The sequence below is a fragment of the Drosophila bipectinata genome, chromosome XR, assembly GCF_030179905.1.
Source record: "Drosophila bipectinata strain 14024-0381.07 chromosome XR, DbipHiC1v2, whole genome shotgun sequence".
NCBI lineage: Eukaryota > Metazoa > Arthropoda > Insecta > Diptera > Drosophilidae > Drosophila > Drosophila bipectinata.
The window spans coordinates 17,497,151-17,738,163 of NC_091735.1; the positions used below are offsets into that span (position 1 = coordinate 17,497,151).

Below are 241,013 nucleotides of genomic sequence, written 5' to 3' on the forward strand. Positions count from 1 at the left end.
ATTTTGCCAAAAACTGTGCGAAAAAAATTAAGGGGGGTGTGAGTATAAAAAAAATCCAAAAAAAAAAATGGAAGATTTAAAGGAGACAGCTAAAGGGTTAACAACAACAACAACATGCAACAAAACGAAAACAAAATCGCAGCAATTCAATTAAAATCGCTGACACAGAGTCAGAGTGATGGCTAAGAGTGAAAAGCAGTACAGAGGAAAAGCAGAGGAAAAGCAAGGGAAAAGCAGGGGAAAAGCAAGAGAAAATCAGAGGAAAAACAGGGGAAAATGCGGGCTAGCCATTGGAGTGGAACCAACGGAGATTGAGGCAAATGAAAATAGACGCTAAAAGGATGAAATGGAAATGCAGTTTCTCGCACAACATAAATACAATTTTTTGGAAAGGACTTTAAAAAAAACCATAAAAAAACGATAAAAAAAGGAAAGCCAGGAAAACCAAATAAAGTCAAATGGAGCTTGCTTACTAATCAAGTTAGCACCGAAAGGTGAAATTTCAGCCAACTGACTAAGCAAAGTTTTCATTGCCATTTTCCTATCTCTCTCTTGTTAGTTGGAATGTCTATATCGTTGAGATAAGCATGGGATTACAACGATAAGGATTACGATTACCGATTATTGATTAAAAATAGTTATAGCATTATATAATAGTTATACTGGTTATACTCACATTTAACGAAGGTCCTGCGAAATCGCAGAAAACAGGATCGCGAACGTGAGAGCTGGGCCAGATCCTCGGGATGGGAACCGTTCGGCAGGCAGATGATTGGGGCCAGGGGGGCTATCAGGCAGCGACTGTGACTGCGACTGCGAGTCCGGCTGCGACGTCGACGCTCCAACAGCGGTATTGCCACAAAATTGGAGGCAGGTTGCAAGTGCAGTTGCGACAAGGGCTGCTGTTGTTGTTGCAACTGAGCCACTTGCTCTTGCACCTCTGAAGCTATTATTTCCGTTTCCGTTTCCGGTTCCGCAACAACAACACTATGAGTGTGATTATTATTGTTGTTGTTGTTGTTGTTGGTATTACTATTATTGTTGTTGTTGTTAGTCTCAGTATTGATAATAGTTATGACGTTGACAGTCAGCTCCCCCGATGGTGCTGCGAAAAGGAATTCATTGAGAAGATCAGTAGTACAGTGGGGTATCATATTAAAGGACAATTGTAGGAGGTCCTTGGTCCTTAAGACAGAAGAAAATTGCTTAAGATAGTAAGGTATTATAGAGTTATAGGTCAACAATATCCTTTCGCAGATCTTTTCAAAATAAGTACAAAAGTCCTTGGTCCTTAGACCAGTTTCCTTAAAAAATATATATGTTGTGCCTTTGTGGGTGTGTGGGTGTGTGGATAGATGGATGTATGTTTTTTTGACAAATCTGTGATTTGCTATTTCTATTTCTTTCTTTTTTTTTCTTTCATACATCATCTCGTAAATCATTTTGATGTTCTGGTTTCTGGTTTTGTTCGGATTGCAAGTTGAAATATCCAGGGCAATGTGCCAAACCAACCAAACCCCCCACTGGGGCTGCAATACCCAACCCACCCACCACCTCCAAGACGGGCTGTCATGTAACTGTCAATGAAATTGAATTTCCATCTTCCACCAAACCAGCATATAGTAGTTCTGTGCAATGGGAGAGTGATGCAAAATGCTAAACATAATGCAATTTTCACAGCTTGTTTGAGCACACTGCCAGTGTTGGGAGAGATTGGTGGGGAATTCTCATAAATGAGTGAATTACATGGTGGGATATAGGATTTTCTTAAAGTAGAGGTACTAATAGATCATATTGATGGAAAAACCTAACGAAAAATCGTTCAAATTCTTCCTAAAACATTAAAAATCACTTTTTAGCTCATTAAGTGTTGGAAAATACAACAAAAAAACATTATAACCTGAAACTAAAAATAAAAACTGACTGAAAACATGGTGGCGAGTTGGAATTTCTAAATTTAAAGGCACTAACAGATCATATTGATAGAAAAAGCAAATAATTATTTAAAACTAACCTTAAAATTAAAGAAAAAACATATTATGTGTTGAAAAACACACAAAAGAAGGGCTTTGAGTTACATGATGTGGTATAGGATTTCCTAAAAGTTGGAACACAATAGATCACATTGATGATCTAAAAGCAAAAAAACATCCTTAAAATTCTTCCTAAAACACTTAGAAGCATTTTCTAGCTTATTAAGTGTTTGAAAATAAACAAAATATACGCTAAATTGGGAATATTATCTAAAAAAAATTGATAAAAATGGATGAAAACATGGTGGCGAGCTGGGTTTTTTATTTTTTAAGACCCTAACACAACATTTTGATACAAAAGCTTAGATACTTAGATACCACGGGCCTCAAATATTGTCCCTAAAACACTAAAAATCGTATTCCAAAAAACTTAGTACTAATATCAGAAACAGAAAAGACTAGAAGCCAAAACTTTAAACCCTGAAATTCTTATAAATGAGTCAAAACCTTGTGTGGAATATGGTTTTATTAATGTAGAGGCTTTAACAGATCACATTTATAAGAAAAAGTCGAAAATATACCCTAAGGCACTTAAAGAATCATTTAACAGTGTTGACAAACGCACAGAAGAAAAGCTAGAACTAACAGAAGGACTTAATGAATAAAAACCCTTATAAAAAATTACTTTTCCCAAACGTAGAGCCACTCAAGACTTGAGTTCTTGAGACAAAAACCATGCCACAAGAATGTCTTTCAACTAAAAACCAGCATTTGCAGCTAATCAAGTGTTGCAAATCACACAAAAGAAACAAAACTAGAAACAAGAATGAACAAGAACAAATCTGAATGGTTGTAGCTATCATTGGAAGCAACTTTCCAAATGAAATGCAATTCATTTAATTTATTGCCATTGCCAGCTGCTTAGCAAGTTTTCAGATGCAAGTTGCAAGTTTTATGTTGCGGAAGTGATCAGGAATGCCTGGGGGAGGCAATAAAAGCAGAAATTCTGCAAGGATAAGAAAGGATAACAAAGCTAGGACCTATTTAAAAGCTTTCCTTAAATGAGAAATTATTGAAAACCCCTTTAAATCTCAAACGGCCTAAGCCCCTACGACCCCCACAGATGCCCCTCGACATTGCTGGCTAATTTCTGGCTTCCGGCCAAATGCATCTTCGTGTCTGGATGTGGTTTCCCACCCCATCCCATCCCATCCCATCCCATCCCTCCCATCCGGATGTCTGTTGTCGGCTGGTGTTTATTTGTTGCATATTTTGTATTATGCCCCCGAAAGTGCCAACAAATGTCGCACACGACACTGCCCATGCAACAGGCTGGGCGTGAATGGTCTTGTTCCAGCCATCCAGTGATTCATCCATTTTATTTACAAATTCTAGCCAAGAGTATAATAGAATTGGTTTATTTAGATGGCATTTAACATTCAATTAATTGCATTTTTTTTTTGTGGCATTTTTAATGGACTAGTTTAAGAGTCGTTAATTGTTCTGCTAAATCTTACATGTGATTCTGAGGCAATTAGAATAATTATTATTATTATGATTATGGCTAGAAGGCGGCTTGTAAATTCTCGCCCCATTAAAATATCGGGCAGAAAACTATAAACGAATTATTGTCAATACTATTAAAAATCTTTAACTAAACAGTCCATACACTAGGTTATTAATTATACTATTATTACGTAAACCGAGAAAAAAAAAATACTCTCTCTCTCTATATAACATTTTCCAGATATCTTCGAAAGGTGGTCTGGTTATAATTTTTAGTGGCAATTATTTTTGAAAAACAAGTCATTTAATATGAAAAACATGGGCAATCTTTACAGCAAACTCATAAAATCGCATACGAGAATCCAGAGCCAAAATATTTATATTAATGATATGCATACCCCCATACCCTCGATACCCATACCCCCCCTTTCCCAAAAACACTGACCCACTGCCATGTAAACTGTATTGTTCACAGAATGAATATATATATATGTTTATGACGAGCCACAATCTAAACAAAATCGAAATCGGCCAGTGTATGCAATAGAAACATGTTCCAGACATTGTTTAGACCTTTCTGGCTTTCGGGTCTTTCAAGTTTTTCAGTTTCTTCAGACTGGGTCTCTGGCAATTGCAGTTTGATGGCCCACCAGATCGAAGGTCGTATATAAATTCTGGTAACGATTTATGCACTTGTGGGATTATCAATCTCCAGATAATTACATCGAAAAGTAGCGTGGGTGGACTTTCAAAGATTACTCCAAAATATTTAGATTCCAAATCGATCAGCCGAAGGTCTGACAGCCGACAGTTAAATGAACAAAAAATTTCATCCAAGAATCATCAGACAATAAACAATAATAAACACACGATGTGTGAATTGCTTTTCCAGAAACGAAAAAATTCACCTTCTTTTTTTTTAATATATATTTTTTTATATTTTCCTGATTTCCGTTTTTGAAAGCGAATCTTGTTCCGAAACCTTTTCCTTTGAACTCCCAAATAATGGCCATTTTCTAGGTCATCCTATAGATGCCTATTCCCGGTTATTTCCGGTTTCCAGTTGGTAGAAGATTCTGCCAAAAAAAACACACATGTTTCTTATATGCCAATTAATGGGCGGAAAAGTTCCTCCAGAGGTGATATAAAAAAAAAACTGAAACTGAAAATTATATTTATTTTTTCAGTTATGATAATCGCACTATTTAGCTGCGATTATATTTAGTATAGGGGGGCCATGTGATTTTCCATCGAAAACCATTTCCCAAATGGGTTGAGCCATGGGTGGTCTGAGGATGGAACTTCTGGGATGGAAGAACTCTTTCGCTTTGATGTCGGCAGGTGGCAATGGGAAAATCAACAAAATATCTAAAGAATAAATTGTAAGTGGGAGTGGTTGGCTTGGGAAATAGCTCCTTCCTATGTATGTAGAATAGAATAAACAGTAAAAGTCTTGGCATATCCATCTATGATCGGAAAACCATGAATGAACTCCCATGAAGAAAATGGAAACATTAAAAAATAAATAAAATTGAATTTATGGACTTACACATGTCGACAACCTCCGAAGGCGCCTCCATTTCCACGGCATTCACTACCTCCGGCATCTCTGAGGGATTTTCAATTATTTACGATATATACGATATATATAGTCTCTTGTTAATATAGTACTTGTAATGTTTTTAGAGTACTCCCTAAAACTATTCACATTGCAGGGCTTCTTCTTTTAGCTTTTTGGCCAGTGGACTGCATTGAAAAATGGCTAAAATTAGTTTGGCCCAAAAAAAAAAAACCAAAACAAAATCCAAAAAGGCCAACAATCAAAAATAATTGAAAAAAAAATTCAAGAAAATATTACACTTGAAGTACAAGCCAAAATAGCAGTTCAAATATTCAAAAAAAAAATGTAACTGCACTTTGTCTTTCTTTTGGAAAGTATTTCACTTTTTTCACTAATTTTTGTAGAATTATGGAAGAATCAGAAGATTTGCTCCTTGGCGGGTTTTCCCGGATAACTGAGAGACTCGATCACGTCCGATTCCGATGACGGCTGTCCGGTTAATGTATTCTTTTACTTTCCATTTCGTGCTTTGGCATTTTCTTTCAGTTCCTCCCAAACTGCGCACTCGCCTTTTGGAATTTTCGGCGTGGGGGCCAGGCCGCTGAGAGAGCGGAGCGGATCAGCTGAGCAAGTTCGGGGATCGGTCGTTTCCAATCGTTTTGGCGCTCGGCTGGTGCTTTAAATTGGAAAATGAGAGTGGGGATCTCTCTCCCGCTCTCTTTATCTAACTCCTGGAATAACTAAAAGTTTGAAGTTTCAGGAAATTGAAGAGAAACTGAAGAGAGTTTGGATAAATCGGAAAAGCTTTTGTAGCTAGATACTTTAAAAAGTATCTTTTTTTTGAAAACAAGTAACCAACAAGTACCGGGTATCATAACTACCCATATATTCAAGTTACTAAAATCAAAATATTTTCCATCTTTTATTCATAAACCCCTCACACCTGCCCCCTACCTGCCATTTCTCGTTCCACAAAATTCAATTTTTCAAAAATGACTTTCAATTCACATTTGCAGTTGACAATTCAGTGACAACGTCAGCGCTAAATGGGAAAACTGCAAACTATGAAATGCACAGATACTATAGCTATGCACACAGTTCTGTATCTGACAGATACCGATAGTGAGAGTGAGAGCGAAAGTGTTGCATTCCATGAGTTACGATTCCCACCATCGCTCAGGTGTTTGGGTTTTTGGAAGGTAAATTGCCCAGCCCTGAGTACTCCCTCCCCTCCTGCCACTGCCACTTGCTTCGGGATTCATAACATAAATATGGTTTTGTCTGATTCCCCATTTACATGGCCACATACATACATACATATAATAGCCGCATTAATTATTATGATTGCCAATTAAGTTTAACGCCAGTGGGCGTGTCGAATGCCGCCCACCATTACCTCTGGGCAGCGCAATTGGAGTCGGGCAGAGCATTCAATAATTTCCTTAAATACATTAGTGGCTTTTGATATTTAAAAATGGCACTACGAGGCCAGGCCAGAACAAGAAAGCAAAGCTAACTTCGGGCGGAGCCGAAGTTGATATACCCTTGCAGCTAAAACCGAATATATAGCGCAAACATCGGATATAGTTGGCCGATCCTTATGATTACATCATAATAAAACCAATTAATTACAATAAAAAATCTAAAAAAAAGTCCCAAGCTTCTATCTTCAAAAATACGAAATTTAATATTTCTACCAAATACCATTTCCGATCGTTCAGTTATATGTCAGCTATAAGATATAGTCAACCGATCCTAATGAAACTTTGTAGGTCGGATTAACTGACCAAAAATAGAATGTGTACCAAGTGCCAGCTTTCTATCATCAAAAACACGAAAGTTGGGTCATTTCCGATCGTTCAGTTATATGGCAGCTATAGGATATAGTCGGCCGATCCTTATGAAATTTGGCATGTCATATTATTTTGCCAAAAATAGCTCTCATATCAAATTTGAACTCTCTAACTCTAAAAACACAAAAGTTATACCATTTCCGATCAATCAGTTATATGGCAGCTATAGGATATAGTCGGCCGATCCGGGCCGTTCCGACTTATATACTGCGTGCAAAGGAAAGAAGGGTGTGTGCAAAGTTTCAAGTCGATAGCTTTAAAACTGAGAGACTAGTTCGCGTAGAAACAGACAGACAGACAGACGGACAGACGGACAGACGGACATACTCATATCAACTCAGGAGGTGATCCTGATCAAGAATATATATACTTTATAGGGTCGGAGATGTCTCCTTCACTGCGTTGCACACTTTTGGACAAAATTATAATACCCTCTGCAAGGGTATAAAAATCAGGGCATCCACATCCACATCCAAATCGAAATCGAAAAAAAAAATATCAAATAAACAAGGCGGATGAATTTTTGAATCGAAAACTTTTGCGGCTTGTCTTTGACGCCACAAAAACAATAACAAAAAATACAAATAAAAACAATCCTGCAAAAACATGTTCAAGTCGATATAAACTAATTGAAAAAATTTGTTTCTTTTGGCGGCGTCACTGTTATGAATGTTACCCTGTACATAACAGATGGGTATTTTAGTTTTTTAAAAAATTAATTTTTATAAATAATTAAATAATAAATATAAAACAATAATTAACAATTTAAGCTGTCTATATATTTAAGCAGAAAAGCTGTCTATAAATACGCCCAACAACTTTCGTTACTCATTCTACACATCCTTCTCATCCTTCCAAGGTGAGAGGAAATATCACTTATCACGGTGCAAAGTCAACCGTAAGAGAGAGCAACTCTTAAGGGAGCCCAACTCCAATCTAAGCAAACAAACCCACCCCAAAGAGACAAAAGGATGGAGCAAAAAGTACAGTTCGCACAACAACAAACAAGTGCATTGAGAGCAGCTAAGGATGCTGTGATCCTTGTTGTTGTTGTTACTCCCGAAGCATAAGAAGGAGGAGGAGAGCAAAAACAGTAGTAGAATTAGTAGTAGAAAACAGTAGAGTAATTATTATTGCCTTTAAAGGAGAGCCTATGGGAGCCTCTGGAAAAATTGACAAAAAAAAAAAACTAATAATATGTCAAATTCCAGCATATTTCATAGTCGCTACCATCCGATGTAGGGCCACAAAATGCAGGCGAAATAAATTACCATAATTTCTCACTATCAGGCGTAATAAAAATTTTCGTTTTGTATAAAAACACACAAACAAACACACAAATTGAACTGGAAAATAGACAAAAAGCAAACGAATGGCAGCAGGGAGAGCCACCCATGTTTTTTTTTTGTTAGTCTTCTTCTTCTACTACTCACCATAAACAACAAAAAAAACCATACAGGGTTAAATTATTATACACGGATGGAATTTATTATTTTAACGAAACGAACGAAAAAAAGTTTTGTATTTTAAAAAAGTAATATTTTAAATTAAAAAAAAAAATCACAAACACAGGAAAAAAACACAGCACTCATTCTATTTTATGGCCACTTTCTTAAATTGTGGTACTTTCACTTTTCTTTTCGCGTTCCTTTCTAGCCACTGATCGCCGGAGAACTGAGCGAAACGCTCTTAATCATATTCCCGTTTGGGGCCTCTCAAGGTTTATTGAAAAACACTTAGCCGGCGCAAGTGCAGCAGCAACAACAACAACAACAATAGAACAATGAAAAAGAAAAACACTGATTTATTTCACTTTCTATTACATTTACAGTTTTCACTTTTTTCTTTTCTTGTTTTTTTTTTTTTAGAACCGCACGCGTCCGCGGATAAAAACAAAATGCAGGGCAGAGCGAGATGCTCCGCAAGAAGCGCAAGAACAAGCAGCATCCAGGCTGGAAAAAAAAAGAGCAAGAAGCAGACGATGATGGCGTAGAAGATGGCGACGATGGGGTGTGTAGCGGCGGGGGTAGTGGGGGTAGGATCCAAATAGGATCCAAAAAAAACAGCCAAAGATAAACAAAAGTTATGAGTTGGAAATAAACCAAAAATTTTGATGTTTCTCCAAAAGTGCGCGTGCCTGGTTTTTCTAGATTTTCGTTATTCATTACGTTTCCTTATGGTGCTGGTACTCTTTTTTTTTTTTTAAATCTTCCAGTTTATTTTTAGCTGGAATGTGAAGCTCAAGAGAACAAAATATTTGCAAAAAAAAGAGAGTTTATTAAATTAAATAAACATGAAGAGAGAGTTTCAGGGAACTTAAAGTTTCAAGCAAGGCTTTTGATATTTTCTAATAAATTATAGCCTCCTCTTAAATAATTAAATTCATCTTAAATCTTAAGCAAAATTAAGGATCAATATTTCATCTCTTAGTGGCCTCCACATTTCAGCAAAATCTCTCAGTTTGCAATAATCTTAAGTTTTTTTATTTTCGGTCATAAATATGGTTATTTTCTGTTGAAAAACATTTATGGAAATACATAAAACATCTGGACAGAAACCCAAAAAACCAATCCGAGCCATTAATTAACTATAAATGAACCACTAAGCGAAACTACATAGCTGGACGGGACGGGACGGGCTACGGAAAGTACGTGCCTTTCAATATCCCATTAACGAGATCATCAAATTCGATTATTTTCGACTTTTTTTCCCGTCATCGGAGGAGGGTGTGGGGGTGAAGGGGAGGTAACATCTGGTCTGATATTTAAATCAGAGAATCAGCAGCAGCAGCAGTTCCGTTTGTGCTTCATTAGCATGCCTGGCACGTGTCCTGGAAATGTCCTTTTGTGTCTCTATTGTTTTGGCTTCATCAGTTGCCAAAAATCCTAGTTACTTTATAGATTTTGTTTTTATTTTTTTTTTATTTATTTAATTATGTATGTTCTTGATTTCCTCAAAAAATATGCAAAATACACAAGCTTAGCTCTTTCATAGATGTGTGTCTCCCTTAAGGGTTAGGAATGCTGTAACGGTACTGACGGCAGCGCCATTTTGTCAAAATCCTCCAAAAGTTGCCATTTCCCGCAGCCATTTTGTAAGTGTTGCTGTTTCTGTCACGATAAGATGACTTGAGCTGCGCATATTTCATGTGTCCTCCTGGATCACCCACATCCTGTCGGTACCTCCTCCTGCCTCCTCCTTTCGGATTTGAATATTTAAATAAACTGTTTCACGAAATCCTGAATCCTGTTACTCCCCTGATGTTGTATTCTCACATATTTTGTTGTTGTTGTTGTTGTTGTTGTTGTTGTCACTCGCATTGCGGCTGTTTAATTGTCATTTCGTGTGCAGAAACCCAAAATGCCAAATAAACGCAAATTTCCAGCCAACCGATTGACGAGCGAGAGTGTTTGTGTAACCGAGATGGCCACAGTGGGGATTAACTAAAATAGATTTTAGTTATAATATAGTATAATACTATACTATACTATAATAAAGTATAGTATATTTTTATAAAAAATAATCAAAAAAGGAATAAGTTTTGTTAGAAAAAAGGTATAGACTTTATAGAAAAAATACACTGCGTATAAGTAATTTTAGATTCTGGTATATAATTATTCATTCGTATATTAGACCTTTTTCTATTTTATAAATTTATTCCTACCCTTCTGTTCTACCCACTTGTCGCCCCATAATAGCCCCATACAATATCCCCTCAAACCTAATCCCCCAAAAAACCCTTTTGTGAATAAAAATGTCTTTCAAAATTTCTTTCATGCCATAATCCATATACATATATTTCCGGAACATAAATGTTACATCAATTTCCTAACTGATTGCCCTAATTGACTGCATACCCTGCACTTTTTGGGAAAAATCATAGTGTAAGTCAAAGGGTTGACTGTCGAGTACTTCTAGCCTCTTGGTAGTATCTGCGGCCTCAGATACTATTGTGTGAATAAAACAGAAACAGAAACAGAAATCATTTTTTTGTTGGATGTGCGCATCGTCTCCAGGCAGCTCGTTCCCACAGGCTAGTCTAGTCCCATCATGGATCTCATTCGTGGCTTCATTCGTTGATGACCCATCCCCAGTTGAGTCACACGCCGCTCCATGGATAAGCCGGGACATCAAAAGCCTCGTAGTAGCCAGGGTTCGATGGGCATCCTCTTATAATCCTCTATATACGATTACGTTAATTCGATAACTTAGAAAATAAACGAAGTGTTCTGTTCAACAGTCGAACAACGAATGAGCTAGAGAGCTCCAAATGCCAGGCACATGAAACCCAAGGGCTACTGTGTTTGAAAAAATTCAAAAGCCATACCACAGAGCTCTTGGATTAGAAAAAATAAGTAAAGTCTCGAAGCAAAGGTTTTTAATCGCAGAAAGGTCAAAACGGTCCAATAAATATATATATTTTTCCTGAAAATGGTGTTTTCCTCTATAGGGCCCACTGCGATGTCTATATCTTCCCCAATTCTTATCCGATTCTTATGCGGAGTACCTTAAACGATTTCTGATTCGATTGATAAAAGATCTGTGAAACCACACTACGTATGAGCCATTTCTTATTTTAAAATTTAAATTTTTGTAAGAAGTCCTTTGAAACCACTCTTTTAGCCAAATCCCTTATAGCCAACCTCCACTGTCTCGTCACTCTGCATATGTAATGACAACCTTGAACCGCCAACTGAATTTTGGAGGCTGCCAATTCGATTTGGCCAGTGACTGGTGTTCTCTCGGCCACAATTGCAATCGCCGCTGGAGCGTATCATTGTTAACTTGGCCAAATTATATTGGCCCGTCTATGCGTGCGTGTGTGGCAATGTGTGTGGCAGTGTGTGTTTAAATTGCTGCCTCAATTTCACCGCCGGCCTCTGGAAAATGAAATTTGCAAACGGTGCAAACGAAAATGAAATGAAAATGTTCGCTGAAATTCACTCGACTATGCTCCACTGACTGGATCGACAGGACATCCTCCAATTCGGGCCAAACTAGGCATGCTTAGTCTGCCTTTAGGCGCTTTTTTAATTGAATATTTGGCCAGAAAATAAATGCGTTAAAACAATCAAATATTCTCGGTTAGTATCTCTGTTTTATTTCATCAAAAAACCCTTACTGGACAGTATCCCCTTGTTCAATAATCTCTGCCAAAAGTGTTCCATAAAAAATCCCAAAAAGGCCAACAAATTCCCGCCAATCACCACATAGAAGGCCAACTGCAGGTCTCCGATAGTAAGGACTCTTAGGAGGTCCGAGTCAGAGTCCCCTCCCATGAAGGACAAGCCCATCTTGATGTCCACCCTGGCCTTGGCGTCATGTATCCACTTTACAATTAGTCCCGAACTAAGGAGCCTCAAGAGAAGAGCATTTACGGCATCCTCCCAAGGGGAGTCCCGCGGCATTACGTAGGATATGGTGTAGTATTTGGGGCACTCTGGAACGACCCAGATTTTGCGGAGTAGCATAAAGTGCGAGGACTCCAGGGTGAGGGAGGTGTACCGGGATACACCCGCCTTGCCACCATTCCGGGCCACATCGTCGATCACATCCGCGTAGAGGTTCCGATTCCAGGAGAGCTTCTTGTTCAGGCTCGCGAAGAGCGGGGATGTTTCGCTGAAGAACAAGTCATCCGCCATGGAGGTGTACTTGTAGACGACCTTCAGGCCGCTGTCGTCCAGCTCCTGCATGGTGTTGATGTCCTTGTAGTACAGGGGATGGATATAGACAGTGGCCAGACTGGACTCGAAAATGGCCCCGAAGATGACGCTCACCAGGCACAACGACCCGATGAACATCCTTTCAGCATAGCTGGCCGGCAAGTGGGACAGGTTAACCCTCACCCACACCACCCACGTATCGACTACGATTCCCAGGGCCTGGCTTAGCAGGTGCTGGTCGCTTCTGTCCCTGATCCTGAGCTTCAGGTTGATGATCCGCAGGATCAACCAAATCAAAGCACACACAAAGGCGCTCAGGATAAACCCCAGCCAGATGTCGTAGCCCACGGCGAAGATGGGCAGGATGGATTGGGGAATACGACTGGCTTTCGGGACATAGATGCACAACTCATCGTCGTAGACGGCCACCGTGAAGTCCATGTACTGCTGCACCAGGTAGTCCTTGACGAAGAATCCCGTCAGGCAGATGTCCAGGCCATCGTTTACGATAGATCCTATGGCGCCATTATAACTCCCATTGGCGCTGCGTTCCCTGGAAAATAGATAGTGTTTTGTAGTAATAGATGTCCTGGAACAAGGACCAGAACCAACCCAAAATAATTCTTATCCGGCTGCTGGAGTAACATCGTAAAGTTGAGACGTTCCTGGAGCGTTTGGGCCACCAGGAAGTCCACGCCCGTCACCCTCTCCAAGAGACCCGTTTCCGGATCCATTTCCGGCCTGGTATAAACGGATCTGAACATCTGGATGCGCAGAGGATATCCCTGCATGTCGTGAAAGAGCAGCCTATTCAAAGGCTCCTCTCCATGGTACCGAATCAATTGGCCAAAGGACGAGCCACGATGCTGGAATGGATCGTATATCCAAATGGAGTCCCTGGCCAAGATGAAGCGATTGTAGATCTTGTGCAGCATCCACAGTTTGCGGCAACTGTCCTCCAGCATGTCCAGTTCGTTGAGGGTCAAGTCCTGGCTTTGGTCCTCCAGGATGTAGAAGAACATGGGGGCCTTTTCGATGGGAGCTGCAGCTCCCTGATTGCTCAGGATCAGGTCCAAGCTCACGACTAGAGCAACGTTATCCCTTCCAAAGGGATCCTCCACCCATTCCTGATTCTCCTCGTAGCTCTGGATTTCCAGTGACATATTGGAGCGATGCAGGAACCACTGTACATAAGGATTAGCCTCGTCCTGGTGCTGCCTGCTGCCGCGAAGCCAGAGACTCAATCGCGGCAAGTCTCTCGTGGGCGCCGCCAGGACCTCATCCATTTGGGTCGAGTTCAGTTGGCCCAGGGAGTCCTTCAGACGGCACAGGACCACGAAACAGAGTATCGGCCAGTAACCAGACACTGCCATTCGACTGGATATTGTAAACACAAATGACTCCCAAAGTGGCCGAAGAAGTCGAATCTCAGGCACTCCCCCATCCAAGGTCCGAAATCGGGAATTCTGACACCTGCAATTTGTTTGTTTGTTCGCCGGCAATTATAGACTCGTTATGTCAGCTGTTGGGGGTCCTGCAGCTCCCAAGTAAACATCATTATAGTGTCCTGGTGTCAAGGGGCTCTAATACCTTCTTAAAGACTTTCCAAATCATTGTCCTTAATCTTAATGCTTTAAGTATTGGATATTTTAGAGTTCTAGTTAATATGGAGATTTTATCAGGATTTCCTTAAAGTTTTTTGAAATCCTTTCTTTAAGAAGTCCTTAGCCAAAAGTCAAACCTTAACCTTAAAAGCTTAATATTAAAAGATTCCTAGTACCAGGTTTCTATAGTCTTCCCTAACACCCCTCTTAAAATCTTTAGTATTTTTTATAAACTAAACCAAACCCACACCACTGTTGAAAAGATTTCCACTTTTTCCGCCAACTTTCACTGCCAAGAGTCCTTTGGAAAGCCATCAATAAACTCTCGTCCTGTGCGTGTGTGTTTGTAGTTTTCAAAATGAAAAATAAATTAGAAAATTGAAAAAGCAATTCATGGCAATGGCAACGTGTAGTGAATAGTAGAAGGACAATGTTCCTTTTTTTCTATCCATTTCGTTCTTATGCCAGGTGCTTCTCGCAGATAAAAAGCTTTTCATTCAGGACTCGATTTCATGTTGAGTCCTGTGGGGTCTGTGCTTTTTTTTGGTTCAGAGGGCGGCCAATATTAGTTCCTAATTTCCTGTCAAATGTGCCGATTCATGGGCTAGACCTGGCTCCCTTTAATCCCATATATATATATATTATATATTAGCTATGGAAAATAGCTATTGTCCTTATGCTTTATTCGAGGACCTCATTTTCTATTATTTTACGGGAAACTTCTGCAAAAACTGCATTCGTCAGAAACACGAGACGAGGCTGGACTTTTATGGTCCGGCGATAAAATCAAATTGAACTTCTTTGCCGGCACTTTTCACAAGGATAAAAACAGGATCAAGTAAGGACGAGAAGAGGAAAGTTGGATGCAGCGTTTCACTCATTTATTATTATGACGAGGCCGTTGTGTGCACTTGAATGAGGCTGGTTAGCTGGGCGAGGAGCGAGGACCGAGGTGATGTGCGTGTGCAAGCCAGGTGGAAAATGCGGAAAAATCAAGGGAGGGGCCAGCGGGAAAACTACAGCTACTACAGCGAAAAGGCGATGGAATCATTTGTAACCCGGCACGTGGAAATGAAATTTTTGAGCGAACATCAGCTTGAAATTCGATTGGCCATTCTGGTGAAATGCATTTTATACTTTCCGCTTTACATTCCTTTTATTCCCGACCATTTTTCCTAAATGCATTGCTTCTTAAATAAATCGTGACGATAGTAGCGACTTTATGATACCTGTATTCTTACGAATCATTTAAGATATTCCGCAAAAGAATTGGATAGGAATTGGTAAAGATATACCCATCGGAAGGTGCCATATACATAGGTGGTTTGCTCTCTTCCGAATTTTTTAAGGGGTCCCATAGGAAAAAATTAAAAAAAAATAATATTAAAAAAATTTCTAGGGATAATCTTCGATGCAGGTTGGAATCTTAAGAATCGGATAGAAACTGCCAAAGATATAGACATCGTAAAGGGCCATATGTGTACCTACTCTATACCAATCCCAGAATTTCAAAGGGTCTCTTGGAAAAAATTTAAGAAAATTTTTAAAAATGTAGATTTATATTTTTTAATGCAGATTCGTGGAGATTTGATTCTGGAATCGATTAAGGTATTCCTAGTTGGGATTGGACCGGAACTGGCAAAGATATAGACATCGTAAGGGGTCACACACCGCATTCCCCACCATTCCTATAATTTTAAAGAAGTCCCATGGGAAAAATTAAAAAAGAAATCTAAAAAAATTTTCAAGGCCTAGATTTTAATTTTTATAATAAGGGAATTATTCCACAAAACTTTGAAAGTATTCCACTTAAGGATCAATGAAATATTGCCAAAGATATAGACTTCCCAGTTAAGACAATGTAAGAGTATTATTTCAGGAAGTACTTTCTCTTTTAAAAAAGAGAATCCAGCTTTTTCTTTCAGATTTTAAAGCAGATTTAAATGAATAAAATATTATGGTGTCCTGCACGAATCCCCCCTATCGTACCCTCTGCCAAATTTAGCCACAATCTTACCCCTCTTAAGGCTATTATTTCCGTTGCATTTGCTGCGTTTGGCAACGAAATTCTTGGCCAGAAAGGGGGAGGTCCAAAAAAATAAAAAAAAATGCAGGGAAAAGTGCTACGGAATCGAGGGAAACAAAGTGCAATCATGTTGGATCAAATGAACTGAACTTAACCAAGTCGAAATGGATTCTCCCCTCTCGTCGCAGAGCCAGTGGCCCAATTTCCAAGGGATTACCTTCAACGGGTCACGAAGGATATATTACTTGCCCTGAAAAGTAGGCAACAGAACAGGGCATGCGGAATAAGAACTCTGGCGTTTTTTGTAGGCTTAACATGGTTTATTTCAAATAATACAGTTAATAATACATTAAATATAGTCAACAAGAAAAAAAAAAGGTCACTTAGGGCTAAGTAGGTCCAAGGACCTTTGAGGTCCTGCTGCATCCTGCTCGTCGTCACTGCTGCATGGCCGCGTCCAGGCCGTGGGTCCGGCGCATCTGCTCCAGCACGGAACGTGGCAGTCCTCGCTCCACCAACTGCCGTTCCGCCTGGGCGATCACACTTCGCATCGTGTCCAGCATCTCGGCGCTCTTCTGGAGCTGTCCGCTCACAAACTTGTGCCGGAATCGGAGCCGGGCCTTCTTGATCTTGTTGTTGTAGCGGGATTTGCGGCAGGACTCGGCCCTCTGGCGCTGGGCATCCTTGCTGTCGGAGGCGGAGGAGCGGGCCACGCCACCTCGATGGCCGCTGGAAGTAGTGGCCACTTGGCCGGCGGAGGAGTGAGCCGGTGGCGGAGGAGCTCTTCGTTCCACGACGATAGGATTCTCAAGAATCATTTGGTCCACATAGCGCTGCTCCTCGTCGGCGTAGTGCATCTTCAGGTGGTGCAGTTGCTGGGCCACCATCTCCTCGATCTGCTCCGGCTTGGAGTTTCCTGTCGCCGGATGCTCGGTATACGGGGCGTACACGTGTCCCATCGGGGCGTAGCTCAGTTTCGGCAAATACAAGTGATGGCTGCGTTCCATATTTGCTGATTTTGTGTTAACGTTGATCTGCTCTCGTCGAAATCTCAAGGCGTAATGATGTCTCTACCCCGAGAATCGCCCATTTTTATACCCATTTTCCAGGTCCCCTGCCCAGGTATCATTGGTCATGAATGATCGGATCTTGGGCCAGCCCCTTTTGGGTTTTATGATCTTGTTTGTGTCGAAACTGAGGTTCAGGACGACTACCTGGCTACCTGTTGGCCGGGTCTATTGGTCAGCCAATCCCAGAGATGTAAACAAAGGGATTAGGGAATTCTCCTCCTACCTGGGCTGCCCAAAGGGGAAGTAACAGGATAGACTACCTAAAACCAATGATTAGGGATTTACTTTTCAGCTTTTGGGTTCTGTTTTGAATTTAAGTGAAGAGTTCCGCGAGTACCAGGTATCATACCTCTATCATAACAGAGGTCACGTTCTCACTTTCCTTATCTCACTAGCCTGCCATATCGCCCCTAAGAGATAACCCCTCGATTATCGGCTGGCAGGTTACTACCTGATATTATATCTGGTATCTGTGTGCTCGGAAACTCCCCACCAATAGGTAATAAGGGTTTCATTATGGAATCGGGGTAAACAAGTTACCGCTTGTTGTGGCCTCTGGGATTAACCCACAAATCCCGCGAAGCTAGTGGAATCATTAATTTAACAGCCACTAGGCCCCTAATCCCTAAGCCCCAGAGAAAAACATTCGATATACTTTCCTAAACTTTTATTTTTATGAAATATAATAATTCCCTTCTTTTTTTAAAAGGATGTGGGAGTCCTTCAAAGAATGTGTCATTTTCCATTTCATTTAAGTCTAGAATTTGTTGAAACGTAATTTTGAATAGTCTTGACTTTTTTTTGATGTGATTATAGTCCGGTAACTTGTCTTCCTGGGAAGCGAGAAATAAAAAGGATCATAACCGAACTTTAAGAAACAAACCCAAGGACTCACCGTGCTATTGAATGATCTTGTCCAGGAACTTGAAGCACTGGTCGAAGTACCCCTCCGGCAGCAACTCCTGCGATCTCTGTTCAAACCCCCGCTGATCCAAGGCTGTCATGGACATGGAAATGTTCCGGGTGGGGCACTGTACGTACTGCCGGTGCTTCAGAAAGGCATGGGTCCTACGATTGGCCCATCTCGAAGTGGCATTGTATCCGGCACAGATGGAGCAGGACAGCTTCTCTTCGGTCTCTCGCAGCGTCTTTGGGTCCAAGTGCAAGGTCACCCTCTTGCCGTAGTCGACGCGTCGTTGGTGCTGAACTCTCCGCATCTGGCGGAGTCGGTGGCGACTCTCGAAGTGGCGCAGCTCGTCGATACGGCGGCGACACAAATCTGGCGAGACAACGGTCATGTTGTGCCTCTCCAGCTCGCAGGACACCTCGCTCCAGGCCTGGGTCTTGGCGGCGCAATCCAAGAACTGGCTGTGATTGACATTCCACAGACACTCGTGGCTGGCATACAGCTCAAGGAGCAGGATATTGAACCTTTGGCTCAGAGTGGGGGTCGGCTCATGAAGGCTATGATACGAGGACGAGGCACTGACATCCAAGTGCTGGTCCGGGGAGAACTTAAAGTAAGAATCATCCAAGTGCCGGTCCGGGGAGCACCTAAAGGAACATTCATCCGAGGACGGGATGCTGTAAAGCGACGAGCACAGGGAGGGCGATACGGATCCCCCAAAGTTCGGTAGAACGGGTGAGCACTTTCCACTCAAGACCAGTGGCGGCACAGAGTACACACTGTACTCGTCGTGCGTCGCTGAGGACGAGTCACTGCTCCTGGCCGTCGATATCGGACTCAAGTCCTTGCATTCACTGCCCGACGAATCACTGGACGAATCCGAGGAGGACTCCAGTGGTTCTTGTGCTGCAAGTGGAGACAAGTTGGTGGTCATTTTGATATTTTTTTGGTTGGATGATACTTCTGTTTGAAAAATATATACATAGCTCGTATATCACAGATGTGAAGAATGATCATTTTTTTTTTTTTTGAATTCGAAACTCTTTTCATTGCCTCAATTGTTACAAAAAATTATAAAAAATAGTGATTGGGTTTTTCAAATAAAATAGTTAGTTCTACGTACGATCGAAATCCTTGTAACGATACTCCACATATTGAAAAAAATCAACAAAGACATCGAAACTATCAGAATCACCCGAATCACCGAAATCTTTAAACACTTTGCAACCATTTGAATATCCAGTATCTTTACAATCAGCTTTTGACCTCCATGCTCCCATTTGCTTATAAACTAAGAGGAGTGGATATTGAATGAGATGAGATTGTGGTATAAGCTCCTGGATTCTATAAGGATATGATGGGAGTAGGAGTTATCCAACTGATATCCACATTCGCTTCTGGTTAGGGTAGTGTAGGTAGGGTTCCGAAAAAAAAAACTTTTACTACAGAAATTTTACGTATTTTACTTTGATGTTTCAGAAAGTATATGTTTTGTGAGACTGAGTCAAGCCTAGAAATAAATTTAACTGGCTCCTGAAATCTTAAAAAACCTAAAAAAAAAACTAGAAACTATAATATTAATTAAGTCTGCCATATGTCGGACATAATTTCGCGCTGAAAAAAACATAAATCCTGGAAATAACTTTTCGCAATAATTGACAACACAATTGAGTAGTTTTAGTGGCCGAAAGCAGTTTTAATTCCAAATATCTCATTTAGCCAAATGAGGGTAGAAGCTGTCAGCGCCAGATGGACAATAATTTTCCATTTTTCCGCTTTTTCCCCATTTTTCATTACGTATTTTCCATGTGAACACAATAAAATCGACGACTCTGCGTTGCGTTTGATTCTATTTCGGAGGGGGGGAGGGGAAAAATGAGAAAATATTCAGACAAATATAATTAAAAAACCATTTATAATCATTTTCACCCAAATCCCAGTTGACCTCCTATCCCCATAAGCGTCCTGAACGCCCAGGAGCACTTGAAGTCTGACATTGACACTGGGAGAAACGTTGGCACGTCAGGGGTCCTTGTTTCAAGGGCTTTTTCTATTTTCATGCAAAGGACCCTATTTAAAATTTAATAGAATTTAAATAAATCTTTTCAACTATCCAATTTTAAACAATAGCATACGTTTTTTTTCAGTGACGTTCGAAATAAATTAAATTGAGAAGCGGGTGGCCATAAATACGGACATGGAGGAGAAGCCGCCGCATCCACATCTCCAGCGACATTGAGTTTGAATTATGTCAGCGCAGCAATAAATTCTCCAAGGCATTAAATTAAAATCTATGTATAGTAGATATCGGCTAAGGGACCAAGAAGCGAAAATAGCAAAGCCATTAGCAGGACATTTACACTGCCATTTCAAGGACACTTTATCTAATACCCGATATACATGAACAAAATACAATAAAATCTATATTACTTGCTTAATAAACTGAAAAAAAAAACAATCATCCTTCGGCAATACTCACTGTAGATATAGTTTGCGTGGGCGGCCCATTAGATGACCCCCCACTGCCAATTCAGGATTTGCATTGAGTAATTTACAGCATCGACAATGGAAATCGCAATGGCATTTCGCTTTCCACTTTGTCACTTACAGAATCGTTTATTTCAGCGGCTTGTTTTGTATAAAATGTATTTACAAACTAGGGCGAAACCTGTCTGGCGAAACAAAAAAAAATTGGCTTCTACAATGGAAACTATGGTGCTACATGTTTTGTGGTATTTCCTAAATGCTACGAATTCTCTCGATTGGGGTTAACATGATCTGGATGATTTAGCACTTAGCCGGAACATCCACGGCAGCCGCAATGGACACACTCGACAATGCGGCCTTCTTCTAACTTGGATTTGGGAACTCGGCAGATGCAGTTGGTTCCGAAGTTGGTGTCCCTGGTTTGGATGCAGCGCAGACAGCACAGATTCTCATAGCCCGATTTCTTCCACTTGGCAATCAAATTTCCATCAGCTATTTTCTCTTTCAGGCAGTAGTCGTACAGTTCCCGGCTAATGGCCTTTCGCCGGTAGAACAGATCGTATATGTAGCGAGTCTTCTGGTGGTGTATCTTGAATATGGGCCAGAGAGATTCTGTAATTCGTTTTCCCTCATGCGGTTCGGTTTCAGCTAAAAAAATTTGTAAATTGTTAGCATTTTCTTCCACGCCTGGCACGCTTTTCCTACCTTCGCGCATTTTTTGCTCCAGCTCCTCTAGAGTGGGTTCTATGAGTTCCCACCCATCTGGCGGTGGCTTGCGACTACGGCGTACTTTGGGCATTTTGTTTATGCAGTAACTGTGGCGTCAAAAGAAGTATATTTGACAAAAATACGTTTTAAATGGTTGTTTGTCAGAAAAAAACAACAGCTGACGCTAAAATTCAGTTGGTGGCGGACCTTAATCGATATGTCGATAGGTCCATCACTAACGCGACCTGTGACTTGGAGACGAAGCAACGTTTTCGTTTTGGTATATTTAGAGAAAATACCGACTATCGAACTATCGATAGCTAATTAGCGCTGAAACGCTGATTGTACCAAAGTTGGCAGCACTGATTGTTTTTGTTGTTTTCCTTTGCCCACAGACGCGTTTTATTGTTGCTCGAGCCCGTGATAATTTTTTATTTTCCTTCGTTTGTTTACGCACTCTTTTTTAAGTTAATTTTTAAGTAAAATCGGAGAGTAAGTAGGCGATCGTCAATCGTATGAAAATCGCAAAAGACAACAACGATTAAAGGGTGCCATTGATTGTGTGAATTTTCGGTGCTTGCGTTTGTCTGCAAAAGTTGCAAAGATGCCTTTAAATGCGAGACTTTCATTCATAAGACATTCAAGAGGAGGAAATAAGTGATCTGGAGGAGGGTGATGGGTGGACAACAACAACAAAAAGCTGCTCCAATGGCCTTCGCCTACTCACACAACAACCACACTGAACACACACACATACATACATATGTATGTAGTACATACATACATATACCCACATAACGGACCTACGCTTTGGTTTTACTTTTCATTTTGTTGTTGTTGTTGTTTTTGTTGCATTCATTCATTGGTATTATTTTCAGTGCTTGGTACACCAAATAACTTAAACTATTAACGCGCACACACATACTGGGAGCGAATTAGTGCAAGCGGGATGGGGATAATGTCCACCCCCCATTAAAGCTAAACCCACCCACCGCCCACCGTTCCCCTGGTGTTCGTTTTCTGTGTGTGAAATGAGCGCAACAAATCAGTTTTGTTTTGTTTTTCTTTTATTTTTTTTTTCAGTTCAGTTCAGTTTTATTTTGCACATTCCACAGTTTTGTGTTATTGCCATTGTTCCCCCGCTTTTGTTGTACATTATGTATAAACGTATTTACATACATATACATACATATGTAGAACAGAACACCAGTCACCCACCCAACCATCTACCATATTAATAATCCCACGTATGAGCCATTGTTTATCTGAAAACGCCTCCTAAGACTTTCACACACTTATCGATAAGATAAAATAGAAAATACAATTGCTCATATTGGGTTCCCAAAGCCTTTTCGCTTCAGCTCCAATTTCTACAGCAAAGGTTAAATATTTAATGTCCTAAATTTGTCCAAGAAATCCAATCAGATTCCTTCTTATTCGATTAACAATTTATTTCTTATATAATTTTCAAGAAATAAGATTAACTATTATCTTATCAATAATCTAATCCAAAAACTCCACTCGCCTATAAATTTCCATATTTATCTTCCAAGTTTTGAAAGAAAACCACACTTATTAGGTTGACCCCCATTGTACATGCATCACAAACACCCGTTAATTGAAGCGCAAATATTTGTCGCTGTCTCTTTGCAAGACGTTAGTTTTGAGGGGGCCTGAGTGGGATGGACGGATGGACGGACGTCCTAGCAGCACCCCACCTCTCTCTGTCGCTCTCACCTGTAAGAGTGAGTGAGTGGGGGGGAAGCTTCCAACTCGAACAAGTGTATGTGAGGGACAGACAGTGTGTGTGTGCCAGGGCATTGGCTTTCGTAATTGATGTCTGCCCTTGACGAAGGCCTAAAGAAGCAACAACAACAACAAGAACATGAAACAAAAGCCGAGATTACAAGCACGATATTGTTCGTGCAAGTGCGAGTATCTAATAAGGAAGACTGGCTGTCTGAGAATTGCGATTTTTCTGCCTGCCGTGCTCTTCGTTGGATGCTGCCTCCTATTCTCCTCCCTTTTCCCCCCCAAAAAGGCTCATCCACTTACAGTACTCATTAGCTGGGAGAGAGTATTATTAGAGTTGGGCGCGTGATTACGATTTCCCCCTAGGACGTGACTGACGTCACAATTGTAAACAAATCGGAATAAGGTCGCCTATAGCGATTTCAATGTAAATAGAACACAAACAAAAAATGTGCTAAACTAAACCATAAACAATCCACCATCCATATTGGGTATACTTCCCATAGTGCTTCCTCCTCCATAGGGGCAGCTCCTACTGTCTAGCCCCCCAATCGTTTAAATATTAATACTCATTAATTAATTGGCGCCCACCTTTCACATACGGCCAGTTGACAGCTTGGGCGGTATCCGTTTAAGAGCCGAAACCCAAACAAACTGATATAAAGTGTCGCACTCGCCCGTCCGTCCAGTCGCGGGTCCCATCAATAATGCAAAGCCATTTAAAGCAGGCGGCATTGCGCAGTTTTTGAAAATGTCGTGGGAAATGGGAAAACTGCTGCGAATCCGGAGACAGATTGCAATTGGATGAATACTTGATGCGGAAATAGCAAATACAGAAGATAATTTCGAATTCCGAATCAATGGCACATTCTATATAATTTCCTCAAACTTTTAATAGAACTTCTACCCCGTTTCTAGCCAGCAGCGGCTGCACCATGGAGCCTCCAGCTGCTGGAAATCTGCTGGAGATCATGGACCTGGCCCGCACCCTGCGCCAGGAGCAGCTCTTCATCCAGCAGGAGCAGGCTGCCTTCGTCCAGCTTAACGGAGCCCTGGAAACGAATGCTGGGACCATCACCAAGGTGAGTTCGAAATTCATTAAATCCCATTGGTTTAATTCTGATTCCTTCTTGTTTTGTAGTTGTCCTTTGTGTGTGCCCAGCAGAGGCAGATCTTGAACGAGCTGCTCCTCTCCCGGACGGACCATGATCCCCTGCATTCGTGCAGGCGAGCAAGTGCCTACGACAGTGCCCAGTTTATGGACGCCAAGCAGGTGTTGCCTTATGAGGTGAGTGCGGACGGGATGCCTAATCCTGGGATGCATTAAGCAAATCTACCCTGTTTCCAGCATGCCTTGGCCTACGAGGATCTGTTCAACTACCTGTACAATACGCCGTATTTGCTGGCCCTGTCCCTGGCCACCGCGGATCGGTTGTCGCTGCTCTCGGCCAGCCAGCTGAATCAGATCATAAACACGATAGCCACGGGGCTGTACGGCAATGCCATCAACACCAAGGATGTGGAGCTGCTGCTCAAGCTGCTCCGTGAACTGATAGAGATCCAGCTGCTGGCCAGCGACCAGCCCAGGAGGCTGATAAGGACGAACAGCAGCTCCTTCGCCCGCCTGTACCAGCGGCTGGTGGAGAGCATCTTCTCGGCGAGGATCTTCCTGACGGCAGCTCTGCACGCGCCCCTCATGAGTGTCCTGAGTGAGCACGAGATCTGGCTGGATCTGGATCCGCACAAACTGATGCAGACCTTCACGGTGCGGGAACGGGAGAAGCGTTTCGGCCAGGAGGGCGATGAGGAGTATCAACGGAATGTGGCTAGGTTTCATGCTGAGACTCTGGGAAAACTCCATTCCCACGTCCAGGAGTTCGTCAAGAGCCTGCAACAGAGCTGGGTCCTGTTTCCCAGCTCCCTGCGATGGCTGTTGCAGACCCTGAGCCAGCAGCTGCGGCAGAGTTTGCGCTACGAGGAACAGGAGATACGGCAGCTGCTCACGGATCTGGTCTTCACCCACTTCATATCCCCGGCGATAGCCAGCGCCGATCTCCTGGGCATTATCGATGTGAATGTGAGCGAAAGGATGCGTCACAATCTGAACCAGATAGTGCGGCTGCTGCAGAGGCTGGCCCTGAACGACGAGGACAGCGAGCTGGTGCAGCTGATGGAGCTGCTGATGCTGGGACAGACTGGCGAGGATGTGGTGGCCATTCTCCCCCAGCAATCGGACTTTGAACGCTCCCAGCTGGCCATCAATCAACGCGAACTGTCGCAACTGGTCGAGTTCTTTCGGCTACTGACCGCCCGGGAGGAGTTCGATGTGTCTGCGGAGGAGAGGCAAAGGCTCCAGAGGATTCTGGGCCGTATACCGAAGCAACAGCAGCCGCTAACTACGCCGGCTCAGGATGCGAACGAGTCCCGCGAGAGTCCCGAGAAGGGAAAGAAGAGCAACAAGAGTCTGATGCGGCTGGGCAAAGCCACCAAGAAGAAGCTGGTCAAGGGCATGAGCTTCACCAGCGGCAGCAATCATCATCCGGTCCAGCCGGCTCAGCCCGTCCCCCCGGAAGCCACCAATGGAAATGGCATTAACGGCGGGGCTGCCGACCTGGAGCAGAGCTCTTCGCACAGCGGCAGCAACACCAGCCTGAGTTCCTGCGGCGCCACCGTTCCACCAGCCACCGATCCCTTGGACATATCCTCTTCTTCCCTGTCCTCCACCGACCCGGTTTTAGTCTTTAGTCTTTACAGTGCGGGAGCGAAGAGCAAACTGAAGCCTCTGACGGAGGAGGAGGTGCTCAAGATGAACTGCATCGGCCAGGACGGCAGCAATCTACTCCCAGCCGTGGTCACCACGGCTCCCCTGGCTCCCTCTTCCAACAACGATGACGTGAGCAGCTTGGAGGCGATGCGGAGGCCGCAGGACGATGCCTCGATCGGCAACTCGGACAACCTGGAGGCGATTAGCGAGGCGGCCCACTCGGTGGCCAGCTCGCTGGACCTGGAGGAGCAGCAGGAGCGCGATGTGCACGAAAACGAGGACAATCTGTCGGACATGGTTTCAGCCAACGTCTCCGGACGAGGCACTCCGAACATCAGCGGCCGGGACACCCCCTCGTCGCAAGTAACCGATGGGGACGGGGCTGGCGGGGATCTGGCCCATCACCACGGTGTCCATGCACGGGCCGCCGCCAATCCGCAAATGCAGAAGATGCTGCTCTCCAAGGCCAGGTCGGACATCGAGGACAAGTTCTGCAAGTTCGAGTTGAAAAAGTTCGAAGGAGACGAGAACGTGAGCATCATATCGGACACCTGGTCGACGGATGTCCTGGCCTCGGACTCGGAGAACACGCTGGACGCCACCGGCAGTGAACGTGGCGACCGGGATCGGAACTTTTCCACTCCGCTGATACCATCCGCTGTGGTCCTGCCCGGCGACAATAACTTTGTGGTGGAAGCCTTGGCCCGGGCCGGAGGAGTGGCCGTCCCCCAGCTGGATGCCTCGGACCAGAGGTCGGAGAGCAACTGGAGCACGGATGTTTTGGCCAGCGACTCGGAGAAACTGGCCGAAATCGATACGGACGACAATGTCTCCATAACAGCGACGGCGCCTCTGGCTGTAGTTTTGGACGACGATGATGAGGACGAGCAGACGCCCGGGAGCAGTGGCGACAACGATCCCGACCCGGATCCGGATCGTGGCAATGTCAGCGAGCGCAGCCAGGAGGATTCGGCCTTCTTCGATGCGGTGAACTCGTACGATGATGCCCATCTGTATCAGGGAGCTTCCTCGCTGGCCAGGAGCTCGGTGCGGACCAGCTACCATGTCCTGGGAGGCGAAAGCAACTTCCAGCAGCAGTACAAGTGCAGTGGAGCGGACTCCAGTGGCCGGAAGACCACTCCCCTGATGGGAACCTCCTGCATGCGTCGGCAGACCTCCGCGGAGAGCAGCATCAGCAACCAAAGCCTCAACCTGGAGGAGCCACCGCCGCCGCTGGGCAAGCACCACCATCATCACCATCACCGGGAGCACCGGGATCATCATCGGGAGCATCACCACCACAGGGACAGGGAGAGGGAGAGGGAGCGCGAGCGATCGGCTTTAAAGAAAAAGAAGCACCAGCAGCAGGAGCAGAGGGATCTGATCGACTTTAGTGACTGCAGCGAGGACAAGGAGGAGCTGGAACGGAACCGAGAGGCAGACCAGCCTCCAGGGTTGGTGCAGCAGCTCCTGGACATGTTCAACCAGGACGAGCAGGCAGCTGGAGGAGCTGGCAGCGCCTCGCCAAACGTGGAGCATCGGCGCATTTCCATGGAGCAGCGATCCGCCATCGTGGATGGTCGGAGGAATGGCATCCTGGCCGGGAGCATGCGCCGCCACCAGAGCCTCAACTACGAAAACCACGAGATCATGCTGAGGTGCATGCTGCCCAAAACGGACGACGACAAGCAGGAGATGCTGCTCTGCGCCCAAACGCGGCAACTCCAGCTGGAGGAGAGCTCCAGATCGTCCGGCTTGGGCCTGGAAGCGGAAGACTCCGCCGGACCTTGTGGCTCGAATGGAGTGATCGGAAATGGAGCTACTGCATCGGGCCTGAAACCTCCCACGAAAGCCACCGGAGCCATACCAAAGAGCATTAGCTTCGACGCCAGCGCGGACAAGGAGAAGCAGCCGTATCACCAGGATCGAGAGCGAGAGAGGGAACGCGACAGAGAGCGGGACAGGATGAGGGATCGGGAAAGGGACAGAGACAGGGACAGGGATCGCGACCGAGATCACCATAGCGCTGGAATTTTCAACAAACTGAAACAGGGGATCTTTAAGAATCGTCGCGGCACCAGCACGAAGGGCCATTCAAGCTCGAACTCCTCCAACTCCCAGCCAAATCCTCCTGGAGGTCCAGCCTCCACTTCCCAAACCTCCGATAATCGCAGCGTCAGCTTCGATCCCAGCGCCGGATGTGTCAACATCGGCCCCCATTACTGTGATAGCAGCGAGGACATCCTGGCCAAGTACCGTCGCAAGGTGAGCAGCTCCAGCGAGGCCACCAACTCTGATTCCACGGGCAACGGCCATGGCCTAGGTGTAGTGCCAGCTTCGGCAGCTGGAGCTGGCGGGGGCGCTGCCCACCTCCACAAGCACATGAACGGCGGGTAAGTGGGATGGGGACTTCTTCCTCATGAGTGAGTGCAATACCACTGAGATTTTATCCTTTCAGGCAACTTCCTGGCGTGGCTTTCGGCTGCGTAAAGCAGAAACTCCGGACCGTGCTCTCCAGGACGGACCTGCATAGCGGGGACTTCCGTCAGACGACGAGCACCACCTCTACGATGGCCACACCGCTGCAGATCTACCTTCAGATCCAGCTGGCGCAGTGCATCAGCCTGCAACGCCTGCCCCAGATCTCCCACGTGGCGGAGGCGTTGCGGTGTCTGGCCCAGCTGGAGAGGCCGCAGCACGGGCAATTGTTGGCCGAACTGCAGCTGGATCTGGAGCGCCGGCAGAGCTATCTGCAGTACCTGATGCGCCACCGGCAGCAGCTACTCCTCCGATCGGAGCAACTGGAGCAGCTGGAGGCACGTCTGCGTGTGGAGGCGCGCAGCTGCCAGCGGTGCCTGCTCCAGGCTCTGGTCAATATGTATCTGGGATGGCCGGCGCAGGAGGAGAAACTGGAGCAGTTCCAGACAGAGTTCGCCCAGCTGAGAGCCAGCGACGAAAGGGTGGAACTTACCGAGGAATTTGTGGAGAATCTGCTCCAGGAGCTGCGCTCCAGTGCCGATCTGCAGGACGAGTGGCAGCTCGACTCCGCCAGGGTGGCCATCGAGAGGATGCTTCTCGAGCAGATGTACGAGCAGGTGATGTTCCCCAACGAAGATGCTGATGTGTCGCGGGATGAAGTCCTCTCCGCGCACATCGGCAAGCTGCAGCGGTTCGTGCATCCGGCACACCCTGCCCTGCGCATCGCCCAGGAGTACTTGGGCGAGGCGCCCTGGACCTTTGCCCAACAGCAGCTCTGCCACATGGCGGCCTACAAGACGCCGCGCGAGAAGCTTCAGTGCATCATCAAGTGAGTGTGGAGCCAAAGCTTCTATTCCCATGGTTTGAAAACATTCCCTTCTCCCTCAGCTGCATCTCTAGCATTATGAGTCTGCTGCGAATGTCCAGTAATCGGGTCCCTTCCGCGGATGATCTCCTGCCAGTGCTCATCTATGTTGTAATAATGGTGAGCATTGCCATCAGCCTGGCACTTTTTTTTGTAACAAAGTATAACCCGTGAGTCGTTTCAGGCCAATCCTCCGTACCTGCTGTCCACCGTGGAGTACATCAGCTGCTTCCTCGGCAAGAAGCTCGAGGGCGAGGACGAGTTCTACTGGACGCTCTTCGGGTCTGTGGTGAAGTTCATCAAGACCATGGACTATCTGGACTAGCCGCCGGGATATTTGTTTAGGCTTTAGGTGGATGTATTTGTAGAATTGTTTCCCCCCCTATTTGATATTTTCTATATATATATATATATATATATTTATATATGTAACGTGTGTCTGATTGATATTTATGTATGTATAAATTTGTTAAATCCTAATCTAAGTTCAACTGCGGCAGATGGTACATGATCCAATCCAAGAAATCGAATGGAAATGCCGATCAAGTGAGATATTCTAATGAGGATGTGAACCCAGAACACAGAGATCTAGTTTTAGAGGAACATATATAGTATGCTAGAAGGCCTCGCCTTGCTACCTTGATAAATATAGTGAACGTAATTGTATATTCTTATGTATACCAATACAATAACTAGAGAGCCTATTCTTCTACTTATATATTATATACATACATATTTGCATGTTTATCGGTCTAGCCTCTTGAATAAGTATGTTTCGGATACGAACTGCAACTTAATATTCCTTATTGTGTAACACAAAATAAAAACAAAAATTATACAAAAATCAATACATCTGAATCTATATATTCTTTATGAATTAATATCTGATGACTAAAGCTGAGTTATCTTCAGTGATTAAAATCTAGAACTATATCTTGGACTTGTACTGGGAGAAGGAATATATATATTCTAAATAGAAATCAGAATCTTTGATCTGCCTGTCTAAAAAGTACCGAGTATCAGTTACTTATCGCTCCTAAGTATTTAAAAAAAAAAGTAAAGGGCTTAGAACTAAATCCTGGGGAGAAGGGATATATATTCTAAATATAAATCAGAATTTTTGATATGCCTGTCTAAAAAGTACCGGCTATCAGTTACTAACCGCTCCTAAGTATTTTTTAAAACAAAGTAAAGGGCTTAGAATTAAATCCTGGGGAGAAGGAATATATATTCTAAATAGAAACCAGAATCTTTGATCTGCCTGTATGAACAGTACCGGGTATCAGTTACCGCTCTCCGAATTTTTTGAAACAAAGTAAAGGCTTAGAATTAAATCCTGGGAGAAGGAATATATATTTTGAATAGAAATCAGAACCTTTGATCTGCCGGTCTAAAAAGTACCGGGTATCAGTAACTTACCACTCCTAAGTATTTTTAAAAAAAAAAGTAAAGGGCTTGGAATTAAATCCTGGGGAGAAGGAATATATACTCTGAATATAAATCAAAATCTTTGCTCTGACTGTCTAAAAAGTACCGGGTATCAGTTACCGCTCTGGGGGAGAAGGAATCTATATTCTGAATTTCTAAAAAGTACCAGGTATCAGTTACTTACCGCTCCAAAATCTCCTGTACTGGGAGAAGAAATATATACATATATTCTGGATCAAAATCAATAGTCTAGTCTGTCTAGTCCTTTTCTTTTCACTCCTTCCTCTTCGAAAAGTACCGGCTATTATACAGTCTATCTTTTTCAGATCATACTCACCTTTGGGAAATATCCATCGAAAGGAAACACCATCTTTTAAACATTTACATTAGCTTTGTATATATTTTTCGGGGTTTTTTTGTCTTCAGTTTCTTTTCGCCCGTCGTTTAATCTTACAATTTGACTTTCGTTCATAGTATAATATTCAAATAAAAAACAACCAATAATAATAAAAAAAGGAGTAAGTGTATAAACTAAATGTATAAACTAAAAACATTCGACTTAATACTTTCGAGTGAGATTATTGCACAATTATTGCATATGCCGGATAACTAACTGAGGGAAAGCCAAGCGACACAAGATAATAATAATACAAGGTTTCAATAAATTAAGGACTATCAGTATCAGGATAATAAAACAAAATTAAGGTCTGAAGCGTATTCGAACTAAAATTAAATCTCGTAACTGTGCGTCGGTTTTTTGAATGTCTTTAGTACAAAGTTGCCGCCTCACTAAAATGCTTTGAACGTCTTTGACTAACAAGCGTGAAAAGTATCGCATATATATATATAATATATCTTATATATAAATCGCATATATAATAAGCAGCGGTTACCCCGGAGACATCGTAAAGCTCACATTTTGCTTTTAAAAACTGGGACTATAGTTTCTCCATTTGGATTTTGGATTTTTTTTAAAGGTAATGACTAAACATGTACATTAGAGGGGGGAGTGGAGGCATCAGCAGAAGCGACTTAATTGAAGTTTGTTCGGTTCGGTTACGGGTTCGAGGACTCCTCCCGTTTCTAGGCCATCAGTAGTTCTTCGTGGAGGCCGTCGGTGTCCAGGGATTTGTTGGACTTGAACATGAAGTTATTGTCACTGGAGCCCTGGGACTTGGAGCTGGTTGTCATGGTATACAGATCGTCTAGATCCTGACTGCGGCGATAGCTGCAAATAAAGGTTACATTGTATTATTATTTTTTTAAACAAGATTATTTATCAAAAATCCAAACATCAAAAATTCTTTCTACAGGAGTTTATATATTTTGATAGTTAAAGTTTTGACAAAACTACAGACTTGAATTAAAACCAATATTTTGAAAAACACTCTTTTTAAAAGCATCAACTGGAGTTCGAAACCTAACTGGATATGCCTCAGCTCTATGTAATTCTAGGTAATGGAAGACTTTCGATTGATATACATTTCATACCGATCGGAGTGCTTTAGCAGATTATTAATTAATCGTCTATATATAGAAGTTGCCTTGCGCACTTTCGGCCGTGCGTGCTGTCGTCACCTATTTGGAAAATAAAAATCAAAGTCAAATTTTCCTCTCGAATTTTCCCATACCTAGTATATGATGTAATTTGAAATAAAAAATTTTTAACGAGGTTAACATTCAAGTTGATGGCTGGGAGATGCGCTTCTTGAATGACGATTAATATATACACCTAAAACATCAGAGTCTTATATTTAGAGTGCCAATATATATATTATATTCATGACGAAATCTGACGGCATATTTGGGGACGAAAGCGAATTGCATTTGTGAGTGGCAGTACAAAAAATCAAACATCTTGCTTAAAACTTGACTTTCAAAAACGGTGTGGGAAAGGATACAATATATTTTACAGAAAGGATATCGAAAAGGATAATCCTCAAAGACAGTCCGAAACTTACGTGCTTAGTGGCCTGCTGTAGGTGGACATGGCCGGACTGGCCGGATTGTTGTTGCTATTGTTGCTGTTGCTGTTGCTGTCATTGTCGGCGTTGTCGTTGTTGTAGAGATCAACGTTGTCCAGATACTCGGATCGCAGATACGTATCCAGGTCATTGTCGCACTCGTCCTCCTGGTCGGCGTAGTCCTGCTCATTGTCCTGATCCTGTTGCGACTCGACCATGCAAAGCCACTGGGAGTTGTGGTTCCGGAATTTCTCCAGCTGGAAAAGAAAAGGATTATGTTATGATTGGAACTCCCAAGATGGAGAGCTAGAGTCAGACCTTGATCCGCTTGGCCCACTCGGTGTCGCTGATCGCTATAATGTCCAGACAGTAGTCGCACACCTTGCGGATCTCCTCGTTCTTGTCGTGCATGAGATCGATCAGGTAGGCGGGCGACTCCGTCTCCTTGATCATGTACTCCCTGGTGCTTTCGTGGCGCAGGATCTGCTGGAACACGAATATGATCTGCAGGACGATCTCGTCGTCCTCCTGCTTGGCCTTCAGCAGCTCGATCAGCGATATAACCACCTTGGCCCGGCAGAACAGCAGGGCGCACAGTTCGTCGCAGGCACAGGTCCCCAGATAGACGATCGTGTCCAGCACAAGGTCGTCCAGTCGGGAACAGGGCACGAGAAGCTGCCGGATCCAGGGTATCAGCTGGAAGTTCTGCAGGATCTGCGAGTAGTCCAGATCGGTGAGGGCGAGGTTGCCCAGGATGCCCAGACACTCCACCACAAAGGCCTCATCGTCGCAGATGGTGAGGATGCGAGCCAGGTCGCCGACATAGTCGATGAACTGCAGCTGGAGGGACTCGTGCTGCGAGAGATTCCGCAGCAACTTCATCAGCAGCGCGTCCTGGTACTTGAAGGCGCGATCCATGAGGCTGTGCAGGCGCTGGCCCTCCACCATGATCTGGGCGTTGCGGCGATTCAGTGAGAGATTGATGCACAAGGCGATGAGATCCAAGTCGACCTTGACATTCAGGTTGAGTATTATGGCGTCCGTGGCCATTTGGACGCATTCCGTTTGCGTGAACATCGCCTTAACCTTGTCGTCCAGGCTCATGTGGTAGAGGATCTTGACGGCAATCCCGTGGTGCTTTTCATCGTTGATGAACATCACCAACATGGGTAGATAGCCGGCGCCGATCATCTTGCGACGCAGTCCGCCGTCAAAGGAAAGATTGAAGACCAGCTTCAGGGTGACCTGCACCAGATCCGTGTGGGTGCTCTGGAACAATCGCGGCAGCTTGGCCACAATATTCAGGGAGCCCATCTCATCCTTGTTGTCGCCCACAATCGATAGCTTCTTCAAGAAGGTGCTGACTAGCATCAATAGGTCGATGTTCTGGCGATCCAGGGCCTTGACTAGCATCTTGACTATGTGCTTGCGGCGCATCTTCTCCTCCAGCTTCACATTCTCGGCCATGTTCAGCAGCAGGTAGAAGGCAACGCGCAGCAGTTGCTCCTGTTTCTTGGCGAAGATCTTCAGCTGCTTGTTCAGCCGATCGATCTCCTCCTTCTTCACTTTTGGATCGTTCCTGTCCAGCGATTCGTTGCTCTGTGCCTTGAATTCGGAGGACACGGCGGGCGAATCACCAGCAGGAGATCCACCTGCGCACAGCGCCTCGTGGTAGCTGCTGTTCAGGATCTGGCTCTTGATTAACGATGACGACATCGAGCCATGGAAGCTGCTCCAGTTCCCGGATTTGGGTCGTTGCTTTAGCTCCGGAATGCGACGACGCGGAGGTTCCATCTAAATGAGTTAGTTTTAAATTATAGTTTCCCAAATAATTTAGTTTTTATTTCTAAAAGAAAGTACCTCTTTGGGTTTCTCCTCGTTCATGATGTCCAGAAAGTCATCCGTGCTGCGGTTGAGTTTCTCCTTGCTGGCCTTGGCCGAATGCGGTGTGGAGGAGCCATTCGGTTGCTTACGCACATCCAGCTCGTTCCTCATCGTTTCGTAGCGACGCAGCTCGTAGTCGATCACATCCATGCAGAGAGATCCGATCTTTAAAAATGAATTACAATTAGTATTCTCAACAACTTGTAGATTAGTTTCCTTACCTTATATTGCACTATAAGTGGATGGAACTTGGTGTAGGTGGAGAAGCAGAAAAAGATGTAGATGATGTTGGTGGACAGGTCCAAGGATTTGCGCCAATCCTCGCGAAGAACACGCGACAAAGCGCTGAGGCAGGCTTCTGCAAAACCAAAGAAAAAAACATTAACAACCTTATAGATTAGGAAATTATATAAACCAACCATTCTTTTCCAGCTCCTCGAGGTTGTCTGGATTCCGTGCCATCTGCAGGATCATGGCTGAGCCGCGAATCCGTTCTCCCAGCTCCTCATATAAAAGCTCCACGTACTCATCGATATTATTGATGGAAACATCTGCCGTAGGAGTGGCAGCGTTTGAGGCATTCGTTCCGCCATTGGTCACAGTAGAGCCACCACCTCCTCCACCGCCTATTCCGCTGCTGCCAGTGCTGCTCGACATGGCGGCCACGCTGCTGTGCGATCTGGCCGAGGATCGAGTGTGGGAATTGTGCAGAGCCGCCGATCTCCGACTGTGTGTGTTGTTATCTGGAATATCTATAATTGATAAATTATCAAGCTTTTATTTATTTATTTATTTGAGAGGAAGACCTACCATTGCTAGCATTATCCTTGCGGTTCTTCAAGTAGAATATAATCTGTTCAACGTCGTTCAGTTGGGATTTGTGTATGAGATCACATTTTTCCACCACTTCGCGGGCCAAGGCCGCCGGATCTGTTTTGGCGTTGAGAGACCGAAGTCGGATGATTTTCTGACAATGCTTTATAATGAAAATAAATACATATATATGAGTTTAAGTAACTAATATTTGTTATTATTATTCCAACCAATTCTCTTAAATAAAAGTAGGTGAATAGTTCTCATATCGAATATAACAACAAACAATCTTCCACAAACTGAAACTAAACTCTTATTTATTTACAGCCAGTTACACTTGATAATAAAAAAAATAAAAAAAAATAAAACTCCAGCTCCATATAAGTGGAATAAAACGTGAATCGAGGGCAAAGACCCGCCAGCCTTTTTTTGGATATTTTTTGCTACTCGCATTTTTCTGTTTGAATCCACTATTCGATACTCGAGCATGACCCGCCATCGACCCCGTTTGCTATCGATTACCCCGTTCAATGTCATCCGAGATCTCAACCCTGCACCCCCCTTACAAAGATTAACCCTTATGTGGTGAGGCGTCTGGGGCATACCTTCTTCTCCTCAATCATGGGATTGTTGGGCTCCCCAAAGACTGTGGCCTCCAGTTGGTAGTTGACAATCAGCGCCTTGTCCGTGGGATGCGGTTCGATGGAGCCGCCTTTCCACCTCCTTCGGTTTCGTGGTTGGGCGTTTAACATATTTTGTTTGATTAAAAGAGTAAATATTGTTGGATCAATCATAAATTATGCGGGTCAATGCGTAATGAGGTAATAATGTTCTTTTTTTTTTGTATCATGTCTGCCTCTTTTGGGGCTTGTGGGGGGGCTTAATCGATAAATGCTATTATTTTTGTATGAAAGCAATATTTTATTAATGGAGTTTTAAGGGGGGATACAATTAAAGATGTGTGATATGATAAGGGTTAATAACTTAAGAGGGTTAATAACTTAGTGTAAGATATGAGAATTAATTAAATAAACATTATTTTTGTTAGTAGTTTCTGTCAGTGTAACCCTAAAAGTGTGCTATATATTTATATAAACTAAAAATATAATGTTTTTACATTTAATAAGCATTAATTAATGTTAGTGACAACATAATTTTAAAGCTTATAGACTTGACTTAGTATATATATTATTTTAATCTTACAGAACTCTGACTAATGTGTAGGCTTATATTATACAAGTGCAGAACCATTTGCTAGACCAAGTAATTTGTTTCTGTGTGACTAATGTTCGTTGCAAGTTGTTGTTCTTGTTTTGTTGTTATTTTTTTTTTGTTTTTTTTTTTGGCTCACACACACACAGACAGGCGCGGACGCACACGCATGGTAACAAAAGGTTGCGGCAAGTGGAAAATCAATAAAGAGCACAAGCAATAACAACAACAACACCTGCGGCCAGAGAGCAAAGGCAAGGTGAGTGGGTTTAGCTCTCTGACGTACTTATGATGTTTTTTGTTGTTTCGTTTTGTCGTTTTTTTTTTTTTTTGGATCTTTTTAAGCTATTTCTTTTGTTCTGTCACTTGCACACCCACACGACAGCATACTATACATACGCACTTTTTAATAAACTTGGCGTCATCGTTTGTTTGCATGATGTTTGCCGAAGAACAGGAAGAATTTGCCAAATTGTTTATGAAAAGTCCAAGCTCCGATGTTGTTGTAGCTGCTACTCCAGGTGGTGGCGGAAAACGGGGGCCGTTGAGCGTTGGGGGGTGAATAACGGTGGCCGCAGAGTTGCGATTATTTTGCTGCTGCTGCTGCTGCTGCTTCTTAAGCTGGTTTTGTTCGATTTTCTCGGTCTGAAGATCACCGGCAATCGCATTTATTATGTAATAGATATAATGTATCACAATCAGAAGCAGCACAAAGCCCGAGAATATTTGGAAAATTAATAACAAAACAAATTGCATGCGACTCCCTCCGATTGGCCCTGTGGTGTTAGTGTTGTCGGTCGCTCCAATCGATATATGACAGTGTGGCCAGTTCTGTCGTTACCAGCTCGGCCATTATTGGGAAATCCCACTAAATTCTACCTCTGGTCACCCATCTGGATATCGATTGTTAAACTTTAGGCCGTTATTTTATTATTACTTATTTATTTATTATATTAAGATTTTTTTTTATTATCAATAAAACCATAAAAACTTTACATACCTTCACAGGCAATTTCTGTCAAGCATTCTTTAGAGGGAAAAAATGGAAAACCAGGTCACACTAAATTTTCAAAAATAAGCTTTGAGTATTCTTAATATCGGACAGTTTCTATTAATATTAAAGAATGTTTAATAAAAGAATTATATTTTATTTAGTACTAGAAACCTATAAATTTTGTATATATACTTTTACGTTTAAATATAAAAATCGAAAAGAATTATGTCATTTATCGGCTTTGAAATTTGGTGTTCCAAAAAAGACAACATAGTAGGCCTTGATTTTTCAACCTCAAATTGAAAACTAAAAAAATTTTCATTCGACGGAGAACCTTTGAATGACTAGTGCAAAAAAAAAAAACCGGAAAACCACAAAAAATCTAAAATATAACACAAAATATTAACATAAATAGGTAGGCCTTGATTTTTGAATCTCAAATTGAAAACTAATAAATTTTCATTCGACGGAAACCCTTTGAATGACTAGTGCAAAAAAAAAAAACCGGAAAACCACAAAAAACTAAAATATAACACAAAATATTAACATAAATAAGGAAAAGAAAACGATATTAAAATGGCTGACAAACACCGCCGAGTTCGCGAAGATTCTGGTGACGAGGAAAATATGGAGATCCATCCGTCTAAAAAGCGTCGCCTGCAGCCCTCCAGGATCAAGATGTTGCCCAACGAGACTTACGTGGACACATTTGGGCGTCTGATGAACGCCCTGAGCATCCAGAATGGCTGCTCAATAGAACTGAAGCTGGAGGATTTGTCGTATTTCTTCAACGAAAAACTACAGGGCAATAAGCCGGCTGTCCTGCGCACTCTGGCCTCCTGTGTGATCGAACATCCGGCCCATTCCAGTGCCTATGCCACCTTTGTGGGTCTCTTGAACATTGAAAACTACGAGTTTGGTGGCGATTGCGTCCACTTTATTATGAAGAAGCTGCGCACCTCCATGGAGCAAAACCACTGGAAGAATTGCTACGGAATAATGGCCTTTATAGTGGACCTCTTCAATTGCAATGTGGTTACATGCAATTCGCTCATGAGTCTGCTCACTTGCTTCCTGAGCGAGTGCGTCGAGGTGGAGGAGGGCGACGATGTGTCGGACATAACCCCTCAGGCTCGCCGGGATTGGCTGGCCTTTTGCGTGCTGTCCACCCTTCCGTCTGTCGGGAACGAGCTCCAGCAGAAGGCGGCCAACTTCCAGAGTCTACTGCTTACGCTGCAGATCTATGTGAAGAAGCGCATTCCGTTGCATGCCGCAATGCTGGGAATCTGGAGCGGGGGCAGCGGTTGCGCCCAAATGGACTACCTTCACCTGCTCTGGGAACAGGTGAGGCAGCTGCAGATTCAGGAGTGGGAGGAGCCGGAGCATCACCTCCTTCTGCGCCCTTACTTGGCCTTCGACGACACTCTGAGTGCCGCCTTGCAGCATACCCTGCCCCCCCTGAAGATGCCAAAGCATACCCTGAAATCAGAGTATCCTTCTGCACGGGTGGTGTTCCGTATCTTCGATTTCTCGACATGCCCGGATGGCCTGCAAATGCCCCCCATCCTGAGCGTTGAACGGCATCTACTGGAGGTGCAAATCCTGGAGATTCTCAAGGTTCATCACTTGGAGCGTAAGATCTGCGCCGATCATCTTTGGAACTATGCCAAGTCGAAGCCCCAGATTCCGGTCCACTTCTGTATTGTGGAGGTTATCTTTGGCGAGATGCTACAGCTACCCACTTCGCAGTGGACCACCCTTGTATATGGCTCTATTCTGGTGGAGCTGAGCAAGATGCAGCCGGACAAGATCCCTATGGCGGTGATGCAGGGGGCGGACACCATCTTCGCCCAGCTGGAGTGCATGAGTGTGGCCTGCTTCGACCGGCTGGTGAACTTCTTCTCCCACTACCTGAACAACTTTTCCTTCAACTGGCACTGGAGCCAGTGGGCGAAGGACTGCAAAGGCGCCTCCGACCCCACCAGCAGTCAAAGCTTTATTAGCGGCAACTTCCATTTCCAAGCGGTTTTTCTACGGGAGCTCATCAAGAAGTGCCGCCGTTTATCCTACCACGAGAACATGCTCCAAGTGCTACCTGAGAATGCGCTCCACTTTCTGCCACCTCCTCCTCTTTCCCACTTCAGGTATATCGATGATCACGTGCCGGGAGCGAAGCTCTCCCAACACCTCCTTGAGGCGATGAGAGGCCGCAAAGCTGAGCCCGCGGAGGTGAGCAGCATCTTGGGCCATACTAGCATTCTGCATCTTCTCAAGATTAATGTGCTGACCCAGACGTGCCTTCACATCGGCTCCAAGTCTTTCACGCACACCTTTGCCACCCTCGCCCGATACAAGCCGGTGTTTAAGGTTACATTTTGACTCTCCAAGCTAACACAGTAACTAAACCATTTATCCTTACAGCTCCTAGTCAAAAGCGAGTCGGAGCAGCATGCCATTCTAAAGGGTGTCTTCGAGGTGTGGGTCAGAAATGAGCATTTCAAGTACGTGGTGGTGGAGAAGTTGATCCGGATGAAGATCGTGGAGCCCAAATACATAGTGTCCTTTATCTTTTTGCCCGTGCTTCGCGGGGAACTCACCAAGATGTACATGTGGGAGATTTTGCATGCCACGATCCATATCGTGAAGAATCCCGTCCGTCTCTTCCCAAAGAACCGCAGTGCCGAGGAGGAAAAGGAATTGGATAAAATGACCGGAGATACGGAGATCGCTGTCAAGGGTATCCTGCTTTATGTACTCCAGCGATTTGTTAAGGTCCTGGAGAGTTCGATTCCAGGAGCCGAGGGTACCAACACCCGTCACTGGTTCCAGTGGGTCCAGGGCCGGATGCAGGAGTTTCTCTTCATTTACTCCGATGACTATAAAAAGATGGCCACCAAGTTGGTGAAGATCTGCGAGGAGTCCGAGCTGCCCAAGTGCTCTATTAAGGTTATTCAGGCTTATCTCGCCTATACCATGTAGATTTTCTATCTTTCTACCAGCTACAGAGTTTTAAAATATGTATTATGTTTAATTATATATCTATTATATACTAACATAAATTGTAACATATAATATACTCTTGATCTATAAATTATAGACTTCAAATGGAGGCTCTTTACTAATCTTAATTTTATGTCCCATAGTTAAGATTTATTATAAACTTTCCCTAAAAGATTCCAAGGTTCTTAACCCCCCCATAACCTAGTCATTATAATTATGATAACCCTTACGGAACACCTGTGATTATCTTGGAAAGTCGCGCGATTTTCAAGACATAGCTTTATGACCAAAAAAGACTATCACCCTGCCATAAAAATAAAAACAACAAACGCCAAAAATAATATTTGAAAATTACTAGAGATATGGTTTTATTGAGTGCCCTCCAATATAGTGGCGTCACCCAGACCGGCCACCCACTCACAGATCCGCTTGAAGAACTCGGCGTCCACCTGTTCGATAATGCGAACGTTTTCCGGATACTTTTCCCGCTCCCGGAGATGATCGAGTACCATTTGGCCGCGAGTGTGAGTGCCTCGGAGATCGACGTCTGCGTGCCAGGTGCTGTGCTTCCGGACGATCCGCTCCTCGAAGAGCCAGACAGCCACCACGATGGAGTCGCACGGATTCCACGTATTGATGCCGTACAGCTCGATCATGGGCAGCCATTGGGCGGCCTCCACCTGGTTGAGCATTGTGATGGCAGGATGATTGGCCTCCTTGGCTTTTTCGGCGAATTCCTTGAGGCGCCACTCCTGCAGAGGATTAGCATAAGGAACTGTTCTTTTCTTAAAGAAATGTACTTACTATGGGAATGTTGAATCTGTCCGGGAGACAGGGCTCCCAGGGCAGAATGGTGATCGGACAGCGACTCTTAAGGAGCACCGTGTGTGCCGCCTCCGGATCGGAGTGGAAGTTGAACTCGGCGGCTCGGGAGGAGTTGCCCACGCCCTGATAGTTGCCGCCCATGATGAAGATATCTCGAAAGTTGTTCCCGAACTGTTCTCCGTACATCGTATAGCCCAAGGCTAGATTCGTCAATGGGCCCACGGCAAAAATGGTAATCTGTTTGGGTCTCGCCTGGCACAGGGCATGGATGGCGGGCACCGCATGCTCGGGCTGCACGAAGCACTCCACTGGCTCACAGTCGTCGGGGAGGCAATCGCCGAAACCGTCGCGTCCATGAAAGTACTTCTTTTCGTCATCGCGGGATGGAATAAGAGGATCCACGGCTCCCAAATAAATAGGGATCTGAAGTTTTGGATATTTTTAGTAATATTTCCAAACTAATGATTATATTTTTTAATGGATGGTATGATTCATAAACTAAGAAAATCATTAGTAATTAGTAATGATTAAATAACTATATTTCTCACTGGAATTCACATATTTTTCAACTCTCATTGACGCGAAAAATCACTTTCTTTTCGAAGAGAATGCACGTAATAATCACTTTAAAAAATAATAAACAAAAAATATTGACCTAGAGCTAAAAAAACCTTTATAAAAAATGTGTCACATCATGAAACGCTTCTCAGCTGTTTACACAAAGGTTGAAATCGGAAGAAATCGGCGAACATGAATCCGTGAGATACTTCTCGTACTCTTGTTTGTATTTATTAAATACATATACTCGAATTGTTTACCTCTGTGCGATTGGTGGCGATGAGAATGCGCCTCATATTGCGGGCGGCATTCTCCCGGTTGGTGTTTCCACATCCCAGTGTTGTGACCGCCAGTAGCTGGATGTTGTGCGTCTTCTGGGCATGGAGCAGAAGGAGCAGAGCCCAGGCATCGTCACTTCCGCCGTCGCAGTCGAGGATGGCGTATCGGGGTGATGATGAACCATCCTCTCCTGCGATTTTTGTGTTTGTTGATTCACTCGATGCGATTGTCCGTCGTCCGTCTGCCATCGCCGGCGATTGCTGAATGACTACGGCGGACTACCACCTCATACCTCATACCATACGTACTCATCTACCTCGGAGTCTATCGTAGCGCCATATCTTGATACGGGGCTGCACTAAACCGACCTCCCTCCCTTCCGCTGCCTGCTCCTCGGATGACCGTCGCCGCAAACATGTGGGATACTTGGTGGCAACATGTGTGCCGTATTTCATGTTAAATGAAATCAGCTGCGACCGCGAGAGTGGGACAATCGGATATTCCAAGTCCGGAAGAATTTACGAGACGGGTCGACCCATAGATACCCTTCATGTCGTCGGTATCTTCATTTAAATTAATATTTTACAGATTATTCTTGACCCAAAAATATAAAAGCTTACTGGCACACACTCTCATAAGCTAATCAAGCCAGTTGCGGCAGGTCGTTCTGATAATAACGTCTATGTATGTACAATAATGAAAGTCGTTGTCCATAGACTATATCGCCCACTTGCGACAGCGACATGAAGTAATCTAGATTGTACCGTCTATGCTGGTATATATAGTATATAATTATATAGTTAAACGCATTACGGAGGGTTGATGAAGGAAAACAAGTGCCAGTTGGGCAACTTTCGCGCCCAGAGAGGCCTAAAACAAATTTAAATCATTTTCAACACAGATTAATGATGGATAGATGCATTATAATATATTTCTATATCTTTTCTATAGGTTTCTACATTTGTATCTATCTTTAAATAACACACGAAAGGAATTCTTTGTGAAGCTCTTCAAGTCTTTTTAAGTCATCTAGTTTCTTGGAGAAGATCCTTGCTCTTTCTTCGACACAAAAGGAATCCTTTGTGGAGCTCTTCAAGGCTTTTTTAAAATTCAGTTATTTCTTTAATCGTCTAGTTTCTTAGAAAAGATTCTTGCTCTTTCTTCGACACAAAAGGAATTCTTTCTGGAGCTCTTCAAGTCTTTTTTGCTCTTCAAGTCTTATTTCTTCAGTCATTTAGTTTCTTAGCAACGATCCCTACTCTTTCTTGAACACAAAAGGAATTCTTCGTGAAGCTCTTCAAGTCTTTTAGTTATTAGTTATTATTTTAGCCATCAAGTTTCTTAGAAAAGATCCCTGCTCTTTCTTCAACTGGGCTCCAGACTGGGCTTCGTTTTCTTTAGTTTCTTGCGAAGCTTCACAAGTCATTAAACGCATTCGTCTATAATTCTTCAGTATCTCTTCGCCCTCATGTTTGTATCCAGGCCACTTGCTTGGTGCTCCATAATCCTTGGCGATTAGGTATGACTTGTACACGAAAGTGGGCATCATTTTGGAGGTATTCTTTATTGGACTAGGACCAAAATCATTTAACGAAAATTCGTTTTAAAGTACAAAATAAATTTAGTTGTTTGCTGTTTCTTATGTGGATGTGAATCTATTAATGTCTAAAAGTAAAGTGAACTAAACGTAGTACAGTCTACAGGATATACATTTCCCAGCCTGCTGATTTGAATAGAATTTGAATTTCAAAATGAAACGTTTAAATATTTGCCGCCAAGTACAAAGTGCCACCGCTAGCACCGATAGGCAATAGTGCCACCACTCTTATCGCTTTCGTTGATTGTTGTTTAGCCAGATTATCATCCACATGGAAGATTATGTTAATTATTTTATCAAACTTCGCCTGAGTTGACTCTAGTTCTTATTTCTCGACATGGCGGACAGTGGAAAATGTGATGCTACCTCAAACCAAAATAACCGTTTGGTTATATTCGACTGCGATATTGGCACGGACGATGCCTGGGCCCTGGCTATGATGCTCCGGGCGGAGGATCTGTTGCTGCCTGACGGAAGACGCATTAAAGTGGTGGCCATTACCTGCGTCCAGGGCAACACGGATGTCCACAATGGAACACTAAATGCCTTGAGAATCGCTACAACGCTGAACAGAAGAGATGTAAGTATAAAATAAAATAATCATCATTTTTTCATATTTTGATTTTTAATTAAAAACCAGAACTACATAGAACAAGATTTTTGAATAAATTAGTATAATACCCAATTCTTCATTTGCAATCCCACAGGTACCAATTTACAAAGGCTGCGCTAATCCCATAGTGCCTCGGACTTGGAACTACACTTATCGCTTTCATGGCATGGACGGTCTGAACGACATCGGTGACTATCCAAACATAGACGGATACACAGAGAAGCCAGAACACGCCGTGAATGCCATGTACCGCTTGGTCTGTGAATTTCCCGGTCGTGTCGATTTCCTTCTGCTGGGACCCTTGACAAACTTTGCCAATTGCATTAACCTTTATGGAGACGATTTTCTGGACAAAATTGGCGATGTTTTCATAATGGGTGGTAATTACCAAGGCAAAGGGAATGTGTCCAAGAGCGGAGAGTTTAATTTCATGATGGATCCAGAGGCGGCGCACATTACCGTGGAAAATTTGAAAAAGCCTGCACTTATCCTACCCTGGGAGCCCTGCGTCGATGGCGAGTTCGGAGTGAGTCTCGACTGGCGGCTAAATGTCCTTGGAGCTGTTGATCATCCATTCGTGGAGCTTCTGACCAAAGTGGAGAGATCCATGCTGGTTCCCCGAGGCTTTGAGAAGTGGATTAGCTGCGATTCCCTCCTTGCGGCCGCATATCTATTTCCGGAGGCGATGATTGCCGATCAGAAAGAGTTCTATGCCACTGTGGAACTTTCCGGAATCCACACCAGAGGTCAGATGGTGCTCGATCACCTGCGTGGCCGCAAAGTGGACTCCATCCATGGCAAGAAATTCAACTTGAGGATCATAAGACGACTTCATTCGGAACCCTTCCGCACAATTATCAGCTGGGCAGGATATCTGCCCCAAGCAGACATCGCGAAACTGTGTCAGCCCAAAGCATAAACTACCTCGACAACTTAAAGCTGTTTATAATTCTTAAGCCTACCTTGACGCTATAAAGGTTTAAAATTCTTATCGTGTGATCTGTCGTGTGTCGACTAATATCAATAAGGACTATCGATGATGAACCTCCTGTCTTTTCGAATTATATGTGGGAGCGGGAAAAATATGTATGTGTTGCATAATTGCAAAGACTTACATCGATAACCATTCCATATTGTGTGTTGTAAGGTCAAAGGTGAAGAAAAAATATAGACCAGAAGAGGACCGAAGAGGTACGCGGGGCGCGCGATCGGTTCGTATTTGGATCAACAGGCGCCGGGGGAAATCTTTTTTTTTTCATTTGAATTTAACGGTTTAGGGCCCACTCACGATACACACAAGGTCCACAAAGGTTCCACATGCCACCTAAGACACATACCCAGCCAAGACACCACCCAGTGGATCCGTGACGTCACTGATTTTACTGGCTGAAATTTTGTCAAATTTTGTCTCAAATTATCGAAATTTTTCCAATATTTTTGAGTTTTCCGGAATTTTCCTGAATTTTATCCGAACGTTCTTGAGTTTTCCGGAATTTTTCTTATTTTTTCCCGATTTTCTAACGATTTTTAAACTTTTTCGGGTTTTCCGAAATTTTCCCAAACTTTCTTCAGTTTTCCAGCATTTTCCAGAATTTTTCAACAGAATCCACCTACTATGCGTTTCTGTTCGCCTGGTACTCCGAGCCTGGTACCGCGCCGAAATCCACTTTTTCGAAGCCGCAAAAAAAATTGCAAGTCATTCTGAAATATAAAAAAATTGAGAAAAATTCTTGAACATGCTGAAAAACTCAAGAAAATTTTGGAAAATTGGAAAACCGTGAAAAAAAATCGGAAGAAGTATAAAAATACGGAAAAACTCAAGAAAATTCGGAAAAAATAGGGGAAAGAGCCCGAGATTTTAGAGGCAATATCTAGATGCCGTTTGTGGTTCGATCTGGCAACCATGTACATTTTCGGAATCAGCGCTCGAATGTCCATCGAACTGCATACCACGATTTTCGATATCGAACAACTCTTTTTCGACCGATTTTTCGCTATACATACGATATTTTTCGATTTTCTCCGAAAAATTTGTTGTCCGTGTTCGACAAAATTGGTATGCAATTCGATTGACTTTGGGACGCTGATTTCGAAAATGTCAAGCGTTGCCAGATTGGACTGCAAACGGCCGATATATGGGCTCTAGAATCTCTATTTCTGGCCCGATCTGGCAGCCCTGCACATTTTCGGAATCAGCGTATCAATGTTAGTCGAACTGACAAAATACCAATTTTGTCGAAATCGAACAAAACATTTTTCAGCAAAAATCTAATAAAAAAATTATGTAAGCCTTACGGCGTTGCCAGATCGGACCACCGATTTTTTCGATTTTCGCCGAAAAATTTTTTTATAGCTCGATAGATTTTGGGGCGCTGTCGTATAGATATTTATCGATAGCTATATTTCAACACACCCCCACAGCGCTTTGCAACACCAAAACTAGGCGCCAAGTTCGAATTTCTTTCGCAGTCTTTCCAGACACAGGAACATTTATTGAAACTACAAAAAATTCGGATGTATATATTTTTTCAGGACTACAGTGGTGTACAATCAGTGTTTCAATAAATCGATGCAATGCCAAGTGATAAAATTCACAGAGTGCTTTAGTCTACTTCAATCTTATAGAAAAAAAATAGAGGTAGCTTTGGTAAAAGCCAAAGCAATAACTTTTATATAATTTTTATGTTAAATAGTAGTAGCTATATGAAAGAATCGACTGATCTTAGTTTTTAAGTTCAAAACTAACTAAACTTATGCCAACTTTGGTAGTTACGATACATGACAGCTAGATACTATATCTTGGTATAGGATATTACAATTTGTATAATTTTTGTTTAATTTTTAGTAGAAAATATATTATTAAAAATTTTATCTTCCAATGCTAATTGACATGCATCCTGAATGTGAAAATACTACATAGCATATATATATGTTTCTGATAAAAAAAATGGTGTTTCTGAGTTTAAGTTTTTTTTAAAACATACTATTTAGATAGTTGCTGATAGTTTAAATTAAACATCTAGATAGTTTACAAAAAACGATTGCATTACAAAAATAAGACCTAAAATATAATGTTTGTTAAGAATTAGAAAACAAATTTCAATAGGATAACAATTTTTTGTAGTTTTTCATAGATTTGACAACTCACTGTACACAACCAGCAAAATTAAATATTTACAACCAACAATCGTATGTTTTTTAAAGGAAAATATTGGCCAAATCAAGCCTTAAAAGGTGTGCGACTTATTTTACTAAAATTACGGAAAGAATTTTGTGTTTTTTTTTAAGATAAGGCCGAATGGAAAAAGACTGTAACTGCATATTAAATGGATCTAGAATCTAGATTTAGAGAAGGAGCTACATCTAGGCCTACACTTCCTTTTCATTTGAATATATATGTACAGGATAATGCCTTTTGCTGATGTGCCCGATTATTTAAAGCTACATATTAGTGATTGGCATAGGCTAACATTAAAAGAGTACATTTTAAAAAAATGTTCAAGTCAAAGTTAATTATCAATTCCGTTTAGGTTTCATAAAGTTGTAGAGTGAGGAACAAATACGAATACTAGGACTATAAACTAAGCAGTTTCTTTGGATTTGACATATTTTAAAATGGCCACAAAACATTCAAAATTAATTTAAGTTACGAGCAATAGAAGGCACATAGTAGATAACAGTGGATAGAAGAATTTATACATTAAGATATATATATCCTAAAAGCTACAATAATTTGTTTGTGCTATCATTGCAGCAAAAGGCATTGAACTGCAGATCTAAAAAAAAAAATTAATTATGATATATGTGTCTTGTATAATTCCAACAGTGCGTTTTTGTATAAACTTTTGCGAGTATATATTGTTCCTAGACGGGAATTCCCGTGCGATCCTTGATCTTTCCGAGGACATTCACATGAACTTTCGAGTAGCCACTTGGTTTCTTGGACAATCCTCCGGGAGCAGCAGCACCAGGCAGCGGAACCGCTGCCGTTGAAATGCCTACGTCTATCGAGGCCGATGCCGAGGCCGAGGACAGTGGCGATGAGTGCTTGGAGTCGTCCAGGTGGGAGGATCTTTGGGTGGAGATGAGGAGATCCTCGCTGCTGGGCCGCATCTGCGCCGAGGAAGGTGTGTAGATCGGTTGCAGTTTGTCCACCTCGTCGTCGATAGCCTTGAACTGCCAGCTCCAGTTGGGTCTGTAGAGGAAGGGCCGGTGATCGAACCGATTGTCGTCCGGACTGTATCCCTCGGCGTGCACCGACGGCGTCAGCACGGTCATCTTGTGCCTATTGATGGCGTAGCACCTAAAGAAGTGCTTCACCTTATCGGCCACCTCCTTGGGACTAAGGTCGCCCTTCCAGGTGGCCACCAGCCGGCAGAACATACTATACGGCCCGCAGAAGGATTGTTTCCTCAATCTTCCGTACTCCGATAGCTCCGCATACGTCATTCCCATGTCCTGCTCATCCGTCTGCTGGAGTTCTCCGTTCTCCTGGAGCGGTTCCAGCTCCGCGGTGGGCGGGGCCTCGATGATCTGTTCCAGAACGGGTAGATTGAACCTACATAAAAAGATTAAAATGGTAAGAGGCTGGAATATGTGTGGATATGACCCTCTCACTCACTTTTCTTTGGCGTAGGCCAGAAATCTTCGCAGGTCCGTCTTGGAGATGCCGCCAATAGGATTAATGTCCGCCGAGGAGCAGTCGTACTTGGTGAGGTATCCCCGCAGGGACTCGTCCACGTTAGCAGAGCCTAGGACGAGAAGTCCACCCGGTCGATTTCTGACCCACAACATCAGCTGGGCGAAGATGTAGGCCAGGACCATGCGGATGCGGGATTGGATGTTCTGGAGAGCCAGATTCTGGCGGGCACAGCCACCCTGGGTGCGGAAACGTGGTGTCAGGCCAGTGACGGCATTAAAGATGCCCAGCAAGGCATTGACGGCGAGGTCGATGCTGATCTCGATGTGGTAGCTGCCCAGTTGGTTGGCCAGTTGGGCGGCTCGTCGGCGAGTCTCCTTGCTACTGTTGACGCTGCCCATGAAGCAGGTGACGAGCAATCGGTTGCACAGCCCGGCAGCGTTGTCCGGCGTGTAGTCCGTGTCGGCCAGGATCTTGCGGATGTCGTGCAGCACCTGAGCGTCGCCCAGCTGAACAGCCTGGACGATCAGCCGGCACATGGAGTGAACTATGGTGGCGGAGCTGCTGGAGTCCACACCGCCACTCAAAGGCAAGAAGAAGCCACCTTGTCCCGAACGCCGAAGGTAATCCCACAGCCAGCAGGCGGGGCCCAAGGCTATCTCCTCCTCCGGCGTGTGGTTGGGCCAGTTGAGGGGCGGAGTCGAGGTCTTGAATATATCACTGTGGGTTGACATCTCGAAGTCGCAATGAATCCTGGGATAATTTGCTGCCCCGGCGGCGGCCGAGCATCTCGATCGCAGGCTAACCCTATAGGCTCTGATCTCCTCCAGATCAATTGTGGCCAGGGTGACCTCCACATCCTGCAGCGCGAACTGCTGGCCCCTTGCCAGGAGCTCTCCGTTGAGGGCGATGGCCGAACAGCCGTTAAAGTAGACCCGCTGGCCGTCGCATCCGCGCAGATTGCTGAAGAGGTAGGCTCCTCCCGCCTTGAAGCTGGCGTTTCGGATGAGATCGGTGGTGATGTGGGCCTTCCTCAGCTCCATATAACTACCCGAGCTGTTCACTATCAGCTCCACTCCTGCCAGCGACATCTCGATGTGCTTGCTTCGCACATTCCACAGCTCCTCGCAGATCTCGTAGCCCAGGCATGTGTCCCTGGTGGCGATCACCGCATCCCCGAACGGCACCGTCTGCTGCCCTGTGTGCTGGGCAATCATTCGCGGCAAGACAAACTCCTCCGTTTGCAATGCCTTTGTCCAGGCGGTGAACCAGCGTGACTCCCGATAATTGCCATCATCGCACATGGCCATCTTGGGCCGGATGAGGAGCAGCTGGCGATTAAAGAACGCCACCCGACAGTTGTAGGCCACATTGCGATGCATCACCGGCATTCCCACGTCCACCAGCATGTTCTCACTAGCGATATGGAGGATATATAATAGAATTTTATATAATTGCAGAGAAAACTCACCAAATGGGCGACATCATGACCTCCAGGAGCACTTCCCAGGAGTGCAGGAATGTGTCCGGCTCTCGGAAATGATCCTCGCAGCTATAGCCACTGTGGAAGAAAGATATAATTAATTAAATATTATGATATTTATTATTATATACTCTTCTCAACTCACCAAACCTCCAACTCGGGTCCTGTCCTATAGCTGGCCCCCATATCCTTGGCCTCCAGTATGGACTGCAGTATCCTGGCCATGTTGCCCTCAAAATCCAGGGCCCATTGATTCAATGTGGACACAGCCACCGTAACTTTGCGTCCCATATCGAGTTTTTTTTTATTGTTTTTTTTACAAATAATTTAATTAAATTTCACTGTTTTTTTTTTTTTAGTTGGTTCCTTGGTTTTATTTGTTATCCTTGTTGTTGCGTTTCTTTTATTTTTTTGTTTTTATTGTCAGTTCAAAAATCGGCAGTTATCAACTGAAATAAATGAGAAAGAGTAGCCACAAATTAATTAATTACACAATGCAGTGGCAATTAGTTAGTGATTATGATTATTGCAGCAGAAACGAACTTTTCTGCTTCTCGGGGACTTTTGGTCTGGCTTTTCGATGATTGTTGATTGTTGTAGTTGCCACCAGATGTTGCTAGTCGCCAGTTGCTATTGTTATTATGGTTATTGTTGCTATTGCCACTTGCCACTTGCCGCTGCTGCGGCCATATATCTGGGTTATTGATCAAACATCTGCCAAGTCGCCGGTGGCAGCGGTTCTCAAAAAAAAAAAATATTGCCCCGCTGACGTAGCCGGCATCTAAAATTAGAACTCCATAAATTCATAGGGCGGGGGGAGGGGGCAAGGGGCAAGGTATAATGTGCCACCACAAAATCATGGCTCAGTTAACCCTCGAACTTTGACCAAAAAATAAATATGCATCAAAAAAGCTAAAAAGTTTGCAGGAAAATAATTGTAGGAAAACATGTAACTGATACAAGGATATTTTTTAAAAGAAATGGTTTTAGTTTTTAAATAAATTATTTTTAACTTTAACAAGGATTTAAAAAAATCTCTATAAGTATACTATATTTTATAAAAATCTATTATAAACCTATTATCTATTCTACATACCTATTATCTATCTATTAACCTCTAACCTATTATCTGTAATATAGTATCTACCTTTAATTAACCCCTTGATAACCCTTACCATTCATGGGTTAAGTCGAGGCTTAATTAATATTTACTCAAAAGAGGAGTGCGTTGCACTTCGGAAATTCCCCATCAAGTTGAGGAATTTCCGTTGCCTTGGCCACATCCTTTTTGCCACCAGCCCTCCCTCACTGCTTTTACTTGCCAGAGGCAGTAGCCACAACTCCCCCCCTCCCCCCTCCAACCTGCCACATTTTTCACCTGCCCTGCCACCAAAACTTCACTCCACTCCACTCCATATATCATTCATTTATCGTGACGCACTTTTGGCATTTTGAGCTGAAAAATTGAAAGCCAAAATGAATAAGAGCTACACTGAGAAAAACTTGTGATATTTTACAAAATTTTATTACAAATTAAGTGAAAAAAAAAATAATTAAAATTTGATTTTTTTTATATTTAAAATTTTATTTAAAAAAAAACTTGAAAAAATAACATATTTTTTTGAGTGTTTTTTTGGTTTAAAAAATTTAAAAATTGTATGCAAATTTTCTTTGCAAAGCTAAAAGTTTAAACACGCAACCCACGCATACACACACACACCACAAACACACACGCACACACTAATGCAATCCTTAAGGTGAAATTTTCTCATAAAGTTCAGAGTTCATTTAGTTTTCCACATAGAAAGTCGCGCATATTAAATTTTCTGGCGCTTGATGGCAACCTGACAGCAACACATTCGCCCCCAACCTTTGACCCCAAAGGCCCTCTGCTACCACCAACCACCCCCCGCCTGGATAAAGTTTTGATAAAGTTGCGTTTAGGATTTTTCGACGCCTCTGCCATATGTGTGTGGGAATTTTAGTGAGACGGACTGTCAGTTGCATTCTTGTCAGTTTTCCTTCTTTATAGGACAAGTTTTTTGGGAAAAAAATATGCAAAAAGGATAGAGAAGGAGACGAAAGGATATGGAAAAATATGGAATTTATATTTGGGTTATAAATAAAATTTAATTTAATTTAATTTTTAGACTCAAAAGATAAGAGAAATGAATTAATTTTAAGAAGTCCAGAGCCCAGAAGATTATATTAATGATACCCCATACTTTTCTTTTATTTCTATTTCTAAACCTTAAACTACCTTTAAAAAAAAACTATAAAATATAAACTTTTATTTTATAACTTAATTAATAAACTAAACTTTATTAAAATAATTCCAATCCCCAAAAAAAAAGTCAAAAATCCCTTCCAACTGAAAAAAATTTGAAAGAAAAACACTGAAACCCAAGTCAGGTGTTTAATGGCATTGGGCGTAAGGGGGCGTGACGAATTGGCATGTTTATGTGTATGTGTGAGTGTGTGTGTGTGAGGCGGTATGCGTGCCGCAAGGGAAATGCATTGAACTTTGAACCGCGCCAAAGGGCAAAGCTTCGTTCAGTGCAAAATGCAGAGAAAAAGCTGGAATGCAGAATGCAGAAAAAAAAACTTTTGCCAATTGGCAGCCAATTTTAATGGCAGCAGGCGGTGTCGAGGGGGGGGGAGGTGTATATCTGATAAATATGCTAGTACATACGATTATCTGTAATAAAGGGTGTTGTTGGTTACTATCTCTCCAAAAAGGGTTAACCCAAAAAGACAAGGGGGTTATATGATACCCGGTACTTGGACTTTTTTAGGAGAGCTTTTGTAGCTTTTCTTTTGAGAGTCTCCTTTGGGAGATGATAGTTATTATACCCGATACTTATAGCATCCTTTGATATGACTAAGATAAAGATTCTTTTAAGAAAACTGAAATGAATGATACCCGATACTTTCTCTTAAATGCCAATTTTGAAATAATTTTAATTAAATTATATAGAAAGGATCAGAACTGATGAAACTCTAGAGAAGATCACCCTGTATCCTCCTAATGGACTCGCATGTGCATTATAGCATTATGGCAGTAGGTGCTGGCACGCCAGCCGGCCCGCTTTTCCAACTTCGGCTTGGGCTTGGGCTTGGCAGCGGTTCTGGGTTCTGGGAAAGCGGGAAAAATGCCCAAGGAAATGGGAACGGACCGTGGTCGGGGTGTCGGGAAATGGTAGATGGTAGCTTGGGTGTTGAGGCATGAGGAAAACCCATTGGCACAGAGGTGCCGCATCCTGGAGCTTTTGCTGTTGCTGCTGAATTTCCTTTGCTGATAGCTGCCACTAATGCAACTAATTCGCTTTGATTTGTTTGCCAGTCCGCGTCGCATTGTCACGAATTGTGTTCGGCGGAGGCTCTGTTTCCGTTTTTTTTTTTTTTGGGCAATTTTAGTGAAACGGAACTCCTTACCGTTTCCGTTTCCGGATAGAATCCGGTGGCCAGTAGCAGGCAGTCGCCAGTCGCCAGCCACCAGTCATCCGGTATCCGGCGTCGGACGCCGTTCATTACTCCAGAAACTCAACCTAACCGGGCTGATAAAAAATACTATTATTTTTTTTCAAGTGCTGATTAAAGAAAAGTAAGCCGGATAGAGAGATGATTATAGAAATCGAGACAATCGCAGTGTGCTGTTTGATTTGCCATTTCAAAATAGCCGTCGGTGGGAAAGTAGGCCCAGAGACTTCAGTTCGATTCGGCCCAACAACACACCACACACGACACACTCGGCACACCCACAAAATACTCCAATCTGACCCCCAAACACACACTTTCGAATCCTTTAGCAAATACTCCACAATACACACATGAACACACAAAAAGCTAAAATCCTTATCCAAGTTGGACACAAATTCAGTTCCAAGCTCGTCCACACGTAGTTCCCAAAAAACATCATTTTTCGGAATCGCTCAGAAAATTGCATATCGCATTCCATCGGTCGCCTCGCCCAAAAAAAAAAGCATTTCCTTAAAAAATTGAGAAATAAATTGGACATCAAGATCACGGATTAGACAGACAAGCTCCAGATTAAGGCTAAGATGCAGAAGGGAGTCAAGGATAAGGAGAACCGGGCAACCAGTACAGGTCCGGAGATCTATGAGTTCAATCAACAGCAGCAGCAGCAGCAACCCAATCCCGGAAAGGCCAATGAAGGTGAGTCCATGGGGGTTTCTTTCTAAGGTTGGGCTTATAATTTTATACAATTCTTAAGTCCAGAATTAAGCCTACTTTAAGGGTATAAGGATGTGCGTTATGAAAATGAATATCAATCGGTTCTGGTATCTTTTTAGAATAGTCTAATTCTCATACCCTATAGTACATATTATAGCATAGTATAGTAGTGCCCTCTTTGTATTGTACAGTATAGTATAGTATAGGCTTTGGGTACTATATATACATATATATACATATATATACATTTAATATACATATAAATTTTCATATCCTTATATTTTTAATATCCGTGAATTTTTCAATAGGGACTCATGAATTGAATCATGCGCGTCACTAATAAGATGACGAGGCATTTAGCTACCTATGCGAAAGTAATTCAACTCCCGCCGTCTTAAGGTTTAAGACTTATAACAATACATGTTTAATATTTTTAATATCCATATATTTATAATATTCATAATATCCATATATAGGCTATAGTACCCAAATCCTTTTTCTCATTTCTCACTATAATTCTCAAGTTTTTTAAGCAGTGCAATAGAAAACATCATAAAATAGTTCCCAATTATAAACTATTTTTTGTTTTTGGTTAAAAATTACTTTATATATAAGAAGTATATTTAAAATTAATTCCAACTAGGCGATTTTAGTGACGAAATTTCCGACTGAAAAGGTTCAAATCATTGTAATTCCCAACTAGTATAGGAAATATGCGTTTTTTACTTCTTAAAATTCTTAAAATAGGTCATTAATCATTCAATTTTACTTGATTTTTAGTCGCGGATAAATTTAATGAAAAGAATTCTAAGAAAACCTTATAAACTAAGTCATAAGTTATTATTTTTGATGGTTTTTGCCTATAATTCTCAACTGGTTATGGTAGAGAATCTCTTTCAAGCTCTTCCAGTCTTCCAAGCCGCTTTAAAAAGCTTTCTTCTCCTGCCCTTGTTTTCAAACTCTATTTAAACAAGAGTCGGCTTATAAATCTGTTTCTAAAAGTCTCTAAAAATATTCTCCATCAAATTCCTAGTTTAAAAAAAATATATATATAAAAATAAAGTTCCTCCCACCCACACCTGCCCACCAATTACCACGAAAGCCTTTTTATAAATAAAACGCTCCCGAAATATGGCTGGTATTTCTTGAGTTCCTTGTAGGCGGCTGGCGTTTTAGTTTTTTTTTGGCTTTTAGTTGGCATTTGACGTACCTGACGCCTGACGTCCACCGTAAATAGTTGAAAAATTGTTTCTTTTTTTGGGTGGCCCGCCGTTCTATTTTCGGCCCAGCTCTAAATGCATATCAATAAACGGCGAAAAACAAAGCACTTTGCCGCTCCTGTCACTGTCTTGACTTGCCCCAAGCCCCACCGAGGGGGGGGGGGGGAGCACCCATCGGATAGGCTTCACTGTACTGCGGGCGGCCGCAGTCGAGCAAAAAAAAAAACACATTCTACACGAAACCATTGAGCAAACACAACAAGAAACAAAATAACAAAATGAAGAATAAAATATTAAAGACGAATTGTAGCATACTCTTCGGTAGGGATTTCAGAACCTAGACCTTAAGAAAAAGCTAAGATAAGGGCCATTAACCCATAGGTATTCTGTCATGATGTCCTTTTTTGAAAACAGGTCCAAATACCCCCTCAGTTAGGGCATCAAAAACAAAGGAGACGCAACCAATTGGTGAAACAAAATGACAACACCGCGACATGCAAGGCAAGGTTTTCCATGGGGTTAAGGATCGGGGATCGGAGGTGACGGTGGTGGTGGTGGTGGCACGGGGTCACGGGTGGTGCGGTGTTGCAGCAAAGTGTTCGACCCGGCCTAATGACGCATTGCAGACAAAAAAGCGATATGACACACCGCATGGCGGTTGCTCCTCTGGGTGCGGGGATATTGCGATTATTAATCAATATTCCGGTAATCTGTATTCCGGGGATTTATATTTACGACTTGCGATTATTAATCAACATAATTTATTTATAGTCCTTATAGTTCAATATTATTAGATTTATGTGCCGAAAGGGCAACACAAAATCTTAATTAAAATTACTTGGATAGACTCTTGCGTGGCACCACCACCACCACCAGTCAAGTCATTGAGATTGAGTCGGCTTTAAGGACCTCTTCTCTAAGGACGTCCCGCCGCTGCCAGGGCGCTGTCAAATGTCAATAAGCCGACATCGTCTCCATCTCCGGCAAAAACAACTAAACCCATAGAGCCATATAGTTGAAAAATTGGTGCCAAGCGGCCCACACAAGAATCGAGGGCCAAAAACAAAGAAAAAAAAAATAGAAAATATTATATGAGAGTCGGAGCTGGGTAGCTCACGATTGCCAAATCAGCCATTTTCTGGCTATTAGGTTGGCCAACAAAAATTCACATAAATGCGGAATATTTCTGACAGTGATTTATGAATATGGAACAAGATGTGTCGCTTGAAATCTTGTCAGAAAAGTCATTAAGTAATTAGGGAAAATATATGAAAATATAGGTAAAATATAGAGGAGTTTATTGAGAATTTTTTAATAATTATCTCTTCTACTAGATTTTTCTTATCTTTTAAATTTTGTTTATTTTTCCAACCGCCATTTTCAAAACTGGCGCCCAACACTGTTGAAAATCGTTCACGCGCCCGAAAAGTAGGCAACAAAAAAATGAGAAATGTGAAATTGAGGTGGAGAGGGGGCGGGAGAGGCTTAAAAAAGAAAGGACCCGCTTGTCCTGGCTCAAGCGGGATTTAGCTAGCATATTTTTATACCCATATATGTTTATATATACATATATATATATATATTTATATTTATTTTAAAATTGCAAAACAAATGCTTTGGGATTGGGATTGGTTGTGGATGGTTGGGTTGGAAGGGACTTGGGGGGGAAGGACGTTGCTGCGCTGTTTATAGCCCATGTCGTGCGCAATTTATGTTAATCACAACGGAGTTGCAAAGGGGTAACAGTATAGGGGGCACTATACTTCTCCTCCTCCTCCTCCTCCTACTCTTACTTCTATCCGACCGAGCCCCTATGCCGCCCCTTTCACCTAACCACGCCCCCATTTTGCCGTGAGTATAGTAGGCCTACAACAATATAAAAAAAAAATATGTTGTTGTTTTTCTGTGTATTCTTTTAATACACTTTCCAAAGGGATATTAGAGATACTATACTAGATACTATATACTATATAGAACTACAGTGGCGAGCAAAATTGAGTGCATGTTCACGACTCAGACTTTCGTCACCCATAAAATCATAATAACACAACAAAATCCAAAAATTTTTTTTGTTTTCTATTAATTATTTAATTCTTAATTAATTCTAAACAAAAACAATGATAATATACATGAATTCGAGGAGACATAAATTAAAAACGAAAAAAACCCACATAAACTCAATTTTGCACGTGGCACTTTTTCACCTATTTTCCTTTCTTACTTCTCTTATTAGCACAAATCGGCAAGATTTACCGTTATTTTTGATTTTGTTTTATTTCTGATGTTCGTAGCAAAGATTAAAACGTGCTTCAGACTAAGAAAAGTGTTATTGAATTAGCTTTTAATTATAAATTATTTGTGGTAAATTTGCCAGCGAAATAATGCGAAAATTATCTGAAGATATTGAAAATAATGTAGTATGCCTGACCGAGAATGGTTCTACATCACGTGCAATTTCTAAGAGGCTTGGTATAAGCCAATCGGCGGTAATCGCAGTTCAGAAGAGACGGAATGTGACTCCCAAACCGCAAGTTGCAGGTCGCAAGAAATTATTGAAGGAGTCAGATGCTCGACTAATGATGTCTGAAATGAGAAGGAACAAGCTTCTAACACCAAAAGGTGCTTCTTTAGCTATTAACAAGAATGTTAGCGAATGGACAGCTAGAAGAGCGCTGCGAGACATCGGCTATATTGCAAGTGTGAAAAAAAACAAACCTGCATTATCCGATAAAAATGTTAAAGCGAGATTAAAATTTGCAAGGGACCACAAAAATTGGAGTGTTGAAGATTGGAAACGTGTTGTATGGTCTGACGAATCCAAATTTAACCGCTTTCAGTCTGATGGAAAGCAATATTGCTGGCGTAGACCCGGAGATCGAATCCAAAGACACCATGTAAAAGAAACTGTAAAACATGGTGGTGGTGGTATTATGGTTTGGGGATGCTTCACATGGTGGCATGTTGGCCCTCTACAATTAATAGAAGGTATTATGCGAAAAGAGGACTACCTTCATATCTTGCAGACCAATCTTCCCAATTTTATTGAAAAATGTGCTTATCCCGATAAAGAAATTGTTTTTCAACAAGATGGGGATCCAAAGCACACTGCGAAAATTGTGAAAGAATGGATTGGAAAGCAACCTTTTCATTTAATGGAATGGCCAGCACAAAGTCCCGACCTCAATCCGATTGAAAATCTTTGGTCAATCGTGAAAAGACGGCTCGGGCAGTACGAAGCAGCTCCATCAAACATGGGCAACCTTTGGGAGCGTGTTGAAGCTGAATGGAGACGTATTCCCAAAGAAATAATAGAAAATTTGGTAGAGAGCATGCCTAATCGCGTCCAGGAAGTTATCTTAAATAAGGGTCTTTGGACAAAATATTAATATTATTTTAATAATTAAAACTTTTTGAAACGTGCAAAATTGAGTTTATGCGGGTTTTTTTCGTTTTTACTTTAAGTCTCCTCGAATTCATGTATATTATCATTGTTTTTGTTTAGAATTAATTAAGAATTAAATAATTAATAGAAAACAAAAAAAATTTTTGGATTTTGTTGTGTTATTATGATTTTATGGGTGACGAAAGTCTGAGTCGTAAACATGCACTCAATTTTGCTCGCCACTGTATATAATATATAAATAATAATAATAATGGTAGGTATAATAGAATATAAACAAATATGTAAAGCCAATATCTTTAAGATCCTTTCTCCAAAAGAAAGTCATAGCCCCCCTTAAGGGTATTTCAAAGTCCATGGTTCGAGCCGTGTCCCTCATGAATCTATTTTTTTTTTTTTTTTTGTTGCTTTTTGGTCGGTGCCTTGCACAAAGGCAACGCCGTGGCAGCAACAATTTTAATGCCGTGGTTTGCTGTGATTCGCAATTTCGCCAAAGGCAGTAGCTGTGGCAGTGGCAGTGGCAGCGGCAGAGACGGAGGCCGTCGCCGCCGCCGCCGCCATTGTCGTCCGGATTGGTTTCGTAGCTTCAGTCAGCAGTTGCGCTAGCAGCTGAGTTGAGCCAGAAGCCCAAACCGCCTGAGCCTGAGCCAGAGCCTTAGCAGGAGAAGAAACCATAAACCGTTAGGATAGCTGGACAGGACACAACGCGCGCGCGTCTCTGTCCACTCGCTACTTATCTTATCATAAATACGCTGTTTTTTTTCGAGTGTGTGTGCGTGCGCTGAGTCAGCAACTTTGCACTTGTGATGGCGCTGACAGCGACAGCGGCAGAGGAGCAAGTAGAGAGGGAGAAGCCCAAGGAGGCAAGTGTGAGAGAAGTCACAGCTTCCTTCAGCTGTCTGCTACGAAACTTGAGCTCAGCTTCGATGAGTCGACGCCGCTGCCCGCTCGCTCTCCTCAAGCCACTGCCCCTTCGGTCAGGGCGGGGCGGGGGAGGAACCGAAGATAACACGTCCAGCGAGAGATGCTACAGCAGCTGCAGCGACAGAGACAGCAACAACAATAGAAACACTCAAGATGACGAGGACGATGATGATGATGATGATGATGATGCTGAGGACGAGGATGATGAGGAAGATGATGTCGATGAAGAGCGAGAGGGTGAGCGGGAGCGGGAGGAAGGAGAAGCGGCTGAAGAAGCTGAGCTGGAAACACAAGTGGAAACGGAGGTGAAGAGAGAGGAAACCGTTAGCGTCAATGTGGTGAGAGCCAACTTCAAATGCAATGACATGGAATGCTCCCTCGTCCTCGGCGACTACGTGAATGGTGAGTGCCGTTACCGTTAGTTCGCCCCACTTTCTCTAGTTTTTTTTGTGTTTTGTTTTTGTGGCACAACCACCATCATCGCGCGCGCCACTCAAGAAGTTTATTCAAACGTCGATGTCAGGATAATGAAGATTCAATTTTATGTGACGGCAGAGATAAAGTGAAATGGAAAGGAAACATGAAAGGCAAAGGGGGAAGAAAGCCTGCAAAGAAACCACGTTTTGAGGGTTGTAGAAAGTCTAGAACTTACAGCAGAGCCACAAAATGTGGCGTTTTATATTTATATCTTCTCTATAAAGCTGATCTGAAGGGTTAAAGTTTGAAAAAAGGCGCTGTCTTAAAGAGAAATCTAAAGAAAAACAAAAATTACGTATACGCAGTGTTGGTAGAGGGGTTTAAAAATACCTCAAATTGTTATCAGGCTTTACTAAGATTCTCTATTCGTAATTTGTGATTAGAAATTTATACTTAGGAACACATACATTAGCTATTATCACTAGGAGTTATAATATTACGTATACGCATAGTGTACAGGTGGAAATTCTATTGAGGAGATATGTGTTTCTAAAAATTAAGCCGTAATTGTCTTTAATTTAATCACAACAATTTCTTAGAAAGATTATACAAATAATATTGGAATTTTTGTTATTTATTTAAATGTAGACAGGTCGTATACGTGATTTTTTTTCTTAGAAATATTTTAAACATAAACATCAAAGGCTAAAGACTAAATCTTATGGTCCAAAATAAAGAAAATTAAAGGCCAGAATCCTCTTTATCTCCCTTAGGATAACACCCCCTATTCAATTCAACATTGATTAAAATCATTTCAGCATATGGGAATACATGGCGTATACTTGATTTTTCGAAAAAACCATAACATGTTCGATAGAAACAACCTTTCTTTTTGGATGAAACACACTCATCGAATGTATAAATACACTTCACTTAATTTCCAAAACATCAAACTCAATCTCAAGAGCTTTGGACATCAAAAGAGACTATGAATATCGGAGGATATATCCATCGGGAATATTATTCAGCAAGTTCATAATTCGCTTTTCACTTCTAATTCATGTACATCGTTTATCTCTGTCACAATTATTAGACTGTTTCAAAATGCGGATTTGGATTCGGGTGATTTTATATTTTGTGTGAACAGAATCACCGTACACATGTCGGTCGGTGGCTGCCAAAATATGGCAAAACGAAAACTTTTAATTGCAATTTGTTAATTTGCCCAAAGCAGCCAGCAAACGTATAGAGGAGGTACAGTGGAGCATGCTTATGAGGGAGGAGTAATAATAATTTTAATGAAATTATAAATTATCAATAGTAGGGGCCTGTATCTTAGAATCTTGTAAGATCCTTCTTTTAATATCTAATATTCCTTATAGCCAGTGTCTACTGTTTAAAGCCAAGGCGAGATTTTGAAGGGGGCTGAAAGCTAATCGCTGGCACAATTCGATGATTGACGAGGGCCGAGCACTGCTGCAAATGTGGCGAAAGGAGGCGGGGGAGGGGTGTCGGGGCATGAGGAATATCATGCGTTTACGGTTCGGTGAGAGAGAGTCTCTTCTTCGTTGTTTCAGTTTTCGGTTTTCGCCTTGGCAGTCACGGCAGTCTTGCCAAAATAGAAAACACATAAATTGCACGATCAAGATCATTGCTGTAGCAGCTCCTCCTTCTCCTCCGTTTCCTCCTCTTTCTTCTTCTTCCTTTTCTTTTGCATCCACTTCGATGACATAATCCCTATAGGCACGACAAAAAAAAAAACAAAATGGTGGTCTAGCGGGCGGCGAAGATGAGAGACTGCGACTGATTAAAACTTTTCACAGCCATCTTCCCGCTCTTCCACGCTCTCTCTTTCTCTTCCTCTTTGACACCTGTTCGTTTTGTGTCCGCGTAGGCAGCTGACAGCAGCTGCTGCTTCATCCACTCTCCTCCCTTCCTCTCTCTTGCCTTTTCACAGTCGCAGCTGCTTTAGCTGTTGCTGCTACCTATGCTGCTGCTGCTGCCGCTGCTTCTCCTCTGCCAACTGTGGGAGCGACTTTGACAAATTTGTTTGGCGTTGAGGCTTTTCTTTGCCTTTTCCTGGCACCTTTTACCGTATTTTTTAGTCTGGCTGACCATCAAAATCAGCTGTTTCAACAGTTTGGACTTATTTGATTGATCAGCTGGATTTAGAGACAGGAAAAAGCTCTAGATATAGCGGTTTTTTCTTAAAATTCGAAGACTCCTTTTAACTTCTTTTGTCGGTAATGACTTCTTAAATCATTTAAGCTTAAAATGAATATTTTTTTAGAATAATAGCGCTTTCAAAAAATATTTCAGCTTGAAATTAAGCCAATATTTTGTAGGCCATATTTAACAAACCCAGCTTACAAAAAAAGTTGCCTACTTATTGGGGCGCTTGCAGAGCTTAAGCTTCGAGATCGATCTTTACTAAGATTTTTTCTTTTTAAATTTTATATTCCATTAAAAAAAATACTACAAAAATTTATAATATTTAAAAATCAAAGTTTTAAAAACAAGAAACCTAAAGAAAAAGATTTCTTAAAAATCCAAACTAACCAAAGTGGTAGTGAGTGCTACTACCTGACAGGTGAACTGCTCCCACCTTCGGGCCGAGCAAACATTTGTTGCTCGTTAGAAATATTATGCGGAGATTTGTTGTGACAATGTATGTGTGTGTGTGTGTCTGAACTTATTTTATTTTAATTTTTTTTTCACCTTTGGCGTATCCAAGGCTGGTTGCCTTTGGCTTTGTTTGAGCCATCGAATCGAATTCATGTTCACGGCATGCCACGAACCGATGGAAGGGGTTCTGAGGATGGCTTTTAGTTGGAATACACATACATATATATAGGAGAGTAGGAACATAGGGACAGGACAGGGTGCATGGTCATAGGCATGTGGAGGACGACTACCTACCTTGCACTTCCTTCGGAGCAGCACCACTAGAGCAGCGGCATTAGAGACAACAAATCGCAGAGAGAAAGAGAGGAGCTTTGTTTATTTGTTTATAACAGTCGCAGTTGGAAATTCGAGTTGGCTCACAACGGCTCGAATTATATCGGTTGCCTGCCTGCCTGCCTGCCTGCCTGCCGGATGGCTGAGGAATTTGGTAAATCAGTAGTTATCATTTCTTAACGCGGCACAATGCCAGACGGGCCGAGCCGCAACCGCTTCGAACCAAAAGGCCATTGAAAATTACGAAGGATTTCCTCCAAAAACCAAAAAAAAAAACAAAGACAAAAGGAGATATAAGGAGGGGAAATGCCGCGGTTTGTTTGTCGATTGATTGCATAAGGACGTGCAGGACTATTTGCATTTTTTCATGTGTGCCAAAACGCCAATCGAGTGAGTGACGAGAGTGAAATCAATCAACAATCTCTGTGCAAGTATTGCATCAACAACAGCAACAGGATATAATGTCGTAAGGATATACAGCCGTAAGGATATCATGGACTTTGGCGGCGGTCGTGTGCAGTTCCTGCAGGCCCAGCTGTTTCCTGTTTGTACCCTAACCACATCCAGTGGAGGTAATATTCATAGACTATCCCTAAGTTTAGTAGCTATTACTTACTTTCGTTTAATTAGTTTGTAGAATCCTGTGGTAGATATACAGATTGTCTAAGGGCACCTCGGTGTTGTTGTTGTTGTTCGTTGATGATAGATAAATAGGGTTCCACTGTACTACATAGTATCAGTATCAGTATCAGGAATCGTTGTGAATTCGAATCGTTGCCAAAGAGTATCCTTGCTCCTTCCTCAGCTCACCTCCTGTTTGGATGGATAAAGTGCGGATTAGAATGGGAATTAGAATTAGCTGCAAAAACGATTTATTGAGATTGATTTTACGAGAAGTAGTTGCCACTTATGGCTGTCATGACAACCAGAGTAGCGCCACCCAACACACAAAATCATTAACACAGAAAATCGAGAATAGCAATTCGGAAATCGGTAATATCCTGTTGACAACGGGCTCCTTAAGACACACCACACCACCACCACCTCTGGAAAGTGCTATTTGAACCCAATCGAGTTCACTGAATTGCGATTAACGTCATTCCACCTGCATAAATCACAGACAGTCGGCCACAAACCCCACCGAGGCCGAGGCAGTAAACTCATTATTGTTCATTCACTCCCAGATATAGGGGTCTCTGATGACAGGGAATAGAATTAAATGAATATTATACAGATGGGGGGAGGGAATTATTATTTGAAGGGGCTATCTGGGATATATATGCATCTGGGTTAATGCAAATTATAATTAAAGACAATTAATTAAAGACGAAAACAAGGTCTTATAGTCTCGAGAAATGCCTGGAGAAATGGCAAACAAAGAAGAAATGCTATTCATAACAACGAATATTTATTAAATTTTTATTCATTTTCATGAAAATGGAAATGGAAAATGAAAAGTGCAACAATAACAAGTAAACAAAGAAACATGAAGAACAAATAACGTCAAAAAAAAAAATGCGGAATTGTGAAATATACTGCGCCTTCAATAGATCTGAAGATCAGAAATTCCCGAGTAAGTCCCGAGAGTCTGAGGTCCTCCTCAGAAGGCCTGTGCCTGTGCCTGTGCCTGTGATGAGGCATTGGCCGAATGCCTGCGATTGGGATAAACAAAATGCCATAAATATTACGAATAATAATACAATTTAAGTAAATAATATGCAAAGATTGCAATTAAAAACGTATCGGCCTACAGCAGATACCCATAGATCTCTGGCTCTCGATCGCCGTTTGCATTTGAGCATAAAAATTTAATTAATGCTAAATTCCTGCTGTCGATGTTGCGGTCTCTGTCGACTTTGGCGTCAGCGTCGGCGTCGACACCTGCGTTGGCGCAACAATTGAAAACAGAGAGAAAGCTTTCACTTTGTGGCATTTGTTATGAATGAAAGCGCATTTTGTTTGCCCTCCGCGGGGTTTGATGGCCAAATTGCACCAATGGGCCATAATTTTAAGAAATTTTTATTCAAAAAAACTATAATGGGATTCATAAATTTTTATATTTTTATACTTGAAACCTAAAAAAACATTCCTAGAAATGTTTTGAAATTTTGACACATCTAGAAATGTGTCATTAGAAAGCTTTACACCAATCCAAAAGCAAACAGAGCACGTCTAAAATCAACAACAACTAATATGCACTTATGCAGGGCCATGGTGGCAGGGGGGTGAGTGGCGGAGGGACTTCTGCGTTGGGTGGTGGTGCAAGGTTGAGGTCAAGGTCGCCGCTTTAGCTTTGTCATTCCACTTGAACTGCAATGGCAAGTGTTAGGGCATTTAAAACAAAACAAAAAACAACTCACATAGGTTTTTAAACTATCAGGACAACGTGGCGTATGCGTAATATTTTATCTGAGACTAAAAATAATGAAAAGTGTTTGCAATGCAGGTAACACTACGTATGAGTGATATTCAAGGTAATGCAAAATTTTATAGCATACTTTTTTGTAAGCCGTAGGATTCTTGGCTTTAATTTCAGGACCACTTTGCTTATACTTGATATTTTTTATAAAATAAAACAATTACAAGCTTAAGATCGCTAAATCGCCAAAACAGCTGTTTATTTTTCAAAGCTCAGAGCAAGAGCTTTGTAAGACAACCATAAATGGCCAGCATTTGGCAGGATAACTGTTTCGGTTTTGCCTAAAACAGCTGAGCGCCAAGCTTGCGTCGGTAGGCGAAAGTGCAAAAGCTCGCTCATTCCCATTCCCTACTCTCTCTCCCACTCTCTCTCGCTCTGGGTTCCTTGCTCTTTCCCCATTAAATAATATTCGCAGCCGCAGCGCAGTCGCCGCTGTCAGCGCTGAGGTGCACACGCATCGGAAACGATAGCAGCGGCGACGCAGGCACCGACTGTAGCAGCAGCAGCAGTGGCTGCGGCAGAGACACAGCCATTATTGAGAATTTCGCATTCGCTGGCGTTTTCTGATTTAGTCAACAACAAAACGCGCAACGGCAAACGACGACAGATATTCCCGAAAAACCAAAAAAACCGAAATACCAAAAATTCCCAATTAGCCAGAATTTAAAATTTACAAAAATACGAAAATTAAGATTAAGAAAGCTATTAAGTTAGCAAAGTAAGCGCGCGCTAAATTCGAAAAAGAAAACAAAATTTGCCAAATTCATTTATTTTTTTTGCTTTAATTTTTTTTTTAGTTTTGGTTTATTCGAGTGCCACAAATTCTGAAAATCATTTGCCAAAAAAATCAACAAAACAAAAAATCTAAATAAAATCCAACAACAAAAATCAACAAAATAAAAAAAAAATTCACCCAAAAACGAACAGCTGTGCGTGTGCCGCTCGCCCCCTTGCTGTGCCCCTTGTGCTTGCCTCCCCTGCCCAGCCACCCACTCGAATCTAGCGTCTTTTTTTTGTTTTCTTCGAATTTTTTTTGAGATCACTTTTCTTCGAGCTACAAATTCTGTAAAATCTGTGCCGGTAAGTCAACAACAACAACAACAACAAAAGTCATATGAATTCATTATAATTAAACAACAACACAAAAAATAAGCACTTATCTGTGAAATATCCACAAAGTCTATATGGAAACATGTGTGTATATACAATGTTTGGCCAAAACAAATAATATTTCTCATTTCAATATGTTTATTGTTTATATATGAGGAGAATATGAGAAGAATTGGGCCATAAATTAGCCAATTTTTGAATGCAAATTGGGGTGTTTTTTTTTTTTGTTAATCAAATAAGTAAAAGTGCCAATAGTCAAAATTTTGGCATACTTAAGGGAAAGTTTTTCTTTTATTTTTCTCATCGAAGACGAAGCATCAGAAGCTGAGTAATCCTCGTGACAGGTTCCCAGAATAATTGGCAACAGAATCTCCCAAAGAAGAAATCTGGGATAAGGTGGGAGACAAACACCTCTTAGTCAGTATTATATATAAGGCTATATATATATATTAGATATATATTATTTCCTTTTTATGACTTTATAAACAAGTTATTAAATTCCCAAGCCCTATCACCTGTCATAGTTAAATCATTTAGCCATTATCCGATAAATTTTGGCCATAAACATGGTTACTTTGTACAAGTTTTTATGGACAGATTCAAATTTGGCAGCTTTGGTCATAATTCCCAGCCAAATTCATTCAAAAAAAATCCCACAAAAAGTAGCTACAAACTATAAGCTATATTTTAATCGCCTTGACAGGATTCCAGGCAAGAAACTTTTTCGGCTGGAATATAAACCGAAAAAGATTTACAGAATCTAAACACGAAGACTACCATCCTCACCCCCCCTATTTTTCCTCCTTTGAAAAATTGCAAACAAAAACTGAAGGAAAAAAAAGGAGGAAAATCTGCTTTTATGAGCTCATAAAAACGGACTTTTCAGCAGAGAGAGATGAGCGAATAAAAGAAAAAAAAAATGACCAAAAATTAATTAACAAAATATGTTGCAGTGGCAACAAAAGAAAAGATAGAACATCTTTTTGCACCAAAAAACACAAAACAAGAACTCGACTCCAAAAGAAAAACCACCCGCCACGAATATAAAACCCCACACACATGGCAATTAATTGCTGTTGACGTTTTCTTGAGGCTAGAAGCCAAAAAAAAAAACGCGGCACAGATTCCCCGCTCATTTAGGCCAAATTAATGGCGATTTTTCGGGCCTACCCCCCACTCTGCCCCCTAAGAAACTTTGCGTGGCTCTGGAGACAGAGACACAAACTTATAGGTTTATATAATCAAAGGAGGCCTTGACTTTAGTATTATTTTCTATATTTTCCAATATAGTTCACATTTTAGTGCTGAAAACAATCAAGTTCGAAGAGTCTGTGGAATTAATATACATTTTATTTTATTTTGGCTATTTTTCGGTTCGGTTTTAGCTTCGCGGTCCAAAGTCTCCAAACCATAAATCACAAAAATAGTCCCTAAGGATATTAAGGTTAAGAGAAAGATTAAGGCAATAAAGTAACCAAAGACTACAATCTTATCCTCTTGTTTTTGCAGGCTTCCTTGGCAGTTTCCTATCAAAGGGTCTGAAAACCAACCAGCTGGTGGTGAACACGGATGAGAAGACCCTGCGACCCGTTGCCCGTTTAAAGGAGCCGCGCGATCTCTTCGCCCTGCCGAAGGACAAGGACAATGACTGCTCACAGCAGGCCCCCAGATGGCCGGTCGAATGCCAGGTGAGTGTAAATGACAGGATCGATTCCTTTGACTATCGAACTTCGAGAAGGGGGAAGGACGAGGTTAAGAAGGTTTCCTCAAGGTGTCCTAGATTTCTGTGCAAACAGGAAAATAGGCCTAGGCTTAGGCTTAGTTGGGGTTTCAATGCCTTTGACACGCACACCTTGTCTGTCAGGATGTCCCAGGACATGCGTGCCGCGTCTCATAAATATTAATGCACATAAAATCATGGGCGGGGACACAGCGCAGATTACGAAGGGGGAGGAGGGGTGCAGGAGGATACAGGCAAGCTTCCTTTTTAAAGCTCAGCGCAATGTAATCCTTACAAGTCCCTGGTTATCCAGTACTCACTGTACCTTTTTTACAGTAAATTTCCTCTATCTTGGTAGCTTATGTAGGTCAAATTGCAATAAAAGGTGCACACACACACACACACTATGCCACGCCTACCGGCTCACCGCCCACCGCCCTCGAGCTTAACCCATGGCATGCGGTAAACGCTCGCCAAGTGCAATGAAAATCCTTTCGTTTCCGCTTTCCGCCTGTCTGACTTTTCCGCTGCCGTTCTAGTTGGTTATTTATTTATTTATTTTTATTTTTATTTTTATTTTTTTTTTGTGTTGGCCTTTACCTTTTCGCCTAATTGTTGGCCAAGTCGTTAGCATGGTTAACAATCGATTTTATTTATTTTGTATTCGATTCGCATTCGATTTCCCTGCCAAATTGTGTTTTGGGCAAATATTACACATTACCCATACGCCCCGTTGGCTGAATGGGTCTGAATGGGAGAGAGAGTAGTGGATAGAAGAATGGGATGGGAAGGGAAGGGGGGCGGCAGAGAGGGGGCAAAGGTCAACAACAAAGTGGCCAACTGATTGATTAAACAAGGGGGCCGGCAGGTCTGGGGTGGCCTGAAATGAATCAATTGGAGGTCAATTGTTGAGCAATTGAGCAGCTTGTTGTGGCGCAATTCGAATAAATCGAAAAACAAAAGGAAGCCCACATCCCATTTCCTTGTCAATTAACACACACATACAGAGTCCTTCAAGGGGCAACAGCAGAAGGATTTTTTGTGGCGAGTAGCAAAAAAAAAAACCCACATTTCAAAGTCAATTTACATTATTGATTTGCACACGAGAGCAGCGCCACAAATTGCATATTTAATTCATTCGAAAGTAATTAATTAAAAGTATTTAAGTGCTTTTCAAAATGGATTAAAACAAATGCGATTTAAATAAAAAAAAAGTAAAGGGAAATGGTGGTTCAGTTATATTATAGCTATAGTATATAGTCAGCCGATCCTTGCCATTTATTTTTAAAAAACTAAAAACCATTAAAAGAAGTATAAATGCCAAATCTGAACTAGATGGTTTTAAAATTGAGAGAGTTATACAGCTTGGAAACATTTTTGCGGACAGACGGACACGCGGACATGTCATTAAAAATATCTAAAAATATATATATATTCCAAAAACATAAATTAAAATGTAAATTTCAAGAAAACAAAAGTTTAAAGCTCTTATAGTACTTACATTGCTTTTAGTATTTAAATCCCGTTTTGGATTTTTCACCTTCAACTTTTTGTTGATTTTCTTGTATTTTTTGTTGATTTTTGTTGTAAGGCTCCGGGCAATCCTTGCTCACATATACATACACCCTCACACACATACATACACACCCTCTTGAAAAGTTCTGCGAACTGTAAATGCAATTAAAACAAAAAAAAAAAAGAAGAAACAATAAGTCAGGAAAGTTTTTTTTGCCGAAAACGTCTTTGGTTCGCTTTTTTTTGTTGGCTCCCCTCCCCCTCCTTTTGGGGCTGACCATGACGTTCAGAATGCAAACACAAATAAAAAGTGAAATTTCAAAAACGCCTTCAGTGTTTTTCGTTTTTTTTTTCTGCCACACAGAAGTCTGTAACAATGACACTGGCATTGGCAATGGCCATAAATAAAGAAAAAAGTTTTTCATTTGCAAAAGGTAGCAGAGAGAGTTCCTTAGTTTCTTAGTGGGGGTAAAATAAACAAGCTAATTAGTTAGTTTTTGGGTAACACAAACACCTATACATACACAAAAAAAAAAAATAATAAAATAAAAGTGAAAATAAAATGATTACAACTGCCACACAGATCCAACTGGTCATGAGGCATGAGGCAGGTTGGAAGGGGAAAGGATTGTTTCTGACACTGATATGTTTCAATTAAGCCAACAGACAACAGACAGACTCCCATATACATGCAAATCCCTGTACGTGAGCCTCAGATTTGCATGTTTCCTGAAGTCCTGCGGAAACAATCGAAACAAATGGCTAAAATGTGAATAAATTTGAACAGCTGCAGTTTAGGTTTTAAAAAAAAGAGAATTCGAACTATGTATATGGATTTTAAATAACGAAAGAGCCTCTATTCAAGAGGCTTTTAAAGGGTTTATTATATGAAATATCACTCATACGCAGTGTAGGTTAAAAGAATTTTTTTTTTTTTAATTACACATACGCCTTGTAAGACAATCTTACATAGAGTTTCCATGAAGAACATTAAGTATACGCCTAAATATTTTATGAAATATCACTCATACGCAGTGTATGTTAATAGATTTCATTTGAAAAATTACTCATACGCCTTGTAAGACAATCTTACATAGAGTTTCCATCAAGAAAAATACGCAGTATTTTTCATACGCAGTGTAGTTTCATCATACACCATGTAAGCCATACCCAAGAGAGACCCAAGCTTTTGGGTCTTGATTTTCCATTAAGATCATTAAGTATAAGCCTTTTAAAGGCTTTATTCTAAGAAATATCACTCATACGCAGTGTAGGTTAATAACTTTAATTTTAAAAATTACTCATACGCCTTGTAAGCCATACAGAGAACCAAAAAAAAGCCCATCTTACATAGAATTTCCATCAAGAACATTAAGTATATGCCATGTACACCAACTAACCTCCCAGTTAACCCATTTTGAAGCACTTTTCCCAGCTTACACTCCCACTGTGCCTTGTGACTTACATATGTAAGCACATCAGCGACTAAGCAAATAAGCTGCTAAAGCTTTGTGGGCAAAATTACAACACAACGAGACAAAAAACAGCAACAAACGACAACCAAGCCTTAACAGGAAAATCCTTAACACAAAAGAAATCACTGGGAAATATGAGAAGACCAGAAGAGACTGACGAGAAAAGACCATTCGATTTTCCTTCCCCTTATCCCTCCCGAGAGTCAAACAATGAATGTAGACATAACCGTAACCGTAACTCTGACTGACATTCGCAAATTTTCCTGTCAAGGACACGAAACACAAACGATGAGAATTTCCCTGACGGGAAACATATGTGCCTGTGTCGTAGAATTGTAATAATTGGGGAGTCCTTAGAGGACTAACAGGTGTGCCAACAATTACGAGGGTAGTTGGCCTCTTAAATCGACAAAATATATTTAATTGTTTCTAATTCCAATAATTCTTGCTGCTGCCAGGTCATCGAGGAGCGAATCACACACATTCCGTACGTGCCCCCAACACCGGAGCCCCTCAACGCTCCCACGGGAAACGAACTGAAGCCGCGACCCGTCGGCGAGGAGAACGGCATCGTCGTCTTCAGCTATAGTCCGATCAGTGCCGTAAATTACGTGAGTAACCTTCAGAATATTACTAATACATATTACAACTAATATACTTAACATAAGAACTCTATCGATTTCGATTTGCATTTTAGAAAATTAAAAAATATATATATTATTGAAATATAATATTGAAATATAAATAGTTTAATGCTTTGTTTTTAAGTAACGGATAAATATTGCCAAAGATATAGCCCAAAAACATAGAGAAATATTAAACAATTCAATTAAGATACTGCCTTTCAAAATTGAATAAAAATAGACAAAGATATAACCAGCACCGCGGATCATACACGCATTTTAAGGGTTTTTGAGGGGAACACCCTAGAAATTTTGACAAAAAATCAAAAAATTATTTTACTCCCAGATTTTGATTCAAAATGATAGGAAATTGATATAGAAATCGTTTCAGGTATTCCGCTTGAGAATCGAATCAGAATTGGGGAAGATAAAGACATCGCAGTGGGCCCTATAAGAGAAAACCCAACTTTTTAGGGATCCCATCTGGAAAAATAGAGGAAAAAACCTTTAAAAAAATATTTTTACCCCTGATTTTGATGTAGAATGATGGGAAATCGATCTCTGCACAGGTCAAGGTATTCCTTTTGAAGATCAGGATAATATTCCCAAAGATATAGCCTTTGTTGTTAGATATAGCCTCTAAAAACATAATCTATTGCAAATCGAAATCGATATAGTTGCCTAACCCATACTGACCCTTCGCACTTTGCACTTGCACCTTAGCCAGTGACATGGGCGGGTGTATAGGAGGGGGTGAGACCAGCTACTAACAAAATAAGAGCATTGGGAGAATTTTTGAATAAAAACCTCAACCTCACACAACGCACAGGCCAAGCCCAAGGTGAAGAAGGAAGAGGATGAATCGAGCGACGAGTCGGACTACTCCTCGGACTCCCGCTTGGACTCCACGCCCCCCAGCCGGGCCACGCCCATGCGATTGGCGGGGGGAGGGGGCTGTGCCCGCGGCAAGATCAACAGCGTGTCCAAGATGATCCACAATGTCGATAATCGATCCACCAGCGCCTCCTTGGACGACAATGATGACTACGACGATGACTACGAGGAGTACGAAACCAGTGGCGATGGAGGAGAGGGTGAGGCCAGGGAAAAGGCCATGATCAAGGATCTTATCGAGGCGAAGAAGAAGCGCTACCAGGAAGAGTCAGCAGTGACGGCCAGGAACTCGCGGGCCGGCAGCCACTCGGAGGCCAGCAAGGATCCCAGCGACATCGACAACATCTGGAAGAACAACACCAGCGAGTACAAGCCCGCCTCGCCGCGCTACATCCTCAGCCAGTTTGGCAAGAACGTGGTCATCGACCAGATTCTGGATCCCGACGATCCCACGCAGACGAACGCCGGCGGCGGAGGCGGATCCGGATCCCAAAAGGTATCAAGCCAATACGCGGTTACACCCATCAAGTTGCCCAAAACGAACATAGCCCGCTTGGAGGTGGCCTTTGAGCGGAGCACCCGCGATACAGTCTCCCCCTCGTCGTCCTCGGGCGGCCAGACCCAGTCCCGGAAACGTAAGCGCGGGGGTGCCATAAAGATGGGCAATGAAAACGATGGTCCCGGTGACAGCAGCACCGAGGAGACCAGCAGCTCCAGTCTCGGGGAGGACGAGGAGGACGACGACGACGAAGACGATGACGACGACGACGACGTGGAGTTGGGCGAGACCGACACGGAGGATTCCGGTAGCGGTGAGACGGTCTGCCAGGCCGAGCCCATTACCGATTCCAGCCAGTCCGTCGGCGGAGTAGTCTTCTCGCCCAGGCTGGCGGGCGGGGCCGAGAAACGCACCTGTTCCGGTTCGGTGTCGGATACCGAGACTCTGGTGGGGGACGAGACCAGGAGCAGGCTACCACGTAAGCGAAAGGGGTTTTGGAGTAGGGAGTAGTAGTAGTAGAAAGAGTGAAAGCTTTCTTGGGAGGATTAGTAGCTCTCCAAGAAAGTTTTCCAAATAACCTGAGACCTTATCTGATATATGAAACCACCTGCCCACAGCCGGGAGTCACCACCATGCCGGAATGACGGCGGTAGCGACTCAGTCCAAGATGCGCCAGCCGCAGGGACGCCCTCCCAACCGGGCAGTACCCTACACGCATGCGGCCACAGTGGCAGCAGCGGCGGCTTCGGCGGCGGCCAGAAATCGGCAACGCGGCGTAGAAAGCTTCCAGGGTTCGCTGATTCAAGACCAAGATTCAAGAGTAGCAGGCGGCGGCGGCGGGGGCCTGGGGGGTGCCGCTAGCTATAATTCAAGCACTGGCACCGCCACCACCACCAGCACCATTGGCACCTCCACATCGGGTGGGGGCAGCAGTTACATGGGGAGCAGCGTTTTCCGGCTGAGCAAGGAGCAGCAGCAGTTGTTGCCGCCAGGACTGAATCCGATAGCCAGCCAGGAAACGACTGGAACGACAACCACGACCAGTACTAACCAGGAGACGATCACCTCGTCGCAATCTTTTCTCTCCTCTGACTTTCCCCAAGCACAGTTCAGCCGATCGGCGGTGGGCGGAGCCCGGTTCGTCACCAACTGCCATCCGATGAATCCCGAGGAGTACGACGGCCTGGAGTTCGAGTCGCGCTTCGAGAGCGGCAACCTGGCCAAGGCGGTGCAGATCACGCCCACCTACTACGAGCTCTACCTGCGCCCCGATCTCTACACCAGCCGCTCGAAACAGTGGTTCTACTTCCGTGTCCGGCGCACCCGCCGCAAGATGCTCTACCGCTTCTCCATCGTGAACCTGGTCAAGTCCGATAGCCTCTACAATGACGGCATGCAGCCGGTGATGTACTCCACGTTGGGAGCCAAAGAGAAGAGCGAAGGCTGGCGGCGATGCGGCGACAACATCTGCTACTATCGCAACGACGACGAGTAAGTACTGACCATCCGTTCATCCTTAAACCTTGACACATGCCCTCTCCTCTCCATGCGAACAGGAGTGCCGGGAATAGCGCCAACGAGGAGGAGGAGGACAACTCGACCTACACGCTAACCTTCACCATCGAGTTCGAGCACGACGACGACACGGTATTCTTCGCGCACAGCTACCCGTACACCTACAGCGACCTGCAGGACTACCTCATGGAGATCCAACGTCATCCGGTCAAGTCCAAGTTCTGCAAGCTGCGCCTCCTCTGCCGCACTCTGGCGGGGAACAATGTGTACTATCTGACGGTGACAGCGCCCTCTAGCAACGAAGAGAACATGCGGGTATTATCCTTAAGCGTTATCCTTCTGGAAAGGCTTCTCAAATAGCTATCCACATTTCTAGCGAAAAAAATCGATTGTGGTGTCGGCGAGAGTCCATCCCAGCGAGACGCCAGCGTCGTGGATGATGAAGGGTCTCATGGACTTCATCACCGGCGATACAACGGTGGCCAAGCGACTGCGTCACAAGTTCATATTCAAGCTGGTGCCGATGCTGAATCCCGACGGCGTCATCGTGGGCAACACCCGCAACTCGCTGACCGGCAAGGACCTCAACCGACAGTACCGGACGGTCATCCGCGAGACATATCCATCCATTTGGTATACCAAAGCCATGATTAGAAGGTAAGGATGGTAGCTAGTTGGTCCTTAGTTAGTAATCCCTGTTGTCTAGACTGATTGAGGAATGCGGCGTGGCCATGTACTGTGATATGCACGCACACTCACGCAAGCACAACATATTCATATATGGGTGTGAGAACAAGCGCAACCCAGAGAAGAAGCTCACCGAGCAGGTCTTTCCCCTGATGTTGCACAAGAACAGCGCGGATCGGGTGAGTATCCAAGCCAACCAAGTCACTGGCTATCTTCTAATCTTGTATGTCCCCCCATTGAAGTTCTCCTTTGAGAGCTGCAAGTTCAAGATCCAGCGCAGCAAGGAGGGCACCGGCCGCATTGTTGTCTGGATGCTGGGCATCACCAATAGCTATACGATCGAGGCCTCCTTTGGTGGCTCCTCCCTGGGATCGCGTAAGGGGACACACTTTAATACGCAGGTGAATCCAATCTCCAATCTCCAAATCTCCAATCTCCTCCAACTGCCAATCTCTTTTGCAGGATTATGAGCATATGGGACGAGCATTTTGTGAGACACTCTTGGACTACTGCGATGAGAATCCGAACAAAGTAAAGCGGCACGCAAAGTTGTTTAGACAAATCAAAAAGATAAGAAAACGCGAGAAACGCGAACAGAAAGCATTAAAATTACAGAAAATGGCCGATCAGGGATGTATAATGAACGACAAACTGAAAGTGAAACGTTCTGTGGAGAAGAGTGTCTCCTAGGAAGGTTCCACCGCCATACTCTACACCTCTACAACTCTACACAACACCAAAGAACACACACACACACACACCCTGCCTCTCGACCCGACCCCCTGTATCTCGTTATTATCGTTATGTTAATCGTTAATCGTAATAATCGTTATTTGTAATCGAAACGTAAATGTAATCGCCGTTGCCTGATGATCTTGAACCAAAATGGCGCTGCTGTGCTCGTTCCAAAATCCCCCGAAACCAATAGGACACTATGTATTATTAACCAAAAAAACACGATACACTTGACACGAAAAATCCCAAGGCCAGAGCCACAGATCTATATGACGGAGATACGGGGCTATAGCCACGAATATCTGGACATGTTGCGAATGAAATTTGAATGCTGTCTATTTGCGCGTATCGCAGTTTTTCTAATGTTTTTGTTAGAACCCGATTGCGTGGATAGAGTCTCGATAGATCCGGACAATACCATCCACGCAACGGGTCCTTTTACCTTATGTATACCTCTTATATACCTATACCTACTCTATATACACTACACTCTGAGAAACGCACCCAAGTATCTAGAGATATTGAGACACAGCCGCAGCACAGCATCGCCGGGCACCCGATCGCTATATATATTATATATTTAGTTACTCTTATTTTAGTTACTCTAACTATAATTTTTGTAAGCGCGTTTCTCAAGCGCAACTATTATTATTATTATTATTATTATAACCGAAGAATATTATTTGTTTTTAAATAAATTCTATATCTATTGATTTTGGAGAAGTAATTCTTGGAGAATATATTCTTTAAAATAATGCCCTGCTTATCACAATCGCCTGCTTGTTAAATTCTGCTTTTTATCTACAAACCTCTACACTTTTTACTTTTAATATTTTTATATTTAATTAATTTTTTTGCCAGTGTATGATTTTTCACTAATCCAAATGCATTAACATTTACAATAGATTTTAAATTTACTCAAACAACAGGACCGACTACGATCCAAAATCATCGAAAGACTGATGCGAGAAGGCTCTAGTGCCGACGAGCCATTAAATATACCTTTGTCTGATTACTCAAGGTGGGTTTATCCTTAACAGATTCTTGGTTAGATCAAGGTCCTTCATATATAGAAGCCCATCTCCTTTAACCCCTACTAACTTTTACTAACCCCCCACCCTCTCTTCCATTAGCGACGAGGGCAATTGCAGCTCGAGTTCTGATAACGAGGGCAAGCACTCGATAACCGCCTCCGATTTGGAGGGTCCTTGTTGTGCCCCCACCCGAGCACCGCCCAGTTCGCCAGAGGTCATCCACGAGATACGCAAGGTGAGGTCCTTTATATACTATTATAATAACCCATTCTATGGGGCTAGATATCCGATATCCTGCCACATAAAATGAGTTCCCCAAAAGCACTCTCTCTGCACCGCACTTGCACCCATCTTGAATCCCTTTCGTCGATCCTCCAGTTCCGCATGCGACGCATGCGCAAAGTGATGCACGAGCTGGACAGGATCTACTTCACACCCCTGTTCCAACGCAAGTTCAAAACGCTGACGTCACTGAAACGTAGGCGCCACAAGCTGGGCTGCAAGACGGCAGTGCCGCCCAAGCGCCTCAAAGCTGGAGCCACTGCGGGAGCGGGAGATGCCGCGTCAGTTGGACCAGCCACTTCCGGGAGTGACCCGGGGGCGGCATCCCAGCAACAACAGCTGCCACCGCCACAGCAATCCCAACTGCAACAGCGAAAGCAGCTGGGCGTGAGACCACTGCCGGCGAAGAGAACCCAACAAATGGTGGCCATGGCCAGTTCAGAGAGTTCCGACAGCGGGGACTCGGACTCGGAGTCGCAGCGGGATCAGGACTCCAGTGCCAGCACCAATGTCAGTGGCATCAGTAGCGGGGTGGAGGTGAAGCGAAAGCTCAAGTCCGCCGTGGCAAAGAAGTCGGCCAAGAAGAAGAAGTTCATGCCCATCGAGAAGAAGAAGGTGGTGATCAACCAGAAGCTCCATGTGGACCGTAACTTCCGACTGTGGCTGGCCAATCGTAGAATCTACATCTATCGCCGTAAAAAGGTGGCAAGTATCAGGGGGGGGAATCTCATAGAGTACTCGACGGGATCTATTTTTTGAATAGACAGACTTGGAATCCAAGTTTTAGGGCAATCCTCTCTAGAAATATTCAGAAAATAGATTAGAAAACTCACTACTACCATTCACTGCCAGTGCACTAATAAATCACACCACCCTCCTCGAATCTTCCCTTCCCCACCACTAATCGTGTAGACTCTGCAGACGCGCCGCACCCGGGTGAGGAACAAGCCGCCGAAGAAACGCGGCGAAGTGGTCCGCACCACCCTGGACTTGCCCACCACGGATCCGGGCTCGGATCTGCACTTCTCCACCGACGACGAGGAGCACTCGCCGGCATCCGGACACAATGGCTACGGAGCCGTGGCTCCCCTCCGGCACACCCTGCTGCAGAGTGATCTCCAGCGACGCTACATCGAGGAGATTGGCGACACGGTCGTCCAGAAGCCGAAGCCGGCGAACATGCCGCCAGAGCTGATAGTGACCACGCCCTCGAAGAGCGGCACGCCGGGCGGTGGAAAGAAACTGGATGTCTACAAGCTGACGCCGCGCACGGCCCCCGAACTGGAGATGGGCGGAGGGGGCGGTGGCCACCACATGTCCACCATTTTGCATCGACAAGGCGGTGGCGTCGTAGCAGGCGGCACTTCGGCCCGACGCACCTATTCCTGGCACAACCTCGACCAGCAGGATATACCCAGTGGCAGTGGAGGTCAGAACAAGGCCAACTTCTACATGGGCGGCGACGCCAAGCCCACCATGAAGGCGATGCCCAAGCCGCCGCCCAGAAGGTGAGTAAAGGAAAACCTAATCCTAATGTAATCCTAACCCTGTCACTTTCAGGAGCGTTCCGAGCAACTTTATCCCCCAGCGACATGGCGCCAACGGGCCCACTGCCGATGACCTGCAGCTGAAGCTGTCGCTCAAGAAGAAGGTCTGGACAGGAGCACACGGTGAGCCGGACGGTCGTCCGCTTGCCTGGTACAAGGGACACTCGATACCCGGACCTCAGATGACAGCTGCCAACGCAGCTGCGGCCGGAATTCGGAGTGCCGGAGGCGGAGGAAACGTGGGCAGTGGCCATGGCAGGAGCATGTACACCGCCAGTGGCCGGGAGGCGGCAGCAGTGGCAGCTGCCTCCGGAGGAATGGCCATGGGCGTGCCGCCCGCATTTATGGGAGCGCCACGCAAGCCCCGGAAACTGGAGCAAGTGGATCTGTTCAAGTAAACCCAATACTTTAGCCTTTTTAGTCCAAAATATTCACGAAATCCTTCCCGCAGTGCCTGTTCCCAGAAGCTGCTTCTGTGGCAACAGCAAGAGGAGACGAAGCGCAGCCACCCGCATCCCCCCCAGCGTCTGATGAAAGTGGAGGATCAGCAGCAACACCACCAGCACCACCAGCGGGAACGGGAACGAGAACGCGAGCAGCACCAGCGAGACATGATGCGTGCCTTCAAGCCGATGCAGCTGTCCAAGAAATCACTGGCCCAGGGCCATGCCAAGGGCCTGCAACAGGGCATGGTGGGCGAGTCGGGCGGCAAGGTGAAGCGCAAGTCCAGCAGCCTGATGAAGATAGCAGAGACTACGCAGCTGGTCACGCGGTTCGCCCGAAATCGCAGCAGCGCTGGTGGGTCCGCCGTCCAGCAGCAACAACAGCAAGGGCAGCAGTCCCAAGTCCAAATGCACCAGCAGAGGATCATGTTCAAGGGCGGCGCCGGCGGCCCCATGAGCGGACGAATGCATTCCGCCGGAGTGCTGGGCGGAGGCGGTGGTGGAGTACGGGCTCCGAATAAATTCAAAACAGGTGGCCTGGTAATCACGGCTGTCCAACAGCCGTCCAATGTACCCGGCGGCAGTTCCCGACGTATGCGGAATGCTGCCGGCTTGCATGCCAAGAGCAGTACAGGGATCGTGGGACCCGGTTCCGGGTCCGGAGCAATGCATTTCCAAACAACGCGAGGTGGCGGCACCATGGTTCAGGCCACCAAATCCTCCACTGGCATCACCCTGGACACCGTCAACCTCGTCCGCAAGGTGAAGACCAAACTGAAGAAGCGCAAATCCCGGACCCTCTCCACCGGACCCCCCAAGTAAACCATGTCCAGATCCCGTCCAGATGAGTGCTGCTTAATATTCGAATTGTTTCCGGTCCAGTTTTGAGTTTCAAAATTATGTAGCCATCGAAGGAGTTTTACCGCTAGATCCTTTGGTCTGATCCGATATCTTAACCCAAGTAACAAGTAACAAATCCCCTCGCCCTCACACGTTTTGGTTGCGATTTTAAACCGAAAACGAAAAACGAGTCCAAATTTTAGTCCAATTTTCTAGGCATGGCAAAAAAGGAATAGCAAAATTATCTAAATAATTCATATAAATATGTGGATATATATATGTATAATCTGTAGCAGTACGCATATCGTACGTAATCGTGTTTCCTGTAATCCCTCAATCTCTGTACCTATACAGTTAATCCCTAAAATAATGTTTAAAGTCCAAACGAGAGTGCGGTGTATTTTTTTTTTTTTTGTCGGCGGTCGGCGGTTGGCCCCGCAGGATGAACTTTTTCTATTGAGATTTGCAATAAAAAAAAAAATGATGATTAATAAATGAGTGTGTGATGTACAGAAAGGAGGAGGCAAATCAAATTCCAATGGGGTGATTTGTAAATAAATAATGCTGACCACTGACCGAAAAATCAATTACGCACATGTCCGGCAATTGTTGCGACGGCAATGCGTTGGGTGTTTCGGTGATACATACCTATCCAGTTCCAATATCCTTTCCCGATCCTTGCACAAGTCACGCCGCAGCTGAACATTCACTTCACCGCTCAGAAATCACCGAAAAGTTTAAACTTTGGCGAAAGTAAACAAAAAGTGTTGCCCAATTGTGACCTCTAGTGATGGCAACGCGCCAAGCGCTTAGCTTTCGATAAACGGTACATTCTACTATCGATAGTGCGATCGATAAGTCGATATTTGAAACCCAAATTTAAATTTCGTTATAAAATAATTTATGAGTTCTATTATAATCTTATGGAAGATTTTAATTAATTTAAAGATCCCCTTCAATTGAATTTCTTTGAAAGTATTAGCCATTTTATTTTTGGGTTATATTTATTTTGGAATGCTACGCCATAAGCGCAATTGTTTAATTGATTTATTTTATTCGTTATATACCCAAGCCATTATGCTATATTAAACTACGTACACATGCATGCGAGACGTGTGTGTGTCTGTATCTGTGTCTGGATCTGTTTCAGTGTGTGTATATATACTGGTTAAGTGTTATGTCCTGTTATGTCGCCTACTCCTCCTCCTGATCCGGATCCTAATCCTTATAACGTCTTAAACGAACATGTATTTGTTCCTGCGGGCGGGGAAGCAGCATTGATTTAACTAAAGCTACGAAAACTACGAATAAATAGAGTACACGCAAGGCTAAAACGATAAAACGATAGAAAAAAAAATACCGACGACGAACGAAACGAAATTCAATGCAGACCGAGACGGCTACCGTCTGGATTTACACGTTGACGGCGTTCTGGAGTGCCGTCTTGTCGTCCACGATAATGTTGGCCGCCGTGGTGGTCGGATTGGAGCTGAGCAGCTGCTTGGTGGAGGAGCTGGAGGAGTAGCTGTCGCTTGAGCTGCGGGTGGAGGCCGAGTTTCCACTTATCGGGCTGTCCAACATATCTGAAAAGCGCCAGGAAAAGGTCACAAAATCTATAGATAACTTTTAGGAATCAAAGCTCACCTGGTAAAGAGCTAACATTGTTGGATTTAAGATCCACAACGGTGGCTACAGAACCGGATCCGGAGCCCAACATGTTGCCCACAGAGGTGGACTTCTTGTGCAGGTTCTTCTTCATGGCGCTGCTGAAGCCCACAACGACTCCGGTGCCACCTGTACCGGAGGATCCACCCACCACTGCGGCGCTCCTGCCTGAGCCCAGTCCGCCGCTGGTAGTTAGTCCGGCACCCAGCGGATCGCCACTCTTGGCCCGCTCTGCGGGGCACAGTGGACTGAGTATGGAGTTCTGAGTGTCCTCGGGCGTATAATAATCTGAATCTTCTGCGGTCGGTTCGTTGGACGAAGCTCCACCGCCTCCGCCACTCAGTTCCGGCCTGGGTTTGTTGCGCTTAAGCGAGGAGCCTTTCTTGGAAGTGGTTTCCTCCACCAGGCCATCGCCGGCTCCACATTTTTCGCCATCATCTGCATCCAGGCAGGCGACCACTTGCTTCAAGGACTTGCTGGACATGTTCTTGCTCTTGCTTCCTGGCGAAAGCAGCGGCGACAACTTCTCGTTCTCGCTGTCCACATCGTCGTCGGTGCCGGCGGATCCATCGCCTCCGGATCCGGCCTGAGACCTGGAATACTTTCGCTCGTTGACAATCTGCAGCTTATCCTGTTTGGATTCCGGCGATGTGGGTGCTCCCAAAGTGGGCGACGTGCACGTTCCGGCCGTGGACTTTTTGGGATCGCTCTCGATCTCCACGACGGAGAGAGCCGAGCATCCATTGCCGGCTCCTCCGCCAGACTGAGTGGTAATGGTGCCCACCTCACTAGTCGAGGTGCAGGTGGAGGCGTTCTTCTTGATTTTGGGCCTTCGCTGGCTGCTGGATTTGATGGGCGAGGTCGCCTTGATGTCGTTGCTGGTCATCGTGGAGGCGGCCACCGTTGCCGAGTCAACAGTGTCTAGCTCACTGGCCCTAAAAATAATTGAATCATTAGTAACCCGCTGAATCACTTCTTTGGCTAATCTTACCTGGCTCTGGCCACATATTGTGGCGGTCCATTCAAGGCCTCGATGAGCGACACGGGAACATAGCCAGGAGGCACATCCACCGGAGCTGGTTCCCCGCCTGTCGAAGTGGGTGTGTTCTGGTGCAACACGTGCGTACTAATGCCCTTCTGCACCGCACGGATCTGAAGGAGAGCCCGGAACGGAGCCCGGCAGATGGGACAGTTGTTGGCCTGATAGCGGAGGGAATCCGCACAGGAATTGCACAGACAGAGATGCCGACAGGGCAGTATCAGGGTGTCTCGGGTCTCGCTCATGCAGATGACGCACTCGCTGCCGTGGTCGTCAATCTCCTCGTCCATCGAGTTCTTGTTCACGGCCTTGTTCTCGATGCCGTAGATTTCCTGCAGCAGGTAGCACAAGCCATCCACGAAGATCTTCTGCTTGAGGGCACGCAGCGAATAGCTGCCGCTCTCCGGATGATGGTCAATCACACAGATGGTGGTGTGCGACTGCCTGCACTCGTCGCTGCCCTCCTCGACGACGCAATGGATGGCCACCGGATATTGTTCCCTTCCGGGGCTATAGCCGAGCTCATCCTCCGGCATCTGCTGCGGATTAAAGATGTGGCCCGGCTGTGAGAAGCACTGGTTTATCCCCTTCTCGTAGTGATACGTCTCCGAGGTGAGACCCTCGCGGGGCACAAGGGTGACACCACTTGGACTGACATCCTCGGAGCAGAAATAGTAAATGGTGATGGCGCACTTGGCGTCCGAATCAAAGGTGAATTCAATATTGTAGGTGCTGGGTGGCGGTGGTGCTGCCGAATCGCTGTCACTACTTAGGTTCATGGAGCACAGAACATTTCCGTCCACATCCTCGATGGTTACATTCGTCTTGTCCTTATCCTTCTCCTTCTCCTTTTCCTTCTCCTTCTCTTTCTCCTTCTCCTTCTCCTTTTCTTTCTCCTTCTCCTTCTCTACATCCTTCCTCCTGGGCTTCTCCTGGAGATTGATCTTCTTGTCGTTGGGAATGCGCACGAAACGTACGGATTCCTTGCGTATGTTCACCAGGCTCTTCAAGGTCTTCGTTGGTTCGTTGGCCTGGGGCGGGGGGTAGGGGAAGGCAGTGGGTCGGTTCCCAAGGAAATTCAGATCCGCATTCTCCCCAAACAGATACGACTCCGGTTGGGGCGTGTCAAATCTCTCACCGCCCATGATAAAGTGACTCCCAAAGAAGTTACCCATCCGAGGTGGATATTTGTAGGCATGGTTAGCACTCGGATCCGCCTCCTCCACTGCCGCGTTCTGCCTGCTCACAAAGTTTCCCATTCCGGGCAACGGATTACGGTTCACTGAGAGCTCCCCTTTTTTGTTTTCCAAACTATTTTCCCTTCTTTCCTACTTGGTTTTCTTTTCTTTATTCTCTTTTGCTTTCCTTTTGCGATAACGAGTGATGGGTCAGCTGCGATAACACTTTTTCTCAATTCTTGTTGACAACTATCGATAGCACTGATTCTTAAAGACGATACACTGAAATAAAAACTTACTAACACAAGTTTGCGATGCGCGGATATATAAAAATGATAAAAATTTAACTTTTTTAGAATTTAATTATTCGATTCAATTTAGTTAGATCGTTGTTGTTCCTTTGTCACATTTAAACTAACGAAAGTGGCAACTCGATAAAAAAATCGGTTTAGTGGCAACTCGTTACCTATCGTCTTCGGGCACCCTGTACTCTAAGCAACAAACGGCCGCGCCAAAACTTCTAGTGTCGATGAAACCTTGCAAATATTGCCAAAAAACAGAAACATTTGCGAACGAACTGCTTAAATAAACAGCGCAAGGATGAGCATGAGCTTGGACGAGTCCATCTGCGCGTATTTCGTGAAGAATTCGAAGCCGGGCGATGGTAGCAGCTTGGACGCGGAAATTCTGGAGCAGTTTGAGGCGTCGAAGGAATTACTAGGCCAGCAACTGGCAGAGACCCAAATCCGACAGATCAAACCCAGCGAGGGCTATCCCCTGATAGCGGTCGGGAACCTCACCAAGAAGGATGTGTTTATCCTGGCCCATTTCGAGGGCGACTTCTTCGAGCAGCTGAAGAAAACAAAAGCTCTGATTCTGGGGCCACCGTGTCTGCTGGCATGTCTCCGGCAAGAGCAGCCCATTCCCCTGGGCAGCAGTGCCATCTACACCACGGCCATGCGCGATCTCCAGATATCCGCCACTGGAATAACTCCCGACAAGAAGGAGGAGCTCAGCAATCTGATCCAGTGGATGGGCGGAGTTTATTTCCAGACCTTTGGCCACCGTACCACCCATCTCATATCCAACACCATCAAGTCGTACAAGTACGAGCAGGCCACACTAAACGGGGTGCCCGTGATGCACGTGGATTGGGTGCAGTATGTCTGGGATCTGAGTCGCCGGCAGCAGCGCGAAGGAATCCGTGCCACAGATCCGGAGTTCGACAAGTACCGACTGCCCGTATTCTTTGGGGTTAACATCACATGCAGCGGCCTGGACGTGGCACGCAAGGATCAGGTCATGAAGCTGGTCCAGGAGAACGGAGGCATCTACCATCGCGCCTTTCGCTCCCAAGTGGTGGACATCGTCATAACCGAACAGTCTAAAACCGACACCGAGAAGTACAAAGCAGCCATACGCTACAAGAAGGATGTGCTGCTTCCGGAATGGATCTTCGAAAGCAGCAAGCGCGGCTACGCCTTACCCACCAAGGAGTACGAGGTTCGTCCCGGCAAGAAGTCCTCCACGCCCACAAAATCAAACAGATCTCTGGCTCGCGGTGCCGACAGCACGCAGCTCTCGGATCTCTCTAGGATTAGCTTCGTTTCGGGATCCCGTCGCATGGGCAGCGATCTTACCACAGTCAATGAGTCCCTGAGCAGCCTGGGCAGCAGCTCCCCAGCCAAGGAACTGTTGAAGCAGGCCACATCCCAGGCCAGAAACTACCAGCAAGTGCTGGCGGAGATCGATCCCAGGCAGGCGAAGAAATCGGGGTCCTTCCTGGACGGCTGCTGTGTCTACCTCAGTGGCTTTCGCACCGAGGAGCGCGAGAAGCTCAATCGTGTTCTGAATACTGGCGGAGCCACACGCTACGATGAAGCCAACGAGGGAGTATCCCACATCATAGTCGGCCAGTTGGATGACGCAGAGTACAGGCAGTGGCAGCGCGACGGCCTAATGGGTTCGGTGCACGTGGTGCGCCTGGACTGGCTGCTGGAGAGCATCCGCAACGGCAAGGTAGTGAATGAGCTCACCTATCGCGTCTCCCTACCGGTCAGTGGAGAGCCCGACGTGGCGTCGCCGGCCAGCAAGCGCACGCTCCGTTCCATGAACCACAGCTTCAAGCAGCCGCAGCTGCCCATCAAGAAGAAGCTGTTCGAGCAGGAGCAACAGCAGCAGGAGGACCAGGAGCAGGATAATCAGCTGCTGGGCCAGTACTCGCAGGACCAGGGTGCAGTAGCTCAACTACCGCCTGTGGACATAAGCGTTCTCCATCCGGCCGCCAGCTCCACACAGATGGAAATCAATCCGAGGACTTCCCTGGCTCCCAATCCAAGCATAACATCGGTTGCCCCGGTTGCCATTCCGGATCTGAGCGCCAGCGCCATGTCGATCGATTACGAGAAGCTGGACTACTTCTCCGGCCTGACCGTCTACGTGCACAAGGAGTGCTTCAACTCGGAGTTCTACAACCAGTTGCTGGTCGAGGTGGAGGCCGCCCAGGGCATCCTGGTGCCGCCCAGCTACGTCGACCAGGTGGACTTTGCCATCGTGAGCTTCGAGGTGCCTTTCGACGTAAAGGAACTGCCCGTAAAGTCCAACTTTGTGGCCACCGAGCTGTTCCTGGAGAGCTGTATGAAGCTAAACAAGCTTCTGCCCCTGGACTACTACCACAAGCCGGTGCCCGCCGCCGCCCTGAAGCAGCCACTGGAGGGCATGACGATTGTGGTGTCCATTTATGCGGGACTGGAGAGGGACTTCATCAACTCGGTGTCGGAGCTGTTGGGCGCCTCCGTCAACAAGACCTTCATCAAGAAAGAGAAGCCCTTGCTGATCTGCCCGAGTGCCGAGGGCTCCAAGTACGAGGGCGCCATCAAGTGGAACTATCCGGTGGTCACCTCCGAGTGGCTGGTGCAGTGCGCCCGCACCGGCCAGAAGCTGCCCTATGTAGGTCACCTGGTGGGCAAGAGTCCCGAGGATTTCCCGGTCTCGCCCAAACTCCGGGAGAGCAACACTCGCACACCGAGGCGTCCAGAGGCGACTCCTCCGCTGCCGCCGCCGCCAGTGCCCATGGAGGAGGAGGAGAACCAGCCGGAAATGGAAGCGCCGCCTATGTCAGCGGCCAATCCTTCAGCTCCAGCTCCAGAACTGACTCCTCTGCGGAACCGACGAGTCTCCGAACTGGCCGGCATTCCCGGCGGCAGTGCCCGTCGCCGCAGCAGCAGCTCCACATCCTCACCAGACTCGCCGTGCACGCCCCTCAGCCAGGTGGGTGCCCAGAACTACAACTTCGACTTCCTCGAGCAATTCGTCCAGCGGTTGGACAACGACGAGGGGAAGGACTGCGTCCGCCAGATCATCCGCGAAATGCGAGAGAACCAAACCCCCGAACTGGAGCGCATCCGGAGACAGGCCTGTACTCCGGTCAGTCGACGACATTCGCGACCCGCTTCCGGGATACCCGACTTCTGCCTGACGCCGGAGTTCCAGCAACGGATGGCGGACGACTTTGAGCGACGATGGCGTCTGCCCACCCAGAAGATCAAGCCGGACACACCGCTGGCGGTGATCAGGCAGCGGGTGATGCGCATAACCTGCGAGACCCTGGGCATAGAATACGATGAGGGATCGGACACGGTGGAGGAAGAGCATCAGGCGCAGAAGGCACAGCGACAGCAGGAGGAGGGACTGGGCACTGCCAAGAAGAAGCCTCCGCCGAGGACTCAAGCCACAAAGCTAGTTTTCGAAAGGTCACCGCCGACTCCCAAGCAACCAGTGGCCGGCGGAAGCTCCGCCACACCCAAGCTATCATTGGCCAGCAGCAGCTCCACCACACCCAAGCTATCAGTGGCCAGCAGCAGCTCAGCCACACCCAAGCTATCAGTGGCCGGCGGAAGCGCCATCACATCCAGGCTATCACTCAGGCCATCCCTCGACAACAGATCCCCCCGAACGTCTGTGGACGCCAATCCAAGGCGTTCGTCGTTCATACCGCCCACCCAGGAGAGTCCAGGACTGGCCCGGAAACCGGAGGAGCCATCGAAACCACCCAGAAGATCGGATCTAGCACCGAGTGAGGAGGCTGCCAGTCAGAGCACCATCAACTTTGACAAAATAAGCTTCGAGGAGACTGCTCCGGCTATGAACACGGATCTGAAGCAGATCACGGACTATCTGAAGAACTGCGAGAGCCGGAGGAACAGCCTGAAGCGCAGCCACGACAGCGACATGGAGGGCCCCGAGAGCGAGGTCCAGTACGTGCAGCCATTTGAGTCCGAGGGCTTTGCCATGGGCACCGAGGACATGGTGAGTTGGCGGGATCCCGTCGAGTTTAATGCCGCCAAGAGGCGATCCTCCGGCGGCTCGCCCAGGATGCAACACCGGGGCACACCCTGCTTCAGCATCTCGTGCGGCGATGACGGTGAGAAGCGAGCGGAACTGATAGCGAGAATCGAGCAGCTGGGCGGGAAGATGTGCGAGAATCTGGTCAACTACGACGACGCGTGCACCCACCTGCTCTGCGAGCGTCCCAACCGGGGCGAGAAGATGCTCGGCTGCATGGCCGCCGGCAAGTGGATCCTCAGCATCCAGTACGTCGAACAGAGCCACGCCCGTGGCCACTTCCTGGACGAGGCCATGTTCGAGTGGGGCAACCCGAAGGCCCTGAATCTACCGGTGCTGCCGCCGGAGGAGCAGCCCATCGCGGCTGCAGTGCATCGCTGGCGCTCGGAGCTGGGCATCCGCGGCGGAGGAGCCTTTACCGGCCACCGGGCCATCCTAAGTATGCAGCGCAGCGGGGCGGCCATCCGCAATGTCCTGGTCGCCGGCGGAGCCGTCATCTTGGAGCCCAAGACACCCTTCGCCTCGGACCCCATGGCCGCCACAGCTACCCATTGCTTCGTGGACGTGAAGAAGGCTCCGCTCTCCCCCCAGGACCTGGCCTATCTGCTGAAGAAGGGAGTGCGTGTCCTCAGTCAGATCGCCATCAACAGTTATCTGATGAAGGGACGGGATGCCGATCTGGGAGCATACGAGCTCAGTTAAGGAGTCTGCTCCCCTACACTGGAAACTAATATTAGTTTGTTCTATTTTTTTTTTCTTGTTGCTTAAGACTGTCAGAAGACTTGTCGGAATTTCTTAGAATCAGTTTTTCATTTCTTTAAGTTATCTTGTTATCTTTTTTCCAAAAATTCTCAAAATAAATATTATCGATAGAGTGTAAAAGGTTCTTTACGAGGTTTTCTTTCTGTGCACTTGTCACGGTCGCCATAAATATAAATGACTTGGCTTAGGAGCTGTGAAGTGAATTATCGTTCTTTTGAAGCAAAATATGAACCCTTCTATTGGAAATTCAGGGCATGTTTTAGGCTTATAAGGATCATATCTTTTGTTTCATTATTTAAGGTATAAGGATCTGAAACTCATAAATAATAAGTGTCACGGTCGCCATAAACATAAATGTATGACGATTTCTGGATCAATTCTCCACCAATCTTTATCAAAATCATGAGACGAAATATTTTTCACATTTTTTGTCCATTTTTCTGGAAATGGACCCCTTGAAAATGGGGTTTTACCCTATAGGGTCCACTGCGATGTCTATATCTTCCTCAATTCTTATCCGATTCTCAAGCGAAGTGCCTTGTTTTAGGCTTACGAAGATCATATCTTTTGTTTAAAAAAGATTTAAGGATTAATTTAAGATTTAAGGATCTTAAGTCGACGACAAATAATAAATGTCACGGTCGCCATAAACATAAACGTATGACTTTACTTAGAAGCTTTTAACTGAATTCTCGTTCTTTTAAAGCAAAACATGAACCCTTGTATCCAAATTCCGATATGGTTTTAGCCTTTAAAGGATCTTATCTTTTTTCAAAAATATTTATGGATCTTAAAGATATTAATTCGACAATAAATAATAAATGAAGAAAACGTAAATAAGGAACGTGACACCTTATATTGTACTTTCCATTTATTTAACGTTTATATATCTTGATGTGTGGGGTTTTTGAATGGATGTGGGTGTGATTGTGGACTCTTGTACATAATATATAGTATGTATGAATATAATTTCACGTTAGCTTCTCTTCCGTTGCTCTCTCCCCCCCATTTCTCAGTAGCAGTACTTAAAGTTTGATTCGTAGGTTTACATGTTTTTACACTCCATGCCGGATTCTTTAAAAAATTTCTATATATAATATATATATATATATTTATATATCTATAGTTATAGTTATATAGTTGTGTGTTGGTGTGTGTGTGTGTGTGTGTTGTTCTGTTGTGAAATCGCATGCTTTCTAGGCTACAAATTCATCAAAAATAGATAGTACACGAATGCATATAATTGATCCATCCGATCCATCGGTTCTACTTCTGTTTTAAGCCGCGACTGGCAGACTGGCGGCATTTTCTATATATATATATTTATAGCAATATATATATACAATTTAATATTGGTTTAGTTTTTATTTTTTGTTATCAGCATATCAATTTTGTTCAATGTTTTTTATATCGCAGCGATAATTTGTTTAGTTTTTTTTGTTTCTTTAGGAGGCATTTTTCATTTTTTTTGAACTTAATGATGAGAATGGAAAGGATAATGATAGTACTAGATGATACTTCTTCTTCATCTTCTGGTTACAATGAATCGAAAATAAAAAAAAAAAAGAAGTGTATAATTAGTAATAATAGTTGTGGAACTTGGAGCATACTTAGAAATTAAAAAATCTCTTTGCTGGGCGTTGAGATGCCCAGTGGCTGTTCGTATTCAGATACGGATGCGGATGCGGATGCGGAAGCCTTCTTCTCCTTGCGCTGCGACTTGTCCTTTTTATGCTTCTTCTTGTGCGACTTGGACGCCGACGGTTCACCCGCCTGTTCCTCATCGGCGGCCACATCGATAATCGCTTCCCGCGACTTCTCCTTGTTCTTCTTCTTCTTGTGATGCTTGCCGGCATCTGGAAGGACATTCGCCGTATTGTTGTTCTCGTTGCTGGGGGCTTGGCTGGCATTATGGCTGGGGCTTGGTGTGGGCGTGTCGGCGTCAATGAGATCGATCACCGGCTGGGAGGCAGCAGCAGCAGCAGCAGCAGCGGCAGTCGTCTTACGTTCCCGCTTGTGCTCTCGCTTCCCCTCCCGGTCCTTGTCCTTTTTGCGGTCCTTCTTGGAGGTGCTACTGCTGCCGGCAGAGTCCGCTGGCACCTTGAGATTCTCTTTCCCGGAGGATGACTTCTTGTACGTGGATTTTGAAGCTTGTGGCTCAAAGTCCGTTCTGTAAAAGGGGTTTGGATGGAAAATGGCTCTATAATTCTGTTGATTCCCTCCACTTACATGTCCAGTTCAATGTCCAGGGCACGATGGGGATCATTGGGATCGTATTTGCCGTCTTTGTCCTCGCTGTCCGAGAGGGAAACGCCTTCGGGCATGTCCAATGTGGTGTTAACAATGTGCAAGGGTTTCGGCTCTGGAATTTGAAAAATTTTTTTATAATTCTTGCAAGTTGGAGGAAATTCTGGCTGGGATTCACCTCCTTCGGACTCGGAACTGCTGTTGTAGGCCACTTTGTTCTTCGCCTTTTTGCTCTTTTTGCCCTTTTTGTGTTTCTTCTTGCCGTCCTTGCCACTCGAAGCGGCCTGCTGCTCCTGTAGGTATTTATCCGAACGTTTGGTGACTAAAAAAAAAAGGAATAGGTCGTTATGGACACCCTTTTTTAAGGAAATATTGAGAAACTTACTGCCCACTCTTAAGGCGGCCACACCCTCCATGTCCAGCGGCAGTTCCGTGATCGGTATATCATCGATATTGTCGTACTGGTCGGCATTCGCGGACGCACTGCTCGCCGAGGGCGTGGACTTGAGGTAGTGGGGATTGTTTGACTGCTCCATGAGGCGGGCAGTTCGCTGCCGTTCCAGTTGCTCGGGCGTGAGTTCCAGGCTTTGGCGACGCTTTGCCCCGCTCCCGCCGCCGCCACCGCCATCACCCAGACCGGATCCACCCTGGGAGGAGCTGACGAAGAGCTCGTCTTTGTCATGGTCCGAGGACGAACTGCTGGCCGCATCCTCTGGTGGCGGAGCATTGATCCACTCGTCCAAATCGAGGCCATCGGGCAGAGGCACCTTCCGTTGCGCCTTGGGCGCCACCGGAATCAGTTCGCCCGCAAACAGGAGCGTCATCTCCTGGACGATCTCGATCGCCAAGGGAGGAATGCCACTCTCCGCCGTGCTCGTCGTATCCATGGCATCCTCCGACGTCGCCAGTTGGTTGCGCAGCATTTCGATCAACATGCAGGCGGAGTTGGCTCGCTCCTGGACCTCGATATCGCTGGAGCCGTTAAAGTGCTGCAGCTTCTCCAGGACATGGTCGCAAAGCTGGAAAGTGAGGAAAGTATGTAAGGTTTCTTCAGAAAACTCAAATAATTATCCATTTACTCTTATTAATCCTGCCAGATCCTGCAGCTCTAGACACGTGGTGGCCAGGCGGGCGAATAGCTTGATCACGTTCTGCACGTAAACGCCCTGGATGTGGCCGGGAAGTTGTCGCGGTCGCAGCAGGATATTCAACGTCTTCTCGGCGTCCTCCAGCTCGCCGGAGAACTCGCCGACAATCCAGGCGGCGGCGTAGAGCACCTCGTACATGGAGTTGCTTTGCGCCGAGACGGTGAACGTGTCCAGCAGGTTGGTCATCTCATTAACGGCGAACTGCCGCACCACCGGCACCCGAATGGCCACGTCCAGCAGCTGCTCGGCGATGAGCCGGCCATGCCGCGAGCCAGCTTCCAGCTGGATCAGCTCCACCAGCACCGTCAGATACCACTCAAAGTTGGTCACATACAGGTAGGAGCTCTGGGCGCAGATTTCGATCACCTTATAGAGCAGCTCGTCCCGGTAAGCGGAGCCCTCGGCTCGCTCCATGTGACCCAGCAGTCGCTTCACGATCTCCATTAGGTTCTTCTTCGAGACCATGCCATAGAGCAGATCCAAAGCCCGCAGCCTGATGGACTCATCCTTGTCGTCCAGGCAGGCCAGAATCAAATCCTTGTGCGCCTGCACGCTCTTTGGGTGCGTCTTGAGGATCTTGGACATGGCCAGTAGTCCAAGGTATTTAACTGCAAAGGGACGATGGGGTTTAGACGCTGCCGATGCTGGACTGGAGGCTGGATACTCACGATTTTGGTCCGAATCCTCGATGAGGATGCGCAGCTTCTGGACGCAGAGCTGGATGGAGGCACTGTGGTTCGGCATGCCGCTGCTGATGCTGATGAGGACCGCGATCACCGTGTTGATGCACTCGTACAGGAGACTCATCGCCGAGGTGCTGTTGGTGAGTTTGGTTTTCGATTTTGGTTTTGGTTTTTGGTTCGTTTTTTTTTTCATTTTTTTATTTTTAGTAGGTGTGTTTGGTTTTAATTTTAATATTTTTTTGTTGGTTGGTATTAGTATATAAAAAAAAAAAAACATATAGAGGATTTTGTATTAAAATTAAGCAGCGATTAAGCAGCAAACATTGCACTACAACAACAATATAAATAGCAACATTCAACAGCAATATATATATAGAGCATTGGTGGTGGCCGATTAAAGCGATAACAGCGATTAAAGCGATCAACAGCGATAACTGCGATTAAAGCGATCAACAGCGATAACAGCGATTAAAGCTATATAAACCGCTATGCAAATTATAGTTTAAGCAATATTTAAAAATAAACAACTGCAACACTTTATCATTTTTGGTTTCTGATATCAGATTTAATTCATGTATATATTCTCTCAATGAATGTGCTCGGGCTAAGCAACTGAAGGCAAATAATAAGAAAACGAGCGAGACGAATGGAAAACAAACCCAAATCGGAGCAGGACGGCGATAGTTAATATTTACAATAAACTTGAAACGATAGTTAACGGATCCATTAATCGATAAAACTAAAATTTCTGATTGGATTTTTGGTGCATTGGAAAGACAGAGAGATGATTAGGCAAAAGATTTGTACAATTAATTCTTATGAGGGGGGGAGGAAACTAAAACAAAACAAGAGTTTAATTTTTTTTATACATTCATCGAGCAATCGATCGATATTTATCGATCCTATTATCGGCCTTATTTCTCGCCTTTCTGCTTGTTGCAATCGCTTTCCACACACACTTTTTTGGGAATCTGTTTTTTTTTGTTTTAATTATTTTTGCAATGATTTAAGACTTGCCTATGAATTAGATTTGTGAGTGGTTCTATTAATTTCTTTCCTAGCCGGGGTTCTAAGGGAGTTAAAGCGCCAAACTGCAAATGCAAAGAGAAAAAGAAACAAGCAACAAATTATAATTGACATACAATCGAAATTGAAATCTTTTTTTTTTATCAACAACTAAAACTAAAAACTAAAAATAAATTAATTTTTATTAAATATCGCTAATGGAGTTTCCTCTCTGTTATTGTCTTAAACTGGTTCTGGTTTTCCTGGCAAGTTTCTCTCCGGTATTTCCAACTCATGACGGTGAAGTCTGTGTGTGTTTTTTTTTTTGGTTTTCAGCGAAATGATATAAAATCTGTGGTGTTTTGTTAAATATTTTCCATTAAATCAAGCGAAAAAAAGACACAATTTAGCCAAAAAGGATGAGGTGGAGGTGGTGAAGGATTGTGGCTGTGAGGTGACTTTCGTTTTTGGGTTTCAAGTGAAGACTTTTTCACTTGGGAGTGGGAACATCATGTGCTTTATCAAATTGCAATTACAATGTCGATTTTGGGTTTATAATAATAATAATAATAATAATAATAAATTACGACGCTCATGTGTGTTCTTGGGTAAATGGATCATGAACCTCTGATATTTATGGTAAATAAATACAACATAAAAGTCACTAATGATTACAGTGTGTATGGCTTCCATTTAAACAATTAGGAGATCAAGTTTAAGTACAGAAACTAAATAAAAACTAAATTATTAAATAGTAAAATGCTTTAGAGTAAATCAAAGCGCGTGCTGGTTTTTTTTTTTTTTTTGATCAAGTTTCTTTGTATTTTTTTCGTTGGGTCTGATTAAAGAAAAGCACGCCGATAAAAACCTGGAAATAATTTCAATTAGGGGCTGAGTCAATTTTCGTCCCAGCGCCGGCTCAATAGTCGTGAGGCTCGCGAACTAAAATTCATTGGATTTGGTATTTTAATACGGTTATTAGTATTTTGTCATATTTTCGAGTGATTTGTTTTCACATTTTTTTTTTTTATTTATTTGGAGCGGGAGCAGAGGGAGGAGAGGGGGAAGGAGTAGTTGTAGTGTTAATTAACTTTTAGTTAGACTTCATTGTCATTTAAAAAAAAAAACGTATACTTATACGAATATACAGCAAAATTAAAGTTCAGCTTGTCTCTCGACAAACTTATAAAATAATAAAATTAATAACTAAAATAAAAGTTAAAAAATAAATTTCAATCTGGGTGGAAATTGTGGGAGGGGAAGAACTCACCAGCTTGATAATCTTGATCAGCATCCAGTTGTTGGTCGATGTGGTCATCAGTTTGAAGAAGATCGGCGCCAGGGGCAGGTAGTTTTTTGGATTCTTACGTGCTAATTCACAAATAACATTCACGGCAGCTGATTGGACACCTAAAAAATATATCAAATTTACTATCTAAAGCTATATTGTGTGTAATTATTGTTTAACCTGGATCTGGATCTTCCAGTTTCTCTTTGAGTTTAGGAAATGCAGGTCTCAATGCCTCGGGATAGCGTAAAAATACTTTATACATCATAAGGACGGCTTTCATGCGCAGATACGGTTTCGTTGAGCTCATCTATAGATGATTATTATAATAGATTATTATAGACTGATCAAGTATTTCCTATTCCCTACCAAGGTCATAATATCGTTGGCCAAATCGCGGGATAGGTCGGGTGAAATAAAGCAGCTTAGCCCACTGAGCGCCACTCCAGCATCGTACTGATTCTGCGAATTGAGATCCTTGCGTATCATGTTTGTGGTAAGCATAAGAAGCTATAATGTAAAATATTTGAATATTAATAAATGATTATATAGACTCTATGATATAGACATACCTCGCTGTCTGGATGAAAGCATTGGCTGGCCGCCAGATAGCCGATTCGTTTGCAGGTGAAACGGGAAGAGCTCATCACCTCGATGATGTTGAATCCCGCCCAGGAAATGTCATAGCCCAGCATTTGTATCTGTTTGGAGAGAGGGAGGGAATCAATAAATATTTGAATTTCTGCTGATTGTGTGCAAACTAAGTGCTATCAAGTGGGTGGCTGGGCAGGAATAGGCTCAAGGACTCGTTAGCATCGAAATCTGTTAAGCTGCATCTGTGTTCTTTGAGCTCACACTAGCGGGTATAACAATAGAAGCAGTATATTAAAGCCCCAAGCTCTCAAAAAAGGGTAAAAAATTAAATGTATTTCTTTTAGAAAGAAAAACAATCTTGCTGTTGGCCATCCATGGCAGTTGCCATGCCTTTCAGTTCCGTGGTTATTGTTAGTCCTGGTGCTTTCGGTCTGTTTTTGTCGTTATTGTCACACTTGCACACAAGGACCTCATACCCCAGGCAATTTGCGTCAAGTGCAGAAAGGCACTTCCCCGGCTTTCAATGGAGAATGGCTGAAACAAGATGCCAAGGCACGCATCCCATAATCCACAGCTAAGCCTCCTTCGTGGCAATTTCAATCCTCTTCAGGTATACAGCCCCGTCCTGGGAGGTGGCAATGAGCTTAGTTTTTAGCTTTTTTTTAGCTTACATATTTAATGAAGGCTTATAAGCTGGCTTAGGGACTTTGGGGGGGGGCACTACTTACATAGGTGAGCTTGGCCACCGCATTGCACTTGACACTGATATTGTCCTGTCGCAGCTCCTGTTTGATTTCCTCGATGCACGTCGATATGTATTTGGCCTGCGGGTAGCATGGAAATGAAAAGTATAAGATAATCAATCTTTGTGTAATCATATGTATGTATATAGGACTGTATATACAAGAGATATGTGCAATGGCAGCAAAAACATAAAACAACAAATCTGAGGCTATCAGTTTTTTTTAACACCCCAATACACAGACAGAGTCGAACGAAAAGCCAATAAACACAAATACCACAACATACAGTCATAATCATATAATAATATTTATTAAATTAATTAATTATTTTTTACTAAGGATTACTAGGGATTTGAGACTTTAAGAATATATATATTTATTATTATATTATTATTTATTATATATTTGTTGGTTCCTAGTTTCTTGACTGGGTTTGTATGTAGCGAAATTAATAGAAGGCCAGGGAGGTCAGTCCGCAGCCTCTCCTCCACCCACTGAAGTACCGTTACTTGATCCATTCCCTTTCCCCACTTTATCAACCAATTGATGGAGTGAGCAGAGCCTCATTTATAACAAAATATATTAAAACCATTGACTAACTTAAGTCGAACTTAAGATGCTCTTAAATAGGATTAGTTGTTATCCTTACTCCCTTAATAAAAGTACTTCCAGGAAGAGTAGACAGAGAGTCCCATACCCAACTGTAAGTCAAACATCTGGGCGCGGAGCACAGCTGATAAGGACCAAACGCAATCACCGAGGGAATTTACATGGGTAAATATTTGATAAAACGTGCTCCGGCCTCTTCTAACCGGCAGAACTGAATTTTGGGCCAAAAATTGACATAAAAGCATTAGGGGCCGCTAATTGAGTGAGCGAGAAGGTGGTGGCTCAAGCGCTGGAGGTGGAAGTAACTCCCCTTCTCTTGTTTTCTTCCTTTCTCCCTACGCTGTTCGTGCTCCCCATTCTTCTTCCTTTTGCATTGTTGGCAGATGCCAACGCACACAACCACCCACATAGCCACACACACACACGAGCTTTCACACACACACACACACACACATGGCACTTGCAAACTCTAACAAAATTCCCTTAATGCAAACGAAATTTGTCAGCCAATTAGCGAGTTCTAATTGGACTCACGGCTGGACGTGGGGGCGTGGCAATGGGCGTTGGAAAGAAGGAGATGCGATTGAGCCACCGTGGGGGGACAAAATTCGGCACACGCTTACCTCATTATCCTTGTTGTTCCTGATGCCGCGCACCAAATCTGTTAGGTTTTTATCAAACATACGCTCGAAAAAGTTGCCCTTCACTTTCTTCAGTGCCATGTTGATGTTTTCGTTTCGCTTCGGTCGGCTTGACAATGGGGCTGTGATTTTCCAAGCAGCAGCGGGCGATATTAGTTCGATTTCAACACCTCAGCACCGGCGGCAGCAGCTAACTTCCTCTTTTTCTTTTTGTTTTCTTTTTTCTGGACTTGCAAAAGTTGCAAAAAGAAACATCTAATCAGTGTGGCCAGGCTGCGGGGGTGGCCAAACACCTGCCATACATCGATAACTCTCCACCTCTAAAAGCTATCGATAGTTTTGGGGGAATTTGGGGCAACCAACCAGAATTTAAATTCAAAAAACCGCCGAATAATAAAAACAGTTTTTAGGTTTTTTAAGACAAAAAAAATCTTATAGAGCAATTTAGCGTTTATTTGAAGCTCGCAACACGACTGGCCTAAAACATTGTTTAAAACATTAACATTTTAAAACATCCTTAAACATCTGGGCATTTATAATTAACATTTTCTTATCTCCAGCTTGTAAATTGACAGACGCACTTAAGGAAACGTTTTGTAACATTTGGCTAATTAGGCTTTGTGCTTTCTTATTAGTTTTAGTGTCTTTTTTAACTGCTTAACTACAGTAATCGATGTAGCAAATCAGTGGATTACAAAAAACGATGTGCGCCAAACATATTCCATTTAAAACTAATCAATGGTAAAAAAAAAAAAGTTTCAGATATATATTTGAGATATATTCGTTCGAAGGCTTTTGCAGAAATGCTTGAGATATTTGTGCAGATTCATTTGGATTACGATTGAGTTGCAATGATTGCTTGTTCGTTTCGCTTTATGACTAAAATATTATAATATGGCGCAGCAAGTGGACTGGATCGCTATATTGGCACAGGGGTGTGGTGGTAAGGTCCAGGACCTCAATCTCGACCTTGACCTCGACCTCGATCTTGGCAAATGCTATTCCTTGGTGGTCTGGGGATGGATCACATACCGACTGCTCTGACTCGCCTTGGACGCGGAGAAGACGCTGCTCATCCGCATGTGCTCGAAGGTGAGGGGCTTGCTTAGGTTGGTGTCGCGCTTCTTGTAGTACTCGTTAAAATCCAACCGGGTGCCGAACAGCTGCAGGTTGGGATCCACATTGGAGTTGAGGGCCAGCAGAAAGCCACTGACGGCCTTCTCGTAGGCAATGGCAATGTCTTCCAGTCCCCGACACGAGATGGCAATTCGCTCTAAGAATTTCTTGCGATCGTTATCCCGCTCGAACATCTCATCAACGGTCACACCAAACTTTCCAGCCGCTTCCGACTCCATCACCTTCTTGTGCAGGGCTTTCCGCGCATCAAGCTCCTTAAAGCACTCCTTATAGAACGACGATTGCCAGTTCTCCAGGCCGATGATGTTTTCGTACACCGTCTCCAGATGCCGCTCCATATCAGTTAACGTGTTGACAAAGCAGCCCACAGTAATCGTCTTAAGGAACTTTTGGTGAGCCTCCAGGATTTCGTCCAGAGCGGTGGCCCGCTGCATTTTCTTTTGAAGCTCCACCCAGTTGCACTCGATGACCTCAAAGAGTACGTAATACTGCATCTGGTGGATGAAGTGCATGATCTCTGAGGTAAACAGATGTAAGCGGTAGGAAGCCGGTCCAATCTCGGCGTTCAATGGGCGCAGAATCTGAAATAGAGTGAAAAATTTTTAAAATCAAATATTCTAGAATTCAAAAAGATCCTATCGAAGTGGCAACTCTGTTGCAACGGCTATGCCGATAGTCGATATCCGATAGAACTGCCTATCGAGGAGGCCATTGTTTACATTCGTGACTTTTGTGGCTTTGCTTGTCTTTATCTCCCTTATCAGTGCTGGATTGCGGATTACAAAGCTAAAGTCACGCTTTTCCAACCACGATGTCGCTCTCCACCATTTTTAAAGATCTACCCGAGGAGCACCCTCGCCACCTGATTCCCTCACTCTGCCGGCAGTTCTACCACCTAGGATGGGTTACCGGCACTGGCGGTGGGATGAGCATCAAGCACAAGTGAGTATTCTCCTAGTTACCATAAACAAGAACTTCATTTATGATCCCCTTTCAGTGACGAGATCTACATAGCACCGTCGGGTGTCCAAAAGGAGCGCATGCAGCCGGAGGATCTGTTTGTACAGGACATAACCGGCAAGGATCTGCAGCTTCCGCCAGAGATCAAGGGTCTAAAAAAGAGCCAGTGCACCCCGCTCTTCATGCTGGCCTACCAGCACCGCGGCGCCGGAGCCGTGATCCATACACATTCCCAGCACGCAGTGATGGCCACGCTGCTCTGGCCCGGCAAGACTTTCAAGTGCACCCACCTGGAGATGATCAAGGGAGTCTACGACGAGGCTGACAAGCGGTACCTGCGCTACGACGAGGAGCTGGTGGTGCCCATTATCGAGAACACGCCATTCGAACGTGATCTGGCGGACAGCATGTATGCGGCTATGATGGAGTATCCAGGTTGTAGTGCCATCCTGGTACGCAGGCATGGCGTCTACGTTTGGGGACAGACTTGGGAGAAGGCCAAAACAATGTGAGGAATCCGAAATACTATTTTAAAAACCTCCATTGAATCAATATCTCTATTCTTTCTAGGTCCGAGTGCTATGACTATCTGTTCTCCATCGCTGTGGAAATGAAGAAAGCCGGAATCGATCCCGAAAAATTCGAGAGCACTTAGAAACGTGCCTGTTATTGTAATTGATACAACTACAAATCATCTAAACTGTTGGCTAACCCCGCTATAAGGAAATATTTTTATAATGATAAGAAATATCTGAAGAAACTTTTGAAAAGCTTTTATAATTTAATCTAAATATACAGAAGGTTAAAAATTTACTTTTTGAATGAACTCGTGAGGTGGCACATATTGTTGCCAAAATAATCTGGGGATACTTGAAGCGTTATCGCCTTGTTTTATGGGTCTTTGAAACTCGGAGCGCACTTTGCACTAAAACTTTGAGCATTACCGTGGTAACAGACCATGGCCAAGAGCTGATAACAGCTGTTACGAGTTCATGTTAACGAGACCATGTTACCATATTTATGTAAAGTCTAAACTTCATAGCAGTGGTCAAAAAACATTAAAAAAATACAATTTTAAACTAAAAAATTAATTATAAATTTGTTTAAAATTAATATTAATTGATTGTTTAACAATTCTTTATTGTTTATAACTAAATTTATTTACTCAATCTAATTTTTTTTTTATTTGCAGAGATCTTTTTGATTTTTTAGTTTTATGAAAAAAAAAATATATATATATTTTTGTTAATAATACTATATTTTATTAATTTGTGGCCCCACTGTGCCTGGGAGAGTTGCGCGCGAGAGAGAGAGAAGAGTAGAAAAAGCACTGTTTACGTAAAATCCATAGGTGCGAAAGAGAGCAACAGAGTGAACCGGCACTTAACTGTATAGCTATCTCGCGAGAATAAAATCGGCGACTGCACGCCGTTTTCCCAATACTTCGCATTCCCCGCTCCAAGCGTAAGCATATTTATTTTCCGCGGCGCATAACTCCGCAACACCCATCGATTTTCCCTAATTTTTTTTACTATAATAATCCAGCCCCCCCCGGAACACAACACACACACAAAAAAAAAAACACCATGTCGCTGCAGTCGGACGCCGTTTTCCAGAAAATCATCGATGGACTGAAGGATAACGAGGCCAAGGCCAAGTCGGTCAACGGAGTGTTCCTCTACAAAATCACCAAGGACGGCAAGGTGGCCAAGGAGTGGAGTAAGTTCAAGTTCCAAGTCCCCAGGAACACCCAAAAAATAGGGGCACTACCCAAAATAGCCCACACCCCCCAAACCTACACCCCAGTGGTTTCCATGTAACCATACGTGTTCTTTAATTTTTTATTTTGATTTCCTGGCTTTTTTTTTCTTTTCTTTTTTGTTTTCATTATTTTGTAATGGTACGGAGTTCAAAGTGCAGATGATTTTTTTTTCTATTCACCGTTTTGTACTTCGGAACCAGCTGTTCGATTAACATTAAGGCAGTATTACACGGAATTTTAAGGCATTTAAAAAAGAATTTAAAAAAAGTGCCTAATTAATTTCTACTTCAAAAGGAGAGTTAAAAAAAGAAGTGAAAAATTTATATTATATTATATTTTTTTTAATTTTATTTTTTCTTAATAACTAATATTTATTGCAGTGTATTGAGTGCATGAGTTGCAAAAGTATTTTTAAAATAAAACCTTTTAAACTTAAGGAATTAATTCCCGAGGTTTGATATTTTTTTAAATTAAAAAATGAACTTTAAACCATGATTATTTTTTATAAATGTATTGGATTATCTTTAAAACAAAGACTAGCATAAGTAGCAGCTAATAATTATCAAGTTTCTTTAAAAAAAAATATATATATATATAAAACAAAACACCTGTTGAGGTTTGCTAGAACCAGAGTTCTTCCAAAAAAAAAATATGTTCTTTAAAAAACTTCTTAACAAAAAAAAAACAAGATAAGATTAGTTGGAAATTTTATTACAAAATTATGCACCGAAAAAACCCCATTTAACCCCATGGTTACTATTACTATTTCAGCTCTGGACTGCAAGAGCGCCAAGGCTTACGAGGGACCCGCCCAGGGCGTCAAGGTCGACACCACCCTGACCGTCGCCGATGAGGATATGGTGGACATTGCTTTGGGCAAGCTGAACCCCCAGGCTGCCTTCATGAAGGGCAAGCTGAAGATTGCCGGCAACATCATGCTCACCCAGAAGCTGGCCCCCCTCCTCAAGACCGACGCCAAGTTGTAAGAAGGCTCAGCAGACACCACCAACCACAACAATAACAACCGACAGAGGGATCAAAATTAGGAGCAGGAGCAGGATCATCATCCAGCAGCAGCACATTCCTCACCAAAAAGTGTGTGTGTGTTTTTTTTTTTATATCGTATTGTGTGTATTGTAATCTTAAATATGTATTTTTTTGTTTCACTTCATATATAAATTAATATATATGTTATTTTTGTACGGGAATTCATCCACAAAAAATAATACATAAGGAGAAATCGAAATCGAAATCGAAATCGAAATAGTTTTCAGTGCCCTTTGATACTATGGAATGGGGTTTATCGGTAAGTGGGTAATCACGTAGGATTAGATTAAAATGCCCCTAGTGATAATCTTATCAAGGCATTGGCTCTACACCTTCCCGACATCGACTTCGACTTCCTCCCTTTTGAAAAATATTGAAATTCCAGACTCACCTTTGAGTTGGCCATCTGCTCGTTCCAGATCTTCATGGAGAGCAGGAACTCCATGTGCTTCATCCGCCAGAGGGGCTTGAACAGAGCCTTGTAGGTGGGCATTGTCGGCTCCAGCATGGTGGCCAGTGGTCCCTGGACGATATACTGCAGCGAGATGATGTCCCAGCCACGGTCGCCGGGGAAGGGCGACTGCACCACCACATCCAAGTGGTTCAGGATCTCCGGATCATCGTATTGGGCATTTGTGCAGCGCAGCGCTGCATCCAGCATGGCGGAGAGATCATGGGCATATATATCAGTGCCCATGCGCTCTAGTTCGTCCCTGGGGATTCAAATAGGTTGTTAGCTACTCGATCGAAAGGTATAATCCTGGGGGAAACCTACTTCATATTCTCAATGAGAATGCCAACAAAGTCGCCCTGGCCGAGCAGCAAGTAGCGTCGCATTCCGTGCAGATGATCCAGTAGCTTGTGGGGACCCACCATGATGTCCAGGACATGTTTGGAGGTCTGCTGGTAGCATGTCTCCACCGCTGCATGCCAATTGGTGTCCTGCACATACGAAAAGATTTGCGAAGCTGAAAGGGAAAGGATTAAGGCCATGAATGAGAAGGTGTATGACTTTCAGGCACTCACCGTTGGTGTTCATGATCGACTTGAGCTCCTCCCGACCCTTCACCAGCTCCGTCATCTCGCATATCTCCCGCAAGAAGTTAATACTTTTGCCCGTTTTGAGGATCTTGTCGGCCAGCTCCATGGTTATGAATTTGGGCATCATTGCGACCCGCAGTCGGAATTTATCATGCCAGAGTCGATCCGCACCGACATCGTTCAGCGACTCGACAAAGAACTCGCTGTAGGTGTCGCTAATGCCGCCATCCAGCATCCAATTGGAGATCATTCGCACAAGGGGACCACATATGGCAGTCAGAAGCGATCTGACCAGTTCATTGACCATCGAGTTGCCATGGTCCAGGTAATTGTAGACAGTAGAGGCCAGTTCCCCGCCCTTGCGCAGCTGGCAGGAGTCCGCGATCTTTGCGAGCCACTGCATCCGGTGCAACGGTGTTATGTACCATGCCAGCAGCTTAAACAGCGTCACCTCACCCATCGACCCCGGCTCGGACTTCTCCTTCTGGCTATCCCGAAAGTTGGCCACTTCGTCGTGGAGTATCGCCACCTGGCCGTGGAACTCCACCAGCTCCTCCCTGAGCTTGGATATAAAAGCCTGGCCCATACTGCCCATGGCATTAAATCCGGTGGTCAAATCCGCGTACTTGGCCACCCGATCGTGGTAGTAGCCCAGCTCGGATAGCCGCAATAGCATGCCGGCCTGAACGGGTGACAGGGCCTTGGCGTTCATAGGGTCCAGCTTGAAGCAACCCGAGATTACATCCTTTTTCAAATACTTTCCCTGGACGCCGGTGAACGAGTAGATGGCGTTCATCACAAGGTCCTGCATCTCCTCCAGATTCGTCTGGACCTTTAAGTTCGTCATGTATTCGGGCAGTGACTGTTGTCCCAATCCCGTACTGGACTGCGAGGAATCGTAGCTGAATTTTGTCACGATTCCATTTAGATGGGAAGATCGGTTCGATGACGAACCATTAGTGCTGCTCGTTGCCGTTTCGGTGCTCCGGCTTCTCAGGGTAAGCTTCAGTGTGTCTCCTCCGTCCTCAGCAGTTCCGTTTACAGTTTTCACCTCCTTGGGTTTGTCCGCCATGCTGAGCAGGAAGCACATCAACGAGTGTCTCGAATTGGTGTCTATGTTCAGTGCCAGCAGCTTGTTGTAGACTTTCAGAAAGAGATCACCGGTGCCGACGGGTTCGTCGGGATGCGACCCGGCGTTCAGTTTGTTTACGATCCTCTGGACGCACTCTTCTTCACAAATTGGAAATGTCTGACACGAGCTTATATAGTCAGTGGCACGTACCAGCGTGTTTTCTATAAAGGATATAGTGTGTGTGAAATAATTTCAATATTTTGAAGTAAGATTTCAAATTGTGGAAAAGTCATGGCTATCTAGGATAAGCCAGTAGTATGGCCTCACCATGTTCTTCGGGCGTACGCTTTCCTTGAATGACGATGCACAAATCGGACAGGATATTGGCCAGAGCACCGTTTTGTAGTCCCAGCTGATCCTGGGCGTCCAATTGATTCGCTTCCGACATCTAACGAGTCCCCAAACATCCGCCAAGGATGGTAATTTGTGTAAATTTCTCAAATTTCAGGGACGCGCGCGCAAATCAAAGCCACAAACAAAATTAAAAGTCAAACGCCGATATGGGGAATGGCGTCAAAATGCTGCGAATGCCACAACTGTTGGCCAAATATTCGTTTAAACTCGTTCTTGAGACAATTTCCCGGGTAATTGCATCGCCAGTGGATTCTTATGATTTAAATCTTAGCTTAAATAGGCCATTTGGCGTTTAGATGGCGCGTATTTTGTGCAAAATTTAATAAATTATCAAAATAGCAACAACAAAAACAGAAGAAGAATGCAGTGTTACCGTATTGGGCGTAACTTCAAAATAGCCAAAACGGTATTTTTATGTTTATACCAAAAATATACCAAAATCAGTGTTGAGAAATCAGTGTTGCCGGTTTTTCTACATTTTCCATCACTATTGTTATTAAACTGCAAATAAACAAACAAATTTTGGCCACTTACTAACCGAAATATTGTCTAGAAACGTACATTTACGAATGGGTGTGACTGTCTTGCAACCGTACCCGCTGCCGGAGGGTAAATCCGGGGCACACATGATCGACCAGCTGGGAAAAAGGCTGCTGTCGTTGGGAGCCACCCATGCCGGTCAGTTTCTGGTGGACTGTGAGACCTTCATATCCACGCCACAGCCCCACAATGGAGCACCGGGACGGGCGGTGCACGTCCTGCACAATTCCGAGTATCCAGCTTCGGCGTTTTCCATTATCGACAACGGAACCGGGAAACAAGTCGCCCTGGTTGCGGACAACATATTCGATCTTCTGATGCTCAAGATGACCAACACCTTCACATCCAAGAAGCAGACAAAGATCGAGTCTCGCGGCGCTCGTTTCGAGTACGGTGATTTTGTGATCAAGCTTGGCTCCGTCAACATGATGGAACACTTTAAGGTACAAATCCCAATCCTTTGAAGCTGTTTCTCCATCTGTAATCTCTTTCCAATCCCCAGGGAATTCTCGTAGAGATTGAATACAAATCCTGTGTAATTCTTGCCTACTGCTGGGAGATGATTCGCGAAGTGCTGCAGGGCTTCCTGGGCATTTCAGTCTCCAAAGACTTTCCGTCATACTTTGCCCCGCAGACCATTATGACGCCAATGGGCCAGCAGCAGATTCACACTAAGCACAACGACATTTACGAGCCCATGGATACGGTGAAACAGTACCTGGAAACATTCACGAACTATAGGAAACAGGTGCACAGCGGCATGTCTGGGAATACGCCCATGCATATGTCACCCTCGATGGCTGGCTTGAGTCGATCCTGATCCGCCGAAGTGAAGCTGGAGCCACCAGATGGGCCGCCGGTGGGGGAGTGATCAGTAAACATTATAAATATACTTATTGCAAATAATTTAAGAGAAAACTATAAGATTTAAATAAAATAATTACTAAAATAAATTCCACAGCCCCCACAAAACTATAAACCCATCAAAATCTTTATGACCCACACAGTTGGCTGCCAAAAATGCATTCAAACCGCAGCAGACTTACATTTTTTTTTTCATTTTATTTTTATGTATATTTTTCTGCTTTAACACAATAGTTTATATATATATTTAATATATAGATGTGTGTGTGAATGTGTCGCATATTTTCAAATAAAAATACGCTGGATGATGTGCGAAAAAAAAAAACAAAAAAAAAATGTATTTCATAGGACGGGAAGAGGGGGGGTAAGTAGATAAAGGGGGGGAAATCAAAGTGCAAAAGTCATGTGTTCTTATCTTATAAAATGCAATGTTTATTTAATCAAAAAAATAAAGAGTAAGCGAGAAAATATGAATTGTAGTAGATATATGGTATATATGTATGTGGTAATATGCAAATATTAAACATATTCATGTTTCTTCTTCTTAATCACACACACTCTTAAATGTAAAAATGTAGTTTGTTTTTGTTTTTTTTTGTTATACGCATATTAAGGAAGTAAGTATTACAGGTAAATTAATGGTGAAATGGCGAAAAATCAAAAAACAAAAGATATTTCAGCGATACAATGTGTTTGTGGTGTTTTTTCAACGATTGTTCTTTAAAATTACTGCTGGTATTACAATAGATTTCAAAAGTTTACATGATTTTTTTTGTTTGTTTTTTAAACGATTCAAGTTCATGCATGTCGTGTCCCTCTGTATGTGTGTGTGTGTTTGTGTGTGTATAACAGTTTCCACAGCATTCTCTAAGTACGCTGCTTTTTCGATCCAATTCGATCCATTGCGATTCGATTCGATTCGATCCTCAGCCCCATAGAACCCACAACAAATGCATTATCGTTGTTCCTTGGTTACCATCCATCCTCCTCATATCCGGTTTCCAGATTCGTTCATTCGGATCCATATATGTATCTTATCATGGCTGGATTGGATTTTGTTTGGATTGTTCTCAAAATATGATTGATTTCGTCGTTTTTTTTTTTACAGATACATATTTAAAATATACTTTTTTTTTCTTCCACTTTTCGCTTATGGGTTGGTTAGATTAAATGTTTAATGATTTTCTTTCCTTTTTTTTCTTTAATGTTTTTTTAAATTTTAATAATAATGGATATAGTTTAAACGGAGATCAGATTCCGATTAATTGTTTGTTTGTGTGTGTGGTGTGGTGTGGTGTATGTGTGTGTGTGTGACCGTCTTCTCATGAACAGGTCCTTTCTATTATCCTTAGCTTTGCGACAGACAATTCTCTGCTTTCTCTTTCACTTTTCTTGATATTTTTTTGGGGGGAGGGAGGGTGGTTTTTAATTGGTTTTGGTGTTTTTTTTTTGTTGCTTTTGGGTGTCCTTTTGAGGTGGATGTCCAGTTGGCACATCCGACCTTGATTGGTTTTTTTTTTTTTTAGTCGCGCATTGGCAGAGTGGCCGGCTTCACGTGTCCTCCATCACCCTCCGAGACGAAACGCTTGCGCCCGCTGGAAGAATAAACAAAAAAAACATATAAATAAATTACAAAATTGTTTTTTAAAAATAAAAAATTAATTGTTTTTTTTTTTTTAAAGAGAGCTTTTAGTTTCCTCCTCGTCATACGCACTTAGCAATTATATAATTATGCAATAACACGCGACTGAGGCACAAAACAAAGAAAATACAAAAAATGTTGCAAAATACTTGGCGCAAATTCGGCAACAACAACAACAACAACAAAAGCAACAAAATTTGCACAAAAGTTCATTCAACCGTTGACCCTTTTTTTTTCTCTCAGCTCTCTCTCTCTCTTGCTCTCCCGCTCTCTTGCAGCTCACTGCAACTGCAAACAGCTGTGCGAATAGCGGGTGTTTGGGGAGGGGAGGAGGCCTGGGAAAAACAGGAGGGTGGGGGGGGAGTTGTTGGAGCATTAAAACTAGTTTTTCGCAACAAGCTGCTGCTGCTGCGCCTGATGCTGGCCAATCAAAAAAATCCAAACTTGTACAAAAATAAAAAAAAACAACAGACACACAGCTGGGCCTTAATTATTGCTTCTAAAAATATAAATATGTGACCAAGTGGGGGACTAAACTCACATAAAAACACAACAAATACATAAATCTATATAAAATAACAACAAAAAAAAAAAAAAAGAGTCCAATAAACTTGCGGCACGATAAGTGTGCAGCCGCAAATACAAATAAATAAAAAATAAAAATAAAAAACAAACTGAAAAGCATAAACAACGCCAACAAGCAGAATACCAGAGCTGTCGGTTTGGATTTTATAATTTTTAGCTTAATTTTAATTAAAATGTGTGTCTCTTATGCTTTTAAAAAAGCCATAAAAAGGTGTCCCAAAATTCACCCTTCGAAGCCCACTACTTTCTCAGTTGGAATCAGGTTTATAAAGGATATATATTAAAATAATTCTGGACGAATATCCTCATTTTTCAAAAGCTTCAAATCTGAGAATCTTAAGAATTCAAGTTTTTTTTAGGAAGAGGGGGTGTCTCAGTCTCAATATACCCTCTTTCGAATCCCATCACATTCTTAGTTTTTATTCGATTTTAAAAAGATATGTTTTTAAGAATTTAAGGGAAAGAATTCTAGATAGTTTTTTATAAGAGACTCAACTTCGAAAATTTTTTACGTTTTCTTTCAAAATTTGATGATTGTACCCCTTAGAAATGGGAGGTGGTTCCAAATAATCCCCCTTTGAATTGTATAGTTTCTTAGTTTTCATTCGATTTTGAAAAGGAATGTCTTAAAATAACTGTGAAGTAATTCTAGGTAATTCTGCATTACAATCTTAGTTTTCAAAATTTTGCAGATATTTTTCAAAATTTGTTGAATAAAATGGTCCCTGTAGGATACCTTACGAAACCCATAACATTTCAAGTTTTCGTCCAATTTCCATAAATAAATAATCAGGAAGGAATTCTTGGTTTTTCTGCATTAAAATCTGGCTTTCCATTAAAATCTAATGTTACTTATTTTTGAGATTTTTTTTTCAAAATTTTTTGAAGAAACATGGGCTTTTTTAGAAAGATTTTTTTGAAGTATAGGGTACCTTCCAAACCCCAGAACCCCATAAGAGTTGTCTTAAAATATTACTAAATACATACATAGTCTCTTTAACTAAATTTAAATCCCATATTTAAAATTTACAAAAAAAAAATCCTAGATTTTCTAAAAAAAAAAACCTACAGCCTGAAAAGACCAAGTTGGCATCACTGCCCCCCATCAACCGTTATGTGCGAGTGAAGTCTTTTGGCATTGAGTTCAGCTTTTTTTTTTTTTTTTTTGCTTTTTTTTTGTGCCTTGGCTCTTTGCAAGCTCTTCGCTCCGAAGCGCGAATGCAGTTGCGTTGGCGTTGACTTCAGCGTCGGCGTCGGCGTTTAGTATAGTTATACTAGTGCTAGTGTTGGTTGCAAAGTGAATGGTGTTGCTGTTGTTGCTTTTCTAGTTGTTCTTGTTTTTGTTTCAGAGCTAAAGTGGCAAAGAGCAATAGCCGCAGCCAAGGCGAATGCAAATGCAGTTATAGCAGCGGCAGCAGCAGCAACAGCAACTACTAAAGTGGGAGTGGCAGGCAGGCAGGTCGATAACAGCGGCTTGGCGGCCATGTTTACCTTCGCACAGGCACAGGCAACCCAAACACACCAAAGCGATCTTGAGCCAAATGCAGGTTGTTGCACTTATCGATATATCGATAAATTATCTAAACAAAAAATTAACCTCGAAACGAAGGGGGTCGACGAACATGTCTGGACTTGAATATTCAACGAAAAATGCATAGCATACTTATTAGAACAAGTCTGGACTTGTACGAAAGGGTATAACAACAAAGAAACAGAAAGTGTGACAGTATAGAGAGGAGGGAGAGTGGAGACGGGGAGGGGGAGAGCACTCCAAGAACACTCGGTATAAATATAACTAGCCGGCACCTGATAAACCGGCACAACAAAACCAATAAGCATAAAGCAAGAAATGGCAAATGGGGGGGAACAAAAAAAAAAAAACAAAAAGAAAAAGAAGAAGAAGAAGAAAAAAAACAAGCAGCGACTGCCCCAACGGATGACGCGTCGTACGTCAAGTTAATTCCAAAGCAAAACTAAACTGCGCAATAGAAATTTCATAAACAAACAGACAAACAGGCAGGCGGCTGGCAGGCAAGCACAAACACGACGACAGCCACATAGCCAGAGCCAGCCCCCCCCCATAGCCCCCCAACACCCCATATCCTATACCGCCTATTATTACGTGTATATATAAGAAACTGAGCCAAAAGCGCAAAACAAGAAAAAAACAACCGCAAAAAATGAAAGAATAATAAACATTTCAAAGCCGGCAAAAACCAAAAAAAAAAATCAAAGACAGTGGTGGCCGAAAAATGAGGCCTATCTTTAAAACAGAAGAACTGATAACTAATACAATGTATGGATTACAATAACAACTATCTTTACTTTCTATACTCTCTCTCCCCAATTCACCTACATATATTTTCTACTCCACTTTTCTTATCAAAGAAACGGAATTCTTATCACATGAGATCGATAGGCCCTCGATTTGTATAGCAGGGTATACGATTGTATAAACAACATTGTTGTGGGCGCTGTACTGCAGTTTGGGGGCGTGTCGTCTTTACGGCCTCTAAGATTACGTAAACACGACGACCGGCACCCGGCTTTCGCAAACAAGAGATAGAGAGAGAGAGAGCAAGTGAGATACTATGGTTTTATCAATAAATAAACCCAACATGGAGTGTTCCAATCATAGCATAAGATATATAGATATAGATATTATTGTATCTTTAAACACTCACCGCGATGGCATATTGTTGATGATCTTGTCAGTAAGGAATCCAGCGCGATTGCAACGCTCCACGAAACGGTCAAGTATGATATACGCCAGTGGTACATCCAAGACAATATCAGCCATGTCATCAAAGACGCGCATGAAGCCCTAGAGGAGGTGAAGTTATAAGTTTTTATATCCATCAGTGGATGCCAATCACTTACCTGCTCCATGCCGGCGGGCAGCACCAGGCAGGTGAGATCCAGCTGCTTGAGCAGCTCACACATGGCCTCCTCGGTGGTCTGGCTAAGGGACTCCAGTGTCATGACAATGGCCTCGTAGACGAGCTCGTGATGGTAGTGGGGCACCTCGAGGGCGCGGAGGCAACGCTGCGCCTCGGCCACATCACGGGACGATTGGTACTCCTTCAGCAGCAGCTCCATCTGCTTGGTAATGGTCTTGACGGGACGCAACGGTCCGCCCATGCCCCAAACGTTGTCGAGGTGGGCCCAGCCCTGCTTGTGGAGCAGCGAATCGGCGCGACGGAGCGCCTGCTCGGCATGCTCACCGAGCTCCAATAGCTCCAGATCAGCCGTCGACTTGGCCACAAACTTCGGGGGAATGCAATCGTCGGCCACGGCGCGGGCCATAAAGTTGCCCAGAATGATGGGCGCCTCTGGGGTGTCCAGGATGAGATCCGGTAAATTTGATAGTAGAATATTAAAGCCCTTCTCGATGTCCTTGCCGGTGATGACGCGTCCATACAGATCCGAGATCAGAACGGAGGTCATCTCGCGCTGCGAGTCCTTGTGATCCATGGAAATCTCGACCAGGATGCTGGTGATGTGCTCGCGCAACGGTCCCTGCAATATCTCATCGAAACTAACGGCCACCTCGTGTGTGTCCCCGTGCTCAAAGTACTCCAGAACGATCGGTTCCGCCAGCTTGAAGAACTCCGCGGGAGTTATCTCTGTGATCACTTCGCGCAACTCCACATTCCGATCGTTGCACTCGCTGTCATAGTTGGGATCGTTCTCGTCCTCGTAGACCTCGGCCAGAACCTCGGAACCGGGCAATCCCCAAACGCCTTTGCCGCCGGCGCCGCCCTTCTTGGGTAGACCGCGTCCACGGTTCAGGTTTCTCGAACGGCGGCTGTTCTTCCAGCGGCGATGGGGCACCACATAGCCCCCAGGAGTGGCCAGTATGCCATTACCGACCAGAGTGGAACTGGCAGCGGCCCCGTTCCCATTGGTCTGGCTGGGAGATCCACCTAGATAAAGAAAAGAGAAAGATATGCCCACCATATGGAATCACTGAACCAAAACACTGGATATAAGGATGTTCTTAAAATAGCAACGGAATTTCTACGGAAAGTGCCATTTGTGGAATATATCGTATTTATAGCCTCTACATACCTCCACCACTGCCGCTGTTCTGTCTTTGGATGAGCCGCTTGGCCTTGCGCTTGATCCTGCCATCCTCGACTGGCAGCGGCTTTTTGATGTGCCCGTTGGCGTGACTTCCACTTCCGTTTAGCTCCACCGCCTGGATCTCGCCGTTGAGCTCGCGTTCCACGGAACTCTCCTTGGAATCGGATCCCTCCGGCGAGGCAGAGTGCCGCCCGTTGGTGGCGCGTTTGTTATTCGATTCTACTTCCATAGTTGCTGACTGTGCGATTTTAAATATCTCTCGTCTCTGGTTCCTTCCGTCAGAAATGCACAGCAAGGGATTTTTGTTGATGGGGTCTGTGTTAGTTTCGGGATTTGTACTGGTGCTACCAGGTGCGTCTTCGTGTAAAGTGTGTTCTATAAATAGAATGGAAGTGGGAAAAGATACTTTACTTAGAGAGCCTCTACTTCTCTTGGAGAAATCTACTTAAGATCTATCGAATTTCTATCGATTCTTTCGATAAATCTAATGTGTATGTTAAATATTTATAACGAGATCAGTTCCAAAGTTTTCGGCTGAAGATGGCATGTATTAGCGTCTTCTATCGATACTATCGTCTAATCCCTTATTCTACATGCCTGACCTAGAGCCGGCACTTTTAAGCATAAGATTTTAAGATCGATATTTATTTGAAATCTCTATCGATACTATCGTCTAATCCCTTGTTCTACATTAGAGGTCTGCATGAATAGCTAAAAAACGACATTCAAATGCACAACGTTGAAAATGAATTGAGTGAGATAGAATGCTGAGACGAAAATTAATGAATGAGTGAGTGCGACTGTGTAGGTCTCACTCGCACAACATTTGGGGGATGAAAACCGAATTGAATGAGTTAGAGTTACAGTTCGCATTCGAATTGTTTCGAATGCATTCTAGAATGTACGATACAACTATGCATATTTGCCTGTTTTTTTAGACGCTGATAATAAAATAATTCAAAAGTGGAAGTAAGTCATTGTTTTGTTTTCAAAAATATTCATTATTAAGCTGTATATTTTATGTTACATATTTTACTTATATAAATGTAAAAATATTTTCAATATTTGTTAATAAATAACTTTCCAGCACAATTTTTCCGTTAAAAAAATGTTGTAAAATAATTTAATTTGGAAAAACTTAAGAAAACTAAACAAAAAACACTAAGAAAATAATAATAACAGTTATAACCATAAGTAAAAAACACTTTCATCATAATTCACCTTTCGGTCATTATTAAAGAAGTATTAAAGAAGCGTTTTGCGCAACAGAAGAAAATAAATGAATGCATAGAGTGTGTTAAAAACCATTCGAGACATTCGGCTGCATTCCTCATTCCAAAAGCACTCTTTTTACTACCCACCCCAACTCACTCTGTTTCAAAGCTAAAGAATGCCCATGAGTTACAATGCTCTCTCACTCTCTCACTCCCTCTCACTCAATTCGTTGTGTCTCTTGCACTCATTCATTCTATTCCATTCGAATGTATTCTATGGCTGAGGCAATAAGAATGTATTCTTGCAGACCTCTATTCTACATGCCTGACCTAGAGCCGGCACTTTTAAGCTTAAGATATTAAGATCGATATTTATTTGAAATCTCTATCGATACTACCGATTAATCCCATATCCTACATGCCTGACCTATATCTAGAGCAGGTACTTTTAAGCATAAGATATTAAGATCGATATTTATTTGAAATCTCTATCGATACTACCGATTAATCCCATATTCTACATGCCTGACCTATATCTAGAGCAGGTACTTTTAAGCTCTTACGCCTTAACCCCCCACCCCTCCCTCATAATTCCTTCCATTCAGATTCTTCTGTCAGACATAGTGGGCTGTAATTTGCATACCAAGTCAAACAACTTAATAATAAATTGAAATTACTTGGCTTTTACGGTTTGAAACTTAAAGCCCGACCCATTGCACATAACGGTATTGCGTCTTGCCAAAATGCCAGTCAATGGCGAGTGAGACAGAGACTGAGACAGCAACAGCGACAAATGTCCAAAACTCCCCTTGTCAAATTGAAGGTCACACAACAACAATAACAATAATAACAACAAGAGTGTTAGAGCAGAGAGCCCGACATAATTTGTGTTACCGTTAGAGCATAGCATTTACAACCCCCACAAAGAATTCGCTGCATCTCTGTCACTCCAACTTTGAGCATACATATATGTATCGTACATATGTGTTAGTGAGTTTAGCATATACTTACAGTTATGTATTAGCCAGCTGCTTTTTGTTGTTGTTTTGTCTTTGTTATGATTTTTGCTTCAGGAAGCTTCAGGATCAGTATATGCACTGTAAAATCCCTATAATTTGTTGTTTTTCATTTTTTTTTGGGAAATCTTTCCTTCTAACAGTAATTCTTGATAGAAACTTTAATAAAATTTTAATGAAAAAACTAAAGTCAAAAATCTCGCTTATAAAATACACAATATTGGGAGTTTTGGGATCCTTGGTAGTCAGGACGACTTGACAAAACTATGTCCTACTTTGTACATATATCTATTGGCTTACTTGATCTTGATCTGAAAAAGGGTATTTGAACTTTGGCATTTAAAGGAGTTGGCTTTCCTCTCGTTCTGTGTTTGTTGGCTATATTGCGTCGCTGTTGCTTTCGCTGTCTTTCGTGTTCTTATGTATTTACCTCCTGCTTTGTACATATGTATGCTGTAACCGGTTTTATGTTTGTTTTGCCCGGGTTAACCTTGAAAATTTAGTGCGCCTTACGAATTTCTATGTTTTTATTGCCGTCTCCTTCCTTTCTCTTCTTCGGCGTCTCTTGCTTTCGCACTTGTTGTGCCCCTTTTTTTTTTTTTTTTTTTATGTGTGATGATAATAACAAGAAAAACAAAACAAATATTTTGGGCAGCTCCCCCTGCTCTCTTTTGGGGCTCTCTCTCTCTCTCTCTGTGTGTCTGAAATTACTTCACCCTGGAAATTAAAAAACAAGGAGAGAGAGAGAGAGGCGAAAAGGAGAAGATAAAAGGGGGGAAAAGCATAAAAGTGACGCTGCCGAAATTGCGTCGCAAAATTTCGCCAAAAGGCCAATAAGAAAAAAAAACAAACCGAATCAGTCGCAACATAGTATATGATTTTTGGGACAGTCGCAGACGCAATATTAGTCACGTATCAAGAAAAGATATTTTGTTGACAATTTCCACAGTTCCAGCAACTATTGCATTCCAGCCGATCGGCCGAGTTATTGGCCCTAGATTCTGGTAAACAAGTAAAGTAATACCCGAGGAATGCCAATAGGAAACTCTAACTCGACGAGGTTGTCATTAAACTGTTGATTTAATGTTTAATTTCGTAGGAAAGTATCTTAGCTTCCAAGAGAAAAACACTTCTGTTTGAAAGAAAAACAAGATCAAATGCCGACGAGGGCTCAGCAATATGCAAATAAACACGAGGCGACCGAAAGACAAGACTAAGAAAAAAAAACATACGAGTTGCGCGCATGTTTGTGCAGGCTGCGAAATCCCCCCCAAGCGACAGGCCCTCCGCTTTCCCCCTTTGCGCCCACTGACGACTATGCAGCTGTTTTTCGGCTACTATTTCGGTGTTTTTGGGTGCGTGCGTGCGTGCCGGTAGCATTTATCACGTACACCAAACAAATCTGTCGGATGGAAAAATGGAAATTTCTCGAAGTTTTTCCAATTAGACACCGAATCCGATCATGTTTTTCCAAACAGAAAGCATCGAAGAGAACCCTAAATAAAGAGTAGTGCATTCTTTTTCGACCTCGACTGTATCTATGTTTTGTGTTTTTTTTGGCCCCCCTTTTAGATTCGCATTCGCCGGCAGTATTTTGTATTTACTTTTGATAGCCCCTTCGTCGACTATGGTTGTTATTCCTTTTCACTTACCTCAGTGTTTTTGTTGTTTGTGCTATTTGCTGCTGCTGCTGCTGCTGCTCTGTCTCTCTATCCTTTTCGCTCCTCCGAATGCTGCTGCAACAATAACAACAACGTTGGCCCACTGCAGCCGACGTCGACGCTAGCTGCGCTGCCTTAATTCTTTGGAGCCCTGTTTTTTTTTTTTTTTGTACTTGTTGGGGTTTCTTCTCGTCTTTCAGAGTTGAGAGTGTGCAGTGTGCGAAAAATGCACTAAATCTTGGCTCACAGAAAAAAATTTGTTACTAGATTGCGCCTTTGCCGTTTCCTTCTTTCCTTTTTTTTGGCGTCTCTCCTTTTTCACACACACACCCACAACTTGAGAGTGGTGTCTTATTTGCCTTATTCGACTGTTCAACTTGTTAATTTATTTAAATTTATTTACTGATTGAGGACTTTCTTCCTTGCAACTTTTTTTTTGTTTGAATTATGTAGTGTTCCGAACCGCTAAACTTAACGCCACCTGAGTTCCGTTTAGTTTGAATGTAATACGTGCCCAAAATAGATGAAGTTATCGCAACCTTCTTTCCGCAAAAGTATCGCTTATCGATTGCATTTGGAAACATTTTTTGGTATTTTCTGCCTGGTCACACTTTTCAACACTTGAGCTTATTGTAAATATCGATATATTCAAATATGTTTATATATATTTTCTGTTATTATCTTGAAATGTATTATATTTACTATATTTTAGGATAAATTATTTCATTATTAATTTCAAATAGACAGACGTACCTGATTAATATTGCCTAAAGGAGTTGCGTCGAAGCTTTTAAGGGAAATCATGATCCCGCCATTAAGACGATGGTACAAAATTACGTTTTCAATTTTATATTGAAGTCAAATGAGCTTATTTCTAAACTAAATATAATAAGTTTGTGTTTCTTAACGAGTATATAAGTTGTATGTACTAGTTTGTGTGCAATGATTAAACAAAAAGATTAGTTTCTAGGTCATTATGTATTTAGGAATAAATGACAAAATTCAAAGAAATGTGGCGCCTCTTGGACTTCATGTTTTGCAGCATGGCAACTAGCAAACGTTGGCTTTTTTCTATACCTAGAGAAATAAACGGTAAATAGTGGTATCTGAAGAACCAGCGAAGAACAGAAAGAGATACCCTTTTCGCATATCTTACTTTTAAAATTTGGAGTGCTCCTGAAAGCGACGGCGTTCACGTTCGCGAAACTCACGACGAGCTGATGGCGGAGCTCCTTGCGGATTCCGAATCACAAAGTTGGACTCGCAATAAGCCTGCGGATTATAGGACTCCACCGGCGGCTCGGCATCCCAATCCTCAGTAGACTCGATATTGAATTCCATGGCTCGAGGCTCCGCTGGCGGTAATTTATCCGGATGTATATACCGCTCCAGATGAGCTCGATTGGGGCATACACCGATATGAGTCTGAAATTTAATAAAAAAAAAAAAACAAAAAAAAAAAGTTGCATTTTACCAGGAAAATACCAGGTATTCTTGGAAAATGAGGGGCGCCGAATTTCGCGACAATATTTACATACCTGGATATCTGTAACGGAATAAATATGGGTATTATTAAAGGGACAATGCACCATTTTGGAGCCCGGATGATTGCGGGCACATCGGGTTAAATGCCAAGCCAGGCGTGTTGGTAGCAAGCGATGGGCGCTATCGTACGGACAAGCTATGTATGTTTCGGTACTCGGTGGAGCAACTTTAAGCTTATTTTTGGACATCATATTTGGAAATACTTATTTTCTTTTCAGTTCACTTTCAACAAAAAAAAAACAATACTATTCAAAGCGGTCCGTATCTGTCCCAGTTATTGCATTGAGTGGAAAGTCAACGATTGAGCGGCTTATGTTGAAATGAAGGAAGGGTTGCCAGATCGCGAAACTAAAGTTTGAGAACCGCTAAGTACAATGGGTGTCAAGCCAATAGTTTTAATCAATAATAATAATAATAATAATAATATAATAATAATTTAATAATCTTTATTGAAATAAAGTATACCTTTAACCTAAAGAGTAAGAAAAGTTTAAACATATATTTTAAACTTGTAATGATATTTGAAAGTCTGGCAGCACTACCCTATCGATAGTACACCGATAACTTTCTGTTTACATCTTTAAAAAAAACGCACGTGCACTTTAAATTGTATAGGATTTAGCTAAATTTTTGGACTTTTTGAAGCATATACTAAGCTGACAATGCCGCCCGTTGCCCAGGAGGGCAATTGCCTGATTTACCGCGGCAGCAACTTCCTGAAACAACGCCTGATACTCTCCTGCCTGTCCGGGAAACCCGTGAAGATTACCCAAATACGCTCCGAGGATGAATCCGCGCCCGGGTTAAGGGAATATGAAATCAGCTTGATCAGGCTACTGGACAAGATCACCAACGGCACAAAAATCGAGCTTAATCCGGCGGGCACCAGTGTCATGTTTTCACCGGGACTGCTCCACGGCGGACCCATTCATCACGATTGCTGCGTGCAGCGCGGCATCGGTTACTACTTGGATGCACTGATAGCATTGGGCCCGTTCTGCAAGAATCCACTTCACTGCAACCTTCGCGGAGTGACCAACAGCAAGGACTCGCCCTCGGTGGACCACATCAAAGGTGCTGCCTTGACGCTGCTCAAAAGGTTTCTACTGGTGGACGAGGGCCTGGAACTGAAAGTCATCCGCAGGGGCGTCGCTCCCCTTGGTGGCGGTGAGATTGTGTTCCGGTGTCCAGTCCGGAAGAGCCTTCGGGCCATCCAGTTCCAATCCCAGGGCATGGTGAAGCGTATTCGTGGTACTGTTTACGCCTGCAAGGTTTCCCCGGCAATGGCCAATCGCACTGTGGAAGCCGCCAAGGGCTGCATGCTCAAGTTCCTGCCTGATGTCTACATTTATACCGATCAAAACAAAGGCAAGATGTCGGGAAACTCACCTGGCTTCGGTATCTGTTTGATTGCCGAGACAACAGACGGTGTGTGCTTCGCCGCCGATTGTAGTTCCAATACTAGAGAGGAATCGGTAAGGAATTTTGGAAATATCTATTTCCGGTTCACTATATCTGTATTTGGTTTTTAAAGGACACTCCGTCCATACCCGAGGACCTGGGCCAGGAGGTGGCCATGCGATTGCTGGACGAAATTTATCGCGGCGGCTGTGTGGACTCTAGCTATCAATGGCTGGCAGCTCTCTATATGGCTCTAGGACAGAAACATGTCTCGAAATTTCTAACAGGTATATCTGATGGTATAGCATTGATGGAATGATCTATATACATTATAATTCTCTACGACAGGTGCTTTGTCTACATACACTGTTCACTTTCTGCAACACCTGCGCGATTTCTTCTCCATTACATTCAAGCTGGAGAATCCCGATGCGGAGGACGACGACGACGAGGGAGAGGATGTTCGCGGTGCCCAAAAAGTTCTGATGGCATGTGTGGGGATCGGATATACGAACATCAACAAGCGTGTTAATTAAATAGCTCTTTAGGTATAAAGTTTTATTAATAAATATATTTTTTTTTGGAGAGTGCGAAGTTTTTATTCAATATTTAAATAAGTATGTCAGTCGAGAATATATATACATATAGCCAATATTTATTATGATTTTTTTATGTAATAATTTTTGCAATTTCCGTAATACGTGTATTTCTGCTGATAAATGCAAAAGAAGCTTCTAGTTTATCCAACTTGATGATGAATGGTTTCAATACCTTAGATAGTTTCTATATTTTATTATAATCGGTAGAGATTAACCTTAGGATCTGCAAGTTTGTTGAAAAATCAGATTGGAAACTAATCTTAATATATATTGAACCCAAAACTATATATAATATTTTGTGGCTGTAAACGTGTTAAAGGTTCAGACACCTTTTCTTTGATAAGAAATCGCATTTCCATTGGGTTTGCAGTTTTTCGAGAGAGATCAGCAGAAAATGTAAAGCTAGACGGGAACGATGACGGCGACTTCCTGCGGTCAGCGGAAAATAATTCGCACCATTTAACCAGACATGTGTAGGTTATAGGTATATGTAGATCCGGAGGTATATAAGCCACCAGTTGGACCGGGAGAAGGTATCAAACGTCGTTCAACGTTTGGCCTGATCGATCCAAGTCCGAATTCGATTCCCGCAATGAGCCTGCGTCTGTGCCTTTTGGCCTGCCTCCTGGTGGCGGCGGCCCAAGCCTCCAAGGATTCCTCCTCTACCCAGCTGAAGCCCACCAAGTGGCTGTCCGCCTCCGACCTGGAAAATGTGCCGTCCCTTAACGACATCACCTGGGAGTATCTGGAGAACGAGCCCCTCGAGAAGGGTGCCAAGCTGATTGAGAAAATCTGTAAGTCTTCCCATTCTTCTAAATGAATCTATTGATTATACCAAGTACTATTCGTTATTCATCAGACCATGTTGGCCAAATCAAGCACGATCTGACCCCCAGCTTTGTGCCCAGCCCCAGCAACGTGCCCGTCTGGATCATCAAGTCCAACGGTGACCGTGTGGAGGCTAAGCTGAACAACTATGTGGAGGTTGCCAAGGGCCAGAACGGATTCGCCGAGGATGAGGTGACCATTGTCGTTACCGGTCTGCCCCAGAACAGCCCTGCCGCCAAGAAGGCCATGCGCAAGCTTGTCCAGGCTTACGTCCAGCGTTACAACCTCCAGCAGCAGCAGAAGTACGCCCAGGAGCAGCAGCAGCAGCTCAAGAGCAAGGACTACGACTACACCAGCAGCGAGGAGCAGGCTGACCAGTGGAAATCGGCCAAGACCGCCAGCGGCGATTTGATCGTGAGTATCTAGATTCTTTGATACTTTCTCCAGTCATCTTCAAGGATTATCATATTCTCCTTTCTAGATCATTGACCTCGGCTCGACCCTGACTAACTTCAAGCGCTACGCGATGCTGGATGTGACCAACACCGGTGCCATGATTGCCCAGACTCTGATCGAACTGACCAACAAGGGAGTGCCCCAGGAGATCATCCATGTGATCGGACAGGGTATCGCCGCCCATGTGGCCGGAGCTGCCGGTAACGAGTTCACTGCCCAAACCGGACACAAGCTGCGCCGCATCACCGGCCTGGACCCCGCCAAGCTGCTCGCCAAGCGCCCCCAGACTCTGGTCGGACTCTCTCGCGGCGATGCCGACTTCGTTGATGTCATCCACACCTCGGCCTTCGCCATGGGCACTCCCATCCGTTGCGGCGATGTTGACTTCTATCCCAATGGACCCTCTGTGGCTGTTCCCGGCTCTGAGAACGTGATCGAGGCTGTTGCCCGTGCCACCCGCTACTTCGCCGAGTCTGTCCGTCCCGGCAGCGAGCGCAACTTCCCCGCCGTCCCCGCCAACTCTCTGCAGCAGTACAAGCAGCAGGACGGTTTCGGTAAGCGCGCCTTCATGGGTCTCCAGACCGATTTCGATCTCCGCGGCGACTACATCCTGGAGGTCAACGCCAAGAGCCCCTTCGGCCAGCGTACCCCCGCCCAGAAGCAGTCCACCTACCACGGTGTCCACCGCAACCAGAACTAGGATGCGTAAGTCCTTACCATCACCGTAGCCGCCACACAAGGATAACCCGGTAATATGTAGAATCTAGTGAGAAGTTCCATTGAACATCAACAAACCAACACCACAACAAACAAAAAAAAAAAACTTAAAAAAATCACAAAAATAAAACATGCAAATTTTCTTAAAAATATAAATATCTTCAAGTCTTTTATTCAGAACACAAAGGTCTTCCAAATAATAAAAGTATCTGAAAAATACATTTATTTTTTTTGGTATAAGATGTTTTCCAGATGCCCCCAAAGAACTCTTCTTTCCAAACAAACAAATAAATTGGAATAATACCGTTAAAACAGCTCATAAAACAGGTCATAATGTGGGAGGAGTTTAAAAATAAAACCAAAATATAGGCCATGTAGGCCAAAAAAAGAGAATCAGCGAAAAATATTCATTTAATTTCTTAAATAAGCGCAAATATAGCGTTTTTCTATGTGTTTTGAATACATTACTCATACGACCCGTATTCCAAAATGCATAGAATCCTCTCTAAAATCCTCTTGTTCCGCCATTTTGAAAATGGTCGAAAGCCTAGCATATGGTCCTTAAATGTCATCCACTTAGGACCAGTTCTGAAAGCATATTGAATCAATAAATGTAGAAGAAAAAAATGCAATTTCCTAAATGCATTTAGATAGCATGCTCGAGCATGCCGAGCGGAGAGAGTGGGAGCGACCGGGATGGATGGATGATGACAGGAAGGCAACTAGTGTCACATGCAGGCACCGTTACTCGAGGCATGTACAATGTATTTGCACTCAATTAATGAGCGCATCGTTCAAAAATTACATTTCATTTACCGCAAGCGCTTACGCTTCAAACATTTTTGCTCGCAAACTCAATTGTTCTATTTGGTGCACATGCGCCCTTGTAAATGTCAAAGTTGAACTTTATCACATGCATAGCATAGGACGGAGAATAGAAAAGGGAAACCGTAACAAAAGCGACAACAGTTGGGCGAACAAGCTGGAGAAGGAGGAGTAGGAAGACGGACAATAACAACAGTTGGCGCCTTTGTTTGTTTATTGTTGTTGTTGTTGTTTTTTTTTATCGTTCGTCTTCAGTTTGCTGATGGCAGAGAGCCATGCATGTCATGACATGTTTGCCTTCATTCCGACGGCGGACGGGCAAAGAACGCCGTTCTAGCCAGAGCTTATCGCCGCACACCTCCGATGCCCTTTACGTCAGTGCAGCTGCTACCGTTACTCTGTGGGCCAGCTCTCCATTTCACTCACTCGGCCCCAAAACTGCTATGTGGCTCTTTCGCTCTGAAGCGTCCGGACAAGGACGCCGGGACGTTGGCATTTTGTGGGGCCCACCGAGTTTCTTGCAGGAATTACAGTTATATTATTCATTGGCCGATATGCATAAATCCAATTTACAAAGCCCCAACGGCAAGTGCGACACCACAAAAGAGTGACAGAGAGAGAGAGAGAGAGTGGGGAGCGAGCGAGCGGAAGAGAACTTTCTCTTGGCGCCTTCTCGCGCGCTTTTGTTGCGCACAACCACTAACCATACAGCATATAGACAACCCATTTCATACAACGAAAATGGACGCGAAAATTTCTTGCGACAGGCCCCAGCAGGCCCCAGAGCGGATTTCTTACGCTCTCTTACGCTCATCGTTCGTTCATCTTACGCTCATTCTCTCATTAAATTTTTTCTGTTTCTCAGTCTCTAAACGGAGCGCGATGAAGAAGGTTGGCCTGCGCTTCGATCAACCGAATGTATGTATGCGTGTCACACATTCACTTACATGGGTGTATGTGTGCGTGCGATTTCGTTTCGAAGCCAGCGCACAAAATTTTGATTTTTCTTACTTTTCAGGCTTGCTACCCTAACCAAATTCGGGTATTCGTTATTTGATGAAATGACGAAAGAAATTATATTATTTTTTATATTATATTTTTTATTATTTCAGCATACATTTTTAATTTATTTAGGAATAAGATTAAGTGTTAGTAGTAAAATGTTTTCTGTATATATATTTTTACGAATCATTAAAAATCAATATACTGAGAAAGTGTCAGAGTATATTTCAGTCGGAGTCACTTAAAACGCCGATTGCTTTTAAGTTTTTGTTGTTCTGCAAGAGGCTTGTGCATGCCTACTCTAACGATGGAATGATTTTTAGGGGAGGGTGAAGACACGAAAACAGCTGATGGACTTGTTTACCTTTTTTGTTTACAATTTTTCAGGCACTTGTTATTATTTTGGGTTATTGTGAGATTTTATTAAATTATTGTCGTTAATTTAATAATTTCCCTATATATTTTGGAACTTTAAAAAGTCGCCGCTCGAATTTATAAATATTATAAATATATATATATATTTACATTGGTTTTATGCTTATGGATTCTTATATGGTTTTATGATCTATAGTGCATATCTTATTGTATGATCTGCTGTGTAATTTAAAATATATACATGAATATAAAAATGTCACTACCGTATTTACACACCGTCATTTCCCTGTGGCATGCCTTTGGAGTTCTTGGCAATGAAAGTGTTAACTTGCGCGCCAAAACTATTTTTTTTCTGGTTTGTTTTGATTCTTGTAATTTTTGGTTGCCACTTGGCTTACCCACCAACCTAATTTACCCGCCTAAAATATTGCCATTTGATGAAAAAGAGGAAAATGGTTTAATCGGCATTCTATTTTTGTTCTGTGAGGAGCGTTTTTCGTGAGGACCAAATTAAGTGCTGATTTTTGTGAACAAAGTGATTAGTATCGGTGTGTTAACGTATTTTTCGGAAATATTTTTACTAAACGTAAACTTTCCGAGCGTCCGTGGCTACATCATCATCAATTGCAAGTATAAATCTAGTTATTTAAACCTTAAATAATTTATTTAAATATTCGGTTTAAATATTTTTGAAATGAATCGGCCTAATGTTAGGAAAAATGGACGCAAGTGCATTATTGCATCCTGCCAGGGGAGTTACAGGGATTCATCACACTCCATTCCAATTAGATTGTTTTCTTTTCCATCGGATGATAGGAATCTTAAGAAATGGGTTGAATTGTGCCAATTGGATGACACTTTTAACAGACGAACTGCGCGAATTTGTAACAGACATTTTGAAAGTAAATATATTGGGAAAAGTAGGCTTAGAAGCAATGCCGTACCCACTTTAAATTTATGTGACAATTCACTATTGCGTCCGAACAGTACTGTTCCATGTGAACAATTTGAATTTTGTGATGATGGGGCGGAAGAACCAATTGGCACTTATATTAACCCAATAGGAAGAAAAGAGTTTTTGAATAGGGTAGGTAGCCCTTCCAATTTAGAAACTCCCAATTTAGAAAGTTCACCTCAGTTAGAAGATTTTTGTTCAAATTGCCAGAAGAGGGAAGAAAATGAGAGATTTTACAGAAAAAAGAATTATGAGATGTCTCTTGAACTAAAAAAATACAAAGAAAAAATGCAAAAAATGAGAAAAATTCTAGTAGACGCAAGGGTATGAGAAATAGTAGAAAAAGCACCCTAAATTTATTTAATATTATAAATAAATTACCTCATGTTTCTGATGAGGCCAAAACATTATGCAAAATGCTGCTAAAAAAATCGAACTCATATAACAGCGCAGAAAAAGTGAAAGCCCAGAATATAAATTTTTATTCTTCGCGAACGTATGAGTACATGAGGGATGTTTTAAAGTTAAAACTTCCTGCCAAAAGTACGTTGTGTCGATGGGCTCTTTTTAAAAATATGACGCCAGGATTTCAACCTGATTTTCTAGAAAACCTCCAGAAAATTGTTGGTGAAATGAGCGAGAAAGGTAAAGAAGCAGTGATCCTTTGTGATGAAATAAAAATCAAAAAAGGACTGCAATATAATACCGCTCTCGATGAAATTCAGGGATTTGAAAATGATGGTGAAAAAAGAACTCGATTTTTAGGGCAGCAAGTATGCGTCTTCATGGCTAGAGGCTTATTTGAAAATTGGAAGTACGTTTTAAGCTATACTGTTTCGGCTAACGGTATTAAGCATGATTGCCTCATGAAAAAAGTTGAAGCGAACATAGAAGTTTCGCAAACGTTGGGGTTAAACGTACATACGTGCCATAATATGCGATCAAGGCTCAAATAATAGAGCTGCATTTAAGAAATGGGGCGTTAGCATAAACAAGCCGAGTTTCAATGTTAACGGTAAAGAAATATTTACAATATTCGATGCCCCACATCTTATAAAATCATTGAGAAACCTTTTAATAAAAAATAATTTAAACACGCCGGATGGAGATGTATCTTGGGATATAATAAGGAAGTTATACCAAATTGAGTCTAGAAACTCAACGAGGCTTTGTCCCAAAGTAACGGCGAAGCATATAAATCCAAACTCATTTGAAAAAATGAAAGTTAAATATGCAACACAAATATTTAGCCACACTGTTTCGGCCGCAATCCGAACAGTGATTGATTCTGGCGGATTTGTGGAATGCCGAAATAGCGCAGAAGCTACGGCAAATTTTATTGAAAAGGTTAATAAGCTCTTTGATTGCCTCAATAGCCATGTTTTGTATGAAAAAAATCCGTACAGGTGTGCACTGCAAAATAATAATAACGTTCACAATTACCTCTTAGAAATGAGGAATTATTTTGCAGAATTTAAATATCCACAAGTAGTACACTGCATTGACGGCATGATGTTAACAATTTCATCAGTACTTGCACTATCTGAAAGTGTGTGGAGCTCCGAAATCTTTTATTTATCAACCGCGAAATTGAATCAAGACCCCTTAGAAAACTTGTTTTATTTAATAAGGGCTCGCGGAGTAACAAATAACAATCCATCGATGTCAGAATTTAATACAATAATGTCAAAAATGCTATCAATGAAAATATTAACTTCGAAATCATTATCTGGTAATTGCGGCCCAGATGAAGATACAATGTTAATTAACGTTATCCAGGACTGCAGCTTGAATAAAACTTGCAAAGAGTTAAAAACCGGCGAAGACAATACCGATTTCGAGATGTTCTCAGATGACGAGACGGAAATTGAGCAAGTTTTGGATATTGCAACTGGTGACGAGTTTGATAGCAATGCCTTGCGATATTTTGCAGGCTATATATTGTTTAAAATTCTGGAAAAAAAAGATTGCGGAGTGTGTGCTGATCTATTAAAGAAAAAAATAGAAGCACAAACCTGTACGGAAAATTTTATACTGAATAAAAATTATGACTGCGCTGATAAAACTTTAAAACTTAAAGCTCCTTCTGACTACTATTTTTCTTTGATTGAAATACATTATTCTGTTTTTAAGAAAATATTTGAAAAAAAGCCACAGATGAACAGAATAAAGAAAACAATTATTCAATCTTGCATATCCTCCACTGAAAAATCCAGCATATATTCTAATTGGTTTTCGGTTAGCCATCCCTGTTATGAACACAGGATGAAAATGCTGGACGGATTTGTTTTAATATTATTGAGGAAAAACAGCAAATGGCTAACAGAAAAAATGTATTTCAAAGGAAAAGCTGCATCAGCAGCAGGTTCAAAGAAACTAAAAATACTCAAAGAATAATTTTTGGTTTTGTATATGTCTCATTTTATTATTAGTTTAGGAGTAGGTTATGTTAGGTGGGGAACAAGGAGATAGCCAATTAGTTTTGGTATCTAAAGTCGACTCGAAAGTCTTCATTGAAGACTCCATCGCAATCGCAATGGCCTCCTCGTGGTGTTCCCTGGATACCGACATAAATACATATATATATATATATACATATATAAGTACGTATATATATATATATGTATATATATCTGTAACAAATTCGAGCGGCGACTTTTTAAAGTTCCAAAATATATAGGGAAATTATTAAATTAACGACAATAATTTAATAAAATCTCACAATAACCCAAAATAATAACAAGTGCCTGAAAAATTGTAAACAAAAAAGGTAAACAAGTCCATCAGCTGTTTTCGTGTCTTCACCCTCCCCTAAAAATCATTCCATCGTTAGAGTAGGCATGCACAAGCCTCTTGCAGAACAACAAAAACTTAAAAGCAATCGGCGTTTTAAGTGACTCCGACTGAAATATACTCTGACACTTTCTCAGTATATTGATTTTTAATGATTCGTAAAAATATATATACAGAAAACATTTTACTACTAACACTTAATCTTATTCCTAAATAAATTAAAAATGTATGCTGAAATAATAAAAAATATAATATAAAAAATAATATAATTTCTTTCGTCATTTCATCAAATAACGAATACCCGAATTTGGTTAGGGTAGCAAGCCTGAAAAGTAAGAAAAATCAAAATTTTGTGCGCTGGCTTCGAAACGAAATCGCACGCACACATACACCCATGTAAGTGAATGTGTGACACGCATACATACATTCGGTTGATCGAAGCGCAGGCCAACCTTCTTCATCGCGCTCCGTTTAGAGACTGAGAAACAGAAAAAATTTAATGAGAGAATGAGCGTAAGATGAACGAACGATGAGCGTAAGAGAGCGTAAGAAATCCGCTCTGGGGCCTGCTGGGGCCTGTCGGAAGAAATTTTCGCGTCCATTTTCGTTGTATGAAATGGGTTGTCTATATGCTGTATGGTTAGTGGCACAACTTAATAAATGGGGTGTTCTCAGAAGCAATTTATTATCGAAATCTCATTGGGGTTTGGTCTTTTTCAAAGAATTGTTTTAAAATATTTTAATACACATACACATATGTATATTATATAATATATATACAAAACCCAGATAAGTATACTATAGTTTATATGATGTCCTATGTGGCGTATAATTAATATTAAATACCCAGAAAGATTGCGCTTTTGAGAATGCCCCCATCGTGTAACGCTCTTGCGCTTTTTTCTCGCTCACAGGCAAAGCTCATACTCACGGTTGGGGTCTTCGGCAAGCATCGTATAGCTTCGGGTGGTGCGAAAACCCGCGCGGGCCAAGGCTGGGCACCGCTGCTCTGGCTGGTCTGGTGTTTCCATTTCAGAGTGTCGCAACGTCCAGTCGCAACGTCGCCGCGGCGCGCGTGTCTTTTTTTTCCAGTGTGTACGTTTTGATTGCAAAAAGAAGAGGCAAGCATAGGCACAAGCTCTGCTAAAATCAGAAAAACATTTTTCATCTGTGGCCAGTGGAAAAGTGCCTCAAGAAAATGAATATAGATAAATTGTGTTAATCGCCCCATCTCGAGCCAGCAAATATTTACTGTATATTCCATTGTATATTTGTTGTTGCTGTTGCTTTCTTCCGTTGAAATATTCATTTTGTTTTCATTTATTTTGTTTTTTTTTTTTTTTAATTGTGCAGCTGCCCGCCTGTAAATGATAAAAAATGTGAGTTCCTCTAGTATGTAAATTGTTTGTTTTTCAGGTGAAAACTGTGAAAATATTCTGAAATTTGTTAAGGATAACAGAGACAGAGTGCGAGAGAATGTTTGTGTCTGCAAGTGCACACGTATGTGTGGGTGTAGTAGCAGCTCTCTGTGTGTGGCTGTGTTAGTGTACGATGGCAGTGCGTAAATGCGTAAGCTGGACGCAAAAATATATGCTTTTTTTATTTTTATTAAAAAAAATATAAAATAATTAATAAATATTTTAAATTATTAATTAAAAAGGGGAGTAATTGAAAAAAATATATGTATACAAATTTCAATATATTTTTGTGTCCTGATTTCATGTTAGAACGTGTTCTCCCCTTTTTTTCTTGTGGTGTAGTGTCTGTGGCCCAGGTCCCAAGGTTTTTGCTCTTCTCCATCCGCTCTTCCGCCTCTTTGTGGAGCTCTCTCTCCCAAAACAACAACAACAACAAGTCTGCAACTCTGATAAGAATTTTCCATGCGTATTTTTCACGTAAAGCTTTGTTTTGTTTGGTTTTTCCATTTTTCCCATATTTTGTTGTTGTTTTTTTCTTCTCGCTTTGTGATTTAATTTCGGTTCTTCAGTGCGGTGTCTCAGGTGCAACATTGAACAGATTTCATTTTTGAGGGGGGGGCTTAGTATACTTTTCTTTTGGACCTCCTTTATTGTTGTTGTTGTGGTTGTGCCTTGGTTAACCCTTAGCGTGTCCTTGGTGGTAAATCAGCATTTTTGGCTATTTATAGAGTTTATAAATGGTTTTTACCAATTTTTTGGAGTTAATTGATTGATTGACAAAAAAAGGTTAACCATTAACGGTAATTATTGGTATTATTTTGGTTGCCATCTTTCTTGTTTACATTTGAGGACTCAGACTCTGGCCCTTGGGGATGTTTGTTGTGTTTTGCTTTCCTCGGCTATCTTTGGAGGTTTATAAATTATTAATAAACATAAAGCGTGCCACAGGTGTGCACCCAGAGAGGAGCAACCGAATGGGCGGGGAGGGGGGGATGGCGAGAGTCAGCGACGAGAGCGCGACCTTTGTGTCCGAGTTTTCGTTTATGTGTACTTGTACATTGGACTTGTTTGTACATGCCTAAGTATATGGAGATATGTACTTAAGTTCATATGTACATACATTTCTAGCTGTGTTTGCTCTTTTTTTTGTCTAATTTGTGGCTCGCCAGACCTGAGTCTCGGATTAAATAGGCTCACATTTTTGCTGTCCAACCTTTGCTCTCTTTGGCATCATCTGTGTGTTTGCACCTGCCTTCGCTATTCGCTTCCCATTCCCCATTCCCTATCCCCACTGCTTTATGGCCCCACCATCGCTTTCAATTATTTCCGCTTGAATGCGTTGACGTCGCCGCCGACGCCGACAGCGTTCCGCTTTTTTTTTTTCGTTTCGTTTCTTTATTAATGGTTTTGCGCTTTTACACGCAAAAAAAAAAAATTTTAATATAAAAAACTATAGCTTTAGCTTTGTAAAATTTAGTATCAGATGAAGTATAGTTTTTTTTTTTTAAATTAGTAAATGTTATTTTTCATTTAAATTTATCACCTTTATTTTTCTCTCAGTGTAGCCTTGTCTTATAACTTTATTTTACCGTATTGTATGTCTTGGTCAATTACCATGGCAATTTATTTATCAGCTTGTTTGCCGCCCAGCTGTCCTCTCAATTGTGCAAATTGATAACGGTATTGCGCCGCCATTGCGATTGCATTCATGGCAGCGTCCTATCGTCCAATCGTTCATCTTTGCCTCCTCCGCCATTCGCCTCCTTCTCACACCCTCTTTCTACCCCTTTGGTCACATCATAAACTGTAAAATGACAAAATACATCAAAAGCACTTACATGCATACATGCATGCATGCTCTTGTGTCTGGAATCCAGACTCTGGATGTGTGTGTGTGTAATGGATGCACAGTGGAATGGAGTGGGGGGAAATGCGCGTAATCCGCTTAACGATTCGCGGTAGCAATGAAAAAGCCCCCATAACTGTCAAAAGCACGAAATGCATAAATTTCAAAACCGACCGACGATGACTTAATATTGTTTTACTTTTAACTCAAGGATTGCACAAGAAATTTTAATATTTTTTGGCTTTCAAATGTATGAATTTTTCAAATAATATTAGTCTTAGTCTTAGTTTTAAGCTTTATCATAAGATGAATATTATTTCGAGAAGAAAGTTCTCCTAGTTGGTAACTCTTAAGTTGTATAATCAGAGTAGCGGTAAAAGTAAAATCACTCAAGGAACGAGAAGGACGAGGAAGGACATGATACGATTTTAATTGCTGGAAGGGCTTGTCGTATTTAATCCACCACTTTATGGGGGTAGGCCTATTTTTATAATTTAACTAATAGGTGGATAGGGTTTCCAGGTATTTGGGTTTATTTGGGGGATGGTGTTGGCGAAAGGCCAATATTTTTGTAGGGGGGGGCTGTGTGTTATTGATTGACTTGTGGGGGGCCTTCCCCATTTGGAACCCCAAATAGATACACTTTAAGAAATTTCCATTAAAAACTACAATCTCCTTATGATTAATGACTGGAATCTGTTTAATATCCTACTCTTAGCGTGTCGGGAAAAATGTCATTCCCATTAATTTTAAAATTCTACCGTTAGTCACCTTTTACCCTGTGACCTTTCCACCCCCCACCACCCCCTACTAAGCTCCAATTAAAACGAGAACAAAAGCTCTTTGGGGATCCATAAATTCTGGCTGGGGATAAAATTCCTGTAATTAGTTGCTCAACAAAGTTATGATCGCCATAAATACAAGATAAGTTCCCAGCAGATTAGGAATCAAATGAAGGTCGTTTAGAGGCGGTGGAATAACTCTATTTAAATCATATATTTTATCTAGATAAGATTATGGCCCTTAATATATGAATAAATAAGTAGCACTTGTAAAGTAATACAGATAATTAGTGTTTGGGCTCATTATCACTTATTAGATAATAAGCCCCATCGCTATTGGAAATTAACACATGTCGGTGGTGAGCTCCCAAATCACCCAACCACCCACACTCTCCCCCACCCCCACGTTGGCCCACTTCGATAGGTCAAAATGCGATGCAAATGCGTCAGACTGCCCGAGGCCCGATGCCGGGGGTCGTAAAGCATTCACATAACAAATGGAAATGGAAATGAAAATGGAAATGGAACTATCGCTGTTGTCAGCAGTCAACAATAAATCCAATTAGCAGAAAGTATACCTCCATATGTGGGCCGTATAATAAGAAAGTAAGACTAGTCAGTGGTGGATAGGTAGTATACCTTGTAAGTTGCTTTATAAGCTTTAATTTCTTTATAAAGAGATAGGTCTTTATTGGAAGACTTCTTTAATACTACTATGTATTATAAGATAATAGTATAGCAGATATAGATATAATAGTAGATAATAGTAAGATAATCTAATAGTATTATAAGATCTGATCTATTATAATCTGTTCTAATTAAGACTATTCACTAGTAGATATATAGATATAGATATTCCCCAAGGTAGTCTGAAGGTAATATGCTTCATAAGCTTTATTTGCATTATAAAGAAATGGGTCTTCAGACCTAGACCTAGTTCAAAGACCTAGTTCAGACCTAGTTGGAACTAGTTCTTATAATAGGAACCGCTCTATTATAAGATCTGTATAATATATATTATCTATTATCTGTATAAGATCTAAGTAAGACTAGTCACTAGTAGATAGATATTCCCCAAGGTAGTCTGAAGGTTATATACTATAAATGGGTTTTTATTGGAAGATAAAGTTCGAAAGTTATATAGAGATCCAGTTCAATAGTACCTTATTATAAGATCTGTTCTATTATAATAAGAAAGTAAGAAGAGTCAGATAGTATCGAGGTAATATGCCTTATAAGATTCAAGAGATGGATCTTTATTAGAAGACAGATAGTACTATATTATATCTGTTCTAATAAAATAAAAAAAGTAAAAACTAGTATTTATTAGATTTCCAATCCATAACAGCCTAAAACCATAGAATTACAAGACTATAAGGCCTTCGAGAGGAAAAATAATGCTGAACTGGCAACTTTTCCTGTTTTTTTTTTGTGAAATTTGAGAACCTGCTTGACCTTATCGGACTTTCTAGTTCTTTTCTTTGGTTGCTTTTGTTGTTGTTGTTGTTGCTATTTAATTGACACAGCCCAGCCCCCTTTTTCTGGTTAGGGCCTTGTTGAAACCCCCCCTCGTCAAAGACGATTATCTGTAGTGCCTGTCAGAAGACTTTGAATGTGCCCCATACTGCCTGCCACTCCTCTAATTTGACTGTGACTTGAAATCGATAATGGTATGACCCCCTTTATACCCTCGATACTAGCTAGTCGACGATTGAATGCTCTTACTTTCAAGGGGGAGACTTTCAAGACTTCATGGAGATACTTTATTAGGGTATAAGTTGGGTATAAAGGGTATAAAACTTACAATACCCATCAGGGACAGCCGGAACATCCGGAACATTTGGAACATCCTGGACATCCAGGTTTCAGCTGTCAGTCAGTCGGTCAGTTGGTCAGTTTGTGGCATCATCGAGTTTCTCATTTAGTTAAATGTCAATAGGGGGGCATAAGGGAGAAGCCATAGCAACCAGCCAGCCAGCCAGTCAGCCAGCCAGCCAGCCAGCTAGTCACCTAGTCACCTATCCTAGCCACCGGACTAAAAATCATCCGACTAACCACCTCTCTTTTTTTTTTTGTATTCCGTTATTTTATTGCTTTTTATTTACCGTTGGCTGTTTGCTGTGTTTGCTTTTGTACCGTGTCCAGGTCATAGATAAGAAGAAGAACAACAACAGACGTGTGCTCCTCCCCTGAACAGCGCCGGACGCCAGAGTCGCCTCCACACCACATCATCCACAGCCATGACCGGCGTCGGTAATCGATGATTCCCATTGCCATTGAAAGACATAGCGTGGGAGACAGAGACAGCGTTAAAGATAAAGTGAGAGAAGGATAGAGATTGATTGGGAAGACAAATACCGTTAGCTGGAGGAGACATTTCTGAAACACTGAAAGAAAATAAGAACTCAAAATGCTGATCAAGGAGTACCGCATACCACTGCCCCTCACCGTGGAGGAGTATCGCATCGCTCAGCTCTATATGATAGCGGTAAGTAGGGGGGAAGAAGGGTTTTCCCCCCAGAGGGTATAGATGTAATAATCCCCGAATACTCTCATTTCAGAAAAAAAGTCGAGAGGAGAGTCATGGCGAGGGCAGTGGCGTCGAAATTATCATCAATGAGCCGTACAAGGATGGACCTGGAGGCAACGGGCAGTACACCAAGAAGATATACCATGTCGGCAATCATCTACCCGGCTGGATCAAGAGTAGGTCTTAATAGCATCCTGAGATCCTTTCCTAATCCCTACTCCGCCTCAGGTCTTCTGCCCAAGAGCGCTCTTACCGTGGAGGAGGAGGCATGGAATGCCTATCCCTATACCAGGACACGCTACACTTGCCCCTTTGTGGAGAAGTTCTCGCTGGACATTGAGACGTACTATTATCCGGACAATGGCTATCAGGAGAATGTCTTCCAGTTATCCGGCAGCGATCTACGGAATCGTATCGTGGGTTCGTATAACTTCGAAGGATTCTGTTGTTTTGGCTTGTAATCTATAGAATTCCCTTCCAGATGTCATTGATATCGTCAAGGATCAGCTATGGGGTGGCGATTATGTCAAGGAGGAGGATCCCAAACATTTCGTTTCGGACAAGACGGGGCGGGGACCCCTTGGCGAGGACTGGCTGGAGGAGTATTGGCGGGAGGTGAAGGGCAAGAAACAGCCGACTCCCCGCAACATGTCCCTGATGACCGCCTACAAGATCTGCCGGGTGGAGTTCCGCTACTGGGGCATGCAGACCAAGCTGGAGAAGTTCATCCATGATGTGGCGTTGCGCAAAATGATGCTACGGGCCCATCGTCAGGCCTGGGCCTGGCAGGACGAATGGCACGGCCTCACCATCGAGGACATTCGGGAGCTGGAGCGTCAGACCCAGCTGGCACTGGCCAAGAAGATGGGCGGTGGCGAGGAGTGCAGCGACGGTCAGTCCGCGGTTATGTCCTCCACCTCTCCGCGAACCCTTGCAAAATTGTAAACATGTGGATAACCCATAGAGTCCATCGGACAAAATGCCCATTAATTATAGATTTTTGTTTTTTGGTTCTGGGTTGGACTCCTGGGTGGGTGCTTCGTTTGCAAGAGTTCTCCTGGAGAATCCCTGGTTTCTGTTAGTTTCCCTCTAAAGCTGTTTTCCTTCTGAACTCCCCGTACAGATAGCGTTTCGGAGCCGTATGTTAGCACGGCCACCTCCGCCGTGGCCACCTCGTCCGGCCCTGCAGGAAGCGAGCGAAAGAAGTCCGCTCCGGCCATACCGCCGATTGTCACCCAACAGCCGCCCAGCGCCGAGGCCAGCTCGGACGAGGAGGAGGGCGAGGAGGAGGACGAAGACGAGGACGAGAACGATGCCATTGGCACTGGTGTGGATCTATCCGCCGCCCAGAGCAGCTCCTCCGCCCAGCGATCTCGCTCCCAGAGCATCCAAATGGCCAACAAGGCCAAGTTTGGGTCAAAGGGTGCCCTCCACTCTCCAGTGGGTTCGGCCCATAGCTTTGATCTTCAGGTGAGGTGTTCTAGAATCTTGAAGTACTTTCTTGGGGTTTTTATAATATAGGATATTGTGTTAAGATAACCTAAAATTTAAGAATCCTAATCCTTCATTCTAACCCTACTTTCTGGTCCCGGGTTCGACTTCTCCCAAAGAGTCCTCCGTGTTTTTTTGTCTCTTTGTTGTGTTGTGTGTGTGTGTCGCCTTGTCCTCTTGGATTAATCTTTAATTTACCTTCACAACCACACCTGAAACACCTGAAACTGAAACACCTTTACCTTTTTTTTTTTTTAAAAAAAAATCCAATCCACAAAAAAACAGTCCAAAAAGCCGCATGCCAAGACAGTGCCACGCAGACATGTAAGTTCCTAGTTCCCCCTCTCTCTGTCTAATTTGTTCTGCCGTCTCTCTCTGCCATAATTTGCTTAGACTACTCTTAGTAACTCCTGCTTAAAAGCCATAAGAATCCCCAGTTAGCTTTGTGACTAAAATATTAGTTAAAGACTATCATTTAGTAGATTGATTAAATTTTAATAATCATACTAGGTGGCTAACTGGCGCATGGAGCGTTTGGAAGTGGACTCCAAGTCCAACTCTGAGGAGGAATTCTTCGATTGTTTGGGTAAGCATAGACCTTAGACCATCCAAGAAATCCTGACAATTCTGACACCTAATCCTCTCTAGACACCAACGAGACCAACTCCCTGGCCAAGTGGAGCTCTCTGGAGCTGTTGGGCGAGGGCGATGATAGTCCGCCGCCCCATGGAGGTCCTTCCAGTGCCGGATCTGGGGAGGGACGTGGAAACTCACGGCAGGAGGACAGCATTTTCAACCAGGACTTCCTGATGCGAGTAGCCTCGGAGCGGGGCAACAAACGCCAGTTGCGCTCCTCGGCCAGTGTGGATCGCAGTCATGATTCATCGCCGCCCGGCTCTCCCAGCACACCGTCGTGTCCCACTACTATTCTGATCCTGGTGGTCCATGCCGGATCCGTGCTGGACGCGGCCAGCGAGCTGACGGCCAAGAAATCGGACGTTACCACCTTCCGCGGCAGCTTTGAGGCGGTGATGCGGCAGCACTACCCCAGCCTGCTCACCCATGTGACCATTAAGATGGTGCCATGCCCCTCGATCTGCACCGACGCCCTCGGCATCCTCTCCAGCCTCAGTCCGTACTCCTTTGACGCTTCGCCCTCGGCGGCGGATATACCGAATATAGCCGATGTGCCGATCGGAGCGATACCCCTGCTGTCGGTGGCCTCGCCGGAATTCCACGAGACGGTCAACAAGACGGTGGCAGCGGCTAACATAGTCTACCACGAATTCCTCAAGTCGGAGGAGGGCCACGGATTCTCCGGCCAGATCGTGATGCTGGGCGATTCCATGGGCTCTTTGTTGGCCTACGAGGCTCTGTGCCGGTCCAACGGCAGCCAGCCGGGCACGGCATCTAACTCTGGCGGCGATGCCTCCAGTTCCACCAACATAAATCCCCACAATCCCCTCTCCGCTCGCCACTCCCGATTGGATGACGAGGAGCGCTTCATAGAGGCCGACCTGGATGCGAAGCGATTGCTGGTGGCCCCATCGCCTCGCCGGCGTCGTTCCAGCTCCTCCAGCGACTCCAGAGCCACCAAGCTGGACTTTGATGTGTGCGACTTCTTTATGTTCGGCTCCCCGCTGTCCGTCGTCCTCGCGGCCCGGAAGCTGCACGACTCCAAGGCCGCCCTGTCGCGTCCCAACTGCCACCAGGTCTACAATCTCTTCCATCCAACCGATCCGATAGCCTCACGCCTGGAGCCGCTCCTCAGCGCCAGGTTCTCTATCCTGGCGCCGGTGAATGTGCCACGCTACGCCAAGTATCCTTTGGGCAATGGCCAGCCACTGCATTTATGTGAGTACCAAGTAGGATGTGGAGTACCAAGTCTAATCTCTTACTAATCTCTAATCTTGTCCTTCCAGTGGAGGTGATTCAGTCGCATCCGCAGCACTTCAACGATGGCAACAACCTCCTGGCTGGAAGGCGACTATCCGATGCCTCCATGCAGAGCACGATATCGGGTCTGATTGAGAATGTCTCCCTAAGCACTATCCACTCCCGTAAGAAGCTAGAATCTCATTAGATTCCAGATCATTCATTTTAGATCATCAAAGTAATAGCACTAATGGTCTTATAGAGAAGTCTCGTCCTAGTCTAGAAGACTAGTCTTATAGAGAAGATAGAGAAGAGCCTTCTCCTCCTCCCATTTCTCATTGGAGCCTTGGATATGGTCACACTGACAGTATCCCTAGTCTGAGTTTAAACTTAAGTTTAGAATTAATATCCCTATCCCTATGATAAGGTCCCCATGATCATATATCCCCTCAAGAAAAGCTTATAAGTTGGCCAATGTACATTCTTCCGATTCTTCACCAGAGTTCCTTAAAAGATTCGTGGATCGATTCTCCATTAATCTGCATTTCAATCTAGATTTCATGATTTTGGGTCCTTTTTTTGTGAATTCTTCTGGAGATAGTCTTGGAAAATAAATGGAAAATCATGGGGAACCTCATATGGCTTATAGTAAAGTCTATATTTCTGCCAATATTCATCCGATTCTTGAGCGAAATACCTTAAAAAGATTCGTAGATCTTGGAATTCTTCAAAATTCTGCATCAGAACCTAGCTTCGAGTTTTTGGATACATTTTTTGGTATTTTTTTTGAAAATTATGGAAAAATATGAAAAAAAAGAATGGAAGTGAAATAATGGCTTAAAGCGGAGGCCATATCTTGGCCAATATTCATCCGATTCTTGAGCGGAATATCTTAATAGATTCGTAGATTAATTCTTCACTGAATTCTGCAAGTCTGCATTATAACCTGGAATTTTTTCTTGGGGAAATCCTTGGAAAATATGTGGATAACCATGGGCAGCCTAGTATAGCCCATAGCCAAGTCTATGTCTCCTCAAATATTCATCCGATTCTTAAGAGGAATACCTTAAAAGATTCCTACATCAATTCTCCACCAATTCTGCATCAACAATTAGAACCAAAGCCCTGGATTCTATTTTTTTGAGAATTTTTCAGTAAAGACACCCCTTATATGGCTCCAATGAAGACCACATCTTCGTCGATATAGATATATATATATACATCCATAGAACTATAGAACTATTAGTGCCATTAGTTTGAAGACAATCATAGATTATGTATATCTTTAATTAATTCTAAAAATTTTGGATTGCAGTTCAAAACAAGTGGTGGGGCACCAAGCGTTTGGATTATGCCCTTTACTGCCCCGAGGGACTGAGCAACTTCCCGGCCCACGCCTTGCCGCATCTCTTCCACGCCAGCTACTGGGAGAGCCCGGACGTGATCGCCTTCATACTGCGCCAGATTGGCAAATTCGAGGGCATACCGTTTGTGGGCTCCAACGATGACAAGGACAACGCCGCCTTCCATCCGGGCCAGCCGCGCGAGAAGTGGATCAAGAAGCGAACCTCCGTGAAGCTGAAAAATGTGGCCGCCAATCATCGGGCCAACGATGTGATCGTCCAGGAGGGCAGAGAGCAACGGCTGAATGCCAGGTTCATGTATGGGCCGCTGGACATGATCACCCTCCATGGGGAGAAGGTGGACGTGCACATCATGAAGGATCCGCCGGCAGGCGAATGGACTTTCCTCAGCACCGAGGTGACCGACAAGAACGGTCGCATATCCTATTCCATTCCGGATCAGGTCTCCCTCGGCTATGGCATCTATCCGGTTAAGATGGTGGTCCGTGGCGACCATACCTCGGTGGACTGCTACATGGCGGTGGTGCCGCCATTAACCGAATGTGTGGTCTTCAGCATCGATGGGTCCTTCACCGCGTCCATGTCGGTGACGGGCCGGGATCCCAAGGTGCGGGCCGGTGCCGTGGACGTCTGCCGGCACTGGCAGGAGCTGGGCTACCTGCTCATCTACATCACCGGACGGCCGGACATGCAGCAGCAGCGTGTCGTCTCCTGGCTGAGCCAGCACAACTTCCCCCACGGCCTGATCTCGTTTGCCGACGGCCTGTCCACCGATCCGCTGGGCCACAAGACGGCCTATCTCAACAATCTGGTCCAGAACCATGGAATCTCAATCACAGCCGCCTACGGCAGCAGCAAGGATATTAGTGTCTATACGAATGTTGGCATGCGACCGGATCAGATATTTATTGTGGGCAAGGTGGGTCTACTATTAAGGAAGAAGTCTTAACCTAGCTAATGTCCATTCTCTCCCTATATAGGTAAGCAAGAAGCTCCAGTCCAATGCCACTGTGCTCAGTGACGGCTATGCCGCCCACCTGGCCGGTTTGCAGGCCGTGGGCGGTTCCCGTCCGGCCAAGGGCAATGCCCGGATGGTGATACCACGAGGCTGCTTCAATCTTCCCGGCCAGACGGCCAATCCGCGACGCCGAAGGTAAGACGATCCGAAACAATGGACCACACTGCTTGTTAATCCCGGCCCGATCCGTGCCCGATCTGTGTATATATATGTATATTTGTACATGTCTGTGTTTGTGTTTAGTGTAAATAGGCAAAGATATATACTCTGTTATGTTATATGTTGTTCCAAAAAGTTGAATGCCTTCAGCTTTTAAATACTAAGTTCTAAATACTAAACTAATTAGTCCAACTAATAGCTTTAAATCTCAAGGAAGAAGAGCTGAGGGCATTCTACTAAGTTCATACTAAGTTTAGAGTTCGAAACTGCTTGTTTGGTTGGTGTTTTTTGTGTAAAATAATTTATGTAATTTTGTTTTCGTTGTGTGGCTTTATGTTTATGGTTTATGGTCGCATGGCCGTTACTTTAAAACCAGCATTTTTATTCATTTCTTCAATTAAATCTGGAGGACAAGAAGAAACCATTCCATTCCCACATCCCGTCAACTAAACGTTGTGTGCGCTGTTTTCCTGGTGGCCATCCTGGCCAACCAATCGATGTCCTAAACTCTCTCTCTCAATGCAATTGTAGTTCCATCCAAGCTAATCTCTGTGCACTCTTCCACCCCCCCTTGCCAAAAATATATATATCCAAAAAAATATATATATATATAGCAATGCTTTCGAGTTGCAATTGGCCAACATCAGTCCCGGCAGCAACAGCAACATCAACAGTCCCTGCAGCAGCAACAGCATCTTACTGGCCCAGTTAATAGAGGAGGCCGTGGCCAAGGATACGCCGGTTGTCTAGACCTCAGAATACAAAAAAATATATACTATAAGCTATATATATCTCATCCATCCTCTCAAAAAAACTAGTCCGCCACAGAGATCATAATTGTATTTTTAATTTAAAGTCTATTTTCAAGTTTTTAAGTTTCGTCCTAGAACAAATGCCGTATTATGTATGCTATAAGTTATTACAATTATGATTATTACTGTATTACCATATATTGTTATATATTTGTATTATCTTTATTTGTAAATGATATTATTTTCGTTGCGAACAAAAAAAGCAAATTAGGAACAAAACTAAACACAATTTATAAATAAATAAATGCAGTACAGCTTAAATAGCTCAAAATATACATATATGTATATGTGAATAGTGATCTATCTATATATATATATATATAATTTATAATGTTTCGATTACGATTTGTATCTTTTTCTTGGTTTGATCTTTAATTTATGGATAATCGATAAAAAAAAATAATCGAAAAAAAATGCTTAAAAAACGCTTTACCACGCCGACCACTCTTGCCTCCCACGTACACACCACAATCTCACCTCTCAAAACCCACCACGCCGACGATTACACTTGCACACTGAAAAAAAAAAAATACCCATCAGGCTGCATGAACAAGCAACGAATGAAAATTGAACAAAAAATCACAGAAGAGTTGAGAACAAATATTAATATAAATCAAAATTAATCCAGAAACTAGTTAGTTACTAGTTATTAGATTCTAGTATTTTAGAATATTCATATACCCAAAATATTTTCTGTTGTTTTTTCATATACATATGATTTTTTGAAGCATTACTAGATGAGCATTTTATTGATTGATTGATTGATTGATTGGTGTTGTGCAAAACAAACTTGTTGAAACTTGAAATACACTGAAAAAGAAAAACAAAAAGAATATACCCACGCACGTAGATTCAAAATTTGATCTCTATCTGAACTTTAACTCTGTCTCTCTTTTTCCAAAAAAAAAAAAAAAAACAAACAAATACTCAAAATTTGCTTGCAAAAAAACCAAACTCAAAACAACAAAAAACACACAATTCCCCCCAAACCCCCATACACTTCCCCCAAAATGTATCACACCCACTCTCAAACATCGACATTGTTATCGATAACTAGCAACGAGACGGGACTGTCATCGCCGATAAGGAGTGGTTATCTAAAGCGCAAGACCTACCTGAGCCATCACTAGAGCGGATAACTAGATAAACTAGATCGATTCATCCCGAAATACAGCCCTGAAAAATAGTCAAATATCGCTGCATTCCCTACAATCTAGAAAACAGAATATTAACAAAAAAAAAATGAGTAAACAGTTACCCCAAAAAAAAAAAGGACAACAGCATCGATGTCTCCATACGCCACATCTGTATATATATTACACATATATATATATTTATATACTATGCCCGATATATTGACAATTCAATGGTGTAATATAAAATGATCAAAACTTAAAATTGAAAAGAGAATAAAATACAATTGTACAACATTTAACCAAAAGTCAAATGTGTCACGCGGTGAGTATAATACCAACTATCGTAAAACCATACCAACTATCGATATAATTAGTTATAGAATAGAGAGTGGGGAATAAACTCGAATAGGGTTAGAAAAAATTAAGGGATATATTATCAGCATCTTAGCAGCTTTAGTTTTGAAAGAAAGCATATCATATCTATAATATATAGATCCAACTAATATACTATTCTTTTTATTTCCTAGGTACCTGGAAAGAAAGACTGTTTCCTCCTGTTGTTTGATGGTTTTCCAAACCACTTAAAGCATAAACCAAAAACTAAAGAACAAACGCCGATCTTAAAGCTATATACTAAATACAATTAAACAAAAAAAAATTAAGAAAAGATATATATACAAGATGATATATTAAAAATATAGGACCGTTTTACATATGCAAGCGAACAAAGTTCAACAAACCAAGCAAAACAATTGAAGGACAACCAACATACGAAGAAAATCGAACCGATGATCTCAACAGGATTCTAAACTGATCAAAATCTCGATATATATCGAGTGGAGTTATCGATCAAAAATCGGCGAAGGAGTATAGGAGGAGCGTTGCAAAATCAAATGGCAAAATCCAATGCATTTCTTGACATAAACGTAGAAAAAGAACAAAAAGGTTAAAAATTATTGGCTTCCGATAGTAAACTATGGGGGTTTTTCTATATTCGTGAAGCAGATTAGTTGAAAAAAAAAAATAAATAATGAAAATGTCATGAAATGAATGTGAAAACAATCTGAAAACCTGGCCCCAGAAACTTTGAAATCTCCATAATTGTGATAGTTTTTCGTTACCAAAAATAAAAAAACAAAGTAAATAAATAAATCTAAAAAAAAAATGTAAGGAACACAGGCAGAAATACTAAACCTCTATATATGTCTACTAAAAAAAAAATTGTTATTCGGAAATGAAAGTAAATTCGAGAAAATTGCTTATTTTGCGCTGTTACGAGTATGATATAGATGATATTGATATTGTGTTAACATAAAACCCGATTTTGTGATACCAAAGACATAATGAAACCAAAAACCGAATACCAAAACGAGATCAAGCATTCACTTCCGAGAATTAAAAAACAAAAAAAAAACAAACTCGAACGACTTAAGGCTACCTGATGTAACGGGCATTGAATATACTATATATGAACCCGATATAGAACTATATATACACCACACTATGTACGCATAACCCAGTTATGTGCTGTCCACATAAGTTAACTTACAAAGCTCCCATTCTAAAAATTCTAAACGAAATTGAAATTCTAAAAAAAAAAATGGGAGCCCTGCGGGTAAAAAAAAATAATAACAGAGAAAGTACATTATATATTGAGTCATAGATAAGCCCAAAAGTTGATTCTACTCTCTAGTAGTTGAGTTGAGAGGTTAGCATACTTCCTAAAAATCGAAACAGTTTGATTGTATATTGTATATAAGGATAAATATCCATACTATATACCATTTAGTGTATGTTTATATGGCGCAACTATACGTTATCTTGAACGAGTTCCTCTACTTTCTGCTTGGGTTTTATCCTCTGTTTGTATGTCATAGATGTCGATGGATCTCTAGAGAGTTTATCCTATATAGTTAATAGGCAAAAAGATGGTTATAGGCAAAAGGTAATTCCTAATAAGTATACACCAGATGATACTCATAGAGTCGAGGATTTAATATCTGTGTATTAAGACGATTAACGATTCAAGTTTCCTCTCTGATCTTATGAAGTCTGAACTTTTGTTCTTTGAAATTGCCAATTCCTGTAGACGAGTTTCATACAATCCTGCAAATCTTTGATCGAAATTCTATACTTCTATATATCCCTCCACTGTCTCTGTCTCCCCTTCCCCACCAGATGATCTAAAAATCGAAAATAAAAACCAACTCCCTCAGCCAATAAGAAATGCGAAATTAAATAGATATTTTGTGAAAACCCACCATTTAGAAATTAAGCCGAAAAACCCCTGGCCCATATTAACGAAGAATCGGGCCTACACCCTGATGTGTATATATATATACATATATATATAGAGAAGGAAACAAATAACGGTTTAACATACTAAAAGCAATTGTTACGCACTTGTGCGTATACTTACTTTTAAGAGCAACACAGTCCAGGATAACAAACTCGAATTCATAATATTAAACAGATTATATAGAATGGAATGCTATATATAAAGAAAATTATTTATTGACAAACAAATTCTACAAGCAGTAAAAAAAATATTTAAAAAAAAAAGAAATAAGAACGCGGAGCAAGCCAAATGCAATCTATTTACAAAATAAATTAAATTAAAAATAAAGTAAAAAAAAAAAACAGGAATACCAACCGAAAATTAAAAATGTGGGACAGACAAATATATATATATATATATGAATGTATGTATGTGTGAAGAAAAAGACATGGTTTAGGCCAATCTTTTGGGTATTTTGGCATCAAAATATGGCCAAAAGCCACAAAACAGTAAAAATATTTTTCGATGTAAGCTGTTTGTTAGAAAAGGATCGACTATGGGCGAACAAAAGAGATGGCTATACCAAAGTTAATCATTTCAATAAAAAAAAATCGAAACAAAGTGGTTCAAGAAAAAATTAAAAAATACGAAAAAAAAAAAAAAATAAAATAAAAATGTTCTATTTGATGTTGCAAATGAGAAAAAAAAATCAATAAAACATGCTATGTAAACAAATGATTGTTTTCTCTGGGGAGGGGGAGGGGGAGTGGGAGGGGGAAGTCCTTTTAACTGGGCCCTAACGAGTGGCTAACTGAATCCATCGGCCAGGTTTCCTAGAAAATTAAATTTCATTGTTCATCGGAATCGGTTATCTGGAAGGACACCACACCATACCACACAGGACCTCCCCTTGCAGGACCCCCAGCGAACGCACATGCGTCCGATTTAATCCAAATTCAATTCACTTTCGGCCAGGTTCTTATCACAACACGCCTCCTGCCACAGGCCTTCCGGATGGCTTTGTCCTGGATCCCAAATCCCGGCTGGCCTTGGCAAACCTGAAATTACATTCATCGTCCTGGCATCTTTGTTGCAAGGACCGAATCGGACCGGACCGTCTAATTGAATAAGATGGAAAAGCTCTAATTATTCAATAGAACAATGGCAAAGGATGTATTGGCAGGACTCTAGCATCAGGGCGAATACGTTGCGTTTCATTGTGAAAATATTAGGCCGGCAGGCTTATACCTTATACCATAGTCATGAACCGCACTGTTTCGTCCTGGCCAAGGCCATCTGTTATTGCATCTTTTCGAGCGACTGAACAAATCGAAAGCTGGCCGACAAAACAAAAGAGCCAGGACCCTCTCTCCGCCCCTTCATTTTGGCCAAAAACTAATTGTAAAGTCAAACAGAAACTGTTAACCAAATGGCCGCTTATCGGGTTCTCGGAAAAAGGACCCTCAGGGGATGTGGGATGCCCTAGCCGCCATCTTTTAATTCTAATTCGAATCCTGACACATTTGCGCCGTCAATTCCTTGCGCCAGGACTCTCCAGGCCACCAGGACCTTGGCCAGGCCACGGGTATTAAAAAAGTTTTCAATTCTCGCAGTCGACCTTGAGAGTTTTTCGGTTGAGCCGCCGTTGACGTGGCAGACGATGTAAATATATTTTTTGAATGACTGATTAGGTTTCTGATATCCTGTAAAGGATATAATGAATAAATAAACTAAAGAAATTTATATATCAATTAATTATCATAAAATAGGGTTAATAATTTCTTATTTTATCTTGTTAGTATTATTTTAATGGGCATTATGGAGGTCTTATAGAGTTGTAACTACATATTCATTTCTTTATTTGTCTCTTTTGTCCCACTGGCGGCGGCCACTCTATGGCGGGGACCACATAATTTTAACTTTTGTAGGCCAACATAAATACTTGATTAAGTAAATCCACATTTGTAGACAAACTTGAGACGACGAGTGGTCCTGGGCGGCCTTTATACCCTTTTTAAGGAGTACTTTGCTTTGGCTAAGGACTCGAAAATTATTAAATGCTAACTAAAATACTGTTTCTATTAGATTCTACAAGTAAAAGATACTTTTGGTTCTAGTATTAGCTAAGGCCTTCTTTTTCATCTGCTCTCTTTCACTCTCGGTATCTGAAAGATGCTAGCATTCTAGCAAAACACCTGTTCTCTTTCGCACTTTCTCTCTCGACCTTCTACCACCCTACTCTCTCTCCAGCTCCACTGATCCTTCGCTCTCTGGGACAAGTACCGTGAGTTTTACGCTCCCTTTTCGGGCTTCTCCAACATCTCCATTCTCCTTCTACCACCCTACTCTCTCCCAGCTTACTCTTACTCTCTGGGGCAAGTAGAGCTAATTTTACGCTCCCGTTTCTTCCTTTTTCTCCATTCTCCATCCTTTCAACTTAGGGATCCTCCGCTCTCTCAGACAAGTACCGTTATTTTCACGCTCCTCTTTCTTCTTTTCTTTCGCTTTTCCATCATTTATTTGAAATCAGTAGTTGGCGTCCTGGCTAGAGTGATTTTTGTTGATGGATTATCCTTGTAATTATCCTTGTAATTATCCTAGTAATTGTGTATAATTTTTAAGTTTAAGTTTGCGGTTTTGGTAATCGGGCGTGTGTTTCGTTAAGTTTAATATAGTGTCGTATCGGTTTATCGCTTTTTCGTCGTAAAATATAATTTAAAACTTGGAATTAATATATTACTTGGATGATTGGTGGAATATTAATAAAAGATATAAATTTATTAAAAAGTTTACAAAAGTTTTTGAATTTTATGATAATTTTATGATGAAGTTTTGTTTTTTTGGGGAATATTTTTTAATTGGGGATCATTTATGATACTTGTTTTTATTTATTTTTAAAAAACATTTTTAATAATTCAACAAAATTAGATAAAAGTGCATATAAAATTCGATATATATAATCTAATCATCTTTATAATCTTTATATAATAAAGAATATAATCTTTATTTAATTGGGGATTTATTTATAATTCTATTTACGTATTTTTAAGAAACATTTTTAATAATTCAAAGTAACAATTAAATTAATTAAAGTGCATATAAACTTCGACTCTATGCCTAGGCTAGCCATCCCTTCTGCCAGAGTCCTTTGACCTGCAGATCTTAGTACTACTACTATATGTATGCTGGGCGACTCCTTGGTCTGCGCTTTTATGTTTCTCGATTTGCATAATTTACAGAATAGAATGGAAAAAAATTGGCATACGGAGGCTGGTGGTGGTGCTGCTGCTGCTGCTGCGCGTGGCAGGGAAATTATACTCAATTTGGGGCTCGTTCCTCGGTCCTGGAATAATCAGGTTAACCAGAGCCAGGACTAAAAGGTTGACCTGTCAATGGCAATGGCAATGGCAATTCTATGCGGAACGACTTCACTCACAAATCTTTAACAAATCCACTTGGATACAAAAACGTAAAAATAATAATAATAATAGGAGGAGAAGAAAAATAAAACCATACATAAATACCAAAAGTGGCTGTATCTGAGTATCTGGAAGATACTCGCAGAAAAACAAACAATCAAGCTGAGTATCTGTGCGAATCGCCCGGCAAATAATGAAGCAATGAAATGGCCAATTTAAATCAATGCGCCTCAGACGCAAAAAAACCAACAAAAAAAAACCAAAAAAAAGCTGGCCAAATTGCCTTTTTGGCCAAGTTCTGGACGCTTTTTATTGTTTTTGATGGTCATCGTCTCTAAATGCCATTAAATGTTGATCCAAGCCCGGAGTCGGAGTCCTTTTTCAGCCAAAAATCAATCCGATGAAATCACTATTTTTGATGGCCAAACATTTAATAGTGGCGGCATTTTTACATTTTTTTTGCATTCTATTTTATTTATCTAGATTTTCCCTATCTACCGATTTTATTTAAAATTACTTTTAAATCAATTACCAAATACTTTGATCTGTCGGCTGAAAAATGAAAGCGTCTGAAGTCTGGCTGATAATTTGCACAATTTTTTAAACTGGATGGGAATATTATGGATGGAAAAATACCTAAATGATGCCATTTAAATTGAAGTTTATTTTGTTGGTGATTTAATTTTAATTCCTTTTCGAAGACTAAAGCATGAGAATGAAGCCAGGATATTTATTGAAATTTATTTTAAAGATTCATGCATATTTTGTTGAAAAATGAGAGATATTGATTTTGTAGCGACATCGGCCTAAGAGCCATTACAGCAAAAACAAGAAAAGAAAGCTTACTTTGGGCGGAGCCGAAGTGGATATACCCTTGCTGTTAAGATTGGATATTTATATATATATATATATCGCATATAGTAGGTCGATCCTTATTCGAATTTTATAATAAAACCCATTAATTAGCAAACAATTTGTCCATTTTCGTGATGGGATGGGGTTTTCCCCTATAGGGCCCAGAGTGATGGCTAAATCTGGCTATATCCCAATTCTCATCCGATTCTCAAGCGGAGTACCTTAAACGATTTCTAGATCGATTTACTATCATTCTGCATCAAAATCCTGAGACAAAATATTTTTTAGATTTTTTGTCCATTTTTCTTGATGGGATCCCTTAATAATGGGGTTTTCCCCTATTGGGCCTAGAGTGATGGCCATATCTTCCCCACTTCTCATCCGATTCTCAAGCGGAGTACCTTGAACGATTTCTAGATTATTCTATCTTAAAATTATAATACCCTCTTTGAGGGTATAACAATATTGGCAGGCGCTTTTCTTTTCTGACATATGGCTCCTCTTTCGCGATTCTATTTTTTGTATTTTTGTATTTTTTTTATTTTTTACTACCGTTTTTTAGCATTTCTCCCACTCGTTGTCGCCCCCTGGCATCCATCTCTATCCATCCATCCATCAGCTGGGCTCGCTGCCGTCTAGACGTTGGCACATAAAAGCCTTCGAGTCCTTCGTCCTGGGTTCTTTTTCCCACTTTCTCACGCTTCTGCCGCCGTGTCTGACACATTTTTTTGTAATTATGCGACAGATTCGTTTTTCAGTATGTTTTCTGATGCCTCTTCTCTTGTCGTTGTTGTTGGTGTTGGTGTTGTTCATCGCCTCCTCCACTCCTGGCATCATGGCATCCTGGCATCCTTCGGAAAAAAAGCAGTATCCTTTGTGCCGCGTTTTTAATGGCAACGCTTTGCGTGCCTAATTTGAAGCACACACGGCGCACATTAATGAGTGGAATTCAAGTAAAGGGTGAGGGGGGGACTGGTGAGGTATTGCAGGGGAGAAAGGTATGCGGGGGGATTATTAAAAGTTAAAAAAGGATATTTTTAAGAGGATTTATAAAGGAAATAAATATTTATGAAAAAATAATTATTTAATTATACCAAGTCCTTATAACCCAAATCCCAAATATTAAAAAAATTTATTTTTTAAGGGGGGACTTGGCCCCTTTAAAACTTTAAGGCCCACTGTGCACCAATACAGTGGGTGTGAAGAAGCGACATGCAAACATCTTGTGTGTCGGTATTATATGGCGACCCGTATGCGAGGCATGATTAAACAAGATTGAATCAAGCCAAGCGATGGGCGTGGCAGAGAGAGAGAGAGAGAGAGTGGTAGGGGGATCGAGGGAAATGCAATTTCAACGCTTCCATTTAACTGTAAAATTAATGATGATAAAGTACGGCTCCGGTCAGGACAAGAGGTGCGAAAATTTTTAAGTGAGAAGAAGATGATATCGTCCTGTCCTCCCCCCATGTCCATTGCCTGGCATATTCCTGGGCACACACGCATGAAATTAATTACGAAATGTGTGTGGGTGATGTGCGAAAACATTTAAAGCAATTTAATTCCAAAAAAAAAACACAAAAAAGCAAGCAAATAAAACAAATTGCAAAGCAAATTTACAAATAAAATAAAATAAAACCAACTGCCGGGTCACAATCTGAATTCAAATTAGAAATATAAGCCGGAGATTTCAAACAAACCGAATATATAGATGCTCTATATATGTTAATAAATTATTCAGAAAGGACTAACACACAAAATGATACATTTTTCGGCAATATACAGTAGCCTTCGTCACCTAACTGGAATTTTTAACTGAGTTTTTCATATTTTAAAGTAAATCCTAAGAGATTTCAAGAAAAAGAATATGTGGATACTCTTTATTTGTTAATTAATTATTTAGGAAGGACTAACACAGAAAATGATACATTTTTCGGCAATATAAAGTAGCTTTCGTCACCTAACTGTACTATTTCACTTATTTTTTCTTAATTTTTTAGGGCTAATCTTAAGAGATTTAAAGAAAAAGAATATTTAGATATTTAATGTCTTAGAAAGGACTAACAAAAAAGTATTAATTTTTGCAATATAGGTACATATGTGCAAATATAGTACCAGTTTTCGTCACCTACCTGGAATATTTAACTAATTCTTTCATATTTTAAAGTAAATCCTAAGAGATATCAACAATACAAATATTTAGATCTCATTTATGTTTTAATTAATTCCATAGAAAGGACTAATAAAAACAATTATTAATTTTTCCGATATATACATAAAGTACCAGTTTTCGTCACCTACCACCTGGACTATTGAAGTTATTTTTACAGTTATTCCTTAGTTTAGGTAATATATTATTATTTACAGTAACTAAGTTTGAATAAATATCCTAACAAAATTTAGTTAGGGTATCGAAAAGGGGAGTGGCATCTGCCTTCAACACAATTTGCAGACAAATAAATGGAAGACATAAGCGGAAGGGAGACGGGGCTATACGCTATAGGATAAGTGGGAGTGAGAGGCGTTAAAATAAAATGAAATTTGACACTTTGTTTCATATGCCTTCGTTCGTTTCTTTTGCGTTTTTGCTTCTGTTTTTCCTTTTTTCCTTTTATTTTGTTTGTTTTGTGGGTTTTGCGGGTGTCTCTATATATTTAATTGTATTTGTCTATATGTGTGTTATGACCCCCCCAGGACCACTCAGCCCTGAAACACGCATGAATCACCGGTGAGACCCAGTGATAAGCCCAGGAATCAGGACTGAATCAGCCCTGAAAAAGGCTTCAGAGCATATAGAACAATCTTGAATCTTTGGTTCAAATTTGAGAGAGAAACTAATGGAAATCTAATGAAACTAATGAAGTTAAAATAATGAAATCTTTTAAATTAATTTTCTCACTAAATAGTGTTCTAATTACCGCTTGAAATTAATTAAAATTTTTATAAAAAATAGGGCATTAATTAAATAGAAAATTTTTTGTTTACTGTTTATGGGGGCTTTCTGTAGAGCTCATCGATAAGGTTTAATGGAACTATATAGATAGTGTTTAATAGAAAAGAGGTTCCTAGAGCATTTCTCCCACTGGCTTGATGATCAGTTCATGGATCTGGACATTCGGCGGGGTCTGAATGCAATAGGTGACCGCATCCGCCACATCCTCTGAGCGCAGCATGGGCATAACCTCGGGTAACTGAGCGGCAATGGTCTTGTCGAAAATTTCCGTGTCCACGCCCCCGGGACTAATGCTCTGAAGGATTGAGAGGACTAGTTAGTAGCTACCCCTGATCAGAAAAAAAAGTTCACTTACCGTGATCTTGGTCTTGGTCTTTTTGTTGAGAAACTCCTGTCGCAGGATCTCCGTGAGAGCCGTCACAGCGTGTTTCGATGGGGGATACATACCCAGACTGAAGAACGGCGATACAGGAATCTTGTGCCCAGCCACACTGTTTATGATCAAGATGTGTCCGTCGTCCACTTTGCGCTCCTGGAGCGAACGGAAGGCCTCCCGGGTGCACCACGACACGCCCAGGACATTGGTGTTCAGGATATCGCGCAGATCCTTAGAGTTACCCTCGTTTGTAACGCCCACATTGAGGCGCACGATGCCGGCATTGTTCACCAGGACATCCGCTCCGCCCAGGTTGGTGTCGATCCACTTGAAGGCATCGATCACATCCTGCTCCTCGCCGACGTCACACTTTCGGAAATGAAAGCGCTTGGCTTGATCCGCCGGCAGGGATTCCTTCAGCTCCTGGAGGCGATTCTCGCGACGGGCCAGACCCACCACTACCATGCCCTTGGAGACCAGATCCTTGCAGCAGGCGGCTCCTATTCCGGAGCTGGCACCCGTGACAACAGCAACGCGATTCGTCCAGCGATCCATGTTTGGGCTTTGGTTGTCGTTCGGACGATATCTGGTTAGGAACTATGCCGTTAGACCACCCACCCCACTGTCTTTTATAGAACCGCTCAAAACCTAGAACTCTCCGGCTTTTGAGTTTCCGTGTAAGAGTAACCGTGACTGGCAGTATTCTTCCAAATCATATGGTTCTACCGCTCTCTCTGTGGCATTATTTTGAGTGTAATCTATGACTGATTAGAAACTGGGCCTCCAACGTATTGCCTTTTAAGAGAATTTATTTCTCTTTAGCTTTAGCTGTTTTTTTTTTAATGGCTTTTGAAATAGTTGAGTTCTATGATGACAGAACTTCGTTAGGTTTTTGTTTAGTTTTACCTTTAAATAATTATTTAGGGTTTTTGTTTTTTTTTTTACAACAGAACTCTGATGTCATGAGTACTTCATTTGTGTTTAAAATATTTTATTTAATTTTAAAATAGAGAATTGGGTAAAATTTTACTCATAGAGATAGTTTTAAAGTATAAAGTACCCTATAGGTACCCTTCGATCCAAAAAAGTATATATATTCTTTTTCAAGATCACCTCCTGAGTTGATATATTATTTTACCATGGTTTTATAATAAAGTTCCCATAATGTTTCAGGAAACTATATATAGTTTCCGATCTTAACTGTTATAATCCATAAAGATTCTTAGAGAAATACATACTTAAATCCATAGAGTTACTTAGATTGAATATATAGTCTCCAGTCTCTAGTCCACTACTTAGATCCAAGTAGGGTTTTAAAGAATTTCCCAACAAATTAATTGCCTAGATATTAGAAATGGAAATTCTATATAGATTTATGTACAAAAAAACCAAAAAGAATTTTATTGTATTTATTATGACATACCATGAATGCATAGCAGTGGTCGGCACTCAACACATTGCTATAATTTCAATACACGCATATTTAAGCACTAACACACAAACACACACACACACACACACACCAATTGAGTGAGTGTTTGTTGTTGGCAGTAGATTTTCTGATCATTTTACGCGTATTTTACTCCGAATGGCAAAACAAGCGTGAAGCGACACGGACGACCTTCAAAGAGAGGGGGAGTAACACCCACCCACGCAGTCAGCCACCCACTCGGCAAATCGACAGCGACATTTACAGGACCCCCATGTGGCCTTTAGGATTTCCTTTTTTGCCGCAAAAATCCAAGAGAATACGAGGAATCCCTAATACCCTGAAATGTAGGCAACGCTTTTTTGATTATTAATAAAAAGAAAATAAATGTTATGGAATATTCTTGGGAATTCATTACTTCAAAGAGATTAGGGAAAATAATTTAAATACATTTCGTTTTTTAAATGTAATAAGATTTAAAAAAAAAAACACAAACTTCTCAGGCATTTGAGGTAAAAGGTAGTGTAGAAAAGCAAGCAACAAGCTGGATGACAAATGGAGTATTTATAGCATCCATTTTGGCACTCCTTTTTTGTCGGTTGGTATTGGAAATTCAACAGAATGAACTATCGAATGCCCTGCAATTGGAGAACCAGAGGAATGAACTATCAAATACCCTGGAAATTTACCAGAATGAACTATCGTAGAGTCTTTAAGAGAAAATCAAACAGTAACTAACTAAAAACTAACACAATGAACTATCAAACAGTAAGTAAAAACTAACACAATGAACTATCAAATACCCTGCTAAATGAACTATCAAATACCCTGTAGAATGAACTATCGAATACCCTGCATTTAAGAATGCAACAGAATGAACTAAAGAATGTCATGAATATCTATCCAAATGAGCTATTGAATCCTCAGTAATTGAAAGCCATGAACTATCGAATACCCTTCAAAATGAACTATCGAATACCCTTCAAAATGAACTATCGATTACCCTGCAACTGTAAATTCAAAAAAATGAACATTACTCATAGCCAGCAATTGCATCACTCATACGCCCCATGGGTTCTACGACAAATCAAATTTATTCTTTACAACTTTTGAAGAAAACCGGCTAACAAAAACAAAAAAAAAAACTAAATGAATACGTATGACTATAAATAGTCATACTAAATAAAGTGATCCAACTGGGAAAAATGGAAAAGAAAACAAAAGAAAGCAAAAGAAAGCGACGACGAGGCAAAAGTTGAGAAAATTGTATTGAAACAAATTTGAAGATTAAATTACAGCCATTTACCTCGGCAAATATTTGCCAAAGCACCGGATGAAGATGCCCCAAAAGGGCCAGGGCCAGGGCCAGGGACAGGGATAGGGACAGGGCCAGGGATATGGCGCTGGCTCCCTCTTGCCACCAAATACCGATGATGATGACGATAATGATGACATTGATGGGATAACCGACATCGGACGTGGGTTAGTGGGTATTCAAAATCACAGATACGATTCGATTCCATTCGATTCGACACGTGGGGGTAACTTTTGGGTAAATAAATCAAATTTTATTGTTGAAAGAGGTCAGGTTTTTTTTTTTGTTTTAAATGCAAGACTATATACCGTATATATAATATCGACTCTCAACGTTCTAGTGCACTGTCTTGCCTCTTTGTCAGTCACTTTCCAATTCCTAATTAATTGCCGATCATTATCGTTTAATGTTATTGGTCTGACTATATCCGCCGGACACTATATACATTGTAGATTCTACATACCGACTCCCCGTTGAATTTTTTTTATGATTATTATCATTTTGTGTTTTTGTGAAGTTCAAGTGCCAATGTGCTGTCAAAAAAGTTGTTAGTTGTTGCTTATGGGCCTGGCCTGGCCTGGCCTGTCCTTTTATTTTTTGAGACTTGTCTGAACTGGCTTAAGTACAAATTGAGTTTCACTGTCCTTGATGTCCTTGTTGTTATTGCTGGTAGCTTCCCTTATAAACATTTAAGGTTGTAATTTTTGTTGTGCTGGCTTTTTAATGGCTTTGTTTGCCTTGAAAGCCCTGTCCTTGTCTCGGTTGCGTCCTTTTTCCCTTTCGATTTTTGGGGAATTGTTGTGAGACAAAAGCGCAGTGCACATAAATTCATCATAAACGTCGGTAATATTAGCTAAATTGACATATGGCCAAGACACAGACAGACAATGGCAGGGGGGCGGTAGGCGGTAGACAGGAGGTTCTGTACAACTTTTCCGAAGCCTTAATAAACTGAACAAAAATATTTAGAGGTTCTGGAAGCTAATAAGACTTGATTAATATACATTTTTAGCTTAAGTGCTGACAAAATATTATAGCTTAAAGTTATCTTATTACAATTTTTGTATAGATCTTTATTATTTTCTTGGGCTATTTTTTGAGTGCTTTTGAAAGTTAGAACTGCAGACTTCTCTCTGGAGAAAATATGATGACAGTCAGTGGGATTTTGACTTCTCGAAAGACCATAAAAAAGTGCAAATGCATTCTGGGCGACGACTTTACTGGCACTTTCTTTCTGCTTCCAACATTTCGCCGAGTAATGAAATCAAATCGAAATTGTAGCAAAGTGGCAAAAAGCGGCCGCCATGAAAGGAATTTAGCAGCAAATTAACTAAAAAACCATAAAGCGTAAATCGCATTAATTTGGCCAGCCCAGCAATAAAGGTTAATCATTCATTCGCGGGCCATCTCCTGGAAGGAGGAGCATGTCCTGAAGTTGACGATGACGTAGCTGTTATATGGACATTTTGGACGTTGTTAACCCATTCTAGCACAATAATTGGGTATTGATAGATTTTATTTAAAATATTACTCATACGCCTGGAGGTTAGACGATTTCCGATTTTGAACTGATTTTCAATTAAAAATTATATTCAAAACAAAGAAAAGCTCACCTTTGCAATTAAGTGGCTGTTTATATTATAAAATAATATCGTATAGCTATCGGAGATTCATTGTCAAAACAATACCTTATGGTACAAATTTAGAAAAAGAGTCCTTAGCTTTTATTTACAAAAAAAAACACAAGAGTTATGGGATTTATGAAAAATATTACATATTTGAAGGCTTAAAGACAAAATTTGGATTTAATTGAATAAATGAAAAATTACACCAAAAAGATTACAACAAACATATTACAACAACATAAAAATTACAACAAAAAAATTTAAACAAAAATGTACAACAATTACAACAGCAAAGAAATTACAACAACAAAAGCATTACAACAAGAAACATTTACAACAATCAGACAGTTACAATAAATTACAACAGCAAACAAATTACAACAACCAACAAAATACAACAATAGAAATTACAACAAAAACAATAAACTACAACAACAAATATTAACTACAACAAAAACAACAATTAACTAAAACTAAAACAATTACCTACAACAAAAACAATAATTAACTACAACAACAACAATAAACTACAACAACAACAATTAACTACAACAACAAAAATTAGCTACAACAACAACAATAAACTACAACAACAATAAAATATAACAACAGCAAATAACTACAACACCAACAATTAACTACAACAAACACCATAAACTACAACAGGATACAACAATAAAAATGTACTACAACAAGAACCACAAACTAAAACAACAACAATAAATTATAATAACAAAAATGAATCACAACAACAATAAATAACAACAACCACATAAAAATGACAATTACAACAACAATAGTAATCCTGAAATATAAAAAAAACGAAAAACGAAAAATTCACAGAAATAAATAATTATTCAACCGATTTTTGGGGCCTACTTAAGTGCAACCTATGAGAATCGAGTAGGAGGGCGCTTTTTTATTAAATAATTATTTTTAAATATTTTATTGAATAATTACCAAATTAAAGCATCTTCGTAAAGGTTATCGTATGCGTAAAAAAACCGATCAATTGTAGTTTTCAAAACCATTAGACCTCTAAGACCCTTAAAAGTAGGCAATAAAAATATAAGTTTTTACGATTTAAGATTTCTAATTAATTAATATGTTTAATTATTAAAGAGGTTTTCCTTGAGAAGAATTTTAGAATCCTTAGAAATATATGTTTTACAAGATTCGTAGGCTTATATGCCTTAGAAACTATACATATGTAGATATGTACATACATATATACTTGATAGGATTGAAGACGGTGCTGCACACTTTTGACTTAAATGGTTTTAAATATATTTACAAGTATTTATATATAAGATTATGTCTTTAAAAATAAGAATAATTTTTTCTCTAAAAAGTCCTTTACCCAAAAAAAAAAACAAAAATGGGTTAATTCGGCTTCGGCTTAGATGAGATCCTTGGGCTTTTGTCTATGTAAATTAGATGGCGCCCCGAAGGCGCTCAAACTAAAGAAAGTCTATATGAAAATGAGGGGGGAGTCACACCCTAAGAGGGGGGGAGGTAGGACTAAAAAACACAGCAACGGCTAAAGTAATCTAAAAGTTCTGTTTCATTTATTGACAATTTGTTTCAAAATAATTGCCAATGGCGGCGATGGCGAGCATGTAGAGGAGCCTCACGGCCACGCCCCCGCTTTGGTGTCGCCTCTGTTGGTTTTTACCAGCCGGACCAGTTAACTGTTAACAGTTAGCAGCTGAAGGACCTTCGCTCATTTGGTTTATGCGCCGCAGGACATGAGCACGTCCAGCGATTACACGGGTTGAACGAACTAAATGCCATGGGCCTGGACATCCATACATACATAACTATGGCCAGTGCTATTGCCCAGTTATGGGCGGGTGTTTATTTTCCAGGAAGGGGGTGTGGTCGAACAGGTCCTTTGTAAAATTCATGCTATATTGATTGCCAACTATGCAAATATTGTTCCAACAAGGCGCTCAAAGGAAGGCCAGGTAACGGCAATAAAAAGTGTATATTTATAAATATACGTACTTGTAGTTTAATGTTGGCAGTTTAAAGAATTCTACTGTATCCTGGACTTATCTAAGTACCATCTTGACCCTTGTCCGCTTTGGAGAAGTCCTGTCATAGTTCGACATTCCCAGCATATCCTTTGAATCACATCTACTTATCTGCTCACTAAGCTTTCAATGAAAGAGATGGGCTAGGAAGTGAGAAAAGGAAACCACACAAGAGTTCGTCCTTTAAAAGCTAAAAAGTGATAGGACATGACCAATGATAGGGAGTAGGAGACAGGTGAGGGGCTAAGCCATACCTTGTGCCACAGATTGTAGAATTGCACTGACAGGTGTACTTGGGATTTTCAATTTTTTTTTTTAAAGATTTGTCACATTTATGAAGGGATTATAGAGCACATATTGACATTTGGCCAAAAGCATTTAGCTCCAAGAAGGACTTAGAGAGCTTTAAAGGATTTAAGAACTATAATTTTCCAAGAATTTTCTAAAATATCTCAAAAAACTCTGTAAAGTTCAAAAATATTAAAGTCATTACTATTAGTACCTTAGATTGCAAGACCAAGTCAAGACCATGTCCTCTTAAGGATAAACCCTACTAGCCAAAACCCTTCCCAGTTTAAATTTAAGAGAGTTAGTGCTCTCTCTTAAATACCAGTTCAAGTTCCCCTTCAAAACCATTATTTGACTCCACCGTATAGTGTTCCCATTGTGGCCCCACTGAGTACAGTGAACACTGCGCCGACGCGGATAAGTTTCCCCTTCGCGAACAAGGACTCGTGCCTCAAGGGGCATCCTCGATTTATGAATGAAATCAAAATTACTACGCCACTGGGAACAGTTTCTCCTTCATTTTTGCCTGTTTTTTTTTTCTCTGTTTTTCACAAGGATTTGTGGGTGGTGGGGTGGTACTTTAAAGGTTGAATGACATGGTGTTGCAACAAGAAAGAGAGTAATAATAAAATAATAATAATAGCAGGGGGAAAATAAACAAAATGAAGAAAGGCAAACACGCTACAAGGTAAACTTAATTAAATTGGCTGCCACGAAATATGCAAAAATCTGAAATAATGACCGAAGCTGAAAGGTAATTTAGACAGGACACGGAGGACTCCTCTTGTTACCATCCCATTCCACATCCTCGACAAGGACTTTAAATGTCAGAAAGTTAGCCAAGAAATCAATCCATTCTTTTGCAATTTCGAATCCTTTAAAGATTATTCTTTTTTCAAAAGATTTAAAAGATTTTTTTAAAGGTTATTCCAAGTTCCAATTCTTCTGAGAAACATCAGATCCTTAAGAGGAGAACCATTCTTTCATTAAGATTCATTCTAATTTCAGAATAGACCACTTTTGAAATTCAGAAGACGGGTATATGGTACTTTTCCACGAAAGGTCACACTAAAATATATTTTTGGGATTTCATAAATTTAACCAATTAGCCTTGGAATTTTTCCATGACCCTAAAATTTGAGGGCCTCGATTTCAGGCTGAAATTATTCATTCGGGCTCGAGACCCCAGCCAATACGGGTCTCCTGAAAAAATAATAATAAGTTGAATAGTTTTAAATCAATTTTAATAAAAATGGTAAAATAAATAAAATTGTGAAAAAATAATAATAATTAAAAACTTTGAAAAAATAATAATAGCAAAAAATAAAAATTGCGACAAAATAATAATAATAAATAAAAATTTTGAAAAAATAATAATAATAGTAAAAAATAAAAAATTGTGAAAAAATAAAAAACTGTGAAAAAATGTTAATAAATAATAAACTTAAATTATAAAACAAACAAAAAATAATATTAAGTGAAGTAGTGATAGAAAGTGCCTGCGATGAAATTCTTGAAATGGTAAGAACATACATATATACATATATGATAGTATTATATGATATCATTATAATACATAAATGGTATGAATGGTAGTTTTATTAAAAAAGTATTTGTTTTAAATAGATTTTATATTATTTTTATATATATTTATATTATTTTTTACATTTTAATCGAAGTCAAATAATTATTTTCATTTCACATAAATATAAACTTTATTTAAAAATAATTTAAATATTTTTGCATAAATATTTTTACATACAGCTTATTGTTTTAATCTCTTCTGGTGGAAACTAGAAGACTGGCTGGCTCCTTTTCATGGCTCTCAATTCCAGACTGATTTGTCCACAAGACCCATCCTTAAACTTCCTGAATCTTTCTCAAAAGTACTGGATCAGAAAAAGCTAACAATTGGATTGATTGCTGATTTATTTCTTTTTGGTAAATACTCAGTCCTTCCGGTAGTTTGATGTAGATCCTAACCCAATCCTTTCTTCCAACAGATATTATCTCCAACTCGAGCTGGGTTGTTATTTGGCCAACGACATGTTTCCAGTGGCTGGGTCTCCTTTATGTTTTTTTGATGCTCTAATTGTGGCCGACGTGCAGTGGGTCTTAGGTTATGTTAGATCTACTACCGGAGGATCTCTGATTTCCTGATTTTATTCAAGCTTTTCATTTAATTTGAGCCTCCTTGGGACCTACTGGGTAAAGTTTCAAGTCTTTAAGATCTTTTAAAGTTTTAAGATCTTAACCCAAGTCTATTCTTCCGACAGATGAGGTCAATGGGGCTATCTTTATTTTTGTTTCCTGTTCCAATTATGGCGACGTGCAGTGGGTCCTAGGTCTTAGCTCCACCAGCCCCCTGTGGATCTGATTTCCTGATTTTATTCAAGCTTTTCATTTAATTTGTGGCTTCCTGACACGCTGGGTAAAGTTTAAAGTCTTTAAGATTTTTAAAGTTTTAAGATCTTAACCCAAGTCTATTCTTCCTGCAGAAGATAGGCTAGATGTATCTTTGTTTCCTGTTCCAATTATGGCGACGTGCAGTGGGTCTTAGGTCTTAGCTCCACCAGCCCCCTGTCGATGTCTGATTTCCTGATTTTATTCAAGATTTCCATTTCATTTTAAGCTGGTAAATATTCTTACTCGTAGACCTTGCTTGGCTTCTTTCAAATATACCGACTCGCAGTTGCTATATAACCCTTTCTTTCTCTAGATTTTACATTTAACCTCCTCATTATCTCCCCTCCTGATGCGGGTCTGATTTGGCATTTGATTTGAATTTATTTATTTTTGGTAAATACTCAGTCCTTCCGGTAGTTCGATGTAGAACCAATAGATGTATGTAGATCCTAACCCAATCCTTTCTTCCAACAGATGTTATCTCCTACTTGATCTCCTATCTCCTGTAGAAGTCCTGCTGGCATCCAATATCCTTTTATCATTGGTAACCATTCCTTGCTCTTTTAATCCTTGAGTTTCTCAATATATTCAATATCATCCTTTTTAGATCATGATTTGTATTCCGACTCAAGTTCTTCATAAAGAAAACATCTTTGTTGGTCCCTGATTTGCTTTTTTTTTTGTAACCTTTTCTTCAACCTTGGAGAACATCCTTGATTCGGGTCTCCTTTATGTTTGTTTCCTGTTCCAATTATGGCGGACGTGCAGTGGGTCTTAGATAATGTTAGATCTACCACCGGATGATCTCTGATTTCCTGATTTTATTGAAGCTTTTCATTTAATTTGAGCCTCCTTGGGACCTACTGGGTAAAGTTTCAAGTCTTTAAGAACTTTTAAAGTTTTAAGATCTTAACCCAAGTCTATTCTTCCTGCAGATGAGGTCAATGGGGCTATCTTTATTTTTGTTTCCTGTTCCAATTATGGCGACGTGCAGTGGGTCCTAGGTCTTAGCTCCACCAGCCCCCTGTGGATCTGATTTCCTGATTTTATTCAAGCTTTTCATTTAATTTGTGGCTTCCTGACACGCTGGGTAAAGTTTAAAGTCTTTAAGATTTTTAAAGTTTTAAGATCTTAACCCAAGTCTATTCTTCCTGCAGAAGATAGGCTAGATGTATCTTTGTTTCCTGTTCCAATTATGGCGACGTGCAGTGGGTCTTAGGTCTTAGCTCCACCAGCCCCCTGTCGATGTCTGATTTCCTGATTTTATTCAAGATTTCCATTTCATTTTAAGCTGGTAAATATTCTTACTCGTAGACCTTGCTTGGCTTCTTTCAAATATACCGACTCGCAGTTGCTATATAACCCTTTCTTTCTCTAGATTTTACATTTAACCTCCTCATTATCTCCCCTCCTGATGCGGGTCTGATTTGGCATTTGATTTGAATTTATTTATTTTTGGTAAATACTCAGTCCTTCCGGTAGTTCGATGTAGAACCAATAGATGTATGTAGATCCTAACCCAATCCTTTCTTCCAACAGATGTTATCTCCTACTTGATCTCCTATCTCCTGTAGAAGTCCTGCTGGCATCCAATATCCTTTTATCATTGGTAACCATTCCTTGCTCTTTTAATCCTTGAGGTTCTCAATATATTCAATATCTTCCTTTTCAGATCATGATTTGTATTCCGACTCAAGTTCTTCATAAAGAAAACATCTTTGTTGGTCCCTGATTTGCTTTTTTTTTGTAACCTTTTCTTCAACCTTGGAGAACATCCTTGATTCGGGTCTCCTTTATCTTTGTTTCCGGTTCCAATTATGGCGACGTGCAATGGGTCCTAGGTCTTAGCTCCACCAGCCCCCTGTGGATCTGATTTCCTGATTTTATTCAAGCTTTTCATTTAATCTGCCTCCATGGTAGCTTCTGGTAAAGTTTTAAGTCTTCGCCTCTTCTTTTCAGAATAACTATCCATTTCTCTTTCAGGTTTTCTCTGATGATGGCTCGCTGCGGTTCTGATTCTATTCTTTTTTTTTTTTTGGTAAATATTCAATAGTGTTTTAATATTAATAAATTAATATCTCAATATCTTTCAGACCTACCATGGCCTCTTGTAAGCTTCGATACAAAATGGAAATACAAATGTCTGATTTAATTTTTTTTATTGCCTGCAGATGAAACTACTTATGTATTTATGTAAAATTTTTACTCCAAATTAAGTTATGTTTTTAATTAAAAAAAAATCACCAAAGTTAAATCTGAATCTATTTCTTGGTGGGCCAAATCACAGGACTAGCATCATGGCATCTTAAATTTCAGCTTAAATTCCATTCATTCAGGAAGCTCCAATTGGAAACGATGCAGGAGGTGTGACAGGACACTGAAAATAGCCACTTGACCGCAGAGAATTTTTGATAAAGCTTGCAGCACCCATGTCCTTCCATCTTCACGGAGGGCGTGCTCTGGCTCTGGCCAGGAGTGAAGGTGGGCGTGGTCTGGCCAGGAGTGAAGGTGGGCGGCGTAGTCATTGCGGAATTCGACTGAAGTGCGCATATTAAATTCCACTTTGGCGGCCAGATGATGGATATCGGAAAGGAAGAACTGCTTCGACGGGAAGTTGGTTGGGAAACCTCATCTGTTTGCCTCATCGACGGGCAAAAGAGGACGAAAAATGCAGAGCAGAGTCAGAGTCAGAATCAGAATCAGAGTCGGGGTCCGTAAAATGCAACCAAAGTTGGGTTGTCCTTCTGCTTCGGCCACTGTTGTCACTTAATTTCCAGCGACAATAAACCCAACAATGGGGGCAATAAAGAGCCAAAAGGCAAACCGCACAAAGGACTCGTTGCCTGACCGCGAACTGGATGGCGGGCGGGGCAGGACCTGCCGGACCTGCAGGGACTGTATGAAATATGGCAGCTGCATGGTTTCCATGTGTAAATGTAATTTTTTCGTTTTTTTTTTTTTCAAAAATAAGGCAAAAGGATATGGGGAAAAGGGCAAATAAACGGTATGTTTGTTGTTTCTGACGGGAGGGGGATGGAGATTACTGATCCAATCAGGAGAGTCCAACAGAAAGGATAACAGCCAAGGATTTGTAATTAAGCTACCAAAATTAATACAAATAAGTTGCCCTGTCTATATCCTTGTAACTAAAGCCTATCAGGACATCTCCGCCAGGAACCAGAAAAAGCGGCTAAGTTGGAATAAAGGATATCTCGTATGTATAATTAATATTTTTCCACCGCCATTCGAATGCCAGTTTCCAATTGGATTTTAAACAAAAGTACGTGCTTGCGGCCTGGGGTTCATACTCCGTAAATATTCGAGTGAAAATAATTGCAATCCTTGGCCCCTGAGGGAGGGGAGGTGGGGATGGTGAAAAGTTTTTCCTGCAAAAGTTTCAATGGCCGTGTAATTGCAGCTCCAGAGTAGCACAAGGGTTAAGAGAGGTTCCATACCCTATCAGTGCTGCCAACTTTTCCTGACCAAGCCTGCTACAAACGGCTAGATCGAATTTAAAGAAAACCAGAAAAAAAAACATTTTAGTTTTGATGTAGTTTTAATGAATATTTTTTAATATATTGTTACCTCCTGAATCCACACGTTTAAGGGGTTCTGGTGCTGGCTAGTTTTTAAATTTAAGGGGTTATATACAGTTGTACCGCGCAAGAAATGTAATTTTATCAATTTTTTTTTGACACCATAGAAAATATTTATGAAAAATGTTTAACCGACGTTGTTTAGTACATGTTTCTGGGTACTTAATTAAATTTTTCCATAAAAAAATATTACATAATAAAAATGTTATAGCCGAATTCCCGGATCGTCTTTTTTCGATGGTGTCTTGCGGTGGACATGATATCCCGAAAACGGTTCATGTGAGATCCAAAATTCAAAAAAATGTAGTTAGTATATTGTATTGTCTAGTCCGTAAACGAGGGATTTTTAAAAATTTCGATTAAAAAAAAAATGGCGACGGTTTTAACAAAAAATGTACTTTTTCATGGTATAAGATTTTCGATTTTTATGCTCTAAAAAAGGAGTTTTCAAAAAAATTGAAAATCCCTCGTTCACGGACTAGGTAATATCATAATTAATAAGTGGTCAAAATTTGGTGTTGGTCGGATTAGTAGTTTTTTAGTAATCGTGTCCACCGTAAAGGTGATTTCGAAAAATCAAGATTCTGAGATAATCGCGTTTAAAGTTTCAAGTTTGTTCAAGTTTTATATGCAGATAGTGCGCTATAAATAGCTACAGCTTCGGTTCTAATGCTCCGATCGATATGAATTTTTGTGAGAGTATTCTCAACAGTATATACTTAAAGAATATGTAATAAAAAAAATCGATTTTTTCATCTATCACAACTGTATATAACCCCTTAAAAATAATGCCAAATTTTTTGCCAGCAGCTAGCTCCAAATTTTTCCTGCATCTGGCCGGTAAAAGGCTAAGTTGGCAGCACTGTACCCTATCACCAATTCTAAGATTTACTAAAATAAACAATTTTAGTTTTTGTGTATAAATGTAATTTATTATTTTGTTTTTTCTTTTTTTGTATTTTATTTCCGCATTTCATTTGCATTTTGTTGGGTTTTCAGTTTAAATCTTTGTTTTTAATTGGGTCAAGTGTTAAGTATTAATAAATAAATTGCATTAGTATACGATTAGTGGTTTTGTTGTTCTTGGGTTTTTTTTTAGAAATTTTAGTTACGAGGCGCAGTAGCAGAGAGGTTCGAACTGCAAGTTCAAAGGTCGTATCGTCGTGTCCTTGCAAGTGTGTCCTTTCGTCAAGTTGTGGATTTTTTTTTAATTTTTAGCAAAAATATTGCGCCTGTTTTCCTTTATATACTATATGTATTGTATTTCATATAAATATTATTAACTTTCAATTTTTTTGTTTAAATTACCTGCACTTGAAATATTTAAAATACTTTTTAGTTTAATAACATATATGATTTCAATTATTTGCTCTTTGCTAGCTTTTTATATTTTATTTCTTATTTATTTTTTTTTTTAATATATTTCAATTAAATGTTTTTGCAAAAATAAGCTCTCTCTCTCTCTCTCTATGTGTCGCTCTGTCACCTTCACTGTCGTCGCACCGGCTGTCTCTTTCTTAAACATGATTATACATGATCGCTTAACAGAAACTAAGAAATTATTGTTCTTCGTATTACTTGTTGCTGTTATGCTTATTGTTTCCGCTTTGTTTTACATATAAATATATATTATATATTATATATATATATATATGTAGGTATATATGGCAATAATCGATCGATAAGTGTGCAGACATATACAATTAGAATTAATTTTCGCTTTTAAATGCATTTTTTATTTTGTTTGTTTGTTTGTTGTTGCAGGCATGGCTTCGTTCACTAAGGCTATATAATAGATATTATATATATATGATTTTTTGTATATAAATATCGGTATTGCAATCAATATACATTAAAAAAAAAAAACATTCAACGAAATCTCAACGCAACTAATCGCATCGCTTAAAAGTTAATTCTTTTTTTTTGGCATAAGGTCGTTTCTTTTTTCATTTTTGAAAATTATAAATGTAGTTAATAAACTAAATTACAATTAATTTACATAAATATTATATTTGCTTGCAATTTAAATTCAATTGAATCCTTAAGCTATTGTCTTGATTTGGTAAGGGCGTGTGTTTGGGGGGGGGGGGGATACGTATCCTTTTTACAATCCTTGCTCTGCAGCACACCGACTCTCTCTCTCTCTCTCTCCTGCCCACTTGCTTCGAAATTCAGTCTTTTTCAGTCATTTACAGAAAAAAATAAAATTAAAAAACAACCAAGCAACCAAAGAATTAAAAAATATTTTAAAAAAACCAAACATGAATGAGTAATTCGCTGGCAGTTTTGATTAAAAACTGAGTTCAGAGTTCAGAGTTCAGGGTTCAGGAGGTGCAGCAGTGCCGTCGTGTGTGTGTCTGAGCATTAAGTATTATTATTTAGTTTTTTTTTTTTTTAATTTTAAATGTAAATAGGCGTCTCCTGGCCGGTGAGCAAACGGAACATGGACGTGGGCATGGTCTTCATTAGGATCTAAAAAAGGATAAAAAGGGTTAACCTTCGAAAGGAGGGTCGAGATCTGGAGAACTCACCTCCCCCACTGAGGATGACAAGAGCTTCACAATGGTGTCATGTGGAACAGCCACCACGCTCTGGTTATTAATCTCAATGATGCGATGTCCAACGCGTACTCCTCCCCTCTCGGCGATTCCGCCACGCAACAGACTGCAGATCTGTAAGAGAAACGGCTTAAGAATCCTCCATGTTCTCCTCCTCCTCCAGGATAACTACTTACCACTCCATTTTGGACACTGAATCCCAACTGAAATAGGGCCTTGGGACGCAGGATTTTCACCTCGACAACGGGCGGACAGGGCACAACGGTGAACTTGACGGCAGTTTGGTTCTTGGCATTCCGTATATAGCTCTGGCACGTGGACAGCGGCAGTCCCACCAGGCTCATGCCATTGATGGCGATCAGCTGGTCGCCGATATTCAGTTGCCCGCACCGGGCAGCCGCTCCGCTGGACATCAAATTGGCAATGACCACCGTGGGCAGCATTGAGCCCCATCCGGACTCCACAATGACGACGCCCAGGATTTCGCCCTTGGCCTTGGGCACGACCACCTCCTTTTGGAGCTCCTTCTTGGCGAAGATCTCCAGCTCGTCGCCAAAGATCTCCTGGCTGTTGAGCACCTCTTGGTAGTCCATCTCCTTGGCCAGGCTCTCGTTCTCGATGCCATTGGCCTTGAGGAACTCCATGTAGGCCACCTGGAAGGCCTGGCCGATCGACTGGGCTATGAACTGGGCCTCGTCGCTCTCGAACACGTGGCAGATCATCTTGGGTGTTCGATTGTGCTTGCTGTTGCTGGACGGTGGCTCCTTGGGCGGCGATGACGACGACTCGCCGTCCGGTTCTCCGCCCGGACTGCCCTGGACGTCCGGCTGGACGACGGCCGGTATGATCTGGGCCGGATCCGTTACGCTATTGGGCACGAAACGTCGTCGGGCCATCAGCACGACCAGATCCCCGATATCGGCTATGTAGGATATGGTGCGCAGAGCGTGGTCCATCATGATCTCCTTGAGATCGGTATTGAGCACCATTATCTTCTCGGTTGATATGAACAGGTCTACCTCGGTGCTCGGCTGGCTCTCGCCTTCGGGTGCCTGCGTGGAACAAATAAGAAGCATTAGAAACACCTGGTTGGAAGCACTGAGTCCTTCTATTGTCGTCCGCCTCCAGTTGTCGCCACAGATCATTCTCTCTGAATCTGTGCCGACAAGCCGAGAGGACAACCAAGAACTCGGTTCATCCCAAGACTATATACATATTGTTTATGTAATCTCGAGTGGGCCAAACTTCTTACCAAAGCCTATCGAGAGGAATGCGCAGCAGGGAACGAAAAAAGCGAACAAGAAATATTCTTTTTTTAGACAAACACATAGAGCATAGCCTACCGGGGATTAGGGTACCGGGATATGAATGGATAGATAGAGTGGGGGATAGTGGGGGATCCATGACATGGATCCTGGTAATTACCTTTATGCGGGAAACGGCCTCCTCGGCCTGCATCATTCGCGTGGACTTGGTCGGTTGGCCTTCGCAGACCAGCTGAGTGGAACCGAGATATCTGGCCCGAAACAACACGCCCTCGATCAGGACTTTGGGTTCCCAAAGTCGACCTATGGATTGAATATTAAAAACAATCAGTCACCCTTTTTCAAGGACCTTCAACGTCATCCTTTCAGAACTTACGTTGATCATCACATCATATCATTGAAAAAAATTCAAAGAAATGCAGCATGAAATTTTTTTAAAATTTTTTGAAATTTTTTTTTAAAGTTTTCCCTTGATTTTGAAACTCACCCTCCTTGTTTCTGGACTTGGCCTTCTTGTCCGAGTTGGCCGAATCCTTGAGGGACTTAATGGATCCCGTGGGACTCTTGGTGTACTGCAGCTTCTCCGGGGAGCCGAGCAAAATGTCCGCCGTGCCCACAATCTGGCAAATATCGGGCGAGTTGGGAGTCAAGGAGGTCCCGATGCCCTGTCGAATGGTGGAGGTGGAGTAGGCCGGCGGCTTGCTGTGTAGATGTGCCAGCGGGTTGGGGTTGTTGTTGTCCGCCGAGCCGTTCAAGTGGCCAGTGCCGGCCAGTTCAGATCCCTCGTTCGCATTGCTATCAGCCAGGGGCTGTGGGGTTTTTCGAAATTCATTAATTACATAATTCATAGCATTCGCAAATGGTTTTTATTTAAAAAAAAAAAAGAGGCTGACAAACATGATGATGGTTTAATACAAAAATAGGCACAAGTCTGCCACAGTTTTTGAAATAAAGTCCTGATGCAACCATGCTGTCCAGTTTCAGGATATAAGGAGCCCAGTTTCTTGAAATGAAAATAAAAGGGAATTATTCTTGAATCAGGACCACTTATGTCTGAGCATGGTAAAATAAGACACCTAAAAAGATAGAAAGGTATATAGATTATAGCAGGAATAGAGTCGAATAATATTTTAAAATATTTACCAAAGAAAATCAGGAAATCAGAGATCCCCGTAGGGCAGATGAAGCTAAGCCCTTAAGGGCCATCGGATTTGGGCCATAAAAGTATCAAATAATAATAAGAAAATCAGATGTCGACCTCCATTGACCTCCAGTGCTGGTATCAACTGATCCAGTCTAAGCACCAATCAGATCCCATCTTCTTGAAATAATAATAAAAGGAAATTCTTCTTGAATCAGGTTCATCATCCGCGAAAATCTGAAAGAGAAATGGATGGTTATTCTAAAAAGAAGAGGCGAAGATTTAAAACTTTACCAGAAGCTACCATGGAGGCAGAAATTAAATGAAAAGCTTGAATAAAATCAGGAAATCAGATCCAGAGGGGGCTGGTGGAGCTAAGACCTAGGACCCATTGCACATCGCCATAATTGGAACAGGAAACAAAAATAAAGATAGCTCCATTGACCTCATCTGCCGGATGAATAGACTTGGGTTAGGATCTTAAAACTTTAAAAGATCTTAAAGACTTGAAACTTTACCCAGTAGGTCCCAAGGAGGCTCAAATTAAATGAAAAGTTTGAATAAAATCAGGAAATCAGAGATCCTCCGGTGGTAGATCTAACATTATCTAAGACCCACTGCACGTCGGCCATAATTGGAACAGGAAACAAACATAAAGGAGACCCGAATCAATGATGTTCTCCAAGGTTGAAGAAAAGGTTACAAAAAAAAAGCAAATCAGGGACCAACAAAGATGTTTTCTTTATGAAGAACTTGAGTCGGAATACAAATCATGATCTGAAAAGGAAGATATTGAATATATTGAGAACCTCAAGGATTAAAAGAGCAAGGAATGGTTACCAATGATAAAAGGATATTGGATGCCAGCAGGACTTCTACAGGAGATAGGAGATCAAGTAGGAGATAACATCTGTTGGAAGAAAGGACTGGGTTAGGATCTACATCTATTGGTTCTACATCGAACTACCGGAAGGACTGAGTATTTACCAAAAATAAATAAGTTCAAATCAAATGCCAAATCAGACCCGCATCAGGAGGGGAGATAATGAAGAGGTTAAATGTTAAATCTAGAGAAAGAAAGGGTTATATAGCAACTGCGAGTCGGTATATTTGAAAGAAGCCAAGCAAGGTCTACGAGTAAGAATATTTACCAGCTTAAAATGAAATGGAAATCTTGAGTAAAATCAGGAAATCAGACATCGACAGGGGGCTGGTGGAGCTAAGACCTAGGACCCACTGCACCTCGGCCATAATTGGAACAGGAAACAAAGATACATCTAGCCGATCTTCTGCAGGAAGAATAGACTTGGGTTAAGATCTTAAAACATTAAAAAATCTTAAAGACTTTAAACTTTACCCAGCGTGTCAGGAAGCCACAAATTAAATGAAAAGCTTGAGTAAAATCAGGAAATCAGACATCGACAGGGGGCTGGTGGAGCTAAGACCTAGGACCCACTGCACGTCGCCATAATTGGAACAGGAAACAAAGATACATCTAGCCTATCTTCTGCAGGAAGAATAGACTTGGGTTAAGATCTTAAAACTTTAAAAAATCTTAAAGACTTTAAACTTTACCCAGTAGGTCCCAAGGAGGCTCAAATTAAATGAAAAGCTTGAATAAAATCAGGAAATCAGACATCGATAGGGGGCTGGTGGAGCTAAGACCTAGGACCCATTGCACGTCGCCATAATTGGAACAGGAAAAAAAAAATAAAGGAGAACTGCATCCTCTGAACTGAGGGATGAGAGCATAAAATACTAGGATGCGGAGGGGGTTAGTTTCAGACCAAGATTGTGTGGAGAGTATAAATATTTACCAAGGATATATCATGAAGCCAACTGCAAGTACTAGAAGAAAATAAGAGCCCATGGGCCCAATAGCTGGTAACCTCCAAAGTGGGCCACCCAATCCCAAGGACGGTCACAAAGGAGATATCCATCGGAGTCTTGATTGAAGAAGGAAAATGAGCAAATCAACGAGCTCAACGAGCTATTGTGGTCCAGATCCAGTCCAGACCTTCTCGGTTGAGCAGGACGAGAAAATAAGCAAATAAGACCCGGAAGGACCTCACAAGGCTGCAATGCGATTGATGATTGAAATATGATTGATGAATATTAACCAGAAAATGAATGTCTATTTACCATTTTAAGAAAATATTAATTAATTAATAAGATTTGATAGAAATTATATACTTTCTTGTTCCGATCCATTACTGCTCTGGATAAGGCTTGCTCTAGGATAGGAAGTTCCTGGAAGGATAAGATCTATGTAGCTTGAAATAAATGTTGAAATAATGGAAGGAAATCAGGATCGAGGGAATCTGAAAATAGGAACTCTTCTGCGATGAAGCTTGATCCTTGTTGGAGCTTCCTGAAACATCTGCAAGAGAATAAATATACCTGCAGAGTTCTTGAAGCCTACAATCATGTTTGTCACTCTTTGAATCCTTAAAGTAGTCCTTAACCTAGCTTACCCGATCGCCGAAGAAGTCCTGGTCATCGTGTCGCTGCTGGCCCAGCAACCGATCCGTCTCCAGATCAGTGTCCAGCTCCTCCTCCGTGGAGGCTGCCACCGGCACAGCGGCCCCCTTGCGCGGCACCCAAACAGGAGAATCCGGATCTGTGGGTATGATTTCGTCACAGAATTTTTGCTTCTCCGGTTGGGTTTTTGCCCGCTGCAGGGCGGATCGGATCTCCTTCATGGCCTCTTGGATTTCAGCGGCTGCCTGATGCGTTTTGGTGCCAGTCGAGAGCCCTGCTGGCCTTCCACCACCACCCACTACTGCACTGGATTTGTCGTCTGCTACCGCCGCTGCAGCCGCATAAACAGCACCGTAGTGACTGTCGACATCTGGTGCTCCGTTCGAGCCATCGCCCATATCAGCCACCTCGATGTGAGGCGGCGGCGGCGATGGGGACGGCTGTAGCAGGGGTGGCGGCACCGGCATCGGCAATGTGGCAAAGTCACATATCAGCGCCGACTGGGTGGCATCTGTCGCCGCGACTGTCACCATACTGGCACTGTTATACTCGTTCTCCAGATGCTCCGATACACCAGTGGCGTTATCGTTTCCATTGTGCTCGTGGACGGACTGGGACTGGGATTGGGATTGGCAAACGGCATTCGAGGCAGACACATTGTTTTCCGTATCAGAGGCGTGACCACTGCTCAGGCCATCCTCCAGCACCGGCATGCTCGTGTACAGCTTCCCATAGTCCGTCGGACAGTTAATGTCATTCGACAAGCTATCCAAATCGCCGCAATTGGAATCATAGTCCGTAGTCTCCGGGGACAATGTGAAATTACGAGAATGCCGACGCATATTGGCTTCCAGTTCGGTGTCGGCCAGATCACCACTGCTCCGGCTATTGGAGTCTATATAGAGCTCTATATCGTTGTGTTCCTGATAGGCTGGTGGTGCCGATTGATGAACATTGTTCTGTTCATTGGTCACCTGCTTCCTGGTTGGAGATCTGTGCACCATATAGAGCTCATCCTTGGGTATTCTGGCCAGCCGCTGGCCAATGTAGGCTTGTTCCATTGGTGTGACTGGGTATTCTTGTTGCTGCAAAGAAGGAAAGTTTTAAAAATTAATTTTCAGTGTTTTTAAATTATTTTTTTTTATTAAATTATTATTTTGTTATATTATAATTTTTTTTTTTTAATTTTAGAATTTTTTAAAATCGTACTTTATTTTTCATAAGAGTATCTTTATTTTTAATATATATATTATATATTTATTATATATATTTATATATATATATTCCTAAAATTGTTTCATTTCTTACCCAAAATGTTTTAAAATATTTAAATTATTTTTATTTATTATTTTTTTCACATTATTATTATTTCTTCAATTTTTATTATTTTTTTTACATTTTTATTCATATTTATATTATTTGAGACCCAGACCCGTACTGTTCGAGACCCGAGGCTGGACTGAATATATTTTGGCCTGCCGCTGGGCTTTATAAACCTTTTGTAAGAACCAAATCCTTTCAAGGCCTACTTACTCGAATCGAAACTTTAATTTTCAAGTTGAAAAATCCCAAATTGAAAAGAGCAGGGTCACACTAAACATACTTTAAGGACCTAAACTATCCTCTCTACTCACCGAACTGGCCACATCGTCGCCGCTCTCTGTGGTGTAGTCGGTGAACCGCTTCTCGTCCTCCGGATTGGCCTTGAAGAACTCCTCCAGGACCTTACGCGTCTCAGAGAACTCGTACAGGTAGTCGAATGTGGGCGCCTTCTCACGCATCGTCGTCGCCGTCGTGGATGAGCGCTCCTCCTCGTGATCTATCAGATCGATAAGGTTGCCCATTGAGGCCTTCGCCGTGGCGGCCGAAGCTGTTGCCGCAGCAGGGGTGGACGCACCGCCACCGGAACTGGTTGTGGGCGAGACTCTCTGGGGGAAACCGGGCGGACGTTTGCGCTGTCCTGCCGATGGCTGGCTGCCGAAACGACGCGGGGATCCCTCGTACTCGGCTATCGGCAGCTGGCCAATCATTTTGGTCACCTTGAGGACGTCCTCGTTGCTGCCAGGATGCTGGCCGCTCGCCGCCTTGTTGTTCATCCAGTTGGTGTCGATATCGTCGAAGACTACGATCTCGCCATCGCGCAGACACTGGCCGTCGGCCTTGCCCACGTCCGTGGGTGAGCCGGGACTGGCTCGGTCCTGGGCCTCGAACTGGCCGCTGCCGGGACTGCGTCCCACCCGGATCTGGTGGAGATGAGGTCGCTGGTAGTAGTAGCTATTAGAGGAGTCCTGGCTGGACTCCAGCCTGCCCATGCCCATGCCCCCGCCGTTCGGCGACTGACGGCCCTGCAACGGAGCGTACGGCAAATCGGCATTCAGATCCGGTGAGTTCAGCACCGTGCTGGCGGGCGTAACGTTCGGACTATGGGTTCTCATCTCCCACACATATCGCTCCTGAGGCTGCTGCTGCTGTTGCTGCTGCTGCTGCTGCAGAATGTGAAGAGGATTGGCCATGGAGTCGTTGCTGCTGCCACTGCCGGACTTGGAGTTCATGGCTGCTCCTTGGAGTATTTGGAGTAACTGGATACACGGATGGCTGCTAGTGCTGCTCTAAAGGTGATGCTGCTACTGCTGCTGCGTCCGCTGCTGCTGCTTTCGCTGCTGCTCCGGCTGCTGCTGACATGCCTGGAAGGGTTGTTGGAAAGAAAAAAAAATTTCTGTGATTATTCGATTCCGATGATCTAACAGTGGCATGAATCACTGCCACTGACAGTACAACATCTACTGCTGCTGTTGCTGCTGCTGTCACTGCACTAGGTCACTAGGAGGTGGTTGTTACACGGCAAGAAAATGTGTGGATATTGCTTGGAGATGCCCTGACCAAGCCTCGATATTCACACCCGGCACTCATTCCCTTGCTTTGATGATGAACTCTTACCCCCCCTCCCTATATGGAAGAAGAAACCCCACTCCAAGGTCGTCTGCTAAAGCTCCTATATCCCATATCCCGTTGGGAGACTTTAAAGTCCTTGTGACCTCAGTTGTTGTTGTTATTCTCCTTCTGCGTCGTGGGACTTTAGGTGGCAGGTTGCAGGTTAGCAGCCAAATCAATGCTGGGGCAATTAACCCACTCTCGCCGGTGGGGTGGGCGGAGCCCGGGGGCACCTCACACGTGTGAGTATGTGTGTGTGTGTTGCACGGTTACGGGTCTACATGTCCGTGTATGAGCTGCGCACGTAAACTTGGCCTCCAAAAAAAAAAAAAAAAAACACACACACACACTGCCTTTGGCTCCGCGCAGGCAAAACAAATCCTCGAGGCTGGCAGGACGAGAAAGGAAGCTGCAGCCTCAGCCCAGACACAAAAACAACAACAAAAAGGAGGTGGGGCTGGGTGGGGGGTTTGTCAGGAATGCACTGTAAACTCCTCCCACCCCCCTTGCAGACACTTGTATATATATATATATATATCTATATCTATTCTGCAGCTGTATGGGTATTGTTAAAAATCAATAGATTTGCCGAGTTTTTTTTGTTTCTTTTTCAGCTCCTTGTTCCTTTTTTTTCATGTTTTTTGGGCGGTTTGGGGGCAAACAACAACAAAAACACGCGAGGACTCCCCAATGTCTCGGGTCAGTCCTTGGAATATATCACTCCGATCTTCATCTATAATTTCAGTATTTTAAGAACTCGAAATAAGGTTTAAAAACAACACCTGTCGCCCGTTTTTGCAAATATTCTATGCGATTTACCATTTAATTCATATTGCACCGATTTAGCGAATTTCACTCTCTTCTTCTTACTTCTTCTGTACTGTGCCCATCACTAGCGCGATATCATGACGGTACTATCGGGCCTATCGATACATGGTTAGGGAAGAGAGTCTCCAGATGTTAGTAACACTATCGATAGGTGCTTTCCGATAAATCGAAAGATGGCGCCAGTTTTTAAAGCTTTAGCTTAATAATGAAAACAATTAAAACAGTGTTTTTTTTTATTTTAGCATTCAATGATTAATTTCTTCTTGCTTCGTTTTATTTATTATTTTGGTTTCTTTGTGTAGATCTTTGCAACATTCGAACTGGAAATACAGGATACAAGAGTGGTGTATAAAAGTTCGATGAGCAAAATTGACAAGGATTGTGTGGCAGTAAACAGTTTTCTTCTTGCTCTCGATCAACATTTAATTTACTCTCGAGGAGAATATATATATATATATATATATATATATATATATTTGTTTAGACTATATATTGAAACAATTGAGTGAGTGGTGTTTTTCTTTCGTTTGTTTTTTAATTGTGATGTTCGCTCTTTGCTTTTTAATACAATAGTTTTACATTGTAAAGTTGCTCTACTGGCTAAACTGGAAGGAATGATTGCATTTAATTATTTTTGGACACAAAGTGTTTGATAAACTTAATAAATTAGGGAATAAGGGTAAGGTAGTGTGTCAACAATATAAATAAGATCATCATAATTAACTAACAGATACGAGGGATAAGGTATGTTTTGGGTTTCGGGGTAGAGAGATGTCCTTGTTTTTTTGTTATTTTTGTTAATTAACAGCCAAGAACAACAAATGAAAACATTACACACTTAGGATCCTAAGGACATACATATGTACATATGTATAGTTCACTAAACATAATTTTGGTAGTTACATCTCCATTTTTGGGCTTAAACTAGTTGCTCGTTTGGTTTGCCTAACATTAGTAAATACACAATACGTACACTTAAGGCTAAACTACTTAATGATTATGATGTGTGGATTACAATTGGGGATTAGGGATCAAAATCAGAATCATAAACATAAAAAGAAATCAAATAGAAATAGATAATAGATAATAGATTCTACGGAAATGGATTATGTATCGATTAATTTAATAGCTGGGAGGCCGGAAATTAAAGCTTTGTATGTTTGACAGTGTCCGTCCAGTAGTTCTGTATTGTCATCGCCTCCAGGGAGTTGAGGAACGAATCGTTGTCCAGGCTATACATCTCATCCGAGTTGTCCTGCGGAATAGATACATTTCATTATTAAAACGTTCAAAAGGCCATATATGTATACTATAAACTTTGGTCACGAATCCTTACACTCACCCGCATGGTGCTGTCATCGATGTAGACACTGGAGTCCGGTTCGCTGAGGGCCTGCGGCTTGTTCAGATACCGCCTTCGGTACAGGACGATGCCAATGGTGCCCACTGTACAGCAGATTCCGAATACAGTGAAGCAGATCGCTGAAATGGCACCAGCGTCCAGGAAGTAGGTTCTCTACGGGGATTACAAAACAGCAATCTTTAAATACAGTACGAGGACTACGAGGAAGTCCAACCCACCTGAATGGCCAGTGCCTCGGAGGAGATGTTGCTCTCCTGATCGCCTTCTGGTCCGTCGTAGAAGCCACTGCCTGATATGCTGGGCGCCGCGGAGGCGGATCTCGTCAGGAGACTCTTGGTGTCGCTGGAGAAGTTGATGTAGCGATTGATGTGCTTGTACTCCGCCGACAGGACCTTCGACTTCCGCGACCGGTGCTCCGTCTCCGCCCGCCTCAGCTCATCCTCCTTGTTGGCGTTCTCGAGGGTGAACGGCGCCTTCTCACCCTCCGGGGACACGCCCACTCCCGCCAGCAGCTCATCTGACAGCCATTCGGTGTGGATTTTTGGCGTTGAGGGCGTGGCCGGAGCCGAAGGCGTCGTGGCTGTGGAGGGTGTTCCCCCAGATACTTCGGTTTGTTTCGCGGTCGCCAAAGTGGAAGCAGTTGTGGGTGTAGTTGTTGATCCTTCACCAGATCCTGATGAAGCTACTCCCGTGCCTGATCCTGATGCTCCTTGCCCAGATCCTGATCCCGATCCTGTTGCTTTAGCTTCTGTGGTCGTTCCACTGATTGGAATGGGTTTTGTGGTGGTACTGCTACTACTGCCATTTGTACTGCAAATTAAAGGATGTGTATTCTAGTCAAGGACATAATCCTGTAAGGACCTACCTAGTACTACTGCTAAAATTCGTAAAATTGTTTAGCTGGTCGGCGGTAAAGTCCGCCGAGCGTTTAAACTCGAACTGAGCCAGTTCCTCGGCGGCTTCGGCCTCGGCATCTGGTTCCTCCTCATCCTGGCCAGTCTCCACCTGCTCCTGCTTCTGCACTTGATCCTCCTGTTGCGGCTGCTCCTGCTCCTGCTCCTGCTCCTCCTCCACCTCCTCCTGAAGCTCTTCCAGCTCCTGTCGAGCCACCTGAGGCCGGTGGGTCAGGTCCATAATGTTGCTCTGGGTGGCGGTGGACCAGGTCTGACTCACAGTCGTCTGGTAGAGCTTTGTGGTACGAACCGACTGCGTGACGGCCGTCTCTTGGCTGGGATATGTATGGACATGGCTGGCAAGGAAGTGGGCTGTAATAGAGAACCCAAAACTATAAGTGGGCACTTGGAAGGTCTTTGGGAAGCAGGGATACCCACCGCTTAGGATGAGAGTTATCCAGAACCAGTGTGACCACCAGTAGAAAGTCATGATGCGCTCCGTGCTGTGATCTTGTCGAGACTGCCGCCGATTCTGTTGCCAGGAAACGAAACAAAAACAACAAATTAAACACCTTGGTGGATGAGTCATCGATATATTGCTAAATATTTTGCGTTTTACATTCTGAGAAATTGAGGAACTGGTTTTCATGAAGCCTTTTTGGGGCATTACTTCATGGCATCCATCTCCTTATCCCCCCGAAGGTCGACGACTGGTAAGTATGTATTTCTCCAGGGCCCAGCCTGCAGCCCAGCTCATCCACACCCACGACATTAATAAATAAAAGATGTAACTTGTCTCGGAAAGGCTTTTTTTGTTGGCCTGGCCCTCTTGAGCTTGGTCTTTCTTAATTGTTATTTTAGTTTATATACAAGTAGTCGACTTGAAGATACTCTCTAAAAAGATTTAAACGGTCTTAACTTTAAGAAATAATAAATTTCACATTTTTTAAGTCTTGTTTATACATATAGTCTTAAATATACATACATATAATGATTTTTTATCTAATAATTTTAAAGAACTTTGTTAAAGTTTATTCTTTGTTGTAGATTCGGAAGTCTCCAAGTACCGGGTATGATTTCTTAAAACTAGTATTTTTTGAAGACAAGTACCGGGTATGATTTCTTAAGCCTAGTATTTTTTACATCTATTCTATTACAGATCCTCTTACGTAAATCTCTTCCATCTTATAGACCCCTATCTTTGTTACAAACCATTCCACAACTACATCATTCCTCTTATACTCTCCAAGTACCGGGTATAATTAGCATACCAATTTTGGGCGTCTGTGAAAATAAATATTTGGTGGTGGCTGCCTTTGTTCTTTTTGCTTATTTCTTTTTTTTTTTTCGTGGAAACCACAAATTTTTAAAGCCCGGCCTAATTCGTACAAGTATCTTTCTATCTCTATCTCGTGTATCTAAGTATCTGTGTGTGGCACGCACATTAGCTTGTGCCAAAAAAAAAAAAAAGAGCAGAGAATCTGCTGTTAAACGTATTTTTCCCATTTATTTGGGTTAATGTCTCCGAACGAACAGTTGAGTGAAATGTCTTGTTTGAGCTGTGTTCTCTAACTGATAAGATAAAGTCTAGCGAGTACATATATACCATTAGTTTATATATTAGTATCTGACATATATATGACATTACGCATACGCCACTTTGTACACAAAAGCGGCGTGTTGACATGACGGCACCAGGCATCAGGCGTTAAAGGTCACAAAAACAATTTGCTTACTTGCTTTAAGCTTTTTTATACTTTTTCATACTTTTGATGCTTTAATGCTGTATGCTTTATGGTAATTCGAGTGGCCATAAAGCCAAAACAGCAATTGTTTAAGGCCCTGTCGGCGATTCGATGTAAAAAAAAAAAACAGAAGCCCAACAAACAGAGAAGTTCTACGAACCATAACGAATGACATCCATACCAGATTTCGGATGCTAGATTTAGATTTAGACTCTGAATCGGAATCAGATTTTAGATTCAAAAACTACTAAAACTTAGCATAATGCACCTGCTTGTTTTTTTGAACAGTGCTTTTAATCTACGATCTCTGAGCCGCATTTGAAATTGGACTCAAGGCCTAGGGGTTTTGGGCCCTTCAGGCCCTCTACTTGGCCGACCATTTCATAATAGCACCACAAAAAAGCACGGGGATTGAAAAGCAAGGCAGGGAAAAAGCAAAAATGCACTTTCAGATGCCCACAAAACTGGAGCAAGTGCCGTCGACACATTGCAATTAAGTCTGAAAGACACACACACAGTCGGGGCCCAGTCAGAGGAAAATAAATATTTGCTTCAATCAAGCGTTGGAATACCCTTCCTATGAAAGTGTCATAATAATGTTTGTTTGGATGTTTGCACTGTCATATAGTTTATTTTTTAAGAGAGAAGCTGTCTTGATTGTCACATAAGTCTAAAAATGAACCGGATTCTGGACGTTTTTATGGCTCACGGTTTTGGTTATTGTATGGGAACTGGTAATAAAAAATGTATATTTAAAGATGTTTATAAAAAAAAACGGTTAATTCTGAATGATATTTTTGTTTCAACAATATGCCAAAGTTAAGCCAGAGAATATGAAATAAAAAAGCTCCAGAACAAGGCAGAAAACCACTTCTTTGTATGGAAACTGGTACTAAGACTATATAGAGTTATATGTGGAGTATATTTATAATAAAGAGTTTAACTTTTATTTGAAGAATATAACAAAGTTAAGCCACACAATAAGCTTGAGAACAAAGCAGTAAACCTGTGACGAAGGCACTCTTTCATCCAAAAACTTATTTCTATTTATGACCCAACTACTTTTGACAAATATCGCAACAAAGTGCTAATACCTTCTGAAAACAGGGAACTAACTTAAGAGAACAAATAAAATTAAAACCCGCGGGGGAAAAAAAAATCCAAAAGAAAATACTGGCAACCTTCAAGAGCAACAAAAAAACGAAAAAAATAAAAAAAGAAAAAATTGAAAAAGGCGTCGCGCAAAGTGCAATAATTATATGCAAAGGGGGAGGGGCGGAGATCAAAAGACGGGGGAGCTCTGGGGTGGGACTGGAAAAGTGGGTGGGAAAGTTCACGCTCACTTTCTATTCAAGGCACGCGATTTTTGTGCACCGAAAGAAAAATACCAAGAAGGAATTTATATTTAAGCATTTGGTCACACTTTAAATTTTTATAAAGGATGGTTATTGGTTATCGATAAAAGCGATAGCGATAAATTGCTTATTATTTTACAAGAAATTGTTTAGATCTTAAGAATAGTTAGTTATAGAGGTTTATATAGATGTTTTCAATTGGAGTTTTCGATATAATATCTGTCTTAAAATAAATTATTGTATATAAGTGTTAGGTTATCGCACTATTTATCGATTTAAGCTAAAAAATTAAAAAAATGCCGATCTAGTTCTACAATTGCTATGAGATCCCCTTTAATGTCCAAAGTAACCTTTGGAACATCGTTCCCTTTTGATATCACAGCGATTCCAAATTTCGATTTAGACCCAACTAGTACACTGAACTCCCCAAATTGAAAAGGAACTCCCTTTTTTTTGTTACCAACTTTTGGTTCTTTTTTATACAATCATATCTAGATTACAAGCCAGCCTCCAAAGCAGCCAAAGGAGTAGCCATGTCTACGCCTAAATCTGGCAAGCCAGCGATCCGCAAGGTCAAGTTCTTGGTCGATTCTGACCAGGAGCCGGAGATGGATAATGAGGACGTGCGCTGTGCCGGCGGCGATGCCGAACTGCGAATGGCACAAAATAGACAGAAATCGAAGAAGGGCCGTCATAACGAGGAGCACTATCAAGAGATGCAACTTTCACCCAATGATCCGGACCGCCAAATGCTGTACAAGATATTCCAGAAGCTGAGTGTGGCCGAGCAAGTAGTGCTCCACCGCACGGTGCGATTCCTGCCGGACGCATGTTCGATTCATTGGCGAAACACATGCCGGAAGCTGGACTTCCGCGTCCTAAGCGAGGAGCTGCCGGTGGAGAGACATCGGAACTACATGTTGGCCCAAATGGCCGAACACTATCGCTCCGTATCCTTCGTGGCCCATCGCCTGCAGGAGAATCTCAACATCCTGGAGCGTGCGGGCGTGAAGTCCCTGAACGGTGTGCAGAGAGTGGAGCTGTTGCTACTCGAAGGGGAGGATTCGTTGCCGCTGGAGCTGGTTAAGGACGAAAGCCACGCTGGCGGAGATGCCAAGCCTAAAGGTGTGGCCCAGTGGCCGCTCCACGCCCTGCCCAAGCTGATGAAGAATGTGAAACGCGTGAAGGCCCAGTGCGACATCCAAGTGCACTTTGTCGAGCTCTTCACCGATCTGGAGCTGTTCATCCTCTACGGCAGCATATCCCAGTCGGCTCTCACCGGCATCTTCGAGCGCTGCCAGCAGCTGCAGAGGCTCTTCCTGAAGTTCAACGACCGCAATTACAGCCAGAAGCTCAGCCTGAAGAGCATCCGAAAGTGCACGATGCTGCGGGATCTCTCCGTGCCAGTGTCGCTCTTCAACCGCCATAAGGAGCTGCTCATTGATCTGCAGCAGCTCCATCTCCTCGAGATGACGCACTGCGATAAGAACGTGCCCCTGGCCATCGAATGCATGAGGTACGTGATCAACCAGAGGGCGGAAGCCATCGAGCAGGTGCAGCTGGACTGCAAGTGCTTCGCCAAGAAGCACATCAATTGGATGCAGGAGGTGGGCCTGGAGCGATGTACTGGGCTGCGCGGCCTCGTCCTGGTCAACTGCGTCTTTGGCAACCGCGAGATCTGCCAAATGACACTGCCCTGTGTCCAGAAGTACATCGCCCTCATCAGTTGCAAGGAAATCAAGGAGTACCAGGTGCTGGACATGGTTCGGCTGTGTGCCGGCCTCAGCGAGCTCTACCTGATCGATTGCCCACAGCTGACCTGGCGGATGCTGCAGGGACTCTATCGAATCCGCAGGGACGAGAACCTCTCCTATCCCCTAACGGTCGTGTTGGGAAGGTGTCCCACCCTCCGGAAGGACTACCAGACCATGGTGGGTTGAGCTGCGACCTTTATTCCTCTTCTTCTAAACTCTAACCCTAACCCTCCCCCTAGTACTCGAACTACTGGTTCTTCAAGCGGTCCTACATCAAGATCGATCGCATCCAGGGCGAAAGCCGACCCATCGAGGACATCCAGATATTTTTTTACCAAAACCCGGAATCGGACGAGAATCTGAAGCCGGCGCTGAAAATGAAATCAGCGCTGGATTAGATCCCATCAGGAGGAGTGGAGTATCCTCTTGTTGAATGGACGTTAATAGTTTAGATTTAATAACTTTAAATAGCTCATCGGTTAGATCCTAGCAGGAGAGTATCCATTTGTTGGCTAGACCGTTAATAGGATAGAGCTAGAGTAACTTGCAACTAAATATATATTATTTAAATTCGTAAAGATGTCTTTTATGAGCCGAAACGATCCCAACAATGGCAGGTAATTGTTGCTTTGCGACACAGTACCTGCTATTTTCCAGCATTTTGTATTTAAATATCTCTCTTCTATTTGTATTTTCCCCTTTAATTTCTCTAGAGAAGACTCTGAGAGCTTTCTTTGTCTTTTATTTTTTTGTTGTATTCACTTATCTAACAAATATGTTAGTCAGGGCCCCGCACATTTTTTGGCATGCAAATCCGACCAGCAAATCGAAAGTGAAGGCCCCGCCGGAACCGCCGGCTCTGAGAACAAAGTGAAATTTCATTTTCAAAGGCCTACTATATGGTGGAAATCGGGGTCACCAAACACCAGACAAAACAATTGCCAACGAATCCCATGTGCATTTCCAATTAAAAACCCAAATGAGCTTAGGAAGGTGATTATTTCGCTAAAAGATTGATCCATTTAACATATTTTATGGTGCAATTTCACAATTTAATAATTTCTTAGATAACTCCTCTATACTTTCTTTCGATTTTCGATTCGCCGCAGTGTCTCGGGTAATTCATAAAATGCGATAATGCACCCAGAGCCTAAATTGATTTTTTCACTTTTGATTAGATAACCCACTTGAGTTGAGGTGAGTCATGATAATAAATTGGAAAACTATAAAAAAAAAAATATGTACTCGGGTTCTGAAGCTGAACCACTATCACTACCTTTTGTTGGTAAACTACAATGGGCGGTGGGCTGACAATTTGATTTTGTTACTCCATTCCATTTATTATTTATTTTATTTGCCAGTCTTGCTCTGCTTTTGGCGTTGACTTTACTTTCTTTGATTGAAAAGTGAAATTTATCACAAATTTGTTTTTCTTTTGCAGTCTTGTCTGGCTATTATGTCTTTAAGAGTAATTATATCTAAAGGGCTTTCTTTATACCTCGAATTTTATTTGTACTTGAATTACTCGAACTATAGATATAGTTATTTGACAAGTTCTGGAGATATTCGATTTTTAGATGGACTCTAGGCTACTTTATACAATAATAGCATATTAAAGGATCTTTTCTCCTATTATGTCTTTAAGAGTAAATATCGACTTTAGATGTATGTACTTATTTTTCAAAATTTATTTGACAAATTCTGGAGATCTTTGGTGTTTTATATATCCCTATATAGTGATATAGACAGTCGAGTTATTTTTTCCATTTATAATAGCATATTGTAGGATCTTCACTGTATAGTATATTATATATAGTATATTATAGTATATTATATTTTGAACAGATATTATATCTAAAGAGGTTTTTAATTTAATTGCTTGGTGCTCGAACTAGATATAATAGGTTTTACCATATATGTATATAGGTATCTTTGACATATTATGGGAATCTTAAATATTTTATAATGTAATCCTTCGTTTAATTTATATTAGTGGATATTAGATGTCAGTGGATTTTTTGTGCTAGTATATCTTTAAAAATAATATGATTTTTTGTTTGATTTGTACCTGATTATCATATTTCTTTGACAAATTCTTGAGATCTTATAGTTGTTATATAGTTTTATATAGTATTATATAGTATTATATATAGTATTGTAGTATAGTATACTATATACTATAGTATATAGTATTTGGGAATCTTATTATCTTTGGCTTTGGGAATCTTATTTTTATTATTATTTCAAATATTATACTTTCTTTGCTATTAATGTTTTTATTTTTTTAATTGAAATATGTTAGTTTAGTTAGTTATAGCTACAATCTATAACAAACTAAAGAAAAAAACTATATTTTTCAAGTAAATTTATGGAGGCTTTGGGAGTCTCAAAGAAGTCTAAATACTTTAAATATAACTTTACTAATTTTGGTTTAATATTATTTAGCAGTCTTGTTTAGTAAAGTTAAGTACATATTTTTTTTAGTAAAGTTTAAGGATTGGCTGGCTTTAGATTCTACTTAATTCTTAAAGGGGTTCATATAGTTTAATATTATTTTTTTGGTTTTGTAGAACTATTACTACATGAACCTTTATTTAAATAAAGTATTATTGACTAGAACTAGGTGGCTGAGATTACTTAAAATATGTATAAGATAAGGCCCCGTGATTTCCTGGATTACACATATATACAAACATCCGCTCCAAATTATAATATGATATATCTTTTTCCATATAATGGAGATCTTAAATATTGTATAATGCACTCATTCCTTTTGGTTGATAATTGGATGTCTTTGAAGCTCAATTATTGAGCCATTCTTAAAGTCTTCTAATCGATAAAATACCAAAATTTAAAAATACTAAAATATATAGAAGTATATCCGTCCACCTGATCCCAAAAACACATCCATTAGAGCCACATTAGATACAAGTTCTATTCTGTGTAAACAATGCGAGGCGATACAAAAAATAAAAGAAAAACGAGAACTGCCATTTCAGGATTTGAGAATGAAAAATTTGAGATTACGGATCGATTTTAGCGTTCTTCAGTGCCGTGCGAACTCCGGAGGAGGCTGACTAAAGTCCGGCACTGGACGTGGCGCCTCCGGATAGCCGGGCGGCGGATAAGTAAAGTCCGGCGGAATGGAAACTGCACTCCCGGCATCTTCATAATTCGGATTCACGATCTGCGGCATGGGCAGAGACCCGTAGGGATAATAAGTCGGGTAGTAGGTACCCTCGTCTTGGGAGCTACCATCCACCAATCCACCATATCCATCGTCAAAGCCAGTCACTCTTATGCCGTCGAGATCGTCCATGCCGGGCCCTGCTCCAAGACCATTCACGCCGGCAGCTCCTTCAAAAGGTGAAGTTCCTCCTTGTCCAGTATATCCTCCCATGTCTCCTGAAAGATCTCCAAAACCTGCCTCAGCTCCAGTTCCACCAAATCCTGCTGCACCTTCACCATGTCCCGCACCAGCTTCACCAAATCCTGCTCCGTCTCCACTAAGATCTCCTGATCCTGCCATGCCAGGATCCATATTTGGATCGTCCTGGTATATGTGCATGCTGGCATTATAGGCTGGCATCATCATCGGCACATGGCCCATTCGGGTCATCTGGGCGTTCTCCGAGCGAATATCGTGGATGATGGGCATCAAGGCGTCCAGGAGCGGAATCTCCGTCTGCAGCACGGCCGCCTGGAGGCGATGCTGGTAATGTGGAGTTAGCAAGAATGAAGGCGACAAGTTGGCGTTAAAAATAGAGCAGTTGGGATCCCGATTTCCCGTCTTCTCCATCAGATTCAGGTCCATGAGACTGTAGCTCTGGAAGGCCATGTTGAGGGCGCCGGGATCCAGCGGCGATGCCTCAAAGCAGCCCATCGGCTCAATGGTAAACGTCTGAGGCTTCCCGCTAGCTATATTCACCGGAATCATAGTCACCGTAGTCTTGGGTTCTAGCACCCCCTCCGGAGGCGGTCTGTCTGGATTGGCAAAGTGATCCATGGCGTTGATTAGCGACGGCATGTTCGGCAGACATCCTGCCGTGGCGGTGGGCAGCACTCCCTGTGGCAGATGCAACGTAGCCCGAGTGATGCCCGGACGGGCCGCATAGCTGCAGTTCTCGTCGCCCGACTGGGGAAGATATTCGGGTCCAGTGTAGACCATTTCGACGGTGGCACCGTCGCGGTGGACACGGTTGCTCAGAACGCGCCAGTCGTATGGAGCCTGGTAGGAGTTGGGTGGCCAATTGGCTTCCTGGAAGCTTCCTGAATTCTCCGACTGGAAGGACTCGTTGCTGGGCTGCTGGGCCTCAATTTCGGCCTCAATCCTCTGCCGCGGGACAAATTCCGGACAATCTACACGTGGAAAGCCATTGTTCAGATTTGGAACGTTAATGGGAATCGTCGGAGGAGGCGGAGGAGGAGGAGGAAGAGTCTGCGGTAGAGGCTGCTGCTGCTGCTGTTGTGGCATATACTGCATTTGGGGTTGGAACTGTGGCTGCTGATAGCTCTGTCCCGGGAGCTGCTGCACATATTGTGGTTTGTGGAACGGCGGCCTGGGCATCACCGGCTGCTGAAGATTCAGTTGCTGCAACGATGGATGCTGGATATTAAGACTATGGAACGACTGCTGCTGCATGGGCGCCATGGGCTGGTGCATCTGTGGGATATGTTGCAGCGACTGGTGCTGCTGTGGCAAGAAATGATGCTGCTGCCTGTTTGGCTGATAATGATACTTCGGTGGCCTGAACTGCTGATGATGCAAATGCTGCTGCTGCTGCCCGAATAGTTGCTGTTGATGCTGCTGTTGCATTTGCCGCTCAAAGTTCTTGTGAAAGTTTGGACGCGGAAAGTTCTGGTGCGGATGCTGCTGCTGACGATTCTTAGGGAAGAAATGCTGCTGCTGCTGCTGCTGCTGTGGACCATTTGGTCGATGTTGGAACTGCTGTCTGGGCTGAAACTGTTGCTGCATCGGCTGCTGATTCTGATTCTTTTTATTCACATAGTGCTGCTGCTGCTGCTGGTGCTGGTGCTGGGGACTATGCATCTTATGGTGCTGATTCTTCTGGTTGTGATTCTTGTGAGCTTGATTTTGATGCTGTTGCTGCTGAGGACTATGCATCTTCTGATTCTGAATCTGATTCTGTTGCTGCTGCTGCTGTTGCAAATGTGGCTGAGGCTGAGGCTGATGCTGCTGCTGCTGCTGCTGCGGCTTCGCCTTGTTCTGGGGCTGCCCATTTTGCTGATTCACATTGTGATTCTTATTCGGGTTCTGGTTCTGGTGCTGACCACCCTTTGGCTGCTGCGCCTGCTGCCCTGGCTTTGGATTCATTTGCTTCTGTTGCTGCAACCAGGAACCATAAAATTTAATAGTATTTGGCCTAGGGCACTAAGCCTTTTTTTTGTTCTACTAACTTGTAAATCTACAAAGCTGTCTAGTATTACTGTGTATGTATATTGTACGTCTATTCTGACCCTATTGTATGAAGGGAGTAGGTCGACTGAGGTTACTGCCAAGGGTCGACAGCCTAGATATTGAATTGAAAAGTCAAAGGCTACTTGGTTCTTCAGAAAACACAAATTAAACTGAAAATTATAGTATTTCTCATCCTACATAAACATGGTCTTTGTATCTGAAGAGCTGAAGGAGTTTTAACTTTAATTTTAACTTTCTTACGCGTATCTTATTCTAGTAACTAGTACTAGTAGTAGTCTTTATTAACTATTAACTAGAAAAGGCTTATTCTGATTCAAACTACATAAAAAAAAACAACTTTAACAAGAATGCGCGCATGCGTCTGCAACCTAACCCTACTTTCCCTATTTTTAGGGAGTCCACTCCCAAAACTTTCTTAAATGTGCTTTCCTAAGAGAACCTTGAAGTTATGTTCGAATACCGTTCTTCCTAAATACACTACCAAGTTTTAGATAAAAAAAAATAATTATTTACGTTTCCTGGCTGCCTATTCTGCTGTTGCTGCTGTGGATTCTTTTGCTGCTTCTTCTGACTATTCTCAGGCATGGATCCTTCGGCCGGTGGAACTTCGCTGGCTGACTTTAGAGGCTGGCCCTGGTTTTGGTTCTGGTTCTGACCTTGATTCTGATTCTTCTTCGGCATGGCCTGACCTCCGGATGAATCCACCTTGCCACCTTGTGGCACTGCTGCCTGTGGCGACTGCTGCTGTTTTTGCTGTTGCTGCAGCTTATGTTCTGCCTGGGGAATGGTCTTTGGCTTCTCGCCGCTTCCATTCGGCGGCGCCTTTTGGAACTTTTGATGATTTGGCTTCATTGATGACTGTGTCTAGTGCTGGGGAACTTACGGTTCGGCAATGCGCCTTTAAATAGTTGTTAAGAAAAAAAAAATACGAAGAAAAAAGGCACAACTTTTCACCTGAATTTTTGGGAATAAACAAGATTCGTGTCACGTGTTGCCTGACAGCCTCCTTACTTTTAAACGGTACACCTTCAACACTGGCTGAAGCTTGACACCAGGGTTGCTACGATATCGAACAACCGATAACGCGCACATGGTAATCGATAACAGATTTTAGAGGTACAAGAGTGTTTTTTTTAGGTTAAACTTGAATTAGAGGACAAATCATTTAAATAACCTTGCTTATTTGGCTAATAACACCAATTAATGGCTTAAACATCTAACCATTTTGTTCTATATAGGTACAATTTGTCAAATCATCGTTTAAATTAAATTGTTCAATGACCAGGTGGACATTATTGTTAACTTAATTATATTATTTTAAGTGCCAAGCATGTGGAACACAATACTCTTACAGATACCTATATCACATACATATTTTCTGTGTATTATTTCCATTCAATCGACTTTGTTTCCCCATCATTAGCCCCCATGATCGGATCGCAATATTTCATAGTTTTACGCAAGATGCAACAATGGGCGAATGCCAAGATGAGATTTCCATTTCCAAGAGGCCAAGAGTTGCGTTTTTCGGTTTGCTCCGCTTTTTATTGTCTCTATTGTCTTGGCATCTTGGTTTGGAAGCTTGGAAGCTGCAATTGCAGTTGAAAAAAAAACAATAAAACAAAAAAACAACCCAACCGGATGTACTGCAAAAATTTTAAAATTCATTCCCATTTTTCTGCATATGATTTTTCAGTTTTTTTTTTTTTGTTTGTTTTGTTAATCACATTTTTCACTTCCCCCCTCTAGAGATAAGTGTATATTTTTTTTTTACCAGTAACTTACAGTTTTCTGTTGTGGTTCGCTTTCGAGTTTCCTTGATGAGTTTTCGATAAATATTTTCCGGTTTTCAGAATACAAGCTGCAATGAAAATTTCAAAATTAAAATATTGAGTTTCTTGAAATTGAATAAAATTTGAATTTTTATTTTTGAAGGACATGTTGTATATGTTTTGATTTTTGTCTCATTTGGATGCGCTCCAGTGCGGCTACACCTGGCTGATCTCTTGGCCCCTGATTATGTATATATCTTAAGATTTAGTTTCAGTATGAGTTTCGTTTTGCTTTTGACTGTCTTTTTTTTTTTTGGTTAATCAAGTCTAGCTGCCTTGGCGTTGGGTTAATTACAACCTGGCTGGGTGCGTTTTTGAAGCCATTACTTTTGTGTGATTATTTTTTTTTTTAAGTTTTTACCATAAAGCCAACAGCGTCTCTTATGCAATGCGAGCCAATTAATTGTAATTTGCTATGGGGCGATAAGAACGTGCTCGAGTGTAACGAGAAATTCTCTGGGTTCGGTTCAGAAGCTCAACTCATCTGAGCTCTACCATAAAAAATAAACAGCAGGCGGAAAACAATTAAAGCCATTTATATAATTTTCAGAGAGTTTTTAATTTGAATTTTGTAAAGTGTTTTTTGAAAAAGTTTGTTTTTGATTTACGATATGTTTTATCGCAAATAGTTATCGAAATTTGCACATCAGCAAGATGCAAGTCCTAGGAACGCACTTATTTAATACTTTACATTACTTAGTAAGACTTTATTTAATAATAATTACTTTAAAAATTATTTCAGTAGAGATATGGTGCTCTTGATTTAATATTTATGTTCTTACTTGATTTCAAATTAAGAAAGTAATAGGTCTATCTTCTTTAGACTGTAAGACTGAGTCCTAGGGATGTACCATTCGAAAGCCTTTTCAAGTTTTAATTAATTTTTAATATTTATTTTTAGTAAAATTAAGCAGTTCTAGTCCCTCTAAATGTATATTTCTCATTATTTACCTTGTTCTATTTTATTTCCAGAACAAGAAAGTGACAAACCCATTTTTTTGAGGCTATTTTTGCTTTGAAATTCCAGGTAAGTTTCAGTTTCTTTCCCCTTCGCTTTCATATTACCAATAAACCGACGTGTCTGGCATGGCCAAAATGGTCGAGGAAAACCCAGAAACCAAGAAAACAAAACAAAAACATTCTATTGGGGTCACTAGAAGCGGTCGCCGGTAGAATTTTTTGTGGGTTTCGGGTTGTGGGTGCGACGATTATGCGCTCTGACACCGATTCCCGCCGGCTGATAAGTCCCGCCGTGGAATTGATTAGCTGACCCATAACTGGGATTACAACAAAAATATTGAATAGCTTCGAGGGCGGGAGAGACCATCAAAAGTTGTGACATTTGACCGGGTTCAGTAATACAACCTGAATGAACCAGTTTGATAGGTAAATAATTCAATAAATGATAATTGAGGTCATTTGAAATAGAACAATGCTTTTGGGCAAATAGTTACTTGGTTTAATGACTAACATAAATATTAATCGTGGTTCTAATATGGTAGTATCAACTCAAAAATACATGGAATACTATTGTATATACTGTGCTACAAAAATAAAAAAGCCAAAACAAAGTCTCAACTTTTTAAACGTCCAACTAATGAACTTCGTTTTGCCAAATCAATCGATTAATTTGACAAATGAAGCCATTAGCTTTTCGTCATCTATTTCTGTTGTCTTTTGACTTCCTCGCCAGTTGGCCTTTCCCCTTTTTGTTTTTGTATCTCTTAGTTTGTCATATTTGTAATATGGTGTCTTTAAATCCCAAAAAAAGCAGCTCTCACAAAGCTTGTATGCCCTTCAGGGACTATGGCTTAATAGAGGTCTCCCCATTTTCAAGGCATCCCATCGCGAAAAATGGACAAAAAATCTGAAAAATATTTTATCCCAGGATTTTGATGCAAAATGGTGGAAAATTGAGGTACTCCGCTTGAGAATCGGATGAGAATTGGGGAAGATATAGTGACTATATTATAGTCATCACATGCGGCCGTATAGGGGAAAACCTCATTTTTAAGGCATTCCATCAGGAAAAATGGACAAAAAATCTGAAAAATATTTTATCCCAGGATTTTGATTCAGAATGGTGGAGAATCGATCTAGAAATCGTTTCAGGTACCCCGCTTGAGAATCGGATGAGAATTGGGGAAGATATAGACATCACTGTGGACCCTATAGAGGACTATACCTACTAATCCCTACTCACAGGGATGGCCATATCTCTGATTATACATATCCTATTCCTAAATGAGAGACTACAATCATTGATTAATTCTTTAATATTTTATAACTTTGTAGTACCCACTTGAAGAGTAAAAATATCAAAAATCCTAATAGCTGTATGGCCATCCAAAGACTTTGTTGCAAGCGTTCGTTCAACTTTGCATTTGAATTTGCAAATCGCCGGCACGCCACATCCCAGCCATCATATTATAATGATATGGCTAATTTCGATGCTTCGCACATACATATGTCTCGGATGAACGGTAAGAGATGATGGATGAAGGGAGGGAAGGGAGGGGGAGTATCGGAAGGGGCCAAGTTAAGCTAACTATGTGCAAATGATCGGTTAAAAAAAAAAAGAAAAAAAAAAAAAAAACAAGAAAACGAAAAACGAAGTGAAGCGAAAATGTATTTGCCAAATTTTTAATAACCATAATTAAGTGCTTAAGGCCAGGCAGGAAATTGCATAATTGCGTTGACTACCACCACAGGTGATGTCTGCATTGTCTGCCTCCCCCTACTACCTGTCGTACCCCCCTTAAGTCTCACCATTATGCAAATGCTTTTTTGCCTTTTTTCCCGCCTTGTTCTAGTCGCTGGTACATCGTCACGTATGTCCCAAAGTCGCAAAAAAAAAAACGTATCAGAACGAAAACCTCACTTTGACGTCAATCGCCAGCTAGGGGGGTCTCTGAAGCTCCACCTTCTGCCTGCCACATTCTGATTAAATCCCCCCTTTTGAAATCAACAAATATCCACGAAATCGAAGAAAGAGCACGTTTCGGAAAATGCAATTCTCAAATATGCATAATATTTTGAGATTATTTTTTAAGGCAGGGATTTTCCATTCTATTAAGAGACTATGTATTTCGAGCAGTGTAGGGTTCTCCGGGAGCAGCGGGAAAAACTTTCATTTCAACCATATTGGTTAATGACTCTCGGGGCGAGGTCTTGGCATTGAAATTTGATTATTGATGATTGCACGCGAGCTCCCAAGAGTGGAGAGAGATATATGTATATGTATATATGTGGTTCCAAAACGAAACCGAAACCAACTAAAAACTAAACAATTTGAAACTTCAGACTTTGAAGAAACTGAAAAAGTAAACCGAAAAACATTGCATCTTCCATTCAAAAGTGGGAAAACCTTTCCATTTGCTACCGTTTTCAGACAATGGGGGCCTGAATCCCCCCCTTCTTTGGATTCCCGGGGGGGGAGCAGGCCCACTTTTACTTTCGGCTAATTGCATTACTTGGCCAGCAGGCGGCGCCACTTTCAAAAACTAAACTAAAAATAAAATTAACAATATAATATACATACATATATCTCTTAAAAAGCAATTTCCTTTTGTTGCAAAACTCTATTTGATGCCATTGAGTGAAGAGAGACGTTAAAGGGGTGACATCATAATGGGTCCTACATACATACTTCCCCCTAATTAATTACCCCCTAATTGTGATTAATCAATTTGCCATCTCATGTCTATCATGCAGGCATAATGCGTTACATGATTTTAAATATGGATAATTGGCAAGAGAGATGGTGAGGAGTAGAGGAGCCTCAACATTTAAAGCCTGATCATTATTAGATGGAAGATACATACAAAGATGGGGAGTACCTTAGTTCCTGTTTTGCCAATTTCCTTACCGGATGTTGGGAGGGGAATGACTGGCATACCACCAGGCTGGCTGGCAGATGCCCAGTACTCCATAGGCTTTAAAAGTCACTCTGGAAGAATAGCTAGTGAGTCATTTATGATGACAAATTTTGCTCACCAGGTCGTCTTCCCTTAAAAACCCATTTTAAATAGTGACTAATGACAGTATTTTAATGAAATTACTGGGCAATAAAAAAAGAGACATCCCTAAAATCATATTCCTGAATGGATTTAATACCATTGCGGAAATTCCTTTCAAGGTCTTGCTTGGAAAAAAAAAAAACCGAGAACTTCAAAGGAAAATATGTGCGGAAGAGCGGAAAATACATTTTCCCAGTGACTCGGAGAGGGGGAAAATGAGAAATGCTTAGATATTTAGCAAAAGAAAAGTCGCTGGAGCGACAATTCCCGTTCCGCTGTTGGTTTTAATTTCTATATATGGGAGGGGCACGAGGTGCTATAATACATAGATGAGATGTGTGCATTTTATATAACTTTTTTTTTAGACTTTTGTTTGTCTTTTTGTGGCTTAGATATACAGGGTTTTTTAAAGACAAATGGATGACTTCATAGAATTAATAATCAATAGTGTCATTCATTGGTTGGTTACAACGACTATATTGGATATTGAGGATTTTAAGAAATTAAAGCTTAAATTTATTGAAAGGTAATCGAGTGTTTATTAAAATGCTCATTAAAATCTGCTTAAAGACAGTAATCTTATATCTTCCTTAAAAAATCGGTAATAACGTCGACTCAATGGCTTAGACTTTTCATTGAAAAATCGTATCTAAAAAGAGCTTTAAAATCTGTCGATTCTATCGATAGGTAATCGAGAATTGATACTCTCTGCTTATTAGATGAAGATCTCTTATGCAAAGAGAGCTCCCCTCTTAAAATCTATAGTTTTAGAGATTATTCTCATACTCTATTCAAAAGCAGACTTTTTAGTGTCGATTTTATCGATAGTTAATCAAATTTAGAAACTCTTGTATTCAAAGACATCTCTCCTTTTCTAAATCTGTAGTTTCAGGGATAATTCTCATTTTTAACAGACTTTTCATTGTCGATTCAATCGATGGTTCATCTTCTCCAGAAAGAGAGCTTTAAAATGTATCGATTCTATCGATAGTTAATCGATTGCTCATTAACTCTCCTTAGAAGTATGAAATCTCTTAAGCAAAAAGAGCTCTCCCTCTCAAAATCAATAGTTACTTCGTTTGTATTCAATCTCTACTTAATAGCCCAGACTTTTCATTGGAAAAAACTTAATTTTTTTTTATTCAATCGATAGTTAATCGATTTCCCTTTAACTCTGCTTAATAATAGAAAATCTCTTATGCAAAAAGAGCTCTCTTTTTCAAAATCGACTGCATTTTTCGCATTTTTCCGCATTTTGCCGTCCCAGAAATTAGAGGAAAGGTAGGCAAATTGTCATCAAAAGGGGACCGGGGACCTGAACAGAGACCCTCGGTTGGGGCACATCCGCAGGCCGGGACGGCCAACGGGACGTATGAGTAACGTCAATTGAATTGACAGTTTAACAACAAATTACGCAACAGCCCGAAGGGGGGTGGGGAGGCAGCCCAGAGGGGCCGCCAGACAATAGCCCGGGGGCCTCATTAAATGCCGTTGAGGAGAATGTATGTGAGCTAATTATTTCTAGCTGCACAGCAAACAATTTAGATCAACATAAGTGGGTTATATGAATATACCGATATATGTGAATATTTAATAACTTAGCTAATCCACCAGACTTGTATTTGTAAGTTATGCATAATCCCTATTGGAAGAAAGGCATTTGTTTCAGTGCATGTCCGTGCTATTGTTGCATTTTTTTGTGACCCCCTCCCCTTGGCCAACCGACTTGTGTAATCCAAAACGGTGCCCCACTGTAGAGTGACCCGGAATGCGATGGCGGTGACATCACAGCTGAGTGGAACAATAATAATGGCAGTACAATAGTACCACAGCCACCCACTTCGGATTCGGATCCAATCGGTATAAATAAATTAAAGCGCGATTTGCATAAATTTGTAATCGAATCGAGTTGAGGTGACAAAGCGTGTAATTTATGCCACAGTTCGAGGGGTCGGACTCACTCTGATATCTCGGTATTATTTTGGTGAAGACACCTATTGTGTCTCCCTGTGTGTGTTGCCACAAAAGGCAAAAACAAATAATAATAAAAATAATAAGAGGCGGCGACAATGAAATTGTTTAACTGCAACTGCAACGGCATTAGCATTTAAATTTCCATTTGCATCAAGAGTTGGAGGTCTCCCAAGGCGGGATCTTCTATATTCTCCCATAATGATGTTCGCAAATTTGTGCAGTTTTTTTTTTTGGTCACTATTCGAAAGTCATAGAGTCATTCTGGGCCTTTGCCAATGACATTGTAATTCCCACAGCCGAAAAGTAGAGGGTCAACAGTGATTTTGGTTCGAGGGGTCTCTAGGGAAAAGGCCTGCTAGGAATTAGTTTCTTTAAATACTATAGTTTTAGTTTTAGTTCTAAAATAAAATTTTGATTATTCCATCATTGAGACTGAAGAATTTCGCATTCGATTTGGGTCAATGGGTGAAAAAGTGGGAACCTTGACGCGATCCTAGAGACACGAGTCTCGATGCCGAAACGGAACTGTGACTCGGGGAAGGTCAAAAGGCCCACGATCTTGACGGAGATGCCAAGTTCAAAGTCAAGACAACAATAATAAACAGAGTGATAACAAAGCCAACAAGGAAGTGTGAAGTAAGCCAAACAATCGAAAACCCCCTCTTGTAAGACACACACAAGAGGAGGGCACACCAGCTGTCGAAGACTATAACTTGAAATTCGAGACTCCAAGACTCCGAACTCGAAACCCGAGACTTAAATTATTCGATATGGAGGCTTCCATCCTCGCCGCCGGCAAATAAATCACTTGCCCCATTGATCACTCAATGTTTCCATCCATCTTTTTATGATCGAAGTGATCAGACTCCCCCTCCACTCCTGGCATTGGCCTAAATATGGTTATAGTATGGCTAAAACCGAAATAAACTTAATTGTTAATCATTTTAAATTAGAATTGAAATTGAAAAAAAAAAAAATAAGTGACACAACCAGATGTGATGATTCCCAGTTACAGACTGAATCACGACTTGAATCGTAGAGGCCTGGCTTTGAATATTAATTTATAATTATTTCGAAAAAAAGGCAACATTTTGAGGAAGTAGCACGCTTCTCCCCCCATCCCTTCGGGCCATATAAGTGAATTCCCCCCTTCGTGGTGGGGGCACCTTTTCCATTTCGATCCGCTCTTTTCAGAGATCCCCACCTTTCCAGATGTACAAGTCACAACAGACATGCTATTAAGATCTTGGGTTCTTAAGGGGCTTGACTAAGGGATACTCATGAAAGGGAATAGGATCTTATAGGGTGTATATCTTGAAGTTTATATATTAAACCAAAGAAATATGATTTGGAGGATAATATGTAGGAATTATTGGCTTTTATTTAAGGTTTTTAAAAATACCAGAGACATTGAGCTTAACTTTTCAAAACCCTTGATGGCCTTTTTTAAGAATTGTTGGGGATTTGAGGAAACAATTTTAAAGAAAACTATAATAGATATATTTCAGAACAATATTCAGATAATAAAATATTAAATTTAAGATTTTCAATAATTTTGATTAGAAAATTGGAAAATCTATAATTGTTATATCATACCAGAAGGGTTTTTATGGATTTTCAAATACTCTCATGTCCTGAAATAGTCCTGAAGCAATATGTATCTCGAAACCCCTCAAAACCCCTCCACAAAACCGATATCTCACCTCTTATTTTCACCTTTCGAGGGTATTTCAGTAGCCGCAGCTGATTCAGAGTCTGTTGTTGATTCTACTTACTTAACGTGTGGCCTCTATGCCCGGCCAGTCATAAACTGGTTTAACGACTCGAAGTTCTACACAACCGTATCGTACAGAAGTGAACTTATACACGGGTATATCCGATGAGAGAGGGTCTGACCCAGGGGGCGAGTGAGACGGGGCGAGATATAGAGTCAGGTAGGCACTATAGTGTCCGCCGTTGGAAAAATATAACAAAAATGTTAATCAGCCAATTGAGGCTGCACTTGGACTTGACAGCAGCTGCCTGCACTTGATAACTATGGCAATCGCAAAAAATAGAATATATAGAAAATGGAATACTATGTATACTGAGTGATGAGTCATAACCCATCTAGGCCAGGAAACACCACTCCCCCACCCCAACAGTGCCACCTCCCTATGGCCTATAACTACCGATAAGATAAGATACAAAAACATGATGAACAAAAAATGGAAAGAAAAAAAAGAAAGAAAAATAGTGGTAGCATCAGAATCAGTGCATGGCAGCTGGCAAAGTGTAAATGATTTAATATGCGACCAGTTAGCAGCATAAAAAAGCATACACCACCAATTGCCAATCCAGTTAAGAAAGGCATTAAGCCAAAAGCAACAGTACGCTGCTCGCTAACTGTAAAGAAAAAATAATAATAATAATAATAGCAAAGCGGGCCAAATAGATAGATAAAATCGCAGAGTCCGGGGCTGGCTCTATGGGGTTAACTCACTTTATCAGAGATCACTTAGCACCAAAGTGCGGCCAACTACAGTGGCTCTTAATAATTATCAACTCTTTCAATCCTATCAGAGCTTATAGCTGTAAAGTATATTCATAACAAAGAGATAATGGAAGACACTTGCTTTGTCTGGGTGGCTAAAACTCTTGCTTTATCAATACAATATATCATAAAATTTGTCAATAGGCCATAAAGCCCATTAGTCATGCAAAAAAATGTATTTCAACAAGGTAAGGAGGTCTATAATTGAGTAAGAGGAGTATATGATACCGGGTACTCTTCTCATTTTCAGGATAATAGACTAAAAACTTGTATTTTTCAAGAGGACCTTAAAGAGTTGGAATTATAAACTATAATTCTTTAAAAACCAAGTTTTAAACTAAGCATTAGGGGGTATAGTTGAGCATGGGGAGTATATGATACCCGGTACTACTCTTGTTTCCAGGATAATTGATAAAAAACTTGTAGTTTTCAAAGAGAACCATAATGGGTTAGAATTCTAAACTATAATTCTTTAAAAACCAAGTCTAAAACTAAACATTAGGGGGTATAGTTAAGTATGAAGAGTATATGTATGATACCCGGTACTACTCTTGTTTCCAGGATTATAGACTGATTGTAATTTTTAAAGAGTTGGAATTATAATAAATAAAATTCTTAAATATATCAAGTCCCAAACTTTACAATAAGGGGTATAGTTGAGTATGAGGAGTATATGATACCCAGTACTTTTCGCATTTCCAGGATAATGGACTGAAAACTTGTAGTTTTTAAAGAGAACCATAAGGAGTTCGAATTCTAAACTATAATTCCTTAAAAACCAATTCCCAAACTTAACATTAAGCCCTCATGATCTTGACCATATCCTAAACATAAAGTATAGACCCTAAAAGATCTTCAATCTGCATTTTCTCCTCAAGATTTTTTGGGACAACAAACCCCTTCTATAGTGTTTTCTTATTCAGGATCTATAACACTTTCTGTTAACCATGGCTTACTGTATTTATTAGCAATTGGCAACAGCGGCTTTTAGGCTTTTCGGGCTTTTTGGGGCTTTCGGCCATGCTCGACTAACTAACTGAGCCTCGTTTAACGGTCTCCTACAGTGATATTTTTGGCCAGCTGCTTGGCCATAAACAATAGACCATATTGCAGGAGATTCCTCCATTCATTTTCCTGTCCAGGAGATCCTTGCTCTGGCACACACACACACATACACACACGTGCGGCGTAAAAAGGACCTGCAGTTTGTTGTTTGACTTTTGGTTTATTGATTTTTAGCAGCCAGAGACAGGTTCACCAAGGAAAACACTGAAAACACTGGGAAACACACCCTTGTTGTGTTTGTATGCGTGATGGTATGCCTCTGTGTGTGTGTGTATGTGTGTGTATCCCTGGACAACAAAAACAAATACACCAAAGAAAGCCAAGGAGCTAATTAAATAAAAAGGCGGCTGCTATATTTTTCAACAGCCAGGATATTAAGGATATGTGTTTGGTATTTTTTTTTTTTCTCAACTCACTTTTAAGGCCAATTACACTTTGTATTTAATATTTTCTTTTTCGGTTTTTTAATTGAGATGTTTAGGTATATATCTGTATTAAATTTTTTTTTTTTGGTAAAGGCGGGCGTCTAAAACAACAACACAAAAGTGGCAACAGCACGCCAAAGACACTCACACACTCGAAAAAAAAAATTGGTTAAAACATAAAGCGACGATATACCGCGAATCCGCGAAATCGCACCTTGTTTTCCAAGCTGCGCGAACGTTATGAATCGTATGGATTCGTATACGTTATGGCCTCATCGACTGTTACCTCTGGGAAATGGCCGTGTGAATGGCAAAAATGGTAGACTGGGCGCCATTTATTTGAAATGTTTTCAACTTCAAAGATAGTCGGCCAAAAACTGAGGTTCTTGAGCTTAATATTCAATAATAATAGCTTAAGGATTTTGAATGTTTTGAAAAAGTGATTTAAAAGTGAAAGTGATTTAAAGTTTTAAAGTGATTCTCGAAAATAAATATTCGGAGGGTAAGTATATGAAAAATTACTGTTTTAACTTACCATATTTTAATAGATTCTTCAGATACCACAAAAATATAAAATTTTTAATATTTAGAAAGTTCAATTGAATTCGTTTTAAAAACAAAAGCTTTCTAGAACTTTATGTTTCTTTAAAATTTCTATTGTTTTATTATTTTAAAGAAATTATAGAATTTTAAACTATACTGAGCATTAAAATCAGTTAAAAAGAGCACACAAAAAAGGCTATTAAAAAATTTTCGTTAAATTCTAACTTAAAAACAACATTAAAACAAAAAAAAAATGTAAAAAATAGACTTCGAATTGAAGTCAAACACAGTAAACATTTCTTCATTTTTCAAAAAAATACAAAATACTAAAATTAAAAAAAACTATTTAAAAACAAAAATAAACTATTAATTACACAATAAAATGAAATTTGTGGTTTTCAAAAACAATTTTCATCATCGAACGAAAATACCAAAGAGAAATATACCAGGCAGAAGAGCTGCGGTTATCGATAGTTCCGCGGCCACCACTAGCGACGCTATCGCCAGTCAAACTGCCATCCCTAGTGCTGGGCAAACAAATTCATTTGAAAAAGAACTGCATTTTTGTGGTTAAAATAGTGCGAAATAAAGTGAAGAACCATAGATGTGCTCGTATAAAGTGCCCCCTGCAATCCTCTAAAAGGTAAGTTGAAGCTAAGAAGTCGCCAGGCTGCGCGGAACTTGCCGCAAATCAAAAATGGCCGAGGGTTCGCGTCACTTTTATGCGCCCTGCGTGTTTTTTTTTTGTGTTGCTTGTTTTTTGCGTCTTTGGCTGCGCTGGTGTTGGTGAAATAGTTTTATTATTGTTGCAACAACAACAACAAACGGAAACTAGGACAGCGCGCCACAAGACTTGTTGTGCTTTAGAGTTCTGTGTGGGTAGTTCTTATGTAGTTGGTGTCCATCGTTGCAGCATCCAGAGATCCTAGACGAGATCGCCGAGATGTCCTCCTACTTTGGCGTCTACATTCCGCCCACGAAGATCGGCTTCGAGGGTACGGCGACCCAGTGCGCTGGCTCCATAGCAGCGTTGAACATTAAGACCGGACCACCAGTGGTGGCGATATCAGTTCCAGTGTCAGTGCCAGTGTCAGGCTCATCCGATCCGGTGGACTTGGCCGGTGATTCTGGCGCTGAAAATGCTGATGCCAATGCCGGAAAGTACGAGGATCCGGACTATCCACGTAAGTAGAAGCGGGACGGACGATGCATTGTTCCAGTTCCAGTTGTTTGCCGCTTGTTGCTGTTGGAAATACCTAGCATTCCAAGGGTGTGCTCGACCTGTTGGGTGGTTTGGCTGGTTCTATTGTGGGGGATTCCCAAGCTAGCATGGCATATGCTTTAAATATTCTTGTGGTTTATTTTTTAATAATATTTTTTAAAAATTCTTTCAAGATTTTTCAGTAAATTCTACAAAGCTTTCAAGCTTTTTTCCAAAAATTTCATGGCTTATTCTAACTTTAGTCAGACTCTCTCTAAAGGGTAACTAATACTTCGCCACCACTACCCCCTCCACCCAAAATAAGTAACTCTCCATATTCGGCTTGTTTTTGTGCACTTTTTGCCGTTATTCTAGGCATGACTAACTGTCCGTGAAGGTGTGTGTGTGCGAGTGTATGTGTGTTGACAAACTTCTCAGAATCTGGAATCCAGAATTGAGAAAGTCTTTTGTCTCGCTTGCACAGTCGATTTCCTTGCCTGGGAGCGGCTCTGTTCATGCGATTCCGATTATAAACAATTACCGATTACCACCTTAATTAGATGCAAACCCTCCCTCCCTGCACCCCTTCCTCCCCCTCTCTAACATAATCCAATTAAATGCGATCTGGAAAGCGATAAAGGCGAGAGTTCATTCCACTTCCACGACCAACCACTTCCATGGATGCATTACTAGGACCTTGACCTGTCATCGCTCTTTCTACAGTCGCGGCCATCCAACTAGCCATCGAATGCCCACTGTCTTGTCGCATTGCTTTTATTTAAATTTTTTTTTTTAAATTTTATTTATAATGCGAGCTGCCGAAACAATGCGTGTGTGCGTGTTTTGATGTCCCCGGGTGGCAATATTTATACATCATACCCCCAGGTCTTGTGGGTAGTGCCACCAGTACCAATCCCTTGCTGTCCCTACCAAAGGAAAGTGTTCTCAGCCTCAGAGTATAGTTGACTATGAAGATACCCTTACTTGAAAGTGAAAAATAAAGCAATAATCACTCTGCAAACAAACTATTACCCCATGGGGGGAGGTCGCACGATTGGCTTTTATCGCATATTTGATTAGAGACTACACTACTCTACCCTCGATTAGGGCTTGTTTGCTAATTGCTAGAGATTGGGGGAGTTCTATAGAGAATCTCTGACAAAGCTTAGGTGCTATTAACACTACCCTATTAGTGTTAGGGCCCAGGGAAAGAAATGTGTTGCCAACAACTGCGTCATACGCATCGTAGAAAACCACCACAACCAACCCAACCCCACCCACCCATTCGCGATGCCGCCCCTTGCGGATTATTTGTTTTGCTTAACAAATTCCTCGGCTCGTGCGCCATTCACGCTCGTCATTCGCCATTCGCCATCGGCTATTCGCTTTTCACGATGGCGTGACCAGGCAGGCAGCTCATTTATTAATGGTCTATCCCTCGATGCCCACACAACATCATCGCCATCAACGCGGAGCAGCCGACTCGCCACTGTGGCTAATCTTCACGGAGAAAGCAAAAGCCCTGGACGTCCTGCGGCATTATAAGGAGGCCCGCCTGCGGGAGTTCCCCAACCGGGAGCAGGCCGAGAGCTACGTTCAGTTTGGATTCGAGAGCATCGAGGCGCTTAAGCGTTTTGGAAAAACCAAGCCAGCCACTACCAGTAAGTACAAACAGCAGTTCATGCCACCACCTGTTGCGTGGGACAAACCCACCAGATGTCTGGCTGGGTAGAGAAACAATTCTGGCCTTTCCGGCACATCCCGAAGGTAGTTTTTTTTTTTGGCACAATTGCCAAGAAATCAATTGCCATCTGGGTCAGAGCATCTCTAGAAATCCAAAAACACGAAAGTGTCGAGAGCCAGAAAGTGTCTCAAAAATAAAACAGCAACCTGGTGCGATATTATTCATTTAATGACCAGGAATGGTCCCTTAGATGGTCCCTTAGATGTCCCTCAAATCTAAACTTGAAATCCCTTCCAGAACCCATTGCTTTGCCCAGCAACAACAGCTACAAGAGTTCGTCGTCCAGCTCCGCTGAGAGTTCGTACTCCTCCTCGCCGACCGGCAGTCCCTCGATGTCCAGCCTGCTGAGCAGTTCCCCGACCTCCGCCGCCTCCTCGCCGAACAGTAATGGACGCCACCACCACAGCCACAATCACCATCACCAGCAGCAACAGCAACAGCCGCCACAGCAGCAGCAGCAGCAACAGCAGCCAGAACTGGCGAGCAGTGGAGAGCGTCCGCCCTTCCGGGCGCCCACCAAACAGGAGCTGGTCGAGTTCCGGAAACAGATCGAGGCCGGGAACCTAGATCGCGTGAAGAGGATTGTGTGGGAGAACCCACGCTTCCTGATCAGCAGCGGTGACACACCCACCAGCCTGAAGGAGGGCTGTCGCTACAATGCGATGCACATCTGCGCCCAGGTGAACCAGGCCAGGGTGGCCGAGTTGCTGCTCAAGATCATCGCCGACCGGGAGTTCACCCAGCTGTATGCCGGCAAGAAGGGCAGCGGCGAGATGTGCGCCGCCCTGAACGACAACCTGTTGGACTACTACCTCAACATGCCGGATAAGGCGCGTGGCGAGACGCCGCTCCACTTTGCGGTGAAGAACGGTCATGTGGCTGTAGTGGAGGTCCTCATCGCCTATCCCCAGTGCAAGTCCCTGGCTAATCACGAGGGCAAGGAGCCCCGAGATGTAAGTTGAGCCTCCTTCTAGTCATTCGTTACCTTGCTAACCTAATCTTCCCCTTCCAGATCATCTGCCTGCGAGCCCCACAGGCTTCCATCGAGGTCATTAGGAAGCTGGAGCTGCTTATGTACGATCCCCACTATGTACCCGTACTGAGATCCGTGGCCAATGAGCTGCCACCGCAAGTGGGACAGCCCTTTACCCCTAACGAACCGCCGGTGAGTGGTCCCCACAAGAGAGTTTAGACTCCCGAAGTTAATTTTCGGGTTTCCTTTGCAGAACTTGCAGTTCAAGACGGAGGAATGTGAGGGCCTCAGCGTGGACCTGCAGATCAGTGCCCTGGCCGGGCCCATGCCTCGGGAGAAGGCCATGAACTTCTATCGTCGCTGGAAGACGCCGCCCCGTGTTGGGAGCAACGTGATGTCGCCGCTGGCCAGTTCGCCCTTCAGCTCGCCGGTGAAGGTGACGCCCAGCAAATCGATCTTCAATAGGAGCACCAACGGCGGCACTGGCGCTGTCATGGCCAATTCGACACCGGCGGGGCGTCGGGTTCTCTTCAGCCCAATGGAGTCTTCGCCGAAGCAACTGCCGCCGCCTCAGGTTGCGCCGCCGCCAAACCTAAACAATGGAAGCGAATTCGAGAACAACAATAACAACATCAAGCGTGTCGGGTCCGTGGAGCTGCCCACCACACCGATCCGTCAAATGAGACCCGACCTGTTTATGGCATATCGCGGCGCCAGCACCGAATCCCCTGTCGCCGAGGACTCGGTGCTGTTGTCATGCGACCAGAGCCTGAACATCAGCATGGGCATGAATGTGTCGGCGGTGTCCACGCTGAACGAGAGCTTCCGGGAGCGTCACATCAAGAACTCGGACATCGAGAAGGGCCTGGAGGTGGTCGGCCGTCAGCTGGCCCGCCAGGAGCAGCTAGAGTGGCGGGAGTTCTGGGACTTCCTTGACGCCTTCGTGGACATCTCCACGCCCGACGGCCTGGCCCGCCTGGAGGCGTATTTCGTTGAGAAGTCGGAGCTGGCCAGGGCCGAGAAGTCGGATCAGGCCTGGAACTTTGCCCAATTGCATCAGTATCTGGATTTGGTGGCCACCGGCGAGCAGCAAGGCCTGAAGCAGTCGCGCCACGGCAAATGGAGTGCAGCTGGCGGAGCGGGCGGTTCAGTTACGGGAGTGATGACCCCGTACACCTGTGTGGAGAAGTCGTTGCAGGTGTTCGCCAAGCGAATCACCAAGACCCTGATCAACAACATCGGCAACATGGTCTCCATCAATGACACGCTGCTCTGCGAGCTCAAAAGACTGAAATCGCTGATCGTGAGCTTTAAGGACGACGCCCGCTTCATGAGCGTGGACTTTGGCAAGGTGCACTCCCGCATTGCTCACCTGGTGGCCAGCTATCTGGCCCACTCGCAGGAGGTGAGCGTGGCCATGCTCCTGCAGTTGCTCCAAATGCTGCGCAAGTTGCGTCAACTGCTGCCTGAGGAGCGGGGCCGGGAGCAGCATCTGGGCTGTGTCTGCGGCAGCCTGCTGCAGATGCTGGAGACGGTGCCCAACAATGCCGTTCAATCGCCGGAGGCCCTGAAGACCGAGGAGCTGTGCTCCGCCGCCTGGGAAGCGCAGCCGAGCTGTGCCTGCCTCTGGGATGCGAATCTCAGCCGGAAGACAAGTCGCCGTAAGCGAAGCGAATCGATGCGCGCCGCCAAGGACTCGGCCGCCGCTGCTGCCATGCGTGCAGGTTCGCCGCGGGTCGCCATCGTGATTCCCAATCCCAAGCCAGCCAATGCCTGGCGGCAAATCAGCGACGATGATGAGGATTTTAGCGAAGAAGATAATTGCTTTGTAAGTCTGAGAATATCCTTCCTACAGTATCCTTCCTAATGAATCCTTATTCTTTGTATTTCAAAGTATGACTGCACGAACGTGTCACCGGAGCTGAGCAGCAGCGATGACGAAGATAATTTCAGAACACCACCGGAGAGTTTGTCGCCGCGGCTTTCGGTGGATCTGGAAACGGCCTATGAACTCTTTATATTTGGGTGAGTGATTGGGATCATCCTTGACATGCTCATCATGGCAGAAGGATCCTAAAGTAGTTCCTCTTTGTATAGAGGTTCCTCTATAGCTTAGTTCCTAGTCTATAGATCATAGAAGTATTGTCCGCAGCTTCTAATATTCCTGTTTATTTTGGGGGATATTATTTTAAGAACTCGACCCAGTCCCTTGATTATAAAATTAATTAAAAAATATATTTTAAAAACATAGAAAAGAGCCAACTAAGCGCGATTTGGATGTCCTGAATGCCATTTTCAATGTCGACGTCGACAAGGAGACACTGCCGCACGTCTATGCCTGGAAGACGGCAATGGAAAGCTTCTCGGCGGCCGAAATGGATCTGTAAGTCCATAACTATAACTCTTTTATGAATAAAATTCAATGATCGTCCTGGATTTGTAGCTTCCCCTCGCCGAAGAACATACGAAAGACCCACAAGCCAGTCTTTTGGTCAGCCGGGACACCCAACAAGGAGAACAACGGCTCTGTGAACCATCACACCAGCCAGTCGATGCATCCAAAGCGTCTCTTTGGCACACCCAAACTAAGTGCTGCGGTATCGACTGGACGACGTGGTTCCGGGCCGAGTACAACACCGATGTCGCCGCCGAAACCGATGCGACTGCCGCGCACTCCGGCCGCGCCCATACCGCCGGCTATCAGTGCCGGCCCAGCCACTGCCACAAACGGAGTGACCAGTTCACCGGCTCCCAACACCAGTACCAGTACCAGCACCAGCACCAGCACCGCATTCTCTGCATTGGCAGCGGCAGCCACTGTAACGCAGTCATTCCAAACGCCGCTGAACAAGGTGCGCGGCCTGTTCAGCAAGTACCGGGAGCCACGGGTTGAGATTGATTCGCCCATGGTCGGGATGAACGGGTCTCCGGTTGGCTCCGGTGCTTCGGACGGGGACTGCTGAGCACATACATGGAGCTAGGGATCCACTTATACACTTAAACTCCATATATATATTAATGTACTTTTTTTTTTTGTCCGCCCTTTTCATAGAGCATTTTGTCGTTTATTCCTTGAGTGCTTCGTCCTGACACGTCCTTAAATGTTTTCCCCTCTTTTTTTCTGTGAATGTCCTGCGAGTATAGTATATAGTTTGAAGATCGTGTTTGAAGTTTTTATATATTTTTTTTATAAACGCCACCATTATTTGGTTATCATCGTAATTGGGTTTAAGAATTTCAAAGTTTTGAAGTTGGAAAAGCGAAGAATGAAAGGAAATCTGCTTTGGAGAGGAGAAAGAGAAGAAAGAAAACTGAAGTGAATGTATTGAAATTATAAAGATATAAAGGCTTTATTAATAATCTATATATATATATATTTTTTTTTTTTTTATAAATGCATCTTGTGAAAAGAAAATTGAGATAACTATTTGAAATAAAACATTTTTGCTACTAATTTTATATAAAGTTTGAATTTTTATTTAATTTTTAAGATTAGTACTATAAGATAGTACTATAAGTCTGGAGGATGAGGGGCGACTAAAAGCGAAATTACTGCAACAAATTGTTGCAAGCAAGCGTGGCAGGGGCATAAAAGCAATTACCATTAATCACACAAAAAACACGCGGACCCATCGGACACCCAGACTCCTTCCAGGCCTGGTCTTGGAGACCGGAGACCGGCTTAAGAAGAGCATTCTTCCCCATTCGTCGTCGATCGATCTTTGGGGGCTACAATGCTCTTCCCCCCCCCCACCCCACCCCTTCCAATGCAAAACGAGAAACTAAAACCAAACTGAGAAAAAAAAAAATAAAAACAAATTGAAAGGAAAGCAAAAAACTTTTATCGGAGCCTGTAGTGTATAACCCATAGATTCCCCCCGGACGGGACGGGTCTCGTTTACTCTCAATTTCTTATTTATGAGAGTGCTCGGATTCTTGGCGTCGGAAGATCTTGGGTTTCGACTGGGGTATATTGGACATAATGATAATCCAAGCTAAGAAAAATGTCTGGGTTTTGTTTGGTTTAGGGTTTGGTTTCCGTCTGAGGGAAGTCTAGTCTGGGGGAATAATTTCCTATCTTGGGAAATTATAAATTATATAAATTAAAATTATATTTATGAAGATAAGTATTTACATATAGAAGCTATATGTTTGGGTTAGGGTTGGGTTTCTGTCTGAGGGAATCATTGCCTATATTTCTTGGGATATAAGTAGCTATATATATAAACTATGTATATGTTTTGGCTTGGTTTCTATAACTCTGGTCTGTAGGAATAATTGCCTATCTTTGGATATAGTTACTTAAGTAGCTATATATAGGAGCTATACAACTCCATACCTCTATTAAATTAAATTAAGTTACTTGGTTAGTATTATAAATTTAATTTTTTTCTTACTTACTTATAAGTAAGTGATTGGAGCTGTATATTTAAATATATATGTTTGGGTTATGATCTCTATTCTGGGGTTATAATATTATTTTCTTTAAGCTAAGGTTGAATAAAGTAAGTGGTTTCTATAACTCTGGTCTGGGGGAATAATTGTCTATCTTTCTTGGGATATATGTATGATAGCTATATTTAGGAGATATTTAGGAGATATGTAGCTATATTTAGGAGCTATATGTTTGGACCTGGTTTCTATAACTCTATGACATTAAATTAAATTTCTTGGGCAAGGTTAGTAAACAAAGAGATGATATACTAATATTTAATTGGAGCTATATGTATATTTAGATAAATTTATATATGTTTGGGTTATTGGTTCTATTCTGGAGGAATAATATCTTGAGTTAAGATTGAGAATAAAGTAAATGGTTTCTATAACTATAACTATTTTTCTATCTGGGATAATAATTGCCTATCTCTCTTGGGATATAGGTATATATGTAGCTAGATTATAGAAGCTATATGTTTAGATCTTTATATGTCTGGGTTAGGGTTTAGTTTCTATAGTTATATATTCTGAGTAAATTATTAATTATATTTCTATTATTTAGTATTATTATTATTATTTTTATTATTATTATTATAATTATATTATTATTATTATTAGTAACTATTTACCATAGATCGATATACATACATATGTTTTTGGTTATGGGTTCTATTCTGGAGATATATCCTTTTCTCTCTTCTAGGGATATACATAGATAAGTATAGGTATTATACTCCTATTACTATAGGAGATTTATGTGTAGATCTTTATATTTCTTTATATTTTTCTATATGTTTTTTGAAACCAAACCTTAGGTTTCTATAATTTTATTCTGGGAAAGTTGTTGATTATCTCTCTTGATATACATAGGTGAGTTAGGTTTTTTGGATATGGGGTTAATAGGGTTATAAGAAACATAGGATTTTTGGAGTTATATATATTTAAAATCTATGCATATATGTTTGGTTTATGGGCGTTTTGGTTCTATTGGGTTCTAGAACCCCAGGTTCTATTATGTTTGGGTTCCATTCTGGGGCTATAATATCCTTTTTTTCTAGAACTAAGATTGCAATACAAAGAGGGATATATATTGGTAAACTATTGGATCTATAGAACTATAAATACCAGCAGATATCTGCCATTTCCAGGTATATATTTTATATTAATTTTTAATCAAAGGTATCAACTAAACACGAGGTATAAACTAGTCTCATTGAAACCCTTTCTCTTTAGGATTTTTTTTTTTATTTTTATTTTTTTGTGGTTTTTCAGCTTTTGTCAACTGGAGCAGCGGGGTGTGGGGGTGCTGCTGGCCGACCGACCGACCGACCAGTGGCCAGGTGGGGTGGCTGGGGCTGGGGCTGGGGCTGGGGAGGCAGGACGAACAAATTTGTTGCAATTGCCGTTGCGGACCAGTGGTCGGGCAACTTTTCAATGGGAAGGCTTTGACAAATGATCGCTGATAAGGAACCGAAACGAGCGAAGATACAAAACCGCGAAACAAATTGCGAGGGGCTCTGGGGAGGGGGTAGGGAGGAGGAGTGGCAAGTAAAGAGGGGGGGGGGGGGATCTTCAGAAGGATATCCCCGTAACTTGGCCATCCTATTATCCTAGAGATATGGCTCTGTTTTGCATTTAGTCTTTAGTACTGCAGGTGCATCCTTGGGGATACTTTTTAATTTATGCCCGGATCCGTTAGGGCTTCCTTGCCTCGCAGGAGACGGTACAAGGGGGGGCATGCAGGGCGACTGGCGCCAGTTGCCTCACTTATCTGGCCACCGCCATCAGGGTCAACTCAATTCGGCAGTTCTTTTGTTTAAAAAACAAAAAAAAAAACGGAGAAGCTTTTAAACCCAAAACCCCTTCTGTTTTCAATTCTCTGAAACTTGAGAACACTTCACAGAGAAAATGAGAAAGCGAGATAGGGATAGAGACAGGGACAGCAAGGGAGGGAGGGAGGTAGGGGGTCAGAGAACAACAAAAAAAAGGAGTCTGGACCGTGTCAGAAGTTCACACAAAACTTGTGAAGTTCCTTCCAAACGAATGAGAAATAAATAAAAAAAAAAATAAAAAATAAAAGTGTAGTGACGTTGAGTGGACTTTTTGAAAAAATATTTTTTTTTTTTTTTGGAGAAGGCGGCGCCGGAAGCTGTTCAGACAGCCAGTCCGAGCAATTAATCGTCCATTTGGTCAGTCACTTCGTCATTCAATCAATCCATTCAGCATTCCATCAATCCGGGACAGCTGCACTCCATGGCTGCCCTAATCTGGTCTAAAAATGGTGATACATTTTTTTAGAGGTTAAAACATGGAATACCCTTCCTAATAGTGATATAATAGTTAAGCGGATATATGCCTCGAATAATCCAACATTCCCCTTAGGAAAGGGTAGGCTAAACACATGGATAGCTTGTACCCCGTAATATCTAGATAGCCCCAAAAAAACCTAACTGCCCCCAATTCGTGGCATGCAACGCATTAAACAATGAAAAGCTTTTAAGGACCCATAACCCCCTTAGGATAATATCCTGCCTAATGACCACCGGGCAGGCTTCAACTTCGATTAGGAATTTTAGTGGAAAAATGATTCAGTTTTCGGTCACCGGACCTTGGCTCCGATTGTGTTTTTTGCGGCGCCGGGTGGGCGAGCAATGTTCCTGAAACGGAAATGCCGCAAGAGAGACGCCACCATCATCATCAAGCCCACGCCCCCGGGCAGGGAGCCCACTCCTCGTCCTCGTCCAGCAGGAAGCAGCGCGCCCTCGAGACTATGGTCATCTTCCGGCGCAGTCTCATCTACCAGACCAAGGAGTTCTTCCAGAACTCGACACTTCACGGTGTCCGCTACATCGCCGAATCGGGTCGACCCATTGGGGAGAAGTTCATGTGGTTTTGTTTCACCTCGATTGGTGCCGTCACGGCCCTGGTGATCATCATGAGTCTGTGGGAGAAGTTCCAAACCAATCCAACCATTACGGGCCTGGACACGGACTTTCACAATCAGAACGTGGTCTTTCCCACGACGGTTGTCTGTCCGGAGGCGGCTTTTGATCAGGAGAAGGCCTACGCGGCGGTCTATAAGTCTATGGCGTGAGTGGGTAACCTCCGACCTACCTAATCGATATATTAGTTAGTAGTGACCTTTAAGCTCTACTTGAGGTTATAAACCAATCAATAATAGGGATAATAATCGAGGGGTTCTCTCTTTTTTAAGATTACTTCAAAACTTCTAAAAAAATGGATATATTATTTTATATTCCAGGAACTATGATGATGCACAGGCTCAACTGTACACCCCATTTCTGGAGCTGATTACCTCATTGAGCTTTGAAACGATTCGAGATGCTAAGATGCTGGCCCAGTCCATACCCAAGGATCAGCTGGAGGAGAACACCATCCGACAGTGGGCCTTTGAGGCGCACATTAGCTGCGAAAGTACCTTCGTGTCCTGCAAGTATCGGGACGAGGAGATCCAGTGCTGTGACCACTTTGAGCCCATCTACACCGAGCATGGATTTTGTTATGCCTTCAATTCCAGATTCAAATCCACGGCCACCGAAGAGTGGGTTTCTATGAAGCTATCTAGCTTAGATAATGTAGTAGTTCATGTATATCCCCTTTCCAGTGTCAGAACGGGAGCTCCTCATGATCTCTATGAAACGGACAAGAAATGGGCTCTGTTCTTTGTTCCCAACAGCACTTCTAGGGTGAGTTGTTGGAGGAACCTCTGCAAGTACCGGGTATTCATAGTTTTCCTGCTCTTCCAGATCTTTATATTCTCGAACGAGGAGTACTTTGGCTCGGATTTCAATGCCCAGATCGATTGGTCGGAGAGCCAGCTGGTGGAGGTAAGGATATCCAAGAAGAACACCTACACCACGGACGATGCCCGCCAGCTGTCTATTGGCCAGAGGAAGTGCATCTTCAGCGATGAGGTGAAACTGAACTACTTCCCGGATGCCTACACCTTCTCCTCCTGCATGAAGCAGTGCCGGATGAACAAGGCCATCAAGCTCTGCAAGTGCAATCCGCCCTTCTACAAGCCGATAGGTAAAATAACTAGCCTATATCTTTTAATCTATGTATTAGCTAATGGCTTGTATTAACTTAGCCAATGTACCCATGTGCATGGTCAAGGATTTTGATTGCCTGGACGAGTTCAAGGCCAATATAACCAACATCAAGGATTGTCTTCAGTGCGAATTGAGTTGCTCCAAGACTGTCTTCAATATCGACAAGCTCATAAAGATGTAGGTCTTCAAAAAGATGGCTCTAAACTATGACTAACTAGCCTATGACTAACCCTCTTTCAGAGTGGATCGCCCGGAGAGCACTGGAGTCTTGGTGGAATTCCTTACCTGGCCCATTATTCGGTACAAGCGCGAGGTACTCTTCGGCTGGGTGGACTTGTTGGTGTCCTTTGGCGGCATAGCCAGTCTCTTTCTGGGATTCTCCCTCCTGTCGGGTGTGGAGATCATCTATTATTTTACGTTACGAGCCTGTTGTATGGTCTACAAAAATAGGGTAAGGACTTAGAAACCAAGTATATAAATCTCTAATATATCATTATAATCATCAGCAAGAACTGTACGAGATCGAGGAGCGTATTCAGAAGGAGCCACCGCCTGCTATTGATTTGAAACTAAGCTTGAGATCTCATTCCAGGCAGCAGGTGGGAGCCACCCCCTCCTCGGCAGTGCTACAGGTGAAGCCAGCCATGGAGGCATCTCAAGGCACCCAATTCCGTAAAACCGATAAGGTGAGGTTATAAATCTCTTAAATATATTAAACTAACCATTATCTTCACCATTAGGATTACTCCTCGTTCGCTAAGAATCTATATCGAACTCCGAAGGTCCTGCCCGATCATGGCTATAACTCTACTAACCAAAAGAATCCCTGGACCACCTACGATCACTCTCAGTATATGCCCTGAAGAACCTTGATATATAATCGAAATAATCCACAAATATATGGATATAGGCACTTTAACAAAAAATGACTTAAACTTCCGTTTAAAGTAATACTGGCACTTTAAAGTCTTTTTTTTTTTTTTTTTTTTTAAAAGATAATAAAGATGATTAAATAAAGTTTGCATATAAAGATTAACCAGGCACCCTATGTCCAACCTTATATGGAATATTGTATCCACACACATAACATATTTATGTGAAAAAGCACGAAAGCAATAAAGAAATATCCGTTTGCGAGAGCGAACGGTGGAAAAATGTTTCGACTGCCGCAGGAATGTTTTCGATGGATTCTGCTCCCAATTAAACTTCAGTCTTGTGTTGCATACTTAGCGGCGGGTTCACTGCACCCTGCACCCTGCCACACTGCATACTGCCACCCACCCAACTAGGAGGGAGCGGGAGCAAAAACTAACCACAACCCCATAGACTCCATCTGTAAACCCAAACTCGAACCAAAAACCCAAAACCCCGTTTCCATGCCACTACCATACCATGCCCCTGGTCCTGCCCCTCCCACTGCCCAAATCCGTGGCATTCAGCCGCAGTTCAACAAAAGCGAAAAGCATTTTTCAGTTAACATCGTTGCCGGCTCATTGTTAATTTCCATCAGTGATGGCCAGCCAGAGACTAGCATTAATCATAGTTTTCATTTTATAATTTATATATTTTAATTTCAGAGTTTTAATAGAATTATATTTAATTTTTAAAGGAGAATCGGAGATAAATTTCCAATCAATCCAGAAAATGTAAAACAAATTTTTAAAAAAATGTTTAAGGTACATGGGATTGGTTATATGGTCCATGACGAAGGATATGTCTTTGTCACTTTTCATCCGATCCTTCAGTGAAATACTACCAACGAATCGTAGATGAATTTTCTACTAATCTGCATAAAAATAAAAAAAGTAAAAATATTATTCGAACCACTTTTTTCTAAAACTTTTTGAGGGGATCCTTTGAATGTGCCCTCCATATGGCACATGGAGTACTTTATATCTTTGACAACTTCTATCAGATCCTGGAGAGGAATACCTTACACGAATCGTCGATGAGTTCCCTACTTATCTGAATTAAAATCTAAAAAAAAATTGTTGATACATTTTTTGAAATATAATACGATATACCAACTTTCATAAGGATTTTACAGAGGAAAATCCCATTTTCAAGGAATCCCATCAGGAAAAATGGACAAAAAATCTAAAAAATATTTTGTGTTGGGATTTTGATGCAGAATGATAGTAAATCGATCTAGAAATCGTTTAAGGTACTCCGCTTGAGAATCGGATGAGAATTGGAAAAGATATAGACATCCCTACGGACCCTATAGGAGTTACTATATAATAAATCGAGCTAAAATGGCATCACTGTTAAAGCCATGGAGAGGGCTAGAAAAAAGACTACGTAGAGGGGAAGGGAGGCCAGTTTCCCGGCACGACAGTCCGTGGAAATGGCCAACAGGTGGGGGTGGTGGATAGTGGGGGGTGGGTGGCGTCGGTTGTAGTTGTAATTGCAGTTGTAAGCCGCGTAGTACGCAGTGGCGTCTGTCTTTGCCTACGGGGAGGGGGGGGGGTTCGTGTGGGTGGCATTCACTGTGTACGTCATAGTCCCAGCCACCCCACGACCCGCTACCCGCAGCCCACGTTCTTTGCATATTTCTGTGAATGAAACCGCCGCAAAGTAAGTTTTTTTTTTTTATTTATTGCTATGGCTTGGTGGAAAAGGAGGCGTGGCACTAGCTGGGATTAAGATGCAACGATCGCTTTATGACCCCAGCAGTCAAGGATTAAGCCCCCCGGGGGAGAGTCTCCAGGGGGTGGGGCTGGGGGATAAACACAAAAAATAAACAAAAAAAAATCACAAAAAACAATTAGAGCCTGTTAACAGTTAACGGGAATGTTGACAATGCACACACACACGCCCACAAATAAATAAAAACACAAAGACATAGACAGAAAAATATTTTTTAAAAATAATAGAATAAATTATTTTATTAAAAAAAAATACAAGATACAAATGTTAAATAGATTTAGCTTTTAAGTTTTTCTTTCAAGTTTAATTTATTAAAACAAACTTAATAGTTCTCTTTAATTTATTTCTCTCAGTGTATTTACACCCACACATGCATGTATATGGCTGAGCGCATAAATAAATTTAGCAAAGTTAATTGAAATAAGCGAGTTGGAAGCTCTGTTTACTTGGCCTTAAAAAACAAAATCGGAAAGAAAACAAATTCCCGAATCAGGGGGGGAGGGAGTGAGGCAGGATAAACACACACACACTCATTCCACATTCTGTTTGTGTTTGTAGGCACAGTCGTGTTTGTTGGCTTGATGTTCGATTTGCATTTCTAAAATGGCCCATAAAAGTGTTAAAACTAATGAAATTTCTTTGATTGCCGGATGTACAAAAAAACGGTAAAAAAAAGCGATTAAAACCATTTAGATTTGGCCAGGAACGGCCACTCAATGGCCTCTTTTATTTAATTGCTAAAATCCCATCAGGTATGTGGACAACTAGGCGTATACGTAATCTTGAAAATCAAGTATACGCCATGTATGACACTTAAATCTGATACTAAAAATTAAATTTAAACTCACAATCAATATCCTTAAAAAAACATAAGTAGTTGCGAAAAATTAAAGACATTAATTATGCAGATTGGGGCAGGCAGACTGTGTTTTTTGTGTTGCCACAAATACTAGAATTGCCACAACAACATGCCCAAGAAAATAAATCCAAAAACAAAACTTGTTACTTGCCACAGCGACAATGGTGTGGCACTGGCAATGGCTGAAATGTGGTCCTGCGGATACGCAATGTGCCACAGGCACTGCCTGACTGCCTGACTGCCTGCCTGCCACCGGAACCGGAAACTCTGTAGCAGTAAAACCCAGAAAAGGATTAACGCAGAAAACAAAAACAATATACAAAAAAAAAAAAAAAATACCAAACACCCCAAAAACATGCATAATAACAGCGAAACGAAAGCCAGAAAGGCGGAAAATGGCAGACGGCAATGGGCGATGGGCGGTGGGCGGTGGGCGGTGTGCTGTAGGCGTGGCCTGACAGGCAGCTTAATTAAGATTGCCAGGATAATGCAGAAATTAAGACACAAAATGCCACGAGACGAACGAGCAAAGTTTCAAGTCGCTAAAGTTTTCTTCAAAACCCAGACAGAACGAGGGGGGTTGTACAATATTTTCCAAGGATTTTTACGAGAAAGTTCGATTGGAAAATGCCAATGCCATAGACCACAAAACATGCGATGAATTTATTGAATTAAATCTCTCAAGCACAATGCCCGAAAAATATCACCAATAACTTATGGTGACTTGTAATGGGAATGGCAAGGATTACAAGGATATGTGATATGGCTAGAGATGGCAGATATACATACATATAATACAAAATTACAAAAATTTTGTTGCATACTTTTTGGGGTATTTTTTTTCTATAACCTCCCTAAACTCAATTTTTGTATATTTTCTATTATATTTTATCTTTTTTATTTCATTTTCCGTTATACATATTTTTTTTTATTACTTTTGGCATCTCTAACGGCACTGACAGTTTGGCAAGTGCCTTGACTTCCGGTTGAGCTTTGATTGCATTCGACTTTTGGCTGCAACTTGCCATCTCACTCCCACTCCCTTCTGTATCCACCCAACGCCCACGCAACACCAAAAATATTGTCTTTTTCGGTCTCCAAGCGAGAAGAGGAGTTGGAAAAAGCTCGCCTTCTTGTACAATGTAAACATAAAGTAAAAGCAATGCCAGAAACAAAAGTCAAGTCCATTCGTGTTTGTCCGTCCGTCCTGTTTGCACTTGTCCGAGCACACCAGTGTGTGTGTGCGAGTGCAATGCGTGTGCATGTGATCTGTTGGATGCGATTAGAAAATGATTTACACCTCTGGCAGGGGCCCAGGAGAGTGCCGCCATGGAAGGATGTCTGCAGAACTGGTTAAATGAGAAGAAGACAGTAAGGGGAAGTAAGGGGGAAGAGAGCTGGCATCATGCCTCGTTCTATGCAATTACACATTTTATTATTATTAACGTTAATGTCGCCCCTGGGATGGCACTAACGCCCGGCTCCACATAAAAGGCGCTTATTAATAAGAAATTGCAATAAACTACAAGATGCACAGACCCAAAGCTACACTGAGAATTTTATTTTAAAATAACAAAAAATAATCATAAATCTTAATAAAGGGAGGTATGTTATAGGAATATTATAGTTATAAAATTTATTATAAATCAATATATCATTAAACCTAATTTTTCTCAGTGCAATCAGGTACGCTGGCGCTTAAGCATGCAACAGCTGGTGAGAGAAAGAAGGCTTTAGCACCCAAAGTGGGAGTCAAAGAGAGAGAGCTAAAGAGAGTTTAAGATCCCAGCCGGCGAATGCGCGGCAACAAAAGAAAAAAAAGCAAATCCAACAACCAGAGAGAAACAGCTGGCCTGAAGAAAGTCGAGTCTCCTTTCGCTCCTTCGGGCTCCCCCATTCTCCTTTTTCTCTGGCTTCCCGCTCCCACAATCCCTGGCGTTGCATTGAGAGTAAATCAAGCGGGCGACGTCGACGCTCCACATATTTTATTAAGTTGGGAAACCAGTAATAAAGTAGGAAGCCCGCTGCCCGCTGCCAGCTGCAGCAGCTCACCAACACACTTCCACACACACAGATGCACTCCTGAGAGCTCTCTCAGTCACGTTACATTCGGCGCTGCTGCTGCTGCTGCTGCTGCCGCGGCTGCCTTTGCCATTTGTTGTTGCGATGGGGTTGCTGTTGTAACGTAACATCTCTGCTTCTGCTGCTCCTGCACGCGAACATGTGCTAAAGTTCAGGGCCGTATTAAAGCCAAAAAAGGGTTAGTCTTGGAAATTAAAAATATGTAGTTTTCTTTCATGTTTATTGAAGAGGTCAACATGGCGTATACTTAATATTAAATTTTTGTTGCCTACTTCAAGTGCCAAATCTAAGCTTGATCCGCTCCTGTGTTTTCCCCTTTCCTGGCTCTTCCTTGCACTCTCTCCGCTGGCTTTCTAGGCCCGAATCGTGCGCCTAACAAAATGCCGGTTTAACTTTTACGTTGTGCGGTTCTCCTCTTCTTACTGACTGCCACTGTTTGTTTGGTGAGCGCAAGGGATGCGAGGTGGGGAGTGGGGTATGGGGGTACTGGGGACAGGAGCATGGACGCGCGCGTCGCTAGTTGGAGCTCTGCTGCCGGCGCAGTTCTGGTTCCTTCTTGCACTCGCATTCACATAGACAGTGGTGGTCGCATAAATAGGGTTAGCTTGTGACTAAATTAGTTAGTTTTTTACTAAAAATTTAAATGAAAATATATATATTATTACTTACATAATATAGTTTTATTATAGACTTTAATTATCCTTGCAGTCTATGTAGAGCTGCCCGCGACTGTGCCTGCTTCCAGCCAAGTGAACTGCATGCGGCCGCAGTTGGCGTCGTGGTCCGTTGCCAGTTGGTTTTGGGAGCTGCTCGTGCGAGGACGTCTCCGGGTCTGCGCCAATTTCAGCGCCGAACGAAGAGTGACGAAAAAGAGCGAAGAACGCGTTTCGGTTTCGGCTTTAGTTGCGATCTTCGATTCTCCCCCCACAAGCAACAAAAAAACAAAAAGGGAAGCAAACAGCAACAACAACAACAACTAAGAAACAAAAACCCCAACCGACTAGCTGCCATTCTTACCAGTTTGTAACTACAACTACTACTGCTCCAACAAAAGCAACAACAAGCAAGTGAAATATTATATTTTAATTTTTGTGTGTGCGCGCGTGTATGTATGTGTGTATAGTGGTGCTCCTTAAATAATTTTTTTTTGCCAATGTTTTTTTTTTGTGTGCCAAACTAGTTTCGAGTTAATTGAATTTTTTTTTTTTTTGTTTCGGTCCGAGTTCGAGTTCGTGTTGGAGTCCGCCGCGTCCGCGTACGCTCCTGCGCTGCTGCTGCACTGCTGCTGCTGCTGATCGTCACTGGAAATGTAAGTGGAAAATATTGTTTTTCTGAAAATATTTCCCGGAACTTCAGAACACAATTAAATAGAACCGAAAAATACCCCATGATTGGCAGCGTCCGCAGGACTATTGCGGTCACGTGGCAGCTGGCACTTGCCGAACTGGGGCATGCCACCGCAAAACGGTAAAGCCGCCCAAAAACAATTAATTATTTGTGGTTTTCACACCACTTAAATAATAGCTCTTATTAAAGAGAATCACAAATATTTTATAGGCTTTACCGTTATTTAGTGACTAGAGTCCCGGTTTCCTTGTAGCGTTCTCTTCCTGTGGTCTCACTCCTCTGCTCCTACTCTCTTAAGTGCTGTCATAGAATAATAACTGTCAGTGCTATGAATGGCGGAGTGTCTGTGTCTGTGTGTGTGTGAGTGTTAGAATGCTTGAGTGGGAGTTTCTGGTTCTGGTTTCTCTTCCCCCGTTCTCGTTCTCCTCCTCGTCCTTTTGGGCCTCCCTTACTATTTTGTTATATTTAAAAAAAAAAACTTGACTCTTTTGTCTCACATGCGATTGGCTACAAAAAACAACAACAAAAAAGAGAGGAAAAATGTCGCGTAGCCGTTAGCTATGTAGATCCTTTGTTGGGATTTCTTTTAATTAAGAATATATATGGAAGAGCTGGTGGCACAACCAGGTGTTTATTTTATGAAAATTAATATCTGCAGCTTCTTGCACTTCAACTAATTTTCGGATTTGTTGTTCCAACAAGTCGCTTAATGAGCGCAAAAACTTGGCTATGAAGTTGGCCAAAGTTCCGGAATCTAATTAGCCAAGCACCCTGGCACCCTGGCATCCTGGCACCCCTGGCACCCCTGGCACCCAGGTGGCAGGCACAAGTTGCAAGAAGGACTCCTCAATCGATCGATCATCAAAGGGCCAGAAACCGACACGCACAGAAAAAAAACCAAACAATAAGCCAATGGAAGCTGGCCAGCCATAGCAGGGGGAGGAAGGGGGGCTTTAAGTTAAGGGGGGTTACCAACGCCAACGCCGTCAAAGTCAAAGTCAAAACGTCAATGTCGTCCATTGTCGTGGGTTTAGGCCAAAAAAAAAATAAAAGCCAATAACCCACAAGAGGGCAGCCCAAAGGAGGCTGTTTAACCGAAAATTAACTCTGTTACCAAAAGGTGCTATTGGCCAAGTGCTACTGGCCAACAAGGCTGACCGTTTCCATTTCCCTGTTTTGCTGTTTTTTCATTCTTGTTGGCCTTTTTTTTTATTATTTTGGCCAGAAGTTCTAGTTAGTACGAGAGGCGAGTTCATAGAGCCAAAAGAACCGGTCTTGGAAAGTCGTCTAAATGTTTCTTCTGGGCTTTCTACACTGAGAGAAAAAGGAAGATACAAGTTGAAACTCAAGCCAGAACTAAGGACTATAAAGGTTTAAGATTTATTTATTTTTTTTATATTTTTCTTTAAAATATTTCTTAAAAATTAAAGCTTAACTTTTATCTCAGTGTCTAGGCCAAGTCCGAGAGACAGGAGTGGAGTCCATGTCGATGCTGAAGTTCTTCTAAAATGCCTATCGGTGTGAGCCAGTGGCTTCTTTTCTATGTGTGTGTGTGTGTTCCCAGAGGAATGTGTTAAAGTGTCTAAAGCTGCTTGCCACCCTCCTCCTCCTCCCCCCCTCTGAGGGCCAAATAGAAAAACTCGATACCTGGATACCTGAAAAGCCATCAAATATCAATTTAATGCCATCGTTCTTAATTGAAATTTATTTTCACTAATTTTAATATTATTTTTTTTTTTAACTTAAACTTTAATTTAAGACTGAAATTAAAGGCCGACTGCTGGCGTCTTGGCCATGTTTGATGAGGACATACTAGTATTTGCCAAAGTTAATGGGAAAATGGAAAATGAGCTAGCCAGGGACAGTATAGAACGTTAGTATAAGTCAGTAACTAACAAGGTTTTAAATGTTCTCCATAAAGGTAATAATACCTTATAGTTGGTATTACTTTTAAAAATTAATAAGTATTATTTTTATTAACTTTAAACCTTATATTTATGACTGACACCTTGGAGGGATTAACCCTTGCAACTGAACCTGTTCTAATGGAGTTTTTAAATAAGTAATCACTTGCTGAGGAGGAGCCAGGCCAGTTAACGGTTAAAGGCCCAGACGTTGCCCTTGCCACGCCCACCAGCCTTAAAGGGGGGGGAGTGCTTTGGGGAAACCACAAAAAATCAAAAAAATAAAAAAAAAAAACAGAAACAACAAGGCCTCTAATTGATTGTTAACTCGTGTGTGGCTTTGGAACTGAAAAAGAAAATCGTAACACCCCCTTCACTCCCTCCACCCCCCCTTTCAAATATGGCCTACAACTCTAAGGGGGGGTTGGGGGCTACAAAATAAAGGCCATAAGTAAACCAATTAGTCGCCCGGCAGTCGTAAGCTACCGAGTCGGTGCAGTGCAACTGTCGCCATTGCTGTCACTGCCGGGCAACCCCTGACCCCTGATTCCGCCGCCGACCATGACAGTGATGCTCAATTAGCTAGAGATATATAGCTTTAAAGCTAGAGATGATGGGTTTATGATAAGAAACCTCTCAAGATTTGTGGATAACAGGTCGTATGAGTGATATAATAACCAATATTACTCTTAAGCTTTAATCAAAATGACTAACTTTAGTCATATTAGTCAACTAGTCTTAGTTAGTAACCTCCTTTTGGCCATCACTGTTGCCAACAGCAAGCTGGCAGCTGAAAATTCCGAGTTGTGGCTTTTGGTATTGTGTGTAGAGTGTTATAAGCGCATTTGACTTTTTGCACAAGTCTGAGGGGGGAGGGGGAGGGTAAAAGTGGTGCCAAAGTGACACTAAAACATGCAACTCTATGTGGGCGCTAGAGCGACTAGAGATACTCTACAGCTGGTGTTAGGCAGGAGGAAGTCTTTAAAAGGTCTTTGGGGCTGGCTAGTTAGTTTTGGGTTGGAGATTTCCTTTCGGCGTTCTGGTCGCCAGAATTGAATATTATGACTCCAATGGGAATCCACCCACGCTCCTCCGCACTCCACGCTCCACGCTCCATACTCTCCATTCTCCAAGCTCAATGAAGCTTGAAACGCGCTTCTAAGTAATGGCAATCCGCTTTGGCTTTCAATTTGCTCGTCTCCACGCTTGTCTCCACGCTCGTCCAACTCCAACTCCCAGCTCCAACTCCATCTCCACTTCCATCTCTAACTCCATCTCTATCTCCCTTTCTCTTTCGCCTATTTTGCATATCTCGTACATATGCCCTTTGGCTTTTTTCAGATGGAGTAGGAGGAGGTTGTAGTTTTGGGGGCGCAACAAAAAGCCTGTAAACGTTACTAATGTTGCACCAACAGAGACTCAGATAGAGAGAGAGATAGAGAGAGAGTAGGAGTAGTGGGTGGTGCACTGGAAAACCAATTCTCACCAGATTCTGAGGCCCCTCCGTGCTCCAGAAGAACTCCAAAAGAATATGAGCCCGTCTCCGAGAAGAAAACAAATTGCCATGCTGATAAGTTAAAAGCTGTAATGGAGACGCTGTGTCCATGGCCTAAGTGGCCTTTAAGTGTTTCCCGGTCTTGGTCCAAAAGGAACATCCATAAATAAGTTTATTGCCAGGCATTCCGCTCTTTAATAATCAATGTTTTTTTTTCTCTTTCTTTGCAGAACTATGCACCTTTATGTCCTTTTTTTTTGAAGCCAAAATAGACGCCAGTCTCGCTACTCTACAGAGCCCTATTCCCTATTGAGGGAATTGTATCTCTTGATTACGCAATTAAATTATATTTCATGCCGACTGGCATTAGTGGTTAGTGGGTTCATTGGACCCCAATCGGAATATTGGATTACCCAGCAAACGCAGTATTTGCCCAACGGGAGACAGACTATTTAATTCTGGTAAGTTCTAAACCCTTTCTATACAAATTCATTGCGTAATTAATTTTTTTTAAAGTATGGTCTTTCAAAGGGGGTGGTCTTATCGGCTTAGGTGGCCAGAAGGAAGTCCGTAATGTAGGCCACTACTTCCCCTCCACGGGTTCAAAGCTGACATAGTAGTAGGGGTGTGAACTGAAGCTGAAGCTGAAACAGAAGCTTTATACGCAACTTTGGCTTGAAACAAAGGTCGTTTGTTGCACTCCCCCATGCGTGTGTGGGCTTAGCCAATGTGGTAATAAAAGTTTCATTGACTTTTGAACTACAGCTGCCGGGCTCTTCTAGTCCTGGCTTCTTCTTAAAGTAGTATTACCATTTGTACTATAGTCTACCGCTACGTTCTAACCATATTGGCCATAAAATCCATCAATCCTAATGCCAATGAGTAACAACATTGTAGGCCGTCGTTAAAGTCCTCCGTCTACCGACTAAGACTACGATTGCGAAAAAAAAAAAAAATTCATTAACTATTTCCGCCATTAAAGTGAAACGACAAATTAGCCGCCGGCCAATAATGGGTTAAGTGGGATGGGGATCTCATTTCCACTTCATCAGCAATAAATGCGAGAAAGAAGTCTCGCAATTCTGATTTTTTATTATATCCCCCACCTCCCAGTTGGATTTTAATGAAATTATCAGTCACTCGTTATATAATGAGTGACGGGGAGGATCGCTGTAGTAAGAGTAGTTACCATAATGACTTCATTTCAAATGCAAAACGCGAAATGTGTGCTAATTAAATGCAGTTCCCGCTCACAACAACAAGTGGCTGATTGTTTGAGGAAAGAGAGGCTGAACGCGGGTTAATGGAACTAAAGCAAAAAGTTCAAATTATTTATGGTTTTATAAGTGATTTAAGTCAAACATAAGCTATTGAATACATTTAGAAAGTATTTCTTAAAAGAGGGCACTTATCCTTATAGAGAAGCTTATACAAAATATGTCTCGAAGGACCAAAAGTTTAAAAACTTGAGTGATTTATAGATTTTTAACTGATTTGAGTATTGTTTTTGTTTTATATCCCAAAACTCTTAAGTATTTAATGCTAAAAGTGCGGCAGTAATAATTAATACTAATTAATAATTAATACTTTTAGTAATGCTTAAAAGCGGGCACTTATTTTTAGAGAAGAGTGTGCAAAAATTATGTCTAGGAGGACCAAAAATTCAATTGATTTTAATATTATACTTGATTATACTTGATTTAAATAATAATTTTTGATTTCCTCATCCCTTAACTTACACAATTTAAACGTACATTACAGAATCTTTAAAAATGCTTAGTTTCCAAAGTGATTCTTTGATCTTCCTAGAGAGTAGCTACTATAATAGATGTCTCCAAGGATCAAAAATCAAAAAAAATTTAAGATTTATACATTTTTAAATGATTTTATTATTGTTTTTTTTTCTATCCCAGAACTCACTTTTAATTAGAATTATTTAGGGCTGAAGCTGTTGCAGTAGTTACCCTGTGCTAATCCTTAAAAACGGGTACATATACCTGGAGATTAGTGAGCAAAAAATATCTATTGAAGGATGAAAAGTCTAAATTAAAAAAAAAGAAATGGGTGTAAAATTGTTTTTAGTTTTTTTTGTAGTCTTTTAATACCGAAAGTCACATGCATTAAATGTAAGCTGTTGAATCCTTAGCAATCTTTAGTTTCTTGAAATAATCATTTGAGAATTCTAGTAGTAGTAGTGTATAAAAGATATGTCTCGAAGGACCAAAAATAGAAAAACTTAAATGATTTATGGATTTTACATATTATCAAGCATTGTTTTTGGTTTATTGTCCAAAAAGTCACCTTTATTAACAATTAAATAGTTGTCCGAACTTGTAGAATTAATACTTGAAGTAATTTTTAAAAACAGGCATTTCTCTTTAGATAGGATTTGGTAAAAAAATATTGTCTCGAAGGACCAAAAATTAAAAACTCTAATGAATTGTAGTCTTATATTAATGGAAGTATTGTTTCTGTTTTAAATCGCAAAACCCACATTAATTATCCGAATTTCAAGCACTCGCTGTAGAAATAACATCCCAACTTAATCCTTAAAAGCAGGCACTTATCCCTAGAGAGTAGTTTCTGAAAGAAAACAAAAAAAAACCTCACTTAACGGACCAAAATTAAACTTTATAATGATGCCTCCGATGGTGGCACTGTTCTGGGATAAATTACCATTAAACCATTGAGCCGTCACTCCCCGAATATCCCAACTATATCCCGTAACCAGGTGAGGTGCGACTTCCTGCTCCTCACTGCACTGCTCTGCCCTGCCTGCTGCCTGGCAACTCTAATGCAGTGAAAATAAACAGCAGAGTTGCCTCATCAGCCCGTTACGGGCATGAAGGAATCACCACGAATCATGAATTTCTAATTGAAGTTGCAACAAAAAGGCAAGCCAGTTGCAAGACAACGGATGCCGAAACACTGAGAAAAATACTCAAGTTAAAGCAAAAGTATGAGAAGAATCTGAAATGGAAGATCTCTCAGTGGAAGGATAGGTGCAGGAATGCGTGCAACGGGCGCAACGAATGACATTTTGTTGCAAGAAAAGAAAACGATAAAAGAGAGAGAGAGAGGGGGATGGGGCATTGGGAGTTGACACTTGACGTATGCCAAAAGCATTTAAGCTCCACGCATGCGCAGCCTTCGAAGGAATTTTTTTTGTTGCCGTTTTTAGGGTATTTGAGGTCTAGAGACTTGAAGAAATATTTCCAAAAAAAATATCTTAAGAAACTTAAGAAACAAAAGTATTATAAGATCTATGATAGGAACTATAAACTATATAGTGTATATATCATATTTAAAGGTTCTTGTTTTATGGAGAGAGTATCACCACTTCGTTGAAGAACTCAATCCTTTGGCAACCGATTTATTTATGCGCATTTTGTGCGAATGAAGAACAAGCTCGGAGCTCGAGCCACAAAAAAGCCAAAAAACGAGGAAGAGTTTCTGTAAATGGCATAACAATTTGACCCACGTTGGTACGAGCTTGCTACAGTGGAAGACCCTTTACTTATATCTAGTTTATTTGGGGTGTATCCTCTTCCATCATCTGACAGTGTTTACTGTACAGTCGATTGTGGAAATCCAAGCTCCGCTGGACATTCGGACATTGTTGTCTAAGCCGCGTCTGCATTTGAACTTGTGAACCTTTCCCGTCTGTCATTCACAGTGTTTTATTGTTGGGTGGACCATGGGGAGGGTAGGTTGGTAAGTAGTAGTAGTAGTAGGCCTAGAGGAGCCTACAACGTCTGGCATTGTCTGGCGAATAGCACAGCCAGCCTCCAACTGGGAACTGAGGCCTGAATGACTGGCCGAAAGTCAGGCAAAGCGAGTGGGTTAAAGTCCTTTAGTCTCTCTTTGGCAAATAAATGCACTGGAAATTACAGGGAGGGGGTTAAGTATTCTATATGATGAGGAGAGAGTATAGAGATTATAAAGGTTTTAAAAAGAGTTTCTCATAAAGGAAGTAGTGGAAGTAGTTGTAGTCTATTTTCTTCAGTGAACTTACCTGAGTACCTGAGTTTGATTAACCTTCACATGGTAGTTGTAGGGCTATGACTTTACTCTAGATGGAGGTATTCTGGATAAAGGTACTCTAGAGGCTACCAGGATGCCCTAGATATATATGGAGGTTATAAGGAGGACTATAAACTGTAGTATTATTAAGTTAATAATGCAGAAACCTTAAAACAACTTATGAAATTAAAGTAAAACCTTCTATTTAGAGCTCTAAGTACCGGGTATCATATAGTCTTCAACTTGAAGAAGACCTCGTTTGCATTTCTGCTTGCCAGACATCCTCGACAACTGACATCTGGACATATATGCAACTTCCTTCTATATATATACATATATGGCCATATTGGGGCATCCTTTTGCTGACAGAGTTTCTGTCTATCCACCCCCCGACTCCCAGACTCCCTGCATCCCATCCATGATTTTTTATTTGTCCTTCTTTCAGTTCTGTTTGTGTTTGTTGGTCCTGGACTGCTGTCCTGACTTTCCTTTTTGCAAACATTTTAATTTTAATGAATTTATGTAATCGTTTTCCATTTCCACATCCAGCATTCTGGTTATTATTTTTATATCTCCCCCTCGGTGACGGCCTGTCGTTCGTCACCCACCGTGTTTGTCAACACACTCTGTGCAATTTGGTTTGTTTGTATAGCTGGCTGATGAGTTTAAACTTTAAAGTTAGTATAGGACTTTTGGTTCTCAGACCATTCATTAATGGGCATAACCATGTTCGAGTCATTACACTCGTCACTCTTAAGATTATAACACTAATACGGGCGGCACTTTGCATCCTTTGAGATGAAAATTACTTTTCCCAGCTGGCTGATGGTCCTTCCAGTCCTCCAGTCCTCCAGCCTTTCCAGTCCAGTTCCAATCTTCCATCAGACAAAATTGATTTCAATTTGTGTGCCCGACGCATAATTGTATTAATTATGGAACCCCGAAAAACTAACCACAGAATCAAATGAGATGGAGATGGAGACTCGGAGGCTTGGAGGCTCAAAAAATAAATAAGGAGAAGGGTAATAAAGGTTCAGGTTTGTTGGCTTTGAGGGACTAGAGGGACTAGAGGGGCAGGTACCTGCTGGCGCTTACAGCTTGCCGCTTTGGGAGCCACTTTAACCGCAAATTGAAATGAATTTTGCGGTGAATGGTAGTCTGATAGTCTGGTAGTCGGTCAGGTATTCGAATAAAAAATGGGGGGCTATGGGGGGCGATGGGGGGCAGTTTGGAAAAAACAACAATACAGAAATACAGAGCTTATAAATCAATTAATTATGGGCAATTAAGCAAACATTTAAATAGGCGCCAGAGAGCCAACGAATGTGTGGAGAGTTGCGGCTATAATGGAGCCCGAAATGCAAACTATATGGCACGGCTTTCGTTACTAAACCTGTGGAAATACACTGGAGAAAAATGCTATAGCTTCTGATGAAAGTGAGGGCTTCTTAGTGACTTTTAATATTATATTTTGCTTTCGCTAGGCTTTTATAGAGCTTCAAATGCAAACTTTTATACAATATATAGGATAACTTTCGTCACAAAACTCGAAATAAACTGAACAGAACTGCTATAGCTTCTTACGAAAGTGAGGGGCTTCTCTTATAAAATTTTGGTTATTTTCTTTTATATTCCCTGAGCTCTTATAGAGCTTGAAGTGCAAAATATTATATAAAACATATATATATAATGGTTTTCGTCACAAAACTCTAAAAAAAACTGAAGAGAATGGCAATATCTTCCCCATACAGTGAAAAGCTGGTTTTCCTTTCAGAGAAAATAATGGCTTTTATTTTAGAGGCTCTGATGGTTTTTTATATTCCCTGATCTATAATGGAGCTTTAAAAGCAAACTAGGATGGTATATAGGCTGGCTTTCGTCACAAAAGTTTTACAAAAAACACTGAACAGAGTGGCGATAGTGTTCTTTTAGACTGAGGCTCTTTTCTCTCAGTGACTTTGATTGGTTTACTTTACATTCGCTTAGCACTAACAATAAAGCTTTAAGTGGACATTAAGTGAGTGTCTTTCGTCACTAAAGTTGTACAAATACACAGAACAGAACCTGGCAAAACCTTTCTTATAAAGTAAGGAGCTCTTTTAGGGATTTTCTCTCAGTGGTTCTCCCTAGGCTTTATGGAGCTTGGATTAGGTTTCTTTCGTCACTGAACCAACTGGCAATACCTGCCCTTATACAGTCTATATAGGACTTTTTCTCTCAGTGACTTTGATGGCTTTGTTTGTTGAACCCTCCTGCCAACCTCCTGACTGGCCGCCAACTCTCAATGGACCAACGTGTCTAGACATCGATCGAGTGGCCCAAAGTTGGCCAAAGTTTGGCTAGAGGTGGCCCTTTTGTGTTCTGGCGGCCTGGAGAATGGAGACTGGAGAGGCCCTCGAAAATTGATCACGCTCCGATGGAAAAGGGCTCTCGACCCGGTTATGGAATCTAACTGGCCAGTCCTCCACCCACTCTCATCCCAGCTTGCAATTCGATCGGCATTTAAATTTTAGTGTGAATCCCATTCCGAGATGTGTCTGCTCGAAAGAGGTAGATGGGTAGATGGGGGTAGCCACGCCCCCTTTGGATCTGGATCCAGCGTTGTTCCAGGGTGGTCGTAAATTATTATGATTATTGGCCAAAGGAGTTAATGTGCAAGAACCGATGAGGTTGAGGCAGTAGAGGGTTAAGAGCGGCGGCAGTCCAATCGGCAACTTGTTAGGTTGATATACACTGAGAGAAATCTATCCCAAGAACTAAGATGTCATAAGAACTACCTCCTAAAGGAGGAGATACTTCTTCCTTCGAGTGCATCTTCGAGTATCTGTATCTGGAGAAACGTGCAGCACGATCATGAACTTGCAACTGCCAGGACTAAACGGAGTGTCGGTGGGTAGGCGTTGCCCCGATATCGGGAAATGAAGCAGACCCCCCTCCCCCCTCCCGTAACAGGTGGGCAGTCAGTTACTAGGGGGCGTGGCCAGTAAGGAATGGCAAATATTAATTCGTGACGAGAAAAGTTCTTAAATTTTTTTGGGAAGAGTCTGGGAGGGGATAAGAAAAGTTTAAGATATATATATATATAAGATAGATATGTATATATAATATATATATGTATGTAGGTTGTTTTTTTAACACCTCTTTCGACTTGCTTTTGAAGCCGTGATGTGGCTATTGGATTACCAAAAAAAAAGAAACAAGTCAAGAAACGGGATGCCAGCTCCTGAGATAATGATCATCAGTGCCATATTTAACGCCATTTAGGCAACAGGATGGGGATGCCCCTCGGGCCTAGGGAGTGGGGAGTCGGGGAGTGGATGCTGGCAGCTGTTGGTAATGGTAATACCTGCATTTATTTATAACGGCAATAAAAAAAAAAAGACCAAGAGATATTCAGGCCAGAAGGGATATCTTTTAGAGAAGGTTCTCTCCATTTCTTTCAGTGTCTCAAAGCTCGTTCTTCGCTTCTTCTCGAGAGCCTTCTTTGTGGGCGTCTTCTGAGCCCCCTCTGGTAAGAATTTATTTCGTGATGAACGCATTTTGTTGTGGAGGCCTGTATTCCAGGCCAGAAGGAAATACTTTATGGCCATTGATAATTCGAGCCATAATGTGCAACGAAATAGACTCGCTTTAGTGCTGGCTAATTTATGTGTGCCACGGGCGTGGCATTCGTTACTGGTATAAATAGTGGGGAGAGGAGGGGTGGCCAATAGACCGTAAACGGTAAACTTTAAACCGTAAACTATAATGTGGGAAAATGTGGCAACAATGTCTATAATTGATTTCTAATCCGACTAAGGATACCAGATAGCCCTCTCAGATTCAGGCAGGAGAGTTACTAGTCAGGCTGGTCATTGTGATGACCATCTATCGTGGAGCTGGTGAAGCAATTACTATAATCTATGACCGGAGACCTTCTAGCTACACTGAGAGAAACTAAAGGTCTTGAAGAACTTGAAAAGCTACCAAAGATCCTAAACACTTTGGGGCTTTATTTCCCACTGTGTGTGATGACTGGAAGATGAGCTTGGACGAGATGTCCATCTTTGAGTTGCACAGACAGCTACTATGTGGCACATTAATTGTTAATGCCACTGCGTTGCAATTGTCAAGTCATTCAGGCTCATCTTTTTCTCAAAGAAGAGAATAAGAAACCCAACTGGAATGGCCAAATCCATTAGCCAATACACTCTCTTAAGTGTATCACTTTCACCCAGATACCCAGATACCCCGAGCTCAGCCTTTAAGACAATAAACATGTTTCCTTTTTGGCCAAAAAAAAAAATGCGATATACCAGAGCGATATAATGGCCAAGAGCACAAAGCAAAGCAACTAACTTGTTTGCTGTTGGGCCATAAACACTTCATCGACACTTCAGGCCTCAGTATCCACCTCGTCCTCGTCCTCATCCCCAGTCTCAGTCTCAGTCCTTTGGCTAGATTCTCTGGCATTCTGGGAAGTGCGTTGTACATCAAACATGAGCTATATGTACATGTATGTAGCAGGTGAGGTGGCTACAGTGCACTGGGCAAAATTGTGGGTTCTTTCTCTAAGAAAGTTTATTAAATTTAATAAAAAACCAGAGATTAATGGGTAATTAAAATAAAATCCTTAAGAGGTATTCCTTTTAAAAATCGTATGTAAATTGCTCAAGTTATAAGCTTCGTCATGAACCAAATATGAAAAGCATGCTTTTGTGAAGTTTCCATAGAAAATACAAAAAATATTGCTATAGATTTTAATTCAGATTATTAGACAATTAATCCACGACTCGTTTAAGACATTCCTTTCAAAAATTGGTTGCGAATTGCCAAAGTTATGGACTTTTCTCTGGAGAGTACTCTTTTTATGAAAAAGCATGCTTTTTTGAATCCTTAAATGGAGTACTTTTGAAAAAATTAAAAAGTATTGCGTATAATTTGAATAGAGATTGGAGTAGAATCAAAAATACAGTACAAATACAGTTATTCTTCTTAAGAATCGGGTGTTAATTGCCAGAGATATAGCTTTTATTCTGGAGCCTATATGAAAAGCATGCTTTTTACATTTTCCAAAAGGACAGAGTCACAGAATACATTTTAAAATGTTGTGAGTTGTGATTCTTTTAAGATATTTCTCTAAAAAATCGGATGGAAATCGCCAAGGTTATGGGCTTTTCTCTGGTGAATATTAGAAAAAGCATGCTTTTGTTAAATTTATGAATGGGGAATACCCTCAGAAAAGTTATGAACAATTTTTATACCCTTGCAGAGGGTATTATAATTTTGGTCAAAAGTGTGCAACGCAGTGAAGGAGACATCTCCGACCCTATAAAGTATATATATTCTTGATCAGGATCACCTCCTGAGTTGATATGAGCATGTCCGTCTGTCCGTCTGTCCGTCTGTCCGTCTGTCCGTCTGTCTGTCTGTCCGTCTGTCTGTTTCTACGCGAACTAGTCTCTCAGTTTTAAAGCTATCGACTTGAAACTTTGCACACACCTATCTTTCCTTTGCACGCAATATATAAGTCGGAACGGCCGGGATCGGCCGACTATATCCTATAGCTGCCATATAACTGATTGATCGGAAATGGTATAACTTTAGTGTTTTTAGAGTTAGAGAGTTCAAATTTGTCATGAGAGCTATCTTTGGCAAAAAATTACGTCATGCTAAATTTCATAAAGATCGGCCGACTATATCCTATAGCTGCCATAGAACTGAACGATCGGAAATGGTACTTGGTAGAAATATCAACTTTCGTATTTTTGAAGATAGAAGTTTGGGACTTTTTTTAGATTTTGTATTGTAATAAATTGGATTATATATTCCTATTCCCATAAGGATCGGCCAACTATATCCGATGTTTGCGATATATATCCGGTTTTAACTGCAAGGGTATATAAACTTCGGCTCCGCCCGAAGTTAGCTTTCCTTTCTTGTTTTACATAGTTTTTGTAAGATGATGAGGGAGGTATACAGAAATCAAAAATCGGATGGTAATAGGCAAAGATATAACCTTTATTTTGGAGAGTACATAAAAAAAGCATGCTATTTCGAATTTTAGCAAGAGAGGTTTTTGCTACCCAGGAAAAAAAGAAAGAAATCAGTAACTATTATATTAGTTTAACATTTTAATGGGGATTTGTTAGTGTGAAATAAATTCCTTTCAATAACCGGATGTCAATTGGGAAAGATACTTTGGAATCCATAAATAGCTTACTGTATTCCGTTTAAAGATTGGATATAAATTGAGAAAGCTATAGTCTTCGCCATGGATTATATTTTTTATCTTAGAGACTGGGGGAGTAGGGACTTATTCGAGGGGAAATTAAAAAAAAAGGGATGCAAAAATGTCAATTTAAGGATGTAGTCTCATGTGTGAGGTTGAAAAAATCAATTTTTTTTTTTTTTTTTTATATTTTGATAGTATTGTTTATTATGAATGTACTGTTAAAGTTTCAAATAAAAATATCAAATAATGACAGAGATACAGCCCATAATCGAGAGCGCGCCTACACCGAAAAGTATGAGTTTCTCGGTAGCGTCTAAACTTTAAACGCGTTTTTCTCGAAACGACATTTTTGTGTGCGGCGCAGGTGATTCACAAAATTCTATGGTACCGATCTAGCTGAAATTTGGATATGTTGTTCTAAAAAGTAACACCTCTGTCCCGTACTAGAATCATTTATTTTTAATGATTAGTTTTTTTTTTATCATTAATTTAAGATAAATTTTTTTAATTTTTTTTAATTTTTTGTTTTGTGAGTTCGCCATTTTGTTGTTTATTGATGAAAATATTTCATTCTAGCACGGGACAGAGCCATTAGCTTACAAAACAATAATCTATTCTAATTTTTTGTTTCGGATGACTCTAGCAGTCGAAATCACCTGCGCCAGGGACCTATCTTTTTTTTTATATGCATACTTGGCATGCTATAAAGTGTATTAAACTACACAAGAATAAATTAAACAAAATATTTTCAAATAGTTTATGATGCTTATAAAAACATATTTGAAAATTGAAACGATCGCATTATTTTTTATTACAAAAAAAATTTTTTGAAATAACCTCTAAAAAGTAGGCCGGCACATGAGACTACATCCTTAAGATTTAAAGGCTTATGAATAGATATCTATGAATCTATGATTATTTTTAAGTATTCCGATTAAGGATCTGCTAAAGATTGCTAGAGATATAGCCTTTGCTTTGGAAGAAGCCATTTTAGAAGCCACTTAATGTCCTCGCCTCATGATGTTTTTATAATTTTAAGCTTCCAACTTTGTTTTCCAGTGCAAAGCTTATGAGTTTCAGAGCCAGTCGCTCCTTTCAGACCAGGCCAGTGGCTGGCTGCTACACTTTCCTGGCCGTTCCTTGTTGTTTTTTGCCAAGTTGCCGGCCAACAGCCGAGAGTCGAGTGCGGAGAGTCGAGAGCCGCGTTGCGGAAGCAAACATTTAATTGACTTGGCGTGTTAAGCGCTGCATACCGGCACATAACAGCAATCAACCGACAAACAACTGGTGGGACGTGCGGCGACACACTTGCGGGCCACTTAGCGAGGGATTCCTGTATGGCTCATGGAGAGTCATGGATCCTAGCTAGCAGCTTGTGGCATTTGAACAATGCCAAGTAGCTGCAACAGTTTATTGGGCGCATCTGATTGAGCAACCAACTCATCTCTAGGTCTACACTTTAAGAAAACTCTAAGCAATCTAAGGGGTATATTGTGGAGGATGTTCTCTCTTTATTTCTTTGACTGTAGATGACTCTTAACTATGGACCGGCTTTTGGATCGTTTTCCACAATAAGCCGATTACCATCATCCCGTGGACATCCCGAGACAGACAGACACTCGAGGTCAGGCCCATCCACATCAGATCACATGAATACCCTCCTACCTGGCTGTTGGCTGTTGGCTGTTGGTTTCGGTTGCATTTCACTGCATTTAAGCGGCCAAAATCAATTAGCGGACAATGTTCGAGATGAGTTTCGCGAGCCGGTAACATCAGGAATGCCATCCGAGCGCCCTCGGGCCGATGGACATCATTTAGGAGGTGTCAAGTGAGCCAAGCTATAGCTCTGGAACTGGTTGCGAAACCCAGGAAAGCAGGGGGGGGTGTCCTTTTAATATATTTCAAGACTGGTACTAGTTGGGTTTCTAACCAGAAGGGTCTGGAGTCTAAGATAGAGACTCTGAAGTGAGGAAATCGCATGTTAGATTGACAATCGCTCGACAGGTGTTGGATAGAGACCCATAGAAACCCTCTAAGCCAAGGCTAACAAGCAGCAATTAGCCAACTATTCCTCCAGGTCTTCACACTTGAATGGCTTTTCCAAGATCGAGAGCTAGAAACCTAGGAGATCTAGGAGTGGAGTTCTTTCAAGTCAAGAGAAAGTTTGGGAAATATTTAAGTTGGAAATTATATAGCTGAGAGCTAGCTAACCCTTGGGAGATGGAGCTAGGAGGTGGAGCTAGGTGGTGAAGCTAGGAGGTGAAGCTAGGAGGTAGAGCTAGGAAGTAGAGCCAGGAGGTAGAGCTTGGAGGTAGAGCTAGAAGGTGGAGCTAGAAGGTGGAGCTAGAAGGTGGACCTAGGAAGTAGAGCTAGGAGATGGAGCTAGGAGATGGAGCAAGAAGGTTGAGCTAGGAGGTAGAGCTTGGAGTTGAAGCTAGGAGGTAAAGCCAGGAGGTAGACCTAGGAAGTAGAGCTAGAAGGTAGAGCCAGGAGGTAAAGCTAGAAGGTGGATCTAGGAAGTAGAGCTAAGAGGTAGAGCTACGAGGTAGAGCTAGAAGGTTGAGCTAGGAGATGGAGCTAGAAGGTGAAGCTAGGAGGTGAAGCTAGGAGATGGAGCTAGGAAGTAGAGCTAGGAGGGGGAGCTAGAAGGTAGAGCTAGGAGGTAGAGCTAGGAGGTAGACCTAGGAAGTAGAGCTAGGAGGGGGAGCTAGGAGGTGAAGCTAGGAGGGGAAGCTAGGAGGTAGAGCTAGGAAATATAGTTAGGAGGTAGAGAAGGTAGGTGGATCTAGGAGGTAGACCTAGGAGGTAAACCTAGGAAGTAGAGCTAGGAGGTGGATCTAAAAGGTGGACCTAGGAAGTAGAGCTTGGAGTTGAAGCTAAGAGGTAGAGCTAGAAGGTGGAGCTAGGAGGTAGAGCTTGGAGATGGAGCTAGAAGGTGGAGCTAGAAGGAAGAGCTAGAAGGTTGAGCTAGGAGGTAGAGCTAGGAGGGGGAGCTTGGAAATGGAGCTAGAAAGTGGAGCTGGAAGCTAGAAGCTGGATTCTGTTGAAAAAGTGCGTGTCGTGTTGTCGCTTGTTAATTAAATTTTAACGCAACGCACTCCGGGGGTGGAAAGTGCACGGATTGAAAAGAAAAACCCCCTTGAAACAAGGCAGTCAGTAGTCATGATGGGGAGGAGGAGGAGGAGGAGGAGGAGCTACCACCCAGGCAGGAGGAGCTACCACCAGTCATTGACTTTATGTCGTATGTGTTTGGAGAGCTTTTGTCAGCGCCACTAACTTTTGGAGATTCCCCCCGTAAAGGACACTGCGGGAAATGTCATCCTAGGGGAGGATTACTTTTTTTTTTAGGGAGAGGGTTGCTCCTCTATGGATGTTTTCTTTTTTTTTTTAAGTGTAGCCAGCACTTGGCATCAAAGTATCTCTGCTCGAGAGTCGCGACCTGCCGCAGGCTATGGTTCCTGCCGAAGCCTAGAAGCCACCTACTCCTCCTCCTAGTGGTGGCTTCGAAGAAATGAAAACTTTGAGGCTTGAAGGTTTAACGAACTCCCCAGTTAGGGGGTAGCCACATGCGAGGAGAGAGTCCCCCCTTCTAGGAATTAAAAAAATATATTTTTTTAAAATTATTTCTTTTCTTTTTTTTTGACCACTTGGGCAACGTCTTAGACACCCCAGGAGGAGGTGGTCCCCGACAGGCCAATGACCTTGCAATGGGGGAGAAATCTGGTGGAGAAAGCAGCCCCCATGTGAAGGGGGGGGAGCCTCAAGAAAATTATGCACAAAGTAAAAGGCGCTTGAGTGCACAAAAAATAAAAAAAAAACGAAGAGGCTGCACAGATGCACGGATGCGGATTCTGATTCAGATTCAGATTCAGATGACGAGGTGTGTAGGTGACCCCATCATGCCCAATGCGGGCTAGGAAACAATAGAATCCCAAGGCTCCCTTGGTTCCAAGGGGAAACAAAAGGAGGAGCAGAGGAGGAGGACGAGGAGGAGCCTTGTGTACATAATTATGTGGAGCATGTGTGTCCTTATGAAGGAATCCTAACCGGAAACTGAGAGATCTTTAACCCTGAATCTGATCAGGAGAGCTAGGATGTGGTTTTCTGGAAGAGATTCTCCTGTTCCTCTTCTGGAAAAAGTGAAAGCTTCATCGATTGACGAAATGGGGAAATGGAAACTCCAGCCACTCCAGCATGTCCAGAACACCAGCTAGAGCCTCAAAAGGAGGCTTATCGGGGGCATGAATGGGGCCAGCAGAGATATCTAAGCACATCCCATCTAAGTACACAGCATCCTTGCACTAAGCTACACTGAAAGAAACGGTTTACCTTGCTTTTGAATGAAAGTATCTTCAAGTGGGAATCTCTTCTCGAAGTGCCTTTTGGAAGGGAAATCATGCTGAAGGATGTAAAGATGCAGCTTTGGAGGGGGAGGAAACTAGCTAGCCCCTCAATCTCTGTTAGATAAAGACCCCCCCTGTCCATGTCCATGTGTCCTCCCTTTTTTTTGAATTTCTTTTTTTTTTTTTCCTTTCACTTTGCTAGCTTTAGTCCTGGTAGTCCTGTATCCTGGTAGTCCTGTATCCTGGCACTTGTTGACAATACAGGGGTGCTGGTGCTGGTTCTGGTCCTGGCAGAGAGCTGGGGCTGGAGGACCTCCCCTGGAAAGTCAATGCACCCAGTCATCCACCAAGCCAAACAATCAACGAAAGCGAGTGACGACAACAGTGGAGGGGAGTGAAGGGGAGTGGAGGGGAGTGGAGGAAAGTCAAAGGATCTCCAGGGAGAGGGGGGGGTTAGTCCTTTTAATTGGTTCCGTGGAGGCGGAAAAAGTGGAATATCAGGAGCAAGTCCGGAAAAAGTTTAATAAAGTGTCCAAAACCAATAAGAGTTCTACAATCAATATGTGGCATGTGGCATCAAAGGGAGGTATATGCAACATAATAATTCCTAAAAAAAAAAAGGATTCATTAAAACAACAATTTCAAAATATGTTTTCTAATTACTTGTTCGCACTCGTGCCCCCCTACCCCCCCTCAAACATGCCACAAATGGAGACGACTCAGTCTGAGTGAATTGGCGACACATAAATTGCAAATATGATAGAAGAACATGCAACCGGGGACTGCTGCAACGATGCTGCCTCAGCATATAATTATTGCAATGCGTTTTCTGTTGTTGCCGTTTGTTGCATGCCCCCTTGTGGCAACAACAAAAAAAGAAACACGCGCGCCACGCAGCCACTCCAAAAACGGGGGGTGAACAGGCACTGAGAGAAAAGGGCTTTGAGAGAGCGAAAAGACGCTTCTGGGGGGAGTTCTAGGTAGTAGTTTCTTTCAGTGTATGGGGTGTGCTGTGCAGCTACAACATCCAGAGATGCAACATCCAGAGTTGCAACATCTAGGGCTCCCCCTTTAATGCAA

At 42.2% G+C, this 241,013-nt stretch overlaps 30 protein-coding genes and 4 long non-coding RNA genes across 76 annotated transcripts; 16 read left to right on the plus strand and 18 right to left on the minus strand.

Moving 5' to 3' along the window:
- Window positions 1-11,992: 11,992 nt before the first annotated feature.
- Window positions 11,993-13,929, minus strand: Ir10a (Ionotropic receptor 10a). Its single transcript, XM_017238880.2, has 2 exons — window positions 13,169-13,929; window positions 11,993-13,109 (listed from the first exon to the last, which is right to left on the minus strand). Exons 1-2 carry the CDS (start codon window positions 13,927-13,929, stop codon window positions 11,993-11,995), a joined length of 1,878 nt encoding a protein of 625 aa, XP_017094369.2.
- Window positions 13,930-16,502: 2,573 nt separating this feature from the next.
- sisA (sisterless A) lies at window positions 16,503-17,882 on the minus strand. Its single transcript, XM_017238977.3, has one exon. It carries the CDS (start codon window positions 17,191-17,193, stop codon window positions 16,624-16,626), a length of 570 nt encoding a protein of 189 aa, XP_017094466.2. The 5' UTR covers window positions 17,194-17,882; the 3' UTR covers window positions 16,503-16,623.
- A 26-nt stretch (window positions 17,883-17,908) lies between these two features.
- LOC108123698 (uncharacterized) lies at window positions 17,909-19,664 on the minus strand. The gene is made up of 3 exons (XM_017238976.3): window positions 19,287-19,664; window positions 18,152-19,069; window positions 17,909-18,089 (listed from the first exon to the last, which is right to left on the minus strand). Exons 1-2 carry the CDS (start codon window positions 19,441-19,443, stop codon window positions 18,156-18,158), a joined length of 1,071 nt encoding a protein of 356 aa, XP_017094465.2. The 5' UTR covers window positions 19,444-19,664; the 3' UTR covers window positions 17,909-18,089; window positions 18,152-18,155.
- Window positions 19,665-20,710: 1,046 nt separating this feature from the next.
- On the minus strand, window positions 20,711-21,577 carry l(1)10Bb (BUD31-like protein). The gene is made up of 2 exons (XM_017238888.3): window positions 21,356-21,577; window positions 20,711-21,298 (listed from the first exon to the last, which is right to left on the minus strand). Exons 1-2 carry the CDS (start codon window positions 21,447-21,449, stop codon window positions 20,958-20,960), a joined length of 435 nt encoding a protein of 144 aa, XP_017094377.1. The 5' UTR covers window positions 21,450-21,577; the 3' UTR covers window positions 20,711-20,957.
- A 141-nt stretch (window positions 21,578-21,718) lies between these two features.
- On the plus strand, window positions 21,719-30,065 carry Gapvd1 (GTPase activating protein and VPS9 domains 1). 2 transcript variants are annotated; one of them, XM_017238953.3, is made up of 7 exons: window positions 21,719-21,850; window positions 24,029-24,192; window positions 24,252-24,398; window positions 24,459-28,267; window positions 28,333-29,181; window positions 29,241-29,337; window positions 29,402-30,065. In XM_017238953.3, the coding sequence occupies exons 2-7, from the start codon at window positions 24,046-24,048 to the stop codon at window positions 29,540-29,542; spliced, it is 5,190 nt and encodes a 1,729-aa protein (XP_017094442.2). In that variant the 5' UTR covers window positions 21,719-21,850; window positions 24,029-24,045; the 3' UTR covers window positions 29,543-30,065. The 2 variants fall into 2 exon arrangements, with proteins under 2 accessions (XP_017094442.2, XP_070132706.1); XM_070276605.1 differs by having other exon boundaries at window positions 21,735-21,850; window positions 24,009-24,192.
- Window positions 30,066-31,016: 951 nt separating this feature from the next.
- On the minus strand, window positions 31,017-37,342 carry Kap3 (kinesin associated protein 3). Of its 4 annotated transcripts, none has more exons than XM_017238965.3 (9): window positions 36,922-37,342; window positions 35,912-36,029; window positions 35,304-35,469; window positions 34,913-35,236; window positions 34,715-34,851; window positions 34,470-34,658; window positions 32,928-34,403; window positions 32,607-32,866; window positions 31,017-31,873 (listed from the first exon to the last, which is right to left on the minus strand). In XM_017238965.3, the coding sequence occupies exons 1-9, from the start codon at window positions 37,272-37,274 to the stop codon at window positions 31,729-31,731; spliced, it is 3,168 nt and encodes a 1,055-aa protein (XP_017094454.2). In that variant the 5' UTR covers window positions 37,275-37,342; the 3' UTR covers window positions 31,017-31,728. The 4 variants fall into 4 exon arrangements, with proteins under 4 accessions (XP_017094454.2, XP_017094453.2, XP_070139175.1 ...); XM_017238964.3 differs by having other exon boundaries at window positions 34,913-35,245; window positions 36,922-37,341; XM_070283074.1 differs by lacking the exon at window positions 36,922-37,342 and adding an exon at window positions 36,658-36,704 and having other exon boundaries at window positions 34,913-35,245.
- A 513-nt stretch (window positions 37,343-37,855) lies between these two features.
- On the plus strand, window positions 37,856-40,640 carry LOC108123640 (nuclear cap-binding protein subunit 1). Of its 2 annotated transcripts, XM_070283038.1 has the most exons (3): window positions 37,856-37,927; window positions 38,002-39,879; window positions 39,934-40,640. In XM_070283038.1, exons 2-3 carry the CDS (start codon window positions 38,089-38,091, stop codon window positions 40,489-40,491), a joined length of 2,349 nt encoding a protein of 782 aa, XP_070139139.1. In that variant the 5' UTR covers window positions 37,856-37,927; window positions 38,002-38,088; the 3' UTR covers window positions 40,492-40,640. The 2 variants fall into 2 exon arrangements, with proteins under 2 accessions (XP_070139139.1, XP_017094373.2); XM_017238884.3 differs by lacking the exon at window positions 37,856-37,927 and having other exon boundaries at window positions 37,975-39,879.
- Window positions 40,641-40,850: 210 nt separating this feature from the next.
- On the minus strand, window positions 40,851-42,554 carry LOC108123637 (nucleoside hydrolase). The gene is made up of 3 exons (XM_017238882.3): window positions 42,156-42,554; window positions 41,317-41,760; window positions 40,851-41,264 (listed from the first exon to the last, which is right to left on the minus strand). The coding sequence occupies exons 1-3, from the start codon at window positions 42,420-42,422 to the stop codon at window positions 40,881-40,883; spliced, it is 1,095 nt and encodes a 364-aa protein (XP_017094371.2). The 5' UTR covers window positions 42,423-42,554; the 3' UTR covers window positions 40,851-40,880.
- A 1,442-nt stretch (window positions 42,555-43,996) lies between these two features.
- On the plus strand, window positions 43,997-45,428 carry LOC108123641 (nucleoside hydrolase). Its single transcript, XM_017238885.3, has 2 exons — window positions 43,997-44,351; window positions 44,479-45,428. Exons 1-2 carry the CDS (start codon window positions 44,109-44,111, stop codon window positions 45,301-45,303), a joined length of 1,068 nt encoding a protein of 355 aa, XP_017094374.2. The 5' UTR covers window positions 43,997-44,108; the 3' UTR covers window positions 45,304-45,428.
- A 1,445-nt stretch (window positions 45,429-46,873) lies between these two features.
- Window positions 46,874-81,752, minus strand: Nadsyn (NAD synthetase). Of its 2 annotated transcripts, XM_017238934.2 has the most exons (7): window positions 81,606-81,752; window positions 70,370-70,536; window positions 64,236-64,432; window positions 50,652-50,955; window positions 50,495-50,584; window positions 49,006-50,439; window positions 46,874-48,942 (listed from the first exon to the last, which is right to left on the minus strand). In XM_017238934.2, the coding sequence occupies exons 4-7, from the start codon at window positions 50,795-50,797 to the stop codon at window positions 48,249-48,251; spliced, it is 2,364 nt and encodes a 787-aa protein (XP_017094423.1). In that variant the 5' UTR covers window positions 50,798-50,955; window positions 64,236-64,432; window positions 70,370-70,536; window positions 81,606-81,752; the 3' UTR covers window positions 46,874-48,248. The 2 variants fall into 2 exon arrangements, with proteins under 2 accessions (XP_017094423.1, XP_017094424.1); XM_017238935.2 differs by lacking the exon at window positions 70,370-70,536.
- Window positions 54,201-81,347, plus strand: Nna1 (Nna1 carboxypeptidase). Of its 5 annotated transcripts, none has more exons than XM_070276554.1 (16): window positions 54,201-54,682; window positions 68,658-68,836; window positions 72,317-72,469; window positions 73,311-74,352; window positions 74,492-75,365; window positions 75,431-75,704; window positions 75,766-76,046; window positions 76,096-76,255; window positions 76,319-76,477; window positions 76,539-76,704; window positions 77,715-77,832; window positions 77,945-78,080; window positions 78,224-78,832; window positions 79,040-79,635; window positions 79,688-80,068; window positions 80,126-81,347. In XM_070276554.1, the coding sequence occupies exons 1-16, from the start codon at window positions 54,568-54,570 to the stop codon at window positions 80,937-80,939; spliced, it is 6,057 nt and encodes a 2,018-aa protein (XP_070132655.1). In that variant the 5' UTR covers window positions 54,201-54,567; the 3' UTR covers window positions 80,940-81,347. The 5 variants fall into 5 exon arrangements, with proteins under 5 accessions (XP_070132655.1, XP_070132656.1, XP_017094417.2 ...); XM_070276555.1 differs by having other exon boundaries at window positions 76,539-76,703; window positions 77,738-77,832; XM_017238928.3 differs by having other exon boundaries at window positions 76,539-76,607; window positions 77,717-77,832.
- Window positions 81,753-81,935: 183 nt separating the features above from the next.
- Window positions 81,936-85,058, minus strand: Mrgn1 (Mahogunin ring finger 1). Its single transcript, XM_017238970.3, has 3 exons — window positions 83,614-85,058; window positions 82,602-83,557; window positions 81,936-82,540 (listed from the first exon to the last, which is right to left on the minus strand). The coding sequence occupies exons 1-3, from the start codon at window positions 84,918-84,920 to the stop codon at window positions 82,371-82,373; spliced, it is 2,433 nt and encodes an 810-aa protein (XP_017094459.2). The 5' UTR covers window positions 84,921-85,058; the 3' UTR covers window positions 81,936-82,370.
- A 229-nt stretch (window positions 85,059-85,287) lies between these two features.
- mus101 (mutagen-sensitive 101) lies at window positions 85,288-90,069 on the plus strand. The gene has a single exon (XM_017238963.3). It carries the CDS (start codon window positions 85,440-85,442, stop codon window positions 89,883-89,885), a length of 4,446 nt encoding a protein of 1,481 aa, XP_017094452.3. The 5' UTR covers window positions 85,288-85,439; the 3' UTR covers window positions 89,886-90,069.
- Window positions 90,070-90,798: 729 nt separating this feature from the next.
- g (adaptor-related protein complex 3, delta 1 subunit-like garnet) lies at window positions 90,799-99,174 on the minus strand. 2 transcript variants are annotated; one of them, XM_070283057.1, is made up of 14 exons: window positions 98,886-99,174; window positions 97,639-97,734; window positions 96,889-97,017; window positions 96,686-96,826; window positions 96,497-96,626; window positions 96,299-96,438; window positions 95,041-95,114; window positions 94,009-94,157; window positions 93,272-93,948; window positions 92,578-93,211; window positions 92,371-92,514; window positions 92,175-92,307; window positions 91,556-92,115; window positions 90,799-91,477 (listed from the first exon to the last, which is right to left on the minus strand). In XM_070283057.1, exons 1-13 carry the CDS (start codon window positions 98,982-98,984, stop codon window positions 91,563-91,565), a joined length of 3,099 nt encoding a protein of 1,032 aa, XP_070139158.1. In that variant the 5' UTR covers window positions 98,985-99,174; the 3' UTR covers window positions 90,799-91,477; window positions 91,556-91,562. The 2 variants fall into 2 exon arrangements, with proteins under 2 accessions (XP_070139158.1, XP_017094450.2); XM_017238961.3 differs by having other exon boundaries at window positions 90,799-92,115.
- A 155-nt stretch (window positions 99,175-99,329) lies between these two features.
- On the minus strand, window positions 99,330-106,695 carry Grip91 (gamma-tubulin complex component 3). Its single transcript, XM_017238897.3, has 5 exons — window positions 106,250-106,695; window positions 104,836-106,143; window positions 104,585-104,777; window positions 104,201-104,522; window positions 99,330-100,621 (listed from the first exon to the last, which is right to left on the minus strand). Exons 1-5 carry the CDS (start codon window positions 106,368-106,370, stop codon window positions 99,902-99,904), a joined length of 2,664 nt encoding a protein of 887 aa, XP_017094386.2. The 5' UTR covers window positions 106,371-106,695; the 3' UTR covers window positions 99,330-99,901.
- LOC108123659 (probable methylthioribulose-1-phosphate dehydratase) lies at window positions 100,741-101,813 on the plus strand. Its single transcript, XM_017238902.3, has 3 exons — window positions 100,741-100,982; window positions 101,038-101,508; window positions 101,571-101,813. The coding sequence occupies exons 1-3, from the start codon at window positions 100,852-100,854 to the stop codon at window positions 101,653-101,655; spliced, it is 687 nt and encodes a 228-aa protein (XP_017094391.2). The 5' UTR covers window positions 100,741-100,851; the 3' UTR covers window positions 101,656-101,813.
- On the plus strand, window positions 102,411-104,008 carry LOC108123661 (peroxisomal multifunctional enzyme type 2). The gene is made up of 3 exons (XM_017238904.3): window positions 102,411-102,464; window positions 102,546-102,719; window positions 103,534-104,008. The coding sequence occupies exons 2-3, from the start codon at window positions 102,587-102,589 to the stop codon at window positions 103,746-103,748; spliced, it is 348 nt and encodes a 115-aa protein (XP_017094393.1). The 5' UTR covers window positions 102,411-102,464; window positions 102,546-102,586; the 3' UTR covers window positions 103,749-104,008.
- Window positions 106,696-106,818: 123 nt separating the features above from the next.
- MED20 (Mediator complex subunit 20) lies at window positions 106,819-108,387 on the plus strand. The gene is made up of 2 exons (XM_017238901.3): window positions 106,819-107,319; window positions 107,379-108,387. The coding sequence occupies exons 1-2, from the start codon at window positions 106,906-106,908 to the stop codon at window positions 107,694-107,696; spliced, it is 732 nt and encodes a 243-aa protein (XP_017094390.1). The 5' UTR covers window positions 106,819-106,905; the 3' UTR covers window positions 107,697-108,387.
- Window positions 108,388-108,787: 400 nt separating this feature from the next.
- Pdcd4 (Programmed cell death 4) lies at window positions 108,788-118,456 on the minus strand. The gene is made up of 5 exons (XM_017238898.3): window positions 117,936-118,456; window positions 114,039-114,428; window positions 112,848-113,893; window positions 112,652-112,791; window positions 108,788-109,335 (listed from the first exon to the last, which is right to left on the minus strand). Exons 2-5 carry the CDS (start codon window positions 114,280-114,282, stop codon window positions 109,263-109,265), a joined length of 1,503 nt encoding a protein of 500 aa, XP_017094387.2. The 5' UTR covers window positions 114,283-114,428; window positions 117,936-118,456; the 3' UTR covers window positions 108,788-109,262.
- A 321-nt stretch (window positions 118,457-118,777) lies between these two features.
- LOC108123660 (gametocyte-specific factor 1 homolog) lies at window positions 118,778-119,792 on the minus strand. Its single transcript, XM_070276376.1, has 3 exons — window positions 119,483-119,792; window positions 119,101-119,369; window positions 118,778-119,021 (listed from the first exon to the last, which is right to left on the minus strand). The coding sequence occupies exons 1-2, from the start codon at window positions 119,678-119,680 to the stop codon at window positions 119,103-119,105; spliced, it is 465 nt and encodes a 154-aa protein (XP_070132477.1). The 5' UTR covers window positions 119,681-119,792; the 3' UTR covers window positions 118,778-119,021; window positions 119,101-119,102.
- A 248-nt stretch (window positions 119,793-120,040) lies between these two features.
- Rtc1 (RNA terminal phosphate cyclase 1) lies at window positions 120,041-121,477 on the plus strand. Its single transcript, XM_017238900.3, has 3 exons — window positions 120,041-120,964; window positions 121,024-121,177; window positions 121,239-121,477. Exons 1-3 carry the CDS (start codon window positions 120,152-120,154, stop codon window positions 121,424-121,426), a joined length of 1,155 nt encoding a protein of 384 aa, XP_017094389.2. The 5' UTR covers window positions 120,041-120,151; the 3' UTR covers window positions 121,427-121,477.
- Window positions 121,478-122,015: 538 nt separating this feature from the next.
- Window positions 122,016-123,646, plus strand: Yp3 (Yolk protein 3). The gene is made up of 3 exons (XM_017238899.3): window positions 122,016-122,283; window positions 122,349-122,731; window positions 122,799-123,646. The coding sequence occupies exons 1-3, from the start codon at window positions 122,082-122,084 to the stop codon at window positions 123,471-123,473; spliced, it is 1,260 nt and encodes a 419-aa protein (XP_017094388.1). The 5' UTR covers window positions 122,016-122,081; the 3' UTR covers window positions 123,474-123,646.
- Window positions 123,647-124,565: 919 nt separating this feature from the next.
- On the plus strand, window positions 124,566-125,645 carry LOC138925571 (uncharacterized). The gene is made up of 2 exons (XR_011441807.1): window positions 124,566-125,233; window positions 125,334-125,645. It is a non-coding gene; the product is annotated as an uncharacterized lncRNA (long non-coding RNA).
- A 3,808-nt stretch (window positions 125,646-129,453) lies between these two features.
- Window positions 129,454-132,126, minus strand: LOC138927738 (uncharacterized). Of its 3 annotated transcripts, none has more exons than XR_011444198.1 (4): window positions 131,979-132,126; window positions 130,693-130,801; window positions 130,372-130,629; window positions 129,454-129,918 (listed from the first exon to the last, which is right to left on the minus strand). It is a non-coding gene; the product is annotated as an uncharacterized lncRNA (long non-coding RNA). The 3 variants fall into 3 exon arrangements; XR_011444197.1 differs by having other exon boundaries at window positions 129,454-129,765; window positions 129,866-129,918; window positions 130,372-130,801; XR_011444196.1 differs by having other exon boundaries at window positions 130,372-130,801.
- On the plus strand, window positions 130,476-146,672 carry rdgB (retinal degeneration B). Of its 10 annotated transcripts, none has more exons than XM_070282892.1 (14): window positions 130,476-130,535; window positions 130,794-130,819; window positions 135,632-135,974; window positions 136,048-136,192; window positions 136,245-136,436; window positions 136,498-136,908; window positions 137,140-137,486; window positions 137,793-137,831; window positions 138,018-138,093; window positions 138,156-139,361; window positions 139,430-139,567; window positions 140,698-141,665; window positions 141,727-141,899; window positions 142,538-143,010. In XM_070282892.1, exons 3-14 carry the CDS (start codon window positions 135,897-135,899, stop codon window positions 142,671-142,673), a joined length of 3,909 nt encoding a protein of 1,302 aa, XP_070138993.1. In that variant the 5' UTR covers window positions 130,476-130,535; window positions 130,794-130,819; window positions 135,632-135,896; the 3' UTR covers window positions 142,674-143,010. The 10 variants fall into 10 exon arrangements, with proteins under 10 accessions (XP_070138993.1, XP_070138994.1, XP_070138995.1 ...); XM_070282893.1 differs by having other exon boundaries at window positions 130,496-130,561; XM_070282894.1 differs by lacking the exons at window positions 130,476-130,535; window positions 130,794-130,819 and adding an exon at window positions 130,544-130,561.
- Window positions 146,673-153,485: 6,813 nt separating this feature from the next.
- LOC108123653 (farnesol dehydrogenase-like) lies at window positions 153,486-154,495 on the minus strand. Its single transcript, XM_017238896.3, has 2 exons — window positions 153,729-154,495; window positions 153,486-153,668 (listed from the first exon to the last, which is right to left on the minus strand). The coding sequence occupies exons 1-2, from the start codon at window positions 154,302-154,304 to the stop codon at window positions 153,486-153,488; spliced, it is 759 nt and encodes a 252-aa protein (XP_017094385.2). The 5' UTR covers window positions 154,305-154,495.
- A 7,106-nt stretch (window positions 154,496-161,601) lies between these two features.
- On the plus strand, window positions 161,602-164,755 carry LOC108123668 (uncharacterized). 6 transcript variants are annotated; one of them, XR_011441832.1, is made up of 13 exons: window positions 161,602-161,963; window positions 162,240-162,383; window positions 162,446-162,650; window positions 162,719-162,873; window positions 162,941-163,077; window positions 163,162-163,241; window positions 163,323-163,392; window positions 163,456-163,715; window positions 163,784-163,938; window positions 164,006-164,142; window positions 164,227-164,306; window positions 164,388-164,457; window positions 164,521-164,755. It is a non-coding gene; the product is annotated as an uncharacterized lncRNA (long non-coding RNA). The 6 variants fall into 6 exon arrangements; XR_011441829.1 differs by having other exon boundaries at window positions 161,603-161,963; window positions 162,207-162,383; window positions 163,135-163,241; window positions 164,521-164,748; XR_011441828.1 differs by having other exon boundaries at window positions 161,603-161,963; window positions 162,207-162,383; window positions 164,200-164,306; window positions 164,521-164,748.
- Window positions 164,756-168,455: 3,700 nt separating this feature from the next.
- Window positions 168,456-177,712, minus strand: X11L. 13 transcript variants are annotated; one of them, XM_017238908.3, is made up of 8 exons: window positions 177,640-177,712; window positions 175,524-176,573; window positions 173,883-174,974; window positions 170,755-171,076; window positions 170,428-170,549; window positions 169,179-170,054; window positions 168,976-169,116; window positions 168,456-168,916 (listed from the first exon to the last, which is right to left on the minus strand). In XM_017238908.3, exons 2-8 carry the CDS (start codon window positions 176,439-176,441, stop codon window positions 168,845-168,847), a joined length of 3,543 nt encoding a protein of 1,180 aa, XP_017094397.2. In that variant the 5' UTR covers window positions 176,442-176,573; window positions 177,640-177,712; the 3' UTR covers window positions 168,456-168,844. The 13 variants fall into 13 exon arrangements, with proteins under 13 accessions (XP_017094397.2, XP_043068841.1, XP_070139118.1 ...); XM_043212906.2 differs by having other exon boundaries at window positions 170,428-170,570; XM_070283017.1 differs by lacking the exons at window positions 175,524-176,573; window positions 177,640-177,712 and adding an exon at window positions 175,198-175,358 and having other exon boundaries at window positions 170,428-170,570.
- On the minus strand, window positions 171,136-172,388 carry LOC138927762 (uncharacterized). The gene is made up of 5 exons (XR_011444256.1): window positions 172,249-172,388; window positions 171,927-172,185; window positions 171,703-171,858; window positions 171,411-171,645; window positions 171,136-171,343 (listed from the first exon to the last, which is right to left on the minus strand). It is a non-coding gene; the product is annotated as an uncharacterized lncRNA (long non-coding RNA).
- A 446-nt stretch (window positions 177,713-178,158) lies between the features above and the next one.
- On the minus strand, window positions 178,159-202,298 carry LOC108123666 (uncharacterized). Of its 2 annotated transcripts, none has more exons than XM_017238920.2 (7): window positions 202,038-202,298; window positions 191,984-192,059; window positions 180,343-180,436; window positions 179,877-180,276; window positions 179,230-179,821; window positions 178,991-179,164; window positions 178,159-178,903 (listed from the first exon to the last, which is right to left on the minus strand). In XM_017238920.2, the coding sequence occupies exons 3-7, from the start codon at window positions 180,392-180,394 to the stop codon at window positions 178,793-178,795; spliced, it is 1,329 nt and encodes a 442-aa protein (XP_017094409.2). In that variant the 5' UTR covers window positions 180,395-180,436; window positions 191,984-192,059; window positions 202,038-202,298; the 3' UTR covers window positions 178,159-178,792. The 2 variants fall into 2 exon arrangements, with proteins under 2 accessions (XP_017094409.2, XP_017094407.2); XM_017238918.2 differs by having other exon boundaries at window positions 178,985-179,164.
- Window positions 183,370-185,336, plus strand: LOC108123665 (uncharacterized). The gene is made up of 2 exons (XM_017238917.3): window positions 183,370-184,935; window positions 184,998-185,336. Exons 1-2 carry the CDS (start codon window positions 183,538-183,540, stop codon window positions 185,154-185,156), a joined length of 1,557 nt encoding a protein of 518 aa, XP_017094406.2. The 5' UTR covers window positions 183,370-183,537; the 3' UTR covers window positions 185,157-185,336.
- Window positions 187,669-191,282, minus strand: LOC138927761 (uncharacterized). Of its 3 annotated transcripts, none has more exons than XM_070283028.1 (3): window positions 191,153-191,282; window positions 190,712-191,096; window positions 187,669-190,105 (listed from the first exon to the last, which is right to left on the minus strand). In XM_070283028.1, exons 2-3 carry the CDS (start codon window positions 191,048-191,050, stop codon window positions 187,805-187,807), a joined length of 2,640 nt encoding a protein of 879 aa, XP_070139129.1. In that variant the 5' UTR covers window positions 191,051-191,096; window positions 191,153-191,282; the 3' UTR covers window positions 187,669-187,804. The 3 variants fall into 3 exon arrangements, with proteins under 3 accessions (XP_070139129.1, XP_070139130.1, XP_070139131.1); XM_070283029.1 differs by having other exon boundaries at window positions 190,712-191,076; window positions 191,153-191,230; XM_070283030.1 differs by lacking the exon at window positions 191,153-191,282 and having other exon boundaries at window positions 190,712-191,143.
- A 601-nt stretch (window positions 202,299-202,899) lies between the features above and the next one.
- Window positions 202,900-209,972, plus strand: Ankle2 (ankyrin repeat and LEM domain-containing protein 2). The gene is made up of 9 exons (XM_017238956.3): window positions 202,900-203,232; window positions 203,503-203,773; window positions 205,269-205,451; window positions 205,772-206,487; window positions 206,547-206,699; window positions 206,761-208,335; window positions 208,402-208,532; window positions 208,759-208,890; window positions 208,951-209,972. Exons 2-9 carry the CDS (start codon window positions 203,533-203,535, stop codon window positions 209,468-209,470), a joined length of 3,651 nt encoding a protein of 1,216 aa, XP_017094445.2. The 5' UTR covers window positions 202,900-203,232; window positions 203,503-203,532; the 3' UTR covers window positions 209,471-209,972.
- Window positions 209,973-213,553: 3,581 nt separating this feature from the next.
- ppk23 (pickpocket 23) lies at window positions 213,554-215,950 on the plus strand. The gene is made up of 8 exons (XM_070276257.1): window positions 213,554-214,034; window positions 214,207-214,506; window positions 214,570-214,651; window positions 214,712-214,994; window positions 215,056-215,194; window positions 215,258-215,468; window positions 215,524-215,703; window positions 215,758-215,950. The coding sequence occupies exons 1-8, from the start codon at window positions 213,613-213,615 to the stop codon at window positions 215,878-215,880; spliced, it is 1,740 nt and encodes a 579-aa protein (XP_070132358.1). The 5' UTR covers window positions 213,554-213,612; the 3' UTR covers window positions 215,881-215,950.
- The last annotated feature ends 25,063 nt before the right edge of the window (window positions 215,951-241,013 follow it).

Excerpts from the sequence above, each read along its gene's own strand:
- Nna1 (XM_070276554.1), top strand. The coding sequence starts at position 54,568 with ATGCAGAAGGGAGTCAAGGATAAGGAGAACCGGGCAACCAGTACAGGT. Across the intron at positions 72,470-73,310 it reads CGATCAGTGCCGTAAATTAC|GCCAAGCCCAAGGTGAAGAA; the intron begins GTGAGTAACCTT and ends CACAACGCACAG. Across the intron at positions 80,069-80,125 it reads GAGCAAGTGGATCTGTTCAA|TGCCTGTTCCCAGAAGCTGC; the intron begins GTAAACCCAATA and ends TCCTTCCCGCAG.
- LOC108123698 (XM_017238976.3), bottom strand. The coding sequence starts at position 19,443 with ATGGGAGCATGGAGGTCAAAAGCTGATTGTAAAGATACTGGATATTCA. Across the intron at positions 19,070-19,286 it reads TCGTTACAAGGATTTCGATC|CACAAGAACCACTGGAGTCC; the intron begins GTACGTAGAACT and ends CTCCACTTGCAG.
- Rtc1 (XM_017238900.3), top strand. The coding sequence starts at position 120,152 with ATGCCGCCCGTTGCCCAGGAGGGCAATTGCCTGATTTACCGCGGCAGC. Across the intron at positions 120,965-121,023 it reads CCAATACTAGAGAGGAATCG|GACACTCCGTCCATACCCGA; the intron begins GTAAGGAATTTT and ends TGGTTTTTAAAG. Across the intron at positions 121,178-121,238 it reads TGTCTCGAAATTTCTAACAG|GTGCTTTGTCTACATACACT; the intron begins GTATATCTGATG and ends TCTCTACGACAG.
- LOC108123653 (XM_017238896.3), bottom strand. The coding sequence starts at position 154,304 with ATGGATCGCTGGACGAATCGCGTTGCTGTTGTCACGGGTGCCAGCTCC. Across the intron at positions 153,669-153,728 it reads AGACCAAGACCAAGATCACG|AGCATTAGTCCCGGGGGCGT; the intron begins GTAAGTGAACTT and ends TCAATCCTTCAG.
- LOC108123659 (XM_017238902.3), top strand. The coding sequence starts at position 100,852 with ATGTCGCTCTCCACCATTTTTAAAGATCTACCCGAGGAGCACCCTCGC. Across the intron at positions 100,983-101,037 it reads GGGATGAGCATCAAGCACAA|TGACGAGATCTACATAGCAC; the intron begins GTGAGTATTCTC and ends ATCCCCTTTCAG. Across the intron at positions 101,509-101,570 it reads TGGGAGAAGGCCAAAACAAT|GTCCGAGTGCTATGACTATC; the intron begins GTGAGGAATCCG and ends TATTCTTTCTAG.
- Pdcd4 (XM_017238898.3), bottom strand. The coding sequence starts at position 114,282 with ATGGAAGTAGAATCGAATAACAAACGCGCCACCAACGGGCGGCACTCT. Across the intron at positions 113,894-114,038 it reads GAACAGCGGCAGTGGTGGAG|GTGGATCTCCCAGCCAGACC; the intron begins GTATGTAGAGGC and ends TTCTTTATCTAG. Across the intron at positions 112,792-112,847 it reads TGCCCGCCGGCATGGAGCAG|GGCTTCATGCGCGTCTTTGA; the intron begins GTAAGTGATTGG and ends CACCTCCTCTAG.
- LOC138927761 (XM_070283028.1), bottom strand. The coding sequence starts at position 191,050 with ATGAAGCCAAATCATCAAAAGTTCCAAAAGGCGCCGCCGAATGGAAGC. Across the intron at positions 190,106-190,711 it reads AGAATAGGCAGCCAGGAAAC|CAACAGAAGCAAATGAATCC; the intron begins GTAAATAATTAT and ends TCCTGGTTGCAG.
- Mrgn1 (XM_017238970.3), bottom strand. The coding sequence starts at position 84,920 with ATGGGAAACTTTGTGAGCAGGCAGAACGCGGCAGTGGAGGAGGCGGAT. Across the intron at positions 83,558-83,613 it reads CAATATGTGGCCAGAGCCAG|GGCCAGTGAGCTAGACACTG; the intron begins GTAAGATTAGCC and ends AATTATTTTTAG. Across the intron at positions 82,541-82,601 it reads CAATGTTAGCTCTTTACCAG|ATATGTTGGACAGCCCGATA; the intron begins GTGAGCTTTGAT and ends GGCGCTTTTCAG.
- Kap3 (XM_017238964.3), bottom strand. The coding sequence starts at position 37,274 with ATGCAATTTGTTTTGTTATTAATTTTCCAAATATTCTCGGGCTTTGTG. Across the intron at positions 35,470-35,911 it reads CCATGATTGAGGAGAAGAAG|CATTGTCAGAAAATCATCCG; the intron begins GTATGCCCCAGA and ends TTCATTATAAAG. Across the intron at positions 35,246-35,303 it reads CAAGGATAATGCTAGCAATG|ATATTCCAGATAACAACACA; the intron begins GTAGGTCTTCCT and ends TATCAATTATAG.
- LOC108123661 (XM_017238904.3), top strand. The coding sequence starts at position 102,587 with ATGTCGCTGCAGTCGGACGCCGTTTTCCAGAAAATCATCGATGGACTG. Across the intron at positions 102,720-103,533 it reads CAAGGTGGCCAAGGAGTGGA|CTCTGGACTGCAAGAGCGCC; the intron begins GTAAGTTCAAGT and ends TTACTATTTCAG.
- X11L (XM_043212906.2), bottom strand. The coding sequence starts at position 176,441 with ATGAACTCCAAGTCCGGCAGTGGCAGCAGCAACGACTCCATGGCCAAT. Across the intron at positions 171,077-173,882 it reads AGGACTTCTTCGGCGATCGG|CCCCTGGCTGATAGCAATGC; the intron begins GTAAGCTAGGTT and ends AAAACCCCACAG. Across the intron at positions 170,055-170,427 it reads AGGCCGTTTCCCGCATAAAG|GCACCCGAAGGCGAGAGCCA; the intron begins GTAATTACCAGG and ends TGTTCCACGCAG.
- LOC108123660 (XM_070276376.1), bottom strand. The coding sequence starts at position 119,680 with ATGATGTCCAAAAATAAGCTTAAAGTTGCTCCACCGAGTACCGAAACA. Across the intron at positions 119,370-119,482 it reads ATTCCGTTACAGATATCCAG|ACTCATATCGGTGTATGCCC; the intron begins GTATGTAAATAT and ends ATTAAATTTCAG.
- LOC108123665 (XM_017238917.3), top strand. The coding sequence starts at position 183,538 with ATGTCTACGCCTAAATCTGGCAAGCCAGCGATCCGCAAGGTCAAGTTC. Across the intron at positions 184,936-184,997 it reads GGAAGGACTACCAGACCATG|TACTCGAACTACTGGTTCTT; the intron begins GTGGGTTGAGCT and ends CCCTCCCCCTAG.
- ppk23 (XM_070276257.1), top strand. The coding sequence starts at position 213,613 with ATGCCGCAAGAGAGACGCCACCATCATCATCAAGCCCACGCCCCCGGG. Across the intron at positions 214,035-214,206 it reads GCGGTCTATAAGTCTATGGC|GAACTATGATGATGCACAGG; the intron begins GTGAGTGGGTAA and ends TTTATATTCCAG. Across the intron at positions 214,995-215,055 it reads GCCCTTCTACAAGCCGATAG|CCAATGTACCCATGTGCATG; the intron begins GTAAAATAACTA and ends GTATTAACTTAG.
- Gapvd1 (XM_017238953.3), top strand. The coding sequence starts at position 24,046 with ATGGAGCCTCCAGCTGCTGGAAATCTGCTGGAGATCATGGACCTGGCC. Across the intron at positions 24,399-24,458 it reads AGCAGGTGTTGCCTTATGAG|CATGCCTTGGCCTACGAGGA; the intron begins GTGAGTGCGGAC and ends CCCTGTTTCCAG. Across the intron at positions 28,268-28,332 it reads CACAAGCACATGAACGGCGG|GCAACTTCCTGGCGTGGCTT; the intron begins GTAAGTGGGATG and ends TTATCCTTTCAG.
- Ankle2 (XM_017238956.3), top strand. The coding sequence starts at position 203,533 with ATGTCCTCCTACTTTGGCGTCTACATTCCGCCCACGAAGATCGGCTTC. Across the intron at positions 205,452-205,771 it reads AACCAAGCCAGCCACTACCA|AACCCATTGCTTTGCCCAGC; the intron begins GTAAGTACAAAC and ends AATCCCTTCCAG. Across the intron at positions 208,336-208,401 it reads GCGAAGAAGATAATTGCTTT|TATGACTGCACGAACGTGTC; the intron begins GTAAGTCTGAGA and ends TGTATTTCAAAG.
- sisA (XM_017238977.3), bottom strand. The coding sequence starts at position 17,193 with ATGGAACGCAGCCATCACTTGTATTTGCCGAAACTGAGCTACGCCCCG.
- Ir10a (XM_017238880.2), bottom strand. The coding sequence starts at position 13,929 with ATGGCAGTGTCTGGTTACTGGCCGATACTCTGTTTCGTGGTCCTGTGC. Across the intron at positions 13,110-13,168 it reads CCGGATAAGAATTATTTTGG|GGAACGCAGCGCCAATGGGA; the intron begins GTTGGTTCTGGT and ends TCTATTTTCCAG.
- g (XM_070283057.1), bottom strand. The coding sequence starts at position 98,984 with ATGGCACTGAAGAAAGTGAAGGGCAACTTTTTCGAGCGTATGTTTGAT. Across the intron at positions 92,515-92,577 it reads GGCCGCCTTAAGAGTGGGCA|TCACCAAACGTTCGGATAAA; the intron begins GTAAGTTTCTCA and ends TTTTTTTTTTAG. Across the intron at positions 92,308-92,370 it reads CAGTTCCGAGTCCGAAGGAG|AGCCGAAACCCTTGCACATT; the intron begins GTGAATCCCAGC and ends TTCAAATTCCAG.
- LOC108123637 (XM_017238882.3), bottom strand. The coding sequence starts at position 42,422 with ATGGCAGACGGACGACGGACAATCGCATCGAGTGAATCAACAAACACA. Across the intron at positions 41,761-42,155 it reads TCGCCACCAATCGCACAGAG|ATCCCTATTTATTTGGGAGC; the intron begins GTAAACAATTCG and ends CCAAAACTTCAG. Across the intron at positions 41,265-41,316 it reads ACAGATTCAACATTCCCATA|GAGTGGCGCCTCAAGGAATT; the intron begins GTAAGTACATTT and ends AATCCTCTGCAG.
- LOC108123666 (XM_017238918.2), bottom strand. The coding sequence starts at position 180,394 with ATGACTTTCTACTGGTGGTCACACTGGTTCTGGATAACTCTCATCCTA. Across the intron at positions 180,277-180,342 it reads GATAACTCTCATCCTAAGCG|CCCACTTCCTTGCCAGCCAT; the intron begins GTGGGTATCCCT and ends TCTCTATTACAG. Across the intron at positions 178,904-178,984 it reads ACAGCACCATGCGGGTGAGT|GACAACTCGGATGAGATGTA; the intron begins GTAAGGATTCGT and ends TCTATTCCGCAG.
- Nadsyn (XM_017238935.2), bottom strand. The coding sequence starts at position 50,797 with ATGGGACGCAAAGTTACGGTGGCTGTGTCCACATTGAATCAATGGGCC. Across the intron at positions 50,585-50,651 it reads GGACCCGAGTTGGAGGTTTG|TGGCTATAGCTGCGAGGATC; the intron begins GTGAGTTGAGAA and ends TTTCTTCCACAG. Across the intron at positions 50,440-50,494 it reads GTCATGATGTCGCCCATTTG|TGAGAACATGCTGGTGGACG; the intron begins GTGAGTTTTCTC and ends CCATATCGCTAG.
- LOC108123641 (XM_017238885.3), top strand. The coding sequence starts at position 44,109 with ATGGCGGACAGTGGAAAATGTGATGCTACCTCAAACCAAAATAACCGT. Across the intron at positions 44,352-44,478 it reads CAACGCTGAACAGAAGAGAT|GTACCAATTTACAAAGGCTG; the intron begins GTAAGTATAAAA and ends GCAATCCCACAG.
- rdgB (XM_070282892.1), top strand. The coding sequence starts at position 135,897 with ATGCTGATCAAGGAGTACCGCATACCACTGCCCCTCACCGTGGAGGAG. Across the intron at positions 137,487-137,792 it reads CCCATAGCTTTGATCTTCAG|TCCAAAAAGCCGCATGCCAA; the intron begins GTGAGGTGTTCT and ends ACAAAAAAACAG. Across the intron at positions 139,362-139,429 it reads TGGCCAGCCACTGCATTTAT|TGGAGGTGATTCAGTCGCAT; the intron begins GTGAGTACCAAG and ends TTGTCCTTCCAG.
- MED20 (XM_017238901.3), top strand. The coding sequence starts at position 106,906 with ATGGGTGTGACTGTCTTGCAACCGTACCCGCTGCCGGAGGGTAAATCC. Across the intron at positions 107,320-107,378 it reads ACATGATGGAACACTTTAAG|GGAATTCTCGTAGAGATTGA; the intron begins GTACAAATCCCA and ends TCCAATCCCCAG.
- mus101 (XM_017238963.3), top strand. The coding sequence starts at position 85,440 with ATGAGCATGAGCTTGGACGAGTCCATCTGCGCGTATTTCGTGAAGAAT.
- LOC108123640 (XM_070283038.1), top strand. The coding sequence starts at position 38,089 with ATGGCTGACAAACACCGCCGAGTTCGCGAAGATTCTGGTGACGAGGAA. Across the intron at positions 39,880-39,933 it reads GATACAAGCCGGTGTTTAAG|CTCCTAGTCAAAAGCGAGTC; the intron begins GTTACATTTTGA and ends TTATCCTTACAG.
- Grip91 (XM_017238897.3), bottom strand. The coding sequence starts at position 106,370 with ATGTCGGAAGCGAATCAATTGGACGCCCAGGATCAGCTGGGACTACAA. Across the intron at positions 106,144-106,249 it reads GCGTACGCCCGAAGAACATG|AAAACACGCTGGTACGTGCC; the intron begins GTGAGGCCATAC and ends TATCCTTTATAG. Across the intron at positions 100,622-104,200 it reads AGCAGATGGCCAACTCAAAG|ATTCTGCGCCCATTGAACGC; the intron begins GTGAGTCTGGAA and ends ACTCTATTTCAG.
- Yp3 (XM_017238899.3), top strand. The coding sequence starts at position 122,082 with ATGAGCCTGCGTCTGTGCCTTTTGGCCTGCCTCCTGGTGGCGGCGGCC. Across the intron at positions 122,284-122,348 it reads CAAGCTGATTGAGAAAATCT|ACCATGTTGGCCAAATCAAG; the intron begins GTAAGTCTTCCC and ends GTTATTCATCAG. Across the intron at positions 122,732-122,798 it reads CCGCCAGCGGCGATTTGATC|ATCATTGACCTCGGCTCGAC; the intron begins GTGAGTATCTAG and ends TCTCCTTTCTAG.